Source organism: Crassostrea angulata, chromosome 7, assembly GCF_025612915.1.
Source record: "Crassostrea angulata isolate pt1a10 chromosome 7, ASM2561291v2, whole genome shotgun sequence".
Lineage (NCBI taxonomy): Eukaryota > Metazoa > Mollusca > Bivalvia > Ostreida > Ostreidae > Magallana > Magallana angulata.
In genome coordinates this window covers 50,121,943-50,410,300 of record NC_069117.1, presented here as the reverse complement: position 1 = coordinate 50,410,300, position 288,358 = coordinate 50,121,943, and the positions used below count along the sequence as shown (strand labels likewise).

Below are 288,358 nucleotides of genomic sequence, written 5' to 3'. Positions count from 1 at the left end.
CTGTGACTTCAGTGACATTGGCTCCAACATCAATCAATGTGACTGCTGGGCAACAGATGTATATAAACTGTACAACGTCATACTGTTATCCTCAAGCTAACATCACGTGGTATATGTCATCAACAAACTTTACCAATCAATTTACACTTACAAAAAATACATCGAATGGTTTAGTGAGAACTTTGTCAGCATTATCAATCAATGCTTCCAAATCAGACAACGGGAAACGGGTGTATTGCACAGCCAGTAACATATCAGGGAGGAGAGTAAACTCCACAGTGAATATGCTGACAGTATTATGTAAATAATTCTGTATTTATTTCCTAACAACAAATTATAAATGTAGCATGCACAGGCATAAAGCTTGCCTATATTAAAAAAAACCGATTAAGGTGATAAAAGAAAATAGTTTACTCAAATGTCTTCCGTATGATTAATTCATTATATAGCCTCTAATATTAATATCCTTATATAACTTTATTTTAAAGTTAATCTAGCAAAAAACAAAAAAATATAATTCGTTTTAGTTTTGGTTTAACTAAAGAATGATTGTCTTTGAAAATAAAGTGAATGCAACACCTCGAAGTTATCAAATTTTGAATAAATTAATTTTCAATAAATTCATTTTTTTTTTTAGATAAACCGGAAGTGATACCACTGGCAGGTTTTTTAAGTCCATACAGAGTCATAGAAGGTCAAACAGCTGTATTGAAGTGTGCATTGATTGATGCCAACCCTTACACTAGTATCATATGGAGATGGTCCAGAACATATCGTCCTGAATACGTCCTTTATTCTGGACCAAACTATACAATACCTAACATACAGAGGAACATGTCTGGAACATACAACTGTACAGCCAGCAATTCTGTGGGGACATCTGAAGCGGGTATAACTACCGTTGATGTACTATGTGAGTAAAATTAATATATTAAAATAATACTTATATTTTGTATTTAGTTTAATATTCAGTGTTGAGAGATGACCTCCGAGTAAATGTTAAAGGTCATCCACATACCTGGTAAAAGTTCTGCATATAAGCCCATTTTTCTACAGTACCTAAAGATATGGATTGCAAACAGGTGTTCGAATTTGAAATAACAGAAAAATATTCAATTTTTGAAGAAACATCACTTTTGTTTAATTTAACCGCTATTCATGAAAATTAAAGTCCCTGTAGTTTTCGGACTCGAGACCTGCTAATCGGTATGTCAAAGCAACACCCATTGCACCACAGAGATAGACACCAACGTTCGGCGATTTAAACTGTTTTATAATTCATTAAAATTGCCATGTTGTAACGTAATGTCATAAAACGTAAAATTCATGGGGTGTCGAGGATCATTATACTCAACAAATTACATTGCTAAGTAAATGCTATAATGCATAATGCATTAAAGTTGCCATGTTGTAACGTAATGTCATAAAAGGTAAAATTCATGGGGTGTCGAGTAATTTCGTTTTATATTTACCAGAACATGACAATTTAGTACAAATATCATAATGAACTGGTACTGATGAAATGTTGATAAAACCTGGAATAAATGATGTGACATCATACTTTGAGGCTCAATAGCATCTCTCATAGCTGCATAAAAATTTAAATTCAGCAATTGATATTTTTGATTTACTTATTGGTCGGGATTTTCATTGGAAAAATGATGTATCTAAAATCACAGTCGTTGTTGGTAATAAATTGATTTGTTGTACTACATATGTCCAACTCTATTCCCCAATTTAATGATTAGCAATAGAACGTTCATTTTAATAGGATAAAGATAACAGTGTTAAAGTTATACCTAGGATAAAGGCACACATCATTTTCTCTATTATATTCCCAATTACCAGGAATTTTTATTATCTAGTGAGTTCAAATATAAGCACAGTTAACTGAAAGGCAACTGAATGAGATATATTTACCATTTAGTCATCTATTCAAACCTTTCAGTTAAAATGACGTTGTAAATTTGGCTGATATTTTTGCAGTGAATGGCTCATTAAATATCACTTTCAAACTACTCATTAATGGGTTATTTCAATCCCGTTTACAACACTTTTATACTTACATAGGTTTCATTTTATACCATATATAACATCATTTTTAATTTTCAAACTTAATAATGCTTTTTGTTTTCCTTTTCGATGTTTTATATGATATTTTTGTTTATGTTTAGACAAGCCCAAAATAGCCGATACAACAAGCACCACCGTAAATGAGAGTGATAGAACCATACTTAGTAGGGAAATAGTCAGTAATCCTTTATCAAATGTATCGTGGTATAACGGATCGAAGTTGTTGGACTACCAGGTGTCGGTGGCAGCAGCTACATTGACTATAGAGAAAGCCATGTGTACAGATACTAGGAATTTTACCCTTATTGCTGGTAACACAGTGGAGAGAAACGTGTCGGCGTTGGTGGAATTAATAGTTTATTGTAAGTTGTTTCTTGTCTAGATTATTGTTAAATTATATACATGTAAATTCAATGTATTTTTATCAACAATGATGAATTTTATAAGATAATTTCATAACAAGAAATTCTGGTGAATATTAATAAAATACTCTTGTTTTAACTTTATAATATAAAACTTTAAATATATAGAATAATACTACACAGAAGTTGTGTTTTCTGGGGGGAAAATTAATATATTTCATTTATAGTTCAATGATTTGAGAAATATTATAATGTGTCATCCTATTAGCGAATCTAAGAAAATGCACAAATCCTGCAGAGCGGCGGGTTATAAGTGATAAGGTACCTCGGGCAAACGGCGGGAGTAACACTGACTCTCTTAAGAGGTAGGCAATGCTAGCGGGGCGGACATTGCAGGGCGGCCCGATGAAGCGTGACCGCAGAGCACGCAGACCGGCGAGGCAGCGGACATCGCAGGCCGCCCCGTGCAAGTGAAAAGAGCATCCCTTTATCGCAGGCCGACTCGAGCTCAACGACCAAGTCCCGTGCTCGAAAGCGAACGCAGAGTCTGCAGAACGACGAAGCAGCGGACACTCGAGAAAATTGTTAAATGACTGCTGCTATTTTTGTTTGGGTTTTTTCTAACTCGTCTGTCGGTACAATTGTATCTTCATAAAAAGATACTTTGAACACTTCCAAATGTATATCTCAATATGCTTTAAAACTTGAAATAAGAAAAATAATTCAAATTTATTTCAGGCAAGCCACGGTCATACAGTGGAAACATAACACTTGGAGTGACAGACACCTCTGGGATTGATTTTTCTACAACAGTTATTGCGTATCCTGAGCCTCGTTATGAATTAAGATACGAGAATGGAACAACAAGCAATAAGATGATGGGCAGCATAACAAGAAATGATGTGAATAATTTTACTATTCGTTTTAATCAAACAGCCGTAAAACAAGACGATTATGGAATTTATCGTCTTCTAGTCAGCAACCCGTTTGGAGAAACAGTTGTAGTTTTGACTGTGATACCACAAAGTGAGTTTTTATGTAATCTCATAACTTTATATAGAATGTCCTTGCGATTTATATTATTATAACTCCCTATTAAACAAATTTAAAACAATTGTAATTTAAATTAAAATTCACAAGCATATCAAATACCTGTACATTTATGTCATATTGTGTTATATTTCATTATTATTCTCATATTTTTCTAATATTTTAATTAAAGTAACAAATGTATTTGGTTTACCGAATAAACCAAAATTATCTTTTTGTAAATACTTAAAATGATATTGAAAAATCATAACTTGCAATGTAAAAAAATATACACATATTGAATTTTCAATTCTAATTTTATTAACAGGAAAACCTAACATGCCGGAAAGAGTCGAAATTGTTTGTGAAGTAATGCGTGCCAGAGTTCAGTGGAGATCATCATTTGATGGCGGGGATCCCCAGTCATTTACTGTCATTGTCTTGAATGGTCAGCAAAGAGAAAGCCGGTCCGATAATATTAGTGACAAAGGAGAAAATGTTATCCATTCAACATTCGTACAAAATCTTCAACCGTCTACGACCTACGTTATTTATGTAACTGCACAGAACAGACATGGATTAAGCTCTTCAGAGAAAGTCAGCTGCACGACATTAGAAGGTAAATGGGCTAGTTTGAGGTCAATAAATTACACATTGATAAAAGACCCCTCATTGGATTTCTTCATTATCAAAGTAAAATGGGACAAATACAAATGATATCTATATCTTCTTTTTATTAATAGAACCTTAATTGCTTATTCACAAGGACACAGTCAGAGAAAATCACTATAAAAAATATGAGGAAAAAATAAATAATATGAATAATATGAATAATTATCAAACAAAATTTTAAAATATTTTCGTTTATTGAGTTTTATTTTATCAAATAAAATTAATTGCAGTTTGGAAAAAAATAAAATAGACCTGATCTCATTGTTCTTCAGTATAAACAGACTTCATTTCAAAATTGACTATATTTTTTTTTTCATTTTTTTTTTCTGTTTGAATAATTAAAAATGTTTGACACTTTCACTCTTTTACTTCATATACTGCCAAAATTTTTTATAACGTTGTCTCTTCCTGTTAGGGTAAAGATGTATGCGAATTGTTAACCTAGTATGACACTTTAACATACTTCCAAAGAGTGCCGAAAATGAATATAATTGTGTATACATGGTTAGTGGCCAATACCTTTGAGAATTTTGTGAAGCACCGCGGTTAAGAGTGAGATTTTTTTTTTATCCTTTTTATCTTTATGAAGAATTTATCATGTGTACACATATTCTTAGAACATGCTAAAGTAGTACGTTTGCACTTTTAAGTGTAAAACAAAGCTCTTCAGATAGCTATGCTGATATCTTCACTCGGGGGCAAAATAAGCTATATTGAAGTAAATTTTCATCATATATTTCCCGTATTTAAGATGAATGAGGTGTTTTCAGCATTACTTAAAAAGAGCATACGTATCATGAACATTTGGCCTAATATTGAGATTTTAAAAAATCAATGCGCTTAAAATCAATGAAAACAGAGTCAAGAAGAGAGAATCTTACCTAGTCTAATTTTAATTTCGTTTTCCTACTTGCGCAAAATACGTGATGGCGTTTTTTATGAAATAAGTTGACGAGCAAGCACAATCTTCTTTCATCTTTATCGTTAGATGAGATCAGAAGTCGTCGAGTGTCAGTAAGAGCTGATTACATTATATGTTTTGCTCTGGAAAACACCAATATATACTTTCAAATTACGAGACTGCAAAAGATATCAAAAGTAATAAATGTTGTTTTGTATTAGGTGTGTTATTTCTTAATTAAAAATTTCAATCGTTAGTTATTTAACATATTTTAATGATGATTGTTTTTATTTGTTCATTTTTGCAATTTCCCGTCCATGCCAGTTTTTAATAATAATTTTTTCATCCAGTATTTATTCAATTATAGTAACACTACGTTTTAAGTTTGATTTTAGTTTGTGGTAAGATATTTTAACATACTAGTAATCATTTGAATTTGATTGTAGGGCTGTATTAAAACTCTATTTGCCTATTTTTCAGAGGATTCTACTGATTTGCCGTTTATCGCTGGAGGAGCGGCTGCTGGAGGGATAACTCTAGCAATTGTTCTCGTTGTTGTTGTCGTGGTTCTTCTGAGATTAAAAAAGCGACGTAATTTTCTTGTGTTATGCATCCGTCGTACACTGAAAATAAGTCCATTTCATCAACCTACTGGACAAACCAATCTGCTCAATAAAATATAAATTAATTAAATGAGTATATCTCCAAAAACTTTTAAGATAAAAGTCCTATTGTTCTTCAATCTTTAAATTCTGAACAGCAACCTAACATATCAATATAAATCATATGACTTATCTTTTTTCAGAAAACAAAGAAAGGAATTTCGATAAGTAAGTTAATAGAAGTAGATGAACATGTTTTATATTTTTACTTTGTACGATGGGTTTATCGCATAGTTTTCCGTTCACGTATATTTAACTCTTAGCTTAATATAAGGGTCTAGAATCCGTTGAATCATTGAAACGTCTACACTATCCTACTGTCGTCCGACATTCATTTAACCAAAACGTTCACATACAATCATTTGTATAACATATTCACATTTTAGTGTTCTATATGTTGTGCATTTTCAGCCATTTCAAACAATGAAAATTCATACTTTTTCAAAAGAGAAAAGTAACTCCATTGTTTTCAAAACTTTTTTCTTAGATACAACTTCTTGATATGTAAAATCTTTTTCACAAATTTATTTTTAACATTACAATATGTCTTAAATGGGAGTATACCTGAAATCGCTAAAAAAAAAAAGCATATATGTACATGTATGTATTATCAACTTATTCGAATTCCTAAAAAAAAGAAATGGATGCATGTTTCTATGAAAATATTTCAAAGCGTTAGAACTATTGACAATTCCAAACAGAAATGAGATTGTACCTTATAAAACCTAGTTTAAAACATTTTCAATTTATATCTTTTAAAACTTAAACGCATATCATAAATATTTCATGTAGTATCAATGTAGTAATGTGAATACTCGAGAAATTTTATTTTGATATACATTCAACGGTGCTAATGTTTTTTTAATCAAATTAAAATTATTAATGAAAGGTAGATCTAGGAATGGCATTCCTTTTTCCCTAAAATCATACCACAATTTATATTTTTTAAATGTCGTATTCCAGACATAAGATATTCAAAGGGTAAAACGATTGTATTTGTAACAGATATCTGATTAACTTGTTACAGGAATAACCCTATGAGAACGAACGAAGATGCATCACATTACACAACACTTGCAGGTAACTGTTTTAAATGTTATTTTGACATATTTCAGTCATTGGTGTTATGCTAATTACTAACATCTGCCATCAATAGTGTCAATTTTATTCAAGATGCCTCGAAAATATAATTTAAAAAAAAAGAAATAAGTATTATTGTATTAGAATGTTTTTATACAAATGTTTTGAAGTAATTTCAAACGGATGCCTGTGATGTACATGTATAATTCAAATTAATTGATTTTGACTATTAAAAAGTTGTTATCCTCAATTAAATAATACTTAGTTGCATTGTCCTTTTAACATCATTTTGTCAAAAGGTATGCGAAACATGATTTACAAAAATGTCGATTCAAGGCAAATTATTTATTTCGGTTTTAAAAGAGCATTTAAAAATGTCAAGTTTCTAAAACTAATCGAATAGATTTATTTCATTTGAATAGTACTTCCGAATAAAATTTTGATTTAATATTTTAGAACAAGATGTTACTGTTGAAAGGTAAGTGTAAATTGATAATCAAATAGCCTAACTCCTATGCTATGCAACTATAATCATTTAAATCCATAAATATGTAAAATAAAAACACTTCTTACTAATTACTTTATCATTTATATCGAGCGACACATCTTTAAATGCTTAATTTTGCTTCATCAGTATTCGATGAGCATCAATATCCGCTAGTGTTTAAATCATAGAAGTAAAAATATAACTAGAGAGCATATAGTACTGGAAGGGAATTTGTCTACGAATTACTGCCTTTTCTTTCATAAAAATGCCCAAAGAGTGATGCCAACATAAATGTAACGGTATACCTAATGGTTCGTTAAAGACAATGCATGTAAAAATTTGCTTGTATTGTTTTTCATTCAAACCGTTTTTGTGTTTCTTTTTTTTTTAAATATTTTCAATGTCCTAATAAATATACCAATATCATCGTACATAAACACATGCATAAGATACTATCCCCCTTTATATACATATAATTTATTGAAACCAAAATCTTAAAATATTTGAAACAATTAAGCAAAAATTATTAATAAGAAACAAAAGAATAACAAAACTAAATAGTTTGTATTAAAAAAGTATTAAATGTTCTTTTGAAATATCATGAAATTAGATGGTTGCAAGAAGTTGTCGTGCTTTTGTTTATATGCTTATATTTCAGAAACGTTTATGAGATATTAACACAAAAGGAGGGCACCAATCAGTACGAAGCTTGTCTAATGAAAGGTAAAGCAAATTTTCAACATTATTTTGGCCGCAATAATTTTCACACCCCCCTCCCCCCCCCCCCAAAAAAAAATAAACGTCGTACAGTAAGCACAGATGTGCAATCCGACCAAGCTGTTAAAGGTAGCATTTCACAATTACGATAAGAAAAATTCAAAACAACTTTTTCTGGCTTATAAACGATCATATAATATTAAATTATAGATTTGGGCTTGAACTCATGAATTGTTGGTATGTAATACAAATATTTAAGAAAAGGTGTATTTGTTTCGCTAATAATATCAAAGTTTAAACGTGCTTTCAAAATCAAAGTACTGAAGTACTAAACGCCGGGCTCTTTTGCAGTGTCTTTTATATATGCATATTGTGTAGTAAAGACTGAAATAAATCTCTCTCTCTCTCTCTCTCTCTCTCTCTCTCTCTCTCTCTCTCTCTCTCTCTCTCTAGCTCTCGTGCTTTTAATGTCGGCAAAGAATCAGAGAGCGACAAAATTTTGTAAGCGGCTTATAAACAAAAATATGTCTGTCTAGTAGAAAAAAGTTCAACAGTTGCTGCCTTGAATTTTGCAATATGTGTTATATATTCAATCACCATGTCTTCAACGCGCAGCAAAGTAGTTCATATAAATTCATGCGCATTGTATGTGTCCAAAATGTATAGTCTTGTTTTTAAAACACGTTATTAGTAATAAAACTAAAACAGATAGACAATTACCTCGAAATAAAAAAAAAGAAGCAAAATGCCAACACTTTTGACAACACGTGGCTTTTTTTGAAACTATTTAGTATAGCGGAAGCTTTTACTTTGACGCTGTTTGGTTTTTTGTTTCCTTTTGAAGTTTGTTATTCATAGTAACATTGGCGATTCGCCTGCCTACAGCCAGGACTCTGCTTTCAGCAGAGCCCGGCTAAAAATGAAGGTTATATTTTTGTTATGATTCAAATTATGAAAAATATATAAAAGAACCTCACATCTCCTACACTCTCTAGCTATACGTAAGTGTACAATATCCCGGCAATTTTCTACACTCTAGTATGACATTGTCTCAAGCCATGATTCAGAGTCTGCATATAGATCTCTCTTATACGTAACTAAAAATCACATAAAACTTCAATCTTTTTATGGATATCCAAGTGTTTTTATTAGACGGCAGTTGAATCTACATATTTTTTGGTTATGATAAAATGTTCTTGTAAAACTTTATCAGTGGTAGTAAAGTCATCCTTTCAAACCAGAACCAAACATACGATTCTTTTACATCTGGCCGTGGTTGTTCTAGTTTATTTTAGTATAGACCAGTAAAAGTTGAGCCTCCAAACACCGTATTTCTCTTTTATTGATTCAGAATGGGAAAACTATGAGAGAAGAAGTGGTCGAAATATAAAATTATTATCTTTGTATCTTAAAGATTTAAGAATTAAAAAGTACACAACAAATAATTCGAGCAATACGCTTATATTACTCAATCATCTAATTTGTGGACGAATTATATTTGGTGATATATGATTTTTAGAATTATGATCATGCTCATTCCAATTTTTTTTTCCAGAAAGTCAAGAAACTAACAGGTACAACTCTCTCTCTCTCTCTCTCTCTCTCTCTCTCTCTCTCTCTCTCTCTCTCTCTCTCTCTCAGTTTAGTACACGTTTTGATAATAATATGGGTTAAACGCACATAAAGATTATCCAAATTAATATAACATATGGTTTAATCCTGAAAAGTTTCCGAAGAGCTACAAAATTCTTATTCTGTAAACCTTCATTTAATTCAGATCTGAATTTTTCAATGCAAAGTTTGTTTTAATTCAAACGACATTTTATTGTACATGTATATCATATCATACAGATATCCTTTTAATTGTAGTCAAATGTATGAGAGCTTACAAAAGACAGAGATTTCTGATAAACGAAACATCTCTGACAAACATATGATCGCCAAGTACACAAAAGGTAAAAAAAAAATGTTAGTTATTTACTAGATATTTCATATAAATTATTTACTATTTGTCGGCATCTGATATTTTAAAATTATACCTGAAGATACATACATTAAAAATTTTAAAATAGGCCATTCTAAAATATACGATTTAAATATTTGTATTTAGCTCCCTTTAAAGGGGTCTTACACACGATTTAAGCTAAAAAAGAAAATCATTCTATTTTTCCATTCGCAATGTTTTGAATGAATAATACGGGTATTTGTAATGCTTTGTTTTCAAAATTTGAAAGTCAAATATCGTGTTATGAACAAGATACAGCGTTTGAAATTCTTTGTTTTGTAAACAAAACTCGAACCATGTTATTGTTTACTTTTGTATTTGATTAGTATGAGTTTCATTAAAACTTTGCCTTTTAGCTCACAGCAGCTGAGAGTCTCCAAGGATTTCAATAGACAAAAATATAACGTGGCAAAAATATATTTAAAGTGGCAAAATGAAGTAATATAGTTATCTTTTAATAAGATCATATCGAAAATTAGTTGTATCTATCATTTCAAATATAAGATCATGTATCAAATCACATTAAGGAAGAAAAACCATTCGGCATTAGGTGATTGAACTCGGCTCGCCTGACCCCAAGTCCACTACTCTAACCATTATGCGACGGGAACTAATGCTTCAGGACTTTGAAGTGTTCAAAATCTCGAGAATGTGTGGATTTTAAAACAAATTTCATATTGAACATCATCATTTCAAACAATACATGACTGGTTTTTTCTCTCAGATAACTTTACGCTGAAATTTTACTATCAACAAATCAAAATGCAGATAAGTTATACCCCACTGTTTGTGAGCAGTATACAGTAATAATTTTAAAAAATTATTAAGAATTTCCTTGATCTCACATATTAGACACAAGTCTCTTCTGAACGTTTTTCATATGGCTTTATTGCATTGGTTCTCACGAAAAAGACACCTTGCCTCCGAATTTTAGAAATATTTCAGAAGTATTAAATCAAAGGGTTTTTTTAACTAGAAAACATAATGATGTAACATTATTATTCAACCTATTCAAAAATGGAATCTGAAAGTCATCATAATCAATTTAGTTGGTGACAAATGTATACCTCTGTGTTTACTGTCAAGATAACGTTTTTCTACGAAAAAATAAGAACAGACGTGTGCTTGTTAAATTCATCTAAGGTTTTTTTATGGATTTGAACACTGTTGTCTCTTTGTGATTCATTGTTAATTATTTTTATTGGGTTCAATATTACGACATTTGGGGTCAATTGAAACTGGTTTAATTTTAATGGTCCAAAAGAGCATACCTGCCATTAGCATTACATGGTTTATTGTCTAGTATCCGTGGTCAAGTTCATATTTGATTGCAAATAGCTATAGCTGTGACAAATATGAAGAAATGTATACAATTGTTTCATGAGTATATTTCATATCACATTTCTATTTATAGATGTGTCTAATATATACGCAAACCAATCCGCAACAGATAATTCTGCAGAATACATAAACCTCTCGTTTTCAAAGTAATTTCTTTTTACTACAACCAACAACTGATGATTTGTTACAGTGGCCAATCTTTATCGCCATTTGTACTTTTTTATAGATATACTATGACTGCAGCGATATGTCGCCTTTTTCTTTTATATAATTTTTAACAAAATACAGCATGCACGGTGAACTATTGAGAAACAATTAAAATCATGAATTGTTACAATTAGCAAATACACATCCTACTTCAGTATGTTCTACAAAAATCCTTATGAGTTATTGAATTTAAGAAAAATCTCCATATTGTTTGCTTTGCTACAAAAAATATATGTATATTAATAGCCAATATTGTTTAGCCGCTATGCATCAAAATAATTAAATTCAAAATGCATTTTTTCTCCTACTTGTTAAATCAAAAACTTTTTAAAGGTTTCATTTACATGTACATGTATATAGTTTTATTCTTATTGTTCGAAATTGAATGCATTCATTGTAACAGACTATCGCCAATGTAATCTTTATCTTACATTGCATGTGCTATAATTGATATCTACAATTTTGCTTTGTTTGTGGAAAACATCTCAAATTCATATTTTACCGTAAAATTGTTTAAAATACAGTATGGTAGTTATTTATAAATTTTATAATAAAATTTTCATTAAATTTTTAGAGCTGTTTATTTTTTACTTTGATATATGTAATGGTTCATAAAATTTCATGTTTTCAATATATAGCACCCCATTTTAGTATTGGTCTTTGATGTTACGTAAGCATGTGACACTTAATAAACTCCAAAGCCGATTAACCCAAAACTAAGCTCAGTACAAGAAATTGAACAGATTGACAGATATTGTTACTGTTTTAAATGCAATGATTTTCATACGATTGAAAAATAAACAAAATTGTAACCCTAATAAAAATATTCTCTAAGGATTATATCACAGAAAACTCATGAAATCAGTTGAAATTAGTTATGATAAAGGCTAGAACATGAGCGGATGGATTCTACTGGTAATGTTAAAATGCATTTATCCTTGCATATTGATTCCGTAGTTTATCGATCGTTGAAATAAAAAAAAAATGGAATATGGAATGTCATTTTTAAAAGAACACATACATTGTATGAGGCGGGTCAACATTCATTTTTCAACGGTTTTTTTCAAAAATTGACTTATAACTTCAATTTTCTTTTACCTAACAACTTTTCAGTTATTTTGAATTATCCCCAAATTAAAGAATTTACTAATAAATAAGCAAAGAATTGTGTGAACAGTATGTCATATTTTCCAGTTATGAAATCACGTAAACTACGTTTTCCATTCCTAGCAATTTCTCAACAATTTTTAAATAAATGGAACGTCATTGATTTTGTGTTTGTCTAATACTTTAATTTTAAATTGATTGCCACTGATAGACGTAACTACTGTTAATAAATTGTCAAATATTATGGAAAGAAACTAGGGACATTCTATGTAGAATGATAAAATCACTATTTCAAAGATTAACATCAAGTTAAGTTCGTTAGAATTAATATCTTGTTTGGCTTCCATACACAATTAAGCAAATAGTTGTAAAAATCGATATCACGTTTGATACTACGTATACCTATATTTGGTTTACTTCCTAGTTACTTGTATCAATAGTCTCTTTGCATTAAAGTAATTTGTTTGGGATAATACAGTCATAGACACGGGTTTTTAAGATGATTGAATGGAAAAGCAAACTTTATACTATGCTGTTCATTTGTTTCTTTAGAATAACAATTGGTAAGTTCAAACTTTATCTTTTTCTTATATATCAACTCTATACAAATAGGAAAATTAGATGACTATGTATAGTCACTGATTTTTTAATACTATGTAAAAAGTACAATTCTCTTTTTAGAGAAATTATCAGATGAATAAAGATAAGGCTTTATTTTGATAGAAAAAATCGGAATAATCATTTCAGTCCGATGTTTCCAATATATGCATATGATAATGATCAATGATATGAATCATGTCTTGAACCCTAATTTGTTTCTTCCAAGACAAAGAAAAATTGTTTAAAGTTAACCTTAAAACATGAAAATTTTGCACGTGCGTATTTGAGAACAATTGCAAGTGGTTTTTGCGCGAATAACGTTTAGCGTCCACACCTTTTATTTTTTAAAAAAATCCTGTTTGATAAACTTTGATCAAAGCTTAAGTTTCATTATTTGTTCACTCAAGCACGTAAACACAACAACTTTGATTTCTGGTAAATATTTGTATGATCTCATGATTGAGTCAATAAATCAGTGAACGTCTCACGTCTACACCTATCCGATATGGTCCTTAGTATTGAATCATGCAATTTAAAAATGCCAGCTGCCTGTTTACTTAAGCTGTCAAACACTAACCAAGCGCCAGTTCTTAAGGTGGATCTCTACAGCAAATAATTGTAGGATATTTTTTGTGCAGGTATTTGTTACTAACTCTAGGCGCAGTATAACACAATTATAGACCTCAAAGTACAGTACTCTATTTTCTTGAGAATTTTAAAGTATCAATTTGGTTCCAGAAAACCCCTTATTTTTCAAAATTTTAAAAACATTTCTGTTTTAAAACTCTTATGAAAGTGAAATGTTGTAAAGTTTAGAAATAAAAAAAAGTCCTGAGTGATGTTTGTACGATTTTAAGTGGAATCAACATACATACATGTATGTAACTAAATATTTAATAAAAATATTTTAAGGTATCCCACTCCTCAATATTCTTGTATCAAGAATTTCTTTAGGAGTATATCATTGAAATCTGTAGACAAAACACACTTTTAAAAAAAGATAATCCCTCTGAGTTATGGACGATTTAATTTGACCTTTTTGCACCTAAAATGCAATTTCATTCCGATTAAGGTTTGTTGTATTTTTGATTAAGTAAACTTTTTTCTTGAAATATTGTTTTTAATTATGCACAATGGTCACACTGAAAAAAGGGATTACGAAAAAAAAATTGTTCGATGCTGCATAAATTTTCGTGTGACCTTTTTGCACTTAATATAGACAATTTCCACTATAGCTACAATTTGATTTGTAATAAAACATTTTGAATATCAGGAATTTTTTCAGATTAATCCCGTTTGCCTAGATATTAATTCAGTATCATTTTGACATAATAAAACATGGGGGTCAGTGATGTCAATTTTTAGATATATTGCTTCAAAGTAAAGTTTTAACCAAAATTTGGTTCAAACATTTCAGACATTTTCTATATATTTGCATGATTTTATGCTAGAAATTTATCGTTTTTTCAAAATTTAGTTTTGTACAAGTCACACAGGACTTATAGAACATGTCAGAAACCTATCAAATGTTAAAAATGTGAATAATGAACAAAGTATAATTAAAAGAAAAGTGTATTAAAATTCAAAGAATTGCTTGTTTTCTGTCATTTTCGACTAAAAACCTTCCGCACGAGAAAACAGTTCCCCCAAAACTTGTTTCTTGAATTCAAATGGATTTTCTTCATAAACGTGAGGAGTGAGATACCTTAAGGCTGGACAATATCACAATAAAATCTGAAAATATAAACAATATTCGTTTGTAAATGAGATGAAGAATAGAAATTGAACGAGGCTGAGCCGCGCTCATCCGATCAGACATTCCATGTTACAAATGCACGTACGAGGCAGATGGGATTAATAGAATCATTCATTATTACGAGTGTGGGATAGTGAAATTCCACCGAGGGGACAAGATTCTATGAGGCGCCGTTTTAATATTTTTGAGGTATTTTCTGATATCAAAAAATAAATATTTGATATCAATAATTCGAATTTTTGATATCAAAAAATAATTCTTGATATCAAAAATTAATTCTTGATATCAAAAAATCTATTTTGTGATATCAGAAAATCATTTTTTGATATCACAAATTCGAATTCTTGATATCAAAAATGATTTTCTGATATCACAAAATAGATTTTTTGATATCAAGAATTAAAGTTGATTTTTTGAAATCAAAAAATTGAATTCTTGATATCAGAAAATCATTTTTTGATATCAAAAAATCGAACAAAAAATTCATGTACATTTTCTGATATCAGAAAATCTATTTTTTGATATCAGAAAATAAGACTTACATAAAATTACTATCAACTTAATGAATGCTCCCTGTAATGCAACTTTTGTAATTTGTAAGAAAATGTGTTTCAAGCCTGTACTGAGTATATGTCTCTTAAGAATAATGATGAATGCCTTATTTTAAACCTGGTTTCATTCTGGCAAGTTTTGCCACATATACATATACGTACAGTTAGCGCTTTCAATACATAAGACCAGAATTATCAAGAACACTTATTAAATTTTACATTAAAATAAATAAAAGACAACAAATATTTACATGCAAATCTGGCTCTGTAGCTCGGCAGTTTAATTTTGGGTCAAGGGAGTATTCATTAAATAGGTGAAATTTATTCGCCATTTTCTTTGAATTTCTGATATCAGAAAATATAATTCTTGATATCAAAAATTCAGTTTCAATTTCTGATATCAAAAAATCATTTTCTGATATCAGAAATTCGAATTCTTGATATCAAAAAATCATTTTCTGACATCAGAAAATACCTCAAAAATATTAAAACGGCGCCCCATAAGATTCACAGTCTAGGACGAGGCTTTGCCGAGTCCTAGACGGTGAATCTTGGCCCCGAGGTGAAATTTCACTATCCCACACGAGTATATAATGAATGATTATTTTTCTCGCATTATATTACCTAAAAAAATGTTGTTTGACAACTTTCTGTTATGACGTTCAAAAGATTACTTTCAGTTTATCCCTCCACGCGCTTCAAATAGTACAAGTCAAAATGAGAGCATACGACAGTTTTTTAAATTAAAAATAGATAAATTGTAATTTATAAAGCAACACAATTACTTAATGGATAATCTCAATGCACCATTTTGCATTTCCCTACAGCAGACAACGTTTGTTTACGTTTTAAAACGGCGTAGTAATACACAGTGTAAGACAGAAAAATCTCACACTGCTGTCTCACACCGGACAAACCGATCTCACACCGGTGATAATGCGAGAAATATATATATCGCATACCGCCCAATGAGATAAAAACAGAAGCCAAGATCAAGGTCAATTTTGGCCTAAAACAAATATGCTGTGTATACAATGTATTCTGTATGAAGAATCTATTCGCCCCCGTTTTATTTTGCTCACTCGCACTTTTACAGTATTTTGTCAGTCAGCGGATTAAGACTTGACAAATTCCAATGTCTCATATTATCTCTCTTTTACCACAGCATTGTTGGAGCCATTTCAAGACAAGGCAATACCGCAAAAATAACACGGGGCGAAAATAACCCTGTATCCAGTATATACTAGTGGTAAAGCCTGGAATCTGAAACCGATAAACCTTGCAATGATAGTAAAACATTGCAAGATTACATGAGACACGTTGATCAACAGTCTGATGGTCGCACAACATACGCAAAAACAGCTGCAATATAAAAAAATCGTACTTGCAGTGCAAAAAACGTTGTAAAACATTCGTACTAATGTTCGTGCAATAATTTGAATCGCATTCGGTCGCGTCTACATAGTGTGCATGTCCACAATTTTGAGACTTCATGCGACCACAAAAACTCATGCAACAAATGTGAGAGCTCGTGCAAAGTTTGCGATTGCTCGTGCGAAGCCAAATATTCCGATCGCAAAGTGTTGTAAAGTGCTTGTGTGCCAGCTTTAGTGAATACAAATTGACAACATTGATAGTCTCAAATTACTTTAAAATCTTTATATATTTTATTTAAGTAATTTGATGTCGATTACAAAGTACTTCCTTTTAATAAAACGATGGTATTAAACGTCGCCTCACAATTAACTAATGTACAGCAGGCTTGGGGCGAATTACATAGTAAAGTAATGCAATACAATACCGTTACTTCATGGATTTAATTTTCTTGAAGTAATGCATTACATTACCATTACTTGAGTAAAGTAATGCATTACCATTACTTTGTGAAAAGTCAATAATAAGTTTTAAAAATTAAAGCTTTAGAGATTTTCAGCAAATGTTTCAAACTTCTACAGGTAAAGTAGAATCAAAAGATACTGTTTAGCAATCTTTATCGTTTTTCTATCAGTCCAAACTAATGTTTTTAATATGAAACACATATATTGAGAGAGAGAGAAAGAGAGAGAGAGAGAGAGAGAGAATATATTTTGAAATAGGTAATTATTAATGGAAGTGATTTCAAAGCTTCCAGAAAGAATTGTTTAGCAACGCATTCATTCATTTTAGCTTTTAAAGGTGCATGTCTGTCCTCTGTTCAATTGGGTCACGGCCCGAAAGAGGGAATTGGGGTGTACAGCAATTTTTAAAACAAAAGCTTGTTTTGATATTAAGATTATCCTGAGGGCATTTAATTGAGTGTTGTTGACACATTCTTCAAAGTGCAGAATCTATTAAATGTTGAATTAATTGGAGTAAATTTTTTAAATGATTTCAAACTCTTTGTAACAACACTTTTAAGAATGTTTTTAAATTATGTTGTTATAACTTAAAATATTGACAATTTAGAAATGGGTTGTTTTATATTTTTTAAATAATACAACAAAAATATTTTTGTCTCAAGAATTATTTCTTTCTTCTTTCAAAAACATTTTAATCAAATGCAATTTCAAGTTGTTTAATTCATCACAATTCTTAAGATATACATGCATTAATAAGCATAGTAATGCAAAGTAATGCCATGTAATACCAGCATTAAACTAGATTTTGGAAAGAAATGCATTACATTACCATTACTTGTAATGCTAAATTTGTGGCATTACACATTACTAGCATTACTTTGAAAACATGTAATGCATTGCAATGCATTACCATTACATATAACATTACCCCAAGCCTTATGTACAGATTTTTTTTTTTGAAAAACTAACTGTAACGCAATATGGCAATATTTTTTTTATGTTTGCGGAATTAGTCAAATTTAATTGTTATTATATAGATAATGACATTGAATTATGTTGCATATCTGATAAATTTAACATTTGAATCATGATGCTTTTGATTCCAGGTGGAATAAAACTGACAGTTATTCCCTCTAACGACGTTGAAGTTAACCAGACGGTGACATTGAGATGTGAGTTAGATCCAAATCCAACTCCACCAATCATCGTGTCGTTTGAAAATAACTTCACAGAAAAGTTGTGTTTTTTAGAACACAGTAATGGAAAGTGTATAACTACACCGGATAGTTGTGTGACTGACTACAATGCTTCCTGTCACAATGAAACACTATATAGTCTACAGGTCTCTGTCCCCTGGAAGTGGAATGGAGCATCTATTTACTGCCAAACTCAGTTTTCCAAAAGTAAATTAGTCGTCTTTTCTGTAAAAGGTATGTAAAATAAACTGTTTTAATCATTGATAACATTATGTGATTACATTTTTTCTAATCCTCCCATATGTTTATGCCAGGTGTCAAAAAAGAGAGATCTCTGAGAAAAGCATTGAATACAACAGGGTTTTTTATACATACACTTTGTGCACATAGGAAAATATCTAAAGTCGTGTAAAGTTATTTTGGTATCATAAAATCATTACCAAAAAAACAGAATTGATTTATAAAACCAGATGAAAAAAAATGCTAGTGTCAATAAGACCTATAGTCATTTTTTTTCTAAACAAAAATACGAAGGTTGTCCATAAAGTTCATGGACACAAGTATTATAATTTTGTAATGTAGAGTATAATTATGTATATGTATAAAAATCAGAGCGATGTACATTTTTATATTGGAGTTATCATTATATAAACACTATTCAGAGTTTACGCTGGGCTGTGCGTACTTTCCGCGATACATTAAAATTTTAGTTTATTTCTATAGAAAACACTCAAAACTACTAAAGTTTGATTGAAATTCATAATCATACTTTCATGTTAAATACTGTAATCTAATTGGCTTAAACGCAGTTGATAATCTGTTCTGATACCTTCAGCGTTAGCAACACACTTAGCAACGGGTAACACTATATAATTAGTGCCTGTTTGGGAGGGTAACTGTTGAAATTGACACCCCGAGACAACCATTGTCAACCATTGTCAACCGACGCGAAGCTCAAGCTCTCTCTCTCTCTCTCTCTCTCTCTCTCTCTCTTTTATGTAAACATACGGGGTTTTTTTCTCATAAACATGAAGTTTGAAAGCTTTTGTTTAACATATCTTTTGAGTTTTAAACACTTTTATTTATTTTTTCTTTGTTATGTGATAATTTAACTATTTCAGTACCAGTGACATCAGTAATACTGACTCCGACACCGATTATTGCTCTTGTTGGGCAACAGATAAATATAACTTGTACAACGTCATACTGTTATCCTCCAGCTTACGTCACGTGGTACATGTCATCAACAGACATTACCAGTCTCTCAATAGCTACAAAAGACGAAACGGAAGATTTTGTGAGAACTGTATCATTCTTGTCAATCAATCTTGGTAAATCGGACAATGGAAAACATGTGTTTTGTATAGCCCACAACATACGAGATCAAAGTGAAACCTCAATGATGAATACAGTGACAGTCTTGTGTATGTATCCACTCATGATTCTTATACAACATTTAACACAGAATGTTAAAGAGTAGTATTTTTTAAAAGCTTTATATATTATGTATTACAGCAATGAATACCAGCTAGATTTGACTTTATATCAAATTAGGTTTAACTAGCAAAGAAAGAAAAGAGTTCAATTTAACCAAAAAAGACAAAGGAAACTCTTGCGTACTTGCCATCTCATCATACATAATTATTATAAGCTTTAAGGTTTTTTGGCAAAATATATGAAAACAAAATTTAAATAAGTTTACCAACACAGGTTCCTTTCAATATGTAAAGAGTATGATAAATTGCATTTAATATTGTGTTCATGTTATTGATCATTTTAAAACGATGATTATTATTGAATAAGATTTTCAAGTGTTTTCCCTAACATAAAAGATACTACGTATACTGTGATATTTTTAATAGATATCTCCACTCGATTTATATGTAGTGTATGAATAATGTAAAACTTTCTTGCAAAGCACTTTTTCTCCAAGCCAAGGGTACCTTTTAATTATTAATCTACAGCAGACTGAAAGCAAACGCATATAAGATTAGGACTTTTACAAATTTCATCATCATTGTAATACACAAATTCTGTATAATTATTTTTTAAGATACAATACCAATTATTTCATTTATAGACTGTAATGTTATGATATTTATAAAGATTGTTTGTTTTAATAGTTAAACCAGAGGTGACATCATATTCACTAAATCCATACATAGTTATTGAGGGACACAGAGCTACACTAAAGTGTGCCATGATTGCTGCAAACCCTAACACAAGTATCATATGGAGATGGTCCAGAACAGATTGGCCTAATGATGTCCTTTATTATGGACCAAACTATACAATACCTAACATACAGAGGAACAGGTCTGGATCATACAACTGTACAGCTAGCAATTCAATAGGGACGTCTGAACCATTTATAATTAACGTAGATGTACAATGTGAGTAAAGTTGAATATAACAAAACTACTCGTATAGATTCTATATTTACTAAGAAAACATCTACTGTGTAAGTCATGACAAAATATTTCTAAAAATGGTTATGAATGCAATTAAGAATACAACCTTATTGCGAATAAGATTATAAATGTATGCCGATGAATTCATAATATTTTGGTAGATAAACCAGAGGTGATATCAAATTTACCAAGTCAGTACAAGGTTATAGAAGGAAACACCGTTACACTGGAGTGTATACTGATTGGTGCCAACCCAAACACTAATATCATATGGAGATGGTTTAGAACGGAGTATCCTAATAATATCCTTTATAATGGACCAATCTATACAATATTCAACATACAAAGGGATATGTCTGGACCATACAGCTGTACAGCCAGCAACTCTGTGGGAACATCTAAAGTAGTTACAATATACGTCGATGTACTGTGCAAGTATTTATTCTTTTAAATATAAGCGATAGAACGGTCTTTAGAATAATTTCTTTAGGTGATTGTGTTGTGTTTTTTATAGTATGATAGTTGTCTTAATTAACGGTATAATATCAAAAGTCTTTGGAATACTTTTAACGAAAGTACTTCTTCATATTCCTAGATATGTTTTCTCTTTTAAAACACCAATAAATGGAAGGTCAACTATGGACTTATCATTTTGCAGCAAAAGAGTTAATTTAAATTTACCAATTACAAGCTGGTGGAAATTTCAGTTTTGTTAGCGATGTTTTATCTACAAACGTTCCATTTTAATGTGAAGCTTTTTTTAATTCATACTTTAAAAAATATATAAGCTGTCTTCTCTTTGTTATTCTTTTATATTTTGTTATTATGTTTTTTATATGTACGTCTAGACAAGCCGAAGATAGCCGATACACCAACCACCATAGTAAATGAGAGTGATATAGCCATACTTAGTAGGGAAATCGTCAGTAATCCTTTATCAAATGTATCGTGGTATGATGGATCGGTGTTGTTGATGAGCATCCAGACGACAGTGACGACAGCTACATATATTATAGAGAAAGCCACATGTACAGATACACAGAATTTTACCCTTATTGCTAGTAACACAGTGGAGAGAAACGTGTCGGCGTTGGTGGAATTAATAGTTCATTGTAAGTAGAAAATAAATCAAACTTATGTTAATTCATAACTTAATAAACAGATCTAATCTGACGATACACTGATTACTGTTAATTCAATTTATCGAAATTCTAGTGTTAAAGAATAAACAACAAATGGAAATAATTTTCTTTAATAGTTAGTAGAAATTAAAACCTTAAAGGATCACCTGTATATAACATTAGAATTGACCTAAAAGGGAAATCGATTTCCTGGAAACACTTTTAAAATCTAAGTTCATTTGATATTTTCAACTGTACATTTTGCTAAAACTTATAAATTTTTATTTAGAACATACCACATTGCGCTAGTAATTCTTAAATTAACCTTTCAAGTTGGCTAAAACATTATTTTGCAGTAAAACTGTCTATTTCTCCATGAATTTTGGCTCAGAAATACATCAGAGCAGGCCTGTCCCTAAACAATTAGATATTTTGATAGGTTTTGATCAAATGCATAAACTAATTTTTAGAAAACCTCTGTCCTGAGGTCGAAATTTGCAAAATACACACATTTTGAAACTTACTATAATGGTTTATTTATATATGTACGTGTTACACACGTATGGTTTGTATAGCTCAGTTGGTTTCACCGTTGTTACCGCAGATTTAAAGTTGAGGGGGTGGGGGTTGGTATCCTGGTTCAATTCCACCTGTTAGCATATATTTTGAAATTATTGGATTGTATAAAAACCTTTTTATATTTTTTCTAAACAGAATTGTGCATTTCATATTTTACTCCGAATTGCTTCCTTTAATGCGCGTTTGCTTTTCAAATTGAAAACATTTTTGAACAAGCATTTACTAAACTGAAAGCAATCAACCCTAACTATACCTTAGTAAGCACGTATAAGCACGATTTGTTTTAAGAAACAGGAATAATTCACTCTGTTACTCGATACAAGTACCACGTAAAAAAAAATCATGCCGAGCAAAAACTGTTGCGTTTGCCTTTCCAGAATATCTGTGGAAATGGTACAATTGTGGAGAAGTACAGCCAAAAAGATGCAGTTCGTTCTTCGCGAAGAACGTGTGTCCTGGTGACATATTATGCCAAAACTGCAGGAGGGGGGTTTATAGATTAGAAATAAGGGTGGGTCAGTTTGAGTTTTCCGTCCTCTTTACATCCCGGCATCATGTGCATCCCCTTATACAAAGGATGCAGCTGTTAATACGGTCAAGAGTTCACTTGAATGGATAGTGAATGATGATAGTGTTTGAATGCCTCGTTAGAATCCTTCTACATCTAAAAACATCACTCTTCCTGTTATTTTTCTCTCATTTGAGAGACAATCTCTTGCGAGTGGGGTATGACTTTGACACGTCTAAACTTAGAAAAAAAATCCTTAAAAGTCTATCAAAATTAAATCACAGATTTACTCGATATGAGGTAAAGGATATTCCAAGATTTCTTTAAGAAACTTGATTTTAGAAAGGCTATAAACGTATGCAACGAATATCATTACAATCTAACCGATCTTTCATATGAACAGTTTGAAGATTTGTTTAGTGGTCTTTCGGCTTTTCCTCGTCTACAGTTCTATATACTCGAGAGGCCACAGGTCTTTTACTTACACAATTAAGAACAGGATTTTCTCATTCTGTTCTTGCAATTTTGTTCAGTTTAACTGAAATCCAAGTTTCTTAAGTTGTTGCTTCAGCTAGGAAAGCTTTCCTTTAAGTTTGTGTACCTTTGTATTAAGAGTTTCCCCATATCTCACGTTCCCAAATCATTGAAAATCACACTACTCTTTTTGCAAAACAACTATTTTCTGACTAGATAGAAGATACAGCCATTCCTGTAATGGACGGTACTTACATGTATAGAAAAGTAGTTCCTGTGCTCAACAGCGGAGATCTTTCTCTATGCACAAAGGTCGTCGTCTCATAGAACCTATGATGATCACTAGTATTGATACTTATTTATTCTTGGCCATATGTTTTGCGATGCAGGTAAAACAATTACAGACTTCGAGTTTCAGGTTGAAAAGCTAGCATTTCTGAACAAAACGATGAAACAGCATACCACAGAAGAATCAATAGCTCAAGACTTTTCCCAAAATATCTCCGTGTGGTGGTAGAGTCTGCTAACAGTATATCAATAAGTTGGAAATTCCCCTCCGATGTTGTTACTAGTACGTTTACAATTCATCGGAGAGTATATCAAAATTGCTGCAACCTTAACAAATAATTTAGGACCACCTATTGTTTCTGATTAACCACAAGACGAACAGTTTGCCTAACAAATTACATAAATCAAATCTAAACCAAATCATGTTATGAAAAAAGTGTCAAGTGTTAAAATTACAAAGAAAGAAAATTGGGTTAGGCTTGATGCAGAAGCATTAGATGTCAAAATAGACTCCCTGTCACAACAGAACAATGCTAAAGAGACATAACTTTTGACATATATCAGTTGAATCAGGCAGTTAATTATGTACATGTTAGCATACTGGGTAGCTACGTGTAAAATAAGAATAACAATCTTTTAAACTTATACATGTACATGTAAAAATACATTTTCGCCATGTATCTTTTTAAAAAAAATTCAATTGATCGGAAGGGATCAACTATAGAGTCGGGTGCTGTGGTTATGTTCCTTCTGTTTTATGGTCTTTAGGTTATGCTCGTAATCAGCCACTTACACTAGTTCCTTCTATAAACATAAATTCTGTTATTGTTTCAACATTGCAATAACGTTAGGTGCCTGTGGTTCTGTTTCATTTTTAAATAAATGTATAAAGGAATTTTAATTAGAAGAACAGAAAAATGTATCAATCAAAAAAGGATATTTTAAATAGTAAACTTCTACCCTCTCTTTATCAGTTTGTGGAAAATCAGAAGAAAAATACAAAAAAGAATTTTTTATTAATGAATGAGGTAAGAGGCCCTATTAGTTTTTAGTTGAATGTAGTTAGTTTAGGCGTTGTATGATCAATCGAACAATCGATCAATCGGGGGGGGGGGGGGGGGCTATGAACGGGGGAGCAATATTGCTCCCCCGTTCATAGCCCCCCCCCCCCGATTTTAATGAGGTCTAAAAAAGAAATACAGCTTAGTAATAAGGAAAACCCAGGCTGAATTGGCTGTGTGTGTCAATAAATCCAATATGGCAGCGATGGGTACTTTAGGTATTTTTAATTTTTATTGTGTAAATGATTTCAATAGAATAAAAAAAAATTCCTGCATAAAACAACTTTTAGAATTGAAAAAACTTTCCTTCTCATTTCATTTAACATCGTTATTTTTTTCTAATTACTATTAAAAAAAAACCGCAGTACTTTTTGAAATTTATTGCCAGAAAAACAGTATTTTATTAGGAAAGATTAGGACCAATCAATTCTTATTAAACATAACAGATTGAGCATATACTCCTGTAATCTATTTTTAAAAATCATCTTTCGATGGTAACTTTATGAAACATGATGTTTTTAAACTTTCAATTAATATCTTAATATGCTGTAAAATAATTGTGCAAGATTTTTTTATATTTTAGGCAAACCTCATTTGTTTAAAAGAAACATTACACTTGGAGTTAGTGACACCACTGGGATTGCATTTTCAATAACAGTAATTGCGTATCCTGAGCCTCTTTAAGAATTAAGATACGACAATGGAACAAGGAACACGCGGATGGTGAGCAGTATAAGCAGGAATGCAGTGAATTATTTTACTATTCATTTTAAACAGACAGTTGTAGAGCAAGACGATTATGGAATTTATTATCTCTTAGTCAGCAACGCGCTTGGAGAAAGTATTGTGATTTTGAATGTGTTACCACAAAGTAAGTATTGTTTTTCGCGATATAAAAGACAGTTCATTTAACTCAAAATCTTCTTGGTTCTATATATATATAAACAAGTTGCTGTCCTTTAAAAAAGGACTGCAATACGTGGACCATTTGCATGTGTTTCCAACGAAAACGTGAAAGCCTTAAGATTATCAGAGATTCCACCGACTCTAGCCCTCTGCTTTTAACCACTAAATTTGTACGTTGTATTACGTATACATGTATGTATAGCCCTGACTTTTTATCTCAGAATTTCAAGGGTTCATACTTCTAAAATAATTATGATCTATCTATGAATGAAGTTTGCATGTATAGTATCAGGCATTCGGTGAATTCTACTATTTGCGCACACATTACGATTAGCACTACTTTGTTAACTATGCAGTGACAGCTTTGTGTAAATTAAAAATTTCATATTTTGATGCATTTTTCTTGAGATTTAAACTTTTATACAGTGACATAATTATTCAATCATACTTAAATATATATATATATTATACATTTTAGTTTAGATTTTTCATCCCTTCTCGCTCCTCTAAATATTCAACAATGTAGTTTTTTATTTCAACTTTAAAGAATAAGATAAGGAAAAAAAATCGGAGACAGTATAAAAAATGAACAAAATGGTTTAACATATTAAGCATTACGCAGTATATATGATAACTTTATGTAAGTGTTGATCCCCGCACTTGCACGGGGAATCATCTAGTTAGATATATTTATCTCTGATATATTGTAGTATATTGTATTGTGCAAGGTCACACTAACCGCAGAACACATCGTTGTATCACCGATTAGGCTAGAAAAAAATCAATTCGTTTCATTAAGAGTCAGTCTCAAAAGCTTTTTAATATCATACAAATCGTATGAGATAAATAGAACATATGTTATTGTGGGATTTTATATTTGCCTTTTCCAGCTCAACTCGTCAACCAAGTAGTACATTATTAATAGCTTTTGGTATGTCGTGATTATCCATGTATCTAATCAGAGTGATTCACCATAGTTTTAAGCCAAAGGGAGTGCTGGTGATAAAGAATTATTGGTGGCGTGGATTCACCACATTCTGTTCATCAGAGTTAATCATTTAAGTCTTAACTAGTTGATTTCTAAAAATAATTGGGAGTAAAAAATAGTTTAACGACGTTTGAATTTCTTCATTTTGTTTCATTGTTTAGTCAATAATCCCACATTAGTTTTTATAAACTTTTTATCGGTTTTGTATACTTGACTTATTCCGTGTGAGTTTCCGACACTGAGGATATTGCGCTACATTACGCTGTTGGCTCCTTAAATATCCGAACCCAAACTTTGTTGACGTTTCGAGCCGCGTCACAATATGGGGAACACCTGCAATTATACTTTGTTGGGTTGAAGAGTATCCTTCTAACTTTACTTTTTGTTCGCAGTCAGTATGATACTTTCCAATCCAATCAAGTGTATTTCCAAAGATTCCATTTTGTTGTAATTTATGTAATAGTCCCTTACATCTGAACAAGATTGCTAAAAATAGTATAATTATATACATGTATTTTTAAAAGATTATTCATAGTAGGATATGCGGGGTAGAATCCCAATTGGTATTTAGATAAAAGAGTATGCTCTAAAATATAGATGTAATATATTATCATGAGTACAAATAGGATCTATTTGCTCGGTAAAATAATAAAAACTAAACTGCTTATTCACAAGTACAGTCAAAACGATTACAATGTTAAAAATATTAAGAAAATATCACTATGATCCGACAAATCGGCAACACAATTTTTTTTTTAAATGTAGGAGACAGAGTGTTTGCAGTTCAGATAGCAATATGAAATATAGAAGTGAGCCTTTAGAAAAAATATATTTTGAGCCTGATCATAATTGTTTTTATGATGATTTTATGATGATTTTTTTATTCGTTCATCTTCGCAAATAATTCATATCTATTTCATCTTTTTTTTTTACCTTACAATATTATTATTTTTAATTTGCGGTATATTCGGTCACATTATATTAAAACCACGTTTGTTTGGGGTGATACACTAGTATTTCTAACATTTCTAATCATTCAACATTTTAATGCGATTCTAGAGTGGTATAATAATGCTATTTATCTGGGGTTATTTTGCATCCTAGAAGTTTTTGAACATCTTTTAAAAAAGTTATTTTTATCTTATCATCATAATTATATGTTATCTTATCATCATAATCATATGTTTTATGTAGTATCAATCAAAACATTTGTTTATGTAATAATACTTTAGCCGCAGTGTCTCTAGCATATCCGATTGTCCGCCGTCACTTCCGGTCGTCACTGGAAGAAAATGAAAAACCTTTATTTTTTGTTTATTTTTTTTGACTTGAATTTTTCTGTGTATTTTTTTCAAAAGAGACGCTCTCAAAACTTTCGAATTTTTAATTTGTTTTAAATCAATCCACGCATTCTCGAAATGTTGTGTTCTAAATTCCTGAAGCGAGAGTCGTCGTAGCTCAGTCGTTATCTGAGTGGTGGACTTGTACCCAGGCGACCGGGTTCAGTCCCCGAGTGAAGAATATTTTTTTCTTCCTTAATTGTGTTAAAATTTATGATTTTATATTTGAAATGATAGATTTTACTTGTTTCCAATTCAATTTTATCAAACATCACAATGATTGGGTCTTTTTAAAATATAATTAAAGTATAATTATATGTCTATTGAAATTTTTATAGAGGGTTAAATGGAATTTGATGAAGTGTTAAGAAATGATAGAAATGAACAACTATCCCTTTTGTTTATTATGGTGCACTCAAACGGAAGACTTTTTGCTGCTCGCAACGAGCGTCTAGTTTGATCAAAATTAATCAAAGTCAACATAGATTTCATTCAATTTACTATATTGCTTTATCAACAGTCATTGCACATTTTAGGCATGCAGGAGTTGGTTTGGGATTAAAAATCATGTCAATTATGATAAAGGAGTGGCTGTATCACCCAAATTGACCTCCAAAAATATGACAGAAAAGAGCCAATCAGAAACAGATTCTGAAGATGCTTTAAATGATATTCCACTCACAGACACTGTAGATGCCAGACGGAGTAATATCAAGCTTTCAAAGGAAGATGAAGAAAAAAGAATCTGTAACCTCTGGTTTATGTTTAGACCTTTTACTTGATGCATTTTACCATACATAATTCAACAGTTACATTTTCAAACTATTACATTACAGTATATGCATGTATGTATACATATGCATGAAAATATAAAATCTACATTCTGATTGATTTGTTGTACATTTGTACTGTTGAATGAAATCAACAGTGTTGCTTCATTTTTGTGAGTGTTAACTATAAATTTATTTTTATTATAGTCGTACAAAATGAAAGAATTTCATGAGTATGTGACATGGCTTAAAAACACTGATGTTACATCAATAGCATCTGATGATGATTTTGAAGAGGTCCAACAACTGAGGGAAGAATTAAAATGTAAAGTCTAAAAACTACAAGAAACTGAGGATATAATGGTTTTGTGTAAAGGATATGAAAAGTACACCTTGGATTTCTTTTACCCAGAGCCTTCAATCAGTGATCCTGCACCATGCACCAATGACTCACTGGTCATGTTTGCTTCTGTGCCAGGTAAAGTTTATTGACTATATTTTCTAAAAAGGTTGTATTAAAGTACATTTGTTGTTTTTGATAATATTTTTGTCAGACTTTTTCTTACCTTATTATGGTATGAATGAAAACATTATCATATATACCTGTAAAATAAATTGTGATTGTAGCTGTTTATATCATTATTATATTATAAAAATATGATTTCTGTAGTTATTAGTATACATGTTCATGAATCATGAAGTTTGATACAATGCAATTTTGATAAAAAATACATTTATGATTTATTACATGTCCCACGGAAAAATCCACCATGTAGAAATCATCGAATAAAAAAAATATTTATTGAATTCAGATTTTTGTTATCTACTTTATTCTCTTCTTTTTGTATGACTGCTGACCATACTGGTTTTTTTTAAGGAAAAGAGGCTTACAACAGAGAAAGGCAAGGAGGATGGCTGATCACAAACCTAGTGGCACAGATAAATGAAACATTGGACCAAAAACCAGAGAAGGTTGACCTACTGACAGAGTTGATAAAGGTGTCAGGCAGAATTGCATTCAACTACGAGACCGAGACAGGCAGACAGACAGACAGTGGCCATAAGTCGGTGCCCTGTCTGTATCATAGACTCAGTGAAGACATCATAATCTGGCCAGAGGAGATGAAGAAGGCAAAACAGTTAGCTGAAAAAGAGGGCTCCGATTGGAAGGAATTTTCCGATTGGGATCCTAACAAGGATGAACAGGCGAGGATAAGAGTCAAAGATGAAGTGTGAGGTAACAGAATCAAAATGGACAATTAGTTTGATCCTTTGATATTGTTTTATATATTGACGAATTATTAGTGATTTATAAAACGTATATACACCACAGCAACTTTTAGCAATAAATGGAGCTTATTTGATTATATAAGCATGTCTTTTTCGCAGCATGTTTTATGATGAAACTTTAATCAAACTGACTGTTTTTGACTTGATATTTATATACAGATTCTATTTTATGTTCTACCTTTTTTCCTAACTTTTATTATCGTGTATCCTGTTTTATCCTGCTTGAACATGCCGTTGCACTTATGTTTATTCAATCATTTAAAAGAATTGAATTATAATGATTTGTGGTTTGAAAAAAATAAACATATAAACGATTTCAATCCTTTTAGAGCCAAAAAAATTACATTAATCATATATGAAAACTTTTAATGTACTCATCCGATTGCTCAAATAAACATATCAATATGTAATGATTTTAATTTTTATTACTCTTGATGAATGACATTAATGCATATGGCTAATAACCAATCATTAGCCTAAATAGCATATGGAAGTTACTGGTTGTTACAATAAGCATTTTGTAATAGACTATTGATTTGGCTTCAGAATCTCAAAACATAAATGCTATCGCGTTGACTGGTATATTCCATATCCATATATCCATATTTTCCAACTGCATTTTGTGCGAAAGTTTTAAAACATTAGTTATAATTGCTTATTATATTGTAGTTCTATATACTGTGATAACAAAAAGTGTTTACTGTTGCAAACTAACACATTATATATATATATATATATATATATATATATATATATATATATGTAGACACTGTGATCTGTAATTTTACTAATTAAGTATACATATTTTGTCTGATAGTTTTTACTTAGAGAAAAGCAACTTGTTTTTGAAAAAATCTAACTTTTTCATTTATGAACTGTGCATGTGGCAATTTGTTCATTCCAACTTAAAAACATTATTGCCCAATCCATAAATCCAAGGATAACCAAAGATTTCTACAGAAACTGTACCATGTCTTGTTTGAAATTTTTAGCTATGATCTTATGTTTTTAATGTGTCAGTTCTTTAATTTTGATTTTCTGTACTACAGAGCAAAACAAGACATTACCTACATTATTGGTTTTTGAATTATTTTTACATTTTTATCTCTCAAGGATGTTTTTAACTTCTTTATATAGATTACATTATTGATTTTCGTGCTGTCTTTTTTCATAGGATGTTAAGTGATATGAACAACTGTATTGTATCATTAAAATTCATTAAAGAAGTGGTTTTTTTTTCTTATTATAAGTGGAAACATTGTTTTTCTGATGATGAGGAGCTCTAGGTACACGTCTGTTTTACAATGTTTAAAATTATAGCATGTCGTTTTGCAAAGCAGCTTATGTTCATAAGCCATTCGACAAACTTTCTAAACACTCTAACAAGAGGTCCATTGATTGGTTGGAGTCTTTTTCTTTTTGTTTCTGATAAGTTATATATTTTGAATTATATTCCGAATTCTACAGTGAAACATTGAAATTATGTTGTCATATTTTTTCTTTTCTTCCCTTATTCATTTAGTATTAAATAGGTATCACAGTTTAAAAACTGACTGGGTCTGTAGTTTTGGCGTAACTTAAACACCAGAAAATATGATGTTTTAGCTCATCGCCACAGTGCACTTTAAATGCTGAGTATTTTTGGAACAGTATCCTTTAATGATATGAAAGTAAATTCTTACAATTATTGATATGATTTTATCAATAACGGAACTACAAAGCCGTCCATTAATGATAAACATTTAACAATATTCATAGTCAAGATGAAAATCCACTAATGATACATAATTGAAAAACACACAAAATAAGGCTGACTTTGACTATTAATGATTTTTTGATAACGTGTTAGTGAATAATCTTTAACTTTTATTGATACAATTTTGTTTATTATACTGTCATGTTAAATACTAGTTGAATAATTGTTTAGTCGAGTTTATTATCTGTTTTGTTACCCTTAGCGTTGGCAGCACACAAAATGAATAGTTTTTTGGGGGGAGATTAACAGTTGAAATTGACACCCCTTGAAAACAACTGACAGCCTCTGCTTTACGTCGGTTGACAAGGGTTTTCTCGGAGGTGTCATTTTTATACTATCGCCTTCCCCAAAACTCTTGTCCTTATTTATATAATTGAAAATAGCTCTCTTGATATGCATATCTGCTTGCTTCCATCTCTGGCAACTTTTGTGTTAGTTCTTGTGTGTTCTTCTGTGTTTGTTTTGTGAAGCTTCACATAAGTTCAGAAGAAACAGAAGTATTTAGCAGGTTCCAGTAAATGTTCTACCAAACCTCTCTCTTTACACCTTACTAAAATTCTCACAGTATTGAAGGAGAAACGTCAAGAGTACTGTACAACAATATACTCCAGAAGTGGTGTGTCTCAGATGTGGATACTAAAAAACTCCAAAGAATTATTAGAAACTTTGATGTCAAAAAATCAAATCTGACCAAAATCAATACCATCGAAACGTACGATTTTTCAACGCTTCATACAAACATTCTCCATTACAAAAAATCTAGGCTTTTTGATATCATCGACAGTTGTTTCTTCAATAAAAAAGGAAGTCGTAAAAATGCTAAACTTGTCATTGGAAATCTAAAAAAAAATAGTTTGTTAAAACCAATTTTTAATGCACACACAAGTAATCTGAAGTTGACATTAAAAAGATGCTTGAGTTTCTGATAGACAAATTGTTATTTCCATTTTTACTTCGACTCGATATATCCCAGTGAACTTGAAATAAAAGATACCACAGAGTCTGCGTCATCTGTTTCATATTTGGATATCTTACTGCAAATGGACATTGATGGTAACCTAACGACAAAATATGATAAAAGCGATGACTTCAATTTTTCTATAGTCAACTTTCCTTACTTATATAGCAATATACCTTCATCACCTGCATATGGTGTTTTTGTATCTTGGTCAATTCGATACGCAAGGGCATGCTTTCCGTATGAACAGTTTCTAAGGCGAGGCAAGCTACTGACAAGCAAGTTGATAAAACAGGATTATCAACAGTCTCATTTGAAGTCATCTTTTAGTACGTTCTATGGTCGATACAACGACCTTGTCAGCAAATACAATCCTCCACTGGGTTGCATGCTGACTGACATTTTTCATACTTATTAATCACGTAATTGTCTACGGACTTTTCCGGTTATTTCCCGATTACGACAAAGAGCACATGGCGGTGTGACCGGTCAGCAGAGGATAATTCAAATTAATGCCCTCATAATTACGAATAAAATCTGCGTGTTGGTATATATATATATATATATATATATATATATATATATATATATATATATATATATATATATATATATATATACACATGCTTTCTATGCGTCGTTTATCTTTGAAGCATGTGCATATAAACTTAAACCTTATTTAAATAAAAGCGTCGGAAAAGAAAGTAGAAACCGATTAAATAATCGTCTAACGGAAAACTAGACATAGAGGCAATAAAAATGCATCCAATGTTATCAAGAGTTTTATAAATATATGTAGTTGTATCATTAATTGTTGAAGGCCATTTACTAATGTAAAATGAAAATACATTATTAATGAACATGTTTCTAACTTGCTTTTCTATGTCATATCCTTATTGGATATGAATTTTGAAGACTTAAGACATTGCTACGTCGTTCTGTACGGTGCGTTACAATGGTGTTTCATTCTACACCATGTCCTTTAATCCCGCTTCATTGCACTTTTGATCTATTAGAACATGTAATTATTCCACTGATATTTCAGTTTATTTATTAAAGATGTAATCCATTTCTAAAGATGTATAGATAATACATGTATAAAAAATAATTATATTTCTTTAGCGCTAAATATTGGCGAAACAATGAATGAAACGATTGTGTGTAGATTGACAAGAACACAAAAATACACATAATACGAAAAAATCACCAAATGAAAAGGTTTTCAATATTCAGCAGATTTAAATTAGTAAGATGAGATAAAAGGCAGAAAGAATATAAATAAGATGTAGAAATTAATATAAAAAAACATTGTTTATTGAGAGCAGACGTGTGATTAGATGTTTTGTTTTTGTTTGTTCGTCAGAAGAAAAAGGACAAAGCAAAATTATCAGTGAACTTAATACTGGTATAACGTGGTTATGAAATGAAATTAATATTTAATTCAAACATTGCATATTTGTCTAAAAAGATGGATTTTCAAGTTCTCTCTGATAACGTTATGACACCCGTGCGGCAATCGGGAGTACTAATTCGATACAACGACAAATACAATTTTATTTGGAAGAACTGTGGTATTGTGCACTATATATCAAGACAGTATAATACTTCATAAACATATTATATTCTGATAGAGCTTGAAACACGATACTGACCTTGACAGTTACAGAATGCAATCTGGAAAAGAGTATTTATTATGCTTAGGTTTACCATTGAACTCATTTATATTTTAAAAAACTACCATAATAAAGTTGCTATTAAACCCTCTTAAAACTGAAAACGAGTTTACATATTTACTTGACTGTTAATTACGTCACAGGATAAATATTTATGGTGGCTCGGTGGCAACAAGTTAACCATCAGAGCTACCAAATATCTTCGGATAAGATTTGCTTACTTTTAAACTTATTATTATGTAGAGAAAATATCCATAATTTTTATATTTTAATATTGGGTATTTTCCAATATCTTTATACCGATTTCTTCTTCTAAAGGAGATCAATGCAGTCTAAAAATGGCCACGACCATCGAGTCCTCTTAAACGCTTTGTTAAATTGTTTGTATGTTCATCATTATAGCTCAATGATTAAAGTATCAGGCTTGTAAGCCACATGTCATGAGTTCAAATCCGCTTTGGGCTTTTGTTTACATATACATGTACTGATTTATTTTTTGAAAAATCATACTTTTTCAAATCCAAATTTGCCAATTTTTTTCATATATTTTTTACTTAGCGTTAGCGGATTATGTAAATTTTTTCTGCAATGATCGCTGCCTTCATAACCCACACGAATCACCAAAGTGAGCATTTTATTGTTTAATTAACATCTATATTTTAACTAATTAATAAATTGAGCGTAAAAAGTAGGTAAAATTCACTAAATTACTGTTAACGTACATAAGTACATTAGCTAAACGAAACAGCCAAATCGTTTCCAGTGAGACTTTGAGTCTGACATCATCATGGTTAGTTCGTGCAGTCCGTGATTTTTCTTAGGTAGTTGTAGGTTTCGACCAATCGATAAACTAGCTGCAGCTCTGTAGCTCCCGGTCTGAAAAGTTCGGATGGACGACCTGGGAGCTACAGGGCCACCCATTGTTAGTTTTCAACTAATTTACCTTATTTATACGCAAATTCTGTGAAAAAAATGAGTACCATTAAATTTTTCATGCAATTTACTACTGATATCGTCTCTTCATTTGCCTCGGAAAGTCTTTTTAACACCATCACCAGTCCCGTAAATTCATGTGGTGCACTTTGTTTACAAGTAAAAATGGCGACTCTCGATCTCGATGTTAATTCAACATACTTGATTTTCCGAGGTCGGTAGCGTGTTTCGGAGAAAGTCTGAGGCAAATAAAGAGGCGATATCAGTAGTAAATTGCATAAAGAATTTGATATCGCCTCTTTATTTGTCCTCCGTTGGTCCTCCATCCGAATTTTTTCAGACTGAGAGCTACAGACCTGCAGCTATCGATAAACATGGCGTGTCAAATTCAATCCTGTCACTTTCTTGTCAGTTTAAGCCGCCGTAGATTTCGACTAATCGATAAACGGGGCGTGTATATTTTAGTCTGGCTGTTTCTAGAGAGCTTTAAATTAACTATAAGTGTCCTTAAGGAATAGAGGGAATAATACTTGGTGGATGTAAATATATGTATATATTTACATTTTCCAGTGTCTTTGCCTGTGATAACACTACGTATCGATTAAGTACTATATAACCCATAATGCAAATGACGCGAAATTGAGGCCCAGCGGGGTTTGCTTATTCATATTTAAAATACTTAATCGTACGATTGCTTAAAATTATATAAATATAAGTAATAAGGAATCATTCTTTGAATATTATGATGTGATAATTTCGGTCGGGGCGTGATCAAATCTATCATAAAGCCCTTCGGGCTTTATTGGATTCGATCACTCTCCGACCGAAATGATCACCTCATTATACTCGAAGAATGATTCCTTATTCCTTATATATTACACCAAAATCGCGATCAAATACGTTTGATAAGTATACTTATAAAATTGTGTCTACGTCGCTCAGTCATGTATTGTAAATTGGCAATCAGTATTTTGATTAGATATTGAATTTTGAGTCTCGATACTACCAATTTGAGTTTCGCATTTTCAGTGTTTTCGTACGAAGTTGTAATACATTTATCGAGAAGTCCTTCACATTCTTTAAGTGAAGATTCGGTGTTTTTCTATTTTTTTTACAAATAGGTTTTCTTGTAAAAAAAAAAAGGGTGATGTTAAATATGGTTGTTACCCTAGGCCCGAATGTTTCATTCATGAATGCACTATACTGAAGACATAAATATCATTTACTTGGTATTCGTATGCCAAAAATATAACATCTCAAATTAATTGGGGGTAAATATTTCAACATTTGTTAACATTGAACTAAAGGTGTGTAATATGTGTTCCTGTTAGATTTTCTGGAATTTGAACATAGTCATAACTAGAATCTATTCAATATGCACATAAATATACAAGATCATACCCAAAGATCAACTACAATGGCGTTATCTATGATTTACAAACAACTTCACCTCTGTCATATATTTTAAAACCTTAATCAATCTTAAACTCAGGATTAATATTTAAAAAATTATTGATTTGTCATTATAACAGGTTCGTAAATTTCATTCAACTTTGACAGAGCTTTAAACGACGCATTTTTTTATTTTTACATTTCCTATTCTTACCTTATGTAACATCAGAATTTTCATGTCATTACAATATTATCTATACTTAATACAAAGCACGACAAGAATTTGTATTTTTTAAAAGGTAAAGAACAAGTGCACTTAAGCTATAGAGAATGGGCCCTTTTTCAGTGCCGTTTATATGTAGAAAATATCAACAAATTCCTTTTTCTCGTAATAGTTAAGCACTCATGGATATTTCTGATTTATATGCATGCTTAAAATTACCAAAATTAGCATACAATTTAAAAAAATTGAGGATTTTTAAATGCCTATAAATAATCTAAATCCGGAAAAACGAACCGAACCTACTTGAATTGTGTCTATTTAAATCAGAGGGAGGAGACATTTAAATCAACATTGCTCTGTTGGTGGATCGATTGGCGCGTTTGCTGAATTATACTTTATGCATTATTTTACATCTGAAAAAAAATCGAATGAAGCTTTGAAATTGCATATTACCATAGTGACAAAAAAACATTCCTGACCATACAAATATGATGGAAAGCGATCAAAACGTGTCAATGTTTTGCAGTGAGCACATTTGACAAACGTTTACCTGGATAGAAACCACGTGATTGTTTGAAATAATTTATTCCATGTGTGAGTTCAAACATGGGTCACGCAGGTAATAGCTTTCGCTTGCTATAGGAAAAACCTTGAAATTTTCATACGTTTTTCATTTTTCAGGTACCAGCCTAACCGAGTACAAACTTCTTACTTTCACAGGAGTTTACTAAATGTATAATGTGTATTTTGTCTTTTCCACAAGTTTGTACTCGGTTAGGCTGACAGTAAACAAAAGCTTTAAAATGAATGCCCGTCCTCGATTTACTATACAAAATCACGAATGTCTGCTGACCCCTACTATGTTTTAAAGCTTCGTGCTTTTTATAAACAATAAATTCAGCGCTAAAACTTGTTAATTCTTATGGAATACATATCAATAGATTATGTTAGGGGAAAAAATATGCTTAATTTGATTCTTCTTTTTTTCCCTTTTTACCGGGGCCCATAAGTGCACTCGTCCTTTATTTATTTGAAATTTAAACAATACCTTGTTCAAATTCTCTCGTATTTTAGATAATTACATGTATATTCTATTGAAACAAATATCCAAACTTTAAAAAAAAATAATTTCAGGAAACATTGCTTAAATCTGTTGTGTACTATCTTTAACTCTTTTTGGGCTACCATACATATTGATAGCGATATCCTTCCTTGTTACTTGTTTTGCTCTCCTAAAGATGCTCTTTGTTCAGGATAATACACAAGACAACTATGGGCATGCTTTTTGTGAGCATCGAATGGAAAATGAAACTTTTAACGTGGCTGTGTTTTGGTTTTTCTAGCACAGTGGTTGGTAAGTCAGATTATCTTTTAATTTAAGCACTCTTATTTATGTTTTCATAATGAACCATGCAGGTCAAGTTTTATCTTTCTTCGAATTGTGAAAACATTTCTAGTGTGAAATATGAAATGTCAATTATCTCACCTTGATACTGAACGTATTAATGCAATATTTATTTTTCTTGTCGAAATAGACTAATTTCATTAGCATTTTACATTGGTATTAGAAAAACATGTTTTAAAATTGTGTTTGTTTTTAAAAAAATGTAAAGTTAAAAAGCAAAAATCTGTAATTTTATACAGATAAATGTAAATGTTAATATATGAACCTAATTAATTCAGATTATTCATATTTCTGAAATCCAATAATATTTATTCATATAACATTACGGGAGGAACTAAAATTGATTTTCAAAGATTCTTTTTAATTCCTTAATTTTCAACTTTGGCCTCACCCTTCTCCAGGTGATCAATGTTTGTTCAAACTTGAATCTGCGCAACATCAGCATGAGGAAGCTTCCACTTAAGTTTTATAATGTTTCTTTTATATATATATATATATATATATATATATATATATATATATATATATATATATATATATATATATATATATATATATATATATATATATATATATATTTTCTTCTTTTTTTTTGGCAAAATAGTAAAAATGCTTTTCTATTTATTTCTCCGAAAATTTCGATATCCAATTTGTGCCCCTTATCCCGAATTTCTCCACCACCCTCCCCAGATTCATATTTAAAATTTTAATATTACCAAAGATGTTTTCATAAATGGATCAACCTTTTCTGCCAAATAGTATTTAGTACAACATTTTAAAGATTTTTTTCTATATGTGTCTTCCTTTCCCACTGTTGTCCCAACCTACCCTCCGCTGATCATGATTTGAAAAAATTTGATCGACACTGTCGAAAGGTGTTCCAACCCAAAATTGTTTACCTTTTATTTGGATTTTAAAGGTTTGGACAAAAAATTCCTACGGTATATATATGTTAACTATGGCCCCACCTGTTTTAAGTTATGGTCCAATCTGCACTACATGAGGATGCATATTCACAAAAAAAATGTTTTTGGTTAAATGTGTTTTTAGAGGAAGATTTTTAAAGATTGTCATTCTATTTGTGTGATCTCCCATTGTAGCTCACGTGAGCAATTAGCTCGGAAGAACTTACATATACCAAACTATTGATACATACTATTTGTTTGATGTAATGTTTAATATATGTACATTTATTAAGCACGGTGTCTTCCCACTTAGCCAACATTTTGAAAAAAATACAGGTAAAATACAGGTAAATTTGTGTTGGCTAAGTGGGAATGGGGTGCATGTGAAGAACAAAAGAATTTAATTACCGGTAAGCTATAGTCTGTTTTCAGATAAAAGTAGGAAAGATAAAATATTTGTTAGCCTACAGAGGAATGAATATGAATTTAGCTTCTGTCCTAGTACTTTATATAATTAATTCAGATGAAAATATAATATAAAAAATTAACTGTTACATATTCCCTTATAATTTATGCCCTTGATTAAGGTACAGATATCATGGTTTGTCTATTTTCATCATTTATTGGGATAATTATATAAGCTGCCTTTTAAACTTGGCCTTGAAAAATATTGTAATTATAAGAGTCACGATTGAAATTTTATCTATAAATCATATGGGTCATATTTCAATTTTTCTTTTTTTCGATTTTCTTCGGTTTCTATGATTACTGGTATATTGAATACTTCCAATCTAGATAATATGAAATTAACAAAATACAAAAAACGCTTGAGTAAATTAAGTCCTTAATTATATTCCTAACGGTGATACTTCACATTTTATAAGATTTTATAATATTCATTGTATGATGATAAATACATCATTAGTTAAGAAGATAAAAAGGTAGAAATTGATAACAAATATACTTACATGTTCGTGTGAAAACAGACTATAGCCTCCTGATCACTCAGGTGTGAAAATCACAATGTTGGCCAAGATGGAATTAAGAATTTCAGAATGTTGGCTAAGTGGGAATAAACCTTAAGCACACGGACCACTCTCTCAAATTTGAATAAAATTGCCCGCGGGCCGATAATTATACAGAAGCTAATGTGATATTCAGACTGTTAAATTTACGCATCTTATATGCATTTACATTTTAATCCAAGATTATGGTTTCAGGTATATGTATGTACTGCAAATCCATACTTTCAATCACTAAAATGAAGGAATAAATGAAGGAATAAATGTATTATGATAGTTAAATAGGGGAAAACATCGATATTCATATAAAAAACTATAAAGTGTATTTCATTTTACCTCAATGTTTTCCATGATCAAGATGATTCCGTCATTTCAATTTTACAACAAATGTTATGCTGTTGTTCAATCTGCTCCTCGTAGTTTTTAATCGTTGACATGGTTATGTAGAATTAAAACCGACACCAAAAGAACCCCGACGTATAGATTGCAGATATAAACAATAAAATATTCAACATGCTGAAATAAAAAGAATATAACACACTGATATATGATATACATTTGTTTTTCAGTGAAAAACAAGTTACGACCTTGCATCTACTTTAGCTATCATGATTATTCTGTTATAATTGATACATGTATCTTTAAAATAAGAATATTATTAAATTTTGAAAATTAAGATTTCACTGGCATGATGCAAGGACTTTGAGGGAACATTGCTTCATATTTGTTCGAAATCAATAGATCTTTTTTAGGCTTTTTTACTCGTTATCTAAACATTACGGTGGTCACACCTCATTAACTGCAATGTGGATTCCTGGGTTTTTTCCTTGTCAGTTATAACTGACAAGGATAAACACAAAATATAAAACTCTTGTGAACTCATATGTATATTTGAAATAGGGAAAAGGGAAATCATAATAAATAAATATAAATTTTATTCCATGAATGATATTATAAATACTTGAAGAGAATTTTTTCATACAATATGTGCAACTCAAAATATGTATGTAAAGAATAATCAAAAGTAATCAAAAAAGTAATTATAATTACTTTGAAATGTTTAGCTATGATTGATTAGATTATGATTACAAGTAATGGAAAATCTATTATTCAATTACGATTATCCCATCCCTGCCTGTTAAATTGTAGAATCTATATAAATTGTTAAAATTGTGACGATTTGGCCATTACATGCACTTGTGCCCAGAGGAGGGGTTCAAAGTTTATTTTGGGGATATTGTTCAGACGTTAGATTGTTAGAAAAAAGACTCCAAAATTACAGTTATATGGGTGCTTCAGTCCAGAAATTAGCTAGGGAAAATCTTTAATTTAGTTTGTTATACTATAATATGCCTTGTATCCACAAAACCACAATGATGTATATTTTTTTCTCTATTCTGGAAACAGCAAATACTGACACAACAAAAAGTCTCCATATTTGACACAAAAATATCTGAAAAAAAAAAATTCAAAAAAGTTAATTATTAAACTACTCACTTTCGTATTTGACTTAATGATACTGCTTTGATAAGAGAAATGCTCTTGAATCATTAAAAATCATGGGAGTCAATTTCCGTGGATTGCTTAAATTTAACATGTTCACGGGGACGTAATTTCGTGTTTTTTTATACTAGGAAATACGACTTTATTACTCCAATCTAAGGATGTTACTTCTTGGATGAGAGGCACCCACGAATTACACGAAAATTAAGAAATTTAATGATATCACGGTACTTATTATAGCTCTAGTCATATATAAATTAAATAATAACGTTTCAGGTCATATTTAAATTAAATAAACAATGTTTTTAAAGTTTTCATAAAGACAAGGTAATTTTGAGACAATCCAAGCCTCTCAATTAAGTTCTTCAATACGGAAATAAGAAAACAAGGGAAACATATTTTTGTCGAAAATGTTAGTCTCCTATCAAAGTCTTCATATTTCCGCACGATATTAAACAATTGTTTAAGGAAGAAGGAGTCGTTCTTTAAATATTATGGGGTGATCATATACAGTCGGACGTGATCAAAATGTATAATAAGGATTGTATCAAACAATATCTAGAACGTTTTCCCAAACGTTTCGGAAGATGTTATTATACAGCAAAATTTAATATTGTTGTGAAATCAATGGAGAAATACCACTGCGACCTTTTTGATTACTTTATCAAACCTTTGTTATCATTATATGTATTCATATTACTTTTTACGCTTTTCCTTTTTTAAGACTACAATTTAGATAATATCATGTGTATAACTTATGAACCGTAAAGACAAATATCAGTATAATGCATTTCTTTGATTTTTATTAAACACAAACACATTTATAATTCTTATCCAGACAAGGCCTTATTGCTTCCGAAGTAGTCAATGCTCATACAAATTACTTATACTATTACATAAATGAAATTGATATTAATAAAGTATGTCGATTATTAAGTAAAATCTAATTTTCGAGTACTACCAGTACTTTAACGCCTTTCTTTATTTGCAACTAGCTTCTACGGGCCTAGTGGCTGCTGTTAGTGGCTGCTACCTTTATCTTTATATCTGCATCACGTTTTTTGTTCCAGCTGGTATCACACTGACAGTTATTCCCTCAAACGACGTTGAAGTTAACCAGACGGTGACATTAACATGCCAGTTAGATCCAAATCCAACTCCACCAATCATTGTTGCGTTTGCAAACAACTTCACAGACATCCTGTGTTCACTGGAATACAGTAATGGAAAGTGTATAAATACATCGGATGCTTGTTTAACTGGCTACAATGCTTCCTGTCACAATGAAACACTATACAGTCTACAGGTGCCTGTTTCCTGGAACTGGAATGGATTGTCTTTATACTGTCAAAACCTAACTTCCAAAAGTAACTCTGTCCTTCTTAACGTGAAAGGTATGGTGAAAAAAATTTGTTTTACAAGGTCAAGATCTGAGATGCAAGTTTTATTAAATCTATTAATTTTCTAGTCAGTTGGTTAGATATTTATTAAAATATCGCTAAAGAAGATACCCTTTCAAACAGAAATTTTATGACATTTCCCGTAGTGAAATGAACGTAAGCATTTTTGATATTGTGTTGGATTTTGACTCTGTAAAGGTAAGTAACAAACGTTGTGAGGTAATGGTGAGTTTAAAGGTGTCCAAAGGGAAAACTGAAGCGGACAGGAAATTAATATCATCTTAATTTTATCAAAACAAGCAGCTGTCTGAGTCAAATTCGGGCTATATTTCCCGAATTATTAAAAATGAAACAAGTCCTGATTTAGAAGTGATTAATATCGTTAACATCAATTCATCCTCATTTTAATTGCTGCATATATATAACGCTATAAAAAAATTTGGTCGAAATTTGGTCGAAAGTCATGTTTATACGAGTTTCCCAGAGAACAGACTACAGATCGCTAGATCGTGTTTAGCAAATATATGTTTTATATCTATTATGGAACATAAATTTGCTTTCACTAATCGTCTGATTTTTAATGCTGAAAGGGGCGTTGTCACAATTTTGGTCAAATTCTATTTTTTTTAAATTATTATTATTTACAATGCTTTGGAAAAGCATTTATAATGACAATATGAAATTTGAAAGTCAGTCGTAGAGTTATAAGCAAGATACAAAGGTCACAACTCTTTGTCATGTAAACAAGGCTCGTGCCCTGTTTTTCTTTACATACGTTCAATAAACGGTTAAAAATGTTTTCAAGCTGATTTGTATATCTTCTCATACCTTGTTTAGCATAGATAAACAGTTCCTAACGTTTAACACATTCATTTTAGGTCCAAAATTAGAATTTTCACTTTAACAGCTTTGTTTACATAGCAAAGAATTATAAGCTCTGTAACCCGCTTATAACTCAACGACTGACACTTAAATTTTAGTTGCCTATTAGAGATGCCTTACTGAAGCATTGTAAACATTTAAATCTGAAAAATGATTTTTGACTTAAATCGTGATTATTCTCCTTAAATGTATGTATGGATGTAAAGATTTAAGCTTAATTGCTAAACTTTAAAACATGTGTTTTGTGTTATTCTTAAAAATTAGGGGAACCCTGCAACCACGTAAATGAAACACCTAACCCCCCCCCCCCCAAATATACATACCTCCTAGAGCTTGGGGATAGAGAGACAAAAACATAATAAATTTAAAGTGGTTTTAAGATACTTGCATTATATTTACTTTCATCAAAGTTATATATTTATATGCACCCCCTCCCCCCAATAAAAAAAATGTTACACGTCGAGAGGGGATGCCTCTGCTTAGTGATGCCTTTGTTTTTAAATCACTTTGAAGTCTACTCTCTTATATTACTGTTTAATTTTCAGTACCAGTGACGTCAGTGACTTTGACCCCGACACCGATCTTTGCTATTGCTGGAAAACAGATAAATATAACCTGTACAACGCCATATTGTTATCCTCCAGCTGACATCACGTGGTATATAAATTTTGAGAACATGCCATCAAAAGACATATATAGATATACATACAAAGGTGGTTTAGTGAGAACTATATCAACATTGTCAACCACTTTTAACAAATCTGACAACGGAAACGAGATGTATTGTACAGCACGAAACCTGCCATATCAAGGGGTAAACTCAACGGTGTATACAGTGACGGTTATGTGTATGTATTCACTTTCTTTATATTACTCTACAACAATGTACAATAGGAATACACATAGCATGCGTAAACAATATGTAAAGGGACATAAAACTAAAAGTTGAAAGGAGATTATAATTTACTAAATTAGGCTCAAGTTTTTAAGTTTCTATTTTCCTATTTAGATGGTTCAAAATGATACCCCGGTATTTTAAAGGCCTCGTTATTCTGAATTCAAAACTCTTCACTCTTTTATGCATTTTGGAAAAGCAGTTTTTAAAAAATTCCTTTTTATTGTATATATCATTATTTTACATATTAAATCACTTTATCCTGTTTGATACGAGTCACTTGTTTAATATGTTGTAATATTTTCAAAGTACATTATTTGCAAACAAAAAATTGGTATTGATATATAACAATGACTTTAACTTTTGTATTTTGTACAACATTATACATGGTATATGTAAAATTTTAAAAAAATCATATAAGGTTTCTAAACAGAAAACTCATTCTGAAATTGATGAACAAACTTCGTGTAAACGAATCTTACAGCGAACGGACTCAGGCGAACTGAGATTGAGGCGAACGGCGTTAAGGTAGCAAGGGACAGTTTCGATATATTTGTAAAATTGAGAGTTCCTGTATTTGAAGGCTTATGAGTGTTGCTAAAATTCATGAAATGATTTTTAATGATTATCATTAGTTAGAGGGATGTCTGTTGTTGAAATTGATATGCAATATGTAGGCCCCTTATGATAGGTACATAAGAATCAGAAGTAAAATGCGAAACCTGCGGCTATGACTGTTGTGCTGACTTTACACAGTGAAATTGCAAGTTACAGACGGGAGGTAAAATAACATGAAAAGTAGGTGGATGGGACATTGTAAACTATACACCGGTAAGTTTCTGACATGTGATAGTGCAACATGCACGCGGTACGGAAGGTCAACCCTCTGCAAGGAATTAGCTGGGGGAGGTCAAAAAAGCTGAAAAATCATGAAAAATTAGCAAAATATAAAAGGGTCAAAATCTCATAAAAACCAGTATGTAGAGAATTTTACAGGTTTTGACTAATGATTTTCTTCAGAAATTGGTGATTGGTCTCATAAAGAGTGAATTAAAGGTAATTGTGCTGAATGGGAACTGAGGAAATTCTAGTTACAGAGTTCCAAAGACATGCATCCCTTGGCTACAATGAATTGTTTTAAAAAAAACTGTCCCCTGCCACCTTCAAGACTACATGGTATTTTCATATTTCTCCTTTAACTGTAATTTTGGGTGGATTTTGTACCATAAGTAATACATTTTGTGAAAATAGATGAATTCTTGGCTATAGATGTCATTACATGATATATTAGCTAAAATATTCAAGGGGAGTAACTCCCTCTTAAATGTGTAGAATGACCACCACTAGAGTAAATTGGCTAAGAGAGTAGGTATTTCCTATCCTGATGACAATTAATAGGCTTAAGTTAATTACTGAGATAAGAATAAACACTTTAAAACAGTTTTTATCAATTAAATCATTAAATTTATGAATTTGCAGCCATTTTGCTGTCTGATTTTATGAAATAACATTAAGCCACCTGACTTATATCCCTCAATTTTTTTTTAAAACAGCATATTTTTATTTCAAATGAACTTTACATGTAGACAAATGCAGTTATCAAAGTATACAATATGTCAAAAAACTCAAGTTTTTGCTCCTTCCTATCAAAAAATGGTATTTTAGATGTATTCACAGAATTGAAAAAGCCTCTTTCCAGTGGACTCCATTACCATTACATGTAGGATATGTAAATGTACATTTGACCTTGAAATAACATCTGCTATAATAATTACTCTTGAATGAATAAAAAACAACATATTTTTACCCTTTTATTCTATATATGCATCAAAAATGTAGAAAAACATGTAAAATTTGAACATTTTTCATGGAATTATCATTCGTCCCCAGGTACCCGGATGTGTTTGAATTTTATTTTAATTAAATGCACACATCACACTTGTAGGTCTTACTAATTTAGCAAAGTTAAAAGGAGACTAGAAACCAGAATATGTAAGATATCCACTAAATATGATTATAGGCTTAGTTTTTCATAAAAACAAGAAATCACATGTAGGGCGACATGACTTTTTGTGAATAAAAATGCTACAAATCATCCATTTACCAAAAAAGATCAATTTTAAATATCAGTGATGGTTGTTTTCAAATATGTGCAAGAAATGACTCAAGGAAACTGCCAAAAGTTTCATAATATTAGGTTAAAGTGTCCAAACTAATCCTTCTTGTGAAAATCAAAAGATAGGGGGAGGGTATACATGGAGAGGGATTTCTAAGTGATGTGATGCTTTTATCATGATAATATCAAGCAAATGTAAAAGTATTGAATAAGGTTTCTTATTTAAGGGGGTTAACCAACAGTTGACCTCTAAAAGATTAGGTAAAGATGCTTTATTTATGGAGAGCCCTATGAATCTGTGTTAAATAGAGGAAAGTGGAAATGGTGGGTTCACTTAAATGGCCATATTTTTCTTAAACCTCAATGGAATTGTCAAAATGTGGTGAACTTTTTCTCAAAATAGCATAAGCCTTTTAATTTAAGACAAGATGACTTTTCAGAGAATGTTAGTGTATGTTAAAGGTAGCAAGGGACAGTTTCGAATGAAGTACCCGTCAATATTTTTGTAAAATTGAGAGTTGCTATATTTGAAGGCTTATGAGTGTTGCTAAAATTCTTGAAATGATTTTTAATGATTATCATTAGTTAGAGGGATGTCTGTTGTTGAAATTGATATGCAATATGTAGGCCCCTTATGATAGGTACATAAGAATCAGAAGTAAAATGCGAAACCTGCGGCTATGACTGTTGTGCTGACTTTACACAGTGAAATTGCAAGTTACAGACGGGAGGTAAAATAACACGAAAAGTAGGTGGATGGGACATTGTAAACTATACACCGGTAAGTTTCAGACATGTGATAGTGCAACATGCACGCGGTACGGAAGGTCAACCCTCTGCAAGGAATTAGCTGGGGGAGGTCTAAAAAGCTGAAAAATCATGAAAAATTAGCAAAATATGAAAGGGTCAAAATCTCATAAAAACCAGTATGTAGAGAATTTTACAGGTTTTGACTAATAATTTTCTTCAGAAATTGGTGATTGGCCTTATAAAGAGTGAATTAAAGGTAATTGTGCTGAATGGGAACTGAGGAAATTCTAGTTACAGAGTTCCGAAGACATGCATCCCTTGGCTACAATGAATTGTATAAAAAAAAAACTGTCCCCTGCCACCTGAGGGCGAATGCATTTTAGGGTAAACGAAAAAACATTCCACCTGATAAGTAGAACAGTAAGATAGAGAGTAATATGGAATTTTAACTCTTCATAACCGATTGGTCTTCTTACCAATAACACGGACAAATATTATAATACTGATTAATATTAATTACCCTTGAATAAAAACCTCAAATTTTTCTGTGCATGCTTTATATAAATGACAAACTTTTAAATTAATATTAGCCTTTCGTAAAACAAAAACGGACAGAATGGCCATTAAGGAAAGAGCTACAAATGTTGGAATGTTAGTGCTTGGATTTTTCCTACGTCAGTTCGAACTCACTTTAAATCTAATGTATATCTCGTCATCAGCATTTTTATAAATATGAAGCAATCCGATAAAACATTATCTAACGAAAATTTCTCTTTTATAAAACTGACTATATCGTCATTTCTATCACAAACCTAAAACAATCGGAAAGCTGGAAAGCTTTAGAATAATCAACGAAACCGAAAGTGTTTGTTATATGCAGCAATGGTGAAGATCATGGTTCGCAACCATAGGTCAAGATTGCAATTTCTTTCTTAACCACGTAAGCGTTAAGAGAAAAGCAGTTACCAAAACGTCGAGATAAACCAATTTGTCTATTTGATTATTAAAACTTTATATTGCGTGAGCACTTGGAACTCTGGCTTAGTTTATAATAATCAAACTTAATTTGTTTTTAATGTGTTACTTTAATGAAAAAATCTTTAGAATATGTTTTACTCGTATGTTGTATGTATAGTAATTGTTTTGATAGTTAAACCGGAAGTGACCATTAACACAACAAATCCATACAGAATTAAAGAGGGACAAACAGCTATTTTAGAGTGTCAAGTGACTGATGCAAACCCAATCGATATACATGTAATTACATGGAGATGGTACAGAACAGATCGTCATCAAAGAGTCATTTATAGTAAACCACAATATATAATACCTAACATACAGAGAAACATGTCTGGGTTATATATCTGTACTGTCAGCAACCCTGCCGGGACATCTGAAGAGGTTACAATTAGCGTAGATGTTCTGTGTAAGTAGTGTTTATTTTTCGTAGAAAAATACCTATATATGATTTACAGAAATGAAACCGCAAAATTGACCCAAACTTGATTGTAATACTTGTCGTTTAAGTATATATTCTTCGAATATATACACCAGATGTTATATCAGTTATGCAAAGTTCATACAGTGTTTTTGAAGGATAGGAAGCTGAATTGGAATGTTCCTTGAATGCTGCTGACCCAAGCATTGGTACAGCAAACTACATTGAAGCGTTTAATAGGCACTTGCTCCAGAAAAGTTTCTACGTAATGTTTTGACTGACCTTTGTCCAATCAGATCGTAGCTTGGCGGAGTCAAGACATTGCCGCTCGTGACTTGAATGAGAGAGAGAAGAGAAAGAGAGAGAGAGAGCGAGAAAGTGAATTGAGTAAATTATAAGTGGTGCCGATGAAGGAATAATCATTAGTTATAAACTTGCAAACAAATTAATTAAGGTCTGTATATAAAAGTTACATGTATATCCTATATTAGCATAACTTTAAAGCGTTTTTTTTAACAATTGTGAAAATTTCTTTGGCCGCGCGCCGTCGATAACATGTACATGGATAAGAATGACGTAGCTAACCAACTAAATTTCCTAGCATGGAGTCCGAGAATACGGACATTGAATATTTTGAAATGCGAACGAATGATCACTTATGAACATGATGGATTTAGATGTAGTGTAAAGGAAAGGCAACTCAGGCGGATGCTTAGTGGAAAAGTAAAACAATGGCGGACAAATTTGTATTAAGGTAAAGAATGTTTCACACTGAGTAACCATGAAGAAAGTTTTTATACAAAGATATACTAGACCGTGATTTGTCACTTTATAAGATAACTATTGTCGATAGATAGTTCGCTCATCTGCGTCATCTATAATTTACTCCATTCACCTTAACTCTCTCTCTTTTCACTCTCTCTCTCAAATCAAGTCACGAGCGGTAATGTCTCAACTCCGCCTTCTACGATCTGATTGGACAAAGGTCAGTCAAAACATTACGTAGAAACTTTTCTGGAGCAAGTGCCTATTAAACGCTTCAATGTAGTTTGCTGTATTACATGGGCATAGATAAGAACAATCAATCCTCTTTTCAACTGGATTCAACTCTATTTACACTGTTCTTGATATAAAGAATGTCTGGTTATTACAGCTGTGCAGACAACAGCACAGGGGCATCAGTGTCAGTTAAATTACTCGTCGGTGTACAAAGTCACTCCTGATAAAAAAAAATATAATCAAGAACAATGTACATAATAAATTAATATTAAACGAAATTATTTGTATAAAATTATATAATTTTTATTGAGTTTATATACTCCAGAAATATTCCGGTATCATTTTGATAGATAAACCAGAGGTGACATCAAGTGTTCCAAATCCGTACATAGTTATAGAGGGACAAACAGCAACGCTGGAGTGTACAGTGGTTGATGCCAACCCTAACACTAGTATCACATGGGAGTGGTTTAGAACAGAAAGTCCGAAAAATATCATTTATAATGAATCCAGCTATGTTATCCCTAACATACAGAGAAACATGTCTGGTTTTTACAGCTGTATCGCGAATAACTCTGAAGGGACATCCCTCGCAAATACAACAGTCGATGTACAATGTGAGTTATGTATCAAATTTTGCATACCTGATTTTGAGTCATGTGCAGGTATTTCTACTTCAAATGACAAGCTATACAGCAGTTAAATTAACTACATGTATATTTATAAAGCAAAAGTTGTTTCCAATGGAATACTATCTGCACGACCTTAGGTGTATTATCATGGTGACTGTATATTTTTAGACACGCCCTACATAATTGCTGGTCCTAGCATCATGGTAAACGACAGTGACAGAGTCATAATCAGTCGAAAGATAGAAAGTAATCCCTTGGCAAATGCCAGCTGGTATAGCGGTCCAAAGTTATTGAAAACGGAGATGTCAGTGAAAAATGCCACATTCATCATAGATAAAGTTGTATGTACAGATACACGGAATATAACCCTTCTCGCTAGTAATGCAGTGGCACAAAACGTGACAGATTTAGTGGAGTTGATAATAAATTGTAAGTAATTTTTTAAGTTGAGAATTTAAAAATATTCTTTGCATCATTGATCAAATGAACTTGTTATTAAAGGGTTTGCATTGCCATTTAAAGATATGCACATTATATTTACATTTTTAACTGTCTTTGTCTCTAATCACATTACGATTCAATTTTGTATCCTAAAACCCAAAAACTTCATAAAACATAGGTGACACAAAATGGGCGTGTCTTATAGCATAACCGAGGAACTGTATTGGATGCGCCGCGTAGTAATACATAGCATGTGCTACATAAAAATAGTGGTTTTAAAATAATGTTGTTTTAAAGTGTACAAATTGGAAATAATATAGATATAAGTAATAGGAAATCATTCTTTGAATATTATGAGGTGATAATGTCGGTCGGAGTGTGTTCAAATATATAATAAAGCCTTCCAGGCTTTATTGGATTTGACCACACCCCATAAAAATTATCACCTCATAATACTCAAAGAACGATTCCTTATTCCTTAATTACAAAACAAACCCCTATGTTGTTTGTTACTAGATAACGATAATCAATGAACGTGTAACTTATTTTATAAAACAAATGTGGGAATCTTGTTGTAAAATATATACTTCCAAAAGTTTTAACACTTAAAGATGTCCAACAAAAAGGTGTATTATTTGAATTTGAATTATAGAATTTAAAAGCATGGTTATCATGGGCCCGTATTTAAGTTATATTTTCAAAAAATGAAAACTTAACCGTTAGATTTTAGATAAATTATGTTAGAATTATTTTCTAGAGTCAAATTTTGGGTTTTACTATATACTGAAAGAAATATAATTGTTCTGACTACCATCAACTCAAAATGGAACAACTTTTTGTTTACGCATATCTTTAAGGAATAGATAATTATTCTTTGAGTATTATGAGGCGGTAATTTCGGTCATGCGTTATCAATCCAATGAAGACCGAAGGCTTTATGATAGATTTAATCACGCCCCGACCGAAATTATCACCTTATAAGTTTCGCAGCACAGTTAAGGCTGTCAATAAACTCCGTTCAGACAAAAAGTACGGGAAATGTGCATTATGACATCACAGTATATTACAAACCTCGAAAGTACTTATTAATCTATTTATTAGTAAAATTAACTTATACTAATCTTTTAATTAAAAACAACAAATGCTATTACTTACAATTTTGATGTCCGTTATATCGTACACACTGAAAAATAAGCGAGATGTCATTCTCGCTGTACTACAAAATATGACGTCATATGCTTCAAAATGACGCATTAAAGTAGATCCAGTGTTCTGTGACGTCACAATTTTTTGTAAAACTTTGAATTCTTTAAAAATTGTGCAAGATAGTTTTATTTATTTTATGTGAATATAATCACATGGATGTAATTAGAATTATTGGTAGGTTCAAGATATTTTCGCACTTAATTTTATACTAAATTTCCAAATTTTCATATATTTTATCTGTGCAAAGGGGAAATAACTCTTTTTCTGACTTTTCTCTCAGTTGTATGTCTAAATGCTATAGTTTTTCTTATTCCAACGATTAATTTAAAAATATTTTTGTAATTTTAGTTTTCTGATAAAGTTGACATTAAAATTAAAGAAGAAAAACAAATTTCTGCCTACAAGATTTTACTTTTAACAAAAAAAAATTACAATTTTCTAATGCTAAAATATGCTTATGTTTATGTTTATCTGGCATCTCAAAAAGTGTGATGACATGTGTATTTTTTCTAACAATTGATGACATTTAAGTCTATTAAGTCGAAATCAGTTCAGTTTTTGAACTTTCCTCAGAGAATTTTACGAGTATGGAGCTACCTTAAGTTAAATCATTGAAGGCTATCGTGCAGTTTTATAGTGAAGAAAAATAAATGTCATACATTAACGGAAAAGAGTAAATGAATATTTTGTTTAAAATTATTATTAGTAGAATGCTACCTATATAGTCTTATTTTCATTTTGTTAAAAGTATGCATCGTATAAAGAAGCCACCTCGGTTTTGTATAAAATATCGTATATCTAAAATCTGAGTACCTAAATAAATCACTTAATTGCAAGGGCATACACTTACCTGATCCCGACAAACTTTTACATGTGAATTTGAAATATGCTATGTAACTTAAAAACTTCTACGATCCTTGTAAAATCTTACAAATTAATTATTTTTTAATGAAATTAACCCTGTGACCTTCAAAATTATTAAGCATATGCATCATAAATTACGGTTTCTACTAACAAATATTTTTATCTTAAAAAGTTCCCACCGTTTTTCAAAATCTACGATATAACATCAAGTTATTTCATAATTCAGTTGTGAATTTTGACATGATTATGCCCTTGCAATATTGAATTTTTTAAATCACCTCAAAACCACAAATACATCTGCTTGTACCATGCGACTGCCATATCACGTGACCACTATGAACATAAAATATTGTACTGTTATATATATATATATTTTAGAAATATATTGCATTTGAGTGACTGTTATTGATTTTAAAAAGGACATGCCAGTTTAACTAAAGTATACGTGTTTTCATCACAAAAATTTGCCCATATTTTTATTGACTGCCTTAACTGTACTGCGTTCAAATATCGATTCCTTATTATTTATATTTATATAATTTTCAGCAATGTTCAAAATGAAATATTTAAACATAAGTAAACAAACCCCGCTTGCGCCTGAATTGTACGTCATTTGAATTTATTAGACTGTATAAGGCAAAATTGATATGTAATTTTACCACAGGCAAAAACAATAAATAATGTAAATTTTGATGAATAACCCTTTGAAAAGTGTCTTATATGATGAAGTTATTTACTAAGACTACAAACAAAAGGGATAGGTTTTGATGTTACAAGATATAAACAAACCACAGTACACTCAGCATATGACGAATTAATATCACCCAAGTAAATAGCTATGTTTTTAACAATATTTTCACTATACATTGCACACTTGTGCTACAGAAATTAAGCAATTATAATGAAACTCATATTACTAGCACATTATAGCATACAATACTGAATGAATGAATAAGAATGTATACCTAATGTAAATTGAATAAAATATTCCCAAGCATACCTCAAACCTTTAACTTCAAATCCTAACACCAAAATAAAGAAGCTTCTTTGATATCTTTAAACTTATATACATGTGTATGTATATAAAAGACACCGCACATATATGGACGATATATTCATGGGGACCACTTCTCAAAGATTTGGGTGAATGACATTTTTGTTGAATGATTCCGTCATGTTGAATGATTCCGTCATGTTTTGAAAATAAAAATAAAACTTATGAAATTTTTTTTCAGGTAAGCCACAGTCATCTCCTTCAAACATAACACTCTCTGTGACAGACACCACTGGGATTGAATTTTCAGCAACAGTTATAGCGCATCCTGAGCCTCGTTTTGAATTAAGATACGATAATGGAACAATAAACAATAGGATGATGGGAACTTTGCATAGAAATGCTGTGAATAATTTTACTATTTATTTTAATCAAACAGTAGTAGAACCAAACGATTACAGAACCTATCACCTCATAGTAAGCAACTCTTTTGGAGAAACAGCGGTATTCGTGAATGTATTACCACAAAGTGAGTACTCTTAATGAAATAAGAATCAAAAGTTAAACATCTAAGCTTTAGTTAATTCTATAATTGTCAGCTCATTTTATATTTCATTATAAACATTTTTTTTGGATATTTGATATTTATCATAATATTATATGTTTGATTTTTGCATAAACTATGAATTTGAAATAACTGTATAGTAAAGGATTTGTTTGCAAAACATTATTTGAATTAAAAGATCAAAACACGAATAAATAGAGAACACCTTTAAAAAACTTCTTTTCGAAAACAGTTTGACCAGAAAAACTCCAATTTATGTAGAAGCATCGTCAGATAGTGTAGAATCAAGTATATTCAAATCATGGTCACCGAGGGTTTGGTGGCGCCACAACAAAGGGATGATTTTTTACATAAGAATATATGGAGAAAACTTTAAAAATCTATACTACTATATTAAAATAATAGACTCGAATTTTTAAGCTTTAATACCGATAAATCAGAAGAGTACTGGCTTTTTTTAAAATATTTAAACATCATTGGTACTTGAAGATTACCAATTTGTTTTTATTTTTCTCAATCAAGCTTCGTTAATTAATAATCAACGAAAATTGCTCAAAAAATTCCGGAAATCATCTGAATTTTTTGGATTTTACAATCTTGCACATGCGCATTACATTCACACTAAACCACGGGAGGCTCTTTATTTCATGTTTCCACAATATCACATTTGCATGGGTAAACTTGGAAACGATAAAACAAATGCGTGTTAATTTTCATTGGAAATTTATCTTTTCATAAAAGAAAATACGGGAGATAACTCTTACACAGTGCATTTATTAAAAAAATTCCGTGAGTTTCGAATGTCAACATGGTGTGTAAAAAACGTTGTTGAAATATGTTGAATTCTGCAATTATATAATTAAACTTTTTAAAGAAAGGTATTTACAGCTTCAACATGGTTTGTTGTGAACAATTTGACTGTTATTTTCAATGCAACTTTATTAATTTTCTCCAGAGATATAAATAAAATGTTATCTTTGTCTCTGTTTTCTCCAAAATCGTTTTGGAGCGATTCTGCAATTTTCTGCTACATTACGGGAATATGGGAGGCATTTTAACTGTGGTGAAGGCCTTTTCCGAGACACAGATTATTCAAACTCAGCAGAGTGTAGTGAAATTAATTGCCTAAACATTATTGTAGGCTTCAAGTCTGGTTATGCAAATGTCAATAATATACGGTGTTTCGATGTATCTTTTTTGTAAATGCCAGTTATCATATGCAATGTCATCCCGTGCGTGCACGGGTCAAAGTCTAGTCTTCTTAAAAATCTTTTGGCCACAATAGCTCAAAGTGTGAAAACATCCTAAGGGTAGGGTAAGACCACAATAGGGGGATGTCAAATTTATACATAAGAAGACATAGAGAAAAAATCCTTTAAAATCTTCTTTAAAAATAGCTGTTTGTGTGAAAGCATATGTTGTGCAGATTAAAATTTCATCAAACCATGAATCCCTGGAGAAAAATGGGGTCTAAAAGGGGAGATTTTAAGTCTTTATTAGTGCAAAGGAATAGAGAAAAATATTTTCACAAATACAATGTAATAAAACACCAAAGGGGCTCTGTTTTTACCATAAAGAACTGTGAATAAAAATTGACAGATTTTCTTACTTTTTTTGCAATATATACTGTACTTATTTGTCAATATATACGGAATTCGAAACTGTCATGCTTATTTGATCAGCATTTGTTGCTCAAATGAGCAATATGGTCCCTGTGCCTCTTGTTTTTTGTTTCAATGAAGTAGTCACTTTAACTTTTGATAAGCAATTTGTCCGCGACTGCTGTTTTCCAGTTGTGTTCATTTGTTAGCATGTAAAGTAATTTTGTTTTAATGGGTCCACTTTTTATTGTAATCAATTACAATTTTAAGATACCAAATTTGATATAAGATTTAAAAAAAAGAAAAAAAACAATGGTCATAAAAACGCTTTGGTTGGTAACTTTAGGGACTGACTGACTGAATTATAGATGCTTTGAACATAGTTTATTGATTGCTCAAGAGGATCAGAAACAAGTTTTAATAACTACTAGTTTTCCTCCTTAAATATTAGAGTAATTGTCATGCATATAAATTTAAAACAAAAGAAAATATATTACAATATTGATATACACAAAAGCAAATTATTTGAATCTCAAAATTTGTCTATAAACGTATGCACAGGAGCAAAAATGATTTTGTTAATTTGTAAAGGCATTGTAAAGGTAGGTTGAATTCCAGACTGACAGTTAAAACATATTCTTCCAAACTTGTTGTGTGGGTGCATACATGCTTAAAATGACTACGTGAAATGAAGGCATGGCAAATTACGAAAAGTTATTTCAACAAAATTACTTTTTTTTTTATTGATTAGATTAAATGTTTCTGTTCTCTAACGATCTTAGAGTACTAATAGTTGGAAAGGTAACTATATCTATTTGAAAAATTATGGGCCTAATGAGTAGAAAAATAATCCAATCTATATGCCTAGCGTAAAAATTCTTTTTAAGCACAGGTGCCAAACTCTGAGCAAGTAAACACTAGATAAAAAATCTTTATTTTGAAGGTAATTACATAACAATTCCGTATTTTGTTTTGGCAAAAATATACATGGTTTTTAAAAAAAAAAATTAATCGTAGGTACTTTCGGTTCTTAATAAACTCAAAATAATTAATATAATACGTACTTTAAATGATGTTAACTTTTAATGACAGGGAAACCAAGTATGCCGAATATTACTGAAATTGTATGTGAAGTAACGAGTGCCAAAGTTCAGTGGATATCATCATTTAATGGCGGAGATAACCAGTCATTTACCGTAACTGCTATGTATGGACAAAATAAAGAAAGTAACTCTAGTACTATATCTGATAAAGGAGAAAATAGGATTCATTCTGTGTATGTACAAAATCTTCAACCTGCAACGACGTACATTTTTTATGTTTCTGCACTGAACCGCTACGGATTGAGCTTTTCAGAAAACATGAAATGCACGACATTAGAAGGTAAAAACAAGACGACATGTAAGAAGAGTTCAATGAATGACCCATATATGTATTACCATTTCATGGTTTTGTGTTAAATGTAGAATATTTTACGAATTAAAATAGGTATAAGCTATGCTTATAAATTCTAACTTACTCATTCACAAGTTCAGTGTTAATTACAAAATGATCCTTAAAAATGTTTCAAAATGTTAAAACTTCAACTAAAAACAGAAAGAAAGTGTATTCATACTCTTATAACAATCTGATGGACTTATTCTATTAAAATAACAACAACAACAGCAGAAAACCCTCAGATACTTTAGTGGGGTTTTTTTAATCAACAATTTGTCTTTTTGATCATAATTTTTTCTAAGTTAATGATGTTTAATATTAACTTTAACTTAGTAATAACTGTATTGTTGCTCTGTTTTGCTCTTTGGATGATGAAATATATTTAATGTGCTAATACATCACATTCTGCTTTAGTGTTACATCAAAATTGTACATATTTTCATACTGATTTTTAAAAAATATGATTTCTTTGAGTTCATGTTTTTTCACGTTCTTAAAATTGAGAAATGATAATTTATAATATCATGTTCAATTTACCACTTTTTGTCAGTTTAATTAAATTCAATTTAATTTGATTTTAGATTTTTGTATAATATCTCTAACATACTCATTTTGTATTTTATTATGATTTTTGATTCTGGCTTCTGTATTATGATGCTTTTAACCTTATTTTTTCAGAGTCGACTGATAATTCCCCAATAATTACCCTAGGAGTGGCTGCTGGAGGGATGACTCTAGCAATGGTCATCACTGTTGTTGTCCTGGTTCTTAAAAGATCCAAAAAGCCAGGTAAAATAACCTTTATTATTTTCTGTAATACACTTATTCATAGTGGATAATTTATTTGTTGTAGTATTTTATCTATTTTTATTATAGAATTTTGACTGCTGGAAAGCAATATGTGACTTATTTTTTAAAAATAATTTTCTCTTCAATAATGCTGAAGATAAACTGATGATTAAACGAAAGGAAAAAGTATGTGGAGTTATTTACATTACCGATTAGCCCCAACCTAACAGAAAGTAAACTCAACTAAACCCTGGGTTTTCTTTCTGGGTTAACTCTGGGTTGACTTTGTGTTTACTAGAGTGGACCCAGAGTAAACCCAAAGTAAATCCAGAGTAGACACAGAGAGTAATCCCAGTTAGAAGTATAACCCTTAAAACAGACGCTAACTGTGTATTCAGAATATACAAGGGGGAGAAATTACAGGCAGTAGGATGGTAAGATAAAAGACGGGTCTGATTTTCACTTCAGTGCGTACTGTTGACATCAAAAGCAATATCCAAGTAAACCCAAAGTAAACCCCCAGTGGACCCAAGTTTTCAAAAAGTAAACCCAGGGTAAACTCAAAATAAACCCAAAAAGTAAACACGGGGTTTAGTTGTGGTTTACGCTGGTGTTAGGTTAGGTCTGATTGGTACTTGACGAACCACAATAATGTATTACTATAGAATATATGCCTAATTTTTTTTCAGACAACAAAGAAAGGGATTTTGATAGGTAAGTTCGCTGATAAACCCGCTATATGCTCTATATACTGTGGTTTCATTAATATTCAAGGGTATCAATTTTCGTGGATAAAGTGAAAATCACAGTTTCAAGGATGCGTAAATTCGTGGCCAATGACCCTATCAATGCAAAATTTTAATAGAAATTGCACTTTAATGAACATAAAATTTCGTGGATCAACTTAACAAAGAAATCCACAAAAATTGGTATTCAACGAATATTGATGAAACCACTGTAATTATTCTTTGCAGGGTGGGTATATTTCATAGTGATCTTGTTAGGTGTTTCTTATATTTGTTAAAGACAAGAGTCTAGAAACTTTCAAATCATAAAACCGACATTTTTATATAATTGTTTTGTAGCCAGGCGTTTATCTGACAGCGAAATTTTTACTATTTACATTTAAATATGATAAATGATGTGCATTTTAGTCACGAAACAATACATACATATTTTAGAGGATAATTTTTTTGTTTTTTCTAATGCAACAATTGTAGGTATTAAAGTGTCCCACTACACTTTAAAATATGTTCTCAAGTCAGCAGAAAATTACTTGATTAAGATCGATGTCATAATGGATAAAAAGCATTTCAGTCCAATAGGCACTTTAACCACTAAGCTACGACGTTATACACCCCAAATGAACTATATAAACAGTTTAACAAATATTTAAATCGCCATCTTGTGAGGTAGTGTCTTAAAAAGTATAAGTCTAGGTGTAGTGAGGTACCTTAAGTCTTACCAACTAGAAACAGTTTTTAACTCATTAACAAAATGTTTAAAAAATATATCCTAAAATGGCATATTCCAGACCAAAAAAAATTGACCTCAATTTTAAAAAATCTTAATTGAAATTGTTTTTGTTAACTCACGATCGTTTTCGTTGTTGCTTCTGTAAGAACTGACCGAGAAATGATCAAATTAAAAAACAGAAGACACGATAGTTGAAAGAGCCCACAGTACTGTACGCATTACGTCTTATTCTAACAACAGGTTTTTTTTAAATTTTTTAACAGGAATAACCCGAATGTAAAAACGACCGAAGATGCCTCACATTACACAACACTTGAAGGTAACTTTTTTAAACGTTATTTTGACTAATTCAACTCACCTCGTGTATATCGTCTTTTCCATACCATCAATTCAAAATTTCAACTTCAATGAAACATGGACATTGTAAAATTAGACTAGATATTAACACATGTTTAGAACGAATGCTTGGAATGATTTTTTATTAAATTGTGTTTCATTGATAATTTTGTTTTTAATTTTGAGATTTTATAGAAAACAAAAATATATACATATGTACGAAATAACTTTATATTAGAGAGTTTATGTTGCCCAAGTCATGATATCGGTATTCTCGGTGGAATCCGCCATCATTATCAGGTCTACGGTATTCTTCGACATTCTTAGTACCCACTAAGAGCGTTCGCATACGTAATGTACGCTGTTGCCCCGACAATTGTAATGCCCCCAATGTCACAACTTCTTTTAATCTGACATTTACCAGTCCTCAAAGTACCATGCTTCAGACGCCACGCCGACTTACCCACACGTTAGGCCTCCAGAAGTCATCCACGACCGTCGAAAAAATCCTATTGCTACATTTAGCTGCTATGGAAAAACTAACAAAAAACCTTCAACAAATTTGTTGACAAAGCATAACACAATGTTCCACTAAAAGCCCGCCAGGCAAAGTACAAAACGCCAAAGCAAATCACAAACAACACACAAGGGTACAGCAAAAAAAAAAATAACACCGGCCAACACGGCAAAAATGTGACCATTTTTGTTGACATGTAACAAACGTATACCTAAAATGAAGACAAGTAAACGTGGCACAATTTAAAGTATACAACTCGGACACGCTGACAAATAGAGATACTACAGTAGTTTAAATTAGACGTTTTAGATGATTATTACTTCCAGTATAATAATCAAAGTACTGAAAGCCGGGTTCTTTTGGTGTGTCTTTATGCATATTGTGTAGTAAAGGCTGAAAATTTCTCTCTCTCTCTCTCTCTCTCTCTCTCTCTCTTTGTCTCTCTCTTTCTGTCTCTCTCTCACTCTCCTTCTTTCTCTCTCATGCTTTTAATGTCGGCAAAGCGTCAGAGAGCGACCAAATTTTGTAAGCAACTATAAACAAAAAATAATATGTCTATAGAAAAAAGTTTAACAGTTGCTGCCTTGAATATTGCAACAAGCGTTATATATTCCATCCCCATTTCTTCAACGCGCAGCAAATTAGTTAATGGATATTCATGCGCATTGTATGTATCAAAAATGCATAGTCTTGTTTTTAATAATGTTATGGAAAAAATTTTTTAAAAAAAAATAGACAATTCTCTCGAAATTAAAAAGAAAGAACGAAAAGCCAACACTTTAAACAAAACGTGTCTCTTTGTGTACAATTTGGTATAACGGGAGTTATTCCTTTGACGCTGTTCGGTTTTTTGTTTACTTTTGAAGTTGTGCTTTTTATAGCAACATTGGCGATTTGCCTGCTTACAGCCAGGACTCTGCTTTCAACAGAGCCCGACTAAAAATAAATGAGATTAACTTATCCTGACAGGAATATACACAACTCTATCTGTATAATATCGAGGCTCTAAACTGGATAAATCATCAAACATATCGAACTTGATTGTGACAATAACATGTTAGATAATTGTTATTATCTTTCTTATATTTGCAAAACTATGTGTATGTTAAAACCAATTGGCAATTTATAAATGGTAAATATATTTTGTAAAATATTAAGCAGTTTATTTTACTTAACTGTATATAGAGATTGGTTCATGGCAAATAGTTTTTGATTTAGAAACAAATCATTTAAAAGTGTTTCAATGTCAGATTTCGATATGTTCAAGTCATTTTGCATGTAAATATTGTCATATTGTTAGATTGATTCAAGTTAATAATTTATTTAAGTGTTGTTTTCAATAAAAAAATTATCTCATTTTTAGAACGAGATATTACTAGAGAAAGGTGAGTAATATAATTGAATAGCCGTAACCAGTATGATATTTTTAATAAATTCATGAATATAATTTAAGATATTCTTCGGAGAATTTCTCATACATAGCGGCGACACATCAATATATATTTAACTGGCTTCATCGGTATTTGTTGAACACTTATATTTACCTATAATCTATCGAGTTATTCTTCTCGTCACCTTACCACGATTTTCAAAATAAATACACCCGTCAATGGGGTACAATTGAAATCGTTAAAAGGAAGGAAAAAATCTAAGATTTTTCATTGTCATAGCATCTGTTTTGGGCGAAAACAGAATCTCCATTTCAAAATACTCGTCACAATATTCGCACAATTTGTTACGTGATAACCAGGGTACTAAGGCAATACTTAATTCCTGTAGATTTTTTATTTACGCCTAAAGCTATAGAGGGATTGTTTCAAAATTAAGAAACTGGACGTTTTTCATTCTAGTGAATAAATGTAGTATGGTAGGAAGGTATTTAAGATTTTCGAATGATGCAAAAATTGGAACGGAGTTAAGCAGATTTTGCGGTTTGGATGATCATTAAATCTGGAATTAAAGTTTTAAAAAAATACCAAAATTGATAAGGATTGCGATTGTGGACAAATTACCGACTATTTAAAAGCCTGATATTTTCAAAAATGCCAAAAATAGATGTCAACAAAATTTGAATTTGCAAAATGTAATCTATTAAGTGATACTTAAAAGACAGTGCACGAGTCATTAATAATGTCATTAGACGTCATTATCAGATTATTCTATCATAAACATTTTGTTTCGCTTTATAAAGAAATGAATATTCAAATGTCTGTTATATTTCTGTCTTACAATGTTTATGTGTCTTAGTATTAATACCATAGGCACGTATTATATGGTTTTAAACACCCGGATATTAATAATAACTGTTGTACATGTATGTTTTAAGAAAAGTTGATAATGACTGACCATTATCATCATCATCATTATCATCATCATCATCGTCAAAAGACCCAAAAAGTGTATGTTTAAAAAGGGTTTTTAGGAAATATTCTTTTAAAAATGTAAATGGATGGTTGCATGAACTTGTTGTAACTTTTTATGTTTCAGAAACTTTTATGAGACATTAACACAAAATAAGGACGCTAATCACTATGAAGCTTGTCTAATTACAGGTAATGCAATGCTTTCAATAACTTGTCAAAATAGTTTACAAACTTTTTTTTAAAGATAAATATTTTTTTTGATTTGTCTATATTTAAATGAGCAACTAAGTGTTCTTCTTCTTGTGAAATCACGACAGGATCGTTGTTTTGGACGATTATCTACTGCAAAAGCTATTATTTTACGTGGACGGTTAGGCTGTCTTACCTTAACGCCACTGTTCCTTATTTCCATTTTACCACCAACACGTGCGCTTGTGATTGGTGGTGTCCCTGTTATTGATTAAGACGAAAATGATTTGGAATGAAACAAAAACCAAATAATTTTATCGATGTACATGTACATACATTATATTACTCAGTTCCTTGCGCACGGGTATTCTCTATGATATACACTTTTTAAAATAATGATAACATATTTGTTTTACAGAAAGTCAAGAAAATAATAGGTAAAATTCCAACTGCATGTCTGGCTCTCTAGGTTTCTTCATCTACTTATATTCATCTTCTTATTTTTTATGTATTTTGATACCAAAATGGGTAAAACGCAGATAAAGACAACCCAAAAGTATTTTTGTTTCTTATTTAACAAACTTGTCTCAAACATTTGAAATATTCAATTATATACAAGTACATATGTTAATTTAGATGTTATAAAATCATAAATAATTTTATCCTGATATCATTCTCATTGCAGTAAAATGTATGAGAGCTTAAAAGAAACCAAAAGTAGAGATAAACGAAATATTTTTGACAAACAGGTTGTCTTGAAGAATCCAAAAGGTAAGATACACGGTAGTTATATACTACATGATGTATTTTCATCAACATTTATCTGTATTTAAGTTAAGTTTAAAGGGAAAAGGATGTTTGTGTGCAAATCAGTGAAAAACGTTACTGATTCTTCCATTAATGTTTATGGTATAATTGCATTGCATTAGTAATTCTATCCAATTCAATGAATGATTACTTCTACTTTGTCGTTTCCGGACAGCTGTATTGTTTATTTCATCACTAATGAAAAATGACAATAACAAACTGTAAACCATCTCAAAAGTTTATAAAACGAAACACACATGTAAGGAAGAGCAACACAGACCTCTAAAAAGATAGAGGTAGGATCAAGTGCCTAGGAGGAGTAAGCATCCCCTGCTGACTGGTCACACCTGCCGTGTTCTCCTTGTGTAATATGAATAGATGTTTGCACTTGATTCTTGAGTTTAAGGTAACATTTCACATTTCTATTTATAGATTTGTCTAATGTATACGTTAACCACTCTGGGACGGCGAAAACTGCGGAATACGTAAACCTCTCGTTCTCAAACTAAACTCTTTTTGCCTACAACAAATAAGTTGTTACAGCTGACTTCTTAATCTTTTTGATTGTACTTTTAAATAGATATAGTATGACTGCAGCGATATGTCTCATCCTTTTCATGAATTAACGAAACATCTGCATAGATGCATAGCTACAAAAAAGATGTTCTTTAGCAAACATTAATAAGCTACTATTACAAATTATTTAATTCAACGAACATTTTTTTATTTTCTACTCGTCAATTTAATTATTGTTCTAAAGGTTTTATTTCATTTTATTTTTTATTGTTCAAAATCATGTAATAAAATATCAAGTGCATACTTTTTAATAAACTATCGCTATTGCAATCTCAATCTGAGATTGAATATGCATTAAATGATATTCACAATGTACCAGTAGCCTTGTTTGTTAAAATACGTTGGGTTTTTTTTCGGGGGGGGGGGGGTTACTGTGGGTATTAATGTAAGTTTCATCCAATCAGAGCAGCAAAATAGCATTTTTAAAGTAGCTAGTTACAAATATAATTAAATATTTTGACATGAAAATTGCAGTTCATTTAGCTTTAAGTTCAAAAGATCATTTGTCTAATCTATGTGCACTTAACTTTTCATTGTTTAAAAACACGCATGATTCATATTAACGAAGCTTTTTTTTAAACTCATTCAAAGCAATTGTTATGATACTCTTTAAGATTAATTTTTAATTGTAAAAAACTTCATTAAATATTTAATTCATGCCCTGTTTTTATTGTTTTTTGTTTTACAAATAAGTGTTACTACACCAAAGATAAATGAAACAATATATATTGTTGAAGCTTTGATATTTTGTTTAGCTTCACGTAAGGACGACGGACCTAATTCGCTTTGCGGTGATAAATGGCGCGCCTAAAAGGAGTCATTGTTACGGACATCAAATTCTTAATATTACGTCATAATCAGTCAAACAGAATGCAAAATGGCTTATGACGCAATATATATAAATTACTTGGTTATTGTCTTGAAATAGAAGTTACATTTAAGCAAGGGTAAGAAAATGTGACTGAGGGCGAGGCTTGCCGGGCCCTTTATTCACGTTTTCGACCTGAGCCCGAACATCGGTATTATACCTGTGATGTTCATGTTTCTTAAGAACATGTTGAAGAACAACCAAGTCCGTGCTGCACGTTTTACTAGTTTATTCCCGGAAGTCCCATTGTACAGGTTACAAAATGTAAATAAATGAAAACCTTATAAAAACGGAATTTACAGATAACATTACATCTTTCCCCTTAATAAATTCTGCATCATGATTTAAAAAGTCTTTTTTCATCATTAAGAGAATTTCACTTATATTATCATTATAGACACAATTGAAAGAAATAGATATATAACATATTTACATATATATGTACAAATATTCACTGATCATTAACCGGTATACATATCTCATCATGTGCACATCAAGGTAGACTGCCTTGATTGCAAAATATATAAGTAAGGGATTATTCTGCCCCATCACACATATTCACTATTATATTTCGACGACGCACCTCTCGGCCTGCACGTGTTTTCTATGGTTGCACTTGCTGAACAATGTCTGGACTTCTCTCGTCTTCGACTTCTGTAGTGTCCGGGTTTCCAGCTTCTGAATTACTTGTTTCTTTGTCTCTCACTGTATCTTTGTCTTCGTCATCAAGTTCAACGATTGGTTCTTTAAAACTGGTTTCTTTTGACTATATGATGTCTCTTCGATTTCTTCTAAATTGATCTCCATTCTGATCTTGTAAGTTGTATGATCTGGTATGGACTTGATCCTTGACATATCCGGGTTGCCACTGTCCTCTGTGTCTGAATCTAACTCTTTGTCTGGCGACAAACTTGACAGCTTTCGGCTTCCAACATCGAAATAAGTTTTCTGACGATTCTGGGTAATTTTCCTCTTTTGCCTGGTAATGTCATCTGGTACTACTTTTGGTTTCAGTTGGTTTTTGGTTATTGGTAATAATGATCAAAGTTGTCGGCTCATGAGTAGTTTTGCCGGAGATTCAACATCTGTTGGCGTGTTCCGGTATTCTAGCAAACTGATATGTGGATCCTTCCCATCTATCCTTGCTTTTTCTAACATTCTCTTCACGATTTGAACGGTTTTCTCCACAAGACCATTTCCTTGTGGGTTATGGACGTTTTGTGTTCGAAACATCAACTTCTGGAGAAATCTTTGAATTCCATCGAAGTATACTGAGGACCATGTCGGTCATGTCTCGATTCATACCAATCCAGTAAACAACAGTTTTTGCACGAGCTTTAGTCTTTTCTATTCCAAGATGACTAACATGTAAATATCTCAAAATTTCGGGTTTTAATACTTCTGGAATAACAATTCTTTCATTCATTAACAACAAACTGTCTACACATGTAAGTTCTGATCTTAACTTCCAGTACTCTTGTAATGGTTTTCGTAGCTGATTTTTGTTTTCAGGCCAACCACTTTTTACAAGTCGAATAACTTCGCTTAGAATAGCATCGTTTGCTGTTGATGTCTTGAAGTATGTTTCTAGAAATGAGAATGCTTGGTATAAACTCGAAATGAACACTAGTTTCAATTTCCTCGCAAATTTCTTCTTTTTGTTGCTTTGTTGGAGGTAAATGAGCCCGAGATAGAGTATCAGCAATGATCAACTGTTTTCCTGGAACATACTTGAAAGTTGAAATCATATTTCTGTAAGCGAAGTAAGAGTCTTTGTAGTCTTGGAGGAGTTTGGACTAATGATTTCCTTAGAATATTTTCCAATGGTTTGTGATCATTCTCAACAGTGACATTGACACCATAGGTATACTGGTGAAATCTCTCTAAACCGAATGTAACAGCTAACAGTTCTTTTTCGATTTGTGCATATCGCTTCTCAGTCTCTGTCGATGATCTAGATGCATATGCAATTGGTCTTTCATCTTGAGTGATCACCGCACCTAATACACACTTTGAAGCATCAACACTATACTGGTGTTTTAACATCGAAGAAAGTCAGAATTGGTTCACGAGATAAAATGTCTTTGATAGCTTCGAATGCATCCTGTTGAGGTTTTTCCCATGTAAACAACACATCACTCCTGAGTAAAGATCTGATAGGCTCGTTAATTGCTGACATATTAGGAACAAATTTGGCAAGATAGTTCACAGTTCCTAAAAGACGTTCGACTCCTTTCTTGTCAGTTGGAGGTGGCATTTTAAGAATGACTTCTATTTTCGTAGGATCAGGTTTCACTCCATTTTTCGAAATCACATGTCCTATGTATTGAATTTCGGATTGATTGAAAAGACATTTGTCGTTATCTAGAGTGAGGTAAACGTTGATCTCTTGGCATCGCCGTAACACTGCTCTGAGTCTTCTATTGTGCTCCTCTTCATTTCTCCCCCATATCAGTATATCATCAATGTCAACTTCTACACAATCAATATTGTCAAAATGTTGCGCAATTCTCTTTTGGAATACTTCCTGTGCACTTTTGATACCAAAAGGCATACGACAGAAACAATATCTTCCAAATGGTGAATGAAACGTAGTGAGGAGTTGACTAGCTTCATCGAGGGGTAATTGCCAGTATCCACTATTGGCATCGAGTTTACTGAACACAGTAGCTCCAGACAGTACTGATGAAATTTCTTCAATAGTAGGTAACTGAAAATGTTCCCGCTTGATCGCTTTTTTTAAATCTCTGGGATCTAAACACACACGAAGTTTCCCCGTTTTGATTTTTTCTGACGAGAGAATTCACCAAATCAGTAGGTTGATCGACTTTTTTAATAACTCCTTTTGATTCCATGTTGTCCAGGGTTTTCTTCAGTTCATCACGGAATGCTGCTGGTATTTGCCTTTGACTGTGTATGACAGGTTTAATTTTGTCATCAATACATATCGTATAAGGTTCTTTCAAACATCCAAGTCCAGAAAACACACTTGAGTATTCATCAACAGGAGAGAAACACTGTGATATTCCTGTTGATAAAGTAACTGTTATAAATCCTAGTTCACAACAGGATTTGTATCCTAGTATGGGTGGTAAATTTCCAGTAGTAACATAGAACTCTAACTGATGATCATTGTATGGAAGCACACATTTTCCTGCTACAGGTATGGAGTCCGCTGAATAACTGGTAAGTCTTACACTGGTATTAAAGAGTAGTTCTTCTGTCTGAATTTTTTTGTAGATTTTATCAGTGAGGATATTTACTTGTGATCCAGAGTCCAACTTGAACTTCACTATTTTATTATTGATCTTTAGGTTCACATATATTACATCTTTGTTATTTTCGCTTGTTCCGTTTGGCTTCCACATAATCTTTCCATAACAAATTATTTTAAAAAGTTGTGTATTTTCTGACCATCTGCTTTATGAGACATGTCAACTGGAAAATGGAGAATCACACAACTACTTTACTAGTTTCTGGTAATTGTCGATTATCATGACCACTATGTTGGAAAAAGGAAATGCTAATCAAATTCATCTTTGACGTTTCGGGACCAGGTGTCACGTTCCAGAGTCAAAATTGAGCTCAATTTAGGTATTCTCAACGAATTTGAACAACTTGAAATATATTTTCACTGTTTTAACGGGTAATATTTTACATATGTTTTTTTTAAAAAATGTTTAATCGTAATCAACATCCTCTAAGGATTAAACTCAAAATTCTAAATCTAAATCTAAATTCTGAATTAAAATAAGTTAAGTTGATATCTTGCTAAAATATGTAAGTGGATTCTATTGCTAATATTAAAGTGTATTCATCTTTGTAGAATGTTATTTTAATAAGTACACGAATGAGGCGTGTCATCAAATATACTTCAACGTCCTTTTAAGTATAGTAGGATGACTTCAGTCATCATCTACTTTTCCAGTGTCAAATTAATTGAAATTGTCGTCAATTCAATGGAATAAATCAGCAATAAGTTATCTAAATAGTTTTTCATATTTTCCAGTTATAAAACTCCATAAAATTCGTACTTCATTCTTGGCATTTTCTCACCAAAAAAGGAACATTTTTTATTTTTATTTTTTGGGGGGGGCGGGGGCGGGTCTTATACATTGATTTAAATTGCAATTGTTTGTCACTGATAAGCGTAAGTATTCATTATGAATTGTCAAATATCATTGAAAGAAGACAGTGACGTTCTTTTGTTAATAAAAAAAATCATTATTTCAGTGATCACCATCAGATAAAGATTAGAATTTATATCTTTTTAGGCTTCCATATATATTGAAAAGTTGTATAAATCGATATCACGTTGATGCATAGTTATACCTACTTTAGGTTAACTTCCTTGTGACGTGAGTTTAAAGTCTTTTTTATTCAAGCTTTTTGTTTGGGATAATACAGTGATGAGTATGGGTTTAGTGATAGTTGAACGGAAAATCGAACTTTTAACTGTGTTGTGTATTTGTTTCCCTAGTATAACAGTTAGAGGTAAGTCTGAACAGTATATTTTGTCGCAGATCACCTTTATATATATATATATATATATATATATATATATATATATATATATATATATATATATATATATATATATATATCAACCAAGCATAATTTCCTCTAATTCTTACGGTAACTTATAGTTAGTTCATAGCTATAGAGAAACAAAGATCGTCCGAATTTATATCTTTTTAGGCTTCCATATATATTGAAAAGTTGTATAAATCGATATCACGTTGATGCATATTTATACCTACTTTTGGTTAACTTCCTTGTTACGTGAGCTTAAAGTCTTTTTTATTCAAGCTTTTTGTTTGGGATAATACAGCGATGAGCATGGGTTTAGTGATAGTTGAACGGAAAATCGAACTTTTAACTGTGTTGTGTATTTGTTTCTCTAGTATAACAGTTACAGGTAAGTCTGAACAGTATATTTTGTCGCAGATCACCTTTATATATATATATATACATCAACCAAGCATAATTTTCTCTATTTCTTACGGAAACTTATAGTTAATTCATAGCTATATAGAAACAACCAGACTGAAATCTACACTCCCTATTTATCGATTGGTCGAAATCTACAGCGGCTGAAAGTGACAGGACTGAAATTGACACGCCCTGTTTATCGATTGGTCCAAACCTACAGCAACCTTCGTAAAATCCCGGACTGCATGATATAATCATGACGATGCCAGACTCAAAGTCTCACAGGAGACGAGTTGGCTGTTTCTTTAAGCTTACGTACTTTTGTACATTAACATTAATTTAGTGAATTTTACAAAATTTTCATAACCAGTTTATTCATTAATAATGAAAGATGTTAATATATTCAATAAAAGGCTTTCTTTGATGATTCATGCGGGTTATGAAGGTAGTGATCATTGCAGGAAAATTTTACATAACCCGCTAACGCGGTCAAATACTTGCAACATTGTTGAACTTTTTTTGCTACGTTATGTTTGTCGAAGCGACTTTCTAGGTCATCACAAAAAAGGAGGATACAACGTTATCAAAATATTTGCAACAGATGTAAATATTAGAAATGATATTTTGTTTATTTTTAGGTGTATATTGGGATGTAAAAAAGGATTGGTACCTTATCAAATCTTTCATATAGCCCTTTAGACTTTATGTTATTCGATCACGTGCACACTCGCATTTATATCTTTATATACATCCAAAAAATATCATCAAAGCAATTTGGAAAGGTAAAAATTTTAAAAAAACCCATATGGATTCGACTTTTGACTTACAGATCCGTAGTGAATCCTCTTACCCACTGCGCTACGGTGTTATATGGTAATTTTGGGAAAGAAACTACTTATGAATTTATACTTAATTTTATTGTTTATTTTTATAAATAATACTTCACAATATGGAGGTGTCTCATACCGCCTTAAGTTTCGTTTATTTATCTGACGGGTCCTCGCATTTAGTATTTAAAAATTATGGAAAGCCCCAACAGCCTTATGTAGATAATCTTCATTTAAACAATAAAATGTTTTGTTTGGTGATTCATTTGGGATATAAAGGTAGTGACATTGCAGAAAAAACACATACCCCCGTTAGCGGGTTATGTAAATTTGTTTTGCAATGATCACTACCTTCATAAACCGAATGAATCACCAAAGAAAGCATGTTATGTTTATATTAACATCTTTCTTTAAGCTTATCCGTAATCGTCAAATTGATTAGGAAAAGTAAGTAAAATTCACTAAATTACTGTTGATATACGTAAGTAAGTTACCTAAAAGAAACAGCCAAATCGTCTCCTGTGCGTTGCTAAGTGTGTTGCTTACGCTTGGTAATATAACGGATTATAAACTGCATCTAAGGGTTCAAACAGATCAAGCTGTTTGGAAGTTTATTTTTTTTTTTTTGACAATTTTATTTAAATTGAAAAACAATAAAGTATAGTTGTCTAATGTTCAAGAAATACTAACCTTTATTTTAACTGAGCATTTACGTTTGTCCGTTTCCTGTCAAGATACAAAAACAATGACTCCACGAAATCTCAAACACGGTTATCACCGGAAGCACTCAAACAATTATTTTTACTTTATTTTATTAATTTTACATGGAATAAATATATCAGTACACGATCTAATATATATCTTAACTATACAATGTAAAAAAAAAGCAAACATATTCTACTTTATATCAAATACTTTAGATACCAATCATTTTTACAAATTTGATACCCGCGAGATTTTAACCATCTAAAGTGATTGGGGCAAGAAACTTTTATGAATGATAGACAATTGATTGACAATGTGTTTAACGGGTTTTATTTTGTCAAACGTAACTTCCGGTACTCACTGGAAGGGTTCAAACAAATCATGTTTTTAAGAAGTTTAACAGATTTTTGGGTGTTTCATCTAGCATGATAAACAGTGATTAACACTAGGCAAATATACAAGAAATACCAGCTTTTATTTTATTAATCACTTTCGTTCGTCCGTTTCCGGTCTCGAGACAAAATACCTAGGTTCACTAGGATCTCAGATTTGGCAGAGAGTGTTGATATTTTATCATATTAAACAAAATCGGACGAAAGACCTACTCGTAACGAGATCAAGTTCACTTTTAATTTTTTTTTCTAAACAATTTTTGTGCAGAAGATTTGAAGTTTTGCTGACATACTTGTTATAGTTGCAAATGACATGTGGTCAAACCTTTAAAAAATATTGGATATCACACACTAATAAGGAGGAGGGCACATGTCTACAAAGCATATATAGCATAAAAAACCAAAAAATTCAAAACAAAATTGATGTTACAGAATAAAATAATTAAGACACAGATAACAACAAGGAAAACAATGAGAAAAAGGCACAGACAAGCAATGTATTGTTTACTGATTTTAATGATCGTTATTAATAAAATAAAAAATAAAGGATTGATAAAACGCAATTATATTTAGTAATACATAAAAAAAATCAAACGGCTTTCTATAAATTATCAAAACATTTGAATATAAATCTATTTAACATTTCATTAATGCTCAATGATACATGTAGTTTGTGTAAGTGTATTAGCCTAGGGAAAGATTAAAAGTTTTCGAGACAAAGCCAAACTTTTTGGTTGGGGCAAGTCCACGGGCTGCATTTAATAATGATGAGAGATGAATAGCTCCTTCTGCGCTCGCCTCAACGGTCACACCGTAAAAACATATTTTAGTAGAAATATCGAATGTTTCGTCAATAATAATTCATTTCATAAAAACTTTTTGTGTTTAGGACAAATTAAACTCAATGACATTGAATTTTATAACAATCCAAATTTGAAAACTCTTACCCTAGTAAACAACACCCTTAAGTCAGGCTACACAACAATTCAAACAAGCTTCATTTATTACCTCCTTTATTTCCTTATATTAAGATGAAAACTTTTTGAACCCAGTTGGTTATTTTATAAAAATCTATATTGCCAAAACTAGAGCTTGTGCCAGATAGGTGAAACTGGATTCTGGAGGGGATTAGGGGCACGGTCATCTTCATTATATTTGAAAGAACCTGCGCCGAAATATCCCTGGGGCAAACGACTCCCGAGTCGTCATTGTTTAGGAGCCTTCAAATTAAAAGTACTTTTTATATCGTAGGTTGATTGTTTTAATCCTGCTAGCGGGCGCCTACAATTGGCGCTTCTTTTTCCACTGTTAGCCAGGCCTTTTTGTTTTCGCGCTTCTACGTCATTAAACATGGACTTTACTGCTTAAAGGACTTTTGAGGGAATCAAGCAATCATCAAGTTAATCCCAGTGCTCGAACATAGCATCATATATTAGCAGGGGCGCAGATCTACCACTCAATCTCGACAAGTATATAAAAAGTTAAGGGGGGGGGGGGGGCAGTTGCCCCGTATTTTAAAATATTTTATCTATTAATGTAAATCCTTGGGAAAAAATGATACGTTCAAAGTTTTTTATATTAATGAACAATTAACTTTTCTGAAATTTTTAGTCTTCCAAATATTCATGATGACGGCGCACAGTCAAATGTTTATTTTTAAAATTAATGTGGTCTCTAAGTAACGTTCCGAAAAGTTAATTAAAATTAAGTAAAATTGAAATCTCAAATTGACTAATGTCATAAAAATATGTGTACTACATGTATTTTACTGATACAATTCACCAATTTTTTTAGTAAAACATCTATCTTTATATCGTATATATTTTAAATATATAATTATTGTTTGTTTTTTACAGGATGTTTAGGTTACAGAGTATACTGTGAGATAGGAGGTGAAGTCTGTCTTGATTTTGTAAAGAACAATTCTTTTTATACCTTCGCAATCAAAAAAGACAGTTTGCCTGTTTGTGTTTCATTTGATGGATCATCTACATACGTTTTTTCACCTTTTATTGACAAGGTTAACTGTAGTATCTCTCCAATAAGTATGTCTTTGTGTTTGGGCAATTTTACGTCAGATGATGCTGGAACATTTTCACTACATAACGGTGTCACAAATTCAAGTGTTCTTTTTAATAGCATATTACTGGTAAAAGCAAGTAAGTATTCTAATTATCCTTCACCTTGAATTAATATGTTGAAAATAATTCTATCTGATGATTTTAACGGTAGTGCTTTTGTACGTCATCTGAGCTAAAAGTCCGATCCCTTTTTGTCCGTCGTCCATATGTCTGTCTCTGTAATTTTTTTACTTAACACTTACGGCTTCATAGCCAAAGCAGTGGGTCAAAATAAAAAAAATGTAGCACAAAGCATCATTATGTGAAGGGGATACAAGTTTGCTTCAAAAGAAGGGCTGAACACTTTTTCCATGGTAAATAATTAAGACATTTTTTGAAATATTTTGGCATTTTTAAAAATATTTCTGTTAAAAAACTATATTGAAAGAATAGCTCAAACTTGTATGAACGTATCATCGGGTAGAGTAGTTTGTTAATATCATGATCCCTCTGGGTAGGGTTAGGCTACAATTAGGGGTTACGTTTCTACTTATGAAGATGTAGAGAAATATCTTTAAACATCCCTTTATCAAAAAACCAATCGTCCACGAAACCTTTTAAAAACTTAAACCACTTTTCTAAGGTGACCGTTGATGTCAAGTACAGTATATGATAACTCGCAAAAATGTTTATAGGCAAACCGAGACGAAGTCTGGTGGAGCTTATGTTATAACCATGGCGTCGGTGTTCGGACCTGGTTAAAGTTTATGGAGCAAGTACTGAATACGAGGGTCAATCAAAAAATACGAAGACTTTTGTCATAGTTATGTTACTTAACGTCGTATCATTACTAAATTTGGTAGACATAATTTAGCAATAGTTTCAAAGAATTTGCAAGGAAAAAAGTTAATTAATTTCTTTATTTCTAAGAATTATTTAGAATTTAATCCTGCAAAAATAAGGTCACGGCGCACGGTCAAAATTTGTGTTATGTCAACAATAAACCATATAGTGTTGAAAGTAATATCTCCATAAATTCGGCATAAAACCAAATATTATTGAAACTTCAAATTTAGTATAGTCATGGTATTCTATGTACCAAATAATTACGGGATATATTGTTTTGTCGAACAGATATTAGGAACTGAACACAGATAGTCCTCTTTAGAGTTGACTAAAAACATCGACGTTGACGGACGTCACGGCGCAACGAGAAGTACAAATAAAATGGATCTAACTCAGGAAAAAACCGATAGAAGCTGTGAAAATGCTCAATGGTGCAAAAAATAAGTCAACAATTATTTGCAAGTTTGTGTTTAACTGTAATAAATTTTGTGAGGGTGGTGGTCATTGTATTTTGAATATAAAACAGTCCCAAAGAGAGTAGAATATCTGTAAATATTTGGTCAAAAAGTAAGTAACGTAAATCGACGTTCAGGGTTATCTTTACCGTAAACTAAGAAATACACGGTAAGAAAATGAAAACTTTAATGAACTAACTTATGATTCTCGAACAAATGTGTGCAAATAAGATGTTAAGTGGTTCAGTGCCATTTTAAATTGGAAGGAGAAAGGCACAAGAGACTAAGCATGATATAAAGATGGGGTATATCTATAAACTGTGCATGTTTAATCTTGACGTCATGATTTGAACGTTACCGTGCGCCGTGGTGACAAAACATGTTGTTTTTAAAAAGGGGTAACAAAAATACCGTTTCATCAAATGGACTAAAACTTCGCATATCAATAACATAAGTGTCGGTGCAAAGATTAATCTGTTAAGTATGACTTTCATGAAAAACATATGATAGACAGCCACAGTGTCTTCGTATTTTTTGATTGACCCTCGTATAAGTTATTACTTGTCCCATTTCTGTCTTTGTGAATATCAAATATTAACTCTGTAAAGAAGAGGAAGAATAGCTGATCCATATTTAAAACAGCGTTATAATTAGGTTATTCAACAAACATGATAAACATGCAATGAAATTGTTAGCTGTGTCTTTTACTTTTGAATTTGTAACAATCAAATGTCATTGCTTTAAAAACAATACATTGTTATTTAAATTACTTTAGCACCAGTGACATTTGTGAATATGACCCCGACACCAATCACTATGACTGCGGGACAACAGATGATTATAACCTGTGAAACATCATACTGTAATCCACCAGCCGAAATCACGTGGTACATGTCAACAGTAAACATTACAAACCAAAAAAATGGACAAACAAATTTATACGATGGTCTGGTGAGAACAATGTCAACACTGTCAATCAATGCAGTCAAATCAGACAATGGAAAACATGTGTATTGTACAGCCAGCAACAATCCAGGAGAGAGAGTAAATTCCACGGTTAATGTACTTACAGTTTTGTGTATGTATCTCAGTCTTTGAGGAAAAGGTATACACGTAGCACTGCCTACATGAACATACAAATTAAAGTGTCTTATTTAAATTGCCTTACATTTGGTAAATTATTGCTTCAAAAATTAACATCGAAATTTCACTTTATCTTTCAGTTAATCTAGGAAAAACAAAAGAAAATTAAATAGTACTCTTATTGAAAACTTGCAATCATATATTTTCAACATATATATTTCTGGAATACTATAGATGAGTAACAATTAAAATATACTGTAGATAAACATGGAAAAAATGTCAACAAAAAATTCAATCTGAGTTATGGTTAAAAATTAATATAAATAATTATATATAATATATTCATATAATAATTCATTATATGAATTTAACACTTAAAAATGATCTAATTATTTGAATAAAAAACACGTTGCTACATTCAAATTATTTCAATAGACAGACCAGAAGTGACATCAATTGTGTCTAGTCCATACATCGTTGAGGAAGGACAGACAGTTTCACTATCGTGTGCAGTAATTCATGCCAACCCAAACACTAATATCACGTGGAGATGGTTCAGAACAGACCGTCCTTTTTATACTCTTTTTTATGGACCAAACTATACAGCACCTAACATAGAGCGAAACATTTCCGGATCATACAGCTGTACAGCCAGAAATTCTGTAGGGACATCTGAAGCGGATGTAATTAATGTGGATGTGCAATGTGGGTTGAGTTTAGATAAAATTGCATTAACATTGTAAGATATTCTATATTTATAATGGAAATAAAGGAATTAGCAATATAACTAATACTTGATTTAAAGACTTAGCGATGCATTTATATGTTTTTATAGATAAACCGGATGTAATAACACGCATGCCAAGTCCATACACAGTTATAGAGGGACAAAAAGCTACATTAGAATGTTTAGTGACAGCTGCCAACCCAAACACTAGTATTATATGGAGATGGTTCAAAACGGATAGTCCTAGTAAGGTCCTTTATAATGGATCAATCTATCATGTTCATGACATACAGAGGAATATGTCTGGATTATACAACTGTACAGCCAGCAACTCTGTAGGGACAGCTGAAGCAGTCACAATAGCCGTGGATGTATTGTGTAAGTCATGACATTTAAAATGTCTATCAATGATTTTGTATACAATATTTCATGTTTAAAATTCTAGATTAATTCATATGTTGATGAATTCATATGCTATTAATAGATAAACCAGAAGTGATTTCTAGTACACCAAATCAATACAAAATTATTGAGGGGAGAAACGGTACATTAGAGTGCTTAATGATTGCTGCAAACCCGAACACCAATATTATTTGGAAATGGATCAATACAAACAATCCTAGTAATGTCCTTCATAATGGATCAGCCTATACAATCTCGAACATACACAGGAACAGGACAGGATTGTATAATTGTACCTCTACCAACTTAGCAGGAACATCTATAGCAGTCACAATATCCGTCGATGTTATGTGCAAGTATCTTAAATTTAAACTATAAGCTTTAGAAGAAAATAATTTTCTTTGATTGTCTCCTATTCAAGTACAGTGATATTATTTTATTATGATAAAATTTCACCAGTGACGTTATCTAAAAACATTTTCAGTATTCTAAAGAAAAACAATTCATCATCTTCTTTGACAAAGGCACATTTTCTTTTTTATAGTCCTAATAAACCTAAAAAAAACAGGAAGGTTAATTATGTAAAGAGTACAGTTGTATAATGACTAATTGTTTTACAGCAAATAAAATGGAACAGTTATAATAACCTGTAAACTACTAGTTAATTGCTTTTTCAGTTCCGTTTAACATAGTGGTATTTACAAACGTTTCAGTTTATACAATGTGTACACTCTTATTTTATTCTAAAACTTTGATATTTTTTCTTTGCAGTTCTTTTATATCGTATTTTTGTATATATATTATGTTTAGACAAGCCACATATAATCGATTCCCCAAGCATAACAGTAAATGAGAATGAAAGGGTCGTACTAACTAAAGAAATAGTCAGCAATCCATTATCAAATGTATCCTGGTATGATGGATCGGAGTTGTTACTAACCCAGTATGCAGTGAGGACCGCTACATTTATCATACAGAAAGCCACATGTACAGACACTAAGAATTTTACCCTTATTGCTAGTAACACAGTGGAGGGAAACGTGTCGGCGTTGATGGAAGTAAAAGTTAATTGTAAGTGGTCTTTTTTCTAAAACATTAATTCGAAATTACATAACTTCGATTTTAAGATAACATTTAAAAAAACCAAGAGAAACCTTTAGTGAAAAGAGCAGATTTAACAGCTTTTGTGTGAGCTTTAGCATATAAAACCTTATATTTTTAAAATACTAAACAGTGTTTCCGTTTACTGACAAAAGAGATTTGAATATATGTAAGGTCTTACAACGGAAGACCTTATAGTAATTGTAATGTGTTTTATTATCATTTTCCCCCTTTTTTGTCCACAAGACTTCTCAGAGATAGCAGCTTAATAAATTTTATTTAAATTTTCAAAATTGATAGAAAATGATAATATATCGAGGCGGGGTTTTTTTTTTCTTTTTTTTTAAAAATTCATTTCCTGTCGTCCGTTGACTGTGTCGCAACAAAAAAGCAAAGTTTGTCACTTCAAAATCCCAGGAACAACAAGAACTTCAACATTCAAACTTTGTGGGATGATAGACCTATATGTGTAGATGTGTTAAACCATTTCGATTTGTTTGTCGTAACCTCCAGTCGTCATCGGAAACAAGTCAAAAATTTATTTTTTTACGTATTTGATTAATTTTACATTGAAAAAAATACTGGTATAAATTCTTACATATAACATTTAAGCAATGTTATATACACAAAACGATCTACTTCCGATGAGATATCTAAATTATCTTAGGAAGCTTTTTAAAAACAAATGTTGTACTCTCAAGATCTCAGAAACTGTATGTGATCAAGACACAAAACTTACTTGGATGATAGACATTTGACAGAGGATTTGAATAACGGGTTTCATTTTGTCGATCGTCACTTCCGGTCCACACCGTAAGAGTTCAAACAAATCTGGCTTTTTATAAGTTAAACTGTTTGTCTTTGACAGTTTAAGTTACTTTAATAGATAAAAATATATAATCTGAAAAATATCTAAGAAAGGTCAGCTTTTATTTTCATTGAGCACTTCCGTTTGTACGTTTCCTGTCCCAAAACAAACCTTGTCTCCAAAATATCTCAAAAATGGTAGAGACTTGAACAACTAAACATTGTTGCCTGATAGACCAATGTATGTACATGTTTTTACACTGTTTTATTTTATCTGGCGTAACTTCCGGTCGTCAAAGGAAGTACTCCAATAGCTTTTTAAAACATATTTAGACCCGTGAGATATCAGAAACTGTAAGAGATCAAGACACAAAACTTACTCGAATTATGTTCATTTGACTGAAGATGTGTTGAACGGGTTTCATTTTGTGGACTTTCACTTCCGGTCCTCATCGGAAGGGATCAAACAAATAAAGCTGTTTATAAGTATTATAAGTATATATTTTTTCTTTGAATATTTTATTCGGTCTGATAAACAGTAATGTATCGTAGGTAAATGTACCAAAAAATCCTCTTCAAATGCCTATCATCACTTCTGTTCGTCTGTTTCCGGTATCAAGACAAAAAAAAAACCTTTTCTCAAGGAGATCTCAACACTGACAAAAACAGAACAACCAAACTTGGAGGAATGACAAAATGGTGTATGAATATAAGTTTTCCATGTTCTGTTTGATCCTGCATAACTTCCAGTCATCACAGGAAGTACTAAAAAATTGAATTTGTCATTTTGGTTTTTTTTTACATCGAAATAATTACTTGAAAACTCCCTCACAATATACATCATATTCATTTATTTTTACAGAGGAATGCAATTTTTTCACAGATTAATATATAAAGAACGGAAGACCTTTTTGTTGCTGTAGCAACAAGAGTCTAGTTTCTTTTATAGTTTTATAATATAAGCAATATCATTTTGTGTTTTTTCCTAAATCCGAATCCAATATAAGGTCATTATATTTATACAGTTTGGTTATTTTTTATAATAGTTTCTTACATTCATGAATTTAACAAATTCCCGTGGGGTCCAAAAATGTAAAACATATAACTTTTGAATGACTCCTTAGGAAATCGGGATGGTAAATCACTTTTTAAAATTATTGAATAAACTCTATAGTATTAAAACTTAATGCAACTTTTTTTTTATCAAAATATGTAGGTAAATGTAACTGGCTTCGGACATGTAAATTTTCTTAATTCATTAGATATTTCCGATCCGTTTGATATAATTGTTTAATGATTTTTTTAAGAGGGCCAACTAATTAACATGATAAAATTAAAGATAGCTAAAAAAGTTAGGTTATAGTTTTATTTAGTGTCATGATTCATTGAGATAAAAAAATGATTGAAGAAAGAGCGATTCATCATGAATTGTTATCTAAATGCAAAAAGGCCATGTAAATGGACCGTACACCAAAAAAAACATACGAATCCCAGGGTTTTGTTGAAAATTGTAATTCCAAATATTTAAAAAAAAAGTGACTTTATTTACAAAAAATAAGTGTTTTATCTATCTCTTTTAATGAAAATATGTGCAATTTAATTGTAAAAAAAATATTAAACATAAAAAAATATAAAATATTTGCTGAAGTATTTAATCAGATTTAGATAAACAGCATTGTTAGTTTTTTCTGAATAAAAAGATTTGTAATCAAGATAGATTTTGATCAAGGTAAATTGGTTTAATGGTAATAGTTTGAACGCAGTCTTATTTCTATCTTCTTGACTTATTCATGCACACATATAATGTAACCTGTTTCCAACATCCCATCCTATCAATCTAATTAAATTAAAATGTTGTTTGATCTTTTATAGCGTAACGTAGAGGAGCGTTTTTACTAGTCTAATTTTAGATAAATTGTCTATCCTATTCAATGCAAACTTTATAAATAGCTACGCTTTTTAAAATGTGTAATGTGTTTACTTCATGTATTTGCTTATTTGTATTTTATTAAAATGATTTTTTTAAATATTTCAGGCAAACCCCAGTCATATAAAACAAATTTTACGCTTGGAGTGACTGATACTACTGGAATTGATTTTTCAACCTTTGTTATTGCATATCCTGAGCCTTCGATTAAATTGGAATATGAAAATGGATCTGTATCCGATCAGATGATGAAAAGTATAAGCAGAAATGCAGTGAATAATTTTACCATTCATATCAGTCAGGCAGTTCTTAATCAGAGTAATTTTGGAGTTTATCGTCTTAAAGTATGGAATTCGTTTGGAGAAGTAACCATGATTGTGAATGTAATACCCCAAAGTTAGTATAATACGTTTTTTGATTATCAATACTTTTACAAAGTAAACAAATAACAATACAATAAACTTCATCTTTAAATAAGCTATATGTGCATGGATCATAATACACTTACAGGAAAACCAAACAGTCCAGGCAATGTTGAAATTTTTTGTGAAAAAACGAGTGCAAATGTGCAATGGAAGTCATCTTTTAATGGTGGAGACCCCCAGTTATTTACTATCTTTGCTTCAAACGGTCAGCAATTTGAATCTGAACTCATATCAGATAGGGGAGAAAATGAAATTCATTCAGCATTTATACAAAATCTTCAACCTTCTACGACTTATGTGTTCTATGTATCTGCACAGAACAGTCATGGACTTATCTCTTCAGAAAGAATCAACTGCACGACATTAAAAGGTAAAGTGGCTCAATAAAAGGTTAAAAAAATTTTCATTGAAATAATCATATAAGGAAGAAGTGATTAATACAAAAAGTATTTATATGTTTTGTTTATTAATTAAAACTAAATAGCTAATTCTAACTTACACTGTCATAAACCAAATTATTGTTAAAATTACATAATGAATTGAATTTGCTTAAATTGTTCATTTTTTAAGTATTTAGAAGAAACACAAAGTGTATGCAATTTTTTTGCCAATACAATCAATGCATGATATCGACATCACAGAAGAAATTTGAGAAAAGATTCCTCATAATCGTTTTGAGTTTGTTTTGTTAGTATTTACTTCATTTTTAGTTTTAACTTTTTCCGCTCTGTATCGTTGTTTGATTGATATGTTTAACTTTACATAATCACAAAGAAATTTACGAAATAAATATTTAAGTACTACGTTTGCACATGAAAGAATATATCATACTAGTTTATAGGTTCATTGATACTTTTTTTTAGTGCAAAATTGTTTATTTTTTTTAAATGTCTTGTGTCGTACATGTATCTTAATATTGCCTGAGATAGCATGAAGTGTGGTGTCTTTGTCGATGCTAAGACAAAGGGTCAGAACTAATAGGATGATCTAATCATAAGATTTATGGATCTTTTTATCAACAGAAATAAGAATATACCTAGCCCAATTCAATTTCATTTTTCTCCAAGTAAAATACGCGATGTTTTCTTCTTTAAAAAGTCACTGAGCGAGCACTATCTTTTCTCATATATATCACTAGACGAATTTAAAGTCATCAATTGGCTGCAATAAATGATTTTATTTTGTATTTATGTTATGATTGGAAGACACCCAATCGAGATTGCAAATATAAAAAAAATGTTATCTTTACAGTTTAACATTCTAATTTAATGTTTCTTATTTCTTACTTGATTTTTAGCATAATCATGCTTTGATTCTATCATTCTAGAGTCTTCTAATAATTTGCCAGTTATTACCGGAAGCGTGGCTGCTGGAGGGATTACTCTAGCAATTGTGGTCATTGCTGTTGTCGTGGTTTTTCGAAGATTCAAAAAGTCAGGTATAAACATAAACTATTTTCATAGTCAATGTAATATATTTAGAAAATTATCACTTATAAATGATGGGTTGTACTGCCCATTTTTGGGGGCTTCAAATTATGTGGAAAACTAAAATACATTAAAATTCAACAATGAAATTAATATTTAAAACACATGCAAATAATTTATTTCTTGTGGTTAATTAATCTTCAATGCTGAATAACAGCTGGTGTCTTTAAGTATAAGTAGGGGAAATGCAAATAAAGTCATTAAACAACCAGAGTGAATTTTTATTATGAAACATATGACAACCTTTTTTTTTCAGGCAGCCAAGCAAGGTAGGATGATTGTTTTATTATGGATTTTTCTCAATTTGTTTCTGTTTTTTTTACTACACTTAGTTTATCGTTAGGATGACAAATAAATTCACGTACAATCATTCGTACAACATATTTTCATCTTATATATATATATATATATATATATATATATATATATATATATATATATATATATATATATATATATATATATATATATATATATATATATATATATATATATATATATATATATATATATATATATGTTGTGCATTTTGCGTTATCTGAAACAATGAAAATGCATACTTTTTGTTTTCTCATTTTTTTTCAGAAATTTATCCCCCCCTTCTTTAACATTGAAATAAAAGTTTTAACTATATTTCAACGAATTCCAAAAAATAAAACGTATTTTCGTTTAACAGCTTTTTTTGTAGATGATATGGGATGATATCTAATATCATCTGTTTTAAAACATTTTCAATTGAACATCTTCAGTGATTTGCATATTTCATCATTAACATTACATACTTGTGTTTCAAAATATGTAACTATTTGTAAATATTCGTAATATATTTATTTTCATTTAATATACATTCAATGGTTTTTAAAATTTTCAACTATATATAGTAATTTCTTTAAAATTAAAAAAAAGGTATGGAAAGGAAGAGCCAGAAATAATATTTTCATTCACTAAAAATCTGTGTATGGGCTATTTCTTTCAATGTCGTATTCCAGACATAGAAATGGACAACAGGTCAGAAGAATATATTTGAAATATATTGTATAATTCTTTATATTGTAACAGTAATAACCGTATAAGAGCGAACGAAGATGCATCACATTACACAACACTTGCAGGTATTCGTTTCGAAGTTCATTTTTACAAATTTCAGCCATTAACTTAACCCCAGTTTTATATTCTCTAAGAGAGCCAGTTTAATTCAAACTATAATAAAGCATTCTTTGATCATTATTATACCCGCACTTTCTAAAGAAAGTTTGGGTATAATGTTGTTACCCTGTTCCGTCCGTCTGTCACGTTTTACTTTCTTAAACTGCTCTTACATCTTATAATCCAGCAAACTGAACTCTTGGTGTTTGATTTTGAGTGTCATGTTGTTTTGTAAAAAGGTTCCAAAAATTCTTTAGTGTCCTAGGGGTCAAATATTTGGTGAAAAATTACGGGGTTTATTCTTAAATCTTCTTACTCGAACTCCTCCTACATTTTCAGCAGTAGACAAATCATCTCTTGGAATATGTTTTAAGGTATCCTATAGATGCAAAAATAAGGTTTCTGAAATTTCAATTTTATCCTGGGGTCGTTGAATGGCGAAAAATGACGTTTTTTTACAAAATAAACTGGTTTCAAAAACGTCATTCTTTTGCAGTAGCCAAATGATCTCCTAAAGTGTGATTGGTGGGCGCATATTGAAGTGTGATCAGGTTCCAGAATATTTTTTATTTAGGGGATCAGTGGGCAACAAAAAATGAAGTTTTTTTGCAATAAAAAGTATGGTTCTCAGAACTCCTCTTACAACTTTTGGAGTAGCTACGTCATCTCTTGGGATATAATTGGGGCTGTCCTTCAAATGTGCAATAAGGTTTTTGTAATTTAAATTCATCCAGGTAGTCAAAGAGTAGCAAAAAATTGACGTTTACCACTCAAAAAAAACATAGATCCCAGAACTCCTCTTATGATTTAATGGATAGACACATCATATCTAGGGATATGATAGGGACTGTTTTATAGATGTGTAGAAAGGTTTTAAAAATTTAAATTTCATCAAGGGAGTCAAATAGTAGCGGAAAATTGACGTTTATCACTCTAAAAACATAGATCCTAAACATGTAACTCCTGTTACGATTTTTAAATGGATAGACACATCATATCCTGGGTTATGATAGGGACTGTTTTATAGATGTGTATGACGGTTTTTAAAATTTAACCCTCGGGCCCATTACATACATACCGTTTGATGCCCTTAAACGATCAAGAATATATATGGTTAAAGGGTTGGGATCTCAACCGTTTTCGAGATATTTGTGCATTTCCTGTTCGAGGAGGGTCACAACTACCCCCGGGGGCCATGACTTACATACTGTTTTATACCCCTTGACACAAGGAACAAGAATATATATGTTTTAAGGGTCGGGATCTCAACTGTTTTGAAGATATTAAGGGACTTGCTGTTCGAAGGAGGGTCAGGACCACCCTAAGGGCTTATGACCTACATAACATTTGATGCCCCTTGATATAAGGAACAAGAATATATATGGTTATGGGGTCATGATTATAACAGTTTCTAAGATATATGGCAATTTCCAATTCCTGGGGGGGGGGGATTACCCCTGGGGTCAGATCTAATAAACCCAATACATTGCCAGTAATAGTCAATATATGATTATGAAAACCCTATATTATTATCTCGGTCCGATTTCAAGATACCATTTACAATAGAGTCTACAATTCTTCCTATAAGGTTCAATTTTAAACCCTACATCATTTTGACCCCCCTCCCCCCAAAAAAGTTGTTGTCTAACCCCAAATGAGAAAAATCAAACTAGGGTGCACAACTAGATATGCAGGCCTATTGTATCCTAGATTTTTGTGCAATTCTGTTTAGCCATCTGTGAGAAACAAGTTCAGACCGGAAAAGAAGAAACAGAAGAATAATTTTACATCAATAAGAACTTTACAAAAACAATAAGTCTCGAATTTCATTTAGGAGACTTAATAATAAAGATGAAGGTGGAACAACACATCATCACAAAATGGCTGACCGCTGATGTTTTATTAAAAGGATCTTATGAACTGAAACAGGTGACTTACTTCATAGCCGAGTGGATAAAGTGTCGGACTTGTGATCCGTACATCCTGAATTCGATTCCTGCAGGGGTTTTTGTTTTTACTTTCTGAAATAATTATTTTAGATATTCATTTTTTATCCCCAAACTGCCAATTTTTCTCTTATTTTACATTTGTACAATTTATTCATCATTTTATCTTTCATCATTAAAATATTTCCTGTTAATTTGAGTGCCTTTTTCCAGGTGTGTTATTCGACCTTAAATAGTGATAGGGTCATCAAACATCAATAATTTAAAGATATTTAACAATTTCTGATTCTAAGGGGGTCACAGGATGACCCCTTAGGGTAAAGACTTACATACCATTTTGATCTAATGTGCCATGACCAAATGAAGAACAAAATCTTTGTATTAAGGTGGGAATCTCAATTGTTTTTATGATATTTGATAATTTCAGGGAGAGACAAAGTTCAGTTATTTGTAACATGCATGTATTTTTATGACCTATTTTTCAAAACCCCTTGCACTATTTGATAAGGTAAATAACAGCTTTAAATTGTTGCAGGACACCTGCATATTGTAATATATACTTCCTATTGAAATAAACAATGAAGTATAAATATAATATTTCTCCCAAAATAATGTTATCTAACATTGAAACGCAATGGGTTAGAGCAATAACATGTTCGTAAGGGCATTGGAGTCCGAGGAGTATTTTTGGTAATTTTACTTTTGATATAAATAAATTTTTATTGGGGGGGGGGGAGGGTCTGGATTCGTAACTCCAAGTCCTTCTCTAATTCAGTGCACACAATTATGTACATGTAGGCAACCGCCGCGGAGAGGGGGCATAATTTAATTTTGTTTGTAATAATTTCTGTCACATGAAATGCTAGGAATATTGATTAACTTAAAATTCACATGCAAACAGATCAACCTCAAATTGCACATAAAGTGCTGCTCATGTGAATTATCATATGGGAAGGGATCTCATATGTCAGTTATGAAAATTATAATTTTTAAACGTATTACTAGAACTTGCATTTGGCCTTTAATTTTAATTAAACTGGTACACAACAGTGTCATTTAGGGGCAAACACTTGATGCGGGTACTACTGTCTAATGACAGTATCTAGTTTTTGGGTTTTTTTTTTACAAATGCTCAGAATTAATTTCATATTGATGACTGAGAAGAACTATCCAAAATGTGTTTCATTGATTAAGAATTGGCTATTTGGAATAAATTAACGATTTAATTTGATTTAAATTTCATTTTTAGAACGGAATGAACATAGTGAAAGGTGAGTATTGATTGATAGTTATTTAGTCCTAGTCCGTATGTTATGCATCTATCATTATTAAAATCAAGAAATGTATCAAAAATACTATTTTTAAGAACTTTCTCATTAATCGCAAACGCTTAATTTGGCTTTATCATTATTCGTTAAGCACCAAAATTAGCTTGCGGGTATCATTATTTAATCATTGAAGTAAAAATGAATATTGTAATGGAAAAGAAGTCGTTCAAGAATTATCACTTCTTCAAAACCGCCAATTTCAAAATAATTCCAAACTTTATGACAACAAATGTGTAACGTCAATCAATGTATCTAGTGATACCATTTGCATTTTTATCATAACGCAATATGCAGTTTTGTATTTTTATTCCTTTAAATCGTTTTTGTGGTTCTTCTGATCGAAGGTAATTGTTAAGAAAATTCACGATTTGTTTTATATTTTAAATATCTTAACTAATACACCAATCAAAAATAAACAAACGCATAAGATTTGCTTTGCTTATGTAAAATCATTGTAACGAGACGAGAGATTTAAAACATATAAGCAAACGTTACTATTAATTAACAAAATTGTAAGAGACTAAATAGTTTATATTGTAAAAGTATAAAATGTTCTTTTGAAATAACTAGATTGGTACAAGAATTCGTCGTGGTTTTGTTTATATTTCAGAAACGTTTATGATATATTATCACAAAACGAGGGTGCAAATCAGTACGAAGCTTATCTAATGAAAGGTAATGCAAATTTTTATTATCATTTTGGTGACCTCAATTTTCAAATTTTTTTCAAAAAGAAATTATAAACGTCATACTGTAAACACAGATATGCAATCCGACCAAGCTGCTAAAGAAAACATTTTTTTATTTCGATCAAAAAAGATTAAAAACAACTTTTCTGAGTGATAAACGATCGCAATCTAATATCCAATTATAGGGTCGCGCTTGAATTCAGAAATTGTTGATGTAATAAAAATAGTTAAGGAAGGTGCATCTATTTGGTTGATAATATAAATAGTTTAAACGCGCTTTCAAATAAATAAAAACAATATTTTTATTTTTATTATTTTTGTATGATTGAGATTATCAAAAACATTATAAGAAAACCTCACATATCCCCCACACTCTCTAGGTATAATATATACAGTGTTTAATATCCTGGCAATTTTTATATACTAGTATAACATTGTCTAAAGGCATGGTTTAGAGTCTGCATATAGATCTCTCCTACCTGTTTATACGTAGCTAAGATCACATAAAGCTAAAATCTTCATTAATGGATATCCAGGCGTTTTATTAGACATCAGTTTAACCTACAGTTATGCCTAAAGATTAGTCAGCTAGAATGTTTTTGTAAAACTATAGCGGTTGTAGTAATGTCGTCTTCCCAAACGAACCATAACCAAATATAAGATTCTTTTACATCTGGCCGTGTGGATGCATAAAAAATGAACTGTTGTTTTAGTCTATTTTAAGATAGACCAGTGTAAGTAGAGCTAGAGTATCTTCAAAAACACACGCTTATGAGTGTCATGTTTCTCTGTTATTAAATCAGAATTGGGAAAATATGTTAGAGGAAGTAGTATAATTATAGGATTATTTTCTCTATATCTTTGAGATTTAAGAACTAGAAAGTACACAATAATGTGAGCAATATACTTACATTACTTAGTCATTTGTGGACGAATTACTAGAAATCTTGATGATACATATTTTTCAAAATTATGATAATGCTTAGTGCTAATTCAAATTTTATTTTGTAGAAAGTCAAGAAACTAAGAGGTACACCTCTCTCTCTCTCTCTCTCCCCCTCTCTCTCTCTCTCTCTCTCTCTCTCTCTCTCTCTCTCTCCAAGTTTAATACATGTTTTAATAACAAAATGGGTTAAATTCACACAAAAAATTGTTCAAAGTTTTGTAACATTTGCGAAGAGCTGCAAATTCTTAATCTGTAAATCTTCATTTAAAGGGGCATGGTCACGATTTTGGTCCAAAATTATTTTTTCGATTTTAATGTTTAGAATGCTTCAGTAGGGCATTTTTAATAGGCAGCCAAACTTTGAGTGTCATTTGTTGAGTTATTAGCGAGTTACAGAGCTTACAATTCCTCGCTATGTAAACAAAGCTTTTGTTTACATTTTGAACGTTGAAGTGAAAATTCCAGTTTTAGACCTAAAATGAATGTTTTAAATGTTAGGACCTGCTTATCTATGCTTAAAATGAATAAGAATATAGACTAATCATCTTGAAAAAGATTTTTCACTGGTATATTGAACCTTGTTTACATGACGAAGAATTATGAGCCCTGTATCTTGCTTAAAACTCATCGACGGGTACCCAAATTTCATTTGATCATTAGAAATGCATTCATAAAGCATTGTAAATAATAAAAACAGAAAAATAAAATATGACCAAAATCGTGACCATGCCCCTTAGATCTGAATTTTTCAATGTAAAATCCCTTTCACAATTGGCGCACGATCAGAAGCGACTGAATATTCGTGCGACCGATAAAATTAGATATGAATCGTAAACTGTTGCCAAAATAATCGCATTTGAAAACAGTATTCGTACGAAATTCGCACGATGTAAGCGAGCGTTGAGCGATGCAAACGAATTAAATCTTGCGGTATATCTTACGTCTATATGCGACTGTTGTACAATTAAAGCGACTGTTGATAGATAATGCGATGGGATCGCGCGAGATATCAGGTGATCGAACGATTAAGCATGCGCCAATTCGACTGGACGTGCGATTATGCGTTTCATGGTACTAATGCTCGCGCGAGTCAGAGGAGGTATATATTTCCGACGCTTTACAGTAGACATGGTTGAAAGCCAGAGAACATGCCGCCCAAGAAGAAACAGCGATTCAGCAGCATTTATTATTATACCTCAATATGATTATTCTATTTGATCTGATTGGTCTAGAAAGTCACGTGACAGGGCGATTTCGTAGGAATGAAAAAGCCGATATGAGCATATGATTTAAACAAATATGAGTAAATTTAAAAAAGATTTAATCATTATGATTCTCCTTATATCACAACACCAACTTAACTATCTATGATTTGAAATTATGAAAGAAAAGTGAAAGGGGCTTTAAACGTTTATTGCATTAATGTTGAGGGAATATGAAGATTCATTCCCCCCAGAAAAACAAATTTCCCTCCATCGATGCCCTCGGGAAATATGATTTTTCTTGGAGAAATTACCCTTCATTTATCACTCACCAATATGCAATAAATGTATATTGTTAAACTGTGGTCTGAAACAGAGATGCTTATACAGGGTAAATATACAAGTGGCAAAGCGTGGCTTTATTATCACCTCTTTAAAACCGCCAATATTATATTATTATATTATATATTACTCTATTACTGATAAGTCGTGCAATTATAGTAAAACGTTGCAAAATAACATCGCAGGACAGATAAGGCAACACATCGTTTTGATATGCTAATGAAGGGATAATGAGTTATGACGTCATAATATACGCCTCGCCTCTGTATTACCATATATAGAACATATACCGAAAACAGCAGTTTAGCATAAAATACGGCTGATTTAATACTTCATAAGCAAAATATAACTACGAATCACTCATGTGTGTTTTTATAAGTTTACAACAATCAGAATATACGAAGAATTTCCATAACGCATCTGTCGTGTGGGTGTGAATCTGCGTCCCAAAAGCGCTCGTCAGACGATGTAAACACGTGTAGCTGGTATTACCGATGATGGCGATCTTCTGATGATTTATCAGGTGTGTAGAATAGATATGCAGTGTATTTGTAATATACCAGATAGTTCAATAACTATTTTATTGTGATTTTATACTGTTGATGCATTTCTGGTCGACTTAATGTGTTGTTTCGTTCAAAACATGAGGAGAGACTGCATTATTTACATTTAGGCCTATACAATGTACATTGTACATGTAGCTTTATTGCCAGTCAGTTAAATTGTTGATCATTTTCACCAATCGACACGAATCAGTTCATAGTACTTGTACTGAAAATATTTAGCTTTACACAGCTGTTTGTTTTTATTTCAATTTATGAGTAAACAATACAAAGACTGTGTGAAAACAGCTGAATTGATTTTCAAGTACGAATGGTTTCATTTAATGTTTTAAAATGATTGATATAAACCTATGTTATTTATAAATCTACAATTTTGAATATTGCTCATCAACAATACATGGTATGTTTTAATTTTGAAATGTCAGCAGTATAGAGAAATCCGAGTAAAATATTTTAAGAAATATTATTGGAAAAAACCTTCTGTATACAAATTTATACAATTATTAAGTGTTCAAAATTTTAAAGAACTGTGTAATTTGGGGAAGTATCTCCATCTAGCTTTCAATATTCATGATAATTAAGAAAAATTTCTCTGGTTTCTTTGCCTGTTAGTAAAATTTTATTTTATATACATTATCAATGAACTTCACATGTTCATGTACCATACCATTATTTCAATATTGCTATATTTATATGTAATAACCTATGCCATAAGATGTATGTCTTGTGCAAATAAAGAATATAATTCACACTGACTGCACCAGCATTATATAATATCAATCAATCAAATCAGTTATGTGTGTGTGTGTGAGAGAGAGAGAGAGAGAGAGAGAGAGAGAGGTGCATGGTGCATTTTTAAGGTCAGGCCGGGTAAAATAAAGGGGTGCAATTAAACTAATATCATGCACATATCGGGGTGAGGATGTGAATAATTTCAAACTGAAAAGTTGTATTTGAATTTGTGCAAAATTAAATGCACATCTAAACATAATGAAATGTTTATTAAGATAAATAAATTCCATTGACTATCAAATTGTAGAAAATCCTCCATCTCAGTCTTTCAGCCATTTTAATAACAAGTTAAACTTACTGAAATATATTATATAATTTTCATTTTAGCTGGTACCTGCTTTGTCTTGAGATTTACATAAATGATGTTCTTATTGGTGATCATTTACCCGCACCCTTATCCTGGTGTCATATACAAGATGAAATGATGGAAAGAAAAACCAGAACTTTAGGAACAGGAAGACTGTGTCTTTGAAGAGAGAAGAGGACCATAACTAAGAAGTCATACAATAAACACATTGACATCATAAAAAGAAATTGCAATTTTGAGTTTGCATGCATATGTCAGGTTTGACACAGTTGTCACAGAATTTTTTTTTCAGAAAGTCCCTTTATCTTCTTGAATTAATAAAACAAATGAACCAAATATAATTGTTTCTATATATATAATTTTGTTTGAGAAGTGGAAAGGGGATGGTATGTAAATGGGCGGTAGAGAGAGTCTCTCACATAGGAGAATTCAGACTTATTTAAATTCAATATATTGATGTGAACCAAAAATGGCTTTTGATTGCCTTGTTGCAGGATTTACACACTCTATTTCCTTTCTCGGTAATGAGAAATGAGCATTTAGAATTTATTTTGTGAATGAACAGATATGCTAACCCTCCCCCCTCTCCTTAATCTTAATCATTCTGCATGTGTTGAATAAAAATAAAAGTCAATTTTAATCAGTGTTTAAATTACAAGTGTAACATGTGTAATACAAAGGTGAATACTGTTGATTACTTATGGGGGATGGGAAAAGGCCTCATACATGGGCAGATCTACATGTATAGTCCCCGTGGCAAATTCTAATTTAATTCACAATTTACATAGTAAAACACCATGGTACCTGGCCCCTGGCAAACAGAATAAAGTTACCCCTTTGAACCTCCCCAGAATAATATTAACAGACCCAATCAGTGCTATAGAATATGCAGTCATTGGGCAAAGGCTGCACATAAATAATGAAAAAATACTCCATATCTTATTTTTTAATATATATTATGAGAACAATTTAGTTAGTATATTAATATCAGGGGCTTCATTTGTCTCTGTTGACATCTAATCCCTCAAATAATTGTGTACAATTAGCTCTTATATATTTTTCTCCCATTACTAAAAAAAAATTAAGAAACCAATAACTCCGCGAATGCGGTTAACCAAGAGAACTGATACACAACGGTTTTTTGTTTACATCCATGATACAACAGAGGAAATGCGGACGATTCATTGTCTCTTTTAAAATAAATAAAACAGAAGCACTATGTTTAAATAACCATTGACATAATGTACTGTTGGAACATATCTTAAAATTAATTCGGATTATGTGATAAAATGACATCGCGCCTATATCAAAAGAGTTATCGCTCAAAGAGTTACCTCCCCTTTTGGGATCACTTGTGCGTTTGAAATGTGTATTGATTTGAGAGGACTTCTAGATTGAGAAATTAAATGCAAAAGTTCAAGTGCAAGACGGCTATAGATATTATTAAACTTGGTATGATTTTCTTCCCTGTTACGAGTTCTTTATAAAAACTGATGCTCATTTGTTGAGAGATGAAGGTTTACTTTTTAATTTTAATGAAAATATACAAAAATGCACTATTTTAGGAACAAGTAGCCAGTTTTTAAAGAAATTTACATTACTAGTAAACTTTACAACTGAATGAGCATTGATTTCTATGATGTATGGATAATTTTGAATATGTTGCCATATTACTTACTCTTAAATTCCTTTGCCTTGCCCTTGAACTTTTTGTCTCATTTTAGCATTGACGATTTTTGTCTAAAAGACGCCCACGTGACCCTAAAAAGTCACGTGACCGACAAATTTAGACATGGTCAAGTAAAAGTGACCCATATCTTTACAATAACACCCAAAATAGTTTAGAACTATTCATTATGCAGAAATGAATAGACAAAAGCAAAACGACATCCTTTTACTGCTGTTTAAAAGCAAAATGTTGCCTTAACTGTCCTGCGATGAGACATGTTGAGCAACAGTCTTGTGGTCACACAATACGCGCATAAACAACTGCGATTCATCTTACGACCTATAAAAATCGTGCATCACTCTTGCAAGTACACAAAACGTTATAAAACGTTCGCACTATTGTTCGTGCGTGGCACAGCGATGATTTAGATCGCATTCGGTCGCGTCTGAATAATGTGCATGCCCACTATTTTGAGGAGACTTGATGCGATCACTAAAACGCATGCATGCAACGAATGCAAGAGCGTGTGCAACGAATGCGAGAGCTCGTGCAACGTCTGAGAAAGCTCGTGCGAATCTTAAAAATTCTGATCGCAAAGTGTCGCAAACTGCTCGTGTGCAAATTGTGAAAAGGGCTTAAAGTATGTTTTAATTCAAACGACATCTTATCTATATATCATATCATATAGAAATCCTTTTAATTATAGTCAAATGTATGAAAGCTTACAAAAGACAGAGGTTTCTGATAAACGAAACATTTGTGACAAACAGATGATCGCCAAGTACACAAAAGGTATAAAACATGGTAGTTATTTACTAAATATTTCTAAAGTTACACATGAAGATATATATACTTAGCAAGTTAAGATAAACCATTCTAAAAATCACAATTTTAAAATTTGTGTATAGATCCCTTTAAAAGGTTCTTACACACGATTTAAACTAAAACAATTAATTGTATTTTTCCATTCGTAATGTTTAAAATGAATAATATAGGTATTTTTAATGCTTTGTTGTCAAATTTTGAAAGTCAAATATTGAGTAATTAACAAGATGCAGAGTTTGAAATTCTTTGTTTTGAAAACAAAATTTGAGCCTGTCATTGTTTCATCTGTGTTTAATTGGCACAAGTTTCAATAAAATTTTGCTTTTAGCTCACATGAGCTGAAAGCCTCTCAAAGGATGTCATAGGACATATATTTGAAGTGGCAAAAATATATTTAAAGTGGCAAAAATGCGATAATATAGTGAGTGATCTTTTAATAATCAAAACAAAAATAAGTAAACTCTTTAATGTCAATGATAAAATCGTGTATCAAATCACATTTAGGAAGAAAAAACAGTCGGCACTAGGGGATTGAACTCGGCTTGCCTGAGCACAAGTCCACTACTCTAACCATTATGCGACGGGAACTTTCGCTTCAGGACTTTGAAGATTTAAAATCTCAAGAATGCGTTGATCGATTTTAAAAACAAATCTGCATTCATAAAAAGCGTTTCTAACAAATATTTAAAATTATCGAATATATAAAACAGTTGAAACAAAACCAGGGAGGTTTCGTACCATCCGGTGACGACCGAAAGTAACAGCTAACGTTCGGATAGGGCACTGCGGATATAAACTCTATATTTGCTTAAAATTTGAAAGTTCTATCCTTGATACTTTTTGAGAAAAGCCGTGAACAAGCAGTACATGAAATCTGATTTACTCAGGACCGGAGGTGACGACCCCCAAAACTGGTCGATAATTTTCTTACAAATATTGTTTAGAGTTAAGTTTGAAAAATTCATTGAAAAAGGCCAGATCATTTTTTTTAAAAATGTGTCAGATAAATTTTAATAGTTGAAAAAAACCAACAAAACCATAACTAACAAGAAGGTCCTCCGTTATAAGAACAGCCGTGTGCTTGTTAAATTCATCCAAGGTTATTTATGGGTCGGATCACTGTTGTCTCTTTCTCATTCATTGTTAATTATTTTTATTAGGTTCACTATTACGACAGAAATGTAGAGAAGTGGTATTTGGGGTTAATTCAAACTGGTTTAATTTAAATGGTACAAAAAGCATATCTGCCATTAGCATTAAATTGGTTATTGTCTAGTATCCGTGGTTAAATTCATATCAGTGAATAATTATTTTGATAAACTTGATTGCAAATAGCTATAGCTGTGACAAATATGAAGAAATATATGCAATTGTTTCATGAGTATATTTCATATCACATTTCTATTTATAGATGTGTCTAATATATACGCAAACCAATCCGCAACAGATAATTCTGCAGAATACATAAACCTCTCGTTTTCAAAGTAATTTCTTTTTACTACAACCAACAACTGATGATTTGTTACAGTGGCCAATCTTTTTCGTGATTTGTACTTTTTAATAAAAATACTATGACTGCAGTGGTATGTCGCCTTTTTCTTTTTCATCATTATTAACAAAATACAGCATGCACTGTGAACTATTGAATTAAGAAACAATTAAAATTATCAATTGTTACAAATAGCAAATACATTTCCTACTTCAGTATGTTCTACAAAAATTCTTATGAATTATTAAATTTAAGAAAAATGTCCATATTTGTTTGCTTAGCTACAAAAAGATATATATTTATAGCCGATATTGATTAGCTGATATTCATCAAAATAATTAAATTCAAAACTCTTTTTTTATCTTACTTGTTAAATCAAAAACTTTTAAAAGGTTTTATTAACTTGTATATAGTTTTGTTCTTATCGTTTGATATCGAATGCATTCATTGTAACAGACTATCGCCAATGTAATCATTATCTTACATTGTATGTACTATGATAAATATTTACAATTTTGCTATGTGAGTGGAATACAGCTCCTGATTAAAATACAGTATGAGAGTTATTTACATATTTTAGAATAAAATTTGAATAAATGTTTTAGAGTTGCTTATTTGTCCACTTTGATATATGTAATAGATCATAAAATTTCATGTTTTCAATGTATAGCTAATCATTTTAATGCTGGCCTTTGATGTTACGTAAGCACGTGACACTCTACCTAATTAATTCTAAAGTCGATTAGCCAGGGTTTGTTCCCGTTTTGCACACATTTGAAAATTAGGTATCGAAAAAATGTGCGCGAAACGGGAATTTGACCAGGTAAGATAATTGCTTAATTGTTATAGTCTATATCACAGTAAAACATATGTACTCCCAATTGATATTTACATCTATTTTATGTTACAATATAAATTGCACAAAAGCACATTTACATAACAATTGACATGCATGTTCTTGAATTTAATTTCAAACATCAATCTGGTCATGAACAATTTCATTAATTTATTTACACGAGAAAGGTTATTGCAAAAATGTTGGATATGTAAATAATAAATGCTTTTGTTTTACTCTTTCAATAGGAAGTACATGTACATGTTACAAGTTTGAAGAGAAAATATATTTTAATATTCAATAATTGCTGACATAAATTGAGGAAATGTGTCTTGTGAAAACGCTGCTAAATATTTTTCATTTATGCTGTGGCTTAAATATTCGAAGACAATAGACAAACTGTATGATGATATGATAATAAATAGGCAATTTTATATGCTTCAAAAACTGTAAAGATGTTTTCAGAAAACTTATAAATGTAGACCTTATTCATGCATGTTCAATCTTCCTCAGATTGAATTATATCGCATCAATATTAAGATTATTATTTTTGTCGGAATTTTTGTGCTCCGTGTTTTTAGCTACCGATTTGGAAAAAACCATAAAAGTGACCCGCAATATATACTAATGCAGTGACGTCATAAGAACTTATCGAATCAATATCAACATTATTATTTTTGTCGGAAATTTTTGTCCTTCATGTATTTAGCTACTGATGTGAAAAATCAGAAAGTGACACACAATATATACTAAAGCGGTGATGTCATAAGAACTACTCTCAAAGCCGCTACTTCAAAGATTGAAATATTTTGTGAGAAAGATCTGTTTCCTTTCATAATATTTTTTGTTGATACCAATCAACTAATTATAAACATGTGTTTTACATATTTTGCAACCAAGATGTAAAAAGAGACACGGTGTACCACATCATCTTCACAACGTCTTGACTTAATTTGTGAAGATAATCAGTGAGTGGAAATTTAAGACTAAACATATCATTATCTTTATTTTATCAAATGAAAAAATGGTGATAGTTATTTGTTATTATACCTAAAACACAACAAAATATCTATTTTCTTCATGTTTCATCGTAAAGGCGCTGATAAAACACAGGTAAAAATCCAGGTAAAATATTTGACTGAAAGCAGACTATAATTGCTATCACAACACAAATCACACCTATTGTTCTATACCCAATTATCAAATGTGTGCAAAACGGGAACACACCTTAGCCAGAATAAAAACTAAGCTCATTATAAGAAATTGAACAGATAAACAGATGTTGTCACTGTTTTAAATGCATTGATTTACATACGTTTAAAAAATAAACAAACAAAATTGTAACCCTAATAAAAAAAAAAGGATTATATTACAGAAAACCTCTGAAATCTTGAAATTAGTTATGATAAAAGGCTAGGACATGAACGGATGGATTCTATTGATAATGTTAAAATGCATCCTTGCATAATGATTCCGTAGTTTATCGATCGTTGAAATAAAATAAAGTGGAATATTAAATGTCATTTTTAAAAGTCCACGTATGAGGCGTGTCATCATTCATTTTTCAACGGTCTTCAAAAATTGACTTCAATTTTCTTTTACCTATCCACTTTTCAATTATTTTGAGTTATTCCCAATTTAATAAAAATTACTAATAAATAAGCAAAGAATTGTGTGAACAGTTTGTCATATTTTCCAGTTATGAAGTCTCGTAAACTACGTTTTTTATTCCTAGCAATTTCGCAACAATTTCTAAATAAATGGAACGTCATTGATTTTGTGTTTGTTTTATACTTTAATTTTAAACTGATTGTCACTGATAGACGCAACTATTGATAATAAATTTCCAAATATTATGGAAAGAAACTAGGAACACTCCATGTAGAATGATCAAATCACTATTTCAAAGATTAACATCAAGTTAGGTTCGTTAGAATTAATATCTTGTTTGGCTTCCATACACAATTAAGCAAATAGTTGTAAAATCGATATCACGTTTTATACATACGTATACCTATATTGGGTTTACTTCCTAGTTACTTGTATCAATAGTCTCTTTGCATTAAAGTAATTTGTTTGGGATAATACAGTCATAGACACGGGTTTTAAGATGATTGAATGGAAAAGCAAACTTTATACTATGATGTTCATTTGTTTCTTTAGAATAAGAGTTGGTAAGTTCAAACTTTATCTTTTTCTTATATATCAACTCTAGTCACTGATTTTTTAATACTATGTAAAAAGTACAATTCTTTTTTTAGAGAAATTATCAGATGAATAAAGATAAGGCTTTATTTTGATAGAAAAAATCGAAATAATCATTTCAGTCCGATGTTTCCAATATATGCATATGATAATGATCAATGATATGAATCATGTCTTGAACCCTAATTTGTCTCTTCCAAGACAAAAACAATTGTTTAAAGTTAACCTTAAAACATGAAAATTTTGCACGTGCGTATTTGAGAACAATTGCAAGTGCTGATATATTTACGCGAATAACGTTTAGCGTCCACACCTTTTATTTTTTAAAAAAATCCTGTTTGATAAACTTTGATCAAAGCTTAAGTTTCATTATATGTTCACTCAAGCACATAAACACAACAACTTTGATTTCTGGTAAATATTTGTATGATCTCATGATTGAGTCAATAAATCAGTGAACGTCTCACGTCTACACCTATCCGATATGGTCCTTAGTATTGAATCATGCAATTTAAAAATGCCAGCCTGTTTACTTTAGCTGTCAAACACTAACCAAGCGCCAGTTCTTAAGATGGATCTCTACACCAAAAATTGTAGGAGATTCTTTGTTGCATGTATTTGTTACTGCTCTAGGCGCAGTATAACACAATTATAAACCTCAAAGTACAGTATTCTATTTTCTTGAGAATTTTAAAGTATCAATTTGGTTCCAGATAACCCCTTATTTCTCAAAATTTTAAAAATCCTTTCTGTTTTAAAACTCTTATGTAAGTGAAATGTTATAAAGTTTAGAAATAAAAAAAATGTCCCGAGTAATGTTTGTATGATTTTAAGTGGAATCCACATACATTCATGTATGTAACTAAATATTAAAAAAAATATTTTAAGGTATCCCACTCCTGAATGTTCTTGTATCAAGAATTTCTTTAGGAGTATATCATTGAAATCTGGGACTCTTAACATAAAGGGTACTTAAGTCTAAGACAGTGCTTAAGTAGGACTTATGTTCATTCTTAGACTTAAGTCCGTTACTAGAACTGTGCTTAGCTAAGACAATTTACCCAATACTTAGGCGGCCGATAGAGGTGACTTAAGTGTGTCTTAAGTATTGTTTTCACACATTTAGAAGGGTTTTTTTTTTATTAATTATCTAAATTCAGCATATGATTACAGAGTTTTAATCACATTATGATATTTACACAGAATGAATATCTTAATATTCACCAATGTAAAATTTTTGATTTGATTGATATAAATATTAATAGTGGTCGTAATAATCTGTCACATTTTCCATAAACCGGTAGTATGAAAGTGGACTGCTAGATAGGTTGTAAACACGTAATGGTCGGTTTACAAGACGTAACTGCATAATTATATAAACTCGCGAAACTTGAGAAACTAAATAAAGGACGTTCAAAGACAGAAAAACCTTAAAGGGGAAGAAAAGTCAAAAACATAATTTATTTATTTTAATAAAGTGATTTAAATTATCACATATGGTCATGCTGTTTTGAAAATAAAATACGTAATTAAGCTTTAATGAACGTTTGAAGTTGGAGAAATCGTATTTACTGGAGGCTGACATGATGTAGAACTCTTTTGTATTAAAAACCAAAAAAAATAATTATTTTGACGTCACACCATCTCTTCCGGTTTGGTTTACATATATAAATGAATGTACACAGTGCTCTGAATACAATTAACGCTGGTTTATGCCTTTCTGTTACTCAAATAATCGACTAAACAAAATTGATAATGTTTGAGTTCACACATCAATCTAAAGAATAAATACATGTATCATTGTATGCATAAATATATGCATTTTTATAAGTAGATGGCAGCTCTTAATCTGCTATCATTCAAAGTTGAAAACGACCTCGATTAATTTTTTTAATCCAAGTCAAGTTCTTCGCTAACTGAATAAATGTTATAATTGTAATCGGGATGTTTAAAATTCATTCTTTAAAGTCGGAATTACCATGTCGAAATAACGACGGCAGACATTTTCTATGATACTTGGCATCTGTTGACAATTTCCACATTTACGCGGAGATTTCTCCGACACTAACCTCCGCTCTTAGATTTCAACGAACATGCTCCATTTGACGTTAGTTTGTAGTTTGCAAAGGTAAAAGAACGGTCTCAAATCAATATTGTTTCAAATTTTCCAGAACTTGTCATTTAGAGCGAATATACTGATGTTATGTTGATAAGACAAACCGGAATAGATGGTGTGACGTCATAGATTAAAGTTCAATGGCAGCCCCCATGGCGGCGGGAAATTTAAATTAAGCGATCGATTTTCTTGATTTATTCATTGGTCCGGGGTTTTTAATGAAAATAAATACGGTTTACAATTATAGTAGATGATAAGTAATTGATTTATTGTACAACATATTTTTAGTTTCCTTCCCCTTTAAGCGATTTTAAATATATTTCAATATATCGACTTAATGAAGGAATTATACCCAGATTATGTGAATTGCTTTATTGGTGAGGTAAGAGGTAGAACAAAATATAAAAAGAAATCCACTATATAATTATATCAAGTTCTAAGGCATCGCAATATTACGCCACAGGCTGTCTTCGAGAACGACTACAATAGTGAATATTCGTCAAAAAAAACAAGCAACAACAATGACTGAATATATACATGTACTCATGCCACTTTGAATGTTGTGTCTGTACATTTACATCTACCCCATCTAATATCAAAGATGCCATACACGTGTATCTATAAAAACCAATACATTCAAATTCGACAAAAGAAATGAAAAATACGTTTTTACTTTTTGACATAAACATGACTTGGCTAAAACATTTCTAAGTTTGCTTTATGTTACGGTATAAGACATACTTAAGCAGGACTTATGTAGGTCCTAAGATTCCGCCTAAGTCCTACTTATGACCCTAATTAAGTCAAAATCTTAGCAATCTTTATGTTACGAGCCCCTGTAGACAAAACACACTTAAAAAAAAGATAATCCCTCTGAGTTATGGACAATTTAATTTGACCTTTTTGCACCTAAAATGCAATTTCAGCCCGATTAGGGTTTGTTGTCAGTATTTTTGATTAAGTAAACTTTTTCTTGAAATATTGTTTTTAATTATGCACAATGGTCACACTGAAAAAAGGGATTACGAAAAAAAAAATGTTCGATGCTGCATAAATTTTCGTGTGACCTTTCTGCACTTAATATAGACAATATCTACTATAGTTACAATTTGATTTGTAATAAAACATTTTGAATATCAAGAATTTTATCAGATGAATCCAGTTTGCCTAGATATGTATTCAGTATCATTTTGACATAATAAAACATGGGGTGATGTCAAATTTTAGATATATGGCATCAAAGTAAAATTCTCACAAAATTTTGGTTCAAACATTTCAGACATTTTCTATATATTTGCATGATTTGCATGATTTTATGCTAGAAATGTATCATTCTTTCAAAATTTAGTTTTGTACAAGTCACACAGGACTTATAGAACATGTCAGAAACCTATCAAATGTTAAAAATGTGAATAATGAACAAAGTATAATTAAAAGAAAAGTGTATTAAAATTCATAGAATTGCTTGTTTTCTGTCATTTTCGACTAAAAAAAACCTTCCGCACGAGAAAATAGTTCCCCCGAAACTTGTTTCTTGAATTCAAATGGATTTTCTTCATAAACGTGAGGAGTGAGATACATTAAGGCTGGACAATATCACACATAAATCTGAAAATATAAACAATATTCGTTTGTAAATGAGATGAAGAATAGAAATTGAACGAGGCTGAGCGGCGCTCGTCCGATCAGACATTCCATCTTACAAATGCACGTACGAGTCATAGGGAATATATATATCGCATACCGCCCAATGAGATAACAAACACAGAAGCCAAAAATCAAGGTCAATTTTGGCCTTAAACAAATATGCTGTGTATACAATGTATACTGTATGAAGAATCTATTCGCCCCCGTTTAATTTTGCTCATTTGCACTTTTACAGTATTTTGTCAGTCAGCGGAATAAGACTTGGCAAATTCCAATGTCTCATATTATCTCTCTTTTACCACAACATTGTTGGGGCAATTTCAAGACAAGGCAATACCGCAAAAATAACACGGGGCGAAAATAACCCTGTATCCAGTATATACTAGTGGTAAAGCCTGGAATCTGAAACCGATAAACCTTGCAATGATAGTAAAACATTGCAAGATTACATGAGACACGTTGATCAACAGTCTCATGGTCGCACAACATACGCAAAACAGCTGCAATATAAAAAAAATCGTACTTGCAGTGCAAAAGACGTTGTAAAACATTCGCACTAATGTTTGTGCGTTGCATTGCAATAATTTGAATCGCATTCGCTCGCGTCTACATAGTGTGCATGTCCACAATTTTGAGACTTCATGCGACCACAAAAACTCATGCAACAAATGTTAGAGCTCGTGCAAAGTTTGCGATTGCTCGTGCGAAGCCATATATTCCGATCGCAAAGTGTTGTAAAGTGCTCGTGTGCCAGCTTTAGTGAATACAAATTGACAACAAATATGTGGCATTACACATTACTAGCAATACTTTGAAAACATGTAATGCATTGCAATGCATTACCATTACATTTAACATTACCCCAAGCCTGATGTACAGATATTTTTGTTAAAATCTAAATGTAAGGCAATATGGCAATATTTTTTTTATTTTTGCGGAATTAGTCAAATTTAATTGTTAATATATAGATAATGACATTGAATTATGTTGCATATCTGATAAATTTATCATTTGAATCATGATGCTTTTGATTCCAGGTGGAATAAAACTGACCGTAATTCCCTCTAACGACGTTGAAGTTAACCAGACAGTGACATTAACATGCCAGTTAGATCCAAATCCAACTCCACCAATCATTGTGTCGTTTGAAAATAACTTCACAGAAAAGTTGTGTTTTTTAGAACACAGTCATGGAAAGTGTATAACTACACCAGAAACTTGTGTAACTGGCTACAATGCTTCCTGTCACAATGAAACACTATACAGTCTACAGGTCTCTGTCCCTTGGAAGTGGAATGGAGCATCTATTTACTGCCAAACTCTGTTTTCCAAAAGTGAATTAGTCGTCTTTTCTGTAAAAGGTATGTAAAATAAACTGTTTTAATCATTAATAACATTGTGATTACATTTTTTCTAATCCTCCCATATATTTATGCCAGGTGTCAAAAAAAGAGATCTCTGAGAAAAGCATTGAATACATCAGGGTTTTTTATACATACACTTTGTGCACATAGAAAAATATCTAAAGTCGTGTAATGTTATTTTGGTATCATAAAATCATTACAAAAAACAGAATTGATTTATAAAACCAGATGAAAAAAATGCTAGTGTCAATAAGACCTATAGTCATTTTTTTTCTAAACAAAAATACGAGGGTTGTCCATAAAGTTCATGGACACAAGTATTATAATTTTGTAATGTAGAGTATAATTATGTATATGTATAAAAATCAGAGCAATGTACATTTTTATATTGGAGTTATCATTATATATACACTATTCAGAGTTTACGCTGGGCTGTGTATACTTTCCGCGATACATTAAAATTTTAATTTATTTCTATAGAAAACACTCAAAAACTACTTAAGTTTGATTTGAAATTCATAATTATACTTTCATGTTAAATACTGTAATCTAATTGGCTTAGACGCAGTTGATAATCTGTTCCGATAACCTCAGCGTTAGCAACATACTTAGCAACAGGTAACACTTTATAAATAGTGCCTGTTTGGGAGGGTAACTGTTGAAATTGACACCCCGAGACAACCATTGTCAACCATTGTCAACCGACGCGAAGCTCTCTCTCTCTCTCTCTCTCTCTCTCTCTCTCTCTCTCATGTAAACATACGGTTTTTTTCATAAACATGAAGTTTGAAAGCTTTTGTTTAACATATCTTTTGAGTTTTAAACACTTTTATTTATTTTTTTTTTGTTATGTGATAATTTAACTATTTCAGTACCAGTGACATCAGTAATACTGACTCCGACACCGATTATTGCTCTTGCTGGGCAACAGATAAATATAACTTGTACAACGTCATACTGTTATCCTCCAGCTTACGTCATGTGGTACATGTCATCAACAGACATTACCAGTCTCTCAATAGCTACAAAAGACGAAACGGAAGATTTTGTGAGAACTGTATCATTCTTGTCAATCAATCTTGGTAAATCGGACAATGGAAAACATGTGTTTTGTATAGCCCGCAACATACGAGATCAAAGTGAAACCTCAATGATGAATACAGTGACAGTTTTGTGTATGTATCCACTCATGATTCTTATACAACATTTAACACAGAATGTTAAAGAGTAGTATTTTTTTTAAAAGCTTTATATATTATGTATTACAGCAATGAATACCAGCTAGATATGACTTTATATCAAATTAGGTTTAACTAGCAAAGAAAGAAAAGAGTTCAATTTAACCAAAAAAGACAAAGGAAAACTCTTGCGTACTTGCCATCTCATCATACATAATTATTATAAGCTTTAAGGTTTTTTGGCAAAATATATACGAAAACAAAATTTAAATAAGTTTACCAACACAGGTTCCTTTCAATATGTAAAGAGTATGATAAATTGCATTTAATATTGTGTGCATGTTATTGATCATTTTAAAACGATGATTATTACTGAATAAGATTTTCAAGTGTTTTTCCCTAACATAAAAGATACTACGTATACTGTGATATATTTAATAGATATCTCCACTCGATTTATATGTAGTATATGAATAATGTAAAACTTTCTTGCAAAGCACTTTTTCTCCAAGCCCAGGGTACCTTTTAATTATTAATCTACAGCAGACTGAAAGCAAACGCATATAAGATTAGGACAAATTTCATCATCATTGTAATACACAAATTCTGTATAATTATTTTTAAAGATACAATACCAATTATCTCATTTATAGACTGTAATGTTATGATATTTATAAAGATTGTTTGTTTTAATAGTTAAACCAGAGGTGACATCATATTCACTAAATCCATACATAGTTATTGAGGGACACAGAGCTACACTAAAGTGTGCCATGATTGCTGCAAACCCTAACACAAGTATCATATGGAGATGGTCCAGAACAGACCGCCCTAAAGATGTCCTTTATTATGGACCAAACTATACAATACCTAACATACAGAGGAACAGGTCTGGAACATACAACTGTACAGCTAGCAATTCTGTAGGGACATCTGAACCATTTATAATTAACGTAGATGTACAATGTGAGTAGACTTTAATATCACAAATATACTCGTATAGATTCTATATTTACTAAGAAAACATCTACAGTGCAAGTCATGACTAAATATTTTAGCTATGAATGCAATTAATTATGAATCAAAAGAATACAACCTAATTGCGAATAAGAATATAAATGTATGTTGATGAATTCATAATATTTTGGTAGATAAACCAGAGGTGATATCAAATTCACCAAGTCAGTACAAGGTAATAGAAGGGAACACCGTTACACTGGAATGTATACTGATTGGTGCCAACCCAAACACTAATATCATGTGGAGATGGTTTAGAACGGAGTATCCTAGTAATATCCTTTATAATGGACCAATCTATACAATATTCAACATACAAAGGGATATGTCTGGACCATACAGCTGTACAGCCAGCAACTCTGTGGGAACATCTAAAGTAGTTACCATATACGTCGATGTACTGTGCAAGTATTTATTCTTTTAACTATTAGCGATAGAACGGTATTTAGAATATTTTCTTGTGGTGATTTCCATTTTAAGTTCAGTGTTTTTTTTATAGTAAGATAGTCAACTTCATTAATGGTACAATATCAAAAGTCTTTGGAATACTTTTTACAAAAGTACTTTTTCATATTACTAGATATTTTTTTTTATCTTTTAAAACACCAATAAATGGAAGGTCAACTATGTACTTATTATTTTGCAGCAAAAGAGTTAATTCAAATTTTCTAACTACAAGCTAGTGGAATTTTCAGTTTTGTATAACGCTGTTTTATCTACAAACGTTCCAGTTTAATGTGAAGCATATTTTTTTAGATTTATCTAAGTTATCTTCTCTTTGTCATTCTATTATAGTTTGATATTATGTTTCTTTTATATGTACGTCTAGACAAGCCCAAGATAGTCGATACACCAAGCACCATCGTAAATGAGAGTGATAGAGCCATACTTAGTAGGGAAATGGTCAGTAATCCTTTATCAAACGTATCGTGGTATAACGGATCGGTGTTGTTGCGCATCCAGACGACAGTGACGACAGCTACATATATTATAGAGAAAGCCACTTGTACAGATACGAAGAATTATACCCTTATTGCTAGTAACATAGTGGAGAGAAACGTGTCGGCGTTGGTGGAATTATTAGTTAATTGTAAGTGGGGTTTTTTTCTCGAAAATAAATCGAATTTATGTTAATTCATTAGTTATTTAAATAAACGGTTCTATTCTGACGATACATTGAATACCGTTGATTTAATTTATCGAAATTCTAGTGTTAAAGAATAAACAACTAATAGAAATAATTTTCTTTAATAGTTTATTAAAACGAAAAACCTTAAAGGATTACCTGTATCAAACAAAAGAATTGACTAAAGTGGAAATCTATTTCCCGAAAACACTTTTAAAATCAAAGTTAATTTGATATTTTCTACTGCACATTTTTTAGATCTTTCAAATTTTCATTTAGAACCTAGCATATTGCGCTTGTGATTTTTAAATTAACCGAAAAGGTTAGCAAAAATATTATATTTGCAGTAAAACGGTCTATTTCTCCATAAATTTTGGCTAAGAAATACATGTATATCAGAGCAAGCCTGTCCCTATAAACTTTTTTTTATCAAAGGAATAAATTAAGTAATGGATAAATAACGAGATGGTGTTGAATAGTTTTGAGAAAACATTCCCTCCGAGGGCCGAAGGCCCGAGTAGGGGATGTTTTCTCTAAACTATTCAACACTACCGAGTTATTTATCTTACTTAAAAAATTCCCCCATTTGAGCCTCTAAGAAGCATTGACCCATTCATATATCCAACTGTGATGTCATACAAAAGTATAATTCCAGCGATACCATACACAATAGCCTAACTAAACACACCTTTTTAATCATGGACGAGTGAACAGGTGCGCTTGTTATAGAAACCCATACCGCTGTACTGAGCAGACAGATTTAGAAGATGAATTTTTTAACACACTTGTACAATGTATATAGAGATCCACAGTTCCTGGAAAGACATGAATACCATTTGAATGCATGATATTTTAAACTTGCAAGGAGAAAGGAAAATCAGAATTTTGACGTCAATTAACAGACGATGATTTATCTAAAAAATTAATAGGAGTCTTGTGAAGTCATAGTGCGACAATATTTCCTATATTGTTAAACTAATTAGAAGGAGTTATATGGTTCAATGTTCAAAGAGGAAGTCTAAAAGTTTATGAAAGTGATTTATATGTGATCCCAAATCTATCAAAATTAAGAAAAGGAGATATTTCTGCAAAAAATTTATTCGTGGCTTATCGGATATACATTTACGGATGACAAAATTCTGTTTTATAAATTTGGATTTATGTTGGAAATACACGTTTCAACATTTTTTCAGTTTTCTTTGTTTAATGCCCTGTTGGATATTTGAATATCCAACTGATTGACGGTTGGATATTAAAAATATCCAACTCATATCAGTTGGATATTTATATATCCAACAACTGCTGATTGAATAGTGAAAATAAACGTTGACTAAATACAATGGGTGACGTCATAGAAGTTTTTTAATTTTAATGAAACCTCTGACCATGGTCGAAATTTGCAAAATACCTACAACATATTTTGAAACTTAAAATAGTGGTTTATTTCTACGTGTTACACCTGTAAGGTTTCAATAGCTCAGTTGGTTACCACAGATTTAAAGGGTTTTTTGTATCCTGGTTCAAGTCCACCTGTTTGCATTATATTTTTTAAATCTACAAACATCACTCATCCTGTTATTTCTGTCTCATTTGAGAGACAGTAACTTGCGAGTGGGGCATGACATTGATACGTCTAAACTAAGAAAAAAATTTTCAGAAGTCAATCGATTTACTCCGTGATATGAGGTAAAGGATATTGCAGGGTTTCTTTAAGAAACTTGATTTTGGAAAGACTATAAATATGCAACTAATATCATTACAATCTAACCGGTCTCTCGTATGAACAGTTTGAAGATTTGTTTAATTGTCTTTCGTCTTTTCCCCCATCTACAGTTCTATTTACTCGAGGGGCCACAGGTCTTTTACTTACACTATAATGTACAAGGTTGTCTCATTCTGTTCTCGCAATTTTGTTCGGTTTAACTGAAATACAAGAATCTCAAGTTGTTGCTTCAGCAAGGAAAATTTTTCTTCAACATTGTGTATCTTTATATCTAGGGTTTCTCCATATCTCATGTCCCAAAATCATTGAAAATCACACTACTTTTTTGCAAAACAAATTTTTTCTGATTTGATAAATGTAGTTCCTAAGATCAACAGCGGAGATGTTTCTCCATGCACGAAGGTCGTCCTCGCATAAAGCCTATGATGATCGCTAGTATTGATGCTTCTTTATTCTTGACCAAGGGTTTCGCGATGCAGTTGAAACAATTACAGACTTCGGTTTTCAGGTTCAGTAGCCAGCATTTCTGAACTAAACGATGAAACAGCATACCACAGAAGAAACCATTAGCTCAAGGCTTGTCACAAAACTTCGTTTGGTGGTAGGATCTGCTAACAGTATATCAAAACGTTGGAATTTCCCCTCCAATGTTGTTACTAATAAACAAGTACGTATACCATTCATCGGAGAATATGTTAAAATTGCTGCAGCCCGAACAAATGCTTAAAAGATCACCTATAGAGTCGGATGCAGTGACTATGTTCTTTCTGTTTTATGGTATATAGGTTATGCTCATAATCGGCCACTTACACTAGTTCCTTCTAAAAAATCCGAATTCTGTGACTGTTTCAACAACATTGCAATAACCGTAGGTGCCTGCGGTTCTGTTTTATTTTTAAAAGAATTTCAATAAGACGAACAGAAAATTGCATCAATCAAAAGGGATATTCCAAATTGTAAAAAATCTGCCCTCCCTTTGGCAGTTTGTGGAAATTCAGAAACAGAATAAAAAGAGATTTTTTTTATTAATTAATGAGGTAATATGCCTTTTTATTTGAAGAGTTGGTAAGCTAAAGTGTTAGACGTTCAATCATACGGGGGCAATAAGCTCAAGTAAATACAACTTGGTTAAAAGCAAAATCCAGGCCGAATTGACTGTGTTCAATAAATCTAATATGGAATCGATGGGTATTTTGTGTATTTTTAAGTTAGGGTTATTATTTTTATAATGAAAAAAAAAAATGACATCAGAAGCCTGTAAACAGAACTGTTTTCAGCCTCGCCAATTGACAACAAGCGGTGCTAATTTTTATTAGATAACTGACAATATTCTATAATCTTATCCTGTTTTCAAGCTGTACTGCTACTTTTAAGTATCGAGACAACTTCTTAAATTTGCATTTCTTACGTCAATGATATTTTTCGAAATAAAATAAATCATCTCAAAAAATGAGTTGTAAAACGACGTATATACACTGACGGGGTTAGCAGCTTCATTGCCGCCATGTGTACATTTACTTCCACAAACATAAAACTACTTGAAAAACTGTCGATTGCAAAATCCCTTATTTTATACTCATAAAAAAATAACAGATTGAGCATAGACTAATGTAATCTATATTCAAACACATCTTTAGATAGTTACTTTATGAAACATAAATTTTTTGACATTACATGTATTAATTGATATCTAAAAAATGCTTTAAAATGTTTGTACAAGATTTTTTTTAATTTCAGGCAAACCTAAGTCGTTTAAAAGAAACATTACACTCGGAGTTAGTGACGCCACTGGGATTGCATTTTCAATAACAGTAATTGCGTATCCTGAGCCTCTTTATGAATTAAGATACGACAATGGAACAAGGAACACACGGATGGATGCCAGTATATGTAGGAGTGCAGTGAATAATTTTACTATTCATTTTAAACAAACAGTTGTAGAGCAAGACGATTATGGAATTTATCATCTCTTAGTCAGCAACGCGTTCGGAGAAAGTATTGTGATTTTGAATGTGTTACCACAAAGTAAGTATTGTATTTCGCGATATAAAAAAGGGTTTATTTAACTCAAAATCTTCTTGGTTCTATGTATTAGGATATATAAAAATCAAAAAGGTCGATTGGTGAAGTTGAAATTTAAAGCATGTTTTTATATCAAATTGATGATTTTATTACAAATATTTTGTCATTTTATTGAAATGGTTGTATGAAAACAATTTATGACACATTTTAATTATGATAAGTACTATATGAGTACGATTGTTGCTGAAAGTTTAAGGTTGTAAAAATTGTCAAGATGGATATTTTTCTATTGTAGTTGGTCACAAAAATGGTCGATGTCTATTGTTTTCATGCTTGTGCCAATTTTTTTTTTTGATTACTTAAATAAAGTTATGAGTAAATCAGTAAATTTGTAAACGTAACCAATCATACTCTAAGGATGTTAATATTTTAATGAAAATGTGGTTTTAAATTATAAAAAAAAAAAACCAGATTATTAAAAAAGAATAAGTTGGGTTAAGTAATTTTTAAAAAAAAAAGACATGGCTGGAGGACAGGCCGGAAGACTAAAAGTAAAGACCGTTTTAATAACAAACATTTGTGTCAAATTCATTCCTAGCAATTTTATCATTATTTTGTTTTCTTTCTTTTCTTGAAAAATTATTATATCAGAAAACTATCTACCTAGCGTTTCAATCAATGAAATTAATTTAAAATTTCAATGACAAAATAGAGGAGTGCAAAAATTATTTTAACTCAACTGTATACACTGTCTCGAGAAAGACCGTAATGATGTTTTAAAAAATTACTGACAAAACATTTTTCAAACGCACTGATTTTTTTTTCTTTTTTACCAATGACAGGAAGCCCAGATAGACCGAAAAGTTTTGAATTAGTTTGTGAAGAAACGCGTGCCAAAGTTCAGTGGAAATCATCTTTTAATGGTGGAAATACGCAGACATTTACTGTCACTGCAACGTATGGACAGTATAAAAAAATTGAATCAAATATAATTTATGACAAAGGAGAAAATATAATTCATTCCACATACATTCAAAATCTTCAACCCTCTACAAGGTACGCGTTCTATGTTTCTGCACGGAACCCTCATGGATCACACTCGTCAGAAAACGCCACCTGCACGACATTAACAGGTAAAAATAACTACTAAGAGAACAATTAATGATCTTAATTTTTGTAGATTAAAACAACTATTAAGTATATTTATCTCCGATATGATGTAGTATATTGTTTTGCGCAAGGTCACACTTACTTCATAACACAAGGTTACATCACCGATTAGGCAAGAAAAATCATTTCGTGTCATTTAAGCGTCTGTATCTAAAGCTTTTTTATACATGTATTATAAATCAAATCGTATGAGATAAATAGAACATAATATTGTGGGATTTTATATTTGATTTTTCCAGCTCAACTCGTCAACCATGTAGTCCAATATTAATATCTTTTGGTATGTTACGATTACCCATGTATCTAATCAGAGAGATTCTCAAGAGATTATAATACAGGCAATGAAAGAAAAAAAAAGAAATGAATCCTCATAAAATTTTTCACATCTTGAATATTTATGAATTTAACTAGGTTATGATCATACAAAACAGCATTAAGATTTCTTATAAAAGTTTTGAGTTGACAGTGAAGTATATTTCAATTTATTGTCCATGGTTGTATAATTTAGATTTTGTTTTATCTACAAGATTTTGTTTCGCACACTTCGCTTAAACTTGGCTACACTTGTTGCAGATTTTAAACAGTCTGGCAAAGTGTTCCATAACTTAACCGTTGATGGTGAAAAAAAAACTATTATAATATGCAACAGTGATAGTAATTGGTATGTGATACAAGTTATTATTGCGCTAAAAATTATTATTGAAACTGGTAGAATTGATCAACCATATCATACAAATACGAGGGTTGTTCGGAAATTATTGACACTTACAGTTTATGATAAAAGAAATCAAACTATATATGTTCATTTGCTTTTTATTGCGAATAACTTTAAATCAAGTTTCACTTGTGCTCTATCCTGGTTTACATTTTGGTGAAATTTCATATTGGTGGGGGTTTTTGTAGACCATTTTTAATTATTTCGAGTTCATTTGTTAAAGATAAAACAGGTCCTATTGTATCAGAGTCAACAATTACAAAGAGAGACGTATCATCTGCAAAAAACCTAATATATGATTTTCTAAATTAACAGTCATATCATTGATATATATCAAAAACAGAAATAGACCGAGTACAGAGTTCTGGGGAACATCTGCATATAACTTTGTTTGGTTGAAGAGTATCCTTCTAAATAACTTTTTGTTCGCGGTCAGTATGATAATTTCCAATCCAATTAAGTGTATTTCAATAGATGCCATTTTTTAAATTGTAATTTATTTAATAATCTCTTAAGCCTGATCTTATCAAATGCTTTTGAAATATCACAGAAGATATATTTAACATATTTCCCATGGTCTAGATTGCTAAAAATACTATTATATATTTCTAAAAGATGATTCACAGTAGGGTCTGCTGGTTAGTATTTAGATAAAAGAATATGCTCTCAAATATAATTGTAATATAATATTTATACAAAAAAGATCTATTTGCTCTGTTAATTAAAACTAAATTGCTTGTTCATAAGTTCATTCAAAACGATAACAGTGTTAAAAAATATTAAGAAAATATCACTATGATCCTACAAATTCAGCAACAAAAAATGTTTTTAAAATGTAAGAGACACCGTTTGCAGTCCAAATAACAATATAAAATATAGAAGAGAGCCTTTAGAAACTTAAGTTAAATAAACAAAAAATATCTTTTTATAAATCTAATTATAATTGTGTTTATGATGATTTATTTATTGTTGTTTTTTTGTTCATCTTCGCAAATAATTTATATATCTATCATCGTTTTACGTTACCTAACTATAGTATTATTTCTAATTTTGCCATTTTTTGGTCACATTTTATTAAAACAACGTCTTTAGTGGTAATATTTTGTTAACATAATCATTCAGTATTCTAATGCGGTTCTAGGGTTGTAAAAAATTGCTTTTTATCTATTTTTAGTTCATATCGGGAGTTTGTCCATAATCACCGGAAGTGTGGCTGCTGGAGGAATAACTTTAGCAATTGTCGTCATTGTTGTTGTCGTATTTCTTCGTAGATTCAAAAAGCAAGGTTTTTAAATTAATTATTTATCTGTCGTAAAATTACATTCAGTCAATTTTATTAAACTATTGGACGGACCATTGAATGACTCATTTGTTCAATCTAAATATAAATCAATTTAAAAAGTTTTCCAAGATAACATTTCCCTCCTGACTGTTAATCTTTTTTCTGATCTACATTTGATGACTTTAAATATCAATAGAGAAAAAACAAAAGAAGAATTTAACAACCAGAATGATATATTTTCTATAAAACATCTTTTTCCAGACAACCATGGAAGGAAATCCGATAGGTATGTAAGAAGTTGTGCCTGCTGTATAATTTTGATTTGTTGGTTTATCTGATGCTTTTTTTATATCCTTTTACTCTTGGCTCAATACAAGTGTCTAGATGTAGTGGAATTATTGAAATGTCAACTTTATCCTACTGTAGTCCGATGTTTATTTGACAAAAAAATTCGCATACATCCATTTTACAAGATACATGTATATGTAATCGCATTTTATGTCATATATATTACTGTTCATGTTTTTATGAAAATACTTATTAGAGTTCGAACTTCTAAGTTTTTTTTAATTTCAATAGATATGAAATTGAATCTTATAAAATCTAATTTTTTTACCATTTGCAATTTTTTTTTCAATTCAAAATTTAAAAAAAAAAATGTAATTTATATTTTATCATCAGATATGTTTAATGTAGTTTCAAAACATTTGTTTATGTGATAATACTTGTGAGATTTTATTTCGTAGGATATACAGTCTTGTACATTCAACGGTGCTAAAATTCACCCATTATTTTAATCTCTTTAAATAATAAAAAAAAACTTAAAGAAAATCCAGAAACGATATTTTCATTCACTAAGAATCTGACTACTGACTGTATTCATAAATCTACATCCTAGATCCTTATTCCGGACTTAAAAATGGACGGGGATCGGAAGATATGAGGGTCAATCAAAAAATACGAAAACCTCTGTCATAGCTATCTTACTTATCGCCATATCAATACTAAATTTAGTAGACTTAATTTGGCAATAGTTTCAAACAATTTGCAAGGAAAAAAGTTAATAAATTCCTTTATTTCTAAGAATTATTTAGAATCTAATCCTGCTTAAATGGGGTCACGGCGCACGGTCAAAATTTGTGTTATGTCAGCAATAAACCATATAATGTTGAAAGTAATATCTCTATAAATTTGGCTTAAAATCAAATAATATTGAAACCTCAAATTAAGTTTTGTCTTGTTATTCTATGTTCCAAATAATGACGGGATATATTGTTTTGTCGAATAGGTATTAGTAACTGAAGACAGATAGTCCTCTTTAGAATTGACTAAAAACATCGACGTCGCCGGACTTCACGGCGCAACGAGAAGTACAAACAAGATCGATTTAACTCAGGAAAAAGCCGATACAAGCTGTTTAAATGCTCAATGGTGCAAAAAATAAGCCAACAATTATTTGCAAGTTTGTGTTTAACTGTAATAAATTTTGTGGGGGTGGTGGTAATTGTATTTTGAATATAGAACAGTTCGAAAGAGAGAAGAATATCTGTAAATATTTGGTCAAATAATAAGTAACGTCAACCGACGCTCAGGGTTATCCTTGCTGTAAACTAAGAGATACACGGTTAGAAAATGAAAACTTTTAAGAACTAACTTATGATTCTCGAACAAATGTGTACAAATAATATGTTAAGTGGTTCAGTGCCCATTTAAATTGTAAGGAGAAAGACACAAGAGACTAAGCGCGATATAAAGATGGGGTATATCTATAAACTGTGCGTGTTTAATCTTGACGTCATGTTTTGAACGTTACCGTGCGCCGTGGTGACAAAATATGTTGTTTTTAAAAAGGGGTAACAAAAATACCGTTTCATCAAATGGACTAAAACTTCGCATATTAATAACATAAGTGTTGGTACACAGATTAATCTATTAAGTATGACGTTTATGAATAATATATGATAGACAGCCACGTTGTCTTCATATTTTTTGATTGACCCTCGTGATGCATGTATTTCAATCATATAAAATAACATCTGTTTAACTTTTCACAGGGATAACCCTATGAGAACGAATGAAGATGCAACCCATTACACAACGCTTGCAGGTAACTGTTTTGAATATCATTATGACCTATTTATATTTCATTTACTTGATGCGAGTTTTACTATCATCGTGAGTTTTAGTTTTACTCTAAATGTCAAAAATATATTAAAGCATTATTTTATCAGACAAAATTTATGAAAACTAATATGTTTACACGTTGAGAGTGTTAGATGATTCATTTTTAATTATTTTGTATGAAATATGAATCTGTTGTACTTTTTTAAATCCAAACCAATTCGCAAGTGTAATTCGCTGTAAAACTGAATGTTAGATAATTCATACTTAAACTCTAGAGTTATTATTGACCGATTATTAAGCAATTATGATAATTAATAGCGTAAACATGATTGGGAAAAACAACACGTTGCTTACTATTATACTGAAACAAACAAAACGTTGTCATGTAAACCGATAAGCAATCCGACCTAGCTGCTAAACGAAACACTTGACAATTTTAATAAAACATGGCTCAAAATAAACCTTTTCTGAGTTAAAAGTTCTTTTAATCAGTGATAGGTTATAGCTTGAATACTAGTTCTGTTAATATGTAATAAAAATGTGTATGAAAAGGTACATTTATTTGTCCTATAATATCTAAATTGTGAATTAGCTTTCAGATAAATGAAAGTATCATATTTGGTACAATCGACATTTTGAAAAATATCCACAAGAAAACCTTACAGCTCCTCTTACACTCTCTAGCTAATCATACACGTAATAGTTACATACATTGTACCAATTCGCAAGCCATCATCTAAATATACCATTGTCTTATGCCAAGGTTTGGAACTGAAATTCCACTATCTCCTACCTAAAGACATAAGATCACATAAAGCCGAAACCTTTATTGATTGACATCCAGGTGTTTTATTGGATGTCAGTTAAATCTACATATTTTTGTTAATGCCTATAGGTCAGACAACTAGAATGTTTTTGTAAAACTAAAGCTGTGAAAGTAAGGTCATTTTCCTAAATCATGACTAATATACGGTCATTTTATACCTTTGAGATTTAAGAGTTTAAAAGTACACACACATATATTATTTTAGAAATATATTAATATCCATTCAAATTTTGTTTTACAGAAAGGCAAGAAAACGGGTAAACTAACTCTCTCTCTCTCTTTCTCTCTCTCTCTCTCTCATTTTAATACCTGCTTTGACAACAAAATGCATGGATTTAACGCTGTTAAAGACTATCCAAATTAATGTCATTTGTGTTTTAATGATGAAAAGTTTGCGAAGAGCTACAACATTCTTATTCTTAAAAAAAACTTTTTTTAATGCAGATCTGAAATTTTCAATGAAAAATGCATTCAATTCAATCGATAGCAAATTGATTATAATTTCGCCCTGATGTTCTTTTATTGCAGTCAAATGTATGAGAGTTTGAAAAATGTAGAAACTACAGAGAACCGAAACATCTGTGATAAGCAGATGATCGACAAGAACCCAAAAGGTAAAATACATGGAAGTTATCTTCTTAAAGTTATATTCAAATTATTCATTATTCATCTCTATAAATTGTTAAACGTTGGTTTCATTTCACTTTACATATCTTAAAATGTGTTTAACATAAGTATAAACCAAGAAATATTAGGAAATCCTTGCATCACATAACACTAATATTATAACCGATAACGGTAAAATATATCGGAATGCCCACAATGACGTCATGCAACAATCGAAAGACCTTCAGTATACACCGAGATTAATTTAAAGTTGGCCGACGGACCACAAGTATTCATCAATTTTTTACAGTTACATGTCTATATTACGTTTACTACCAGTCTTTAAAAATACTAGATAATTTCAACTGGAACATTTCTAAAAATTACTATGTAATTTATTGTATCTAGTTCTCTATTAAATCTAACAGTTTGTTGTTTAGTGGTTAGATTGTATATATATTTTTCTTTGTAATAACTTTTCGCTGATATTTTGCTGTCAAAAATTCGATGTAATACCAGTGAGACATTACTTTTAATACACGTGATTGCAAATAGCTGTGTCTTTTCTTTGATGACAGATATGAATAGAAGTATGCAAGTGTTTCTCGAGGTTGATGTAACATGTCACATTTCTATCTATAGATTTGTCTGAAATATACGTCAACCACTCTGTGAAGGCGAATAATACGGAATACATTAACCTCTCCTTCTCGTAACAGCTTCTTCGTGATTACAACCAACTAGGGATGATTTTGGTGGATGACACGCTGCATTTGATGGGACTTCTTGATTTGTGTTTGCTTTTACTCTTACTCAGTTGACCCGTAAAGACTGCAGCGATTTCTCTCCTCTTTTATATGCCTGTATAATTTTGTAACTAAAAAAAATAACCTTTTGCGATTTTTTAAAGCAATTCCATACTATGAATACAAATGCCGAGTGTTTTCGATTGATTAACAAGCATCATAAACTTGAGATATATTCTAATTCCTTTTGCCCATTGTTATTTCAAATACATTGTAGTAATTGTAATTAAGTTTTTCAATATCATTTTCATTTATGTGTTTTTAGACCTAATATTTCTTTTTGCAGTTTATTTCGTCAATTTTAAAACAGAATAAATACTCATCTTTATTCGTATAAAGATACATAGAACTTTGAACTCTGAGGTATATAAAAGAATAAAAGAGCTTGTGTAAACAGATAGCCATGCTATGACCTTGAATTGCTAGTATTACATAATGGTCACTGTGATATTTATGTGTACCTAGATGCTGCGCACTGAATGGTGTTAATGATAATTGACAGAATGAACTCTGTGACTCTTGTAGCAATGCGTAGTATTCCTAAATGATGTTATGAAACCAGGTGCATAATACGGGCATAATAATATCCAAATTGAGAGTTTAACAACATGTGACATATTTGGCGATTCTGTGTCTGCAACGATAGCTCTAGTACTCTATATTGAGTCATGTATTGTGTATTCTATATATTAACCTTTGTAACCTTTTATGCCGTGTATGAATGAACGTATTGTGAGTAAGTGATGCCTCATACTAGGTGGGGGACTCCGAGACCCAGGACTCGGAGACTCACATCCTGCATCCAGACTCTTTGATTGGCAGTTTTGACGGTTTTGTTACTTTATTTAGAAATAAACTATTAATCTTAATTTCGAACACTAAACGTTCACTCATGATCGTCGTATATGGGCCGAACTAGTCAAAACTGTCCATCATAAGTAAAACCTTATATATACCCATATGAAATGAGATTGTGCAGACTCCTGATTTGGGCTGCTATTAGCTGATGTAATTGTAACTATACGATCACGCTTAATAAAACCGCTAAAGAAAGAAATACTGGACTTGTCATCACTAAGTTTGAGCTGACCCTCAATTGGATCCATAAGACAGAAGGCTTACATGAACTTTCTTGGTGCCAGTGACCAGGACTGAGCGAAGTTCAAAACAGAATAAGGTAAGAACCATTTCTATACATATGTATGTCTCTTATAGCTATCTCGAAGTAAACAACTTTGTTTAAGCAACCAATATGGCGACAGGTGATGGGTTTTATAAAAAAGAACTTAGAAATCAAATGGAGCAATTAGAAGAAACAGGTCAAAAGTCCCCAGAAAAAGGGCAGATTAAACAAAATACTTTTGAAAAATATCATGATGCTAGGCCGTATGAAACTCGTGAACCTCGACACCGAGTCCCAAATCAGGATGATGATAAAGATTTTTTTATTGGTCAAGTTAAAGCGATAACAGCCGCACTCTCAGTGCCCATATCTTCTGTGATAACTCCTTTTGAGGGAGATGCTCAAAAATTTAAACAGTGGATAAAAGAACTTGAAAAGTACAGTGTTATGTCTGGGAAACAAGGTCATGAAATCCCAATGCTTGCATACATAACGAGTAAGGGTTCAGTTGGGGATTATATTAAAAGGTATTTAGATGAAACAGATGCGTCTGAAGAAATCCCATCTATGAACGATCTTAAGAAATCCCTTAAAAATAGATTTGCAGAAATAACAGATCCCCAACACGCGTTAGCAGTAATGCGTAAGACTCGACAAAATTCAAATGAAAGTGTTCAGTTGTTCGCCGAGAGACTATTGCAAATCGCGGAAGACGCCTACAGTAATGACAGACTAAAAGATCCTTTGATACAACAACAGTTAGTAGATATCTTTTGTGACGGGTTGACATTCGACTACCTCAGAATGAAAATTTTGCGAGAAAACCCTAAAGATTTAGAATCCGCAATTCAAATAGCAATGCGAGAACAAAATCTGAGACAGAGGCTAGCGATAAGAGGGCCAAATATGACAGAAATTGTACAGAGTAATGACAACAGACGAACTCTTTCAAATTTTGATACTACTCTTCCCTTATTAAAGGATAGAGCAGATAATCTTACCTCAGTAGAAACAAGTGTAACGTTTTTTTGGGTCTCGTAGCTTTAATAGTTACTTAAACAATTACGTTACATAAACTGGTGTCAGAAGTGGGATTTCCATTGTCTTATCTCTGTTTACCCATAAACTAATTAATAAGTAAACAACATTTTTTTTTGGTATATTTTTATTGACCAAATATTTTTATTTGTACCCATTTACAATATGGAGTCTGAAGAAAGTTTTGAAGTCACTTTTAAGTCCCGTCCATCTACGCCCCACCATTTGGAGGCTGACAGGGTGGCTACACCCGCTCTCGATCCTTATTCCTCATCCCAGGCATCAGACATTGCCCAACCTGTTAATCAAAATCAATTTGATGTTATTATGTCTCTTATGCAAAATGTAAATGAAAAATTATTGGGCATGACAAATGAGTACCAAAAATTGAGAGAGCATGTTAATAATTTGGAAAAAGAAGTCAAAAGTCCTATTTATGATAGGGGAGACAATCATCACTTTCCAAATTCTAGACCCATTTACTCATCCTAAGCACCTGGGCAGAATCAAGTTCATACAGACCCATTGCATGAGTTAGAGCACAATTATGCTTGCAACCCACAAGATACCCATTTCCCATTATATGAGATGGACAGAAATGAAAATCGAGTTCCCAATCATTTTGCTCAAAAGCCCAATCATGTCACCCTAAAACCTCAAACGTTTGACGGGTCCCAGGATTTTGATGAATACCTTACCCAGTTTGAAATTTTGTGTGACTTACATGGGTGGGACTATAGAACTAAATCTCTGTACCTTGCCAGCAGTCTAACGGGTGGTGCCCGGGCTCTACTAAGTGAACTTAATGGAGACCAACGGCGGGATTTCAATTCCTTGGTTAAAATATTAAATAGACGTTATGGCTCCGTCGAGAGATCTGAAATGTACCGTGCCCAGCTAAAAACCAAAACAAGAGGTTCCAATGAGACCTTACCCGAACTGGCCCAATCCATTAAAAAATTAACTCGCAAAGCATACCCAACAGCTGACCAAACTAGTATAAGCATTCTGGCACTGGATCAATTCATTGATGCCTTACCTGACCCAGAAATGCGATTAAGGTTAAGGGAAGCTAAACCCAGGGATATAAATGAAGCAGAGATATTGGCCATCCGTTTGGAAACTTACAGATTGGCCGATGCCCAAAGAGTTAAAACTGCTCATGAAATTACTAGCAATGAAATAGACCCTATTTCTTCTTTAAAACAAGATAATCAAAACTTGCGGAAAGATTTACAGTCCCTTACCCAAGAAATCAGAGCTCTCACAAGAAATGGCCAAAAGTCAGCTCAAAATTTTGTACAAAATTCCCATGCATCTTACTCAAACCAGGGTTCTTACCAAAACCCATATAGGCCCAACTACCCAAATCAAAAACCCCCAAATTATGGACCTAAACCCCAGGGTTCACCAAACCAAAGAAATCATAGCAATGGGAGCAATTACCCCAACAACCCCAGACCTTTCGAACCTCGAAGACAGGGAAACTACCCAATGTCGAATTCAGGGGTCGGAAGTCGGCAGTTTCAAGGGGCAGGCCCCAACAACAGCCATTAAATATGGCTCAACCACTCCCACTAAAACCTAAACTCAAAAATAAAAACAAAGTAAAATCTGAAAAAGAGATTCTTTGTCCTACACCTACCCCCAAAGAAATTTCAGTGGGAGATATTAAAGGGGGAAATGATGGAATATATGTTATTGGAAAAATTGGGAGTAAAAGAATACCTATGCTAGTTGACACGGGCGCTAGCGTGACCATAGTCAGTACCCAATGCTATAAAAATTTAAAACTGGAAAAGCCCCAACTTACCCAAGTTTCAATAAAACTTACATCTGCAAGTGGTGATATAATCCCAGTTTCTGGAGAATGCCCCATTCAAATATCCCTTGAAAATTTTCAAGTTACCCATACAGTACTTGTGGCTGATATACAAACCCCATGTATATTGGGATTAGATTTTATGACTCAGAATTCATGTGACCTTTTTGTGAAGAAGATGAAACTAAAGGTACAGGGTCTAGACATTCCCTGCTTTAGTAAATCTTGTGTAGAAGTTGTGTCGTGTAGCAAGATTAGTCTTGCTGAGGATATTGAAATTCCTCCCCATTGTGAATTTATTGCCCCTGCAAAGGTGGACAATCCCTTATTTAAGGATGAGGTTGGAGTAATAGAACCCATCCAGAGTTTTGTTGAGAAGTATGAATTATTGATTCCCCAAACCTTATAACTGTGGACAGTGAGGTCGCAGTTCGGTACATGAATTTGAAAGATGAAAGTGTCAAGCTTTACAAAAATACCCAAATTGCCACAGTCAACTGTGTTGACAAAGTGTTAGAAAGGGAAGTCTCTGATGATTCCCACACTCTTAATACTCTGAACCCAGAGTTTAAACCCCAATTCCCCGACCACTTGCAGTGTATTGTTGAGAAACTCCCCAACGAAGTGACCCTTGAACAAAAGCAAAAATTGCAAAATCTTATTATTGAATATCAAAATAGCTTTTCCACTACATCAACTGACATGGGTCTTACCAATCTTGTTGAACACAAAATTAATACTGGGAATGCCCCTCCCATTAAACAACACCCAAGAAGATTACCCTTAGCTAAAATGGGTGAAGTCGAAAAAGAAATAGAGGATATGTTAGATAAGGGAGTAATAGAAACCTCCAATAGCCCCTGGAGTTCCCCGATTGTCCTAGTTAAGAAAAAGGATGGGTCCATAAGATTCTGTATTGATTATAGAAAGTTAAATGATGTGACAATTAAAGATAGTTACCCAATTCCCAGAATTGATTCTACCCTAGACGCCCTAGCAGGAGCAAAATGGTTTTCAACCATAGACCTAAAAAGCGGTTATTGGCAAGTTAAGATGGCCCCAGATGACAAACCCAAAACAGCGTTTTCCATACCTGGGGGTGGTCATTGGCAATTCTTAAACATGCCCTTTGGTCTTTGCAATGCAGGTGCTACTTTCGAAAGGCTTATGGAGAAAGTCCTCTCTAACTTGTCCTGGAAAATATGTATGGTCTATTTAGATGATATAATCATTCTTTCCCAGACATTTGATGAACACATCATAAATCTGAAACAAGTTTTCCATAGACTTAAAGGGGCAAACCTAAAAATGAACCCCAAAAAGTGTTACCTACTTCAGAAACAAGTTTCATTCTTAGGACATATTGTTGATGAAAATGGAGTCGCAACAGACCCATCCAAAATTGAATCAGTTATAAATTGGCCAACCCCATCCTCCGTTAAAAATATCAGAAGTTTTCTCGGTTTATGTTCTTATTATCGCAAATTTATTTACAAATTTGCTGATATTGCAAAATCCCTTCATAAACTCACAGAATCTAAACAAGAGTTTCGTTGGGATGAAAACTGCCAAGAAGCTTTTGATAAACTCAAACGAGCCCTTACCAGTGCCCCAATCCTCTCCTACCCAAACAATGAAGGATTATTCATCCTCGATACTGACGCTTCAAATAACGGCTTAGGCGCAGTACTTTCCCAAGAACAAAATGGAAGTGAAAAAGTCATCTGCTATTACAGTAAAACTTTCAGTGCTACAGAAAGACGGTATTGTGTAACACGCAGAGAATTATTGGCTATTGTAAAATCCATTAAAAATTTTCACCATATATGGTAGACCCTTCAAAGTTAGGACAGACCACGGTTCACTTACCTGGCTCCTAAAGTTCAAAAACCCAGAAGGCCAAATTGCTCGTTGGTTTGAATTATTGTCACAATACGAATTCAAAGTGGAGCATAGAGCCGGCAGATCTCACAGCAATGCTGATGCCCTCTCTAGGAGACCCTGTCCCCTTGACTGCAAACACTGTAATAAAGCAGAAGAGAAATATGAGCCCTCTTGCTCTGCTATAACTACGAGAGCTCAAAGTACCGCCCAAAATAATTTGCCCAATACTGATCCCCATGCCCCAATACTTGACATCAAAGAATCCCAAAACCAAGACCCAATCATTAAAACCATCATAGAATGGGTAAAATCCAAGGACAGACCTAAATGGGAAGAAATATCCCATCTTAGTGAAGCCCATAAATACTACTGGGTCAGATATGATTCCCTCAAATTTTTAAATGGGATCTTGTATCATATTTGGGAAGGTGTCCAGCCAAAATACCAAATTGTCCTTCCCCAATCCCTAAAACATCTCATATTTCAACAATTGCACAACAGTGTCACTGGCGGTCATTTAGGTGTTCAGAAAACCCTATCAAAAATTAAAGACAGATACTTCTGGTATCACATGTCTCAAGACACTAAAACCTTCTGTAGTAAATGCGATCTATGCCAATCAAGAAAATCCCCCCATAAATTACCCAAAGCACCTTTACAAAAATATATTGTGGGAGAACCTATGGAAAGGTTGGCCATAGATATTATGGGTCCACTCCCCCTTACTAAAAAGAAGAATTCATATCTTCTTGTAGTGGGTGACTATTTTACAAAATGGGTAGATGCTTTCCCTATCAAAAATCAAAAGGCCCACACTATTGCCAAAATACTTATTGAAAGAGTTATTTCTATATTTGGTGTACCTATGGAATTACATTCTGACCAAGGTAGATCCTTTGAGTCTGAGTTATTCCAAGACATCTGCAATATACTTGGCATTGTAAAAACCCGCACTACCCCTTATAGGCCACAGTCAGACGGCATGATCGAACGTGCTAACCGCACGATAGAGAACATGCTTTCAGCCTTTGTCAACGAAACCCAACAAGATTGGGATGAATACATACCCCTTTTAATGATGGCATATAGATCGTCCGTCCACGAATCTACAAAGGTTAGCCCAAATGAAATGGTTTTTGGTAGACCAATCCATCTACCCATTGATCTGGTGCTTGGTGTCCCAGACCCTGAAACACAAAAGCAAAAGTATGGATCTGAATTTGCAAATGAATTAGCAAGCAAATTACAAATTATTCATAACCACGCCCGTAATCAACTTCAATCATCTACCAAACACATGATCAGAGAATATAGCAAAAAAATTCATCAACACTTGTATCAATTGGGTGATGCAGTTTGGTTTTACTCTCCAAAATATGAGAAACATGGAAAAAAGTTATGTAGACCATGGACTGGTCCCTACCTTATTGTTAAAAGAGTGAATGATGTTATATACAAAATCAGAAAAACTCTAAAACATAAGCCAAAAATTGTCCACCATAACTTACTTAAATCATATAAGGGAGATAACCTACCTTGCTTTCCCTAAATGATGATTGGATCCCCGTCTATTATTTTTATCTTTTTCCATTATATTTCCCTTTTACGTCTTGCTAATAAAATTTATTTTGTCGAATTTCAGATCCAGAAATACGATTGCACCATTTGTGACAAAGAGTTCTCACTCCCAAACCATTGTGAGAGGCACATAACGACTGTCCACTCTGGCTTCGGTCATAAGTGCACCTCCTGTGGCAACACATTTTCTAGAACGGATCAAAAGCATGGTTGTCCAGTGTCTTCATTCCAACTAATCAAAAAGTCAACTGGTACGTTCACTGGCGACGAGGCGATTGAATTCCAGACCTTCCAGAGGAACAGGTCGAAGTTCTGCAATCCAGTTTCTGCCTCCAGTACCGTTAGTCCCGACACTTCCACTTCTGCAGCTTTATCTGTGAAGCCAGCTTCTTCAAAAGCCTTGGAGATCCCCCTGCCTGACCTTAATAAAGACTTGGCTTTATCAGAATCGGACAAGAATTCCATTTATTCCAAGACAACTCTTGTCTCCAAACGCTCCAATCCTGATCAGTTGTCCATTCATACAGACGGTGTTATTGATCCAGAACCCGAACAGGAGTATGCTGTTCCGGACCTCCCTTCTTCCACTCCGTACATACCTACCAATAAGCTGTCCCTAAAGGTCAAAGATATCATTGCAAAGCAGGATGAGGTGGTAACCCTGAACATTGGAGGGACCATGTTCACCACCACCAGAGCCACACTGCGGGAAGATCCTTCCTCGTTGCTTGCAAATTTATCATCAAAACTGCCATCAACACCTTTCTTCATCGACCGGAATCCAAAACATTTCCCTTTCATATTAGACTTCCTGAGGAACAGCTGCTGTGTATCATCCATCTCTATTCCAACTTCTGTTACTGCTCTGAAGGAACTTTCTCAAGAATGTGCGTTTTATGAGATTGACGTTCTCTGTAGATTAATTGAGTCCATGCTCAAGTTGTTTTCACATCAGTGATGTTGTGCTGGATTTGTGATGCATCTGATGTGTACCTGTGATGAAACATTTTATTGATATATATGTCATATTATTCATCTTCTTAAATTGTTATCATTATTATTTAAGTTATATGTTTATTCACATTATTGTTATTGTTTAAAATGTTACTATTAATGTATTGTATTTATGATGTCATATTGTTATCCCATAAATTGTTGTAATTGAACTCAGTGAGTATGTTGTCTTTATAAATGGAGATTTATTCCCATATAAGGAAAGCCAACTTTCAACATAAGAGTTCTTACCTGTACAACATTCGGGACGAATGTTCAGAAGAAGGGGGGCTGTGTTACGGATTTTTCAGTCAATATACAGCTTCATGATTTTCCCTTCTATCTGTTCCTAAGTAACATGTAAAGCTTAATTTCTTCGTTAATACATCCTAGTTGTTAGGTTATTTATATCAAGATAATGCATTGTATTTATATTAGCTCGTATTGAATATTTGTTACTTATGTATATCATGAACCCGAATTTCCTCAATGAGAGAAACTCATCCGTGATATAAACGGAGTATTTACAGCAACAAGACTTACCTACAAATGTTCAAGGCATAATTCTTTTACTTATCCAAGCAATTAACTATAAGCATAGTCCCATATTTACTCGTAAACACTACTTTGGTTGCAAAGATAATCTCGGTGTGATTCTCCTCAAACATGGCGCCAATCCGTACGGTACCGTATGTTTTGCGCGTGAGGTGATTCGCACCTACCGACCAAAGTGTATATATACGAGCCCCTGAGCAGACGACAGCAGTGCAGTGCAGTACAACATTTACATAACTCACTCCCGTTCAAATGGAGCCTTTAGCGCCCAGCAGAATGGTAAATATGTACTCAAGACGTTTTGTGCCTTACATTTAGGTTGGGTAAGTCTGATGCTAAATTTCGTACCCAGTATATTTGGGTCCCCCACAGATTCCCCATACTGTTTCATCGGGTAAATTACCCATTACCCATCGTATCTATTACCCATTACCCATCGAGTGATTTTGTTGTTTATTTACACCTATCTTGTATTTTGACTGTTTAATGCAATTATAAATAAATTTATAGAAAACTATAAATCCTTTTATTTATTGGGTAAATTTCAGAAATAAGAGACCCACACAATTTATGTAACGTAATTGTTTAAGTAACTATTAAAGCTACGATACCCAAAAACGTTACACAAGGCATGTAGAACCAATGGAAATTGACCATGCGCGTAATAGTAGGTGTTTTAAATGCAAACAGGCGGGTCATAGGGCTCGATTTTGTACTCAAAATAAAACCCAAGTCAGGTCCCGTCCTCAAATAAATAAACGACCCAGTCAAAACAAACCCGTCCATAGTATAGAGCAGAAACCCCGTTCGCCTGTGGAATGTTGGAATTGTGGTAAAGTAGGTCATGTGCGTGCAGATTGTTGGGGCTCGCATATGTATCAAAGAGCGCAGCAAAATCGGGGCAGACCATCAAATCGTCAAGGCCGAACATATAAATCTAGCGACCAAGTAAATAGGGGATCGTCTCAAAATTTCAGATCGCGCTCTTATTTTGACAAACAAAAACAGGAAAACTAAGACGTCCTTCCTTCGTTGAAGCCCGAAGAAAGAACTTTAAACAAAGACCTACATATGAAATTAATTTTACTAACAACCCCAGTAGCTGTTTATTACAAGTAGGAAAAAATAAATTTAGAGCTTTGGTAGATACAGGTGCAGCCGTATCTCTAATAGGTAAGAAAATGTATTAAAATCTATTTCCTCGCCCCAAGTTGTTTAATAATGACATCCCCTCTCTACAAGCAGCAAATGGCAATTCTTTAATTGCGATAGGGTATGTAAATATTTCCTTTCAGATTTCAGGATTAACTTTAGACCACAAACTTTATGTGACAAAGGGACTCAACCGAAACATGATTCTCGGTCGTGATTGGCTCAAGAAAAACAATGTTCGTTTATACTTTGATCTTGGACTCATGCGTATTGATGGCAAAGTATACGCGGAACTTAAAGAAGATTTACACATCTCAACTATTGTAAGAACTCCTAAGAAACTTATTATGAGACCAAACACGGTGACTGTATTCTATGGAAAAATAAATAACAATTTTCCTCTGGAAAAAAATGACTTGGTTGAAGTGAACAGCATAGACAATAACTGCATTATGGAAGACCCAGGACTATATTTAAAAGACGCCGTTTGTATAGTTCGGAAAGATAAGAAAGTTCCAATGATCTTCGTTAACCAAACTAACAAAAATTATAAAATTCCAAGAGGCTACATAGTAGGACGAATTACCGCATTAAAACAGAAGGAAATCTCAGAAATACAGACTACTCAAGACACAAAAGAAGAAATTGATGTACCTAAGAGATTTGAACACTCAATCAAAAGACTTGTGAGCAAAAACAATGATTTATTTGCAAAGAAAGACAGTGATCTTGGAGTGACTGATACTGTTAAAATGAAGATAGAAACTGGAGATCACCACCCAATAAAGAACAGACCCTACCGTGTACCCTTAAATAAAAGACGGATAATTGACAATGCCATACTAGAAATGATGGACGCAAAGATTATTGAGAGATCACAATCGCCTTGGTCATTTCCCTTAGTAGTGGTGAAGAAAAAGGACGGATCAGACCGGATGTGCGTTGACTTTAGAAGCTTGAATAAGATAGTGAAACCAGTATCATTCCCGCTACCGTTGATTGATGACATCCTATGTTTACTAGGTAAAGCAAAATATTTCACTGCACTAGACTTAAAGAGTGGATATTGGCAAGTGAAATTAGAAGATTCAAGTAAAGAAAAAACGGCCTTTGCATGTCACAAAGGACTATTTCAATTCAACCGTATGCCATTTGGGTTGAGTAATGCACCAGCAGTTTTTCAGGAGCTGATGAACATAGTTCTTCAAGGACAAGAAGAGTTTGTTATCGCATACCTGGATGACATTCTTATATTCTCAGAGACACCGGAAGCATGGACTTAAAATGAAGCTAAAGAAATGTAGTTTCTTCAAGGAACAGACTGAATATCTTGGTTTCATCATTGATGAACATGGCGTTACACCTGACCCAAAGAAAGTCGAAGCTATAAGAAAGTTACCAGCGCCCACTACAGTCCGAGAAGTTCGTGGCTTTATAGGTATGTGTAGTTATTACAGGAGATTTATACCGAACTTCTCTAAGATTGCAGAACCATTGATTGACTTAACCAGAAAATATGCAAGGTTCAAATGGACACCATGTTGCCAAAAAGCGTTTGACTTTATTAAAGAAAGTTTAACGGTAGTGCCTTTACTAGCATATCCAGATACTAATAAGCCTTACATCCTGTACACCGATGCCAGCGACAATTGTATTGGAGCGCGCCTTACTCAAAAGACAGATGAAGGAGAAGATAAGCCAATATATTACTTATCCCACAAGCTGAGTAAAACTCAAGAAAAGTGGTCAACCATAGAAAAGGAGACATTTGCAATCCATTACGCCCTTCAGAAGTTAGACCATTATTTACACGGTGCTCAGTTTACTATAAGAACAGACCATAAGCCGCTCAAGTATATCTTAGAATCTCCAATGCAAAATAAGAAAATTCAACTATGGGCATTAAGTTTTGCAGGATATAACTGTAAGGTAGAGTACATAGAAGGAAGATTTAACTGCTGTGCAGATCTCTTATCCAGATTACCGACAGTCAACCTGGAGTGCGAAGAGGAAGAACAATCAGAGCATGATGAACCAGATGTTAAGGACAATTTCTTTGAAGTGAACGTACTTAACTCCAATGCCTTTTCGCCTAAGAGATTGGCCAGATGTGAAGTTAAGCAACACGACGAATTGGTCAAACCCTTTATTGATCTACCAGAAGATATCAACATCAAAGAAAGTCAACAACACGACGAGCAGATCAAGAAACTGAAGAATCGGTTAAGTAAAGGAACAGCAACAGCAACCGAAGAAAAGAAGTTTCTGGAAATTGATGGTATAATGTACTCTTTCAGATGGAGACTCAGAAGGCCCAAAACTTCGCCTGTATGTACCACGTGAGTTAGAACTTTTAGTAGTGCAACAGTATCATGACGGACTTGGACATATGGGAGTAGACAAAACAAATGACGTAATCAGACAAAAGTACTACATACCAAACTTGTACAAAAGGTTATACTCTTATATAGAAGGATGTGTAGTATGCCAAACGAGGAGCAATAAGAAAAATCAACCTCCACTTCAAGAGACAGATATACCACCTTTTCCAATGGCTAAAGTAGGGCTTGATCTATCAGGGCCATATCCAACATCCTTGTCGGGAAACAAGTACATAGTTTCTTTTATTGACATTTACTCTGGTTGGCCAGAAGCTTTTCCCGTTCCTGATAAGTCAGCTGACAACATCGTACATCTAATAAGATATGGCTGTCCTCTTCAAATCCTCACAGACAACGGAACAGAAAATGTGAACAAGAAAGTGGAAGAAACCTTGAAAGAATTGAATATCAATCATATCAAAACATCTTATTACAGCCCTCAAGGTAATGGTAAAGTAGAACGATTTCATAGAACTCTTCATGACGTGATGGCAAAGAAAGTAACAGACAATGCTCAAACATGGGATATTCATCTTAATCAGACGTTGGCGGCCATTCGTTTCCATCCTAACGATTCGTCAAAGTTTTCCCCATATTACCTTATGTACAACAGAGATGTCGTATTACCTCTTGATACGTTAATGAAACCTCGAAGGAGATATGCGGGAGAAGATCAACACAAGATCACCCCTTCAAGAACAACATAAAGCTTTCCTGCTAGTACATCGTAATATGAAGGAAGCCAAGAAGAAACAGAAAGCTCAGGCCGATAAGAAAAGCAAAGATGAAAATTTTCAGGTAGGTGACCCTGTTTACCTTAAGAACAACAGAAGACAAAATAAGTTAGATAAAAAGTGGTTACCATATTATCGAATCATTGAGCAGAAAGGACCAGTTAGTTTCGTGGTGAGAGACCAATTGACTGGATTAACCACCAAATGCCATGCACGACAATTAAGACTGGCAGATATTTCGCACTGGCCCCTTTCACAAACAACTGAAGATGGTGGAAGAACTCTAAGAAAAACTAACTATGTGGTGCCACCGGAAGATGAATCGTCGTCAGAAAATGAAGACATGCAACCAGAACCATTGGAAAGAGCTATACAGTCCAAACAATGGGAAAGAGAAGGATCTTCAGACGAAGAGGATATTCCCCTAGCGGAACTTCAAAGACGTATAAGAGCTAAGAATATCATGGATGATCAGCAGTATAAACACGAAAATGATCAGATCGTAGATTCAGAATCGGATGAGACCCATGAGTCAAAACAATGTGATGAAAATAGTGGTCAAGACTATGAAATACCCTTAGATAACCCAAATGTACCCTTAGATGAAAATATGGAAATAGATGAAATAGCCCCTAAAGTAGGTCTAGGCTTCAAACCAATTCCTAAACCGCGTAAACTAATCCCTAAGCCCCGTAAGGAAAATAGCAAACAAAGGCATACTGAGGATTGTTTGGCTATTATGAAGCAATTACTCAATTTAGTAGGATAAATAAGTTATATTATCGTATGCTGTAGATGTAAATAATCGTGAATGTGCTTAGCTTTGTATATATTGCACGTTTTTAAAAAAGATATGACAGGATGACCCCCTGTGACATAAAAACATGTATTGAGATACGCCGACTAGCAAACGCGGACATAACACCTCGGTTATTTGTATGTATATGTGGAGTTAAAGAGACTTAACATATACTCGAAATACATGAAACAGCGACTAAGTAAAGAAACTGTAAGACTAATTTTTGTAAGTGATTTAAGATAATTCGTAAAAACAATCAAATTTTGCGATCAACATCTTGAGTTTGGGACAAGGTTGTTCAGGTTTTCATGGTTTAATGTCTTATGACTAAAGATATTAAAATTGTCCCTATGAATGCACTAATGGCGGAATTGCCAGTAATTAATTTGCAACCCATGAAATCCTTGTCTTGGGTGGGAAGCCCCTGGTTTTATGTGTGTTTAACTTTGGCAGTAACAATAACGATAGGACTTTGTATTAAGAAACGTAAAACTATTAAAAAGTGGGGTGGTATATGCTGTAGTGGTTGCTGGACAGGTTGTCGAAAAAGGGGTTGTGACGGAGATAAGAAAGGTTCTTCCAAAGACACTGTATTTTGTTGTGAGAATCCAGAGAAAAGGACCTCTAGCGACATTATTGAACTTGAACCAATCCCGAAAGTCACTAGGATCCAAGAGAAACCCCGACGAAGCGGAAGAATCGCAACTCGCAAATTGACCAGTAACACGGGGACAATTTCGACTAAACTAGCACAACAATTTCTTGGAGAGGAGGAAAATGAAGACTATCCATGGACCAAATACTATCGACCGGACCCAGAGCTGGCACGTAAATACCTGGAAGAGAAGGCCGCGATGTCTACGCAACAGAGGAACGCAGGAGACGCTCCGCGAGAAGTCGCCTCGCCATCCGCGCCGACCCTCTATCCACGGGTGCCGATGATGGATGAATAATTAAGCTACAGCCGCGAAGAAGTTGTGTATTCCTTTTGAAAGGATTGTGAAATTTAGCGAAAATCAAAAAATGTGAAATGTGTTAAAGTAGAAATGTGCGTTATCTTGTGCTAATATAAATCTTGTATTTGGTGATTCACTCTGGAGAACTTCAGGAAGAAACCGATGGACTCCGAACCTATGACGCAAACCTCACCCCTAAGAAGGAAGAGATATTTGGTGAACTTACAAGCATGCACTTTGTATATACATGTGACATCAAGCTTAACCATACTTAGTATTACTTTGATGATGAATTACGATTATTTTCATCTTGATCATTATTGTCATACTTTATTCATTATTGTTTTCATGGTCGTAATGCGATATAATCAAACAACTATATATGATTTTATGTATACATCCTGGTTATAGATTTGTTTTTGTAGATGAATGATGTTCCAAGCCGGAGGTGAAAACATGTCACTTGTTACTATCTCTTAACATAGATGTTCTGACTGGTATGTCACTAGGAAGTTCGTCTGATCAAGGGTAGATCAAGGACGCTTTCCTATTCCGGGCGCCAGGCATGAGAAATCTCCCTTCGGGATATTTCTTTTGTTTGGGGGACGTATGTAAACAGATAGCCATGCTATGACCTTGAATTGCTAGTATTACATAATGGTCACTGTGATATTTATGTGTACCTAGATGCTGCGCACTGAATGGTGTTAATGATAATTGACAGAATGAACTCTGTGACTCTTGTAGCAATGCGTAGTATTCCTAAATGATGTTATGAAACCAGGTGCATAATACGGGCATAATAATATCCAAATTGAGAGTTTAACAACATGTGACATATTTGGCGATTCTGTGTCTGCAACGATGGCTCTAGTACTCTATATTGAGTCATGTATTGTGTATTCTATATATTAACCTTTGTAACCTTTTATGCCGTGTATGAATGAACGTATTGTGAGTAAGTGATGCCTCATACTAGGTGGGGGACTCCGAGACCCAGGACTCGGAGACTCACATCCTGCATCCAGACTCTTTGATTGGCAGTTTTGACGGTTTTGTTACTTTATTTAGAAATAAACTATTAATCTTAATTTCGAACACTAAACGTTCACTCATGATCGTCGTATATGGGCCGAACTAGTCAAAACTGTCCATCATAAGTAAAACCTTATATATACCCATATGAAATGAGATTGTGCAGACTCCTGATTTGTGCTGCTATTAGCTGATGTAATTGTAACTATACGATCACGCTTAATAAAACCGCTAAAGAAAGAAATACTGGACTTGTCATCACTAAGTTTGAGCTGACCCTCAATTACACCTGCTTTTAAAACAGTGTATTTTATTTTTAAATCATGTTATGATTGTTTATGAAAACAAAAACAAATCATGTTTAAAATATTGTTAGATTATTTTAAACATTGTAGAGAATACTTTTTATAGACTTGTTTTCTAATTACTTATTAAAACATTTTCAAAACTGTGTTTTAACTTTTACCGCATTAATGTTATTTTCACATAAATCACTAGACTGAAGAGAATTTTTAAAACAATGTATATTGTTAAGACTTATGTTTTATGAAAATTATGTATAGCAGTACGTTTTTGAAATGCCGTCAAGATACAGTAGATTTTATAAGTATGTGTGTAACATTTAAAGTAAAGTATACCCGATCATTAATCAATCATGCATGTTTTATCGATACAAGAAATATTTAACACTAGGAGATGATTAGCGGCGCTATAATATACATATATGGTGTGTGGATTTGTGTCTTCTAATATGAGTACAAGTATTATGGTATGATTACAAGAAACAGAAATTTGTTTTAACATGATTCTTTGTGTACTTTATTTCTTTCTTTGCGCAAACATCTATTCCCGTTGCAATCGGTCTATTTGTTCCTCTGGATTTTTTCCAAACAATTACAAAGACAAAGAAAAGTAAAGAAATTTTGATTTGACGACAACTGTAACTCAACCATCAGTATCTAGAAGAACCCAAAACAATCCTGTAACCATATTTTAAAGTTATCCTATTTACGATAAGAAGTATTTCATTCACTATGCCAAATATCAGACTATCGAGTAAGTAAACACGAATTTTTGTTTGCAGTGTTGTCCCGCTCTTTAAACTCTTTTCAGTGAATATTGCGATCTGGACTGCAATTGCTGGGCTGAAAATTATGGCATCATATACATGTAAACAGCACGTCTTACTGCCATGATAACTGAAAAGCGTTGTATACTGTAAAATTCTGTTGCACGGTAACTTTCTTGTTAAGGTTTATGTAAGCAAACGCTTAAAATACCATGAATTGAAGATTAGCACATTTTAAATACGCAAACTGAAATAAAAGAATAAAATGAAGACTTAAAAACTTATTATTTTATTGTCATTTTTTCAATAACAAATTGGCTCGCATTCAATATATCTTCTTCAAACAAGAAATACACTTACAAGAATGGGAGTTTTCGTTTCATATAAACTGTTCTTAAACTCTAGCACAAATTACAATGACACTCTAATGGGCTTCAGAGAACACGAATGCCCCCTCATTAAATTAATTCATTTTTTTACATTATCCTCCATGCTTGAAAACTAAAATTAACTACATTTATTCATCATTTACACAATTTCACTTTAATACACAATTACTCATTTATTTAGCAAATCAAAACACTGCAAAAATCAATATTTTTTGTAATTCATGTTCGACAATACATGTTTGAAACAAATTCAAGTTACACAAACTTTGGGATGCAATCACAATACAAAGTAGGTCGTCACCATATTGGAAAATTCTCCCGCGTTATTGTTTTCATCTATGGATCTTAACATTATGGCTACCCACTTCATCTTGGTGGGAAACTGTACAGTGACGGTTTCAACTTGACCTGCCTCCTTAGGTTTCCCAGAGGTATCTCCAAGCATGTCTTCCTTTACTAACATTCCCTTCTTAGGATTGAGGACAAGAGCTGTTCCATTGGTGTTGTAACGAATCTCGTATGAGGAAGCTGAAATGCGTTTGAAATTGCAATTTGAAGGATATCGTTAATCAATTGGCATACATGCACGACATTTTATTTTTTCATATAAAGAATACCTCTGCCGTTGTCTAGGTCACTCCCAGTGGCTGTCCAAGACAGAGACACCTTTCTATCCTTTCTGTTCACCCTGGTAACTGTTAAATCGTTGATTCTGGCGGGGGGATAATCGTATCCACCAGACAAGCTGTCCCAGCGATAGTCCACGTGGAATTCCCCTGAGGATGTGGATCTCTTTAGACGATGTCTGAGTGGTATCTTCTCTGTACGATAATCCAGTCTTGGTGCATGGAGATCATGCTGGTCATCTTCTGAAAAAGTGGAGTAAAGTTAAGCTTTTGTAACTTTCCATGTGACTTTTAAATTTTACGCTAAGCTGTAGGTTGTTTATTTTGGTTTGTCCCTAAATTTACCCGTGTCTTTTTCTGTAGGTAGTTGTATTTCGTAAGTCCTGTGAATTTCTGAGTTGGTCAAAACATCTTCTATCATAACCTCTACGTAATGTCTTCCTTGAGATTCAATTTCCGTGAAAGAATTGGAATAGATTCCATCATTTTTCATTATATCGAAGCCTAAAAGATAACAGATTTCCAATCTAAACAATCTTAAACTAACTGATATTTGCGGCAAACGAGTATTCATAAATCTAAGCATATGAATGTGAAATTACAACATATATCAAACAGTTCGACAACACTTTAAGCTTGTAGCAGGTGTTCCAAAAAGCACGACATAAAAAAATCTTACCGCCACCGGAATCTCTAAGTGGTATCACGGCTACTTTCCTGTCCTCGTGGTACACATGCGCAGTAACGTTTGCGTTCACCACCGGATGTCCCCCATTCATTACCTCAGCGTACACGCCTACACGCGGTGGGGAGTGTTCGTGAAACAGTTTCACCCAGGCGTTTGTTCGAATTGGAACCTCGTCCTCCAATATTATAGATTGTAACATGACCAACACATTTATCGACTCCTTATTTGGCGCCTTATTCTTTATGGTAATGGACCATTTTCCTTGCTATGTAAAGTGAAAAGGGAAAAATCGTTAAAACCTCTTTAAAGGTCATATTCCAAACTGTCTGTATAAATAGAAACATACCTCATTATGTGATACTAAACTGGTAAGTCTAATATATCTTAGTTTCCTATCTGTTGACTTGTATACACATTCCGAGCCATTTGGCGCCACGACTTGTACAGAGGGTTCGGAGGTCGAGTAGTGCAGTCGTATCGTCAGTTCGCCGCGAAGTGAATCATCCAGACTGAATTCCGAATGGTATGCTGTGTCTCCATCAAGCTCAATGTTGTCGTTTGAAATCTAATTAATTGGGTTATTTTAAAAATTTACGGTAAATATCTATCAACCTTCATTTAAGCCTTGAAATTTGAAATTCTACATATTGAAGCTACCTGTACAGACACGTCCTTTTCATCGTGTAATTTGTCCGACAAGCGTTGAACCGCATAGAAAATGGACCTCTGGTTCCTTGATTCAGCATGTCCACCTGCAAAAGAATTTAATCGGTGTTCATGTATATGTCTTTTAAGAACGTTGTGAACTATTTTACTTTGAAGCTGCACGGGTTCTACCTTGTAATCTGGTTTCCTTCATATTATCTATTCCATTCTCCCCGCAGTGGATGAAGTGCGGTGTAATGCCTGTGGTTGCCATCTCTTGCAGAACTTCTGTCTCAAATCCTGATTGGTTGTTGCAAGAAATGACAATCAGATGAAATTCCATGCCTTCTTTGGTTGAATTGCTCTTCTTAAGAATCTTAAAGATAAAAAATAAAAGTGAAAATGCCTATTTGAATACGCTTACCATGGATAGTGTTGGTTCTGGGGAAAAAAATTGTAAATATCTACCTCAATCCCTCTTCGAATTTGAGACTGCATTGTAGACAGAGAATAAAAATGGTCGATGCTTTGTAAAGAGGATTTTACAGCGGCGGACCTTCTGCTCCGCATTCTAGTGCCTTTTCTATGAGCAGCATTGGTGATTAGAGCTACTTTGGTATAATCATCAAAGCCTTCCGTCAGAAAGTGGTCTACTGCCTGGTGAAGCCGCAGTCTTTTATGAAATTCCTTTAACAAGTTGAAAATTCGTGTTTAAAAAACTATGTATGTTTTAAAAATAGGGTATGATTTTCTTAAAAACAGCTCAATAAATTATTTGATTTACTTTAGTTGTTTTTAATTTTTTTAAAAGTCGTGTTAACTATTCTTTTAATTTTTTCCCTACAAATCAACAAGATGTTGCTGTAATGGAAATTACGTTGATACTGTACTTCAATTCTATAAGTTTCTCAAAGGGAAATTTTGAAATCTAGCTATATATGGAGGTGTAATGAAATCAACACCCAATGTACATGACTGTATTTCTCCTCTACCCTGGCCACGTACCTGTGGCGGGTCGAGGACCACGGCCAGACGCCTCCGTCTCCGAGAGGGCGCCCTGAAAACAATGAACTGGGGCGTTAGCTGCGAGTCTGACAAGGAGCCTGGTGGATTGGCGTTGTTGAGGAAGTCGGGCGTGTTGCTAATGATGTCCCACGTGCTCCGGTGGCTACACAGTCTATTTTGGCGGTTCGGGGGTTCCACATTGTGGCTAAAATGCCCCGGCGTCTGGTCATCGTCGCAAAAATCTTTTATCTGTAATATAACAGAAATTACTGTCTAAATCTTTTTTCAGTGTAAAATACAGTGTTCTATATTTATGGCATAACAAGAAATTCATACAGCACAACGTTATCACAAGTACATATATATCCATATTTTAATCTTCAAAGTTATACTTAAACAGAATTGCACGTAAAAAAAAAAAAAAGGTACGATACAGCTGCCAGTGCATGTAAACAGTAGCAAGTAGCAGGTACTATGTTAAAACTAAAACATGTACTTGCAATATACACACAAAAGTCAAATGCAGTAAATTATAAGCTAAAAGTAAATTGGTATATGTACATGCAAACTATACTCATTGATAATACGCGCTAGGTAAATTACTACATTTACATGAAATACCTACCTTCTGTTTTTAAAATCAGCATTATATATATATATTATTTCACACTATTACATATAAATGTTACATATACTTGTTAACATTGCAGTTACATAACTAACACTATACGGCAACTACGTTATAATATGTAATACATCCACACACAGATTACATATTTACAAATGAAACAACAGCGTGCAGTGGTATTATCTGGACATAATCAAATCTCAAATACACCACAGGTTATACATAAAGTTACAAGTAGCCCATAACACTAACTCTAAGATTACATGTTATGTAACAAATAATGCTTAAGTTACAAGTAGGCAGCCAAAATTATGCTATTCTACAATTATACGGTAATCAAAAGATATGTATAAATCTGTAAAAGTACTCGGCAAAAAGTTACACTTCGATTACAAGTTATTCAAACATAAAAGAGATTAATATAACATGTAATACATGCACGCAGAAAACTGTTGTTGTTAGTAATGTCAACACAGATTGTGGCGAAGATTATCTGTGTTAATCCAGCATGTAGAGGAATTACCTCTTGTATATATGAGTGGTCCATCATTGACGCTGTTCCCTGGTTGTGGGAGGGATAGGGGTAATAAACACATCCCTCCGGGAATTCGCCAGTGTCAGGGTCTATAGAATCATAAGAACAAAGTTGGATACCAGACTGAGTCTTTTTCATAATTCGTCCGCGCAGTCCGGTGGTACACCGCACGGGATCCGCCCTACCGACTGTTGTAGAGAAATAAAACTGGTTCTCTCCAGGGTTGGGGTACTCTTCAAACACCCCATACCAATACTTGGCAAACTCGTGAACCAGGTATTTTTCTGCAATATAATGCATTATTACAAGCTTTTAGTCTGATATATAACGAGAATAATTACTTTGAAAATGCCAAAGTATTCAACTAGTCGCCCAGTCAGCAAAAACAGATTTTTTTTAATGTTGAAGTATAAAACGAAGTGAAGTTGCAATTTCACTGAAGATTGAGCAAATATTACCATTTCATGATCATCCGTTGTAATAATAAAAAGACTGCCGTGTACATTGGTCAATATGTACTGATACTTACCGGGTTTACCTTGAACCAGAGGATGTCTGCTATTAAATAAAACGTCCGTCCTTAACTGTATATGTATTCCCCTGTGTCCGCACCCCGCGTAGCTCCTGGTCCGGGGGTAGCTCCTCCGGGAGACGGAGGAGGGGTCAGATATAATAATGTCGGCGTCTCTGAGATTAACACTGGTGGAGTCCTTGTCCGCCAGTCCGCTAGACCACGTGCTTGGAATGAGGAAGAACACTTTCCGAAAATACGCCCGATGTCGAGTTGCTGAGTATAATACTTTTGATGAATCCGTTATTATTTTCTGCAAAATTAATCAATCGTTCGTGCGAATATATTGTCGTTATCAACGAACTAAAATTTGGTAGATTAACATAGAACTTGTGTTTTTCACTAATAAAGAGAAACAGATTAACAAGTTGATTTTTTATTCAAAAATATGCAGTATTTTAATATTTGTTCTTTGTAAGCATGTTATGATATTTTAAAAATGGTAATTGTTATAAAACAACAGAATGACGAAAACGGGATATGGTGAATAAAACATGTAATATATAGATCAATACCAGTTTTCGAACGTTATTTTTTTCTATCATATATCAACAATATAGAGATGAATGGGTTACCTTTAAACTAGTAAGCATCTGGGCATTCTCTTTGACACTCTCGTGGATAGCGACCACCACCAATTCGTATCCATTGTTTTTTATTCTGATATGGGTCCCCGCGGAGTGTTGAAGGGTGACAACAAATATCAACAGTAGATACAAAAACTTCATGTTGAACTCGCAATCTTAGTTCACTGACACTTTTTTGTTTTTAAAATACGGCAGTAAGGTTGAAGGGTCTAACTTTGTTATTATCTTGGCAACACCGGCATCATGGTCACGTGGTTGTGATAGTTTTCCCGACCCCGGTATGCATATCCTGTACCGTGTGTATCATACCTATCCCTTCTCGCTGTTTTCTTACGAAGCAACGCGTTAAATTGTTTATTGCAAACTACTAGTAAATAAACAATAATATCTTCATCTTAAAAGTTTTTGACGATACCAGTAAATGGTGCAAGATTTATATTTTAATATTCGATATCATATTCTATAATGTATACAACGTACTATGATATTGTAATAAATATTATATTCCTTTGAAACACCACAAATAAAATCACAAAATATTTGAAAATGTGCAAAATAAGCTAATGCAAAAAAATGTTTAATATTTCAAAATCGTGTGTGCTATTTTAATATATAATATATTCTAACGTAAAATGATATCAGAGTATATAGCTTAATCTTCTGAATAAAAAACTTTTTAAAAAAACTTTAAAATAAGATGTTATATAATTACATAAGCTGTTAGACTTACCTCCCTGACATACTGATGGTCCATCATTGATGCTGTGCCATTTGCTCTGAAGGGATAAGGAATATACGCACATCCTGCAGGAAACTCCCCTGATTCAGGATCGATAGAGGAAAAGAGGCAGTAACCCTGAGCATTTTTTATGATTCCACGAAGTCCTACCGTACATCTGACCGGATCCAGTCTACCGTATGTGGTCGAAAAGTAGAACTGGTTTTCCCCGGGGGACGAAAATTCCTCAAACACCCCGTACCGCAGCTTCGCAAACTCGTGAACGATGAACTTCTCTACAAGTTGTCAATGAGAAAATTAGAGATTTAATGTTTTTCACATACTGTTAACGTATTTTATGTGACGTGTACAAAAAATTTTGTGGAAATTGATTTTAAGTCAAAGTTTAACATGTATCTTATTTGGCCCATCTCTTAATTTTATAATCGCATGCCGGTATACTTTACTCAATTGGCGGAAATTGTTAACGTGCAAAATATAGTGCACAGCCAAAAGTAATACGATTACAATTACAGAAAGTGGATACCCGGTGATCGCTGAACAAGGGGGTGGCTGTTACTGAAGATGTCGGTCAACAGTTGGGTATGGAATCCTTGGTGACCACACCCTGCGTACATTCTGGTATGAGAAAAGTTCCTTCTGGTGCTCCTAGGCGCCGAGAAGATGATGTCGGCCCCGCTTATAGTAACGGAGGTGGAGGGTTTGTATTCCGGCCGGTTGGTCCATGTATGTGGGAGGAGGAAGAAAATCTTCTGGAAGTAGGCTCGATTCCGAGTGGCAGTGTACAGGACTTTAGAGGCCTTGGTAAACGTGGTCTGGATACAGAATCAGTATTAGTTTCAATATCAATTGTCTATATATTTTTTATGGTAAACGTGTTTTTAAATATATATAAGTGAGATGGAAATATAAGTAATTCTATTCATTAGACACATTCTCACTCAAACTAGTTCTCTTATCTTTTTCCGATTTAATTATACATGTTGTTGGCGATCCTACACTTTTAATGATCTTGCACTTTTAATCAATCTCGAAATGACTTTTCTTTTGACAGGTCTACGAACTCGTCTATTCTTGCTTCTTTGACTACAACTGACGTATCTAATAATATAATACATAGGTAATGATATACGTCCTTGTCCTCTATGGATAAATCTTACTATTACTCTGACTACTATTGATACATCTCCTTAAATTGCCTTCTACCGATACACCTGACTATTACTTTAACTACTTCTGATTCAATTCCTTGTTTTCTACTGATACATCTAACTATCACTTTGACTTCTACTGCATAATACATCTCCTTGTCGTCTACCAATACATCTGACTATTCCTCTGACGACTCCCGATACATGTCCTTGACTTCTACCGATACATCTTACTATTACTTTGACTACTACTGATACAACTCTGTCTTTTATCGATATATCTCACTATTACTTTCACTGCTACTAATATATTTTATAGACTTCCACTTAAAGGTACATTTTACATCTGCTACTGATACCATTCATTTTCTTATTCATCTTATCGTCTACACTATTGATACATGTACATTGATTGTCTTCTCTGATACATCTGATTGTCTACCATTGATCCATGATTACCAACTTTTTAAACATTTGACTGTCTACAACTAATATTGATACACATATAACTGATTATCACCAATACATCTACATGACTAATACATCTACATGACTAATACATCTACATGACTAATACATCAACATGACTAATACATCTATATGACTAATACTTCTACATGACTAATACATCAACATGACTAATACATCTATATGACTAATACTTCTACATGACTAATACATCAACATGACTAATACATCTATATGACTAATACTTCTACATGACTAATACATCAACATGACTAATACATCTACATGACTAATACTTCTACAACTCATCGTCTACAGCTGATGTATCTGTGATACATTTGATTGTCCATTGTCCGTACCTTGATTTTTTCAAACAGAGCGGGATTGTCCGGGACACTATCGTGCACCGCCACCACCAGTAGTTGATATCCATTGTTTGTGATTTTCAAATGGCTCTGAGTCTCTAAAGCACAGGCACCAGTCATCAAACACATGAATAATAAGAATTTCAGAAGTTCCATACTTTCAACAAGTGTAAGCACCTAAATGGCGATGAAATAAGTCTGATACTTGTAAGATAAATTATTACGCAACACAACATCCAAAAATTGTTTATTGCCTAGACACTGTGAAATTCTGTCAAGTCTGATCAACTGTTTTGTAAATGAACCGATTGACCACGAAGTTTGACGCTGAAAATAGGACAAACGCAAATAAAGAATGTACATGAATACAACTTGTTTTATGTCTATTTTAGATCTTATAACAGCCAGTAGAGAGTAAAGTATCACTACGCAGCTTCAATATTCAAATTACCCCATGCATTCTCATAATCATTCTTTACTTTTACTAGATCTGTATGCATGAGTCAAGGAGTAGATTTATACGCAGATTTTTCTAAATCGTTAACAAACATGACAAGACTAATATCCCGTACAGCTAGCCTGGTAAAAATGGGCGCGATGCGAATGATAAATACTGGACAATATGTTTGACCCGCAGATTTTGTCAGGTGGGGATTTTGGAATACCATTGATATTGATTACTTTCAAAAAATGTTCATATTTGTTAAAATATAAATATTATCTCGATTTATTTAAATTTCTCTACTTTTCCTACCTTGATCTTGCATTTGATAATTTGTAAATATTATTTTTTTGTACCTCATGTGTCCTTGATATGGTTTGAGAGAAATAAACATTCATACATTAGAAGGACATATGATGACCGTCAGAAGTAACTATATATATTTTTAAAAACCATTCCCTGTAAATCTGACCAGGTAAAAACACGAAGACTATGTTCTTGTGATAAATGTGTCACTTTCAATTCCATAAGTTTGATATCTCAAAACATTTTTACCAAAACAAAGTACCCTGTTATATAATCTTAATGTGCACATGGTTAACGTCAATATGTAAAATAGTTTTGTGAATGTAATTAAGTTTGTATGGAACGTATAACAGAATTTGATATTTGTGTTATTCCCAATTCAAAGTTCAAACAAGGTCATTAAAAACAATGTTCATATCAAAACAAGTCGAATAAGGTTTTATTTTTAGATGTTGGAGATCTTTTTGCAAATCTTCGTTACTAGAACTTTGTGGTCTTTATTTTTCTAATATGAAATCATGGAACTGTTAATAATTTTTAAATAATTATTTTGCGCATATGTACTAAACAAAGTTTGTATAACAGAATATCAGTGAAAAATTGCATTTTCAATCATTACTGATGGAAGCAAAAATTCATACAAGGATGTGAAATAAAGATGGTAATTTTTCAAATCGTAAAGAATAAAAGATAAAAATAGGCAAGCTACATGCAACACAACCCAAGCTAACACATAACTTGACTATGCTACACATAAATGACTATTAAGAATGCATAAAATAAAACTAATAATAATGAGCATTACTCTACAAAAAATATTTTTATATCAAAATCTTATCAAAATCTTTTGCAGATATGGACATCCATCGTGTTTTTATAAACTACACGTACAAAGTTTTGTTAATTCCGTTCAGCAATTGTTGCACTGACAATATATCTCAGTAGATGTTCAGTATTTGCCAAAATTCGAATATTCCAAGAAAATAATGGAAACAGAATTTCCTCCAAATGCCCATCTACACATTATATCCTTACCATAAAACTATTCAGTGTTTCAAGAGAGTTGCGCTGACAGTTTGTGACGTAACCACAATTTGAAAGTAAAAATTCCCAAAATGGTACATAATTCACATCTACACAATATGTCCTTATTAATTCCTAAATTACTGTAAATTAGATTACGACGAGTTGTAATGACACTGTTTCAGACGTTTTCTTTTCCATATTGGTCGAAATTCCAAAGTCAGAAAGGCAAATCCCGTCAAAAATAATGGAATTTTCTAACATTATGTACAACTACACATGATGTGCCTTTATCTGGTGAGTTTCTTGAAATTCTGTACACCAATTTAAGAGGGTCGGATGGTCGTGTCAATTCTTTAAGACATCTGATGCTGGTCAAATTTTTTAAGCTAAAAAGGGGCAAAATAAAATCCACAGAAAAATAGTAGAATCAGGACTTTCTGTGAATATCCAATTCTACACATAATGTGCTCAAAATAACCTCATAGTTTTATGTAATTCTGCTCAGTGGTAGAATGATACATGTAGTTGTGCCAATTTATTAAAACCTAGAACTAAGACTTGTGAAAAACAATACCTCTTCAACTTATTGTGCTTCTCTAATGGTCAAGAACATAATTATGTTTATTTTCTACTTTAATCCTTTTTTAAAAATGCAAATGAAGCTGCAAAAGTTTGCATATGATTTTTACCTCTAGATATGTTTTTAGCACAAAATCAAAAACACAAATGTCAAATAGTCAACTTTAATAAATATAATAAAAAAGAGTCATAAGAATAACAAAAACAAATATCACATATTAGTGCATTGTATATTTACTGATAATAAAATATTCAGCTGCAGGCAAGAAGGATTTCTTAAAAATAAGAAATTATTAAACACATATTATTCATGAAAACAGAACAGCCATCCCTACCAAATCATCCTAGGGTCAGTTTATAGAACAGCCACCCCTACCAAGTATCATCCTAGGGTCTGTTTATAGAACACCCACTCCTACCAAGTATTATCCTAGGGTCTGTTTATAGAACAGCCACCCTTGCCAAGTATCATCCTAGGGTCTGTTTATAGAACACCCACTCCTACCAAGTATCATCCTAGGTTTGTTTATAAAACACCCACTCCTACCAAGTATCATCCTAGGTTTGTTTATAATGAACAGCCACCCTTGCCAAGTATCATTCTAGGGTCTGTTCAGAGTTATCTTAAATTTTTTTTTATCATTGAGGTCAATAGGAATTTATTTTAAAGGGGCATAAACGAAATAAAAAAAACAAAAGAATTACAAAAACATGGATGACTTTAGCTGTAACTACTGACTACATAATGTGCTAGTGTAATATTTTGCAATGTTTGAGTAACAAAAAATTTCATTTCCATAAAAATAACTATTTCTTAGATTGATTTTATCTTCTTCCATGCTTGAAATTAGACATTTAAGATTTAAGAATGCGAGATTTTCACATGTTGTTGTGTGAAGTTAAATCTGAAGATATTCAAGATAGTGAGCTTTCACATTAACGCTGCAATGAGCAGACTGCAGTGTTGACTGCAGGTCTTCAAAACACTACAGTCACAAGTAAATCGCAGGTACTTGGCAAAAACCAATCTCACAACTTTAAAACCTTTTTCAAACATTAAGAAGAGATCAAACACTGAACGTTTCAACAGGTCTCCATTATTCACTCTTTCTGTGAAAGGAACTCTTTCTCTCTTCTGGCAAAAGTTTCTGCTACCAACAGAGGGAATATCAAAGTGGCTTCCCCATACACCTGCAAAAGATTCATTGTTATTTGGAAGATAATTTGGTATGTCAATGCTTCAATCTCCATTTCAAGTCAATACATGGTATTAATACTTGAACTATTCATTTGTTTTGGAATGAATAGGCACCTTCTACTCACTTTGACAGGCTTGGCTGTTTTCTTGATTTTCCCCCAAGATACTGCTTCATCAGGACTTGCTCCAGCATCACTTCCATCAAATTCAGCTGCAGTGTTCACAAACACACTGAAGTCAGCACCATTTCTCTGAAATTCATAGAGCATTTGGTTTGGTTTTTTAATTCTTTTCTGATTTTTAAAACAAATATTTTGCATGTTTTGATATTCCAAAATTTGAAGTTTCTGTTAAAACTGACTTTAAAAATCACAGGAAAATTTTCAAAGTTGAAACTTTTTGGGGTAATTTTGATAACTTCCTTTTTTTCTGTTACGACAAGTATCTGATTGTGACAAACTTACCATCAGATTGGCATTACAGATGTGATGTTTGATGACTCCCCCTCCTAGAATTATCATCCCTGTGTTGGCAGCATATACTGCCTGACTGTTCACCCGACGGATATCTGAAAATAAAATTGTATTGAACCATCTAAACATATTTTGCTTTATTTTCTAAATTATTATATCGACATGTTTCAATAACTTATACAGTATCATTAACTTATACACATGCAATTTTAAATTACATAAAAGAATTTTCAATTGTAAGAAATAAACATCACAAGTCAAAAATGGTTGAATTTCCCTTACCTTCCACAATATCCAGAACCAAGCCCGGGTTTTTGAAGGAGTGAAAGTAAATCATATCTCCTATAGATCCATCAGTGAGGGCTGGACAGAATACTGGAATGTTGTTCTGAAAAAAGTGGAGAGAACTGGAAAAATTAAAGAATGTTCACTATTCAAGGTCATTATAAGGTAAACCATCATCTAAATCTACTATTTACATACTTTTTTTAACAAATGTTAAAACTGACATAAATTTTCAACATCACATTCACACATTTGTTGGTGGGCTTACCTTGTAGGCCCAGTAGTACACAGACTCAGGGTTGTCGATTTCCTTTCCTAGTCGAGCAATCATCTTGCTTGGAGTCCACAATACACCCTGAATTAATGCAAAAATAGCTGCTAACAATTTGGATAAATTAAATACAACATCACAAGGCAAACAACACAAAAGCTCAGTATAGCGTATAGTCATAAACATAGGTGATTCTTTTACATATTGTCATCACAGCTTTTGTACTAACTCCTACCATTGTATACAGACACACCATTTCTGCTCCAGTTAATTTCTACCCACCTCATTTTTCTGTTCCTCCAACATTTTGTCTAGAATGGGCATTAGCCAATCTTCAAACAGGCAGTAGTTTTCATTTGGTACCAGTAGATTACCAATCCTGTTTATTCCTCTCTCCCTAAGATCACTTCCCTTCAGAGAAAAGTCCCCTAGGTATGTAGGAGCCAGACATTTAATAAAGTCCTCTTCTATTCCACCAGCTGTTGAAACAATGCAGTCAACCTATTCAAATTAATTACACAGAACTTTAAAAAAACTATGTCAAATTAAACAAAATAACCTTTTCAGGTTTTGAAAGAGAATAAATCTTTTAAAAATATTTTTTCTTTCGAAGTATGTTAATACAAAAGCTCAGTATAGCGTATAATATTATACATCATATTTTCATACATAAGTCTATCATCACTGCTTTTGTATTACCAAAGTGAACTGAAATTAATGAAGTCAATGTTACTTTTATCCTCTAAAATTACTGAGGAAGTTTCATGTATTCAATTGTGACTATCAGATGTGGAAGTACTAACCATATTGTGTTGAGCCAGGTACCGGAAGGTCTCTCTGATCCCAGAGGAAATCAGGTTAGATGTGTAACCCAGGAAGATGGTACAATTGGATTTCTCTCTGTTACAGGGGTTCAGGTTCACCTCATCAATCTTCTCCTCAGGTAGAGGGGTTATCTTGCAATCAATCTGCAACAGATGGTTCGACCTTACACTTGTGATTCTATAAGGCATATACTGAAACTCTGACCACAATTATTTTGAAAGGCATGACACAGTCACAGGAACTTTTTAATATATTTGTGTTTTGAGGTTGTTAGAATTCATTAATATTTCTTATTTCATTCATGCAAAAAAGTGGCAAGATTTTACAAGACCTTTTTTTAGGTGGACATGATACAATGGTTTAATTTTTTTTTAACTTCAAGAAATATGTTTTGGATAAATAAAGAATATTTTTCAGTACTTACCATTTTATCAATCTGTTCCACAGCATGGCCAAAGTTGCTTGCCTGGAATCCGGACCTGGCATAAGACTGCAGTAATTTATGGTAATTGACTCCATCATTGAAGTCGTAACCTTTGACTGTTCCCACCTCTTGTGGAATTTTCTCACTCTTGACTAGAACTGCATCTGTTGCTAGCTTCGGGGGCTGTTCTTCCATTTAGAACTACAAAATATGATCAATGAAAAGAGGTAATAAACTACCAGCTATCACCTTATTTCTGATCTTTATTCATAACCAAACGAAAGTATATATCATTATTCTCTAAAAAGTAAAGATGCTTGGGCTTAAAACTTGAACATTAAATCAAATATTCTCTACAATAAATAACAGAAATAGTTGTCTTCATTCACTCACCTAGCTTAAAAATATATGTACATGCAGTGATGGTCTGTTTTCTATACTTACTTTTGGGAATACATACTGGTATTTTTTTCTACCAATAATTACACTATGTATGGTAACTACTCTTCCATATCAAAACTGTCTACTTGAATATTATCTACACAAGTAAATGACCAAATATGACTTAATATTGGTAATAATAAATATACAAGTACATGTAATTCTGGTCTGAGCAATATCAGGTGTACTTGTTAATACCGATCACCTCTCTCCAACACCTCCCCCTGGGACGACTGATCAATACTCAAACTTCTTGTATGTCATAAACAATTAGTTATCCTATCTAGCACAGACAACAACTCCGATAAACTCTGCACATTAACTTTCCAAGTATCTTTTTCACACATTAGACTTGTGCACTTGTATGCAGAATTTAATATAAACCTGATATTAAAGTGGTATTAACTTGTGTATCATATCATCATGACACTACAGCCAAGAGGAAAAAAAACTTCAAGACCTGGTAAGTTTGTCTTTGATGTGTGTATTATCAATGATCAAGTCAGATGAGGGCAAATGATGATCACAAATGGATATTTCTTGCATTGATACAGTTAATCTTTATACGCTGCCATCTTATTGTTTAAACAAATAAACCATTTAAACTCTCTCCATTGCCTTGTAATATTCTTGTTAAAAAGATAAACTTGATGAGTTTTATTTAAATCTAAAAATAAAACAGTCTAATTATAGGACTACTTCATATTTTGTCAATAGAATTTAAGCATAGCGGTACTTTGTCATTTAAAATCTGAGAAAACAAATGCAAAAAAATGCAAAATTCATGGAACTTGTTGAAACAACTCACAGAGGACAACTAAGTATACTTGATGTAGTCAAATATCTGCTCCTGATTTGAACCAATTTTTAAATGGTATTGTATCAAAATCAAATTCTTATAAACTTTATACAGAGGATATCTATCTTATTCATATTAATCTTGGTGTATTAGTCAAAATTGTCAAAAAGGTTTTTGTGTAGAAAATGATTGACATCACAAAATTGGGCTAATTCCCGCAATTTGCAAACAAATGAAAATATTGTCAATTTTCCTTCATACTTAGCCTTTGATAGCATAGAGTGCAGGTCTGTTCAACTATGATGAAGAGGTTCTCTGATCCTTAGCATCAAAGTATTTATTTCCTTCTAAAAATGTTACTGGTATTTATCCTTTAAACTTTGTAAATGAAATTTTTTGACGGTACCCATGCATTAAACAAAGTTACTGCAATTTTGGCCACAATGAATATAATGGAATAAATAATGTCTACAAGTTTAGATCAAATTAGAAAAAAAAAGTTGCACTGGTGCATCGGTGGCTCAAACCCCTTTATTTTAAGGTAGTAGGTCTTCATAAAACCACTAAGCAATGCATTTCTTTGATTGGTTTAGCTTATTATATAAACATTTGTCCATATGAAAGGCAAATTTATGGCACGAATAAAAAATTTCTAGATAATATAGGTTATCCAACATTGCTGAGGAACAGAAATTGTTAAATAACATATCTTTTTATTCATATAATTATTGTATATTCTTTATTTGCACAAGACATACATCTTATGGCATAGGTTATAACATATAAATAATAGCAATATTGAAATAATGGTATGGTACATGTACATGTAAAGTACATTGACAATGTATATAAAATAAAATTTTACTAACAGGCAAAAAAACAAGAGAAATTTTTCTTAATTATCATGAATATTGAAAGCTAGATGGAGATACTTCCCGAAATTACACAGTTCTTTAAAATTTTGAACACTTAATAATTGTATAAATTTGTATACAGAAGGATTTTTCCAATAATATTTCTTAATATATTTAACTCGGATTTCTCTATACTGCTGACATTTCAAAACAAAATGGATTTCATCTTCAATATCTGAACAAAATTTACATACGCGTCTTTCTTTTGGTACATTACTGTGTCGTCCACTTTCAATTGCAAGTCTATGAGATGACAATCTAATTCTTGTAATTTGTTTCTTATATGTAGAAGGTATTGATTTTGTTAAATAATATTGTTATACACATCATAGTTAAAAATGGTACTTAAGCAAGCCTGCGCTTGACGTTTCCCAGTCAAAAAACTGCAGAAAACACCCATACTTTGGACCAAAACATCAAAATAAGACAATCTTCATGACCTCATTTCTACATATGACATTACTGTGGTTAGAACATAAAACATATTATTTGTAATATGGACTACTGTAAAGTCATGTGTATAGCTTGCAACTATGATTAATATGCACCCCTATAAGTGAGTAAAAAATGCTGAAAAATCTGTTATGTATAATAAGCACCCCAAAAAATGTAGAAACTTTTTAATGATTTTTTTTAAATCATTGATCTGTATGCCTTAATAATTAAAAAAAACATTGAAATCTAGAGGCCTGTTCAACAGTGTGAGCACTCCTGAGCGCTCGCCAATTTCCCTATATCTGCAACACAAATTTGGCGAGAGCTCGCTCTGTTGAACAGGCCCCTGGCTGGTGTAGTGAGGTACCTTAATAACATAATAAGCTACATAGCTGATTCAAGCAGTAGCTAAATTGAGATATTGTACTGAACCTGTAAATTGGGAGATCACAAAGGCAAATGACAACCAATATTAGAGTACAACCATCAAATGGGCTATGTTTAACCTGAATTCACCCTATTCGAGAACAATAAGATCGGTGCCCTTTGGTGCTAGCTATATGTCCTAACTTTACCAAGCTTGCATGGATGGTGCGTCATATAATATTTATCATTTTATGCACTTGACATGCTTGAATGCTGATTCTGATTCATAGGAAAGTAATTAATTAAATTACAATTACTTACTGAAAACCTTCAATTAAATTACCATTACAAGGATTTTCAAGTGTAACATTAACAATTAGATTATAGCGAGCGCAGCTCGCCGGCGCGCAGCGCCGGCTAGCGAAGCGAGCTCTAAGAACCAGTGTGCGCGGGAAAAAGAACGAGCTAAACCTACAGTTCATCAAACAAAAATTTTTGTCTACGTCCCATAATGCTCTCTAATGTTTTCACCCGTGGTGCTATGCCAAAAATGGCCGACTTTTAACTCGTAATTTACGGTGACTTAAAGTTTGAAGACACGTTTTGAGTACCGCATATGCTTTGGCGAGACTCAAAAGATTTGTTACATGCTTCCATACCTTCGTATTGAGTCGAGAAACGTAAACAAACACGAACAAAGTCATGGATGACGTCACAGTGCACTCGCGCTATATTTCCCGCGATAAATTTTGAGGTGGATCAAACATCTGTAATGGTGTACTGGCTATTTCAGTATAGCATGTATAGTCTGCGATACCTGCCTCATTGACATATGATTTTTTTAAAACCTTTTTTTAATATAGAGATATATATATATATATATATATATATATATATATATATATATATATATATATATATATATATATATATATATATATATATATATATATATATATATATATATATATATATATATATAATAGCAAGAGCCACACTTTACTGTCATATCGATCCATTTTTAAAGTACATATGTACTTGTGCATGCATGTACAGTAGGCAGGTAAGTATGTGAGTAGGGAGGAAGTAAACAATAGGACATTTTGAACTAAATAAAAAGGAATAAAATGAAAAAATAAACAGGTAAAAATATTATGTAGATATTGCATATAGTCAGACCTACACACCTACAAACAGGTACCATGCAGGCTCTCTCTCTCTCTCTCTCTCTCTCTCTCTCTCTCTCTCTCTCTCTCTCTCTCTCTCTCTCTCTCTCTCTCTCTCTCTCTGGGTAGGGGGTTTTGCTGTATGTATCATAACCATTAAAATTAGTACCTTTGGCATACTTATTGTAGAGCAATATTCTCTCAAAAATTCTTTGACGTTGGTTGATATCTAAATAAAACTATAAGTTGACAATGATGCAAGGTACAGTATGTGTACTTCTTGCTGCGCTCGCCAGAACGGTAGCACCGTAAAACATATTAATTACTTTGCAAATGTAACAATTAAATTACACATTACATTTGGAAAAAATACTTTTATCAAATTAAAAATGAAAATTTACTAAAGATTTAGGAATATGTTGCCAATCTTTCAATCATGATTGAATACTTAAATTTGGTAGGTTAACTTCAAAATTAACAAGTTCGTCGCATGAAATGTTACTTACTGAAAGTACGTCTGTCGAATGTCTAAGGGTAATTCAACATCATCGCTTTCGGTCTGTGGCGGAAAATTTCACAAACTGGAGAAACACGTTTTCTTGTTCAAGCGCACGATTGACTGAGATTTAAACTCTCTAAATAAATCCTCATTTTCAATTCGTTTATTCTTTTTATGAATAAAATCAATCTAAACTAAGCAACAAACATTATTTGTAATACTATTTCAAACTGATGTAGATTTTATCAAAAACTTTTTCTCTGATCGATGTTGTAAGTGACCATTTACTTTCTCTTTGGATTGGAGAGTGTTGGCGATGCTACCACAACAAAATGTCGACAAGTGATGTTAGCCTTCCAGTTTTGGATGAAAACGAGAAGAAAATAGTGAATGAATTCTGTCATCTGTTAGAAAAGTCTAAGCAATTATTCAACGGATTAAGGTATGTGCATTTGCAGTAAATACGCTTGAAATTTAAGACAAATAAATTATGCTAATGATCTCCCTATAGAGTTCTTACAATGAGTTCGAATTTCCTCTGTTGTTCTTTACAATTTTAGTAAAGTCTATATTTTGCACAAATTTAAGATATTTTATAAACGAATGATCTATGATTTTTTTTTTCTTAAAAACAAATAATGCTATGGTTATGAAGCATATATTTAATAAGTTGAGAGTGTCAGGAGAAAACGTACCCTAGAAGTATGGTAGGTTTCCTCTTGAAATAACGTACCCCAGGGAAATCATACCCAGAATGTGAAATAATTATAAAAATTATTTTAATACTCTGAGCTAGATGAATGCATGAATTACCTCAAAACTGTACTGGCCTAAGCAGGTCCAATACAGCCTCTTGATTTACCTTTATCGTGTATATAGCTTAAATAAGATAAATTATTTAATAAAACTATGCAGGATAGCTTGATTTACCTATTTTGTCAAACATTTTTCTTAAATGTGTTATTTGTTAAGCATGTATATAATTGTCCTTTAGTGCAGTGATAGTTCTCATCTTTGAACTGTTCTGTAATCATTGAATGCATGTAAACATTACCCATCAAACTGTGTCTCTTTCAGAGACTTTGCACTTTAAGTTTTAAAAATTTATAAGGGCAATTGATTCATGACCACATAGTTACTTCTTGAATAAAATATAAAGTAGTTCAGTTATGGTAAACAAGATAATTCATTGGTAATAATTCTGCACAATTGTAAAGAAATCATATTTGTCCACGCCTCACTGCACACAATGTGGTGAACAGTTACTCAATGGAAATATATTATTTGCTCAAAAGTGCATGTTCAAAAGCTGCATAGCTAAATCTATTTTTGATAAGGGTTGCTTTCAGAATATATTAAGTCTTTTCACTTTGGTAACATGACAAACGATGTTTCCAATATACATGTTTTACTTCATATTTAACACTTCTTGGATTCAACAAAGCTGTTGATAAACAGCATTTAGTGCCACTTTGCATATTTTTTCGCCCATATATTATTCAATCTTAATTTCAGCAAATAAATGTGTTGAACTTGTGCATTGTGTAGGCCTATACTATGAACAGCTAGGTCATATTTATGTCTTTGTTTCTAAATTTGATAGATGTATTCTCTCAAGTAACAAAATAATCATCAGCATCAAAACTATTTGAAGGAAAGCTTTTTTGATGTTTTTATAGTGTGTGAATTATCACAAATGACAATTCACACCTTGAGATGCAATGTTTTGAGTACAATTACTCATTCGCTTAAATAGACATTCATGCATACATTTATGTAGGCATATTTGCTAGCCAAGGGTTTAAGATCCACTCTGCTCCTCTACAACCCTTGGCAGACTTAGCCAATGTTTACAGAAACAGAACGCAGTCTAGCCTATGGAACGCCTCAACTGCCTCATAGAACCACCGCATAGTGTAGTATCATCATATAATGAAGTATCAGCATGCAATGTTGAACTATCAGCATGTAATGTTAAAGTACCATCATGTAATGTTAAAGTATCAGCATGTAATGTTAAAGTATCAGAACCTAATGTTAAAGTACCATCACGTAATGTTAAAGTACCATCACGCATTCCATACCAGCCAATGAGTTAAATTGGAGCAGCTGAAATACATATTTTTCATATATGAGGTATTAGAAGAAATGGTCGTGTGAAAAAAAGAAAAATAAGATTCCTAATAAAACACATATATTTGTAATTATATATTGTATTTTATTTATTAATCGCGTAAAAATTGTAAAATGATTGTATTAATATGTTGTATAAAACCACAACGAACTACACCCTCTATTAGTACATGTAGATTCTCTTAGCAGCCAATCAGATTCCGTTGCACGAGTGTTGAATTTGTCGGCTAAATCTGCCAAGGGTTGTAGAGGAGCAAACCCTTGGCTAGCAAAGATGTTATGTAGGTGGATTGACAAGTTCATTGCTGATAAGAAAGCTTAAATTTTATCGATAAAACAAAAAGCATCTTCGAAAAAATCCAAAAAGTTTGTCATGTTAACTACAAAATAAAAACTTAACAGCTTTTGTCTGAAAGAACCACTCCAAGGACTACATCTTGTACTTTGATTCTAAATAGGCAGTGCTTGCTAATGATTTATGAACTATTATGAAAGCAATTATGCATTTTAAAATATATGCAACAGTTAGCTCTAGTAAGACACTTCTAATTCTTTATAGATTTGTATGATACTGTATCTTGAATTTGTCTTAAACAGAAAAATGATTTGAGGATGACGGATATGGCATCTGTTATAGTCTCTCACTTGTGGTCTAGCGTCAATGTGACCTGTAGCTGAAAATCACATTAATGCTGTAATATAACATTTATTCTGATTGACAGTTGTTGTGATCAATATGTTTGACAATGTGTTTATATCTGATATCCATTGTGTCTGATTTTATTGCAGGGATCTCCCTCAGTATGGACACAAGCAATGGCAGTCCTACTTTGGTAGAACTTTTGATGTGTATACAAAACTTTGGAAATTTCAACAACAGCATCGGTACTAGTTTTTAAACATTATACATAAACCCTCAATGGTTTTGTATTGTTACTTAATTATTTATTGTGAGCTTTTTAGCTGTTATGTTTGTAAATAAGTAAATTTGCTTATCAAAATTTGTTTGCCTCAGTTTTATCTTGGAAAAAAAATATTATCCTACATTTGAGTTTATAGAAAAACAAAGGTTAAAATGTAAGCTCCAACTCATGCAACTAATGACAACTCAGTTTAAAGAAATGGAATTAAGAATTATGTATCATAAACTGCCAATGAACAGAGGAATTATGGCATAGACTGATTAGTGTTTACATGTAGTACATGTACATGATTTGTGAGTACCGGTATATGTAATCAGTTAAACATGCATCCAAACTACAACAGCATGATCCTGACAGAACTATACTTACAGGTAGTTGTTCATAATGGTAAGAATTTTTTTTGAAGGTTAATGAAATGAATGCAGGAGCTGGAACTCTAGTGATTTTTGTATTTTCAGACAAGTTTTAGACTCAAAGTATGGTTTAAAGAGATGGCAGATTGGAGAAGTAGCTTCCAAAATTGGACAACTCTATTACCATTACTAGTAAGTCAAAGTAAATAAAAAATAATTATTATGTAATTATTTCATGTTTTGGACAACCTTGTACCATAAATTTTACTGTGGGATTTAAAAATAAAGTTGTTCATTTTGATTGAACGTACTTAAATCAAGCAGGCCAATACATGTATAAGTTTTAGTACCAATCAATTTTCATTGAAAATTTGGATTATGACATTTAGCATATTTGCTTGCATTTATAAAAATTCCAAAGGGATTTTATTGAGTGTGTTGTAGACTGTTGATCGGGATGGTTACAATGCTATTTATGTTGATAGAGGGCATTTGCTGTTAACTGTGTTAATAATCAATAATTAGTTGTCCATTACCAATCCAATATTATTGCTGCAAATTTGGGTAATTGTCCAAAGTACATGTATTGAGTTCCCAGCATGCTCTTAAAATTGTATTGATAAGTCCAAGAGTCCTTAAATTTTTTAATATGTAATAGTATACTCTACTAAATTTCATTTCGGGTGGAGAGGGGGAAGGGGGAGATTAATAGATTCACCATGCCCACTTGTTTGTCCTTCAATCCGCCTGTCCACTAATTAGACTCCTAATCTGACTTTCATGTTTTGTCAATAACTTTTTATGAGAAGAAAAATCAGATACTCCTACTTGGCACAGAAGCTATGTCATGCTCCAGGATCTAAGGTCATTGACCAAGGTCAAGGTCATGTCATCAATTTGGCACTTATCCCAAAGAGGCCCTGTAGGATTTTATAAGTTATTTTTTTGAACAGTTTTAGTTAGTACCAGTATTTGTATGAGAGTCGAGAGATCCCCTCTTAATGTTCATTGATCTTGTGTAGATCATAGTTCCTCAATTATTGTAAAATATTGGGATTACATACACCATAAATGTTTCATTTGCTGAAATGAATGATATACACAGTTTACAAATTCTTGAATTATTGTGCTGAATATTGATTTGAATTCATGTGGAAGAATGGACTATGCACTGTAACATTCTATTAATATATGTACATAAATATTTAGCCATGTATGCTCCAAACTAAACTAGCCAGATAGTTGCATTTTTTGAGATGAAAAGTCTAATGTATCTGTAAATGGATATGACTGTTTTTACACTATTAAAAAATACATCTGGCTAGGATCAAAGAAGCCCTGTGCTGCCATATTTAATTCCATGACATCTGATCCATGCAATCTGCAAAAGTCTTTCATGGAGTGTTAAAGGTCTCGCTCTCTCTGTAAATTTACACTTTGTGTGTACTTTAAACAAAGATGTTGATCCACTGAGAGTTTCGGTAACTTAAGTACAGATAGCTTTGTTGTTGAATATTTAGCACACCTGTAGATACATGTAGCTGATTCTCTACCAAAAGTAGCTGACAGGTATATGTAAGGGGTTGCATGTTAGAGCTATCCTACATACGGTATGCAAATTGGTTTTGAAAAGGGGAAGGCTTTCAAACATTTGGAATTTGGAAAAATATGGTTTTATGTATTTTTATTGACATTTCATAAAGATCAATGGATGAACCCAAATAGTTCAGGTTCAATGGGTACCTATATAGATGTATAAGAATTTAGTGTAAATACCAGTCTATTTGTACATGTATGACTGTATGTGTAGATCATTGTCTTTAATAGATTTTGTGGAAAGAACACTTTGGAAAATTGTCTTTCTATCAGTATATACACCAGACCCTTCTTTATCAGTGGCTACATCAGACCTATTATGGCTATATCAGTAGATACACCAGACCCTCCCATATCATTAGATATGTCACACCGTCCTCTATCAGTAGATACACCAGACCCTCCTATATCAGTAGATACATCACACCGTCCTCTATCAGTTAATACACCAAAGCCTTCTCTATCAGTAGATATGTCAGACACCCCTCTATCAGTAGATACATCAGACCTTCCTGTATCAGTAGATACATCAGACTGTCCTCTATCAGTAGATACACCAGACCCCCCTATATCAGTAGATACGTCACACCGTCCTCTATCAGTATGTACACCAGACCCTCCTATATCAGCGGATACGTCACACCGTCCTCTATCAGTAGATACACCAGACCCTCCCATATCATTAGATATGTCACACCGTCCTCTATCAGTATATACACCAGACCCTCCTATATCAGTAGATATGTCACACCGTCCTCTATCAGTTAATACACCAAAGCTTTCTCTATCAGTAGATACACCAGACACCCCTCTATCAGTAGATACATCAGACCTTCCTGTATCAGTAGATACATCAGACTGTCCTCTATCAGTAGATACACCAGACCCTTTTCTATCAGTCGATACAATAGGTCTTCCTCTGTTTGTTGATTTATTTTTCCATCATCTCTCTCTGTTGATAAACTGGGCCATCCTTTATTAATAGATATACTAGACTTTCCTATCTCAGTTATACACCAGATTATTTTCTTTAAGCATTCAACTGTTTGTTACAGTGAATCCTAATCAGTAGATACATAAAAAACCTTATCCATCATTGGATACTCCAGTCTCCCTACGGTATATCAGAAGATAAAGCAGAGCCTTGTGTATCAATAGATTCACTTGTCCTACTCTATTAGTAGTATTCGGCTGTCAGATACGCTCATCCTCAATCAGTAGACATACCAGAACTTCCTCTTTAAATATATTCAACAAACCCTCCCCTTTTAGTCAATACAGCAAGTCCTACATTAAAATTACTGGTACATCAGGTATAATGGTTGTTAAGGAAGTTTTGGGCTTATGTTCATTGTTATATCTCTGTTTGTAGGAAATCAAATAATATTTTAAATAATTAATACTAGTGTTGTATAATATACAGAATTGATCAATACTGTTGAATGGAATGCAAAAAGTGTATATGCATGCATCAAACAAACCATAGAATTGTGTGTACTTTAATTATAATAACAGCAGATATCAAATAATTTGTTTGGGTTTTTTTTTGCATATATCATTTTATTTCACCAGAAGTTTATATAATACTTTCATGACTTACATTAAAATTACTGGTACATCAGGTATAATGGTTGTTAAGGAAGTTTTGGGTTTATGTTCATTGTTATATCTCTGTTTGTAGGAAATCAAATAATATTTTAAATAATTAATACTAGTGTTGTATAATATACAGAATTGATCAATACTGTTGAATGGAATGCAAAAAGTGTATATGCATGCATCAAACAAACCATAGAATTGTGTGTACTTTAATTATAATAACAGCAGATATCAAATAATTTGTTTGGGTTTTTTTTGGCATATATCATTTTATTTCACCAGAAGTTTATATAATACTTTCATGACTTTTAGTTTGAGAACAAGTGAAACTAACTACCTGAATGAGTCCTTCAACTTCTACTCGGCCATTCGACAGAGGGGGTATTACTCCAGGGCCAGTAAGGAAGAGAGGTAAAGAACTGGAAGTTCCCTATCAATGAGTTACATCATACTGTCCTTAACTCTGCTCAATATAACATGTACTAGGTAAATGATTTATGAGCAATGAATGTTTGGGGGAAAGACTTCAATGAGAATGGTATAAAAAATAAATATACATTGTTTTTGTTTTTTGATATTGTACAGTTTCTTAAAAATTAGTTTTATTGTTGCCATTGAAATTAAGATATGACAATGCCAAAAATTTATGATTAACATTCACTTTTTCCCCCTTTTTAACAGACCAGATCTAATGGTGAAAAAGCTTAGGTTCTATGCCAGATTTATTCTAGTTTGCTTATTGCTGAAGAAAATGAAGCTTGTGAAGGACTTAGAAAGGGTAAGTCTATTCTATCTCCTGAATATTGAAATGTGATTATTGTATATATTGTAATTATTGATCATAGAGGTTAGAGATTAAAACATGCCTGTCTTTGAAAAAAAATTAATATATGGAACTAATACATGTTCATTTTAACTGCAGAATATTAAATATTTTCTTCTTGTAAGCCAGAACACTTGAGATAAACCATGAACCTAGAATCATATGAAATATGTATCTTTTGGTGTAAACTAGTGGCTAAAGCTCAAAGTTACTTCAACCTGTATATCATTAGTTGTTTCGAGACCTTGGCTTGTTTTGTAGGATCTTGGCAAACAGATTGATGATTATACCTCTACTTATCAACCAGAGGACCAGAATGAATGGAAAACAGTTCTGTCAGAAATTCGAGAATTCGAAGATGTAAGCATATTATTGGATGCAAGTCTGAAACAATATAATAGTGTTGAATTTAACTTAATACATTATGATTAATGAGGACTTGCTTTGTAGGCCGACTGTACAGTGAGAGTGTTGGATCATGATGGTACCCCCATTGTGCTGTCACATAGACTGACCCCCTTAAATACTCCCCCTCTAGAGAAGGGAACCCCAGCCATTCTGAGATTACAAGAAATTCTCATAGTAGGAAACTCATCAGAACAGGTATGACATGAAACAGGATCTTGCTTAGGCCATTCCAAGTTTTTTCTACGTTTAGCGTCTGTGGACAAATTGGTTTTGAGCTGTAAAAATAAAAAAAAAAACACAATTTTTGTTCATAAAATCAGATGGCTTTTTCATATGTTGGGCTCAGGATCGCATTTTTAAATCCAGATCAGAAATCAAATATAACAACATTCAAAATGGCAATCATATAGTAATTATTTGTTATTTTTGTTACAAAGTGAAGAAAATACTTCAAAATATATAACAAATTTTATTTTGTTGAACTTTTAAAGTTGTGTTTTTTTCTAAGGTTTGTGGGTTTTTTTCCTGATAGAAAGATAGGTTTTTGAGTTTTGGGTGGACGATAAACAAAGAAAAAACTTGGAATGGCCTTACTCTATGATCCCTTCAAAGTTTCCGACTATATGACTGTTGTGATAACTACCGTTTTTACTGCAAATTGTTTATCTTATTGACAGCTGAAATACAGTGAGCTGACATTAGACATGTTTAGAATGCTACAGACATTGGAGAGGGAACCACAGGAGGATTTATCCAATCAAATCTATGATGCTTCTCCAGCCCCGGGGAGACCCCCTTATGTGAGTAGTTAAGCCACTGGTTTACTCCACAGAGACCACAGAAAAAATTTAAATATACATCTTTTCTGAATTTCCTTTCATTGAATCAACAGAATAGGAATAAATGATTGACTTGACGAATTTCTTGGCGCCTCCTATTAGGACTTGAAATATAGACTTGATATAATGTACATGTATCAAAAAAAGAACACACCTTGTTATGTAAATTGTTATTCCAGAGCTTGAATCATTGAACCAGGCATTAATAAATGGTACCATAGTTCCTCACTATAAAGTAACATCCTTTAGAAGTGAAAGTTGCAGGTTCTTAATAAAGTGATTATTTAAAGGGCATGTGCACAGTTCTATTTTTCATAACCTTTGCACACACAAATATGTGTACTGTCTTCTTATACTCTAATAAACACAAACTTGATATCTTACTATGCATAATTATTGCATTCCAGACTAATTTAAACTCTATATACTATATAGTAGATTCAAACTGAAGATGCTGACTATTTAGGGCCCCGCAAGGATTTGTGGGTGCCCTATAGTAATCACTCTGTCCGTCCGTCCTTCTGTCCGTCCGTCTGTCACTCTTCCGTCCACAAATTTCCTGTTTTTTTTCTGATAACTTTTTTTATGGTTGCCCAATCAAGTTCAAATTGGGTATGGTAGTTCAGTAGGCAGAAATACATATTTTGATGCTAAGTTTGGTTCTCTATGTCTTCTGGTTTGGAGCTGGGGTGGTGGGGTAGATTCCTAACTATGCATAAGAAGAATGGGCAAAGAGAGATAACTGCTGAGAATGAATGGGCAAAGAGAGATAACTGCTGAGAATGTTACCATTGTATACATGGAAGGCTGAGCAATATTTGTCCTTTGGGATTAATTAACCTTCCACAGGAAGAAAATCCTAAGCTTTATCTCTATCTGTCACATTAAGATTAATTACTGCACTGCTTGTGTCTGCAAATGAACTTTGTTTTGAAGTTAAGGTCAATTTTGAATGATGTGTAGTATTGTGTACATTCTTTGAAATATGGATTTAAAATATAATATTCATATTTTATTTTGGTTAAAATACCGTACACAATGATTTATAATAATTTATTGAATAGAGGCAAAGCCTAGGTATCATTGCATTGATATCAATTCTTTGTTTTTTAAACAAATTTTATTTCATCCCATGTTAACCCACTTTATCCCGTGGATATAACTCATTGGATATTTTTTTGATATCCCACAGTTGTGACTTTACAATGGGATTTGCCTAGGCATAATGAAGTAAAATAATGTAGAGTTTTATAAACAGTATAAACATTGATTGCGGTGTATAAAACATGGGATAAATAGAATCTCATATGATTTGTAGTATAATATGATTTTTATCCAACTTGTGTGTTTTATTCCCTCACTAAGGCTCAAGAAAAAAACACTTTAATTGTTGGATGAAAATCATATCCAACTACAAATCATGAGATCCTATATATTCCAGTTCTTTACATCTTCTGCCGGGCATTTATTTTTCATCATTGTTAATATAAAGAGGATGGAATTCAAAGTTTTTTTCACTTCTCTATATTAATTGTCATAGCGGGGCCCTTCCTGACTGGTCAGTTTTCTAGTTCACTTCATGTCTAGCTTGTTTAAATATTAATAAAAAAAGTCCCTGAATCTAAAACACATCCACCTGTAACAATGTCAAAATGTAGTTTATATACTTTATAGTATTCTTTGTTATAAATCTTTTTGAATGAAATAGCTCAGATCATAGGGTTTTAATATGCATATTATATTCCAGTTGTTGCCATCATATATGAAAAAGGAGGTAACTGGATATTGAGATTTCTGTGATATGTGGTAGCTTTTGTATTAACGTGATCTGAATCCTGATGTAATTTGAAAATTATGACAGATTTGACCAGGAAGCTGTTGTATTTCTTAACATAGTCTATGCACTAACAGTTTGCAAAGCTCTCAAACATTTTCTTTTCCTGCTAAGCTTTCGTAACCTGTATGCTTTAGTGAAGTAATATTGTTTTCTGTTAAAGGTCTATGATTTATTTATGTATATCTGATATAATTTCTGTAAAATTTGTTTGTAGTTATGACTGGATATCATTTGTAAATTGTACTCCATTTTTATTCATCATGTTATGAATGTTGGGGAATGCGGAGTGAATGTGTTTGCCATAACCACAGTGCATATAAAGCCAAATTGCCAGTTTTGAGCTCAATCTGATTTTGCCTTACTTTAACTTAATATATCACTTACAAGATTATTTAATGTGCATAATGACCTTTTAAATAACAGATAATCATTTATGATCAGAAATACATCTTTATTTTGATGCAGGAGAATGGTGAGAGGAACAATCGAAGAGAAAACCCGCACAAGTACCTCCTGTACAAGCCTACGTACAGTCAGCTGAACACATTTCTTGCCTCAGGTTTTAAAGAGCTCCCACCCACCGGCATAATACTCCTGTACATCTCTGCTGATGGCAGCCCTAGCAGCATGAAACATGGAGATGACCGTTAGTATCAAATATTAATCAACAATGTACATTATTTATTATCAAAATGCTGAACTGTTGATCTTGCTTATATAAATGGTAATACATGTACATGTACATGTAATACAGGATATTATCAATAATTTTACAATATTTGATGCAATATATTATGAAGTACCTGTACATTTTACTGCAGCTGCTGCAGATTTCTTATTAGACAAAGCATCTGGCCTAGAGAAATTTCTTTTCTTTCAAATTATTTATGGTAACCTACATAATATTTTAGCCGCCTATGACCTTGGAGGTGTAGTGACAAACTTCAGAAAAGAGGGAGAGGAAGTGGTGCGTACCAAGAAATTGGGACACTTGAAAGAAGTCCACTGGTAGGTGGAGGCCACAGAGTGCAAAGATAGATAATAAAACATCTTTTTATTAAAACACTGATTCCTTGTTCCTATAGATAACAAGACCTTTACATGCATTATCTGTTGCAGCTTACATCCTGGGGACTTGTATCCATACACAAGGAAGCCTTTATTTGTAGTGGTTGATAGTGACAACAGCTCTTCATTCCAGGTCTGTGAAATATCAAACTTAATGCTTGTAAAAATTGCCCTTAAATAATTGCTTTCAAAATTGATATGTCTTGCATGCAACATAACAGTTTTTGTAGCACTTACAGGTCAAATTTTACTTATTATAAATGAATCATCATGAGAAATCATCACTTTTAAAATGGCATTTACATGTACCTACCATACTGGTAATGCTTTATCAAAGAAAGATTATCAGTTCTTTAACTCACACACAAAACGGCAACTACTCTCTGAATATACCAATAGAATTTAGCAAGATGTTGAATATTTTATTCTGTGTTGTTAATTATTCTTTCCAGAACATTCCCAATTTGTTTGGACAGCCTGTTGTTTGTTTATTGTCTCCAGAGAGGGCACCACCAACCATGCAAGGTCAGTTATCCACCAAAGGACCTCTCTTTGAATACACATGGAAATGCATGTAAAATATGTACTCTGAAACCCCATGATCTAACAAATGTACTTTTGTTACTAATGGGGACAGTTCACAGTTATAAAATATCTTGAATTATTAGAGTTCTTATCTTGAATCGAGCAGTAATTGATTCTTTTAGTATATTGTTTGACTCTTTGGTTGATTACTTTTTCCATAGACAAGCACAGAAGAGGGAATCTCTTCACCATGTTTCTTCATGATCCACTGATGGCTTTCTGCTACGTCTGTAATATTTACGAAGTCCCTGTTGACCTTTGGGACAAATGCTCTGGAGTCATCGACAAATTCATGGCTGAGGCATCCAAGCTGTTCTCCAGATCAAAGAAGTTAGGTATGCATTGTCTAAAACTATGAAGTCTATTTCCTTGGCTTGCTCAAAGTCCTAAAACTCTGAAAACCTCACTATTGATCATTACTAAGTCTTAATGGTATTCCTTTTATTAAAGTTAAAGCATTAAAGATTGAAAGTGGGCTTGTCAAACTTTTACGGCCTGCAGTCTGATTGACCCTGAGTGATTTTACTGTCTTACTGATCCCGCCTCTCTTTTAGACAACATGTATATCCAGTTCTTCGGTGACGACTTTCTGAGATTGCTTATGTTACGATTTGTCTTCTGCTACATCGTCTTGATTCTTCACAGAGGTTTCAAGGTATTGCTTTTTTAAAAAATATCCAAATACTCAAATTGTGAAACAAAAATATACTCAATGACACTGTTTATATAAATGTTTTTGCTTGGTAAATTATTCATTTATCACTAAAAATTAACTGCATCATGACATTGGTTTGCTAATTTTATATATATTAACACAACTTTTTAATTTGATTACCCCCAGGGACCGAATTTCTACCCCACCAGTTCACCGCTGCTTCCCACGGATGAGATTTTGGAACACCCAGCTCTCTATAAAGTAGTGCTGGATTTATCCACAGTGGTGGACAACAGAACTTTGTTTGCTGAGCCGGGAGAAGGCGATCTACATGGAGGAACATAACCTTCAAATAGTTACTAGAATTTCCATTATTTTGCTCAGAATTTTCTTTTTTCAAAGTGTTTGTACTTTTCCCCTCATATTAAACATGAGTGTGTATCTTTAAATAGTAATAATACAATAAGGGAACTGTTATCTGAAATTTGTATGCACAATGCATTACATTTTCATGAAATATTTTATCTTTATATTGAAAATGATGTGGCTTTGCATGTTTTAGAATACGTATGTATTATCCTTTTGTGTATTGGCTTGATTAAACCAAATCATTTTGACAATCCATATAGATACTATCAGCTTTTAGCATCATGTGATAACAGAGTGTTGATCTTTGTAAACTAGTCTCAATTTGTGATGTGTCCAAAGTGTTCCATGTTGAAAGTAATAATTAGTGAATCAACCATTTACATTGACATTGTAGAAAAGGTTGTAAATATAGCCATTTTATGCCTTCCAATCAACTGCACAACAGACACTCTAATAACAGCAGGTCTCTGTACTTTTCATGCGTAGGATGCGTTTATCTTGATTGTGAACATTTGAAATCCCTTACTTATTCTGCACTGAGAATCACTGTGACTTGACACACTTGAAGTATATGTATGTTCTACGCATTATCATAATTTGTCCAATTATTACACATGTAAGTTAGATCAGCATTCCAGTGTTATATTAATATTAATTAATGACACCACAAAGAAATACTGTATTTCTAATCAACTTGACAATTGAGGACCAAGATGAAAAAAATTGACAATGAAATCCAGATTTAAATGTTTAATGAATGTGGTTGAATGTGAAGCAAAATTGCAGAAATCCTTTTTTATGCAATCTTGTTTTGGTAAAGTATGAGGTAGTTATCGTCATAATTAAATTTTGATTGAGTTTTTAAATTTAAGTTGTACTTATATAAATTTTATTTTGTGGCATAGCTTTGTAATATGTATATATTTGGTGCTTTATGTTTTCATAAGTTTTATTTGTGTTTATTTTTTCTGATTTTATTTTTTTTACACGTTTAATTTTCTTGCCAAATTATTCATGTTGGGAATCTTCACTCTAAACAACTGCACGTTATTCTGTTGAAAACTGGGAGAAGTATTCGCCATAAGTATTCTTCAAAGATTATATGTGTAGTGCATTGGTATATAATTCCATCAAAATTCTGCAATTACAGTAAAAATATTCCTAAATATTATGAAATCCTTCACTTTTACCAGTATTTTGATTTGTGAATGTCATTTCTTGTGACCGTTATGTTGCTGGATAACTTCTGCATGCATTGTACAACTGCTGATAGCTTGCCATTAGTTGTCACATACATTTACAACTGCACTTTTCATATTTAATGGTACATGTATTATAAATTGTACGTTCTTGCATTATTCACATTCCAAGTATTGATATTCTACTGAATTTTTTCACAACTGTTAATTTTTTTGAACTGAAATATCAAAACGTTACATAAGAACTGGTAGAAGAGAAATTGTTTTTTCACATATTCAATAAAATGAGCACTTTTTTTCCGGAAAATAACAGATTTAACACTGTATATCAAATGCATATTTCCCATTGTCTCTACAAAAAATAGTGTTTTGTTATTATTTATTATTTATTGTTTTGATATTTTCTTTATAATAAACAAAAAAACAAAAGTCTTTTGTGTATCTTTAAAAAATTTATTCTGATCCAATAAGTCCAATTACACCCCCTACTAGATGAATACTACCAGTCACCAAAATCTGAATGTGTTCTGCATTTCTGAGTTTGGATGGGACTTCAGTAAAAGACTGTAATGAGGTATTTGGTTCTCTCCCCTGAGTAGCCCAGGTTAATGCTGATGAGATACAGGGAAAATCTTTTGTTATCACAGAATCCTCAATCATACACACTGTGTGTTGGGAGTTGTCTCCGTTTTCTAGGGAGTCATTGTCTAACTTGGATTTTTTGGCAGCACTACAACTAGTGTCTGTCTGTGTTGATTCCTTCTCATGCTTCTGTTGCTGTAGTTTTTTGACAGCAAGCCGCTCGAACAACAACATGTTGGCGAGGACTCTATTCAGCTGGCTTTCTTTTGTGACTGTTAGATTTGTAGCATCTACAAAATTAATTCTTGCTACAATATCCTCGTATATCTTGTTCACCAACAGTTTTAATCATGAAAATTTATGCTTGCTCTTGATTTACACAAAGTTCATCAAAACTAATGAAGCTTTTTTTTTTAAAATTGACTTGTTGAAAAACTAAGAGGGCAAGATAAACAGGCTTTACTGTAATAGCTCCACAGTTGATTTTTTTCTGTGTGACAAAACAAGCAGGTTTGTGAAGCTCACGGGGAATTATATTTAAAAATGAAAGAAAAAGTGATCAAGTTCATATGACCACGCTCCTTCATTACTTGACAATAAGCATAATACCGGTAAATGGCTAAAGTTGCATTAAATACACAAAATGATTTGATAAAGGGCATAACTTGCCAAAAAAATCAGCTAAAAACTTCCTCAAAAATATGCATAAAATATATTCCTTTGTCTTTAACAAATAAACAAATTCCAAGTTCAAAAGACCAAATTCTAAGAGAAATAATGGAATCTAAATATTGTGGTAATATGCATATCTACATACTGTATCCTAAATACCTACAGAGTTTTATGCAATTCCGTGCTGTCATTTAAGAGGAGTTGCCTTACAAAATAATAGGACTGACAGACAGACGGACTGGTCAAAAACTTTATACCCTTCACAACTCTGTTGCATGGGGTATAATAAAGGAACTTGTACTAGACCAATTTTTTTTTGTATGTAAGCTATGCTTGGAGGTGGATTTCCTGCTTTATAGATTTGTATGAATTGGATTTCACTGATATCACTGTATATATACATTTATATTCTTAATAATTCAAGCAAAGACAGTTAGGTGACAGAGAGTCTTACTGATATATAACATGAGTAAAATTTGCATATCTTCTAGCCCCATAAGACACCAGAAGAAACAAGTACCAGACTTGAGAAGGTGTGTTTACATGGTGGCATGCAAGGGTATATAGACTTACCTTTTTTCGGGGTACATGCTACAGAAAGCAAAATATAAAACTCAAAAAGCAGACAGAGCAGACCAAACATAATGGGTTAGTAAACGAGAAAAAAAAACTAATGACTTAAAACGCAATAAATGAAACAAAACTCTTAAATGCAGAAATTAAAATACAAAAGTAAGCATTTAAATCATGCATTTGTGGAGCATGTTATACATGAAAAAAAAAAACAGACACCAACACATATAACATTTGATGGACATACTTGGATAAAGAATACTGCTGTAAAATTAACTCCCATTGTTACTTCACCCCTCTTCTTGCTTTATTGGTATTTGTCAAGGAGATCCCAATTTCAACTTGAATTTACACTATCAGGTATATCAGGGTACATGTACTTGCACAGTGCATACAGTTAAAATTGTCAAATCTACTCTGGCCAATGGTTGGTTTCCTATTTTCATTGTATGTAAATTTTTCCCTCTAGTATATAGTGAATTTGTTATGAAATGAATTTGGTTCTATAAACACATCAATAATTATAACATGGCTGTATCAAACTTTTTCAACGTTCCCAAAATCTTGAATGACATATATAGATATCTAAGATCATTGACCCTAGTTGAAAGTAAACTGCTTACACTTAGTGCATTACATGTACAGTAAAACTTGTTTAGTACGAACACGGATATTGCGAATTCACGGATATAGCGAAGTCATCTTGGATCCCCAGCTATGTAAATTTAATGTATTATACTGTTATAACAAATTACGGATATAGCGAAGTAATTTCTTAGGTCCCAGTGACTTCGTTATAACCGAGTTTTGCTGTATTATTTTGTATAAGCAAGTATCATATTGATTGAAAATACATTTCAATTCTTGGAAGTCAATAACCAAGGAAGTTGAACAAATACAACAGAAAACGAAATTGATGCATTGTTAGAGCATAGCAGTTAGTGTACTAAGGAACTAACAAGCAATTACAAGGACATCTATAATTGCTTGACATAAACTTACCAACTGTATTTGAGGTTGAGAATAAAATGTTTGGACAAAATACAGCAGCATCAAAACCACAATCCTGAAAAAAAATTTATACATTTTTTTATAATGCCATGCTTTGATTTGACAAGACGATAAGTTCCTTCCACCTTTATTCGTCAAAATAATCTATTATGTACAAGCTTGCTCGTAACTCACCACCAGTGGTTCTATAAGCACATTAGCTTCTCTATCTCCTGTGGAGTTAAAGAGGAGAATCCGAATCACCCGACCACTGAAATAAACAAACTCTTTCCTTGATTATTCAATATCTTCATTTTTGTAATTAAGCGATATCAAAATGCAAGGGTATGGTACATAACAAAATTAAAATTGTGAAATTCTGTGATCACCTGATTTGTTTTGACTCCTCTGCAGAAGACGTCTTGAACCACTCTATGCATTGCTAGAATGATATATGAATATATAAAACCTTAAACAACTATTTTCGTTTTACTCTGATTTATCAAACAAGTTTGACACTAACAGCCATGCAATCTTTAGAAGTTTTGTTAAAATTATTTACTCTCACTCAAAGCCAATTGAACAACTGGAAGACACAACACAGTAAAGGGTAAAATGCTACAGGGGGAATAGAGTTAAAACAGGATTCATTTTTATTGACAGTTCATTGCACACCTGAACACTCTCTAATGTATGAGCTCCGTCGAGGTAATATGAGACTCCAGTTTTGTGTATTCTCTGATCCCTGCCGTCCCATCTACACTGCCTCAAGCCTAGAAGTATGTGTAAGATTTTTTATCAGACTTACTCAAATTTGAAAAGCTCTCACTGAGGGGGAAAATACTCAATAACACACCATCTTCTGCCAAACTAGAGGCAAACAAACCTTCTGTGACAGCAGTGGGTAGGGTTTTGACTTCTGTGTGGTTTAGGATGAATTGGTGATTGTTGTCATCTTCAGAGGGAGCTTCTTGCTGTGATTGGTCTTTCTGTTGACTGTCCGTCCACACCTTACACAACTGTACAGCTAGGGCTGCATTGTGTCTCTGCATGGTCCCAGAGATACCCAGAGTAATGTCATCTCCATTTGAATCCAACATTGGTAGTGGAGGAACAATGGTCAAAGGACACTAATAAAGAAAATATAATAGAATTATTTCTGAATCAAAATTTGCTGAAAATAATCACTGCTTCTTGTTACTTTGTACAAACACTAAGAAATGCATTCCTCAATTTTCCATGATAGAATAAAATTACCATGTGCAAAGTTCCTATTAAAAAGAGTTTTTGTTACAACAAGGGTCTCCATATGTACTTCAATGATACATATTACCATTACTTCTTTGGTTTTAATTTCTTTACCTTTTTTTTAAGTAAAATTGTGTTTTATATTTATAATCTAAGACATTAAACATTAAGGCTATAGAGAGAATCACAGATTCTAAATAAAAAGAAACAAAAGTTCACGATCTTAAATTTAACGGTATTAGTTTATATACCCCAATTTCTTTGGCCCTGTTCTGCAGGACATTGAGAGCAGCTTCCTGCTGTAATGATGTAAATGCTGGCACACCTGGCTGTAAAATACAAGAAAAAATTAACCAATAACCACTATCTCTTGTCAATTACAATATATAGTCATTAGCATAATAATAACAAGAGATGTTTGTGAAACACTTATGCCCCCCTCCCTTGGAAACATCCACAAAGAAAATGAACGTAAACTGCAAATATTTGGAATTTTTCTAAAATACCAAATTTCATTTAAATATTATTATCCTCTGCAAAGAAAATGAACGGAAACTGTTGGTGGACCGACAGACAGCAGCAAAGCAATATGCCCTCCCTTCTTTGAAGGGGGGCATAAAAACTTGCATAAGGTAATCCAATATTCAAACATACATTAATTTGTGGAGAACAATTTGAGACTGACTGTTTTACATGGGAGATATTTGGTTAAGGTTGCTTTCAAAGACAAATACAGGTAAACTCGGTATCTCGAACTTGGTGGGACTTCAACAAAACTTTGAGATACTGTAAAACGAGAAAATTTGGCGTATACGTATTTTAGCGCAAACCCAAGTGCCAGTACATTAGCGCAATTATATTTTAGCGCATACATCTTTTCTTTAAAAAAGAATACAAAAAATGTTGTTGTTTGATAAACGATCATGCCCAAAATTAAGTTCCATGTTCACTCGAGCACGTGAACACAACGACTTTGATTTCTATTTCGCATGCACGGTAAACTGTCGTTGAGAACAATACACTTACTTTTGTGTAAATTGTCAGTAAATAGATATGAAAACCACATTTATTGGTGATGATGTGTAATTTTTTTTGGTAAACAAATTTGAGTTATCGGACTTTGAATTTAACGTGTCGACTTGGATAACACTAGAAGAGTCCCGAAACTAAAAGTGAAATTGAATGCTACATTTACCATGAGTTTCGATCACCATGAGAAAATCTTTTTCACAGTTATTTTACACTAAAAAACACAAAAAATAGGTATCGTCTTGTTATCTTTATATCCACTAATCTGAGATCAATGAAACTATGATCAATCATGTATTGTCAGCGTTAACGATCGCCACGCTTAATCACATTTTCACCTTGAGGCGCTAAATGAAGTGGCATGGGGAGAAGCTCAATTTTCAAGGTGCTAATGAGAGATATTAAAAAGTAATTAAAACTGAATTTATTAATCCATGTTTAGGCACTTATACCCGATAACCCATACCGTTTACCTGTGTAATGATTTAAACAAACAGAACCGACAGCATCTGATATTTAAATGAACACTTCTATATAGCCTTAAAAATGGACTGACGTTATTGTTTTGCAACTTGAAGAAATTTAATACATATGGAAAATCGTTGGCGCACTATTAATTTTAGCGCTCAGAGGCAGTTGCGCCAAAGGCGCTAAAATTTGTAGTGCGCCATATTTTCTCGTTTTACAGTATCTGGGGGTTTTCAATATCCGAAGTGTCTTTCCAATTTTAATTCAAGAAAGTCATTATATATACCCTTAAACGGATAATCAACTGTGATGAAATATTTTAGCTTGTGTGTTCTTACTCGTAAAATACATTTAGGATCTCTCATGATTTGCGATGGTATATGATTTTTATCCGAGTTGTGTGTTTTCTATCCCCGAACCTTGGCGAGAAAACACAGTGGAATATCAAAAATTTATCCCATGAGTGATATCCACTGCATATTGAGTCTTTCAAAATACTTTGACATAAGCTGGGTATTTGAGATTACCGTATACGAGATATTGGGAGTTTTTAAAATCATTTATATAGAGAAAATGGTCAGGACCGGCGGCAGACTTTTACATAAGTGGGGTATTCGAGATATCCCTTGTTCAAGATACTGATATGTAATCATAATTTGGTTTAGGTCTAGGATGAATTAATAGAGTACCTTAAATATCCCTGCTTTGTGCCAAGCAATTTTGTCAATGGTTTCTCCAAGTATAGATGTATGGTCTAAACCAAGGGAGGACACTCCGCATACGACAGGCTTTCTGACTAGATTTGTGCTATCATACTGTCCTCCGATCCCTACCTCCATTATGGCAACATCTACTTTCTCTTTTAGAAACACATGCAGGGACATCACAGTCAGGAAAGCAAAGTAGGCAGGCATGGGATCCTCAGCAGACTTCTGATTGTACAATGAGGTATATACATGATATAAAAATTAGGTTAATACACGATATAAAAAAAATACCCATTTAAACTATACTAATGAAATTAAACAATTATGAAAATTATGTTGAAAACTTTACCTTCGTTTTCTCCAGTTTTCCCAACACATCCCAGAAATAGTTTGTAAACTTTTCTCTTGAAATTGGAATTCCGTCAATCCTAAAGCGTTCTCTGACCTCAACTAGATGTGGTGAACTGCAACAGAAAATAATCCATGGCAGAATAAATTTTTTAAACTTCTTCCTAAAACTTTATTAAGTCTCTATTAAATAAGACACTGCTATAATTAGGGTACCTGAAGAATCCTGTTTTGTAACCTTGGTGTCTCAATATACTTTCACAGAATGCACACGTAGATCCCTTTCCTTTGGTCCCACTCACATGTATAATAGAGAGCTTGTCCACATCATCTAACTAAAATATGACAAAGTTACATCAACGAGGATTTCAATCAAAAGACACACCTCTAATGGATTTATATTCAATGTTTAAAACAAAGCATACAAAAAGACAAATATGATTTAAAGTGTATCAATATTCACTGTTTTCTGTACCATTTTTATTTTTCATTTTATTACACATACTGATATTCCGACTCGTTCAGCAAACTTGATCATGTTTGGGACGTTTTGTTCAGACCGCTTGCCTCCTTGTTTACGTATTTTCTCCAGAGTCTGAGCATTACTCTGAAGGGTATTCAACTTTGTGACTGCTTCCTAATGAGAAAGAAAATGATTTAGGTTTTGGTTTTTTTTCATTTATAAACAAGTGGCCTAGGGATCACATCGCTCACTTAAGCAACAATTGCCTTAACTCTGATCAAATATGCATTACAGTATCAAAATCAAAATATCTCGACAATTAAGTACAGTAGATCTTGCTCTAAATTTTTTAAAAATCTGCCAATTTTTATCCATATTTTTTTTTGTAAATATCAAGCCCCTTTTGTTGCTGTACCTGTAAAAAGATTTTTCTTCATTCCTATATAACCCCCCCCCCCCCCCCAACTTTATGGCCCTACTTTTCTCTGGGATATCCTGGTTTGATCAAATTTTATTTTGAACGACTCATGATTTCACACAATTTACTGCTTTTTGGACTGAAAACTTTCCAAGAATATTTTTAAAGATTTTCTCTATATATTCCTATGTAAAAAATTCATCCCCCATTGCGGCCCAACCCTACCCCCAGGGACAATGATTAAAACAAACTTGAATCTACACAATCTGAGGATGCTTCCACTCCAATTTGAACTTTTCTGGCCAAATAATTTTTGAGAAGAAGAATTTTAAAGATTTTCTCTATATATTCTTATGTTAAAATTTATCCCCCATTGTGGCCCGTCCTTCCCACATGGACAATGATTTAAACAAACTTGAATCTACACTATCTTAGGATGCTTCCACTCCAATTTGAGCTTTTCTGGTCTTATAGTGTTTGAGAAGAAAATTTTTAAAGATTTTTTCTATATATTCCCATGTAAAACTTGATCCCCCCATTGTGGCCCCACCCTACCCCCGGGGACCATGATTTGAACAAACATGAATCTACACTATCTGAGGATGCCTCCACTCAAATTTGAGCTTTCCTGGCCTAATAGTTTTTAAGAAGATTTTAAAAAATTGTCTCTATATATTCATGTGTAAGACTATATCCCCCTATTGTGGCCCCACCCTACCCCTTGGGACTATGAATTGAACTTTGAATCTACACTATCTGAGGATGCTTCCACTCCAATTTGAATAAATTTGAATCCCTTTCACCCAGTAATCTTTTGTGCCAAGTTTGGCTGAAATCTGCCCAGTGGTTCTGGAGAAGAAGAAGAAAATGTGAAAAGTTTACAACAACGCCAACGACAACAGACAGCGGAAAAATTGTGATCAGAAAAGCTCACTTGAGCTTTCAGCTCAGGTGAGCTAAAAAAAAGGGGGGGGGGGGGAATAAGGTTTTGAAGATTTTTTCTTTCATTATTCCTTCATAAACACAACTTTAATGGAAAAGCCATTGTAAGAATGAATAAAGAATTAAAGTATTCTAATTAAACCTGTTTAAATATCAAATTACAAATTTCCAAATACAGAAGATAATTGGAATAAAAACTTCAAAGATATAATACCGGTAATCAGAATAAATAAAGCCTCAAAAAATATTTTTATCAAAAATTATAAGGATTCTCAATTATGCAGGAAAATGAAAATAACTAATTTTTCTTATCACCAGACATGCCAAATATTTTTTAAAGTGCAACTAATCTTGTAACAAAGCTGTAGTTGATTTTTTTTTTAAATTATGAGATACTGCCACCTAGTATAATTTACAGTGAATAAAACATAGCTTAAAAAATAAAAATAAATAAATATTGCATTCTGCACATAGGATGACAACACTGATTACTTCAACACAAAACACTGTAAATATGTAAAATGTACATCATATGACTACTTTCATAAAGAATGTAATGTATGCACTTTAATTGCAATGAATAAAACAATAGTTATCCTGATGTTTTTTAACAAAAGATCAATCATCCATATACACCCATACATAAATACAGGTACAATTATTTCAAGGTATATTGTGTCATCCATTGATATTCATTCTTAAAATAATATTCCATATCTTTATATCAGATGTCTTAGGAAATATACAGTACATGTAAATCGTTCAGTGACAAAAAAAGCTTATAATTCAGATCAAGCAAATTGCATCTATCTAACATACAATACAAAGTACATGCCTTCAAATTGAGTAAATACATACGTGCATTGTTTGACAAGACATTGTTAGTAAGGATTATTATTAATCAATGAGCTATATGCTTTGGTAGCTGCAGGACTGTAGCTCCCGGTCTAAAAAAATTCGGATGGACGACTTGGGAGCTACAGTGCCTACCATAGGAAAAATCTGTAATTTACAGCGCACAAAAAATTGTGCTAGTTTTGGACTTATTAACCTTATTTTCACACAAATTCTGTAAAAAGAATTAGAACCATTAAATTCTTCAGCCAATTTACTACTGATATCGTCACTTTACTTGCCTCAGACTTTCTCTTAAAAATGATAACCGATCTCGGAAAATGAAGTATGTTAATTTACATCGAGATCGAGATCGAGATCTAGAGTTACCATTTTTGAATCTAAACAAACTTGCACCACTTTAATTTACAGAGCTGCTGATGGTGTTTAAAAGATTATCAGAGGCAAGTGAAGTGACGATATCTGTAGTAAAATGTCCGAGGAGTTTTTTGGGATCAAATATTTGTACAGAATGTGATCGTAAATGAGATTAATCGGTCCAAAACTAGCGCATTTTTTTGTGCGCAGTAAATGGCAGTTATTTACTATGGAAGGCACTGTAGCTCCCAGGTCGTCCATCCGAATTTTTTCCAGACCGGGAGGTACAGTCCTGCAGCTATATGGTTTGGCAGAGAGGATCAACAATTTTCTGATACATGCACAGGGGCCCTGTAACACACTTCAATACCTGTTTGTTGATTTATTTTTATACAACCCTTTTTATCACTGAATGATTTAACTGATTTTTTTTTTTACTAAAAGGATGGAGGGTATCTTTTTTCAAAGAAACAATTAACACTAGTCAATTGAAAATAAACCCCATGTATGTACATGCATTAGTTTAGGGGATGGCATAAATATATAACCATAATATTTACAATGTATATGTTACAAGCCCATGTGGATGACTGAAGATTTTTGCTAGTCTTTATATACAATGCAAAACAAAATTGAAATCACAAAGAGCCACTCTAGCATTCCATTTGACCAGGTTAGTACTGCAAGTTGAAATATTAAATTAATACTTCCATTTCACATTCTGTTATAGCTCATCATTTAATCATACACCATCAACAGTTTTACATGCTGATGATACATATTAGCTTATGAAAATCCAGACAGCACTCCTCTATACCATATTTCTGTTTTAAAACATAATTAAGAAAATGAACTTAAATATTTTCTGGTATATCAGAAAATTTTACATTCAAGAAAATGGAATAAGCAGTATCAATATAATTAAGTAATAATAAATTCAAAACTTGGTCTTAACAATTTCATCATCCTACGATTTGATGTCAAAATCATACATCAATTTCAGCATCCTAACTGTTAGACTGAATTTTAGAAATTGACAGTCATTTTAAGTATTCATGATATATATTTTTTAAATAAAATGTATCAAATGCTGCAGAATGTGGAGCAATGGAATGTATATTCTGTTCACCAACAGGCATGGAATATACATACCTGGGTCCTTCTCCACACCTGTGGGCGATTATTTATGGAGATCAATGAGATAAACAAAGATTGTATAATGCTATGATTTAGAAATGAGTTCGCCAGCTATTATCAGTACAAACAAATGTCATTATATGAACACTTTGAAATGGGTCCACATAATTTTCTTTGTATTGCTGATATTTGTAACCAATTAATGATCAAAAAAGTATTATTATAAGAAAATCTCAAGCCAAGAATAATTTTTAAGAACATGATAATATATTCCTACCTCATATTTTTTGTTGATTTCAGCTGAAGACGCCACTGATGACAGTGTTCGTAAAAATTTTGTTGTCATGTTTACATTTAATACACTGATCACGCGTTCCTTCCATGAGCAAGTGAAAGAAGACTAACAACGGTGAAGCTTATATACCTTTCTTCATACAGAGCTAGGTCATGTTATTTATCAGAATCTTAAACTTAACAAAATCAAAATAGTTCTGCATGAAACAAATCATAAATATTCTAAAAGGCAAAATTTTTATGATCATATCATTTTCATGACCATGAAAAACTATAATCATGGGCATAATCTTAATTTTAATATCGTCTACTTTCACTTTGAAATTTAATGTTTCACGATCTCGATCTTTTTTTTTTTATTTATGGCAGAGCTTATGTCTCTAATTTTACGTTTACTTCTCCAGACTATCACTCCATTAATCTAATGTTTTACTTTAAATTTGAATTTTGTAGAGCCTGTATCGTTAGTTTACAAACCGTGATGCAGATAGCCTAAGCATGCTCTACTGTATATATATTTCTATAATGTTGTAAAGTGAGTTTACTGCAGAACATACAATAGCTGTCTTTTTTATCAATAAGAAGTTTTTTCTTTGAGTTACAGTGATGGATAATACAATTTACTTTCGATTTAAATAAATCTGAAAATCAGGAAAGTAAGGAAATATACATCTAACGTTATGGAGTGTACGTCATGACTATAGGCTAATGATTTTGTAAATCCCGCTTTATGATACTTCCAAAACAAGCTTTTCAGTGACATGGATTTAATGTCATGTGATAAAAAATGTCTACTTCATCGTCGTTGAACCAAAGGATAAATGATTTGGAAAGACGATTAAAGGTTGAAAACAAGTCGAGAGACAATGACAGACAGCGACACTTAGTGCCCAATAATGATTTGGTATTCCCCAGGCCATTTAAGCCTGAACCGGGACATACAAGTCCCCGTAAACCCAGAGCATGTAAGTTTGTTATTGTCAATTGTCATTCTACAGTTTTGTTTTCTGTTTCATTGTGTTAGACATTAGTAAAGACCAGTGTCTCGGGATAAATTTGGTTTTAACTGGTTTTGTTGTCAAAATAGTAGTGGTTTTATAAATAAACAGAGAAGAGAGATATGTCATTGACATGGTTAAACTTGCAAAATAACGTAAATCACATCAGCAGTGTTGTTAAAATTTAACAACAATGAGATTTTTAGAAAAAAAAAACCGTGAGTTTAAACCAGACTGCGCGTTACTATACCTTTTGAAATACAAATTCCATACCCATTTTTGTATTGGATTTTAAAAATTGCTTTTCTTGTGATTTTGAAAATACCGAAAATTAAAAAATCAAGAAATTATAGGCAATTAACAAATACCGCTCTTATTAGCCATCTTTAGTTTTTTAATAATAAGACCCAAGATTTTACACATGTCTATTCATAAAGGGCAAACTTTACATTTGTAAAGGAAAAGATCACAAGTCAGACTGAATCTAACTCTGGATACCAGACAGCTCAGTAGAGATTCAAGGGGGTTTGCAAGGGTACAGATTTTAAACACTTAAAACTTTAGGCATTTAAAAATTATACTATTTCTAACTGACACATGTCATTACCATTTTGAAAAATACTCCCAAATATACATGGTTGTATGGCCAATCCAAAAGTACAATATGCATGAATCTTATTTGCATATATATACAATGTTTTGTAACATATTGGACACAAACCGAAGTTTTTTTGTTGGGGCATTGCACGAAGTGTTATATTATAGATTGTTGATTTAGCAACAAACTTTATCCTGATCTATGTATCAGAAAAAAAATCAAAATTTACTGCAAACTGTTATACAACAGTAAACAAAATTGCATTAAACAAAAATAAGTCAATTAGTTAAACAGGAAATTGAGGCTTCCTTAACAAAGTGTCATTGGTGAATATTTAAGAGGGCTCAATGGTTGTCGCCATCTATAGTATATTAATCTCACTAAGAAGAAGAGTTCCGTATGAAGATATAGAAAAATGATTAATTTTCAAAGCTAAGATAATTGGATTTTTTCTATACTAAATGATAGTTTATGACCATAAAAATTATATGTCAAAGTTTAAGGCAGATCTATTAATGGTTAATTTGTTGACCATCCAGTCCCCTTAATCTGAACCACCCACCCACCCCCCCCCCCCCCACCCCCCTCCCCCCTCTGTAAATACAGCTACATGTATATGTGTACACATGTTTACAAGCAGTGTATTCAACTAAATGTGACTGAGTGGCAATGCCAAAAATGTGGATTTATCTCATATTTACCATTAAGTATTACAGTCTATTACTTCAGTCTCTTTCAAACTTGAAATAGACCCCAAACATCACTCAGTTTTTGCATTTGATCATATACCAAATTTTTGGTATGAATCTGCAAGTGTACTCCATGTTATAAGTGCATATCAAATCAAATATCTGTATTACATGTATATCCACACTAGAAAATTCATAAATGTTTGTCAAGCTCAAAATTTGACAATTTTCCGCTTAAAGGGGCATGGTCACGATTATGGTCAAATCTATTTTTATGTTTTTATTATTTACAATGCTTTAGAAATGTATTTTTTATGATAAAATAAAATTTGAGAGTCATTCGCAGAGTTATAAGCAAGATACGGGGCTCACAATTCTCTATCATGTAAACAAGGCTCATGCCCTGTTTTTGTTTACATAGGTTCAAAATACCAGTAAAAACCCTTTTTCCAGTTTATTTGTCTATCTTTTTATTTATTTAGGCATAAGTAAGCAGTTTCTAACGTTTTACACATTCGTTTTAGTTTTAAAACTGGAATTATTACTTCAACGTTCAAAATGTAAACAAACGCTTTGTTTACATAGCGAAGAATTTCAAGTTATGTAACACACTTATAACTTAACAAATGACACTCAAATTTCGGTTGCCTATTAAAAATGCCTTTCTGAAGCATTGTAAAAATTAAAACTGAAAAAATAATTTTTCACCAAATCGTGGCCATGCCCCTTTAAATCCACCACAACACAGAGATCTACAGAAATTGATTTTGTAATTCATGAAGTTTTGTTTGCAGCTTCTTTGTGATTCAATGTTAATTTTTTGTTTCATTAACATTTTATTTTATTTGTTGGTTTTATAATCAAAAGTTAACTGGTTATGCTTTTTTTATTTCTTACTTATTAATTTGTTTTGTTTTGTTTTTGTTTATGCTATTTTTGATTTGTTTTTTTAATCCTGAAATTCATCGATTTTTAGGTTTAAATGAAGGTGATCCACAAAGTGTCTTTCAAAGAGGCACATCAGAAAGTCTTGAGCATGAGAGAGGGAATGTCACAACCAACCTGTGTATTTAACTTACAGTTTATTCAGTATAATTACTAACCATTAACTTGAGATATACACTGCTCAAATAAATACACATTGTAGACAATGCAAACCCCCTCTGTAATCTTATTCAACTTTTTTTCCCTTTTTTGATAATAGTGCACAAACTCTTTGCAAAATTTGCCAGAAACTCTTAGCAAAATTTGCCAGAAAATGCTCTTTATCAGTAACTTAATTAATATTTGAATAGAAATACATGTACAGTTTGTGTAACAGAACAGTTATTTCCCTACTTTAGATTATCTCCTTTATTATAAAATAAAAGATTACAGGTCTACCACCTGTAGTTTGTTAGTCAAATATTATTCTTTTGTTAGAAATGATGAAACCAGAAACATTATAGCTCTTTCAAGTTGACTTTATTGGATCAATCATCATAAATTTGTACCCTCATTGCACTAATATTTACTGATTTTTAACACATAAACCTGGTTTTGCTGGGATAGATTATATAGTTATATACTGTAAATTCTTAATTAAAGGTTGAGGAAATATCTGTGTAATATTGTGAGTTATAAGATCAGCTTTCATGGTATTAAATTCTCACAATTTGATTGAAAACAGTGGAATCACAGAGCGAATCACAGAGCGAAGTATTGGCATGAAATAAGGAATCTACAATACACATTACTTACTACTGTCTCACTATTAGAGTCATTTCCAATTAAGTTGACTACGGGTACAAGTTTGAACCTATAATAAATATTAGCATTTTAGATACTTGTTTATATCTCTAAGTGGCTAAATATATACATGTATATATATATATATATCAAATTGATTGAGGGTGAAAGGTGGAGGGGTTATATAATAATTAGATATAATCAGTTGTAAGATATTTTTGTGAATGATTATATATTCAATTTGGAATGTGCATGCTGGAAAAATAATAATCCCTCAAAATTCATATTATTGAGATTTTATATTGAGGATTGCATAATTTGCATTTTGAAATGTTTCATAGCTTAAATATGATATATTGAAAATCCAGTGTAAATTATCTATTGTAATTTCAAAAACTTAATAATGGAATGTTTTGTTTTTATGTTACAGTTGGAGGAGACTTTCCTGCAACATCTAGGTCGAGTTCAGCGCCCTCTTCTGGCCGCCGCAGACCAGGAGGGATAAGTCTGGAGCCAGGTAGCCGGTCCAGGCAGCCAGACAGGTAATACTAATAGCACTGGAGAAACTCATCCTAAACAATCAATGGAAACCCAACATAACCTTTATAGCCCATTTTGAGATTCAGTGTTTAAAGTTGTCAAGTATATGTCAGTTACTTTAGTATAATAATATGGAAGATGTACAGCAGAAAATACATTGGTTAGAGATACAAGGTTGTTATTTGTATTTTCTCTGGCATCTGAAGCAAAGTTGAACATTGTGGGAGGGGGATGCTAACCCAACAGGAAGTCTAGTTTACAAGTTGAAAACGAAAAACTTGCTCTGTTTTAATTCTGTTAGAAAAGGCCTAGCCCTTTCCTTCCATATACACATGTACATGTTTAGGGCATTGATTGTTTTCAAACTGTCTTTTGAATCATTGTTTAGCTGTATAAAACTATTTTGATAAGATTTACAAATGTTTTACAGCGCGGATATAGAACAGAAATACAAGGAGATCATGAAGATGACTGGGATATTAACTCTAAATAAAACGGTAGGATCAAGGCCAGGGTTCCTGTAAATTATTTACTATTGATCATTTAGTATTTTGATAATCTGTATCAAACTTCATTGTATTTGTTACAGAAACATAACACAGATATTAATGACATGGAACCATTAGGAGAACTAGGACATGGAACATGTGGGCAGGTCATTAAAATGAGGCACAAACCAACCAATCACCTGATGGCAGTCAAGGTCAGGGTGTACTCTAATATTTAATTTGTTATTAATAGTTACTGATGAATGGACATGTTCCTTTACAATGTAATAGATGTAGGTGAAGTCAGTCCGATTGAAATCAGAAAGCCAATCTGTAGACTGCGGATATCAGCGCATAGACTTTTTATTGAATCGGGCAGATATGATAACACACCTAGAACAGAAAGAATATGCAAAAATTGTACACTTAATAAAATTGAAGATGAAGAACATTTTCTTATCCAATGCAGCAAATTTACAAAAGAAAGAGAGGAACTGTTTGATTTAATTTCATCTAAAGCAAAACATTTTACTAGTTTAGAAGATAAACAAAAATTATTTTGGATTCTAAACTGTGAAGAATTAGATATATTAAACTCTGTTGGTAAATTTTTACAAAAGGCATTGCCTTAATTTGTATTTCCTATTCAAATATTGGTTTTTTATTTTTCAATCATATGATAAACTATTTCAAATTTGTATGTGCATTTGTATCTTGACATATTTATGTTTGGTGTTTAACATAAATATATAGAAGACATTATATTGAATGTATGGAAACATACATAATTATACATATATATAAACATATATACTATTTTATTGTTCATGTCTGTCATAGTTCTTCAAATCATCCAGCTCTTTCCCTCTTGTATATGTTTATTGAATGTTTTATGTTCATTGGATGTTGTATGTCAACAGTCTTCATGTTGCCCCTTGAGGGCCCTTAATTGGTTAATAAAGAAATTGAAATTGAAATTGAAATATGTTAGTGGTAGATTATCAGAACAACTGATATTCTACCGGTTATATGAGTGGTAGAGTAACATGACAGCTGATGTTCTACTGATTATGTGAGTGGTAGAGTAGCAGAACAGCTGATGTTCTACTGATAATATGAATGGTAGATTGTCAGAACAGATGATACTGGTTACTGTAAGTCGTTTTAATTCTACGGTGTTAAAATTTCACCATTTCTAATTAAGTACCAATAGCTATGATTTTAATTCCACCCTGCTAGAAAATCAAATGATCAGAATATAAGCATTAAAACATTTTTTGAAACTAATGGTAGTACAATGTATTCACGATGGGTTTAATTTTGCGGGAAAATGATGAATCGCGAATATTGTGAAATTAAAACCATCGTGATTATTTGCCAATCTACAGTATGTGAGTGATAGAGTAGCAGAACATGCAGCTGATATTTTACTGATTATGTGAGTGGTAGATTAACATAACAGCTGATATTTTACTGATTATGTGAGTGGTAGAGTAACATAACAGCTGATATTCTACTGATTATGTGAGTGGTAGAGTAACATAACAGCTAGCTGATATTCTACTGATTATGTGAGAGGTAGAGTAGCAGACCAGCTGATATTCTACTGATTACGTGAGTGGTAGAGTAGCAGACCAGCTGGCTTCATATAATCAGGTTTTGGTAACTTATTTGTTGCATGTAGATGTTTATTCATTCATGTTTTATTGCAGCAAATGAGAAGATCTGGAAACAAAGAAGAAAACAAGAGAATAATAATGGATCTGGATGTTGTATTAAAATGCCATGATTACCCATACATTGTGCAGTGCATTGGAACATTTATCACACCAGTAAGTTCCATGTCTTACCCAAGTCCTGTGTATTGCCCAGGGCTTGTATATAACCCAATGTCTGTGTTTTAGCCTATACCTCATATTACCCAAGTCCTGTGTATAAGCCAAGTCTTGTGAATTACCCATATCCTGTGTATTACACCAATTTTTCAAGCCCTGTTTGTTATCCAAGTTTTAGGTTTTACTCAAGTCTTTGGTTTTACCCAAGCTCTGTATATTACATGTACACATGTTCAGTGTTTAACTATGTCATACCCAGGTTTTTAGTTTTACCAAAATTTGGTGTATTACCCAAGTCCTGTTTGTTACATGGATATGTTTATAACCCAAGTCTTTGGTTTCACCTATGTCTTGTGTATTAACCATGTACTGTGTATTTCTTATGCCCTGTGCACCACTGAATCCCTGTGGTTTAAACATATGCTTCCCACTTAGAATTGAAGCAGTTCAAAAAGCAAGCTAGCTTTTGTTAAGATGGCTATTGGTACTTTGCGGAACGGAACGGAATGGAACGGAACCAGTTAAGAGGCCCCAAAAGGGGAAACAATATTTTTTTTAAACGTCATTATTTCAATTTAACTTATCGTAAATGGAAGATTGTTTTACAAATTTTGCTGTTTTAATGAACTGTGTAATACATAAAATATGCTACTCATTGCTCTATAAGTCAATACACGCTTCTTTCCCGAGAAAACCTAAAGTCACTAGTTGTTTTATGATGTTTGATTGACACTGTAAATATAAAGTTGAGGTTTAAACTTCCGTTCCGCAAAATACCATTACCCGTGTGGATATTGGTATTTAACGGAACGGAACAGAATCTTTCAAACTTTTTAAATAAAGGAAAACATCATAACAACTACTAGCTGTTTGTTTATTTCTATGTTCTTTTGAGATAAATAAAGCAAATCATTTCATCAATTCAAACATCTTGCATATGTGCATATCACTCCTGTGTTGTCACTGTACAGCTATAACTTTGATTTCATCTATGATACTACATTACTTACACGGATGATATTACTAGTTTGTTCATCAAGCTAGCAATAACGCAATGTGTATCCCATATTACGTAGAATTCTAAAATATAACGAGCACATTCGCAAGGAAAAAGTTTAATATTCATCACTTACCTTCCGTCTGAACAATTTTCTTCTGGTTCCGTTCCGTTCCGCAAAATACCATTACCCGTGTGGATATTGGTATTTAATGGAACGGAACGGAATCTTTCAAACTTTTTAAATATAATGGAAAATATCATAACAACTACTCACCGTTTCTTGAATTTTTTATCAGGTTCTTTAAAGATGAATGAATGAGTCTATCAATCAAATCAATTCAGTCATCTTGTGTATTTGCTGATTATTAATTTCAGCGTTTGTGTGCGTGTGCTGCATACAACAACAACTCTGTTTTGGGTTTTTTTTTTATCAATTTCATATCATTGTCACGGCAGAACTAACTAGTTGGTTAATTAAGCTAGCAAAAACATAATGCTTATATCAAGTAGAATTCATATTATACCAAGATCATTTGCAGCGCAGGGATAATATCGATAAAAATACTTGATAGTCTTATTTGAAATAAATTTGAATGAATGATGATATAACAAATGTTGTTACCATACTTATAAACAATTTACTTCTGGTTCCGTTCCGTTCCGCAAAATACCATTACCCGTGTGGATATTGGTATTTAACGGAACGGAACGGAACTGTTTAAAAATTTTGAATTGATGAAATGATTTGTTGGTTTGCTTCATTTATCTCAAAATAACATAGAAATAAACAAACAGCTAGTAGTTGTTATGATATATTTTATATTTCAAAATTTTTTAACGGTTCCGTTCCGTTCCGTTAAATACCAATATCCACACGGGTAATGGTATTTTGCGGAACGGAACGGAACCAGAAGAAAATTATTTATAAGTATGGTAACAACATTTGTTATATCATCATTCATTCAAATTTATTTCAAATAAGACTATCAAGTATTTTTATCGATTTTATCCCTGCGCTGCGAATGATATTGGTATAATATGAATTCTACTTGATATAAGCATTGTGTTTTTGCTAGCTTAATTAACCAACTAGTTAGTTCTGCCGTGACAATGATATGAAATTGATAAAAAAAAAATGAAAACAGAGTTGTTGTTGTATGCAGCACACGCACACAAACGCTGAAATTAATAATCAGCAAATACACAAGATGACTGAATTGATTTGATTGATAGACTCATTCATCTTTAAAGAACCTGATAAAAAATTCAAGGAACGGTGAGTAGTAATTATGATATTTTCCATTATTTAAAAAGTTTGAAAGATTCCGTTCCGTTCCGTTAAATACCAATATCCACACGGGTAATGGTATTTTGCGGAACGGAACGGAACCAGAAGAAAATTGTTCAGACGGAAGGTAAGTGATGAATATTAAACTTTTTCCTTGCGAATGTGCTCGTTATATTTTAGAATTCTACGTTATATGGGATACACATTGCGTTATTGCTAGCTTGATGAACAAACTAGTAATATCATCCGGGTAAGTAATGTAGTATCATAGATGAAATCAAAGTTATAGCTGTACACAACACAGGAGTGATATGCACATATGCAAGATGTTTGAATTGATGAAATGATTTGCTTCATTTATCTAAAAAGAACATAGAAATAAACAAACAGCTAGTAGTTGTTATGATGTTTTCCTTTATTTAAAAAATTTGAAAGATTCCGTTCCGTTCCGTTAAATACCAATATCCACACGGGTAATGGTATTTTGCGGAACGGAACCAGAAGAAATCTATTCAGAAGAAAGATTACTTAAGTAATTTTCATCGACTTTACACACACAGATTAATTGAGTTTGGTTTAAACCTCAACTTTATATTTACAGTGTCAATCAAACATCATAAAACAACTAGTGACTTTAGGTTTTCTCGGGAAAGAAGCGTGTATTGACTTATAGAGCAATGAGTAGCATATTTTATGTAATACACAGTTCATTAAAACAGCAAAATTTGTAAAACAATCTTCCATTTACGATAAGTTAAATTGAAATAATGACGTTTAAAAAAAATATTGTTTCCCCTTTTGGGGCCTCTTAACTGGTTCCGTTCCGTTCCGTTCCGCAAAGTACCAATAGTCGTTAAGATCAGCTGAATGTTATGTGTAAATTATTGTAGTTTGCTAATACATGTAGAATATACAGTGTATTACCTTGACTCGTGATTGCAGAGTGAGGTATGGATTTGTATGGAGTTGATGTCTACATGCCTAGACAAGCTGTTAAAGAGAACTAGACTGCCCATTCCAGAGAAGATTCTTGGGAAGATGGCTGTAGCTGTGAGTGAACCTGAATTCATTGTTGTTTTTAATTTTATTGTTTTAATACATGTAGTATCAATATTGAAAAAAATTAATTTGTAGATTAATGGAAATAATGAAATGCAAACTGAATTTTGAAATGGTTTGATTCTTGTGTGTGTGTAATGAGAGACCAATAAAAACTTGTAACTTTAATATGTCTGTACTCTTTACAGATTGTGAGGGCTTTGGACTATCTAAAGGAGAGACATGGAGTCATTCATAGAGGTACTGTGAACCTAAAGTTTGTGTGAATTTAATTGGTTCATCCCGCAGTATATCAGCACATATACATCTATGAGTGCATTCAATATTATAGAACTGATGAATTACTGATTAACTTGTTGAACTTTGTACTCTGCTAGATGTGAAGCCCTCCAACATATTGCTGGATCAGAATGGCACGGTCAAGCTGTGTGACTTTGGCATCAGTGGACGACTGGTCGACTCCAAGGCCAAGACTAGAAGTGCCGGATGTGCAGCGTACATGGCGGTCAGTAAATCTAACCTGTCATCTTTTACCAATAATCAGTTTTTAACTGGGTTTTTGAAAGGAACCAAAGGAAAAATCTGGTTATTGAATTAGTAAAAATGGCATACAAGCGGCTACCAAAAGGGTTCCCTTATTGTATGGTTAAATCCTCCTATAGTTTTCTATATAGGAAGTTGTTGTTTTGCAGATCAATTGTACATATGTCAGAGATGTGCATATTACTTGGATTCTGTACAGTTGTAGTTGTACAGAAGTACAGTTGACTCTAGGAAGAAATTGCTTTATCTCTGCTTAATTTAGTTTATTAAACCAAATATTTTCTAACACTTTATCAACAGTGGCTCTGTATGTTTTTATTACTTGGGAAAATGAAAACTGATTTTTCTTTTGATTTTAGCCTGAGAGAATAGACCCCCCTGACCCACAGCGACCCGATTATGACATCAGAGCAGATGTGTGGAGTCTGGGAATCACACTGGTAAGATACTTTAGGAATAGAGTCATACATGCTAACCTCCAGAGATGAATCGAAAAGCGGTACCATTGCGCGTGGCCTTTTTTTTTTCATGTATGTCAGAGTCTGGGTATAAAAGTCAAGGAACAGAATAGATGTATGTTTTAAAATACAAAACTCTATTTAAAATAATATGGGTAGCATTTACTTTTTCATGTAAAAGTACTGACCTTGACTTGCATGGTTTTAATACTTTAATGAATTCCAGACTACAGGTATGGAAGTGAAGTAATATGTGAGTGTAAATGCTATGGTATGGGTAAGTGAATTGTTGCCTGCATGTCTTGAAATTCTATGGTTTTGCAGGTTGAGCTTGCCACGGGGGAGTTTCCATACAAGGACTGTAAGACCGACTTTGAGGTCCTAACCAAGGTTCTACAAGACGACCCTCCACTACTGACTCCTGGCCCGGCTTACTCGCATGAGTTGTGTTCATTTATCAGAGATTGGTTAGTTATTGCATTCATTTACATAGTATACTGTGGGGTTTTCCTCTTCTGAAAGAATTCTTCTATCTTAGGCGAGTTCAACAGAGCGAGCGCTCACAGTCGCTTGTCAAAATTTGTGTTGGGGTATAAGAAATTTTGGCGATTGCTCAGAACTGCTCGCTCTGAACTCGCCTCTTGTGTAATTGTTATTTAAAAGAGAAAGTTTACGTTATGTATGGATAAACGCATGAAATTTTGACCAAGATAATTGCTATGGTAACAGAAGTTGTCTTTCCTTTTTTAACTTTTGTATCCTTTGCAAAGTGATGCATAAATATTTTAATAGAAAATACAGTTAAAGTTTCATATAGATTATTTTACCACTGCTAAACATATTTCTGAAACACTGCTTTCTCATTGTAGTTTAACAAAAGATTACAAAAAACGTCCAAAGTACAGAAAACTACTTGTAAGTATACAGCTTTTCTTTGTCATTCATGTATTAGTTTATATTACCGGTAATATTATTATTATATACCATAAGTTGGTAAGAGTATGCATTTGTAAGTAAGTGTCACTGGACAAATTGCAGTTTGATTAGTGATTATGATTGGAACAAACATGTATTTATAGTGTATAACTGCTGTTTCATCAAGTTATGAAGAAGTAATGATGTGGCACTGTAATCATATGTAAAATCAGATTGGTTGTTAATAAAAAAACAAATAATTTGTTACTTTCCTTAATGAAAATAATTTGACTGATACAGATGTTATAACTGTTGTCATTTTACATTTTTAACAGGAGCATCAGTTTATAAAGAAGTATGAAGTGGAAAGAGTGGATGTTGCCAGGTGGTTTGGTGAAATGTCGGAGATAATGGCATGCTATAGTTCATGATGAGGTGAGAAAGAACACAATATAAAATCGAGTACAGTACACAACCAACATATTCATTACTGTCCTAATTTTTTCATTCCAGCATAATATTATTGTATGTAAAGCACTAAATCTAGAGATGATTGGTTAGATTTTCGTGAAAATGAGTACCGTTAAGAATTTTTTGAAGCATTAGATATTTTCAGAACACATTACTATATACTGTGGTTTCATCAATATTCGTTGAATACCAATTTTCGTGGATTTCGTTGTTAAGTTGATCCACGAAATTAAATGTTCATTGAAGTTCAATTTCAATTAACATTTTGTATTGATAGGATCATTGGCCACGAAATTACGTATCCTTGAAACTGTGGTTTTCCGAAAATCCACGAAAATTGATACCCACGAAAATTAATGAAACCACAGTACCCGGTAACCCTAATACCTTTATGTTTTGGTTTTGTTTTGTTTTTTCAGTTCAACGAAGTAGATTTGGTTTTATTATGATATTCGCCTGATATGCTGGTCATAACGGAGGATATAGAAAGTTGAGCATCGGTGACCCAGTTCTCATTGATGTCAATCATTTATCTCCATGACAACAAGCAGAGCCAGTTCCGTGTGGATTTTTGAAGAAGATAAAGCAGCGTGTTTAGCTTTTGTTGCCATGGATGATTTAACCTATCGTCAATCGACATGTCACTGAGATGTGTCTGAATTTCCTCTGCTACTTACAATTGAGTTGAACATACTATAGAATCTGTGTTAAAGTTAAGTTAGCTCCTATCTCAAGCCATCAGGCCCTTCTGTCTCGAGCATATACAAGTGCATTTATTTCTGTGTTTTCCTTGCCAATGAAATAAGGCATCTTAGTATTGAGATAACTGTGTATTGTTTATTTAGTACATTATATATAACAATGTACAACAGCCAATTATTTTGATTTTGCTAGACTGTTGGATGCTAGTGCATTACTTATTTGTGGATTTGAGTCACCAAAGAATGAAACATGTCTATATTCTAATTCACTTACATGTACTATAGATGCCCTATGTTAATGTTTTTCCTTTGATACCAAGATACAGTACTGGTGACGTGTTACGTCAGTACATTGTTGTTTCTTGGTTCAGGGATCCCTCTAAGACTCACTAGCTTACAGCGACAGCATTCCATTTTGTGTTACATTGGTCTGTTCACAGAACTTGGTACTTCGTGCGTGTGGCTGTTGACTGAATCTCACACACAGAAACAGTTAGTGCTTATTGATATATTTATTATGTACAGTATATATGTTATTAAGGTGTTGCAATGTACCTGTATTTATAATACTATCAAAGATAGTTTTAATTAATAACTAAACCAAATCTTTTAGGTCACATTTTTATCCATTGTTTATCAAGTAATAGAACAGTTCTGAATGAAATGTTATATTTTTTTCTCTAGTCATCAAATCGTATGGATAGGAGATAATTTTTTCTTCAACTGTTTATTACTCTCTCTGTCACAGACCCTGGTTAAGTGGTACATCAAGTAAATGCTTTCTGCATGTACAATCTGGCTGTAATTTATAAGACTACATACACCATGTATACTTTTCCATTCAAATTTGATCTGGTTGATAGAATTCACATCTCTTTACCTTATATGAAATTTTTTATTATGAATTGTATTGTAGTCCAGTGCATTATAAAATTCAGAGTTTTGGTCAACTGTTATTTGTATTACGGTATTTTCAGATGAACTTGGTTGCCTTAAACAAAATAAATATAAATTTAAGACTTAGTTTTCAAGAACATACAGTAGTTATAAAAAATCAATCCTCACATCATTTCCCTTCTTTTTGTTTATAACTTAACAAATTTACAGATTATAAACAAATTACACTTTAAAAGAAAGAAAAATTGTTCATTCAGGCTATGATTGTGTCATTTTGTTTATCGGTAATGGCCAATTTACTGATTTTCATGGTTTACTCATTCTGACAAGAACTGGTTTGTTGGTCTGTTGGTGACCCTGTACACAAATGTCATTACATTCTGTACCAAACAAATACTGTGCAGTCAGAAATGGTTTCTGTAGCAGACACTTCATACTCATTAAAAAAAAAGTACATGTCTGTACCAAATGATGTTAATTGGGATGCATTTGTTGAGCAGTGATGATTTCCTTTTGAGAGGCAGTGTGATTGTGTTGTTACTGTGTTCAGAGGCTGACAACAGCTGACAGAATAAAACATTACAAACTAGGACTGTTTTTGTTGATTTTTAGCAACCACAGCCTGTGGTTCATGACCTTTTTTGTCAACATTTGCGGTAGTGTAGGTGCTGTCATCATTTCATTTTTACATGCAGCTATGTCAAGAAAAAATTCTTTTGAAGTAAATGGAAGTTACGGTTTATAATTGCTCTAGAATTATAATGTTATTTCATACAATAACACCTGTTTGATTATTCAGTAACCTATGAGAGGAGGAGCAATGGGAATACACATGTACGAACAAATGTATTGCGGCAAAGATTTGAAAAAATTGATATATGAAAGCTTACTAGAACAAACGTGTTTCAAGTTGGATTTTTAACAATGACCAGCAGGGACCACTATCGGAATGGAGAGTCAATATTTGATAAAGTTATGCAAAACACGATAGAATTTGAAGAAATTTTGAAATTAATATGTTTGCTTACACATAGAAATAAACAAAATACCTCAGCAGGGACCCCTGTGATTCAGAAAAGTATCAAAAGGGGTTTGTAGTTTTAAAATGAGAAAGATCCATGATGTATACGGACAAGCAATTGTCCGCAATAGGGTCCACATAATTCTACATTGATTGTTATCAATATTAACGAAAAATATATACCAGTATACATGTATCTTAAATAATGTGGATACCATGATTGTAAAATCAATATTGAATCGGTTAAGTATTGAGATATTTCGTTTTAGTTACTCAAAGGAGTATGAAATGAACACTGTGGGGATTAGTTCGGTTTTTTTTAATCTGCAGAAATTTATGAAGTTTGGGGGTTTTAAAATAAAATTCAATCGGAAAAATTAGGTATGTACATTTAGCTGGATGAAATTATGGTACATTTTCATAATACAGGTATTTATGTGTATTTGATAGTAAGTAAAGCTAGTACTATCGCTATGTCAGCAATGTCGCCCATGTCAGCAATGTCGCCTATTTTCTTTCTAAGAGGACACATGCCTCCCTTAGTGTGGAAATAAACATTTAGAAAGTCTGCCTCGACTGCCTTTAGATAGGTAGTTTGCTCATGTACATTGTTATGGCTGTTGAGTTTGGCTTGAATTGTAAACATGAAATTGTACCGTGGTGTGGTTAGAAAAGCGAGAGAATTTAGAGGTTGAAATTTAATGATAAAAAAGAACTGATTTTTACCCATCGTAAATTTATTGTAAATTTTCTCTTCGTGCTATTTGCATGACTTTGAAATCTATTTTGAAAAATGGTTATAAAGCAAACGTTTATTGAATTCTACAGAATTTTTTTTGATTTCGCGGTTTCTGGTTTTTTTTTAATTTTTATTTTCGTTGTTAATGTTTGAAGTCTCCCTTTTTGATTGTATTTTATTACAAAAGAATTCAATCGAAAATCTTGAAAGGGCTAAATAACTATTCAATTCGCGAAAATATACATCTAAAGTGTAAAATATAGACTGCATGAAAATGTACTCCTTTACAGTAGAAGTCATAGAATAAATCTAAATTACATATAATATAAATTTCTTTAGCTCGCGTGATCATCTAGATATGTAGTTAACTGAATGTCCAACTCGCATTGATATTTTTCTTTGAGAATTTCCGGATTTCGTCGGGGAATGCGTCCTTTCTTCCAGATGGTCAGACTCGTCTTTTATTCTCCTCCTTATAACTATTCCTGTCGTTGAACAAACACGAAGTCCTGTGAATAGCGCCATCTATCTTTGATGTGGAGTATGCTTCCTTCTCGAGTGCTAGCACGCACCTGTTCGGTAATTTTATTAATTGTTCTTGGGCATCAGCTCGGTGGAATCATCTTTGGACATATTAAGATAATTTTGATCGATTTTGATCATTGTTCGTGTCCGCTTTTCGGCGCTGAGAGAGAGAGAGAGAGGAGAGAGAGAGAGAGAGCAACAAAAGAGGGGGTTACTTATTGACAATGATGAATGATTTTCGTTGCCATGTGTAACGTAAATATATGCAACGATATCGTTGCTTATCTATTTGCATTGCGATCTGTTTGTTTATTATCAATCAGATCGCTTGTGAATAAACCGGATACCTTTCTATCGCTGGTTAATAGTGATAAATAAAACCTCCCCCAATTCAATTTCCTGATAATTAATTCTTAGTTTTACGAGGCTGTCTCATCTGATACAGCATTATGTGTTGCCGACACGGTTTCTGAGAATGAGAACAAGATTCAATGTCGGTTTGTCTTGTATCAACATAGAATATAGTGATATAGTATCGACTTCTCGCCGTCAATTAAAGGATTACTTGGAGAACAACAAAAATTCGATTAAATATTAATCCCACGTATTATATCAGAAATCGTTCTTAATGGACGCAAAAATTATAGTAATCTGTCATTTTACTACCCCCCCCCCCCCTCTTCTATCAGTTTTCCGCATGGAGTTGATAATGCGATCTGATTTTCTCTCTTTCATTTATCCAATGTTTTAGGTATTAAAGTATGCATTTATTATTGATGATAATGATGATGATGTAATCTAAAAGATCATGTGTCCATTCTTTGTTTGCATCGGTCAGTTTTAAGGGTTTATAATGGTATGCATGGTCTGCTGGCAAACTCGAACTCACATTATTAAACGAACTTAAAAAGAAAAAAACTAAATTGTATTTGATAAATTGTACACGAGTAAAAAATTGAATTAAAAGCTGGCGTACAAAAACAAACCAAACGGACGAGTGCATTATGAAAGACTTGTCAATTACCCGTACAACACTATGATTAATGGTCGGGGTACTGAATACATCCATTTACATTATGCTTCACTTTGTGGGAGGCAAAAAGGTGGCTCCGTTCTGAATCCTAAAAGAATTTATGAACACGCTCCATTAGGTCTCCGAGCTATTCGACTGATTAAGCTGTCAAATACCATTAACTTATTGAATTTTGGTGGAAATGTCAAACTTTGAATATTTCATCTCGTACATCATTGCTCTTCATAAACCACATCAAATACTAGCATAACCATATCGAGTCTCTATCACTGATTTGCTGCGACTACAGAAAGAAATACATGGAAAAGACTGCGTTTTCAATGATTAGTATCGTATGCAATGTTTTATCTATAAAATCACAGAGAGACTGAAGATTTGATCAGTGCACCTCCCCGCATGCCACAATTTAGAGCGAATGTTTTACATTGCTTCGGTTTGAAGGAATGAATCCTTCTGCGATACAGTATTTTGGGTGAGACATTTGCGTACAGTAGATGGATGTCCAAGTTTTCATCCAAAATTGTTGAAGTATATAGATTTAATAATTTTATAAGAATCTCTTTGAAGTTCGCACGATTTTTACAGGGTCTTTAACGCCCACCCTTCGTCTGTAAATATATATTCAGAGATGTTAAATTTCTATTGTTTTGAACATATTTTATTGATTAATCAAAAGGATCAGAAACAAGTTCTAAATTTCTATTCTTAATAAAGAAATAATGATAAAATGCTCGATACATATTCAAATTTTTTTTGTACACGCCACCTGTCTGTAATATTTCTAAAGCGCTAAACAGAGATTTCCTGAAGTAGCGGTTAAAACTGTGAAATCCCTGCAGTAAAAGCGTCAAAAACGTAAAAATCCTATACATGTTCAGGTTGCGTTTCCGATCAAGTGTCTGCAATAAAAACCATTTTTGATATTTGAGATTTTAATGCCAACACGTCTCACTACAGAAGAGAGTGGAAATCGAAAAATATTCATGCAATCGCCACAATGTGTTCTTTTTAATTGATATTAAATGAAAACTTAATCTAATATGTTGTTCACTGGTACACGAAAGAGACTTGGCAGAACAATCAGTGAGGTGATAAGTCCAATAGATGAACTGCATTATCTTAAATTCTAATATAGGATTAACTGTGGGATCAATAACTAATTTTAAGTGCGTTCTGTCACTCGGTATAAAACCAGGACCCCCTCCATCTCTCTCATTTAGTTCAATGGCGACCTTTTCTTCTGTCTCGATAACACTGCTGGTCTTCTTTGCCCAAACTGGCACCTCGCTGGAAATTTTCAAATACAAAGTCGAACTCGATGTGAACACGAACTTGGTTTTAAGATGGGGGATAGACTACAACATGGCCAGAATTTACTTCGAACTGAGCGCCACGGTCTTGCCTGGCCAGGGTCTGATGTTTGGGTTCTCCGACTACGGCGACGTGACAGGGGCAGATTTGGCGGTCTTAGGGACCCATTTTGGCAAAGTTAACTTAAAGGTAAGGATTATATCTAAGGGGGTCAGAAATGGGGGGGGGGGGGTCTCGAGAAAATGCACATCCATAGCTAATTTTCACCAGAGCATGTTTTATTGTTTTCTGGACGAAATTAAGGTAAAAAAAGAATCTTTTCCAACCAGGACTTCCTTGTAAAAAATGTTTCGTCGGTTTTTTCTGTGGCGTTGTTTTTAGTTGTTCTTAGTCCTAGCAATAACTCATTAACTGCATGTGACGTACATGTACCTGTAGAAGTCTGATACACTTTATGGTTGCAAGAGTACTAGTAATCAAATAAAGAGCTGTTGCTCTTCCTTTATAATCTAAAACTTGCTTTGAACAAAAGAAGAAAACTTATTATAATTTAACGATAATTTCTATTAATATATTTGACAGTCGAGTTAGTCTTAGATCGACTCGAAAGGATTAAGAGAACCTGGCACATTTGGTATCCATTCAGCGGGTTCTGGGCGCATTCAAATGTTCCATACATGCTAAAATGATATTTTTACATTGCATATGCATAATGATGAAACAAAAATTGTTAAAATATAAGACAATGGGGAAAATATGATGTTTCAACTTATTTAATTGATATTGTTCGATATTCGTTTGTCGTGGTTCATGAAACTAAAACTTGTAATCTTTTACAAAATAATTCGTAAATAGAAAAAAAAGAATCCAGAGACGGAAAATCAAACTGGAAGGGGGGTTGGGGGGGGGGGGGTGGGGGTCAATTTTTAAAATTACGCTGCGACACTTTTAAACATAGAATTTGATATGACATGATATATATTCCTTAATCATTAAGCGAATCCAAAATAATATAAAGCTTATACTTTTTTCTTCAAATACAACAAATGGTTGCCATGCAAAATAATGTTCTTAAAATAAAAGAACACAGATACGTTTTATTTTGATATAAAGTACTTATTTGAACTTACAAAATTCATCATCGAATTCATGAACAGTGATTCGTTGTTTTCTATGGATTCATATGTATGTTTTCATCACCCAAAAGTAAACACAGCACTTTTGCGCATCTTTACTCATGCATATGATTTCTGAGTCTGTATATATTCATGTACTTTCTAAAATATGCGATCTTAAGAGGTGTGTTAATCATACAAAAACATGGTTTTAACTGTTATTTAAATGTTGTTTTGTGTGGGGTTTTAAAACCTATTTCAAATAAATTTCTGTAAATTGTATTGAACAAATAAAAAGTCCTACGTTTTTGCATGTAGCCACTACTAGGACTACCATACAAATTGTCCATGGCTTAAGCACAAAAAGTAACGTATTTCATCCAGTTCAAGAATCCAATGTCATTGTACAGGACTGCTCACAAGTATTCAAACAGTTAAATAATCATTTCTTTGATTGTCACAAGTTTATCGTAAATTTTACAAAATCTGTTATTGGATGTAGTAATTTTGATAATTGTTCATATACATTTTTTTCACATAATATTAGGCCTATACCTGTTTCCAGTTGGGTAATGGTAAGCTGAAAATGATCTGTACATTGTATATACACACAGTAACTGTGGGAATGGCATCGCACTTAAAGAACCAACCTTACTCATTATCCTCAAATATTTACCCTTTTCAAAAAAAAAATATATATATATAATCTTGTAAGAACTTTTAAAAATTGTCGATGAATTGGTCAGCAGGCTCGGAGAATATCAGTGCCATTACGTATCCGTAGTAGTTCTTCATTCATATCTTAGATTTATAAATGAGGTGTAAATCTGACACTTGATATTTCATTTTCATTAAAAATGAACTGTGTAGAATATTTATTGTCCACAGAAATAGCACGAATCAGTTCCGTAAAATTTTGGCCGCACAACACCCGAATCCTCTGTAGACAACTTTCCAAATTAAGGTTATGGTGACCGCCCCCCCCCCCCCCCAAAAAAAGAAAACAATAAAACCAAAAACAATTACAATTACCAAACAAAAAAGAAAAGAAAAGAAAAAAAACATGCTAACAAAACAAAATTAAACATTTTAAAAAAAATATAACCCACACGAAAAAAAAAAATAAAGCGCAATCATCCTATAATTGAACTTCATTTTACTAATATAATTATAAATAGGTCGAAACAGTTGTAGAATAAAGCATATTATGTTTTAAATTCTTTTTTTTAAATTATAGATCTAAAACAAAGCAGTTTAAAAGTTATTTGTTTGTCAAAATTAGACGAAACAAATAATGCAGTATTCGATTTCATCCTTTTTTTCTATCACCAGGACTGCTGGACTGACAAAAATGGAATTTTACGGATGGATTTTCGACAAAACTATGCATTAACCAGTGGTGAATGGAGAAACAACAAATTGCTGGCGAGATTTCACAGACGATTTGACACGTGCGATCCCATGGATTACGCCATTGATGTGAGTACAAATAAATCTTCATCAAACACTCCTTTTGTTTTCCAGTCCCAAAGTCATGACCTCTTCTGGAATACAATCAATTATGTACACCAATAAGTGTCCGTGAATTAAAAAAAGAACATCGCGTCACCTCCTTGTGATTTACACGACGTTTTAAACAGCTTTTTTTAACGTAAATTAGGAGTCATGGCCACCAAATTACAAAACAAATCTAAAAGCTTAGCAATTCCAAAGAGTCCTTATTGCAAGATATCAGCTTTTATTTTAACTTTAATTTTATGAGAATAGCACATTTGAATGCATGAACATAAACATATTTTTTTTTTGTTAACTGGACTTCCTTTTTTAATTTAGTATAATTAGGGAACAGGGAATCTTTCTTCGAGTATTATAAGGTGAACGATGATAGATTTGATCACGATCGACCGTATTTGATCACCTCATAATATTCAAAGAATGATTTCTTATTACTTATATTTTTATAATTTCCAGCATTTGTACGATTTATATTAAAATAACTTTTGATGAAATGTATTGGTCTATACATTACAAATCGATTTGTAGTGTTATCACAGACGTACAATTAAAGACACTGGAAAATGTATATATTTAAATATAAAGTCGTTCACTTCAGTAAAAAAAAACACATGCTAAGATATTAATAATTTCTAGTATTTCGAACCCAGATGCTGCATTCCTTTTTCTTCTAAAATATATGTTTCGCAACATTTGGAAGTAAAGAGAGGCAAGGAGAAAATCACAGGCTGCGATATTCGGAACTCTCTTTCCTCTTCTTTAGACAGGCACCACACACGTGATATTTGCTGTAACGCAGGGGCCTCTACAGCCTGGACAACAGTTACCGTCCTCCGTCAAAGTTGGTCTACAGAGGGTCCAGCTGCTGAAGCCCGACCTACCACAGCCAGACATCCCCCCAGATACCTGGTCCTTTGACATCTTGAACCCAAACGTAAGGTTCTTGTTTTTCGTTAGAAATGTCACGTATTCCAGTAATGTATTCCCAGTTGGTAATAAAAACATATTTGTCTGAAAATCGCTTAAAAATTATTTGAAATGATCTCTAATACACCATTCATCACTTTAATTTTTTATGTGTCCCAATATGATTATGTAATCATTATTGGTTTGTATTTATAAAACCTTTCTTTTCAATATTAATAATTCAGAAAGGCATTTAGCCAATGTCAGGATGGTAACTCCTAATACTCCTGAAAATGTTTCATCTCGCGTAATTTGCGCTGTAAATTATATTAGTGTACATTATTAAATTATATTTAGACTTGGAAAAAAATCATCGGTTAGATGAAATAATTGTATTCCACAGATAACCATTCCGGCCCGAGACACAACGTATTGGTGGTATGTCACCCAGCTCCCACAACTCCCCACCAAAAACCATATCATTCAGGTCAGATTTTTTAAAAATAAAAAAAAAGTGAATAATGATAATATAATTTAAATGTTAAAAATAAAAACAGAATTAAGTAAGTAAGCATTTCATAAAGAAATTTGAATTTTGTAGAGACTGTATTATTGATACTAGAAAGCAGTTGGTATGGAAGCAAAAGAGTTCCTAAACATAAAAATTGGAGAGAGAAAAACAACCCGGGTTTCACTTTCTAGAGTTTTGATTTTAATCGTTGCAGTATGAAGGGGTAATAACGAAAGGAAACGAAGAATTTGTTCACCACATTGAAGTGTTTCATTGCCAAGTGGACCCTCTGGTAAAAGTGACGTCTTACAACGGCCCGGGCATGGCTGAGGGCAAATCTCCTGAACTAGAGGCGTGTCGGGAAGTTATCGGTGCCTGGGCAATGGGCGCATCGGTACAGCTTTAGACTATTCTTCTAAAATAACAATTATTTACTGAAACCAAAAAGATATTGTCAAGTATAAATATTAAAAGTTAAGTTTACGTACAAGTGTTACATGTATTTGATTTCAATCATTGCAAGATGGGGATAAAAAAGGAGAAATGAAGAATTATTATTGTCTATCAAATATTGAAAGTTGAATAGTGATATTGTAATTTCCACCCACATCTACAACCATGAAGGCCATATATCTACCTAACGAGGCGGGGACAGCTATTGGTGGTCCGCATTTATCACGTTACGTTCTTCTGGAGGTCCATCTCAACAACCCAAAACTGAAAACAGGTAATGTATACCAGGAAGCACAAGAATGGCATTACGATATAAATATTTTGCATAAACCGAAAATCAATCAAATTAATCTAGGATTATCGTATACATAAAGTTCAGGTTTCCGTGTTTCGTAATTCGCTCCAAAGAATATTCCAAAATAAGCATCATTTGGGAATAGTTTTTTTGAAATTGATAAAACCAAAGCAATTTCTAACAATGAATCAGTGCGCTCTAATAACAGGAGTGAAGGATTCGTCGGGGATACGGTTTCGTGTGACCAGACACTTGCGGCCTTACGACTCGGGGATCATGGAGTTAGGGCTGGAGTACACCAATAAAATGGCGATACCCCCGGGCCAGAACGCATTCACACTTCCGGGATATTGCATTCCAGAGTGTACCAGCATAGTAAGTCAATATCGAGAAAATATGATTTTTTTTATTGTTATTGCTACGACTTTTCAAAAGAAATGACCGGGGGAGTCGGGTAGATTTTATACTATTAAAACAAAGGTTAAAAGGTTAAATGCATCAGATGGATCTTAGTTTTTTTTCCTGGATCCATGCTACATATGTACATGCACGCATTGTCTTTTAGGCCTTGCCTCCGAGTGGGATCCGAATTTACGCTTCCCAGCTCCATACTCACCTGACCGGGAAAAAAGTCTTCACAAAACACTTCCGGGCCGGGATCGAGCTTCCGGAACTCAACAGAGATAACCATTACAGTCCACACTTCCAGGAAATCAGGACCCTTCCTCGCCACGTGCACGTGCTTCCAGTATAACAGTTATTTCTATTTGCTCAATACATGTTTCCATAATGTTCATTAAAATCAAATATCTTGTAGTTAATTGCTGTGTCTGCTTTAGATACTATATATAATACTATTAATAGGTGAATAACTTTTCATTACTTTGCCATCAGCAGCCAAGAGATCTATCAATTTGTTTGTGTTACGGACCTTAGATTCACATAGAGTTTTATTAGTCACAACTGATCTTCAAAACCAATCACGGCGTTTTTATCATTACAATTACTCCGAATCTAACATTTTTTATTGCATAAACCATATAGGTTCGTACAACATATAAGTTATTCTCCTTAAATTTACTCCATTATCTGATTACCAATATTTGATACTCCATGACCCAGGAGTATATATATTGCTGAGCGTTGTTTTTTTTGTTCTTTTTGCTCGTTTTGTTTCATAAGAATTGTGAAAGATGCATAAACAAATGCATATTTAAAAAAAAGATATAATCAATTATGTTCAAAATATTAGGTCAATAGAGGTCAAGGTTAAACCTTACTGGTCGAGGTCATGGCTATTTTGTTGTAGTACACGTTCCTTTTCTGGTTTACGACAACTGTAATTAGGATATTCATTTCTAAACTCGTCTGTCTTAAAACTGACGTAACTAATACATGTCAGTTTACTTTCCGATTTGACACATGGATAGCATGGATATAATCAGGTATACTTTGTTGCAGGGTGATGCCCTTTTGACGTCTTGTGTGGACAGCACCGCTAATAGATCATCGATAACACTGGTAACATTTAGCTCTGTTTGCTTTTTGAATTATATATACATGTAATAATAATTAGATGCTAAATACTCGTTTGCATAGTCATTTTGTAATTCTTCAAATAATTATTGGACCTATATACATGTAATAGTTCTCAAATGCTTGCAATTAAACTGGTTATAGCTTCCATATACGTACATTACAGGGTGGCTTCTCCATACGGGAGGAGATGTGTGTGAACTATGTACACTACTACCCTCGCTGTCAGCTAGAGGTCTGTAAGAGCTCCGTGGCGGACCACTCTCTACATCGCTTCTTCCAGCTAGCGAACGCGTGAGTAACACCAAGTCCGATGTACCGCAATATTCTCACATTCTGACGTGTTATTCATATAAACTGGTAAAACTTGATATTATTTTTATTGCCCAGAACACAGAATTCAGATGATGTCGCGGAGAGATACCAATCTGTGGACTGGACTCCCTCCAAAGTTGCGTCACTGCAGAAGCTCTACCAACACGCTCCCATCTCTATGCAATGTAACACATCGAGTGGAGTCCGATTTCCGGTGAGGGGGTTATAAAATCTTGGACCAGTCGTAGTTTTCATACTTAGTCACATTAGAGCGTTGTTATAAATCGGAATTTTTGTTTCTCCCCAGGGCTACTGGAGCACCAAATCTGTTCCTAGAATTCTCCTCCCACGCAAATCCGCGAGTACTGGCTGTGTCAAAGATATACCCTGGGTTATTCCATAACAATGTAATAAAATCGTTTACGTTTGCTTGTGTTCTTTTGTTTACTCTTCATGTATATGTACAACGTAATGACTTTCCGAATCAGCAACTAATTAATTAATGGTACTGGGATATCGAAATGCCACGCCAGGCAATAAACTACAAAATTATCCACACAATATTTCTGTCAAATTGATATACACATCACACAAAGCATTGTTACATGTATCATTGAAATTCAAATCTGGTCGAGGAATATCAATCCTTTAACTGTTAAAAAGGATTCAATAAAGTTTTAAAACTTTCAGTACTACCAAAGAGATCCAAAATAGCATATACAGCGGTTCCGTTTTTAATATAACCAAAAAAAAAAGTTATCGTAAATAGGCCAAGATAAACAACTAGAGTTTCCACAGGCATCTGACTTTATATATTTTTCTCATCTCGATCAAAAATATACCTTCTTACCCAATATAATACACGTGGGTAAAAGGTATATTTATATCTTATAACGTCAGGTGCCTATGCGTGTTTCCAGGTTTTTTGCTTATTGATCGGACATTAATTTCTAATTTTACATCATAAAAAATCATCTTGGAAGTCTTTGTAAAAAAGCCTACGTCATCTTTATGAAACAATAAATCCTAACTAATTGTATTCAAGATATTGCAGGAGGGACCAGTCAAGTTTGAACATAACAATGTAATGCTTTTCCGACCAAACATTGATGGGGATATGTTAGAGGTACATTTATACCGTAATTTTTGTAAAGATTCCGATAAAGTGGTAGTTTTTTTTAAGACAAAAAGATAGTTCAAATGAGACCTCTGACCAATCCTTAAGCACACGACGGGTCAAAGATTATCATAGAGATCCGTCCAACTGGGCTTTAATCTCATTGGATACCGGGTACGTATCAATGTGTTCAAGTCTTGCGTCAAAGATTCAGTAATAGGTAAATGAGCATATTGCTCTTCTGAACAAAGATATCCAACTTCGACATACCGGAATGTGTATGTGTTGAATTAAGTTACAATTCAGTACAAAACGACAACTCCAACCGGAGATAAGCCTAGTGGCCTTTCTACCAGACTGACCAAAGGGGCAACATTGTATTTGGAATTTGAAACTTTTATCCATTTACGTTCACATCTATTTATTTATTTTGCCTTTATAGTTCTATGTGAAACTGGAATTTCTAACGTGTGGCCTCTCGGTAACTCCACGTAAAAATCCTTCAAAATAGCACGCTTCCATTTTTTTGTTCTCAATAAATGATAACCCATATTTCGTAAGAATTCTCTATATTTCAGTTATTTCCTTTTCCTACTTGTGACCTGACCCACAAGAATTACGCAATGACTAGTCTGTAAGATTTTTTGGGTTAGGGTGGGGTTAAAATTGAAAATCCCCTCTCATCCAGAATGTAGTGGCCCTTCTCTGATCCCATGGTTATGGTAAAACTTTGTTCTTCTGTTTGTTAGCAGGATGACGTATTATAGGTTATATATAAAGTTGACCAACGAGGGTCACTGGCTTAATCAGAGACATAAATAACATAATAAATAATGTTATTTATGTCTCTGGCTTAATAAACTTGAACCTATCATATATACATAAAGTTCTTCAAAGCCCATTACCAAAAAGACGGCTCTGTGTTGAGTTTGTTAAAATCGCCTCAATGGTTTAATGAATATAAAAATATCCAAAGGCGATGACGATCAGAGTAGTTCACTCGAGAACTGTTACTCAGTTTTGCAACGTAAACAATGGGCTTCTTGAATCTTTCTAATAAAAATCTTAGTGAAGAGATAAAATGAAATAATTTTATAACTAAAAAAGGAATTATTTTCATAATAGATATTTCTATTAAATTACATTACACATATCAAATAGCAGAAAAATTAAATCCGAGTTTTTCAAACAAGGAATGTTCAATGTATTCAGTTTCATATAGTTTTCATAGGGAGAAATAAAATGGGCTTAACACAGAAGAACTCCTCAATGTTGAGATAAAAATCCGTTTTATTTACAAATCCAACAAACTTGGAAATATTTAATAAAATTGACATACCGAATAATATTGTACAGAATTTAAAGGGTAGTGCAACAATTCCCATACCGTTAACAAAATGGAGATATAAATGCATTATATATTAATTGTGGAATATCCATCAACAAGGAACGATCTCTCATGTAGAATAAGGAAGCAAAGTAGCTTCCCATACAAAACACCCATACACACAGTCTTGTAAAACGTCCACAAAAGTCTTGATTATTTAAAGAAGTCTCTACACATGATTTCTACTGCTTACACTTCGATTTTTCCCAATAAAAATATGAACTGGTACATCGTCTCTCTTAACATTGCACTTGTTAACAAAAACTATGAGCAAAGCATGTAATCAACAAAATGGTGTGCATGTGTAATAACGTATATAGTATGAATTAAAACTTGGTTTGTTTCTATGCAAGATCTAATTTGTGTCTAATCCACAAATATTTCCTGAATCACAGGGCAAAATAACAACAAACTGATTCCACTGTAAAGGGAAAAAGTGGTAAGATTGAATGAAAAATTGGAATCTATAATATATTAAGGTATTCAAGATTATTCTTTTTCTCAAGAGGTATAAAATTATAAATAATAATAAAAAAAACAGTTCTCCAACTCTTCACACTACATTCTACTACGTTTTCAGTAAATATTTCACACAAGTTGTGCTTACACTCAAGTTGTCTCTAAACAATACATATTGAGATACAAATTGAGATTCCAATAAAAAGTGCTATGCATACAAGTTTAGCTTCATTGATCACATCATTTTACATCAATAAATACACCTTTTTTACCCAATTGGTGAAGCAAAATGAAGAATATTCCCAACCTGAATAATTAAGGTATTGGAGACATTCTGTACTTTCATTGTATCAACTACATGTATGCTTCATTTACACAGATAAAAAATGATAGTTTCAAACCTTTAACATATATGGTACATGTATTTTGAGTTAACACAATATCTTGGATAAAAAAATGCTTGATTCTGTTTACTAGTTATATGATCGGCTGCTAGAATGAGATTCTACCTCGAGATTCAGGATAAAGGGAAATAACTCCTAATTTCATTAAATGTGCGTAGTTACACAAAGAAATGGGACAATATCAAATTAAAATACAAAATAAACCCCAAAAACTACTATGGCCAGCCATAGGTTTTTAAAAATATAAATAAAATAATACAAGTGAGCATTTTAAAAGATAGTAATCCTGTAATATAGTTACACAACTGAGAATTTGCACTAAAAAAAATTGCACTAACAAACATTGGTTCACCTTTTTTTTGCAATTTGATTGAAAAACCTAATATTTATTGCACTTTTGTAGAAAGCTACACACCAGAGTTGTAAAGTATATTACTTGGAGACATTTTATATGGTTATGGTAACCATGACACATAATTTTGCCAGCAAAATCTGAGGACATCAACTGAACAAAACAACAATGAAAAGTGAGAATATTGCAGATCAACTTAAAACACGTTTCAGATTGCGTAACTTGATCAATGATAGTCTTCAACCAAATACGTCCTTTGCCCTACATAGTCTGACGTACTGAACTTGGGGCAAGGACTTCTGCATTAACAAGTCCAACATCATCTAGCAGGAAGAACATGATAACTGTAGAAGAAGAATATTGGAGAATTCATTACAATCTCTCTATAGCTACATACAGTATGCAAGAACTGGTCACAAGAAATCCAGGGAAAACTCTATTGTGGACAACTTCTTGTCTCAAAGGAAGGCATTCACACCACATTTAAACGCATGACATATGATCTTTAACTATCCCCTGTAGGTAAATATTTACCTACAGCTTAACATGGGTAAAGGTCATTCATGGCACATGACCTTTATAACAAAATAGAGGTCAAAAACACTGAATATTTTAATCACTACGCTATTTGCAAATCCCTGGAAGGTTTATCTCACACAGTTATCGGTGGTCTATATATCTATAGACTGTTGTTTCATGGGATATTTAGAATTCCTTGTTGGTGAACCATAGGCTTCTCTCGTGTCAAAGTGTTCATGCTCCTTTCTATGAGAGTACCGGTCATCTCGCCGTGGCTCGTGCATTTCACCACTATGGTCTCTACGATCGTAATCTCGGGGCGACATCCGATTGTAATCACTACGTTCATAATGTCCCGATCTCAGATCACGATCGTGGAGTTTTTCACGGGAAGGACTTGTGTCTCTATCACCACCACGTATATGATGTTCATGATCATCGTGTCTCCGCGGTTCACGAAATGATGAACTATGAACACTGTGACCATGTCCATGGTGCCCATGCCCGTGCCCGTGTCCGTGCCCATGCCCAGGGGGCACTGTGTTATGCCTCGTCATGGGATTGGGGGAAGGCATTAGTTTTGTTTGCTGGGTGTTATCTACTGGATGTGTTGCTTTCCAGTAAGCTTCTAAAAACTCGGACAGATGTTCACAGGCATCTTCCAGCTGATTTTCATCAAGAATAACATCAAACATATCCTGAAACAGATAAAAAAAAAAATCTACATATATACATATATAACCTTTATATCTTCATATAATAACATATTATGCCACTTTTACATGTATGTCTACATATTCAAACAAATTATGCTGCTTTTTTAATGACGTTAAGTATCTTAATGCATATAAATGCATGCGCGGATCTAGAGGGGGGGTCGGGGGGGTCCCGACCCCCCCTGGAAAATGAAAATTTATTAAATTTACATAGTAAAATCGCGAAAATATGCCTCGGACCCCCCCTGGCAAACACAATTATCCTTCGGACCCCCCCCTGGAAAAATTTTCTGGATCCGCGCATGAAATGCATATAAATTTATTAAGAACTGTCATGAATTCAATTAACTTCACTTGAAGACAGTATATTCCTTATGATAACACAGACTTACTGGACTACACTGGTTCAGTTTGTCAGCAGCTACTAACTGTACATTCATGTTACGGCTCTGAGATTTCCCTCTAGATTTGATTAATCGCTGTAATACCTGAAAAAAGAAAATAGATATTTACCTATAGCAATGTAATCTAAATACATGTATTAGGAAACAAATCAAACTGTAAATTCTGCGAAAATATTCAATTAATCTTCCAAAAATCAATAAAATTTACACATTGAAAACTTTACAAATAATGCCCAACAGATCTTACCTTTGGTGAAGCAATTTTGACATAAACAATAATTGGAGCTAGAGAAGTTTTTGCTAATTGTGAGGGATGGTTAATGGTGTCACAATCTAGAACTACCAACTGCATAGACCTGGCCAAGTCAAAAATCCTCTCTATCTCATTCTGCACTTCCCCTGTGAAGCAGGAAATTAAAAGAATAAGATCCTCCCACTTCACACAAAACAATAACAATGTATTAATTTGACTTCACACAAAACAATAACAATGTATTAATTAGATGCAAATTTCTATCATTTTTTACACTTATGGATACTGACCTATTCCACAAGAGCGACTCTGTTTATCCAACAAGACTCGTTTACTGGGATTGTTAATTATAGATCGTTTAGCTAACGAAATATCTGCAGTAACTCTGGTAATGATGATCCTAAAATTTAATTTCTATAATTATTCAAACATAAATCAAATCAAACAATTTTTGTTGACATTGGTTGGAATACTCTTTTTTTAGAACTCTTGCATTGCCATGACTTACCTCCCTTCAAACTTGTGTTTGAGGAAATCAAAGAGAGCCTTTTGCATCATGTCTGTGACCTCATAACCCTTCAGTGAGGGACCAATGAGGACAACTGGTCTCATGGAAGGCACTACTTCATAAGGTGGCACTGACTCAGACTGTAAATCAAAGCAATCGTTATCATCTCCATCTTTCACAAATACTGTAACGAGAGTACTTAATTCTGCGATTTAACAGTTTTGCATCAAATTGCCAGAATATAAAATCGTGAACGCTGAATTATAATAATAATTTCAAATAGTGAACACCTGTCCAAAAAATTGAAGCAAGACTTTTAAATCCGCGAGACGTGTTTCTTGCAATTTTATGCGAATATTACCGTAATTTCTCGTGTATAATTAGGAATTTACAGCATATCAAAGAATACATATTAAACTGTTTCTTCAATAGAATGATCAGTGCCTACTTTTTTGAAGAATGGTTTTTTCTTCTCTTTGGCTGGAGGAATGATGCCGCCTGACTTGTAGGCTTTTGTGCTGTCGCTGTCCTCACCCACAGTGCTGTCTGCTCCATTCTCATCATTCATTCCTGAAAAAAAAATAACACAAAAGAATAAAGAACTTGCTTCTTCTATACAGAGAAGATATCAAGTAATGGAGATATGGGGGACAGGTAAAATAACTCTGTGTCTAATGTCCAAGTACCAATTATTTGTCAATATCAGAAAAAGTAAATAAATTGAAATTATTTTAATATTTTACTTGAAGAAATGAAATGCCCTGAAGTTCTTTAAGATATCAAAACTCTGAGAGAATAAAACAAATTTAAGCTGTTTCCATTATCAACAATTTTATCATACACATGCACATAAACGAGCATTCCTTTATACTCTCTAGGTATACATGTATTTGCAACTAATACTCCAATTTTTGCTTAGATCAAGACATGTGTAATCTACTCAGAGTACTGCACTTAAATGTCAATATATATACAAGTACTAAGTGTACAAACAGTTACACATCAAAGCAGGACTAGAGAGTGGTCAGTTAGTATAATGATGGACATCAAAGTGGACAGTGGCCAACAAAGGAGTCATGCTGGATAGATGTGGTCACCATTACTTGTCTACATTCTAATCTATTTCAAATCTCCATTATCAAAACCCAACTCTTTTTTGAAATCTGAATTTTTAACTAAGAATAAGGGAGATAATCTAACATGGACAAGACACTTTCTAATGATAGAAATGCCCCATGGTACACCATCATGCTAGTGGTCAGGCCCAGTTGAGGACAAGTGCCCAGTACCCAGAGTGGGTGGGGTGGACGTGTGCTGATTACCTGGCGTGGGTGGGGTGGATTCTCGGGAGGAGTTCATACCTGTTCCCTGCCCCAGCATACCTTCCATGGTGGTATTGGAGTCATTGCGTCTGAAAAACAAAACAAAGAAAATTTTAGTGATACCATTAGGTGAACTGTAGTTTGTGTTAATAATAAAACATGCATGGAATCACAACAACGAAAACATGTTAACAGACTTGTGTGACAATATCTATTGGATTTAATGGAATAATGATTATGACAATGCTTGGTGAAGGCAACTGAACCACAACAGAGGAATAGAATGTCCACAGATTGTGAACATTTAGAAAATCTGTAAATTGTTATCATTTAGGAAGGTCTACAAATTGTTAACATTTAGGAACATCTATTCAATTTAAAACAAACTAATTTAGTTGGTTAGAAGCTTATATGTTTATATACTTTTAGTTCAGAATATCTAATTGTTAAATTCAACTTGGTGCAAAGGGAAGATATCAAATTTTGTCTCACTTAAGATAAATTTGTAGCTAAACTGTCACGAAAAGAAATAGTTTCCTCCCCAAACTATATACACAATGTGAAATAAACTAGACAAAGACTGCAAGCATATGTGCTCAAGGAATGGATTAGGCAAGGAAACAATTTTTCTTTTACTTTGGAATTTAAGGGGATAACAAAGAAGACACCTTGAGCCATGATTTGTGGTGTATTCAGTTGCATTCATTTACCTTACATACATTTTGCTTTTGGGGCCAGACAGAGACTTGAGATTTTCCAGTTTGGCTGGACTGGGTATAAAACAGTCATCACAACCATCCTTGACCAGCCGCCCAATCCACCAGTCATTGTTGAATTTCTGGAAACAGAAAATACTGAATGAAACTATTTGTTGATCAAACAAACTCTTATTTTTATATATTTACATGTCTGAAATGCATGAATTCTCTCACTTCTATCTCTAGATTATTTGGCTGATTTCAACCAATTGCAGTACACATATTCATTCTGTAAGCTGCAGAGCTATAGGTCTGTGGGAATTTGGGTTAAAAGGCCGTAGGTTTTAAGGCTACAGAGAGATCGAAAAGTGAATTGGTGTGGTTTGTTTTAAAAAGAAAGTATGAGCCAAATAAAAAGACAATACACTGAAAATGATTGACTTTTTTGTAGCATCAAATATTCACCAGACAGTGTTAAGATATTAGGTTAATATCTCCTAAACCGATGCACATTTCTTTTCTCTTTTTGCTCAGTTAACTGCATTTATTGTTGTTGTCTGTCGACCCCAATTTTTCTGTAGAGATATATTTCTAAAGCTAATACTTTTGGTATGTGAATATTCTTTACAAAGAAGATAATATCATACATGAATCTAATACATATGTAAACCAGGCTGAGTAGCATACATGTACTGGTATGAAAAGGTGATGCACATAGCCATTTGTTGGATAGCATCCTAAAACCATACAGTGCAAAGCTGATTTACGGCCAAATTATTAATTGACTTCTGACTCTTCAATTAACTGGCTACATCACCACAAAAAGTTCACCATAACTAATGTCTGTCTTCTTAATGAATACAAAAAATTGATTCCAAATTTTTTTTATAGGAGATCATTGAATCAAATAAGAAATTCTAATAAATTTTTTTTGATAGGTTCAGATAGAAATATTAGCATTCTTTACTTACTTCTTTGATGTGCAAGAAATTCTTCACATCGAAAGAGACGCAGTGACCAGGTGCGGGGCAGTCCCCCCCATCCGCTGTCCCGTTGAAGGCTACATTAGTGCGGACCGCAAAAGCCACAGGTTTACTCTGGAAACCAAAGAAAAGAGTCTTCAATTAAATATGAACTTATTTCATCTTTACACATATTCAACAAAATCAATTCTTATCAATCATTTAATCTTGATCTTTGCGACAATAATTGAATGACTGAATAACATTTTCACAAACTTATATCAATGAAATAGGGGTATATACCGGTAGCTACTTTCATTTTAAATTCTAGTGCTCTGATGCTATTAGAGAAAATTAGCATTAAATATACATGTATATAGCACATCTTGTCCTGTTCCCTCTTAGTTCAATAGCACCAAGAACACTGCAAGGTTACCATATGTTTAGGAAAGCTCATTATCTTTGTATATTACACTCTAGTACAGCCAGTAATAATAGAGAAATAGACAACAGATGCCACTCTTAGTCTGACAGCACTGTCTGGTCAGTTAGATCTAGGGAACAGATGATGGAGAATTTCTCCTCATACCCATATAGCACACAAAGGATTATCCACAATGGTATAAATCATAATCAATAATTTTTCATTATAATTTGTAGTAGATACATCATCCCCCCCCCCCCCCCTCTTAAAAAGAATGTTTCTTTAAGAAGAAAATACTTGTTTTACTATTTATTTTTGTTCCTTTCCATCTTCATCAAAAAGGAAACCAAATTATTCTAACTTAAATACAAAACTTAAGCCATTCTTTTTTTCCACAAACTCTACTCCTATGGCAGGCTATCATTTAACATTGAAATCGATAATTGGAAAAGGTTTACCAATTATTTTTCAGTTATCATCAATCATCAGCCCATGGCTCATTATTTATTAACAGGAATATTTAATTAAATTTTATTCTTCATTGCTTGATATTTCTATGCATCTTGTAAACATTAAGGAATTATGTAGTCAGAGTGATAATTATTTTTAAAAGGGCTCCAGCGGCACATTCTGTTAAGCAAAAACTTACAAAGATAAAATGATTTTAGTCTGACTATACAATAACCTTTGCAGGTACAACAAATATACTGCTTTTACCACTACATACAGGTGACACTCAGACTAACTCAAACAGGTAGCTCGGATTTCCATCCTCTGAAGTTCTTGATCTCTCAAAGGGAATTAAATCACAGCCTGACTTATTTTTTCATTTAACTGCACACATTCACTTAAGGTACCTCACTAAACCTACACTTATACTTTTTAAGACACTACGTCACAAGATGGCGATTTAAATGTTTCGTTAAACTGTTTATATCGTTCGATTGGTTTGTAGATAAGTGGTTAAAGTATTGGGCTTCTGAACCGCAGATCATGAGTTTGAATCTTTTGTTCATGTTTACTGAATTAAAATTTGGAAATTGCAAAATTGCACATTTTTTGCCTATTTGACTTAAATACCTCTTATCCATTATGATATCTATCACAATCAAGTGATTTTCTACTGATCTGAGAAAATATTTCAAGGTGTAGTGCGTCACCTTAATGCTATGGATGAAAAGTTCTGAGAAAATATTTCAAGGTGTAGTGAGTCACCTTAATGCTATGGATGAAAAGTTCTGGCTCTTCATTTCTTGAAGTTTTTTCACGATTAACCTGTACTTCAAATGTTGACTTCTAGTATAGATCAATTAACAAAAGCTTTTTGAGATACACATAAAAATGACATCTACCCGGTTATAACAATCGTTTCATGTCTACCTACCAATGTGTATAACAATCTTATTGAATTATAATTCTGGACCATATATATATAACCAAGTGGAATATTTCATCAATAACAGCGTCAGATTGTTTGTTCACTCTTTTATTACGTCACTAGACCACTGATGGTTTTTGTTTTAATCAAAATGTCATTCATGATTCAATCAATGAATATCATACAGGTATCCAAGATAGAAATTCATGCATTATAGAAATCTTGCGTCGGTTACTTTCAAAAACTAGTTCTAATTCATTTCTCATTCTATATTTGGAATGGCAAGCACGCATAATTAAACACTGCTCAGTATATGGATATAATCCTCCCTCCCACAACCCATAACATGTATCAGCATGCACCCAGTGCTGATTGCTGTACAAATATAATAATAAAAATATCAAAACTATTGTGGGAGTTTGAAACCAGCAAATTAATTTAGCTGCAAAAATATCCCAGAGCAGGGTATAGTAATCCAGTCCACAAATAGATTTCCACCAAAATAAATAAGTGTATGTGGATCAATACTGCATCCCTGACAGACCTGAATCTTGCATGTTCATAATGACAAGTGGGGGAGGAAGCCTCTTGCTCTAGTGACGGTTATGACAGAATCAATACAATATCAGATGAATTCACCTTTTTGTCATAAATCACCCTCTCACTGTCTCTACAAAGTGGAGCAGGCTTCTTGACTACTGCTGGGTTTCACCCTCTATATTGTGTTGCACACTAATTACTCTAGTCCAATGGCAAAGTCTTCCACTAGAACATTACTGAACTTTGCAATATGGGAGAAATATTCAGGCATATCTGTGATGCGACCTAAAGTACAATTCCCCCTTCTCTTTTTTATCATTTTCTGCAGTGCAAACCTCCGAAAATAGGCAATTTATCAAACTGAGTTGTCAATAAGAGGGATTGAGTTTAATGGCATGAGGAAGAACTGGCAAAGGGCCCCACTGTGATCTTTATCAACTGGTGTCAGCTGCTGAGTAATACACTAAACACCAGTACACAAGTGCAAAACCATCTACTACACTCATTTGTCTCTATTTACTAAGATGGCAAAGTAACTTATTAAAAAAAATCAATTTCCAAGGGCTAAGCAAATCAATGGTGAAGTTTGGGTTCAAGGCTTGCTGCATATAGATTAGGAAGAGTTGTGAATTTGATTTTACCTTGGCTTTATGTAACTGTTCTAAGGCAAGTCTTTTTGTTTCTGCTTGCAATGCACTACGCTCCTCATTTTCAGAAGCATCTGGTGTAGTTTGGCTGATGGAGTCTGCAGATTCCTGAAAAAAAAGGACAGAGAGTTAGTTATTAACATAAATGGTTCAATTATTCAAATTCACTGAACTACCACTGTTTACAAACAAGGGAAACATCCAGGATAGTTAGACAGGAGTGGGGGTTGGCAGCAGCAAAATGTACCGGTACATATGTACTATACTTTCTGTTAGTACTTCAGGACTCTCTTGGCATTTATTTTCCAATATGTTCCATTCTGCACACCACACAGTACTATTGGCATGCACTTACCAAAGAAATAGAGGATGAACTAAGGAGGAGATTATACTGTTCCTGGGACTGACTGCCTACAGCCACCATTATGTCTCTATCTCACAACAACCTGTTACAACACATGCCATGCAGTCTCCATTTTCTTCCCATCACAATTTTGAAATATTTGCCCCATGCTTGGATTAGCCCTCCAAGCTGACACACATTCTAGAATGGAGTTAATTTGTAACCTTGGTGCAAATCAATAGACATGAATACTCAGTTCCAACTCAATAATACTGGTCATAGGAAGCTGTAATAGACACAAAGTCAACACCACCCAGCACTACCACTGTCAGTCCTCTCAGAAGCCAGCCTCTACTGACTTGCCAGCATCTCTACGCTATGACAACAATTGCATTATTTCATCAAATCAGAAAGTCCATAGCTTTATCTGAATCGTAAAAGACAACTGTCACATGACCGACCATGAATATGGCTTCTGATAGAAAAACAAATGTCTGTACACTGTAACAGAGGAAGTTTTGCAGCAATACGGCATGCACTACTGCATTATGTCCCTAAAAAAATCAATATGTCTGTGACTGCCCTACTCTCATAGTAATCAATACATACTTAAAAAGAGCAATTACTCATATACCTATATACAAACAAAGAGATTCACTCCAGTTTGAAAAGGACACTCAGATTTTCAAAATAAGCCTATAAAGAGCAGAAAATACAATGTTAAATGTGACAAAATGATGAGGCCTACAACGTTTGATTTAAGTTTGATTAACTCTTATGAATATTTTATAATTCTGCTCCTTCGTGTAATAGCATGAATCAATAATTCACAAATGTGTGTCACTGCAACAACAAGAGGAAAACACAAGCAAATGAAAATGCTGCATTGTAGTTTGGTCTGTTGAAAACAGCAGTCCTTTCTCAGATTAAATTGGGATACATATTGGAGCTGCTTGGATTCCTAAATGGATGCAATATTAATCCATAATCAGAAAATAAAGTATCTTATTTATTTCGCCCTGAACATGATGGATGAAGTGCATCCCAACATAATCATTTGCCAATCAATTCTAAGAGCTTCTGCATTTCATTCAAGAGTGCATCCTGCTATCTGTCTGTAGTCTGTATGGCTAGGATTGGCTGACAGCTAGGAGCCCTGAGGAAGGCAGCTATTTCTTTCATGCTTTGGGATGTAAACAAGCTCACTTATAAACCAGACAGGCATTCATATCTAAATCCAGCTTTTCTAGAAGCCAATAAACAATCTCGCCACAAATTTTTAGTAAAGCTGGCAAAATGCAGTTTTTCAATGAACTATGACAATGTTATGGAAACCAAAAATTTTGAGTACATGTACTGAATTTATCAGTAAAAAGTAAATATACATTATAATCTAAAAGCTTTTCTGAATTAGTAAAATTTGGAAAACTGAATGCAGAATAGAAGAACTCTTGGGTATGTAAAATTAAGGCAGGGGTAATTAATTGCTGTATAAGAAGGTAATATTTCATTTCTCTGTCCTTATATAATGCTGCTTAAGGGGAAAAGATAATATGCCCTTAAAATGCATAATGATAATAATAGAAAGAGCAAGTCAAAATCAGTACTGAAGAGCATAGTGATATCTTGATGAGAAGTTTTTTAGCCTGATTTCAGCATATTGACAAGGCTTTAAACCAATGAACCATGATTAATGGCCATCTTGGTGGTAGTGAGATATTGTCAAATCCTCCTCAGTATTCATGCAGAGATGAGAACATCTTGATACACTGGCGGAATGAACCATAATACAGGACAACTCCAAAATCTGACCTTAATGGACAGATTCTTATCACTATGGAAATTCAGTGTTTTACCATTTACACTATGGTAGTTTGCAATATCTCCATTACTAATCAATTTTGCTTATCAGACAATGCTTAATACACAGTTCTCTTTGGTTCTTATGTTGCAGAAATTTGAAGGTGAAAACATCTGTAGGAACAAATAATTCTTCATGAGAATTCAGTGTAGCAAAAACATTTATAAACACTGTGGAAGTATTAAAGTTAAATTCAAATGAGGCTGTAATTCTAATTACCACAAAATCCTCAGCAACAATGCACAGTAGAATGATATATATTGTAAACAAGGTTATTTTTGCCCCATGTAATTTTCGCCCTTCTACACTAAGAGTTTCGCCCTGTCTTGAATTCGCCCAGACACAGTTGTAAGGGGGCAAATATTTTCCTGTATGTAGTCATGATATGTACAATGAAAATTCACAGAATCGCTCATAAGATAAAAATCAATGCATGCAGTTAAAGATTCTTGAACAAATGTAATAAATAAATTTGCCAGTAATATCTGAACTCAGTCTTTAAGATTCTAAAATAGGTTGTGCAAGATTATTTTTCTCTCTCCTAAAATCAAATAAAGCAATGCAGATAGCTGCAAAACACTTATAATAAAGAAAAGTTACCATCAAGGAATCGACATCACTGTTATGTTTCCTAATTCGACCCATCAGGACACATTTGTCACAAGTAGCCCACTTCCTGTTATACAATCACAGTCCACCCAAACCAAGGTATCCATGCAAAAACATTTAGCCAAGATCTTGCAATTTTGATAATCAGTGTATACATTAATTCGTCCCATCTACAGCACTAATCACACCCATTTATGAGTCTATATCCCTGCAGAAACCAATGGCCAGCAGAGAATGTTTGTCATTATTGTCGGTATACTAAATATGGATCTATGAACTGCTATTATTCATTAATCCAAACAAAGCAGATTTCAAAATTCTATCGAAACAGGGTTATTATGCACTATAATAATGGAAGCTCCAAAATGGCTCCTGAATTAGAGCTAAAATGCAAATTTCCATACAATATGGAGGCTTGTGTTCAGCAGCAATGGAAAATCAATATATACTATATTTCACTGACAGCCATTCTACCTCCCTATGTGAAGAGTTCCAATTCTAATGGACAACAATATATATAGATCTAGTCCAAGAAAAAATGGTATTAAAACTTGATGTAATAGTCTACTTTCATAAAATGAGCAAAATTTCATTGAAAAAATGTGATTTGTTATTTGCTATTACAAAGATTAATATTGGAAGTTATTAGTACATGTATTTGATACACAGGGTAAAGCTTGTTCAAATGCCTTGAATATGCACAAGTATAGCTGTGATGTCAATAAATGAGTGATATTCATACGAGTCTCATGAGTGTTCTGCAGTTGTTTTGCCTTTGAATTGAGTTGGCACAGTATCATTGAATCAACTAGTCGAAATATCACTGAATGCATGAAAGTCTGTAGTATACAAGTACCATTTATGCAATTGGTTCAACACAGTTTCTAGCATACTAAAATCAGTCTGAACAAAGAGCTATTGCCACAATAACAACCTTCATTACACTTAACTCTCATGATGACCACAAGCAGAATCAAAACAGGAGAGTAAAAACCATGCAATCCGTCCAAAAAATAAGTATATGAACTTACCCACTCTGGTAACTAAATAAATCATAATACTATATGAGAATACATGGACAACATTTTTGATACTATAGTATACAATTTTGTTTCTGCAATGAAACATTGCCCTATAGTATAACACTATTTCAAAGCATCCACCTCTAAATTAGATTGAGAGCTACCGTCCCCAGGATTACAGTTACACAGTATTTTTTATTTCAGGGAAATCACAGCTGAATGAACCTTAATACCATTCTCTTCTACAAATTCATAAAGGGCACATCCTATTGACATAAACAGCATCCAAACACTGCTCCTTGTCATGGTAAGTTGTATTATACCAACTACATTACTAAAGTAAACTTTTATCAGAAAAACATGTGCCTAAGAAATTTTGTTGGAAAAATTAGAAAGTAAATTTACTTCGGAAAACAAATAAATGCCTAAAGATGTATTTAGTATCAACTACAAGAAATAATCATACAAACTCCTTTATCAGATCAAAGGAAAAGTCTTAAGTACAACATAATACACAGTTGTTACAGTATATAAAACCTGGATAACAACTGTCTCAGGTCAACATTTGGATTGTTAGTTCATCAACATGCAGCATTTTCAGAAAACTGTTCAGTTATAGATTGTAACAATTGATTGCTACTGTATTCTCTCACAAAATGGTGTCTACCCAGGACAGCACATAACTGTGCATCACCTTACACTTTTGTCAATATACAGCTCCAGATTAATATCAAACACACAGACCAATATCAATTTCTATCTTGTATAGGGCTTACATTTTCCCCTGTGTTAATACATTAATGCACACAAAACAAAAGATCTGCATTATAAACAACTTGGCATCTCGGGAGAGGCTTCACAGTAGACGGGATAAAATAAATCATGAATAATCCATAACTCTCATCATGCAAAATAAAGTTATACAACTCCGATGTGACTTTAATGATGTTTTCATTGTTGTGGAGTGCCAAGCGCATGGACAATCCTATGATGCAGGTTTTAATACTCATCTTTCACAATTGGTCAACTTTACTAAACAAAACAACTGTTTTTGCACGAGTTTAATTTTTTTTTATTCATCTGGTAGGGGTGCTGGTCATTTAGAAGAGGGATCAAAATATTAATAAGATATCTTCAACAAAACATGGTGACTGGCCCTTTGTTTGCTCCTTTTGAAATACATGTATATAATTTGCTGTACATGCCATTAGACATTTTAAACATATACATGGGATTTGCTTATCTCTATTTTTAGGGTTGTCCTTCATAAAAATGTTGCCATTCTAAAGCAGATTCCTAAACAAATTCATCTGATAATCATCATTTTATTATCCTTTTTTCATTTTATTATGCCGTGATGTTAAGTACTGAAAATATATGCAATATCCTTCCATTATAAATCTGAGAAGTGCCAATTCCAGTCCATGTGTTTATATGTCCTGGTATAAGTGATAAATGGAAATTAGAAGACAAGCATAGATAGGTCATATTTCATGCAGCATCCCATAGCATGAAATCATGTTACTTGCAGTAAATATACATGTATAAACTGATCATGCACTGTTTGTGTACAAGCACACAGACTTACAAAGCTCCTTTCAGTTTTGGTGAAGGTGTTTTTCTTCGGCCTATGTTTGTCTTGCGCCATTTGTGTATTCTATATCCTCAGATCATCCACGCTAAAAAACTTCAATCAAAATACAAGTATTTCAGTAAGAGAAAATCCATCACAATCACATATATTGAGTTTTATCACTAAGTAAAACCTCTAAGTAAGTTAAGTGTACAGAGTATGTGTTACACAGAATTCCTCTGATTCACACCTGTTCAAGCCTTCCAGATGTATGTTTACATTCCTGCTGTTTAAATCTACTACTTATTTTCACACTGAATGATCAACAATAATAACATCCCAAGTATTGTACACGTCCCAGGTTTTGCAGCCGTAATGGTTTTCGCCAGTTCAGTGTTGAGTGTGGAGGTATTTTTATCACACCAATACAGAGGTGGCATCCATCCAGATACACAAGTTTGTATGGCACCAATCCTGCATCAGAATGCTGGGAGTATGTTACAAGGAGATGATCCTAAATTGTGTTATCAACCACTGGGGGTCATCTCAAAGGTAATCTAGCTCCCTAGAGCCTCCATTAATGAATACACCATGACACTAAACATATGTTATTCATATTAACATTTATCCATCAATATTTTATGTTGGAAAACTTATATGGAGATTGGGGCTACATTCTTTACATTTTTTAACCATCAATAGACCATTATGTGAATACCATCACGATATCAATATTGATCTCCATATTGCATTTTAAATGTAGTACATACATGAACGTATGACTCATTTGTTTATATAAATACATGTAATGCATTTCAGGAACTTGCATTCTGTTGATCAAAATATCTACCAAATAAATGTCATCCCTGCATTATTTACCTGTCACAATCTTATACACCAGTAGATTCTTTCAAGGTCAGTAGTAAGAATTAAATGACATTATACTATTCAGGACACTGCATTTGCATTTTTTTATGTGTCACATTATCATTCCTCTGTGAGCATTAAAATGTGGCCCAATTATACATATCTATGTCTCATAAACCAAACTTCTATTATATTATGAAATAGTGATCACAGCTATATTTTCTATACATACTACTATAGGCTGAGATTTCTAATAGATGTCGAATTTTGAAAGCTGCTGATGCTTGAAGAATTTCCACTGTCTGATGAATTTAATGCACATTTACATAATCACCAAAAATACCTATCAGCACCGACTCATCATAAAGAGAAAATAATGACCATGAAACTTAGACCTCAAAAACTTGCTCAGTTTTTCACCTGCTACAAGATTATTCCATCTAATGAATTCACATAGGACCTTGATGGACTTGAACCTGTAAATATTGTATAGCAATTAGCCACACAACTAATTGGCTCCTATTGTTAGGTTGATTGCACAAGAGAATATGACTGCTTATTGTGGCCACCAAAGTCAATACCAAACCAAAGTTAGTCAATCAACAAGTAATACTTCCACATTTTTTAATATGTGTACAAGACAGAGAAATAGTTATGTCTTGTTTGACATTTGTGATTATTTATCTATTTCTAGATATCTAAGAGATAAAGAAGACACATACTGTCTGAAATCTTGTAAAATTTGAAATATATTGGAAAAACATTTGTAAAGTAATGGATTACATGATATGTATTCGGTCTAGTTTAATAATATGCATGAAATTCATACAATTGTTCTGCCTTCAGAGTAATCTACTCTTGATCTGATATTGTTGTTCATGTTTTTAATTGACTGCAGTGTAGTGCAAACCACACAGTTTTTAATTATAAACTTAAACTTGATCGAATTTATAAATAAAAAAAAAAATCAAGTTCATTTCTGATTTATTGGCTGCCTTAACAATGCATGGGTTATATAAACGTCTAAAATTTATAAAACATTTAACTTTTTAAAAACTCCTTTGATTAGCCTATTGATACACATCAAGGTAGATCTTCCACACAGTCAGTCGTCATTACTGGGCCTATGTATTTTACACTTAACTTCTCCCGGTTAATTGCCACATGTAATGAGAACAACAGTGCCTGATTATGACTGATGGTACACATTATTTTCATGTGCAGTATCAATTATGCATGACTAGGGAGAGCTGTTGTAACAATGATTTTATCAATTAGATTCATCTGTTGCCTCTGTATCATTGGCATATCCCAATTCTGACTCACATGGGGCAATGTGAAGCCTAGGTTTTTTTTAATGTGTGGGCAAACTACACAAGCATATAGTTTTTAACTTGAGATCAGTTTATAAGAAAGATTAGTAAATGCAGTACATCATGGAATGTCTCTCACACTATATAGCTATTATAAGGTGGGGAAAACAGTAACTTGGTGAACACTGATATTAAACTACAAGGTATCATCCAGTTCATTGTTTGGGTTAAATTTTTTTAACATCTATTCTAATACATACTTTAATATCTAAGAGTCCTAATTTTTGCAGGACATAAGTTATATCTATCAAAATTTAACGTTTATTGTAATTGTTTATATACACAGAGGATTGTGGGATCATTGTTTGTAAAAATATTAAATATTTTGCATTCATTTGTTAAACTCCTGTATCAATGCAATTCAGTGCATGATCTGAACTAAACATTCTGTAATCTCACTTGCCTGTGACATTTGTAATCAGAGCAAAATTTACCAAATAGATTGATTTACTGGATCTATAAATCCTCTACTTAACTAAAACTCAACTAAAACTCAAATCTAACATAATATTCTTCATATTCTCTTTTAATTTTTCTACAGTGACTTCTTAAATGAAAAAAAGTGAACAAGCTCACATACCCCACCATCCCACATTACCTGACAATACTACACGAATTTAATGTATTACTGGTACACATGCAACATTATTTCATAAAAAACATCACATTGGAATTTTCTGTAAATATGCATTTTTGTGTTAACAACTACAAGGTTACATGAAATTTATAGGGGTTAAAGAGGAATTGCTCTGGAAAATTGTTTCATTTCTACGATCAATAAATGGCAAAAATTTCAAGTTCAAAAGGGCAAAATGCACAGAAAAATAATGGAATTGGCATATCCTGTTAATAACATCTACAAATTGTGTCCTTATTACCTACAAATTTTCATTAAAATTTTGTGCAGCAGTTTAAGAGGATTTGTGCTGACAAAAAAAAACAACCTAGGACTAACAGGTCAAATCCTTCTATACCCGCAATTTGTTGCAGGTATAACAACAAAATTTCCTTTGAGGTTCATATCGGTATGAAGATAATGAACATTGCAGGTAAAATACTTAACGTAAAATTTTATTGTTTATATTTACATCTCTCATAACATATAACTGCAAATAAAGTATTTTTATCTTAAAGATCAATCAGTGAATTCTTTTCTATGATTAGTTGATGCTCTTAGTCTCAAGAGGTTTTAAAAATCTAGCATACTTTGGCCAAAAGCTTCAGACAAAGTTTCTGTCTTTTGGTCCAACAACTCATAAGTTGTCAATGACCACACCCCAGTCATCAACTTTTTGCTATACTTTTCATAAAATATATAATTTAGTGCAAATGGCCACTTGTGTTGAACTATACTTTGTCCAATTCCATTTTGAGAGAATTTACCAACAGAGAGGTCAAGATTCTTGTTGTCACACCAATTGAAAGAACAATCATTTTGCTGGATTTTTGTTGAAAAAAAGTGAAGAGCAAAGGCTATGCTACCTTCCAGCAAAACTATGTATTATAAAAATGATCAGACAAACATCTGGAATCTTAAACATCATAAACAGAAACCTATGACCTGTTTCACAGACATGTGAGATATATATTCGCTGACATGATTTTATTCTCATTTCTATGATCATCTAATATTCTGTTTGAAGTTCTTGCATAAGCATGCCTGCAATTGATGGTCCTTATCATTATATAAAATATCATTTGTTGATATGATATACTTTTCCTACGAAATGGCAAAATCATAAGTGATTGTATATATGTCTGCTTAGTACTACCATCCTCCCTTTTTTAAACACAAGCTAGTACTAGCTAGTGGGTTGACCTTTCTTCTCAGTCTGTAGAGCATTGGTATTTATATCATAGGGTCCTGAGTTGTTACATTGGCTCCTAAAAAAAATGACCCATGTGGAGGGCTTTGAAAAGTCTTGTGAACTCTAAGGGATAGAAATCTAAATAGAACTGGACAGAGTGTGATAGAGTATATGTAAGGATTTGTACTGCCATGTTTTAACCAGTACTACACTGTATCTAGTGGGTTAACCCTTTATCTCAGTCAATGGTGTATTGGTTTTAAACTGAAAGGTCTCGAGTTCAAGCCTAGTTGTGGTCATCTCCCTTATTTGTTACATGATAATGTGTCAACAATTCTTTACCATTTGATAAATAGATACGAAGTCATCATTAATATGAATTAAAAATATTTCATTAATTAAAATGGCATATTACCTGTCTGATTATTCTGGAATTTTCAGATGAGGCCCTTGTCCCATCAGACAACCTAGATTTACTTCGTCTTTTGGAAATTACCTTCTGTATAAAAAAAAAAACAGAACTAGTTGCAGCATTTAAATTGTAACAAAATATGTTTTTTTAAGCACAGATATGATCTATAAAGTATGATAGCTGATCCCAACTGACTACATGTATAAATGCAATACCCAATCCAAAAATTTTTTAGATGATGTAATTTTGCTTTTTTTGCGATCACTTTTACATCTCAAAATACTCAATATGCTGAAATTATATCCGGTATTGTTTGATATAAGAAACCACAGAATCCATTCTGTCAGTGTGTGTTGTCAATGAAGCAAAATAAATAGGGGCAGATAACTCTTAATCAAACATTTATTATAGGAATGATCAAGAGAGTTCTGACTTCAAAAGTTGAATTGAGAAAATCATTTGATATTTTTTCTTTATATGAATTCTGTTTTAGGATAGTAGGCGTTTTCAAGTCTTAAAAAGGATTCGATTAATTACTTACATAGTGGTTTCTATTGAATTCATCAAAATTATTTCTTAGCTAATCTGCTCTGTTTTGCTCCATTACAACAATCTGAGACATATTTTAACTATGGTAAGGGCTTGTCTTGAGACAAGAAATGGGAATCGGTGAGATTTTCTTCATCCAAAATTGGTTTCCCTCAACTAACTAATTTTCGAATATTATCGAAATTTTCATATTTTATGGTTTAGTGCCAAATGAATGTAAATAAACAAGATACAATTCACTGACTTGTAACAAGGCACTATTAAGTCATATCCAGATTTTTTATATCTTATAGTTTACTGAAAAATGAATGTAAATAAACAAGATACAATTAACTGACTTGTTACAAAGCTCTAAGTCATATCCAGATTTTCTTTTGGAGGCAGTCCAACATTAATTTTCTTAAAACCAAAATATGTCCAAACCCGAGAATCTGCTTTATTTGTTGGGTAAGGATACAACTTGTCTGAGCTTTTTTAAGACCGCATGCCTTTTTGGGGTTTTGATAGTTCGCATCTAGAATATATTCTTTTTATGACATGCGCTCGTTGAAAGATAAAAAAAACCAAATCAACTAAGCGTAATGAAACATTTTATATTCGGGCGCTTAGAATGCGGTAACAATAGACTGATTTTCTATCATGAGACAAAGATTATGCTACCTATATTACAATATATTCCCAATTTAATGTAACTAATTCCTTGTCTCATAACATGTTTCTGTGACAAAGTTTAATAGAACCATTTTAACAAGAGCCTGGACTTTCTGGGGATTGCTATCTAGTTTGCTAACCAAAACAAGATATGTCAAATATTGACCTTCTTTCTTTTAATTCCCTAAGAAAAGCTCATTAATACTCATAGACTGTCAAAATCAGTAAGTTTTTTCCCCAAGAACAGCTCTGGTCTGTGAAATTGACGCTGTTTCAAATGAAACATACAGCCCTGGATGAAGTCGGACAAGTGTCATTGTGTTCAATGTATTCGTATCTTTCAGCCAATGACTGGACAGTTAACCTAGAAGTGTAGACCCCGTCTTCATCAAATTGGAGTGTATCACGTACTGCCCAAGCGTGCCTTAAATGATTTTCTATCTACAGCCTTATAGGTAAATTATCGTAGAGAGAGAATGGTATTCTAACACTTGCTTGCTGCTTTTCTGTTGGAAGCGAAAATGACTGCAATTCACTGAAAGGGGGTTTGCCATGTAATTTGGAGATAGATATCTTGAGTTAATTATCATACTATTGAGATAAACTTAACAGAAACAAGTGTCTGTGTTTCAGAGGTATGTGATGACTTGTATGAAAATTTTTAACAAAGCATCTATTTAAAAAAATACTTAACTCAATTGCAGACACTTTAAGGTCAGACGACACGTTCCTCGAGAATCTTTTTTGTATCTCCTCGTAATAAAGAGTTCCAATAAAAAATATTAATTTCATAATTACTTAAAAAGTGATCAAAATTTACTTGGATTTGGTATATGTCTAGATGGTCGAGTGGTTAGAACTGTGGCCGCTCACTGTCAGAAGCGTATAGGTTCTAGAGGTCGTGAGTTCAAAGCCCCGGCCCGGCGGAGATTTAGTTCTAATATAATGAATTTCGCTATGCTGTAGATGTATTTATTTTTATATCAGCAAATCAAGTGTATTTTCAAGAAGATTATATAGAAAATTGCATACTCTAGTATTTTGTAGAAATGCCTGGTAAGGTACCCTAATTTTTTGCAAGAAAGCTTGTCAAAGTAGTAGTAAACCATTAACAAATTCCTGGAAAAAGTTATCTAAAATTGAGGAACGTGTCGTCTGACCTTAACACATTCAACTTTTCCTTGTATTTTGTCAATGTGACAGCCAAGTATCTCGACATCAGTGAAGGGACATAACTCATACTTCATATTTACAACACATATTCTGCATAAACAGGTATCTGCGATTCAGCTTAGACAGCAATTATATAAAATTTATACATATTGGTACCTATATAATCATGTTTTAATATCTATACCTGTGAAAGCATGCTGCTCAATACTGATGAGGGCAATGGTTGTCTTTATGCCATTGCCTTGTTCTACCGTCCCAAAAATCTGCCATTGGAGCCGTTCCTTGCTTTTGGTAAACAGTTGACAATGATAATTCAATTTTCTAAACATATAATGTTACTTGCTTTCTTCTTCTTCCGAAAAGACAAACGCACATACGAAAAACAACAACCTCAGCTTCTCTCGAGACGGTATCCGCAAATGGGAACCGAATGGAATTGTGGGCCAGTTACGTCACATCAATATTAGGGGAAAAAAAGAAATTTATGTTCAGTCTTGTGAAGCCAAGGAGAAATAGTACGGTTCGATCGTCAGCTTTACATTTCTACTTCTGATAAATGAAGACGGCAGTATATTTAACAATTATATTATCCTAAAATACATCGTAATAAACATGATAAATTTAGTACAATGGATTTGATTGGACAGTTCGCTACTTCCGCAGCAAGAATGCTCCAAAATGGGAAATCTGAATGTTTTAATCTCCTTAATTTTGAGGTTGACCTCGCTTATTTGTGGATGAAGATATATGATAATCGTTTATTTTGTGTAGATATTTATCGTTAATAATGTAATTTCATTTAGTGTTAAACATTGTTAAATTCAAGGAGAAACAAACCAGAAAAGTTAGATTTTACCAGAGACACATGAATAATTATCATGATTATAATTGTTTCTGATTTTTTCTTTTTCATTATGAAATCAATTTCATGACTATATCCCCGAGTACCCAAACTCCGTCACCATAACCGGAAAACAGTCCGCGTTTCTCTGCAAATTATTTTTTGCGGTTTTTATCATTTGCAATCACTAAATATAACATGAAATGTTATAATTTATAAAATTATTAACAAAAATATTCTTAATATTATTCAAATAAGCCCTCTGAAAACGACGTTTATCACACGTGCTATCATAACTTATGAACCTAACTCCGTCACCCACATGATCTATGATACGCCAGGGAATGAAGACACATTAACAATTTAGTTTAAACTCAACTTGTATCTAGACCAAGTTATAATAAGTAAAATCGGTGTAAACAATTTAAATTGTATATCATTTCATCAAAGTGAAATGATCGCCAGAATAAAAAAAAATTGGTCCTTGTAACAACAATCACAACGACCTTTTCAGAATGTATGGATGTCATTTGATTTCTGTCCATATATGTTTCAAATATATCATATCAAGAATGAATATATCAATGATTATGTTATTTATTTATTACATTTTTAATAAATGTAGCATATTCTATAATTACCGTATATATCTGTAACCCTGTATAAGGCAAAAATTACGGCTTGAGCGATTTGACGTTATCATCAGTGTAGTGCATAAACGCTATTGCGGACTGAAAAAAATGTATCAATAACCGTAATAAAAAATAAATTACATGTGAAATGTTTCATCTTGACCTCTCTTAAAATGACTGACAGCAGTAAATAATCGAATAGGCCCGCATGTCAGAAATATCGTTATTTTAGTGGACCCGTAAAAAGGTGTTAGCTGATTTCACGCAATTATTGTTGCATAAAATGAACAGGGTGTAATTTTGTTATGTTTGAACACATTCTTAAATTTAACCGTTGTAAATTGTTGACATTTGATTGAAGATTTTTGACATGCAAAAAATGACGTCATAATCGCACTTGATTTCAAACGGCGAGGAGTTTCCCGAAAGTGACGGAGTTAGGGTAGTGACGGAGTTAGGGTGCTATGCGATAAGTACTCTCTCTCTCTCTCTCTGAGAGACACATCGGGATCGACATTCAGAAAATCTTATCACTACGCACATGCGCATTTCACTTAACAACAGTCAACAGTACGGGGTCGCAGGGAAAAAAATAGACTGAAAAACAAATGATAATTGTATGTGATTATTTCTAAACATAGGATAATTCAGGTATGGAACTTCAGCGTTTAATCTTGAAACATAACACTGTGTATGATGTCTACAAACCAATCCATAAGTTGTAGAAATGTTTTCTTATGTGCAGTTCATTATCAATAAACATCCAGTCATATTTGGGGTGTCCGGTCAAGTCGTACACAGACCAACTCGTATACAGGTCAACTCGTATACAAAATTTCCGCATAAAAACAATAATTGTTAAAACAACAAGCGCGATGTTTCTTGCTTCTCCAAACGGATGACTTCTTAAAGGCAAATTAAGATACTCCTCATTATTTTGTTGACTCTATAGTAACACAAGTCCTACTCTATTGTAGGTATGGGGTTATTTACTAAAATTGATGAAAATCTTATCATAGAAAGTATACGGGAATTTTTTGTATACGAGTTGACTTTCGGTTTAGCATACCTATTTTATATGCGGAATTTTTTGTATACTAGTTTACTTTTATTTTTTTATGCGGAAATTTTTGTATACGAGTTGACCTGTATACGAGTTGGTCTGTGTACGACTTGACTGTAAATCATATTTGGTCATTTAGACATTAAAAAAGGTGTGATAAGGTAGCTTACTGCATTTTTAAGTATGTGTATATGGAATGAAAAGGATTTTGCTAAATGCTTATCAACTCGTGTCGTGTTAATTATGCATCTACATATTGTTTTAGCTGAAAAGGACCCAACTCAACCATGTACAGCCGTGGTAATACCTCAGGTTTAAGTTCTATCAGCTATGGCTCAAATTTATCTGGGGGCTCACACACACGGAAACCTGGTCAAAAAAATAAAAGGGTTCAAGTGTGGGCAAGAGTTCGACCAACAGCAGAATTTGCTTATGATAATTTGGAGTTACTGCCAGATGGAAAGGTATTATATCATGTGTTTGGTTTCTATACAGCTTCTTTTTATAATTAATATAATGTCACAAATATGAAAAGAGTCCAAGATTTTTCTTTTGAAACTCTCTTTTGTTTTATCAGGGTCAGATTTAAGAAAATAAAGTATACTTGTATTAAGGAATCTACAAATTTCATTTTGAAAATCACTTAAACATAAATATTGTCAATGCTTTTGACAATTGATGTACATGTAACTGTGGTGTTTTTTTAATAAAATTTTAATTGACTATGTACAATTGACATTGTAAAACATTATCTTTTTAAAAATTATACAAACATGAAAACAAATAATAAGTGATTTATCAAAGTTAACATTGAAGATTATTTTCAGTGAAAGCAAGACTATTAAATTTTTTTTATCATTTATCTTCCAGAGCATTAATGTTCATCAAAGAAAAGATACAAGGAGAGGTGTTGTAAATAATCAGATTCTTGACTGGTCATTCAAGCTAGATGGAATATTTAACAATGCAGCACAAGATCAAGTGTTTGAGACTGTTGGTGCTGATATTGTCACTTCAGCTTTAGATGGTTACAATGGTAAGAACCGAATAATGATCATCATAGTTAATTATCATTCCTTAACATAATGTTTCAGTTCAGCATTAGATAGTTTTATTGAGAAAAACCTGAAGAACATCAAATTAAAAGACATGTTACTTTGATCTGCATTCATATTTTCAAAAAAGCTTGTTTTTCAATTCAGGTAATTTAGTAATATTTAATTTCATTTTACAGGAACATTGATGGCTTATGGACAAACAGGAGCAGGGAAAACCTTTACAATAACAGGTGCTACAGAGAGCTACAAGGAAAGGGGGCTTGTTCCAAGGGCATTGTCTCAGCTGTTCAAGGAAATAGAAGAAAGACCAGAATTTGCAATAACTGTCAGGTATAACTTACAGATACTAGAACTAAATCTTACTCAGTTATATTGATGAACTGCCACTGAACAGTATGATTATTCAAGGGTCAATCCAATCAGATGGTGATTAGACAACTCATGAGAGGATATTGTAAGGATTAACATCAACTGAATATTTCTGTTAAACTTTAAAGAATATGCAGTTGCATTTTTTTGTTTGTTTTTGACAGAGAATTTTTTATTCAAACACTAAAATGTCAGTATACAGAAAGAACAATTTTTAGAATAATAAGCATGATTATTCCGGAAACAACCTGAAAGGGGGGGGGGGGGGGTCTATGAAGGGGGCAAGAATGGCTATATACTACTGTGGTTTCATCAATATTCGTTGAATACCAATTTTCATGGATTTTGTTGTTTAGTTGATCCACGAAATTAAATGTTCATCGAAGTGCAATTTTTATTAACATGTTGTATTGATAGGGTCATTGGCGACGAATTTACCTATCCTTGAAACTGTGATTTCCACTTTATCCACAAAAATTGATATCCTTGAATATTAATGAAACCACAGTAGTAGTGAGTCTTCCCCACAGAAGAATGACTGTATAAAACAACACCAGTGTTAGATTTGCAAATGATTGTGTTCATACCCAGTAAATACGTTTGTTACTATCATTATGTTTACCTCTTGATGTTGATGACAGGGTTTCCTACCTGGAGATCTACAATGAGACCATGTCTGATTTGCTGTCCACTATGCCAGAGACATGGAAGAACAAGGAAGAGGGTCAGGATCAGGCTATGGTTGTTGTAGAAAACCAGGATGGCGTGTATGTGAAGGGTCTGTCCTGTCATCTAGCTCAATCTGAAGAGGAAGCACTTAATCTCTTGTTTGAGGTATGGTCTCTTTTCGTGCTCTATTTTGTTAAAAAAAAAAAATAATAATTTCTATAATCAAATAGATATTTTTCAACACCATTTGAAGGCAATTATGTTATTTAATTTATCGATGACACAAAATGTCTGCAGCAATATTTAACTTTAAATACCGTATATAGGAAATTTTAATTAATTTTTTTTAAGGAAACATTTTCTTGGTGTTTTTTAATTGCTGTCAGGTTTATTGAATTTTTGAAATTATTTTTTGTAGGGAGAAACAAATCGTGCAATTGCTGCCCACTCACTCAACAAACAGTCCTCTAGATCTCATTGTATATTCACAGTCTATTTGGAGGTAAGACTTCAAAGTTTGATTTTGGAGTAGAATGATTCAACCTTCTGTTTTCTTTGTAAAATATTGCTTTTTAATGATGTGACTTTTGGTATTTGTAGACAAGATCTAGAGTACAGTCAAATGCTAGGTATACCATTTCTAAACTAAACTTTGTGGACCTAGCAGGATCAGAGCGTCTAGGAAAAACTAAGGTACTGTTAAACAAAGATCAGAAGATCCATGCAATGATAGATTTTATTCCCATATAAATGTATAATAATTGATTGATCAAATCATAGATAGTGAAAAGTCAAGCTGCAAACTTATTTTTGCATTACATTATTTCCTACACATTTCAATTATTTCAAAGCAATAACCTTAAAATATTACTTTATGCTTATGACAATTTGGAGCGACATACTGCATGCCTAATACATGTACTAGAAATGTAATAGAAAATGGATATAAATCAACATTTCAGTCAGAAGGGAAGACACAGCAAGAAGCTATGTATATCAACAAGTCATTGACGTTTTTGGAACAAGTGATTGTAGCTCTAGCAGACAGGAGGAGGGAACACATTCCATTCAGACAGTCCAAACTGACACATTGTTTGAAGGACTCCATTGGGGGAAACTGTAACACTCTCCTTGTCGCAAACGTCTGGGGAGAGGAAGCTCAGTTAGAAGAAACAGTAAGTGTATTTACAGAGGGAACATTTTTTTTTTACTATTTTGAGTGTTTCCTTAAATAAAATATATGAACCTCTGTTCATGTATAACACTTTAAAGCAAGCAACAAAAATTTGGAAAAACTGCCAGAGAAAGAAAATTTAAAGCAATACAAGGTTAAGGAGCAAATTGAAAGTAAAACTTCAGCAACATTAAAGTCTTTAGTAAATAGTCCTTTAACGTTTACAATAATGGTATCAATGTAATTTAGGTGTCTACTCTACGGTTTGCCACCAGAATGATGTGTGTAGCCAGCGAACCAGCTGTGAATGAACTTTATGACCCTGTAGTTTTAGTCAAAAAACTAGAGAGAGAAATTCAACATCTAAAGAATGAACTTGCTATGCATGACACATTGGTAATTATTCATTTGTTTACTTTTCTGAAGATTTTATATTATTAATGATGATTTTGTAATTTTTATTACAAGTATTTTACTGCCATATATACGGGTACATTGGTATATCACTGATTGCATTTTTACAGACAAATCGAAGCATGGTATCATATGACCCCCTGTCAGAACAGAAAAGATATGAAATTCGGCAGCAAGTTCGAAAATTCTTGGAAGGATCTATAAATGAAATTGATGTGAGTAAAAGCAATGAAATAAGTGATATTTATTGAATTAAAAATCAGCTTGACATTGAGTCAATGATTTGTCCCTAAGCTGACAAACTTGTTTGTTTACTTCAGATTGTGAATGTCAGGCAGATTCATGGGACATTTGAGGCTTTTAAGGAAGTCTGCATGTAAGTATTTGGTTCATTAAAGAAAATCAAAGTACTGAAGTACTGACGGGAGTTGATTTTATCGATTATCATTTATTATCTTGCATGGCAATTAGTTTCTAGTTTGTATTTGAATTACGCACTTTTTTATAATATGGATTTTTAGACTTTTCTGACAAGAATTTCGGGAAACCCCATATGAATCATGTTGTGTAATATTTAAAGATGGATTTTAAACTATGAATTAGTAGTCGAAAAAATTCTAAAAATTGTTTGGATCCAAGCACTATTGATATCGAACTCTAGTCTCGTTCAACCATACGCTCGGCTGTCTCTGACAGCCAAGCGTTTGGTTGAATGAGACTATATTAAACTCTGGCGTTTAAGGAATACATGAGACTACAAAAATATCTACCTTGTTCGTATCATATAAAATCTGACTATTTTCAAAGTGTTTATAGATAAGTTTCCTTGAAAACAATGCTTAAGTATACATTACATCGAATTTTTCTATTATTTTCAAGAACTAAGTCTTGTCAGCGGTGGTGATTTGTGCTTAGGTCCAAACACTGTTTTACTTTCGGTTTGCCGGAGTGACTCCATAGGAGAGTTGATTAAAATCAACTCCCAAAAACTATCCAGAATGTTTGAATGTTTGATATGAACTGAATTTTATAGCAATATAGCTTAAATATGTACATGTACTTGATTCTTTTCATAGAATTATTATTCATTATTTTGATATCTTCCTTGCAGGCAAATGGAAGCTGATGTTGAACAAAAGCTGAGAGAGAAGTATACCCTGATAGACAAGACTGACCCAGCTGCCATTGCAGCAGCACAACAGGTAATTACTTGCGCCAAAATAAAGTCGTCCTAATGCTTCACTTGCTGAAGGGTTTCTTTTTGCAGTTTCATCTAGGAACATTGTGCAATTTTGCAAATACCAAGTTTTTTTATGTTGTTTTTTTTTACAATTTAATTTTTATTCACCTTTGAAGGTTTGGATAGCAGCATCATGTTCTGTTTCAGCTAGATGATAAAAAATTATTTAAAAAAAGCACTCAATAATAAGAGATATACTGTAGCTATGCTGTACATTTCATACACTTTTAAGTGGATTAGAATGACCTGTTCATATTTTTATAAAGATCAGATGTTTAAATTGCATTAATATTTATTTTCAAATATAGAGTGAATATGAGGTAATGCATCTATTTCAGTTCTATGAATTTATTACTTTTTTAAAAAGTTCTTTTTCACATGCTGTATATTATAATCATTGTCACAAACCAGCACTGTGCATTAGTCTAGATAAATATGAATGCATGTCTTAAGACTATACATATTTTGCATTAAATGCAAATAACATCACTAGCATTGCTTTATGAAACACACTTCTTGTAATTTCCAATGAAAGTATGATAACTTGAATATATTTCATCAACATTTTATATGTATAACACATGAGTAAGTGTTGTATGATAATTATTCTGATTTAAGCATGGATAAATTCACATTTTGGTTCTTTTAAAATACACATAGTTTAGATGATGTTTGCATGTGTATAATTCAAGCAAGATACTTTATGTTCTGTTTACATTTCAGTACATGTACATGTAATTGTAAAACAAAAACTGAATACCGGTAGATATTAAAGATTAAAGCATTCAAACTTGCTCTGAAGAATACCGGTACATGCATATTAAACACAGAAAATGATACCCGTTTCATATAATTTTTACCCTGATAGTCAAAAATACTGTTCATTCAATCTGGATAATATATTTACTCAAGAAAACTTTACCAATATATATACTCTTTTGTTCACTAATTTACGCTACCTTTGATCAATATATTATATTTCTATTAACACCGTAGAAACATTTACAAGAAACCCTAGATTTAGAATTTTGTAATATAATTTTCCATTTATATAACATTCATGATAAAAATGTATTAAAGTGAAGATTGGTGAACATGATGTATTATCATATCATTGTCATTAAAAATCAAAATTTGCTTACAACATGCAATGTTACTCAAAATATAATAGAAATTGATAAATTTTAAATTACCTAAGAAGTTACCTTCTTACAGGCAGGAGTAAACATCACAGATGAGGGAGTTCTGGTGGGAGACACAGATGGTCAAGGATTTGGGGTGGGCGTCGCCCCCAAATCTGCCAAGGCTGACCCCTCAGCTGTTGTTCAAATAAAGAAAAAGGAGAAGGAAAAGGAAACTAAAAGAGGAAAAGGAGGAAGAGATGCTAAAAGGTAATACACTGTAATTAGCAATGATTCAATGATTAATCAGTGCTGAAAGATTATTTATTAAGCATATAAAGCAGCAATATGTACAGGATAAGTAAAAAAAATCTATAGAATTGAACAAGGAATGACACATCTTCTAAGATTATAAAGTTTATTTGGTTGCTCTGTAGTCCTGTGGGTGGTAAGAGTGTTAGCAGCCCCTCACACAGTGCTAAGGGAGAGAGAGAGGTCAAGTCACCCCACCCCTCTATAGACAAGGACCGACCAGATCACGAGGATGCTCCTACCCCAGTCAGCTCGACTGGTCCCTCACGGGCTGATAGACTCACTCGACCCAGGTATGTAAACAACTTGTTGTAATGAAAGTTGATAAAATCAGGTTTTTCACAAATTTAAATACTTGTAATTTGCACTTTGTTAATGGATGGTAGTTCATGAGTAAGGATTATGATTTCTGATCATGCATGATATAGAACATCAAGGGCACCTATTTGTAAAGAGGGAGGTACCGACTCAGCTTTATCAATTATTTCTTTTCAGCACTCCCCCAAGTCGAACAGCCAAATTTGAGGAGTTTAAGCAGGAGAAAGGGGTAGAAATCAACAGAATCCTAGTTGAAAACAAAGAGATTTTGGCATCAAAGAAAAAGGCCTATGCAGATTTAGCCAAACAAATAAACACATCAAAGATCGATATTGATGCATCCAGAGATAAACTAGAGCGCCTAAAGGAGGAAAGAGAAGCAAATGGTACGTGGATTTCAACCATTTGACAATATGTTAATTTAGAACTGAAAATACATTTCAGCTTGAAACTTTTATAATAAATATCATAATGATTCATCTGCTAAGCAGAACATTAAAGATTTTGAAATTTGGCATACTTAAACAATTTGACAAGGGTCAGGTTTCAATTTCCTCTTTTGATAAAGGGTGTATACCATTGATGTGTTAATAAGCCCTTTGGATGACAATTCTGTAGGTCCTCAGTACAATGAAGATGGAGATGTCATCATCAGTGAGGAAGAGTTCCTGGAGATCAAGAGATTAAAAGATCTCAAACAGCATTACAGAAGCGGTTATGATGAGCTGAAGAATTTGAAGGCAGAAGTTCAGTATTGTCAAAAGCTGGTGGACCAGTGTCGACAGAGGCTCATTAATGGCAAGTTTCTGGCTGTGACTTGCATTTTTCATTAACTGATATCGAGTGATATAGATTGGGAACAATCAAATATTCTTGAGCAAAGTTGATCAAGCTTAAAAAATGTGGTGCTTACATGAATTGTTTTTTTCCCAAAGACTGTTCATTTTTTATACCGATCTTTATTATTCCATTTTGGTTTAACAGAGTTTGATAACTGGTATGCTGAGAGTTTCCTGAACCAGACAGATGACATTTCTAGCTCAGCCGCTGGTCATGGAATGAGACCTGGGGTGATCCTCCCATTCAATCCAAACCAAGTGGTCAGTTATTGAATGTAGTGAATATTAACATAAAGGAAATGCGAAAGATATGAATGATCATTGATTAATACTGTACATGTATTAATTCTTGCTTCAACAATATTCTTTCTCTGTCATTGAATTTTGAGTTTCTCCTCTTCTTTTTTTTAAGCCGGAGGATGAACAGGAGAAGTTTGATCGGTTACAGATGGAGCTCCTGATGAACAACCCTGACTCAGCAGCTTACTACAATGCACAGATGAGAACACAGAGAAGGGTGAGTAGATCATGATTAAGTTAGCCATATATTGAAACCTGACAAAAACCAAGACTCTTTCTCCTTAAATAAAATGTTACCAATGAAGTTAATTCCTCTTAAGAATAACTCTGGATTCCTCATTTATTCGATGATTCTGTCTTTTTGTAACAAATCACGAGAAGCATCAAACTTTTATTGTAATTCCATACAGTTTCAACTGTCAGAAAAATAAAAGTGAGACTTTAAAGTCTACAAGAAATATGCTTCTCACAATTTTTGCAGGGGTAGTAATTCCTCGCATTTAATTAGGAATTTACAGTACATCCCGCAAAAGTTCCAAAACACTGTATTTTAAATAGTAAATACCTGCGTATTGTTTATGCTTTTTCTATTGATTCCCATTTTTTTTCTTTCAGAAAACATATGAAACTGCCATGTCACAACCTCAGCCGTCTCTGCGACAGTCGCCAGGGATTCCGAAAATGACAGTCAGAAACAAACCCCCAAACATGTTACAAGTCTCTCAATAGACAGTATTGATATTCAGTTCTTTCTCTTTGGGAATGGAGTACTTAAATAATTGTTCTTTCATTGACCATGAAGTGGTTATTATTATTTACTTTATATTTTGTTATCACACCTTTTAGTACTTAATTTATTTACAAACTATATGTACATGAATTCAGAGCTATGTTGGACTCTTAGGATTTGAAGTTCTTATCTTTATACTTCTATGAATCCATGTTTTATTCAAATGTTATTTTGTGTATCATATGTATATATTTTGTACATGTTCATCATTGAACACAGATTTAGAGGCTGGCGATATATTGCATCATGTGATGAATGACTCTTGAAGTTTTGTTGAAGTTTGAACTTATTCAGTCTCTGTGATAAGTATTTTTCGTGTGACCAGCTAGGATTCCGTCCCTTTTGTTGTTTTAATTTTATCTTTGAAAATATGAAATGTCTTCAATAAAACATCACAATTTACAGGTTTTCTTTGGTTTCAATTTATTCTTACTGCTTCATCACAACAAAACCATTAAATAAATATTTTCCACCAATTTAAATTTCACCTAATTTTTACAAAAGAAACCTTAGTACAATACTGGTAAATAAAATCACCTCATCTATTTATATTAATTTGCAAGCAGTGTTTGATTAAACATTATGTTGAAAAGTTAAAATGACTTCTGGAAGCTCATTCAAGGTTAAAGGTTCAAATAAACCAAGTAACAAACATAAACAGTATGTATACGGAACGTGTGTGTAAGCTTCATCAATATCATATCATGAAATTGAAATTTTTAAGCATTAACAAAACGAGGTCCTTTAATTAAACTGATTTAATAAAAACAAGGTTGTACATTTCTTCAACTGTCTGGTTTATGTAATGAAAAAACACGAGCTGTGTTATCTTCTGAAGCTGTCACAAGAGTTTTTCCATCTCTGAAAAGAAAATATTTACAAGTCAAACATATACAGTCATGGTTAAACATAGTTATATATTATAAATTTCAACACTGAGTATTTTGTTTAATGTGTCTGATACATATAGCATATGGTACCTAAAAGCAGAGTTGCATTATGTCAAATACTAGTATACAAAATGTTAAGAATCAATTATACTCAAAATGTTTAGAATCAATTATACTCAAGAATGCACTGTCACAATGACTTGCAGATCCATGTTTCCCAGTACATATCGAAACCTCACCTGGAAATATCAAAGTCCAGCACAGCATCCTGATGCCCCGACCATTCCAAGCAACATTTGCCATTTCTGGCATCCCACATTCTGACCACTCCATCCAGACATGCTGTGTAGACCAGTGGAGAAGTTGTGTCCCATTTCAGCTTTACCACCCCTCCCTATAATGAAGCAAATGTATTTAATGAAAATGTTTTTATTGTGTATGTTCATTTCAGTCCATTTACATTCAAACCTCATCAAACAAATCTGACCCACTATTTCCCAAACTGTTATGAGGATAGCAAAAATCAACAATTATTTTTTTTCAAATTGCTTGACATGCAGAAAAATATTTGTCTCTTTTGTTGAGGGTTTGCCGACTGTTTTTACTCCTTAATTCAACCAGAAATCACTGACATATGAAACATTATAAGTATGACACTAACAATGTGCTGGCAGGTGTTGCGGTTTGTCTGGGTTGGGACATCCCAAATGCTTAACTTTCCTGTAAGAGTCCCTGTGGCAGCAAGTGATGATTGTCTGCAGTGAAAATATACATCATTAAGATAAAGACTTCTTTTTACATCAATGTGACCTTAATGTATCCTCAACAAAAAAGATGGATTTTAATGAAAATAGTGCACATTTACAGGGAAACTTTCAAAGGCTTTAGCATACTGTGGCATACTATAGTCTGTCCCAAGATATTTATGCCGCACTTTTTCTGAAATTATTTAATATTTATAAATACTTCAGACATCAAACTATGTCCATTCAATAGTATGAAAAATCCCAAGATTTCTCCTTAAAAAGGCCCGTCTAGCTTGTCAGGTTTCAATATACAGCTAAAAAATGTAATGTATACGGGGATTTTGTATTGCAACAGACCCAGATGATAACGTTGAAAAATTGTGCAAGGTATTCAAAGTTACTTCTGAATGGAGAAAAGATGTAAACATTTCCCATTATAAATCTCCGTAAGAAATCTGCTTTCATTCCTGTGAATATTTCCGAGTGAAAAATGATAAATTGTTAATGAGGATATCTTGGGAAACATCCCTTTCATCAATTTTAATTGCACTTCTTTCACAGGTTTGTGTACATTTTTTTAAAAATCGTCAAAATGTACAGCATAAATATCTTGGGACAGACTATAGTATGCTCTTTGTCTCACTAACTCCAAATCAGATATAATTTTTTGTGAACAAAATTCTACATCCTTATTGTCGGTACATGTAATGGAAATTTTTTGCTAAATATGATCAAACAGCACATGCATACATCAACCATGGCCACATTAATATACCCAATTAATATCTTTACATTTTATAGATTTATTGAAACAGATAACAAAGGCCTGACACAACAATTGATTTACCCTTCTAAGACAAACATGAGATTTCTTTCAAAACTTACGTGTAAGAGAATGCGCAGCTTTCTACAGAATTTTCATCCTCAGAATTTTCTTCAGCACAATTGAATGTGGTCACCACCTGTAAATGTTAATGACAAATATGCAGGTTATAAGTACATTTCAGCCTTTGTAGGTAGTTGTATTATTGCATAGCCAACAGCTTGAACTAGTAATTACTGTAAACGTATTACATTTGGCTGTGTATTCATTTAGTGTTTTTGGTGGAAAACGCCATCCGCTAAATCAAGTTCACCGCCAAATGTAAAATATATACATGTAAGTAGATAAATAGGTACAATCAGAAATGCATCAAATTAAATCCACGCTAACTTGTTAAATCAAAGTACTGAAGTACTGAAAGCGGGGCTCTTTTGGTGTGTCTTTATGCATATTGTGTTTTAAAGACTGAAAATCTCTCTCTCTTTCTCTCTCTCTCATGCTGTTAATGTCGGCAAAGCGTCAGAGAGCGATTAAATTTTGTAAGCGGCTATTAAAAAAATATGTCTGTCTAGTAGAAAAAAGTTCAACAGTTACTGCCTTGAATTTTGCAACAAGCGTCATATATTCAATCCCCATATCTTCAACGCGCAGCAATGTAGTTCATGAAAATTCATGCGCATTATATGTATCCAAAATACATAGTCTTGTTTTTAAAACACGTTATTAATAAGAAAGCTAAAAAAAAAAATTAGACAGTTCTCTCGATATTAAAAACAAAGAAACAAAATGCCAACACTTTTGACGAAACGTGGCTTTTGTGTAACTCTTTTGTATAGCGGAAGCTTTTACTTTGACGCTGTTTGGTTTTTTTTTTACTTTTGAAGTTGTGCTATTTATAGTAACATTGGCGATTTGCCTGCCTACAGCCAGGACTCTGCTTTCAGCAGAGCCCGGCTAAAAATCATATTCCGCCAAATATCATACATGCTACATGTAAATATACACGTTTACAGTAATCTAACTATTGTAGCATTGGTTTATCAGGAGGTCTGCTTTAGAAGCCAGCTTACCTTGCCTGTACTGGAGTGGATAACCTTTGCGGTGGCATCTGTTGAACCTGTTAGAATCAGGTTATTGTCTGGGTGGCAGTCTATACATACTACTGATGAAGAGTGAATGTCTTTACCTGAAAAAAAGGAAGGTCCAGAAACATGTACTCCCAAATAGGTCAAATTTGGTCCTAATGCTTCTATTCATTTACCTGGTTGCTTTTTTAACTTGACATCAACTTCCTAAAAAAGTTTGAATATTTTTTTTAAATTAAATATGTCACATTTTTGAACAATCAGTTACAAACCATTCACATTTTGTAAACAAGATGCCGTTTTCATATCCCAGATTTTAACTGAGCCATCTTCATATCCAACACACACCCTCTTTCCTAAAATATAAAATATACATGCGAATGTAATGAAGTTAAATCTTGAACCTGTTAGCATCCTTACACATACCTTGGAGATAGCTGAACATCAAAAATCATTTTTAAGGCATCTGAATCATAGCATAATATAGAATGAAATGTTATTTCTTCATTCAAGGATTTTTACAAGATAGTTTTTTTACAAATGTAAACCCTAAACCATTCCCTGAATATCAAACTCACCGTCTGGCATCAAACATCCACTTCCTGCTGACAATCCATGTCCTTTAAATGTTTTACAGTCTCCACTAGGAATCTTCCACATCCAGGTGGTTCCATCTTGTGTTCCCACGATCAAAACATGGGCCATTTGATGCCACTGCAACCACTGAAATCAAACAGTCTATGAGTCACACTCCAGGAATATACAAATACAGATACAGGGTATATTTAACATGTCTCATATAAAGCCATTCATTGTTGAAATTTACAAAATAACTTCACTGTTTCTTTGGAAAAGAAGGTGAATAGTCACAAGTACCAAAATTAAGTGCACATTCACTAATAATTGAAACAGAGATACATTTGCCATAAAATCAAACTAATACGGTAATTCCTATAGAAAAATGTACATGCCATGCTTGTAAATTCTTTGAGGGAAAGTTTGAAAACAAAAATGCTTGTAAATTATCAAATTATAAACTATATTAATAAATTATCTGCATGTACTGATCACAGCAGAGAGGATCAGAAAACCTTGACTTGGGAAGATGTAGGATTACATTACTGCAAAATCATTACACAAATATCTTAATAGATGCCTCCATGCAGAGAAAATAAATCCATGGACTATGACTTACTTTCTGTAGTACATGTAATTATTTTATAATGTAGTTTTTTTGCTTTCTTGTCTGAACAAGACCAACAAGGTGATGTCAATAAACTGTATTATGTACCTCAATATCTGAACATTCAAATGACCAGACTTCTTTGCCTGTGTCCACTTTCCAAACTTTGATCAGTCCACCAAGATCAGCAGACGCTGCATACACTCCATCATGGCTGAATCCTACGGAGGTTACAGAATCCTTGTGCCCTACAAGTTGTGTCAAGTAATTTGATTTTTAGCCAGATGTTCATGGTATATGTATTACTTTTAAAAAAATATAATGTTATTGCATTTATGCACATTATAATTGTATCAAATTTCAAATTTTGGTAAATAAGTTAAAAGATTAAAAAAAAAAGTTTCTGTGATGAAATCAAACCACAATCTTATATTGATAAGAAAAAAATAGTTGAGATAGAGAAAATCTTAGTGATTATTACTCTATACCAATTGGAATGCATTTTAGAATTACCCACCATCACACTGAAACTTGGTCTCCCCTGATGAAGCAGACCAGACATAAGCTGTGTCATCCTGACCTCCAGTTATCACAAGGTCACAGGTGTTATTATCAATCCGGGCAGTGAAAACAGAATCTGCAAATAAAAACATGCATATGATGAAACTGGTTAATAAGACATACCCGGTAACACTCTCAGTTTCTTGAGCTCTTCCATCAAACAGCAGAGCTAATTGTGGAGCATTCTTCCCTCCCATGTTTGAATCAAAATATTACTCATTAACTCCTCTCAATTCTGCGTAGTGACCATGGGTCAATTCATCAAACTTCTCTCTTTTCATACATATTCATCATCATCTCGGTCCACTATTAATGAGAGAATAAAACTTTTTTTTCGAAATATGAAAAAGATCATGCTATGAAAACATCCAGCTGTTAAAAGAATGAATGTAAGTTTTAATGCCATTGGTAAGATTTCCTTCACAAATCCTTGAGGTACCGTTAACCTTTTTGAAATTGGTATACATTATATACTGGCCAAAATTTCTAATTTGTTCTAAAATTTTACTGCTTTTATATAGGAATAACGTGAATTCTACAGCGAACCGTACGCGCATAATTTTCGCGCTTATAACAATTTGTAATGTTACCCGTTGCTAAGTGCGTTGCTAATGCTGAGGGTAATAGAACGGATTATGAACTGCATCTTAACCAATCAGATTTCAGTATTTAACATAAGGGTATAACAATATATTATATCATTTTAAACAATTGTGTTTCACATCATACAATACTTTATCATAGGAATCATGTTATATCATTTAACAACAACCACATCTATCTATCAAGCAGGTTTAAGTGAGGCATCTTTGATAATGGAGATCAGGCTCTGCATCTGAAACAATCTCTGCATTTCATTTATAATATAGTTAAATCAACTATGCAAGCTATCATCTATAAAACATGTGACCTGTTCCAAAAAACTAAACCTCATCCAGCATCCGAAACCTATGGCTCAGATTCAACATTTAAGCCTGTCTGGTGCATCAGTATACATAAGACGCATCTCCGCAGCATTGTTAAGGCGTCCCGATGCTAAAATACGGCTGGAAAACGATATTATTTGAATCATGGCAAAAATAATTTTACCGGGAGTATTTCTTTAAATCTATGTTACATTTATTGACATCGATGTTAAACATTATATTTGATGCATTTTTGTGACGTCACATGTACTTCGTAATCACGTGACAGGCGAATCCTAATATTGCAAATGATCTAGTTAAAACGCATCGGCGCAGGTGATTAATGACATTAGATCATACATATTTTTAAGAAAAATCCTTTGTTAAGTCATAAACTTTGAAGTTCTTGCTTGGGAAAGAAATAGATATTTCGTTTATAGAAGATATTGTTGAAACATTCCACAAAATCATCAAAATAATGCACATTTTTACTAATCAAAAGCGATTTACAAAGAATTGGGGTAAATCCGTAGGTTTCCGCAGCACGATTCACATTGGTACTTATATTCTCTACCAATTTTACGTAAAATATTCTAAAATTGTGTTGATCTTTCACCTGCGCCAAGCTGGTTTTACATGCATTAAAATTTCTTCATTCAGTTGTTTACACGTAGCAGGGAGAGTTTCCAAACCACTAGTTTATAAATAGTCTTTTACTTAAAACAAAGCTTTAAAACTGCCGATTATTTGATACTGGCTTTTAATATGAATGAATTCTGTACGTCTAGAATTAACTGCAGCATCTATATAAAGGAAACATGCGGTATTATACTGGTTTGATATAATTCACTTTTAACGTTAAGATACATTCCCTGAGAACTATCGACAGGAATGCAGATCGTGACGTCAAAGTTAATTATGACGTCATATCGTATGAAGTACAGGCAAGTGACTTTCTACATATCGCATCGGGAAGCCTTAACATGCCCGCGTCCATGCAAGTTTGGTGAAGGTAGGACCAGTAATAACTAAGATATCATCATCAGAGGGCACCAGTAATTAAAACATTAACCTCCTCCAGCATCCGCAACCTATGGCTTAGATTCAGAATCCATGCCTTTCAGGTGCATCAGTTTAATAAGACACACCATCCATTCAAGTTTGGTGAAGTTAGGACCTGTAATAACTAAGATATATTTTTTAACCATCCTTGATAATGGAGATCAAGCTCTGCATCTGAAGCTATCTCTGCGATTCATTCCTATTACAGTTTAATCAACTATGCAAGTTTGAAATAGTACTATTATCTATGTAACATGTGACCTGTTGAAAAAATATTAACCTTATCCAGCATCCGAAACCTATGGCTCAGACTCAGCATTCAAGCCTGTCGGGTGCATCAGTATAAAAAAAACACCATCCATGGAAGTTAGGACAAGTAATATCACAAGTAGTATCATAAGACGCACCAACCATAAAAGGACCAGTAGTAACTAAGATATTATCATCAGAGGGCACCTGCAACAAAAACTTTAACCAGCTCTTAAAACCTTAACCACCTCCAGCATCCGAAACATATAGCTCAGATTAAGCATTCAAGCCTGTCTGGTGCATCAGTATCATAAGACACACCATCCATGCAAGTTTGGTGAAGTACGGACCAGCAGTAACTTAGATATTGCTATCAAAGGGCACCTGCAACAAAAACTTTAACCTGCTCCGAAAAACCTTAACCTCCTTCAGCATCTGAAATTTAGGACCAAGATTCAGCATCCAAGTCTTTCAAGTCCGTAAGTAGGTCCAGATGCATCATCCATGCAAGTTTGGTGAAGATAGGACAAGTAATAGCTTAGATACAAGACCTGCAACAAAAACTTTAACCAGGTCCGGACGCCGACACCGAGGGTATAGCATAAGCTCCCCTTGACTTCGTCTCGGTGAGCTAAAAATGCGAAGCATGTTTGCCCTTCAAGATCAGTTGGCGTGGTCAAAGCAGAGCGTGGTTCACAAAAGGTTTGTTTGTGTTGAAGACCAGTCATGAAGGATAAAACGTCATGTAACGACACATCAACATGACCGCTACATTAGGGTAACTCACATTTCTGATAGACACCGTACAACACGCGCGAATGCACGGCACATTTTAGACCATATCATGGGCTTTTATGGGCAGGACGATATAAATCCAAAAGTGAAAAGGTCCTCGGCATCCGAATTTAGCAGAACTAGACCACATAAACAAATGAAATAACCTTCCACAATTCAATCGTGGGATCTCTTTGAGTTGCTGTTATTAATGCCAACGAGGAACGTATGAGGTTTTAATGTTGTGATTTTTATTTCTTAGGGTACCTGAACTTTATTCAATTTTCATAAAGCCCTAAAATAAATTTTGATTGAGTGATTGAGTTTTTAATCAAATGCTTTGTTATTATTTATTCTTCATATTTTATCATTGTCACTTTAAAAATGATTGAAATAATAATAGTATAATACAAATACTTGCCTGGGGCATTAGAAATTTTGACACATTTGTGTCAGAGAACAAGAAGAGTTTAGTCATACATATATAAATCATCCCACAATCAGTGTATAATTGATATGCACCAAATTTTAGAATACCCTCAGGGGGTGGGGGGATTTGACAGTTACTGTAAATTCCTAATTAAACGCGAGGAATTAATATCTGCGTAAAATCGTGAGAAGCCTGTCACGCAAATCTTAAAATCTCGCTTTTAATTTTCAGACATATGTAAACTACATAAAACTATGATAAAATTTCGGTATTCGCGATTTTATATTCTCGCGATTTGATGGAAAACCGTTGAATGGCGGAATTAAGTACTCGCGTAAAATAAAGAATCTACAGTATCTTTCACTAGATAATTTTAAAAAGAATTAAATTTATTTATCCTATTAAAAGTTCTCTTTTATCAGAGGATGTACCTTGAGTAGGAATAGTGTATTAAGGACAGATGGGACGTTCCTCAGTTTTATATAATTTTCTTTGATAGATTATTTCTTCTTTATTTGCATGAAAACCTGGTAATGCCCAAAAAATCAGGGTTTTTGAATTTTTCTTTTTATTGCATACAAAATGCAATTAAATGCTTTTTTTTTTAAAGTCAAAACTTATATTTTCGATTAAAACCATATATCAAAATAAAAAAAAATTATGTAACAAGAAAATCCAAACTTGGCGTAACGCAATGGAAATCTTCACATTTTGGAGATAGAAAAAAGAGAAAATAATGGAAAATAGGTCGCGTCTGACCTTTATTGTAAGAAATAGTGCATTAATGTCATCTATTATAATTTAAAAAGGAATGTAGGTGTTGAGCTGCAGTATGAACCAGCAATACCTGCATGTTTCTTGTAAACAAATGTAGAATCATCCCTGTATGTTACTTCATCTTCAAACTCATCCGAGTTATACTGCAACTCATTCTCCAAGTCCATCTCATTGATGTCAGCTGACAGACCTATCAAAAGGAAATTTTGAATACATTCAGAACCTATAATTATTCTTATTACTTCACACTATGCTGGCATTAACAAACAGTGGTGGTCTAGAATGTTAACTGTAACTTGTCTGAATTTATACAATATGATGTCTTAAATAGTATGATAAAATACCGTAAGATTTGATGTCAAAATCTGTATTCCACTTAATAGTTTAAAGGGTATGTATTGTAATGTTAAAAGTAAATTCTAATTTTTTTTAGTTACAAAACTTAATTTTCTTTACATAGATAGGGTCACCATGGTCATTTACACTAAAAATAATGAATTAAATAATATCAGGAGTATCTTTCTATATAACAAGGCAATATTAACTTTAACCTAATATAAATTCATGACAGTTCATAAACTTAACATACTCAACTAAAAAACGTTGAAACATGCGTACACAAAGTATTTTCCAAAGATATTGCTACATATCCATAAGTCTGAAATTTATAGGCCAGATTAATTGAATTTATCGATAGATCTAATTCTCAAATTAAATTTAAGAATATTATTGAGGTATTTTAAAGCCACTTTAAAAGAACAAGAGGCCCAGGGGCCATATCGCTCACCTGAACAACAATTGCCTTAATTCTGATCAAATTAGCATTACAGTATCAAAATATCCTGACAACTGCGTACAGTAGATCTTGCTAAAAAAAATTGAAAATCTGCCAATTTTATCCACGTCTTATTTTTTGGTAAATACCAAGCCCCTTTTGTTGTTGTAACTGTAAGAAGATTTTTCTCTATTCCTATATACTCCCCTCCCATTTCGTGGCCCCACTTTTCTCTAGAGAATCATGGTTTCATCAAACATAAATCTGCATAACCTGTGCTTTCACACTAAGTACTGAGTTTTGGACCAAAAACTTTCCCAAAATATTTTTTAAGATTTTCTCTATTTATTCCTATGTAAAACTTGATCCCCCAATTATGGCCCCATCCTACCCCCGGGGACCATGATTTGAACAAACTTGAATCTACACTATCTGAGGATGCTTCCACTCAAATTTGAGCTTTCCTGGCCTAATAGTTTTTGAGAAGAAGATTTTTAAAGATTTTCTCTATATATTCCTATGTAAAACTTGATCCCCCTCTTGTGGCCCCTCCCTACCCCCAGGGATCATGATTTGAACAAACTTGAATCTACACTACCTGAGGATGCTTCCATTTTAATTTGAGCTTTTCTGGCCTAATAGTTTTTGAGAAGAAGATTTTTAAAGATTTTCTCTATATATTCCTATGTAAAACTTGATCCCCCTCTTGTGGCCCCTCCCTACCCCCGGGGACCACGATTTGAACAAACTTGAATCTACACTACCTGATGATGCCTCCACACAAGTTTAAGCTTTTCAGGCCATTTACCAGTAGTTTTTGAGAAGAAGATTTTTGAAAAATACCAACAAATTTTCAATAATTCTCAATTATCTCCCCTTTAAAGAGGGTGTGACACTTCATTTGAACAAACTTGAATCCCATTCACCTAGTGGTGCTTTGTGCCAAATTTGGTTGAAATCTGCCCAGTGGTTCTTGAGAAGAAGATGAAAATGTGAATAGTTAACAACAACGACAACGACAGACAACGGACAAATTGTGATCAGAAAAGCTCACTTGAGCCTTTGGCTCAGGTGAGCTAAAAAACTATACACATAACACAATGCCTCAAACATTTTCATTGGCCTGCCTTACACTTATTAAATTATGTGACAAAATAAATTAAATGAATTAAAATGCTTTAATAATCTTTAAATAGCTCAATCATATGTATCGAGGAAGAAAAGAATGTTTCTGTTTTTAAAAGTTTTAGGATAATTTATTAATGGTGGAGCCTTTTCTTTTGTAGAATTTTCACTTCAGTATGGGATATTCATCATGATATTACTCTGGTGGAAAGCTGATAACTTTATCCATTAACGACCAATTAAATCTAAGTCATCTGTACTACGAAATCAGATGATCTCATCTGAAAAAAAAGACACATTCATGTATGCAAACATAACTAAAATTAAATCGATAAACTACTGTAAAGTTAATGCATTGTTTACATCTTTTGGTCTTTGTGACATCATAAATCCACAAAATCAAGAAATGTATGCGGGGAACAATTTTTCACGGGTGCTGAGTTTTCACAGTAATATCTCAGTAATGCAAGGGCAGAAAAATCTAACTACTCATGAAAAAGCTAACAAAGTGAGAACATTTCTTCAGAAATATGAAACAATTGTTACTTGCACTCATTTGAATGTTCACATTTAATAGATTTTAAGAGGATTCCAGTGATTTCCGCAAATTTCTGGTATTCCTGAGGTGAACTGACGTTACAATCACTTTTAAGGTGGAATGCTACACCAAAATTTTATTTTATGAATCGTTAGAGTATTATTTTTTAAGCAAGATGGCGTTGTTAAAAGAAGGATTTTTTAGCATTTTTTACGAAAAGGTGGAAAATCTGTTTTGGTTGCAAGTAATGCACTCTAGAGTTTAAAATTTGATGTGAATAAATGTATAATATAAATATCTAATAAACCATGTCCAGTAATGTCAACAAGATGTTTTTTTATTTTTAATATTAAATTATTTATGAAAATAAATTTGATAAAAACATCTTTAAAGTTTTGTTCATATTTTTCAAACCTATGGATATAAAATCTTTTAAGGTGGTATGGGACAGTGTCCGACACTTCCATGTTGTGATGTATTGTTTATCAAAATAAACAATAAAATAAAGTGTAATTATATAAGTAGTTTCTTTCCAAAAATGTTCACCTTACTCCGTAGGGCAGTGGGTTAGAGGGTTTACTACGAACCTGTAAGTCATGAGTTCGAATCCCCCTGGGGTTTTTACAATTTTTACCTTTTCAAATATTTTTAAAAGATTTTTTTTGGTTAAATATTGTAAAATTTGAAAATTCTAAACCGGTGAAAGTTTTTCAATCCTTTTCTTTAATCCACATAAATATCAACAGATGTCCCATACCACCTTAAAGAGACGTGTCTTATGGAGAAGAAATATAAGGCAATCACTTTTTAAAAAGAAATTGCACCGGTGCATCACGATACTTATTTTGACGATATTTGGATCGATACATTTACTATTTATACAACGATACCTTAGCGAACTTTTTTTTATTTTTCAAAAATATCCGAGCTTCATATTTCGACTATTTTTAGTCTGCGCGCCTAATATGAAAGTATAAAGATGGCGGAAAACCTCGTAAAGTTGTCAAAATTGTTAGGAAGCTTAATCTGGAGTGTGGACAACTTTTGGATTACTTGTTTATGAAAAAGTAGTGTATATGAGACTAAAGTAATTTGTAAATTGTGCAACGCTCATTTTAAATATATCAAAATAACTTTGGACATGCAGTAATACATCGACATGTTGAATAAATTTTTAACCCTTATTCATGTTTTCATTTAGTTGCAATGTATCGTGATATGTATCGTATCGCATCTCATGTATCGTGATATGTACCGAATCAGCTAAGTACAGAATCGTCCCAGCCCTAATCTAAATTGCAAAAAATTGAAAATCAGCAATATTTCTTCATGTGACAAGAAATCAATTGAATTTTTAATTGCTCTCCTAATTTACAAACCACATTCCAACCAAACATCCTAGTTTTTGGGTGAAATTGTTATATATTTAAAATTCCTATCATTCAAGTCGGGATCAGTTTAATAATGATTGGGTGTGGTTCAATTTTGAAAATTTGCCATATCTCTAAAATTTCGCCAGTTTGATTCAATTTCTTTTTAAAAAATAAATGCCTTACAATTCTTTTCTATAGAATATGTTGCTTTATTAAATTTTATCCATAGGTTTGAAAAATATTATCAAAAGAAGTTTTTTTATTTTCATATATATTCTTTTTATCAAAAATATAAAACGTCTTATTGTCATTACTGGACATGATTTAATAGATATTTATATTATGCATTTATTCACATCAAATTTTAAACTCTACAGTGCGTTACTTGCAATCAAAATAGATTTTCTAATTTTTCGTAAAAAATGCAAATAAATTCGCATAAAAATTAAGGGCATATATCTTTCTTTGAACAACGCAGTTTTGCTTCAGAAATGATACTTAAACGATCCATAAAATAAAATTTTGGTGTAGCATTCCACCTTAAAAAGGGAAAAAATTCTGAATTGAACATTATGTTAAAATCTTTATTATTCAAGGACATTTTATCCGAAATTAAACTAGTTCTACAGTACCCATAGAATCATATATCAATTTAAAAAAGAGGTATGTACATACTGTAGCGTAAAAATTATGGATAACAAAAAGAAAATATATTGAATTTTTAAATTCATTTACTTTTTTGCATTCATTTTTAAAGTCATACAATTTTATTATTAATTTATTATTTTGATACCTATATACATATATATTTAATCATAGGATGCGCTCGCCCCAAACGGTCGCACCGTAAACTAAAACATTATTGAAATTGAGAGACTGACAGCTGAGCCTCTTTTTAAAATGTTTTTCATACGATGATATCACACTGAAAACTTTCATATCATTTTACCATCATCTCCAACGACTTCGTCATCGTCCGAAAGAGGTTCAGTGTCATCAATTTCTATAATTTCAACAACCTCTTCAGAATCACGATCTTGCTCAGGATCTGGGTCCATATTTTCTTACAACTCGCGTGCAATAACAGAGTCGTCATCAAACTGGTGTTTGAATTTCGTTCATCTTTTAGCTCGTCGTTAAACATTTTGGTGATGGTGACTCTGAATTATTAATCTAGTTCATTTGTGTGGTTTTTTAAATAGCGACGACACAGGAAAACTTAAGTTTTACTTTAACACTGTATTTTTTAACTCAGTTGTTACTTCGCCTAAAAGTGTTGACATTCTGAGAGTTTAATCATGAGTAATTACAGAAAGAAAGGGGGTGAAAACATTTATACAGCTCTCAGAACAAAGAAAGTTATGACTTCCATGTAAGTAGACGTTTGATATGTGTTTAACAAACATTTTTAGAGTATTGCATAAGCACAGATGCACGGCACTTTTTGTATGCTTGCAGGTTTTAGCTCACCTGAACTGAAAGTCAAGTGAGCTTTCCTTTTTATTATTTTTAAGGCGTTATCTGTCCGCCTGTTCATGTGAAATTTTTTCCTGATTCTTAAAAACCACTGGACCAAATTTAACCAAACCTTGGTAAAAAGCACCCCAGTCATGCCTTCTTTCAAGGGGAGATAATTTAGAATTTAAATATTGTGCTGGCATTTTTAATAAAAAAAATTCTTCACACTAACAATTTGGCCTAGAAAGCTGAATCTTTTGTGGAAGTATCCTCAGATAGTGTAGATTCGTGGAGGTAGGGTAGCACCTTGATAGGGGTGCATTTTTATATTTATGATTAAATAGATAAAACTTTTGAAAATCTACTTTTCAAAAAAATTGCACCAAAATACTGCATTCTTAGGTAATGTTTATGTTTGTTCAAATCATGATTTGGGGTGGGGCCACAATTGGGGGTTGAGTTTTCACATTGAAATTGTACAAAGGAATGAATCGAGAAATATTTCTTTTAAAATTGTTCTATCAAAAGCTTAAACAACAAAAGAGGCTCAATGTTGAAAAAAGAATATGTGTCAGGCAAAATATTTGAAAATCATTTTAAACAAGATTTTATTAATTGTTATGATATATTATTTTTGGTACCATAAAGTTGATTTGATAAAAGGTGTGGCTACAGTTGCTCATGTGAGCAATATGGCCCATGGGCCTCTTGTTATTTTTACCATATAATTACTCCGAGAAATCTTGGTAAAAATTTCTTTCAACACAAACATATATATACACCCTGGTATATATTTTCCAGTAGACAAGGCTTGTGCAATGCTTTCTACTTTGTTTCCCGTTGTGGGGTCAAACCAAAGGTTATTAGGAACATTCCCCTTCTTTATGATTCCAAAGATTTGTAGTGTCCTGTTATAAAATATCTTTGAAATTAATTCCTTCCTGCAATGTCCTGGTATCCTCACACAGGAGCAATCTGAATACAAGACAGAAATAGATTTAAATGTCAAATCGCAAAGTTATTAACCCTTCAACTATAAAAGGCTACTGCAAGAGACCTAATATTTTCCCATGGTATGCAACTTAATATTAAAAGTACCGGTATCTTCAAGGAAACTTGCAATGGAAATTGTTATAAAAATGGTAAAATACTATCAATTGTTGCCCGTGGGGGTCTAGAAATTAGTTGTTATAGCATTAAATTTGTTAGAGTCATGTTTGTTATATACAGCAATTTTATATTTTAAATTATTAGGTTTATATAACAACTTTGCCAAGACATGAATAAGAAATTATTATAGCCGTAAATTGGCTATATCCGTGTTCATTATATTTGAGTTTTGCCTATACCATAAACTGTTTTTTAAACGGCCACTTTGTAAATTAATTGTATACACTAATGTTACAGTATTTTGTATTTGAATTACACATTTTTTCACTTACTTTTTTCAGGCTTTTTGTTGGAGTTATCTCATTTCCCATATTTTACTTTGTGAAAGAATGGCTATTAAAACAGAAAAAAGTAATCAATGAAGAAAGAAGAAGAGTGATTAAAGAAATAAGAATGAAACAACAGGAAGAATATGATGAAATGCTAAGACGTGAACGTGAAAAGTCTTCAAGTTGATCAGGAATACAGATGTTCAATTTAATTTAAGATATGTTGACTGGATGTCATTCAACTTGGATCAAGTGTTTGTTGTGTGAATGTATAAAAATTGGCAGATCAATCATTAGCTCTTCTGAAATGTTTAGGTAATTATTACTTATTGTTGAGGATAAAACCTTTTCATAAACAGTGATCTACCTTACCAGAAAAATTACCATTGCCTGTCCATACTTTAAGTCAGACAGATGCTGATAGTGTATATATTTATTTATAAATTTCATTGTCTTTTTATATATTTTTATGTTTTGATTTGTGTACAAAGTTTTGTAACTATGTGTACTTTGTACATACACTGGGTATAATAGAAAATGAATCATTATTATGATAAACATTTTGATGATTTCTTGTTTGTTTGTTGTTGTTTTTTTATTTACCAGATTTTTTTTTCGTTAAATGAAAGAGTTGGTCTGTTACTTTTTATAGTTAAATACATGCATGGATTAATGCAGTTCCAGATGGATAACATATGGGACCAATCAGAATTGGTTTTAGTCTTAAAAATGCAGAGAGAAAAAATATTGATAAACAAAACAGTAACAAGGGAAAGCACTCCATTCAGAGGTAATTTAATGCTGAGAAAAAAATATAAACATTGACAAGGGGAAGAACTCAATTCTTTTACACAAGATATAGAAACTATAAAGTATATTAGCATTATTTGTTATAAAGGACAAAATTCAAATAAAATTGACAAAGAATGTATCATTTAAACAATAAATTGCTTTTTGCGGTGGTCCATTTGAATATGAAGGTAGTCGGCATTGCTGAAAAAAAAATAACCAGCAAAGTGGTGGTGGTCATGTTATTTTTTTTTTACAAAGATTGCATGACCCAATTCTTTCTTTTAACATCTCTATGAGATAAGAATATTTTAAATTTTTCAATTAAAAAAAAAATTTAGTTTGATGGAAATCGCTTTAATTGTCAGCCTATAATATGACATTATAATGTACATATGAGTGGGGAACCTTCAGCGTAATGTAAATAACTTGTTATGCAGATCCAAGTTTACATATTTCAAGTTAAAAAGAATTGACAGTGAACACATGGTTGTTGTACAATGTGATAGTGTTTACTGGATCCTATTTACGGGATTGCTTAAAAATGGTCACAATGGAAATCATATTGAATGAATTTTCTTTTGTCAATGTATTAAGAACTACATGTATATTACTCATGTGACAGAGGCCATTGTTTAGTTAACTTTGAAATAAAATATATATAGTGTTATATATATATATATATATATATATATATATATATATATATATATATATATATATATATATATATATATATATATATATATATATATATATATATATATATATATATATATATATATATATATATATATATATATATATATATATATAGGTACTTGACATGGTTTGCGGGTCATGATCCATAAACATGGGTTGTGGGACCCTGCATTTGCGGTAGGCTTATTACAAAAGGAAACGCATTTTTAGGAATAGTTTTTGATGAAGAAGCCAAATATAAGATGAATATAAAGATTACTCATATTTGGTTTCAAAGTTTTAGATAACGTTGTGGGTCACCACATTGTGGGTATACATACCCACAGTGATATATAGTAGATAATATATATAACATACTTGTGGGTAGGAACCCACAAACCATGTCATGGCAATATATATATATATAGATTCTTTATGGGATATATCCCACAAACCATGTATGGGTGCTAAAACAATGATATATAGCATACAGCTGAATATGATTTGTATAGGAGCACAAAATACAAAATATCATTTTATCAGACTTATATATATATAGGCTTTTTTTAACCCTTTCGCTGCCACGTCAAAAAAGACGTTATTACGCTTCAGTGCCAAGCATGACGTTATCAAATTCATGTTTTGACGTAACAATCTGACACAACGCGCCGTACCATTTTTTAGCGTTGCGGGATGCAGTTTTGTGTTTAATCAATAATTTCTATTGTTATATTCAGTAGTATATTCTCACTATATAACTCTATATAGACGAATAGTCAATAATTGTAATATCAGCTCGTCCGAAAAATATTGACCGGTCAATATTTTTTAGATATTGACCGGCTAGGAATAATATCTAGAGAACATTCCCTCTATTTCAAATAATCGCCTCTGATTTGTTGATTCGTAAACGGTGACGTAAATAATTCTTCGCGACTCCAAAACAAGGTGACGTCATAATAGACAGTCAGTCAAGGCAAGTAAACAACGAACGCGCAATGCAACGGTTTGCTATCATAACGGATATAAGGATTTGCGAATTACTGTGAAGTAAAATCAGGTAGAACACCTGTCTGATAATTCTTACGGTCGGCGGAATATCACAAGTGACCGTTTGATGCTGAGGATATTTTGGAAATGAACTTTGCACAAAATTGATTTCGTGAATTCTTTGTTGAGCTGAGAAAATTACGGCGATCTGTTTTCAATTAATTTCCTAAATTTTGGTTTGTTTCTTCATATAACAAAACAAATGTTGACTGTGTTTTCGGGCAACATTGATTATATTAGCCCCCTTGGGACGAAAATATTGGCCTCCGCTTCGCGTCGGGCAATATTTCGTCCCTCGGGGGCTAATATAATCAATGTTGCCCTCAACCCCAGTCAATATTTGTATATTGTTATATTCAGTAGTGTATTCTCACTATATAACTCTATATAAACGAATAGTCAATAATTGTAATATTAGCTCGTCCGAAAAATATTGACCGGTCATTATTTTTTTGATATTGACTGGCTAGGAATAATATCTAGAGAACATTCCCTCTATTTCAAATAATCGCCTCTGATTTGTTGATTCGTAAACGATGACGTTAATAACTCTTCACGACTCCAAAACAAGGTGACGTTATAATAGACAGTCAGTCAAGGCAAGTAAACAAAGGACGCGCAATGCAACGGTTTGCTATCATAGCGGATATAAGGATTTGCGAATTACTGTGAAGTAAAATCAGGTAGAACATCTGTATGTAAATTCTTACGGTCGGCGGAATACCACCAGTGACCGTTTGATGCTGAGGATATTTTGGAAATGAACTTTGCACAAAATTGAATTCGTGAATTCTTTGTTGAGCTGAGAAAATTACGGCGATCTGTTTTCAATTAATTTCTAATTTCTTAAATTTTGGTTTGTTTCTTCATATAACAAAACAAATGTTGACTGTGTTTTCGGGCAACATTGATTATATTAGCCCCCTTGGGACGAAAATATTGCCCTCCGCTTCGCGTCGGGCAATATTTCGTCCCTCGGGGGCTAATATAATCAATGTTGCCCTCAACCCCAGTCAATATTTGTATAATGTTATTATCGAAAACAATGGCTTTTTATCTTTTTCTCTGTCATTTCAAATAAGACGTTACGCCATTCTTTTTTTTTCTTTCTTTTTAAGCGTCGCCAAATGAAAAAGAAATGTAAAGAAAACCACGTCTTTCAAAAAATACGAATTACTTCATTAATGATGCATGTTCCCAATCTTTAACAAATACGTGCAGTTTTTAGACGGTGGCTATAAATAGCCACGGTCTATTGCTACGGTCCTGACCGGAAGAGTATTTCTCACGGGGACCCTAGCGGATAACGAACGATAACTCTGTTAGGTATGCAGTGTTACACGCAATGTTTTATCTATGTGTCGATTTCAGTATGATAACTAATTTTAATCTTATCAGATATTTTAAGCATTATAGCTGCTAATCATTTTGTACATATATGTAAATAATTTATGAAATTGTGTTTAATTTTAAATGAGCCGTTACCCTGTCTGCTTACGCGGTATCGATAATTTATGCACCAACTGCCAGTTGTGACGTTAAACTCTGTATCAGGACTGCATAAACTATATCGCTGCGATAATTGGCTAAGAGATCTCACAATAATCGCTTCTTGTTTTTTTTTTTAAATGTAAACAATTGTCAGAAACACACACAATTTAAAAAGGTTTGCCATTTCATATTTCAGCAAGTATGCTGCATCGATAAATTCATTCATTTTCAACGCATTAATTTTAGCTGAGGAAGAATATTTTTATTTTTTTTTGTAGCTTATTCTAAAGAATTCACAAGAGATACTGATAATGAATATTAGATAAAATACATTTTATTGAACTTCAACCGATCAATGGCCAATCTAATTAAAATTAGATGTTTGATCCGCTCGCTTACTCGCTACACAAACGTCGCGAGTAAGCGAGCGGATCAAATATCTAATTCTAATTAGATTGATCAATGGCACACTTTCTTCTACAAGTGTTCATGTGTTCTTTTTACAAACAAAAAACTTGAAATTTAGGATACAAATGTGTTTAATTTTGGACTATCCTGTGATTTACCTAATTTTGTAACCCATTCAGTCTGTAGGAACATTAATATTATTACAGGCACCTCAATATTCATCAGACAATATTTACCACTGATGTTGACGCTTTACTTGCTGTTGACTTTCTCTCAAACACGCTAACCGATCGACCTCGCATTTGTAAAAATCACGTGCAAATCAAGTCGCTATTTTACATGTACATATATAAACAAACAACAGTTTACGATGTTTCAAAGAGTTTCAGTTCATAAGCAAATAAGGGATTGAAGACATACTGTAAAACGTCTTATGGATTTCACGGCGTATCAGCTCGTGTATCTCTAATTTGCAGCAAACGCTAGCTTTTTTGTGAGAAAAAACAATCGGTTCAACTCATGCAATATTCCATATACATTTATGGTACATTGTGAACGGTAATGCAAGATATAATAATTTTGTTCACTTAACAGTTTCTGACGAATTTTTCACACTAAACTGAAATAACGCAATTTGATGAGCGAAGTACAATCTGTGACTTAAATCCATATGCACCCGTCTCTGCTATTAGAGAACCTTTTCTTTGGTTTTGGGGGATTTTTTCGCAAACAGATAACATTTATTTCACATGTACGTAAATATCAACCCTTTTGTTCTCAAAATAATTTTTAACTCGCGAGTACAACTCTATTACGAGCTTTCTTCGACATTTGTTTTCATTTACAAATAGGCGGGCCTATATAAATGCGCCAGTTTGCTGCGACTCGCAATCGAAATAAGTGTCATCACTCAACGAAATGCTACATCGGCCGTAGCGTATACATCCATGCTATATTTGCGATAAATAATGAAACATGAAGGTAAAAAATGTGCTTCATAGATGACTGTATTATTCTGCTGAGCTACAGAACTAAATATTTTTTGAAATATTGCCGGGATTTGCGGACCGTAGATCTATTGTATAGACTATAGTACATGCAAAGAATAAAATGAAAATATACACAGCTGTACCATGTGTACGGTCAGAAAAACACGCCTTTAACTTGGATTTTGTTTGTTTGGTGTTTTTAAAAACTAATTTTGAATAATTAATCTATATTTCTTGTAAGTTTACTAGAAAAGTTTAATGTTGCAAGTAAATTATGCGTGTTAAAGTGTACTGAGAAGCGATAAAATATACATGCGACTCTCCCAAATTCATTCAAATGATATGAATAAATCTATAGCTAAATACAATTAGACAAATGTACTTTAAAACGTTGATTAATGAAACTGCCGCGACTGAATATTGTATGATATTTTTTTCTCAAATTGTTATTCACTTTCGTTGTGAGCAAATGGAAATAATCCACTACAGTCGAAGATAAAATATTGATTGACTCTTCTGTTTCATGATGACGTGCATTCCAAAAGCAATACCAGTTTTATCAAACAGGTTCTTGCAAACCATTCCGTTTTCTGTACACCTAAATTTATAACTGACTATGAGGACAAAAGCAAGTGTGATGATCCACAAGCAAGTGTGATGATGCAACTTTTTCCACGTGAAGAAATTGAGGGAAAATGCTGTCGAGAGGGAAAATAAACAACTACATGTATGCCCAAATAGTTAGTAAAAACGATTTTATCATACTAAAGCTTTATTTGTTCTCGTTACTTTGAGAAATCTACAATATCTTTAAAGCACATAAGTCCAATCCACACTTTTCAAAAGTTGTTCCCCTTTGCAGGGTCAACCCAAAGGTCAAAAGGGAAATAACCAAAATTCCCCTTCTTTATACAATCAAATAGTTTGGCGTACTGTGATGAAATCGCTTTGGCTTTGATTTATTCATTCAATATGTGGTGGCAACCCACATATTTAATAAGTCATTCTGGGGCAATCAAAATACATTTGTGTAGTACATGTATTTATTATCAACTGATATAGATACAAACATATAGATACAAGCATATAGAAACAAACTTCTATACTACTAAAGGCTACTGTGACAAATCTATGGATTTTCCCCAAAAGATGACGATAAAGAGACACACCATTTTTAAAATGTGGATTGTGAACACAACTACGACTTCCACAGAATTATCCATGTGGGTAACTCACGACCAGTTGTGCTATTACATGTATGAGACGCTGGCTGTTGATTTTCGACAACAATAATTTACATAATGTAATATGCCACTTTCAAACGGCGCCACCGTCTAACAGTACTTTCAGTACTTTGATTAAAATAATCACGTTCTTATCCTGTCAATCTTAATTATAATCCACGCATACATGTGAATTTTTTATCATTGAAATTACATGTAGTTCTATAAGATATAATGCATATATCTCTTATTTCTTTGTTTGCACATATATGAGACATAAATTTCACGATAAAAAAGCTATCTTATTCCTGAGAGAGAGAGAGAGAGAGAGAGAGAGAGAGAGAGAGAGAGAGAGAGAGAGAGAGAGTGTTTAAGTAGGTTGACTTAAAAAAATCATAAATTATCGGATTTCTTTTTTGATAACCTAATGACATGCAATGCAAACTTAATCATGTTTTTCACACCAGAAATTCCCTCAAATTGTGAAAAATGGAACTGATGGGGCGGGATTATCACGAAAGTATATGGTCTAAATAGCAATAACTAAGTTTTTCCCACGAGTAATTTGGACATTTATTTTTAAAACATCTTCATTCGGCCTCGCACCGTATGGGATTTACTGACCATGTACAAACCATATTAGATTAACATTAAACTATATGTGTAATTAAGCAAAGCACCAAATGTTTTAAAGCGATTTTATATAACCAACTTACATTGTTTTAGAGCCTGTATGCATCATTAATACGATATTTTTGTAACAATCATTGTCATTAATAGCGGATAATTTTCAAAAACTAATTAATTAGTATAACGCAAATATGTTAGTGGTCAAGAGGCAGGTATTGCTGGCTGCAGCTGTAAAGGTTTATCATGATGCAGTTTAAGAAATTCGCAAAAGGAATTGGTTTTTACTGTGTGTTAGATATGCAGACAGACAGACAAAGAATGACAGTGCTAGATTGGTAAGCAACTCCTTGTTCGTTTTAATAATCCTTTCTATGAAATCGCGCAAGCATAAACGTCCATCCAAGTTTATGCTCGTAAAGTCATTTGGGAGAAATTTCGAATCACCCCGCGTTCCGTGTTTTAGAAAGTGTGGTGTATCGCACTGCAATGTACAAAACACGAACAAATGAAACTCTCCAACAGTCACCACCTGCAATGTAATTTACATAGGCGTCGGAATCGGAGGGGGGAGGGCTAAGGGGGGCTTAGCACCCACCCCACCATTTTTGCAAAGTTAGACCTAACCATTAGGCACATAGCATCATAGAAGGTTAGCCTCCCCCCCCCCCCCCCCCACTCTTTCTCGCAGGAAACATATTTGTTCCTAAATTTACCTTGAAATGATTAAATTATTGAGAAGTTGAAGTCATAGGCATACTATTTCCCCCCCCCCCCCCCCCCCCCGGATTAGGAATTTCATGATGTGGGAATTTTTTTTATTTTGGTAGGTAAGATTTTTTTTGGAAGTATAGGTATAGTACTACCCCCCCCCCCCCCCCCCCCCCCCCCCCCCCACGGATATTTTGGGAATTAGTTTTTTATCATTTTTTTTTTGCTTGTCAATATTTTTTAGGATTAGTCTAGCCCCCCCCCCCCCCACTCACTTTCAAATTGCTTCCAACGCCATGCAGTAATTTATATATAGAGAGTTTAAAGAAGAAATGACATACATTAATAAATTATTTCGTTATTAAAATATTCTCGCTAACCTCAGTAAAGAGAATTTATGTGATGAAAACGCTGCTCAATATTCATTTCTCATTACACTGTATGCTATTGCTTTATTCAGCGAGAAAATTGATATATTGTATGTTTGTTACAGCATGCGCGGATCCAGAAAACATTTCCAGGGGGTGTCCGAGGGATAATTTTGTTTTCCAATGTTGGAGAGGGGTTTTGAGGCCTATTTCGGGAATTTTGCTATATAATCTTTTTAATTTGATTTCCCAAGAGGTGGAAGGAATAGTCCATGCACCCCCTTCTAGGTCCGCACATGAACGAGTATGATCTTTCTGTTGGACCAAAACAACGAACTGTATTAAACATGCGTATTTACACATATTTTACAATCAAGTTGAACAAAAACTGTTATTCAAAATACCCCAAATGACTTTAATGATTTCGTAAATAGAATAATATATAGGCTTATCGTGAAATTTTAAAGCTGCTATGTTCGATTTTATACGATGGCTATGCTAAGTATGAGTATCATAATAGACATTGCAGTAGTTTTCCAGGTACATTAAGCCATATTTTATTGAAAAAGTGATGTACACAATTTATTTACAAAAACAAACGACATAAATTGTATTGATTTCTTTCGTCTCATAATAAAATTCGCTGCTGAGGTCAAGGCGGGTATGGTTGTATTACGACTTTGAAAAAAATTCAAATCAAAAATAAACGTCGGTACATTTTATTCACTAATATTTGGGGAAGTGTTTTGTATACATGTACAATCGATACATCACATGCGGGTTGAATAAACCCAATCATTCGGGAACAAAACCAAGCGGTTCCCGTTTCTAAACATTCCCAAGATGGAGTTGGTTTGTTTTGTTTTTTGTTTTCTCATACAGAAATTTTTTATGTACTTTAAATAATACAAACTTTGAAAGGAGACGGATTTTGTTTGTGTAAATAGGCATTTGTCTAATAAATTTGGTCTGTATAGAAAAATATTTGATACTCCCATAGCCAAAAAAAATCGGACTATGTAGCTTTAAATTATCTGTATGTTTTAAAATCTTCCTTTTCTCGGACAGGTGAACACTATCTTAATTTTTACATTTTATTCCATACAAAGTAAAAACTTTTACCACATCATACGTGTAAAATTGACAATCACGATCGTCAGTTGTAAACGTTTGAACTCTCGGAAAAAGATGTATAATTTTGTTCTTAATGTTCTCTAATATCTTAGCTTATTTATCGATACAACTACGATTGTGATTTATATTATAGTTCTAATATTCAAAGAATAAAAAACAATATAGACCTAAGAAAGTTAACGATTACACATAGTTCATCATCATACGATGAAATATAACAGTTATGAAATGCAAAACATTTACGATTCTATATCTCGATTAGATCTAAGAAGTTTTTTTTACCAACTTGTGGTCTTACAGTTTGTTTTAGTATTAAATCCGCTTGACCAACTGAGTTGTCTAAAATATAATAATGATAAAATTTTGTGATTAAATATTTTCATGAAGTATATTACAGTCCTAGAAATCTTTCCTTCTTTTACCGCTATATTTGCACCTTTACACAGAGTAGATGCTCTTTATGACCATAAAACAGGTAATGAAAGTCCGTGCGGTCAGAACCATCCATGTGAAAATTAAATGTCTATGATATGCGGTATCCAATTTTAGAGACACGGTTGAAATTTAGTTTCAAGAAAGAATGTCTCTGTTTGAAATGCTCTGAAGAAGGAGACAGAAGATACGAAAAAGGTATCAATAGGACTTGAAGCGCGTACGCAGGGGGGATGGGGGGGGGGGGGGGTCGGGCACTAAAGTCTTAATCTCGAACACGGTCGAAGCATCACCATTATCTCCAAATAAGTTATTACATGCAGTTCTTGTTTTTCTGTCCAAAGATTCAGTATTGTTCTTTTACATGCATGAAAACTACAGTAAAATGTCACCAGATGGAATTTTTTTTAATGTTGATCATCTGGCTAAAATTTTGTTCTAGGATCATATCAAAGTAATTTTTTCAGTGCCCCATTCCTCCTTATTTGGCATATCGCAGTTTATATTGCCGTTCATTAATTAACTCTGAATAAAAATAATACATATAAAGTACATGCTTCCTTTGGTGCTTAATATTCTCTCGATTTCTTGCAAATTATACAATACCAGAGAACGATGCTGTATGTAGTAGCTTTTTACCCGATTAAAAAAAAAACCGCATTGATATTACCGATGTGTTTTATTTGATTTTTTTAATCAGCACTAACGGCAGCATGAAAATAAAAAAGTCGCGCACACTCGAATTATACTCGGCCTTCGGTGGTGGACTAAAGTATTAGCTCTCGCCATGTTAAAGTTGGACTTAAGACCTGTATTTTGACAGTATTTAAGATTATCCTATTAAGATATGACAAATTTATGAGCTATGGTGAGATCTTATGAAAAATATTTGGTCTTTTAATTAAGATAGATTTTAGTCAAAAGTCGGTTATATGTTAAACGAGCCCAGGGTTTATATGGCAGAGTAGGAAAAAGTAAGATTGGTCGTGCTCTTGTGGGGGAGGGGGCATTTCCTTTGGTCCAGGTTGTGCATTAGGACAGATATCATTTCCCGTTCTGACGGAAAAGTCCTGGGGATGTATTCACAAAAACCATACGCCAGCCATGGTAAAACGCAGACAACGAGTTTGCGCTGTGTGACGTAGTGACGTCATGATTAAGATGTCATTTTTAACGTTGTGACGTTATCAGCAGTATTTCACTAAACACATAGATCATACGATGTATATTGATACAAATTTTAAAAAATCAATAATGAAAAACAGAACCTGAATGTATTTAATATTTATTTTTATTTTAATGTATATTTTTTCAAATTGCCATAGGCCCAAATAGGCCCTGTGGCACTTAACGTAGATATTCAAATAGGCCCAAATAGGCCCTGTGGCACAGAAATGGTTAAGGGAATTTGTTTTATAAAAGTAACCGAAGAATTACTAACGACTTGTCTCCTAATGGCAACAGTGCATAGTATGGGGCATTCCTGAAAAGGTGGCAGGTTTTTTTTACTACATGTAATGCATTGAACAGAGCAGCCAGTGATGCACTGAAGAAATTTACTTTGTAAACCCCTTGAAATAAAAAGATATAGATACTGTGCTTATGAATCACAGACTTATGTAATTTAAGTCAGAAGCAGCATGCAAAGCATGCTTTGAAATGATCATATACTAGTATATGTTAATGCATCTCAGGAAGAAGTTTGGTCTGTGTACCCCTTTTGATAAGATGAACATAGATCAAAACATTGTCCTTAACCGGTGTCAAAGATAAAAAAAAAAATGTCCTCAAATACATTGTTTTCTAAGTTTGGTTTCTATAATTATCTTCAAAGAGAATATGGTAACAGACCAGAAAACCTCTTCACTAAAATCATTGACGACTAAAGTGTCAAATGCCATTGGTTTGAAACTACTTGTAAAAATTAAGGTGTGAACAACTTATCTCGGTTATAGCTTAGGCCACATCAAAATGTCCTATACGCTTTTCCTTGTGACTTTGTATTAGGGTAATACCCCAAATCATTATTTTCCTTGTCACCTTGTCCATGTACTACCACGTCTAGGTCATGACGAATCCCTACATGACCATGACCATCTCTGTGTCAAATAAAGGCAGCAGCAAATGCATAACCCCCACCAAAAATATTGCTATGGCATAGCAATCCATCCTCAACACTTGTAATGTAGACACAGATTAACAGACAGACAAGGTAAATCCTTTATACCATGATACCTTTATTTGCAGAGGTAAAACAATATTAATAAGGGAACACTTTTGTCAGTTAAAAATTATATATTCTATTTCTCAAAGTTAGAAAAATATGTCATGCATGATTTCAAACACAAGACATGTATATATATGTGAACATTCTTGATAGCTGTAATAGTAGTAGCATTTGAAAATTGTTCACAGAGAGACAAACAGAAAGCTACACAAACAGATCATCGCATACACTCTTCTGGTCTATGGCCAGCAGAGCTAAAACCCACAGGTGTCATGAGAAATTGAACGTCACAGATGTCCTCTGCAAACATAAGGGGAAATATACACTACATGTAAATATTAGATATTAATATGATTGTCCTTTTTTAAAAACGTTAAGTATTCTAAATTACATTGTAATATATTTTTAAAATATATGCAATACATATTTCAATCATGTTCACTTGACCTTAAACATAAAAGTAACACATAAGAAATTACAACATCTTATTGCTGATATTAAGATTTTAAAACGAATAAAAAATAAACCATGAGGTTACACCACAGGTACACATGTTGCAGATGGGAAGCAGAGAGAGTAATACAGATATAACACATACACATTCAATCTTCAATCTAAAACATGAAGCATACAGACGACTCGTTTATAAATAAGTCCAGGGTATTTCATGAGGAGATTATCTTCCAATTACTGTTGAAATTTAAAGGGTTTATTACAGAATCATTTGTTACTGCAAGACCTAAATTTGCATCCTCATCTTCCGCCATTACGTTTAACGGGGGCTCATTGGAATCAGCTTTCGTATCTGCTGATTAAGTCTCAGCATATGTTGCATTTTACTCTTTTTCTGATGAATACTTCTATCAGCAAGAAATTTGCAATTGTTTTTTACTTTCAGTGCTTCTGCCTCTCTTGGTACACTTTAATCTTTAAAGTCCATATAAAATTCAAATGTCCTATTCCATTGTCCATTTTTTCTTTGATGGTAATGTGGTGCATGATGGTTTATCCACTGATTCTATACCACTTGGGACATAATCCTTGTGTTCTTCAATAGAATCTGTGAATCAAATATAAGAAAGGTTCAGTGAATTAAATTCTACAATTGTACATGTAAGTTAAAATAATAGTGTACGCAACACATTTTCATAACATGCTAGTGCTTGGTATTCAATTTGTATACACACTATGCTGCAGTAAATTGTGACCACATCTTTCAAGTAATAATGCTTTAATGTTTAAAAACTAAAAAATTATCTGTGATCACATATCAATGTATATATTTAAGAAATAAACAACGTTATTTAGTGAACATGGCGTTATGAATAGCAATTGCTCTGTTGGCATATTCCATGATGCACGCTAGCGCATCATGGAAAATATGCCAGCAGAGCAGTTGCTATTCATAACGCCATGTTCACTAAATAATCGTTGTTTATTACTTATATTTGCATTTTACCACTCGCAAATACCCTGTATTAGCCTAGACCTTGACATTTAGCTATTACATCAAAAGTAAACATTCAGACTGTAATGTATCTTTTTAATTCACATAGATTTGTTAACAGAATCAATGATATGTTATAACAGTAATTCCTTTAAAATGTTATCAAAAACATGTTTTAATATTACATGTAAATACGTCAATTTTAATGGAGTTGGAGAAAAACACATGATGTATTGTATAGTGGTTTAAATCTATAACGTCATGGAAAAGTATATATAACGTTACACCTTTATGACGTCATAGTATACTGACAGAGCAATTGCGATTATAGAGAAATAATTGCAGCTCCTCCGTATGGGCTTACAGTGGGAAAAAACAATGGAAATGCAAATATTTGCATATAAACATATGTCTAAACTTGCAATATATATATGTACGCATATGAACAGTCAAATATCTGACCTCAAAGACACAAAAAACTCATAAACAACCCACTGCAAAAATATTTGAGCAAACAATCTATGACAGTGACCAACATCCCATGTACCTGGTAATTATGTTTGCAAATAAACAGATAACTAAACTCAAAGACACAGTAATAAACTATAGGAAAAATGTTAGAACAAATAATCTCTGACAGTGACCTACAGTTCATGAATAGACACAAACATTTATACATGAAAGAGATTCAAAAACCACAAGCATTCCCATACATATTTTTCATTGTACATATGTACAAACTCAATATGTATGGACGCATATATCCAGTATACAAATGTCAATTAAGTAAACTCAGAGACACAAAAACTCATGAACAATCAACTGAAAAATGTTAGAATAAGAAATATATGATGATAACCCACAATTCATGAACAGACACAAACAGGTATACATATACATGACAATGTCCCACAATCCATAAACAGACCCAAACATGTATATACAAGACAATGACCCACAATCCATGAACAGACACCAACATTTTTTTACAGTACAATAGTTCATCAAACAAATTACGTAAAATTTTCTCCAGCATTCTATCATACTAATATCAAAACTCTTGTGACAAAAATCAAATTAGAAATTACATGTTTTATATGTACTAAGTAATGGAAATAAAAGATTAATGTGAACAATTGAAGATCTTTATAGGAACATGGTTACAGTAACATTTTTTTCTAGACTAAATGCTCATAGTATTACATTTAATCATATGTACTAGAGTTTATAACTGCGTAAACATTACATGTAATTTGTATATAATTTGTTATTGTATGGATTTTACATGTTTATCAAAAACAACAGTTGAATTTTTATTGAACCTGTTATTTTCCACAGGATTCGATGTTGGGATGAGATGTTAGTAGTGTTTGGCTGGGATGTTCGGTAATGAAAAAAATGTAGAAATACAGATAATTTATTAATCATGTAAGCCAATAAGTCATTTTTGTATACCCTTTAGATGAAGCAGCTAGGATTAACAACTAGGCAATTGTTAATAAAAAGATTTCTGCGAGTATCTTAATTTGTACATTTTTTTATCAAACTATGCCATTAATTTATCACATTAATTTTGAAGATCATTTAGAGCTAATATTATATGTTTATCATGAACATCATTTATCCTTTCCTCTGGTGTATCATTCCTATCGTATCTTGCATGTACACTTTTCAATGTACATGTATAACATGCGTCAATCCTATCATATCGTGCGTGGTTTCTATCCTATCATTTTATTATCATGTTAAATTCATTGCGGGTACAGTATAACAGAGAACCAAAAATTAACATAAAGATCAAATATCTAACTCAAAGTCACAAGAAAAATGTTTGAGCAAACATTCTATGAGAGTGACCCACATCCCATGAACAGACAAAAACATTTATATATATGACAGCACTCCAAAAGCAATGAGCATTCACATATATATCTTTGAATTTACAAATGTCTGAACTCAATATGTATGAATGCATATACACAATTGACTAAACTTGAAGACACAAAAAACACATAAACAAATAACATGAAAAATGTTTAAACAAACAATATATGATAGTGACCCACAATCCATGAACACTGATACAAACATATATATATGGTACCCGCATCAATATTTTTTACAATCTTATACTATCATATCATTTATCAGACCTATTGATCAAGCATACAGATCTATCATCATGCACAAATCCAGTAGTACCGAGTGTTAATCCTAGAAAGTTTATCATTTAACTTCACGGTTTTTCTGTGTATCCTATTATGTTAATCATATCGTTCCTTTCCATAAGCAAGTCATTTTATTTGGAAGTTACATGTTGTTCAATACGCCGTTAAAGCAAATATTTATTGATCAGTAAACTCAAAAACATAAAAACTCATGAACAATCAACTGAAAAATGTTAAAATAAGAAATCTACAACAATGACCCACAATCCATGAACAGATCGACGCCAACATGTAACATATTTAAACAATAAAATGCTTTCTATAGTGATTCATTCGGGATATGAAGGTAGTGACATTGCAGGAAAAATACATAACCTGCTAAATAACCAGTGTTAGCGTGTTATGTAAATTTTTCCTGCAATGATCGCTACCTTCATAACCTGCATGAATCATCAAAGAAAGCATTTTATTGTTTATATTAACATCTTTCTTTAACTAATTAATAAATTGATTATGAAAAGTTAGTAAAATTTACTAAATTACTGTTAACGTACACATGTACGTTAGCTAAAAGAAACAGCCAAATCGTCTCCTGTGAGACTTTCAGTCTGACATCATCATGATTATTTCATGCAGTCCGTGATTTTACTTAGGTCGCTGTAGGTTCAGATCAATCGATAAACAGGGCGTGTTAATTTCAGTCCTGTCACTTTCAGCCGCTGTAGATTTCGACCAATAGTTAAATGGGGCGTGTAGATTTCAGTCTGGCTATTTCTATAGAGCTATGAATTAACTATAACCTTTCGTAAGAAATTGAGGAAATTATACTTAAAAGTTTGTAGATGTAAATATACGACAATGACCCACAATCCATGAACAGATACAAACATGTATATACATGACAATGACCCACAATCCATGAACAGACACAAACATGTATATACAGTTCAATAATTCATCAAACAAATTAGATACAATTTTCTCCAGCATTCTATCATACTAATATCAAAATGCTTGAGACCAAAATTAAATAAGAAATTACTTTGCTATGTAAACAAATCTTTTGTTTTAATTTTGAATGTTGAAGCAAAAATTCCAGTTATAGACCTAAAATGAATGTATTAAATGTTAGGAACTGTTTTTTTATTCTTAAAATGAATAAAATGATAGACAAATCAGCTTGAAAAAGACTTGTATATTGAACCTATGTAAATAAAAAAATAGGGCACAATCCTGGTTTACATGACAAAGAATTGTGAGCTCTGTATCTTGCTTATAACTCAATGACTGACTCTCAAATTTCATTTGATCATTAGAAATATATCCTAAAGCATTGTAAATAATGAAAACAGAAAAACAAAATTTGACCAAAATCATGACAGTGCCCCTTTAAAATATTTGCATATATACAAATGTATAAACTCAAAGACACAAAAAAGTCATGAACAAACTACCTGGTACAGGAGAAATAATACAAAAATTAACCTACGATAGTGACCCACAATCCATGAACAGACACAAGCATGTATATATATATGACAGTGATACACAATCCATGAACAGACACAAACATGTATATATGACAGTGAACCACAATCCATGAACAGACACAAACATGTATATATGGCAGTGAACCACAATCCATGAACAGACACAAACATGTATATATGACAGTGAACCACAATCCATGAACAGACACAAACATGTATATATGGCAGTGTCAGAACCACAATCCATGAACAGACACAAACATGTATTAGTATAGCAACCTTAGAACTATAAGCATTCACATATATATACATATACATGCAAACACAAATAAAACTCAAAGAAATGGAACACCTCAACTGCCTTATGTAGATAATGCCCATAATATGCTGATAGTTCAACATTTCATGCTGATCATCAATCAACATTACATGCTGATACATCAAGTGAACTTTACATGCTGATACTTCTTCATTATATGATAATTTATCAATTATCATTACATGCTGATAGTATAACATTACATGCTGATAATTTTTTATTATATGATTATACCTATTCACTATATGATTTCACTAATACATGCTGATATTTCATAAAATGATGGTATTACAGTATGCGGTGATTCTAAATTCGCTATAAGTAGCAGGATCGTGATTCGATAAAACTCAGGGATATTACTAAGGAGAGAATAGACTAAATTCAAGCTACATTGTACCCAACAATTTAAACAAGCTTCTTTTATGCTTATTTCCTTATATAAATATGGACACCCCATTGGTTATTATCAAAACTTATATTCCCAATACTAGGGCTTGTGCCATTCAGCTGAAACTGGATGCTGGAGGGAATGGGGGCACCATCACTTTTGATTACATTTGTTGGAACTTGCGCCGAAATCTCTGTGTGTCAAACAACTCCATAGTCCCCTTATTGTAACTCGTCTTTGTTTAGGCGCCTTCAAATTGGATGCCAATTTTATGAGTACGTTTTATGTTGTAGGTTGATTGTTTTAATTCTGCAGGCAGGCGCCCTCAAATTTATTTTACCCCCTTTGGATTGGGCATTCTACGCCATTAAATAGCAATTTTACTTTCTGTCTTAAGGAAATCAGAGCATGAGCAATCATCCATTAGATCCCAGCGCTTCTCACAAACTATCTTTTATTTAAGGGGGGGGGGGGGGAGGGAGGGGGGGGGGGGTGGTGGTGGTGGTGGCAGACCTACCCCTCAATCACAAGTCAACAATATAAAATAGGGAATGGGGGGATCCCGTATTTTACAATATTTCATCTATTGATCTACATATGATCGAATTTCCATTTTCATAAAATTATTGTAAAACTACATACAAAGGATAGAGCATTGCGTCCTCCAGATTGGAATATCTTACATGAAGTCAGATGCTAGGGACTACGTGCGCTGTTGAAACTGATTTTAGCAGTAACTGTACTGTTGAAAAAAATTAGTGCTTACATTGTCCACTCCTTTACGTGGATCTCCAGGGAAAGCCCACCCATAAATCTGATGTAACCTGAATGACAGAAGTCTTTGATTAGGTGCTATGAATACTTTTAGCGGTCCACTTTGACCAAGCGCCATAAACTTGGGTTCACTTCAGAATGCACATTTTTGGACAAAAAATCCCCTGGGGTACCTCGAACCCCCTGATTTGTATGCACTGATGGGGAGCGCCAATGGTTTTCCCAAGCAGGCTTTCTTTAAATATAAAATGACTCTGTTAAAGGACAACACATAATCAAGTGGTATTATTTGTTGAGTATCTTGATCTATTAAACTAGTCTCAGTGGACCTTAGTAATATCTGATCAATCTTCGAAACAGAGAAAAAGCCCAGTGTTAAAAACTTGTCAGGCATCAATGAGTTCTGAATTTTAGTGTATTTCAATCTCAAGATGACCCTTCCCTATTTTTAGAATCACCGCAGAGTGAAGTACCATCACATAATAAAGAAGTATCACCATGTAACAAAGAACTATCATCATATAAAGACAAAGTATCAGCTTGTAATGTTAAAGTTTCAGCATGTGATGTTGAAGTATCATCATGTAAATTAATGTTGAAGTATCATCATCATCCACATAAGGTAGTTGAGGCGTTATGTACAAAGACACTATAACCTCATGAACAAACAATCTGTTAGAATGACCCACATCCCATGAACAGACAAAAGCATGTATATATGACAGCAACCCAAAAATCATTAGCATTCACATATATATTTGCACTTACACAAATTTCTAAAGTCAAAGACACAAAATAGGCGTGAACAAACTACAGGAAAAATGTTAGAACAACCAATCCATGACAGTGATCCACATCCCATGAACAGACACAAACATGTAGATATGAGAGCAACCCAAAAACCATGAGCATTCACATATATATCTTTGACTAAATATGTATGCATGCATATGCACAAATGTCTAAACTCAAAGACACAAAAACCCATGAACAATCCACAGAAAAAATTGCAGAACAAAAACTCTATGACAGTGACCCACAATCCATGAACAGACACAAACGTATATATATACGAGGGTTGTCCAAAAAGTTTGTGGACACATGTAATTTTATTCAAAATAGAAGCGCCATTTTCAGGAAAGTATTATAATATTGTAATAAAGAGCATAATAATGTATATTTTTGTAATGGAGTTATGAATGTATATACATTGCCTATACAGGCCGCACAGCCCAGTATGACGTTAAATTATAATGACGTAGTACTGGGTTTATTGAGAGTAATATGCCGCATTCACCGTTTGGTCAGAAGGTACAATCGCATATTCCATCAACATATCACTTGTGCCACTTGTGGATAAGTTTCCATAATCGTTTCATTCATTTCAGTTTTTTACTTCAGTTGACACAATTTTTTTATTGCCAGCGGTCAGATGAAGTTGCTTTTTCATGCGTTTTTAAAGACATATTCTTGCCGTAATATCTTTTAAATGTCCTCTGCTGGTTTGAAAATATTTTTAAATGATGTATGAAAATAATGTACACAATACAGACTACATCACAATAGAAGATTATGAAAACAGTAAATATACATATCTAAAAACTCAATTACAAAGTTTGGACAATTTTTGCGCTGGGACGTGCATACTTTCTGCGAGCCTTTGATACATTAAAATTTTACTTTATTTCTATAGAAAACAATAAAGACCACTTTGGTTTGATCTGAAATTTTATGACAAAGATTTAGATATATAATATGAATAAATTAACCCATTTAAAATGATAAAAATGCTATTGTTCATGAACATATTTGGACAACCCTGGTATATATAGTATATATATATGACAATGACCTACAATCCATGAACAGACACAAACATGTATGTGTGACAATGACCTGCATTTAATCCATGAACAGACACATATATGAAAATGACCCACAATCCATGAACAGACACAAACATGTATATATGACAATGACCCCCATTTAATCCACGAACAGACACAAACATATACCGGTATATATATATATTTATATATATATGACAATGACCCACAATCCATGAACAGACACAAACATATATATATATGACAATGACCCACGTTTAATCTATGAACAGACACAAATACATATATTTGACAGTGACCCAAAAACCATGAGCAATCACACAGTTATATGTTTGCATATACACAATGTCACAAAGACACAAAAAAAATCATGAACAATCTACAGGGAAAATGTCAGAACAAACAATTCCATTTCAGAGAAAAAGCTGTCATTGTCAAAGTTAAGGATAAAGGCTGATTAAAAAGTGGTGACAAAATATAACTAAAACAATAACGAAATTAAGAATCCTCGACACCCTGTGACTTCTACTTTTAAGACAATACGTCACATCATGGCAATTTCAACGCGATGTGAAACAGTTTATATCGCCAATAATTGGTGTTTTAAATATCTCTGTGCAGCTATGGGTTTACCCTCAGTCTACCAACCCACAGGTTCTGAGTGTGAATACTGGAGGAGCATTTATTTTAATGAAGAGAAATGAAATTTAAAGTCCCCCCTTAAAAAACTGATTATAAGGGGGTGGGGGGTAATTTTTAAGTCAAAACACATGGTAAAAATCAATATCTTTAATTAAGAAAATGGGCTTGTATGCAGAACTTTTAACAGGTGTTGAGGACCCTCAAATAATGTACCTGCATGTATTACCTTCACTGATAGTTCCTTCCAGACAATGCTGATGCTACTACCATTACAAGCTTCTATCTCATATTCTGAAAAGAAATAAAATGATTTGGTGATTAATTAGTACTCGGATGGCATCCTTTAAGGAGGCTGGGTGGTTAATAAATTAACCATCAGATCTTCTTTAATTTTTTTGATATGATTTGTCTAGCTATAAACTATCATTTACAAAAGAAAAAAATCTAAATATTTTAGCTTTAAAATCTTATTACTTTTCTCTATCTTTATACATAGGTCTTCTTATTAAGGAGATAAAAATAGTCCAAAAATTGTTGCGCCAATTGAGTGCTCTTAAAAAGATCCTAGCACTAAACTATGCGGTATATGCAAAACTGCCGCTTCCAAAATGCTCCCTATAGTATACAAAGAACAATGATATTCTAGTGAAGTCCTGCCTTGACAAAAATTCCCTATCATTCAGAATACATGTATTTGTGTAATAAAAATACCTATGCAAGGCTGTTGAACATATTCTGCAACATGGTCCTTTATGACCTGTTGAATCTGTTGAACAAGTATATACGGTAATCATGTGCTGCAACAGATCTTCACTGTTCTGCAGAATCTGTGGAACATCTGGGTGTGCTTCAACAGGATTTGCCTTCAAATTCCTCCCTAGAGTACAGGCAAAGAATAATTGTCAATGAAATTTTAGTTACTACAGGTCTACTGTAGTTACTGAAATGTTCCCCTATATTTCAGAAAGAGTAACTTAAGGTAATACCTGTAGTAAAATGCCAAAGCTGTTGAACATGTGAAGTTACATGGTCCTGAGTAGACTGTAGTATCAGTTAAGAGCCCATCTTAACTAGTTAGTGGAACATCTACATGAGTTACCATTGTGTCCCTCTCTAGAATGCTCTCTGTTATAAATTTGAAAAAGATTTCATTGTATTAGAGTTAAGCTTGTAAATCATGTGTTGAAAAAAGTAATGTAGTTAATGAAAAATACCTGTTCATGTCTGACATCTGATGAATCAGTGCAGTGTTCAGAAGAATCTATGGAACGTGCATCACAGTGCTGCAACAGAGTCCAAAGTCATATCTAATCTCCTACTGTCTATCTATATTCCTCCATGCAAAGAGTCAAAGCTTCCATGGGTAGTTGTTCAACATTAATTTCATAACAGCATTATTTTTGGGCTTGTCTGAGGTTGCATCATTAATGTGCTTTCCAAGCTTTTGGAAGATTCATACTTATCAATGCTGTAAAATAATAATGAAAACAATACTTAGATAAAAAGTCTAATGTTACATATAAACATAAGCATTCATATGATGAAATATTATGGTTATATGAACAATGCATGCGTTATGAAACAACAATACATATCACAATATAGTGGTAACGATATATGAATCACAATGTATTTTTAGAAAATACAAGGGCACCGCAAAGCAGAGCATCCCCTCGCAAAATGAAATATTTGGGGGGGGGGGGGATGCATTATTTAGAATATACATGTAATTAAAAATAACAAATAATATTTATCTTCATAAAACCTCTTTAGATCAAAATATTCCTTTCCCCATGCAAGCTCTTGGGGGGGGGGGGGGGGGGAGAGGAGGTAATAATTTTTTTTTCTTCATACAAATAAAAACCTGAAACACACTACTATACCAGCTGTATGTTTCTCACATGCTTCTCACACGCTATACAGTTTTTACAATACGTTCCTAGCATAGCACGGTTTGCTTTTTGTACGATATGATAAATGTTACTCGCACTGTATGGTCTTTTTTCACATGATATGATATCATAATGCTTCCTGTATGAAAAAGTGTATAGAAAAAGTGTTATTCATGTATCTAGCTGCAATAATGTAGCCCTCTCCGATTTTTATATCTGATGTTTACTGAAGAGGGCTACAATTCCACAGGATCTCCGTAATGGTGCTAAATTAATTTTTTAATGCAACTGACTTCGGTCTAAAAATTTCGATTTTATATTTGACTTCCTTTAGATAAAATGATTTTTTAATTCAGGTTGAACAAACTAACGGTATATATATCAAAACCAGATAAAACACATAAGCATGTTTACCAGTCGTCTTTTTCAGCAGCCATGACAGTTCTAGCGTGATTGTATGGGATCTACGCTTGGAGTTTTGATGGGCTTGATAACGTGAATGACAGAGTAAATAATCGATCTTTCCTCGTTCTATCACTAAAACAATGTTTCAGGAAATGGTATATAATGGAAAATTCATATTTACCGCGTTAATTATGTTTAAAATAGGGGAATTCCTATATTCAGGTAAAGATCCGCTCCTGAATTCTCTGTGACGGTCAGACCGGTTCGAATACCGGCGCCAGATAGCTCAGTTGGTAGAGCACCTGACTAGAGATTCAGGGGGCCCGGGTTCGAATCCCGGTCTGGTCCGTCATTATTTCTCCCATCCCGTTACATCTCATTGGCTGTCCCAAAATAAAACTGGTCAAGGCCAGTAAACATGGCGGACAAATTCAACTTGTGTTGTTGACATACACGAAAAATAACCGATATATGGACTATACTTGATATTTTTGGATTAATTTATGCCATAGACATCTACAATGTTTGAGTTCTGGTAAGAAATGCAAATGTTATTTCCATTTATGTACGATTTGAGACGAAATTGTTGCGGGAGTGAATTACTCCCGCTCTTGCACCATTACGGAGATCCTTTTGAGTTGTAGCCCTCTCCAAAAAAAAAAAAATCGGGAGAGGGCTACATTATTGCAGCTAACATGTATCATACAGGAAGCATATCATATCATGTAAAAAAAAAAATGATCATACAGTGCTAGTAACATATTGATCATATAGTTCATTTCCAATAATTGTGAATTTGATTTCTCACAATTAATGTTTATTTTCTTTTTTTTAAAACATCTACATATTAACATGAATTTCATTAGTTAAGATTATTACAAGTTTAGATAGAAAAAAAATCATCATTCAAAATTCAATATATGGAATGTTTAAAACAATGGCCTTTTATAGACAAAAAATCGCCCATTAAAAGTACCGTATTTTTCGGAAATCAGGTCGATACTTTTTTTTCCTGGCACGTGGACCTCGATCGCCCTATTCATCGCTTCACCTAATTTATGTTTTTTTTTTAATTTGATATGAAATTTTGCACAAATTTATGCATATCTCCAATAAAATCATGAGTGTTTACTATAATACTGCTTGAGTTTTTGTGTACAAATCATATGGATTTTTATCAATATACTGTAGTAATTTATCATAAACAAATTAAATGTGAATAGATTTATTTCTTCTAACATTTCTTACTTCGATCGCTAAGACTGAATCATCTTTCTATCATTATTACATGCTGTCATGCATTTTGATCGTGTGCTTATGATAAACAAGAAATCGATTTCGCATGGTTAAAGTAAAATGAGAACCGTACAAAGGGTACAGACCCTGAAACGTACTACTACACTACACACTCGCTGCACGCTCGCTAAACGGTTCACACGAAACGCTGAACGGTTCACACGAAACGCTGCACGCTTTGCCCGAAACACTAAACGCTTTACACGAAACGCTGAACGGTTTACACGAAACGATTCTCGCACGAAACGATTTGCTCGCTTTTCACACGCTTTTATCCTGATCGATTCGGGTCCTCTCGGATTTTTACCCTGACTCTGTTAGTAAGAATTAATTTTAAGAAAAGCCGAAATAATAGAAATACTGATATTAGAAACATTTATGTACATAAGTATTGAATTGATCAATTAAAATCAATTATAAACATATTTATTGCTTAAAAGAAATATCCATGATTCTTGTTAGTCCTGTAAATAATAAAAATTCCAGAGAAAATATTCAATACCAAAAATAAAATCCGTATGATTACAAACTGAAATCGGTTTTTCAGTATTCGGCGGGATTTGTTTTTTCTTCTCACATTAATATTTTTAATGGTTTCAGAGAATACGATGTAAAAATACTAACTGTTAATAAACCTGTAATTATTTACATTGATAATTTTGAAAGTTATGTAAAATAAAATTAGTCACATAAGTTAGAAAAATGCTATAAAACAACTGATTAATTTTTTTTTATGTCAAATCAATCGCGTAAATAAATGTTCTGTACATAATATCACAGAGAAAATCAATGGATGAAACAATAAAGAAAGTTGTCATTACTATTTCGGATTTCGGAAAGAACAAAAAATGATTTAGATTTTTGTCTCAATATTCCTATACATAACCGGCGCCCCGCATAAGGGCGTACAATATATCTATCATACATGTAATTTATTTGAATTAAGTACCATGCATATAGATTCCCATAATAATCAATTGCATGAATTGTGTACATTTTAGGAAAATTGCAGTGTGTTAATTATCTGTTGTTTTACGTTATCAGAGCTTAAATAATTAAAATAATAATTTGTAGAAATATTTTTAATCGGGATTCAGAAGAATTTACTTCCCGCAATTCATAGAAATGAACAGTATATTTTCTTTCTATGTTTACATTTAATTTTGTTCAAATTAATGTTAAATAATCTATCATTGAAATTGTGTGCATCATCAAATACTGATTCCGACTACCTTGAAGTCATTAAATTTCTATTGGCTATTGACAAAAAAAGAGAGACGCGTGACCACCCAATGAAAACGAATACACAGAGTTTGACTGACAGGTTCAGCCAGGTGCAGGTCTTACCCGATGTCCGAGGTTATGTGTACTGGTTGTACACAGCCGAATAGTCTCAGTAACTAGTCTTCTTTCAATACGCGAACTTTTCTTTTGTAGGTTAAAAATTAGTTCAATTTATAAGTGTATCATTTCTTATAGATTTTTTCCACAAGATTATCTCAAAGGAGTTTTGCCAATCACAAACAGTTAAAAGTAATGTTTAACACGAGCGCTATTTTGAAACAATTAAATTGTCAGAGAGTTCCGAATGAAATCTGATGAAGATTCACACGGTTCTCGCACGCTTTGCCCGAAACGATTTACACGCTTTGCCCAAAACGCTGCACGCTTTGCCCGAAACGCTAAACGGTTTACACGAAACGCTTCACGATTCACACGAAACGCTAAACGGTTTACAGGAAACGCTAAACGGTTTACACGAAACGTTTCTCGCATGAAAGTTGCATGCTTTTTTGGTGTAGTAGTACGTTTCAGGGTCTGTAATTAAAGGAGGAAAAAATATCGCCGGGTAGATATAAAAAGCTGATTTCTTTTTATAATAGAACACATCTACAAGTTTTTTTTCTGGAGATTCAAAATAAAACTCTCAATGAAATCTAAACCAGGTGTCTCTGAAATAAGTCTGGGTTGCTCCTACTTTGTTTATACACAGTTGAACTCTCGGCACGTGCTACTCATGCCCGCAGTTTTCGAGAGGTTGACTCATTATATACACAATATAAAAGTCACACAGAGGTGTGAACGATTATCATGATTAAGCACATATATAAATTATTATTGTTTAAGCAATACGGTAGGATATATCCAAATCTTAAGGAATACATGTAATTACACTGACGATAGATGGACCGTAACATTAGCGGGTGAAATGAAATCTCCGGTGAACTATTTCATATACAGTATTATATACTACTTTAGACTCGATCAACAACAAAGACACAGGGTTGCATGTGCTACCGGGTTACTGTCGTATCGCCCCAAAGCCAAAGCGCCCCATGCACGAGCGCCCCAAATTTTATTTGGAGCGCCCCAATTACGTTTCACGAGCACCCCAAATGTATTCACGAGCGCCCCAAAGTAAAATTATCATTATACCTTACGTCTTTGAAAATTTGCACGAGCGCCCCAAATTGGATTTTCCAATATTGTACTAAAATCGGGATCGTTTTCACGAGCGCCCCAAAATGATTTTCCTGATTATGTCTTTCTGCATAGAATCTTGTTGTATTATTACACCTTACGCCTTGAATAATTTGCCCGAGCGCCCCAAAATTGGATTTTCCAATATTGTACTAAAATCGGGATCGTTTTCACGAGCGCCCCAAAATGATTTTCCTGATTATGTCTTTCTGCATAGAATCTTGTTGGATTATTTTTTTTACGAACGTGCCCTGGAGTTGCCTACGATTTGTAAGAAAACTATCTTATCATTTCCACGAGCGCCCCAAAATAACTTTTAACTTTGCTCTCAAATCAGCATTCTATGTTTCTATAAAGTTAATATTTGACCTCATGTGTAATAAATATTTGAAACCTGATTTTGCTTTAAAATGTATGTTGGAGAATCTCACTTTTACGTTAAATAAGCATCATTTACACGAACGCCCCCCCCCCCATGAGATTATTCTATTTTGAACTAAAATCAACGTTGGTGTGTGAGTTCCCAAGTTTGGATTAATTTCACGAGCGCCCCAAAATGGTTTTGTTTATTAGTCCTTATTAATCTTCGATGGAATCTCATTAAACTTACACATTATTATTCCGAGCGCCCCAAAATACATACCTCAATTTTTTTTTTATTTCGAGCGCACCAATTCTGTTGAATTGTACAAAGTATTCTTATTTTTGAAGGAAATTTTTTTATAATGTCAGATATAATCCAACACAATTATTCTTCTACTCTCAAATTTTCCGCGCAAACCTCTAAATATGTTTTTTAAGCTTACATTTACAGTCAATCATTATTTATAAGAAAAAAAATAGAATGCGTAATATGTGTATTATATATGTTATAATTGTATTTGCAGTGATATATAGGGCCAATGGGACGGGTGTGTCATTATTTATTTTGTATTACATATGTACCGTATGTGTTAAAACATTAGCTCCCGAAGACAACTGACGATGATGTAATAGAAGGGGATATTCGGAAACATTAAAAGGTGTCAAGGGAGGGGGTATCCTGTCATGGTATCAGGAGAAAACGTACCCAGACACGCGGGAGACGTTGGCTTCGTCGCGTACCCCTTTGATTAGATGTGTGTACACCATGTACTAGTAATCACTGTGTGTATTGTATGTATACATTGATTGTGTTCGGTATTTTGTAGAAACTATCAATCATGAACTTAAACACACCAAAAAGAAACGTGATATTTATAAAGGAAGCAATAAACAGACCTGTTTACAAATATTGGCATATATTCTTTAAATTAATTATTATTAAACAAGAAAATCTAATTACATGGAAAATTTTGATCTAAGTTTGTTCTTATGATTCGAATTTCGTGATAAGTATCCAGTTAAAACTTTAAAGGTATGCATAGTTGTAGGTTCTTCAAATTGTCCTTATTTGTAAATTCTTTAATTTGGCGTAAACACCAAGAAACATTTATATAAAGATTCTGTTTATATCTGTATACATGAACATTTGTTAACTTAAAATATTACGAACCCACCCCGATTGGGTACGTTTTCTCCTGGGTACGTTTTCTCCTGGGTACGTTTTCTCCAGCATTCCCCCCCCCCCCCTCCCCCATTTCTGAATGTTTTATCTTGAGTCGATAGAATATGAACGATTAAATGCATATATATTTGCATACCTCTTTCCGAGATTCTTAAAACATTTTAACTAAAGAAACCTCACCGAACAGGGGAATATGTTTAGGTAAACTCAGGTATATTAAAGATCCGAACATTATTGATTCTGTTGTTAAATTGGTTGCAAAAGTTTCCTAAAATTACATATTAGTATGACCGTGCTAAATAAAATTAAAATAAATAAAAAAAAATTATAAATTAAATAAAAAAATTAATGTTTTGTTAAGTAGAGAGAGAAAATAAATGAGAATATTCACTTACCTTTTTCTTGCAATCGTACGAATGTCAACTAAGGAATAACACCCAACACCCTGGATTGACAATATGTGACGTAATGGGAGGGGGGGGGGGGGCGTTGGAAGGTCAATTTGGTAGATAATTGTCATATTGTTTAATTGATATTG

General features: G+C 32.8%; 16 protein-coding genes, 3 long non-coding RNA genes, 2 other non-coding genes and 1 pseudogene across 46 annotated transcripts in view; 15 read left to right on the top strand and 7 right to left on the bottom strand.

The window, feature by feature from the left end:
* The window catches only part of LOC128191856 (nephrin-like), a 29,439-nt gene extending 17,336 nt beyond the window's left edge, over positions 1-12,103 (top strand). For both annotated transcript variants that reach the window (XM_052864186.1, XM_052864187.1), the window contains 13 exons: positions 1-300; positions 638-913; positions 2,175-2,435; positions 3,174-3,461; positions 3,793-4,083; positions 5,518-5,628; positions 5,843-5,867; positions 6,727-6,779; positions 7,236-7,257; positions 7,925-7,989; positions 9,539-9,557; positions 9,853-9,938; positions 11,403-12,103. The exon at positions 1-300 is cut by the window's left edge and continues 3 nt beyond it. In XM_052864186.1, coding sequence (XP_052720146.1) covers positions 1-300; positions 638-913; positions 2,175-2,435; positions 3,174-3,461; positions 3,793-4,083; positions 5,518-5,628; positions 5,843-5,867; positions 6,727-6,779; positions 7,236-7,257; positions 7,925-7,989; positions 9,539-9,557; positions 9,853-9,938; positions 11,403-11,479 — 1,874 coding nt within the window. In that variant the 3' untranslated portion in view covers positions 11,480-12,103. The remainder of the gene's footprint in view (positions 301-637; positions 914-2,174; positions 2,436-3,173; positions 3,462-3,792; positions 4,084-5,517; positions 5,629-5,842; positions 5,868-6,726; positions 6,780-7,235; positions 7,258-7,924; positions 7,990-9,538; positions 9,558-9,852; positions 9,939-11,402) is intronic.
* Positions 12,104-18,498: 6,395 nt separating this feature from the next.
* LOC128191857 (B-cell receptor CD22-like) lies at positions 18,499-22,115 on the top strand. The gene is made up of 5 exons (XM_052864188.1): positions 18,499-18,818; positions 19,706-20,008; positions 20,708-20,977; positions 21,157-21,426; positions 21,844-22,115. Exons 2-5 carry the CDS (start codon positions 19,822-19,824, stop codon positions 22,113-22,115), a joined length of 999 nt encoding a protein of 332 aa, XP_052720148.1. The 5' UTR covers positions 18,499-18,818; positions 19,706-19,821.
* A 2,824-nt stretch (positions 22,116-24,939) lies between these two features.
* LOC128191858 (uncharacterized) lies at positions 24,940-29,584 on the top strand. The gene is made up of 4 exons (XR_008244475.1): positions 24,940-24,993; positions 25,610-25,897; positions 28,797-29,007; positions 29,238-29,584. It is a non-coding gene; the product is annotated as an uncharacterized LOC128191858 (long non-coding RNA).
* Positions 29,585-29,687: 103 nt separating this feature from the next.
* Positions 29,688-30,266, top strand: LOC128191392 (uncharacterized). Its single transcript, XM_052863453.1, has 2 exons — positions 29,688-29,706; positions 29,908-30,266. Exons 1-2 carry the CDS (start codon positions 29,688-29,690, stop codon positions 30,264-30,266), a joined length of 378 nt encoding a protein of 125 aa, XP_052719413.1.
* An 8,210-nt stretch (positions 30,267-38,476) lies between these two features.
* LOC128191855 (hemicentin-1-like) lies at positions 38,477-66,021 on the top strand. The gene is made up of 16 exons (XM_052864185.1): positions 38,477-38,609; positions 43,161-43,484; positions 44,918-45,220; positions 49,284-49,559; positions 50,921-51,187; positions 51,371-51,631; positions 54,949-55,236; positions 57,966-58,256; positions 58,989-59,099; positions 59,789-59,813; positions 60,839-60,894; positions 62,792-62,813; positions 63,916-63,980; positions 64,399-64,417; positions 64,666-64,751; positions 65,220-66,021. The coding sequence occupies exons 1-16, from the start codon at positions 38,528-38,530 to the stop codon at positions 65,294-65,296; spliced, it is 2,553 nt and encodes an 850-aa protein (XP_052720145.1). The 5' UTR covers positions 38,477-38,527; the 3' UTR covers positions 65,297-66,021.
* Positions 66,022-70,674: 4,653 nt separating this feature from the next.
* Positions 70,675-98,208, top strand: LOC128191854 (carcinoembryonic antigen-related cell adhesion molecule 5-like). Of its 9 annotated transcripts, none has more exons than XM_052864184.1 (17): positions 70,675-70,725; positions 74,944-75,246; positions 77,224-77,526; positions 77,967-78,236; positions 78,367-78,636; positions 78,743-79,012; positions 79,471-79,731; positions 82,604-82,891; positions 83,006-83,290; positions 84,248-84,358; positions 84,664-84,676; positions 85,467-85,519; positions 88,749-88,770; positions 89,438-89,502; positions 90,528-90,546; positions 96,044-96,129; positions 97,574-98,208. In XM_052864184.1, exons 2-17 carry the CDS (start codon positions 75,135-75,137, stop codon positions 97,648-97,650), a joined length of 2,505 nt encoding a protein of 834 aa, XP_052720144.1. In that variant the 5' UTR covers positions 70,675-70,725; positions 74,944-75,134; the 3' UTR covers positions 97,651-98,208. The 9 variants fall into 9 exon arrangements, 4 of the variants coding, with proteins under 4 accessions (XP_052720144.1, XP_052720141.1, XP_052720143.1 ...); XM_052864181.1 differs by lacking the exons at positions 70,675-70,725; positions 97,574-98,208 and adding exons at positions 70,961-71,149; positions 96,667-97,147; XM_052864180.1 differs by lacking the exon at positions 70,675-70,725 and adding an exon at positions 70,962-71,149.
* A 2,338-nt stretch (positions 98,209-100,546) lies between these two features.
* On the top strand, positions 100,547-121,583 carry LOC128191853 (immunoglobulin superfamily member 10-like). Its single transcript, XM_052864179.1, has 14 exons — positions 100,547-100,660; positions 105,492-105,815; positions 106,790-106,993; positions 107,693-107,962; positions 108,148-108,417; positions 108,843-109,103; positions 112,600-112,887; positions 113,727-114,017; positions 115,944-116,054; positions 116,313-116,337; positions 118,106-118,158; positions 119,243-119,258; positions 119,530-119,615; positions 120,250-121,583. The coding sequence occupies exons 1-14, from the start codon at positions 100,597-100,599 to the stop codon at positions 120,321-120,323; spliced, it is 2,337 nt and encodes a 778-aa protein (XP_052720139.1). The 5' UTR covers positions 100,547-100,596; the 3' UTR covers positions 120,324-121,583.
* A 6,233-nt stretch (positions 121,584-127,816) lies between these two features.
* On the top strand, positions 127,817-128,850 carry LOC128157383 (uncharacterized). Its single transcript, XM_052819901.1, has one exon. It carries the CDS (start codon positions 127,830-127,832, stop codon positions 128,814-128,816), a length of 987 nt encoding a protein of 328 aa, XP_052675861.1. The 5' UTR covers positions 127,817-127,829; the 3' UTR covers positions 128,817-128,850.
* An 8,955-nt stretch (positions 128,851-137,805) lies between these two features.
* Positions 137,806-146,203, bottom strand: LOC128191216 (calcium-activated chloride channel regulator 4-like). 4 transcript variants are annotated; one of them, XM_052863308.1, is made up of 14 exons: positions 145,924-146,203; positions 144,472-144,760; positions 144,008-144,220; positions 142,578-142,835; positions 142,037-142,332; positions 140,886-141,134; positions 140,349-140,567; positions 140,073-140,256; positions 139,893-139,987; positions 139,582-139,800; positions 139,227-139,500; positions 138,893-139,051; positions 138,539-138,790; positions 137,806-138,449 (listed from the first exon to the last, which is right to left on the bottom strand). In XM_052863308.1, the coding sequence occupies exons 1-14, from the start codon at positions 146,083-146,085 to the stop codon at positions 138,199-138,201; spliced, it is 3,120 nt and encodes a 1,039-aa protein (XP_052719268.1). In that variant the 5' UTR covers positions 146,086-146,203; the 3' UTR covers positions 137,806-138,198. The 4 variants fall into 4 exon arrangements, with proteins under 4 accessions (XP_052719268.1, XP_052719266.1, XP_052719265.1 ...); XM_052863306.1 differs by lacking the exons at positions 142,037-142,332; positions 142,578-142,835 and having other exon boundaries at positions 143,937-144,220; XM_052863305.1 differs by lacking the exons at positions 144,008-144,220; positions 144,472-144,760; positions 145,924-146,203 and adding an exon at positions 143,195-143,710 and having other exon boundaries at positions 138,539-138,787; positions 142,578-142,872.
* Positions 146,204-146,595: 392 nt separating this feature from the next.
* LOC128191220 (uncharacterized) lies at positions 146,596-149,138 on the top strand. Its single transcript, XR_008244427.1, has 2 exons — positions 146,596-148,674; positions 148,803-149,138. It is a non-coding gene; the product is annotated as an uncharacterized LOC128191220 (long non-coding RNA).
* On the bottom strand, positions 148,433-156,544 carry LOC128191219 (deoxyhypusine synthase-like). The gene is made up of 9 exons (XM_052863314.1): positions 156,386-156,544; positions 151,759-151,959; positions 151,313-151,477; positions 150,792-151,010; positions 150,507-150,593; positions 150,236-150,341; positions 149,945-150,048; positions 149,606-149,731; positions 148,433-149,473 (listed from the first exon to the last, which is right to left on the bottom strand). Exons 2-9 carry the CDS (start codon positions 151,951-151,953, stop codon positions 149,384-149,386), a joined length of 1,092 nt encoding a protein of 363 aa, XP_052719274.1. The 5' UTR covers positions 151,954-151,959; positions 156,386-156,544; the 3' UTR covers positions 148,433-149,383.
* Positions 151,133-151,199, bottom strand: LOC128157563 (small nucleolar RNA U54). The gene has a single exon (XR_008239836.1). It is a non-coding gene; the product is annotated as a small nucleolar RNA U54 (small nucleolar RNA).
* Positions 152,054-171,197, top strand: LOC128191217 (protein SCAI-like). Of its 2 annotated transcripts, XM_052863309.1 has the most exons (17): positions 152,054-152,662; positions 156,685-156,820; positions 159,301-159,396; positions 159,893-159,979; positions 163,295-163,393; positions 163,664-163,760; positions 164,067-164,165; positions 164,256-164,408; positions 164,891-165,013; positions 166,800-166,826; positions 167,355-167,535; positions 167,801-167,897; positions 168,009-168,090; positions 168,410-168,482; positions 168,704-168,877; positions 169,097-169,197; positions 169,384-171,197. In XM_052863309.1, the coding sequence occupies exons 1-17, from the start codon at positions 152,623-152,625 to the stop codon at positions 169,540-169,542; spliced, it is 1,824 nt and encodes a 607-aa protein (XP_052719269.1). In that variant the 5' UTR covers positions 152,054-152,622; the 3' UTR covers positions 169,543-171,197. The 2 variants fall into 2 exon arrangements, with proteins under 2 accessions (XP_052719269.1, XP_052719270.1); XM_052863310.1 differs by lacking the exon at positions 166,800-166,826 and having other exon boundaries at positions 152,057-152,662.
* Positions 171,198-182,081, bottom strand: LOC128191218 (folylpolyglutamate synthase, mitochondrial-like). Of its 3 annotated transcripts, XM_052863311.1 has the most exons (14): positions 181,832-182,081; positions 181,570-181,587; positions 177,888-178,019; positions 177,599-177,717; positions 177,384-177,498; positions 177,017-177,259; positions 175,082-175,159; positions 174,469-174,712; positions 174,258-174,355; positions 173,972-174,024; positions 173,778-173,853; positions 173,595-173,658; positions 172,593-172,610; positions 171,198-171,637 (listed from the first exon to the last, which is right to left on the bottom strand). In XM_052863311.1, the coding sequence occupies exons 1-14, from the start codon at positions 181,898-181,900 to the stop codon at positions 171,219-171,221; spliced, it is 1,746 nt and encodes a 581-aa protein (XP_052719271.1). In that variant the 5' UTR covers positions 181,901-182,081; the 3' UTR covers positions 171,198-171,218. The 3 variants fall into 3 exon arrangements, with proteins under 3 accessions (XP_052719271.1, XP_052719273.1, XP_052719272.1); XM_052863313.1 differs by lacking the exon at positions 181,570-181,587 and having other exon boundaries at positions 181,832-182,079; XM_052863312.1 differs by lacking the exon at positions 172,593-172,610 and having other exon boundaries at positions 181,832-182,075.
* Positions 182,082-182,604: 523 nt separating this feature from the next.
* On the top strand, positions 182,605-196,645 carry LOC128155517 (dual specificity mitogen-activated protein kinase kinase 7-like). 2 transcript variants are annotated; one of them, XM_052817270.1, is made up of 14 exons: positions 182,605-182,813; positions 185,110-185,199; positions 186,292-186,403; positions 186,832-186,898; positions 186,991-187,104; positions 188,602-188,721; positions 191,955-192,062; positions 192,260-192,311; positions 192,449-192,576; positions 192,974-193,054; positions 193,397-193,539; positions 193,942-193,987; positions 194,323-194,422; positions 194,878-196,645. In XM_052817270.1, the coding sequence occupies exons 1-13, from the start codon at positions 182,636-182,638 to the stop codon at positions 194,416-194,418; spliced, it is 1,335 nt and encodes a 444-aa protein (XP_052673230.1). In that variant the 5' UTR covers positions 182,605-182,635; the 3' UTR covers positions 194,419-194,422; positions 194,878-196,645. The 2 variants fall into 2 exon arrangements, with proteins under 2 accessions (XP_052673230.1, XP_052673232.1); XM_052817272.1 differs by lacking the exon at positions 185,110-185,199 and having other exon boundaries at positions 182,606-182,813.
* A 3,768-nt stretch (positions 196,646-200,413) lies between these two features.
* On the top strand, positions 200,414-207,759 carry LOC128155514 (dopamine beta-hydroxylase-like). The gene is made up of 12 exons (XM_052817260.1): positions 200,414-200,874; positions 203,133-203,279; positions 204,079-204,249; positions 204,625-204,708; positions 204,947-205,126; positions 205,357-205,459; positions 205,689-205,855; positions 206,046-206,228; positions 206,942-207,001; positions 207,183-207,310; positions 207,407-207,545; positions 207,639-207,759. The coding sequence occupies exons 1-12, from the start codon at positions 200,479-200,481 to the stop codon at positions 207,732-207,734; spliced, it is 1,854 nt and encodes a 617-aa protein (XP_052673220.1). The 5' UTR covers positions 200,414-200,478; the 3' UTR covers positions 207,735-207,759.
* A 1,959-nt stretch (positions 207,760-209,718) lies between these two features.
* Positions 209,719-232,244, bottom strand: LOC128155515 (voltage-dependent L-type calcium channel subunit beta-1-like). 9 transcript variants are annotated; one of them, XM_052817264.1, is made up of 13 exons: positions 231,847-232,239; positions 229,293-229,376; positions 224,845-224,943; positions 219,416-219,529; positions 216,442-216,567; positions 215,483-215,610; positions 214,773-214,861; positions 213,899-214,020; positions 213,451-213,590; positions 213,233-213,342; positions 212,937-213,088; positions 212,678-212,773; positions 209,719-212,267 (listed from the first exon to the last, which is right to left on the bottom strand). In XM_052817264.1, the coding sequence occupies exons 3-13, from the start codon at positions 224,902-224,904 to the stop codon at positions 211,722-211,724; spliced, it is 1,683 nt and encodes a 560-aa protein (XP_052673224.1). In that variant the 5' UTR covers positions 224,905-224,943; positions 229,293-229,376; positions 231,847-232,239; the 3' UTR covers positions 209,719-211,721. The 9 variants fall into 9 exon arrangements, with proteins under 9 accessions (XP_052673224.1, XP_052673227.1, XP_052673228.1 ...); XM_052817267.1 differs by lacking the exon at positions 224,845-224,943 and having other exon boundaries at positions 214,812-214,861; positions 231,847-232,244; XM_052817268.1 differs by lacking the exon at positions 224,845-224,943 and having other exon boundaries at positions 214,812-214,861; positions 215,492-215,610; positions 231,847-232,244.
* A 1,385-nt stretch (positions 232,245-233,629) lies between these two features.
* On the top strand, positions 233,630-243,206 carry LOC128155513 (kinesin-like protein KIF9). Of its 2 annotated transcripts, XM_052817258.1 has the most exons (20): positions 233,630-233,786; positions 234,464-234,662; positions 235,069-235,234; positions 235,433-235,586; positions 236,267-236,459; positions 236,713-236,796; positions 236,895-236,987; positions 237,257-237,469; positions 237,718-237,864; positions 237,993-238,097; positions 238,203-238,258; positions 238,994-239,084; positions 239,431-239,442; positions 240,338-240,513; positions 240,681-240,848; positions 241,051-241,259; positions 241,492-241,671; positions 241,858-241,973; positions 242,125-242,229; positions 242,628-243,206. In XM_052817258.1, the coding sequence occupies exons 2-20, from the start codon at positions 234,486-234,488 to the stop codon at positions 242,739-242,741; spliced, it is 2,559 nt and encodes an 852-aa protein (XP_052673218.1). In that variant the 5' UTR covers positions 233,630-233,786; positions 234,464-234,485; the 3' UTR covers positions 242,742-243,206. The 2 variants fall into 2 exon arrangements, with proteins under 2 accessions (XP_052673218.1, XP_052673219.1); XM_052817259.1 differs by lacking the exon at positions 239,431-239,442 and having other exon boundaries at positions 233,631-233,786.
* A 26-nt stretch (positions 243,207-243,232) lies between these two features.
* On the bottom strand, positions 243,233-257,216 carry LOC128155518 (angio-associated migratory cell protein-like). The gene is made up of 11 exons (XM_052817273.1): positions 257,048-257,216; positions 252,358-252,477; positions 248,047-248,166; positions 247,638-247,777; positions 246,925-247,069; positions 246,619-246,702; positions 246,332-246,447; positions 245,324-245,400; positions 244,354-244,447; positions 243,932-244,086; positions 243,233-243,663 (listed from the first exon to the last, which is right to left on the bottom strand). Exons 1-11 carry the CDS (start codon positions 257,154-257,156, stop codon positions 243,588-243,590), a joined length of 1,236 nt encoding a protein of 411 aa, XP_052673233.1. The 5' UTR covers positions 257,157-257,216; the 3' UTR covers positions 243,233-243,587.
* Positions 257,217-257,320: 104 nt separating this feature from the next.
* LOC128155519 (uncharacterized) lies at positions 257,321-259,566 on the top strand. The gene is made up of 2 exons (XR_008239611.1): positions 257,321-257,470; positions 259,008-259,566. It is a non-coding gene; the product is annotated as an uncharacterized LOC128155519 (long non-coding RNA).
* Positions 259,567-271,869: 12,303 nt separating this feature from the next.
* On the bottom strand, positions 271,870-281,265 carry LOC128155972 (uncharacterized; annotated as a pseudogene).
* A 1,507-nt stretch (positions 281,266-282,772) lies between these two features.
* Positions 282,773-282,847, top strand: Trnas-aga (transfer RNA serine (anticodon AGA)). Its single transcript has one exon. It is a non-coding gene; the product is annotated as a tRNA-Ser (tRNA).
* The last annotated feature ends 5,511 nt before the right edge of the window (positions 282,848-288,358 follow it).

Coding starts and splice junctions, on each gene's coding strand:
- LOC128155514 (XM_052817260.1), top strand. CDS start 200,479: ATGAACTGCATTATCTTAAATTCTAATATAGGATTAACTGTGGGATCA. Junction 206,229..206,941: donor GCCACGTGCACGTGCTTCCA/GTATAACAGTTA, acceptor ACTTTGTTGCAG/GGTGATGCCCTTTTGACGTC. Junction 207,311..207,406: donor TTCTTCCAGCTAGCGAACGC/GTGAGTAACACC, acceptor TTTATTGCCCAG/AACACAGAATTCAGATGATG.
- LOC128191219 (XM_052863314.1), bottom strand. CDS start 151,953: ATGGAAGAACAGCCCCCGAAGCTAGCAACAGATGCAGTTCTAGTCAAG. Junction 151,478..151,758: donor TGGAACAGATTGATAAAATG/GTAAGTACTGAA, acceptor CATCTGTTGCAG/ATTGATTGCAAGATAACCCC. Junction 149,474..149,605: donor AAACAGCCAAGCCTGTCAAA/GTGAGTAGAAGG, acceptor AATCTTTTGCAG/GTGTATGGGGAAGCCACTTT.
- LOC128191853 (XM_052864179.1), top strand. CDS start 100,597: ATGATTGAATGGAAAAGCAAACTTTATACTATGATGTTCATTTGTTTC. Junction 114,018..115,943: donor CACCTGCACGACATTAACAG/GTAAAAATAACT, acceptor ATCTATTTTTAG/TTCATATCGGGAGTTTGTCC. Junction 119,616..120,249: donor GATCGACAAGAACCCAAAAG/GTAAAATACATG, acceptor TTCTATCTATAG/ATTTGTCTGAAATATACGTC.
- LOC128157383 (XM_052819901.1), top strand. CDS start 127,830: ATGATGATTGGATCCCCGTCTATTATTTTTATCTTTTTCCATTATATT.
- LOC128155517 (XM_052817270.1), top strand. CDS start 182,636: ATGTCTACTTCATCGTCGTTGAACCAAAGGATAAATGATTTGGAAAGA. Junction 188,722..191,954: donor TTGGAACATTTATCACACCA/GTAAGTTCCATG, acceptor TCGTGATTGCAG/AGTGAGGTATGGATTTGTAT. Junction 192,063..192,259: donor TTGGGAAGATGGCTGTAGCT/GTGAGTGAACCT, acceptor TACTCTTTACAG/ATTGTGAGGGCTTTGGACTA.
- LOC128191217 (XM_052863309.1), top strand. CDS start 152,623: ATGACACTACAGCCAAGAGGAAAAAAAACTTCAAGACCTG. Junction 163,394..163,663: donor AGGGCCAGTAAGGAAGAGAG/GTAAAGAACTGG, acceptor CCTTTTTAACAG/ACCAGATCTAATGGTGAAAA. Junction 168,483..168,703: donor GGCACCACCAACCATGCAAG/GTCAGTTATCCA, acceptor CTTTTTCCATAG/ACAAGCACAGAAGAGGGAAT.
- LOC128191857 (XM_052864188.1), top strand. CDS start 19,822: ATGTCATCAACAGACATTACCAGTCTCTCAATAGCTACAAAAGACGAA. Junction 20,009..20,707: donor GAATACAGTGACAGTCTTGT/GTATGTATCCAC, acceptor TTGTTTTAATAG/TTAAACCAGAGGTGACATCA. Junction 20,978..21,156: donor AATTAACGTAGATGTACAAT/GTGAGTAAAGTT, acceptor ATATTTTGGTAG/ATAAACCAGAGGTGATATCA.
- LOC128191854 (XM_052864180.1), top strand. CDS start 71,065: ATGAGCATGGGTTTAGTGATAGTTGAACGGAAAATCGAACTTTTAACT. Junction 78,237..78,366: donor AATTAATGTGGATGTGCAAT/GTGGGTTGAGTT, acceptor ATGTTTTTATAG/ATAAACCGGATGTAATAACA. Junction 78,637..78,742: donor AATAGCCGTGGATGTATTGT/GTAAGTCATGAC, acceptor TGCTATTAATAG/ATAAACCAGAAGTGATTTCT.
- LOC128191855 (XM_052864185.1), top strand. CDS start 38,528: ATGGGCATGCTTTTTGTGAGCATCGAATGGAAAATGAAACTTTTAACG. Junction 49,560..50,920: donor AATTAGCGTAGATGTTCTGT/GTAAGTAGTGTT, acceptor TCATTTTGATAG/ATAAACCAGAGGTGACATCA. Junction 51,632..54,948: donor AGTGGAGTTGATAATAAATT/GTAAGTAATTTT, acceptor ATTTTTTTTCAG/GTAAGCCACAGTCATCTCCT.
- LOC128191216 (XM_052863308.1), bottom strand. CDS start 146,085: ATGGAACTTCTGAAATTCTTATTATTCATGTGTTTGATGACTGGTGCC. Junction 144,761..145,923: donor CTCTGTTTGAAAAAATCAAG/GTACGGACAATG, acceptor TTCTGTATCCAG/ACCACGTTTACCAAGGCCTC. Junction 142,333..142,577: donor TCTGGTTCAAGGTAAACCCG/GTAAGTATCAGT, acceptor ATTATATTGCAG/AAAAATACCTGGTTCACGAG.
- LOC128155513 (XM_052817258.1), top strand. CDS start 234,486: ATGTACAGCCGTGGTAATACCTCAGGTTTAAGTTCTATCAGCTATGGC. Junction 236,988..237,256: donor AGCGTCTAGGAAAAACTAAG/GTACTGTTAAAC, acceptor TCAACATTTCAG/TCAGAAGGGAAGACACAGCA. Junction 241,974..242,124: donor CATTCAATCCAAACCAAGTG/GTCAGTTATTGA, acceptor CTTTTTTTTAAG/CCGGAGGATGAACAGGAGAA.
- LOC128155515 (XM_052817261.1), bottom strand. Junction 214,021..214,772: donor ATCCACCCCACCCACGCCAG/GTAATCAGCACA, acceptor TTTTTTTTTCAG/GAATGAATGATGAGAATGGA. Junction 212,268..212,677: donor AACTGAACCAGTGTAGTCCA/GTAAGTCTGTGT, acceptor TATCTGTTTCAG/GATATGTTTGATGTTATTCT.
- LOC128155518 (XM_052817273.1), bottom strand. CDS start 257,156: ATGGACCCAGATCCTGAGCAAGATCGTGATTCTGAAGAGGTTGTTGAA. Junction 247,778..248,046: donor GACCAAGTTTCAGTGTGATG/GTGGGTAATTCT, acceptor CACAACTTGTAG/GGCACAAGGATTCTGTAACC. Junction 244,448..245,323: donor AGCTGCGCATTCTCTTACAC/GTAAGTTTTGAA, acceptor TTTTCACTGCAG/ACAATCATCACTTGCTGCCA.
- LOC128191218 (XM_052863311.1), bottom strand. CDS start 181,900: ATGACAACAAAATTTTTACGAACACTGTCATCAGTGGCGTCTTCAGCT. Junction 174,025..174,257: donor ATACATTAGAGAGTGTTCAG/GTGTGCAATGAA, acceptor ATATCATTCTAG/CAATGCATAGAGTGGTTCAA. Junction 173,659..173,777: donor TGCTTATAGAACCACTGGTG/GTGAGTTACGAG, acceptor ATTTTTTTTCAG/GATTGTGGTTTTGATGCTGC.